General features: G+C 45.1%; 2 long non-coding RNA genes across 4 annotated transcripts; both read right to left on the minus strand.

The window, feature by feature from the left end:
- Positions 1 to 12,920: 12,920 nt before the first annotated feature.
- Positions 12,921 to 14,678, minus strand: LOC144771470 (uncharacterized). Of its 2 annotated transcripts, none has more exons than XR_013599293.1 (6): positions 14,601 to 14,678; positions 14,016 to 14,083; positions 13,818 to 13,908; positions 13,642 to 13,723; positions 13,425 to 13,524; positions 12,921 to 13,195 (listed from the first exon to the last, which is right to left on the minus strand). It is a non-coding gene; the product is annotated as an uncharacterized LOC144771470 (long non-coding RNA). The 2 variants fall into 2 exon arrangements; XR_013599294.1 differs by lacking the exon at positions 14,601 to 14,678 and adding an exon at positions 14,220 to 14,545.
- An 80,512-nt stretch (positions 14,679 to 95,190) lies between these two features.
- Positions 95,191 to 225,713, minus strand: LOC144771471 (uncharacterized). 2 transcript variants are annotated; one of them, XR_013599296.1, is made up of 5 exons: positions 225,598 to 225,713; positions 193,316 to 193,399; positions 182,124 to 182,258; positions 144,942 to 145,042; positions 95,191 to 95,285 (listed from the first exon to the last, which is right to left on the minus strand). It is a non-coding gene; the product is annotated as an uncharacterized LOC144771471 (long non-coding RNA). The 2 variants fall into 2 exon arrangements; XR_013599295.1 differs by lacking the exon at positions 95,191 to 95,285 and adding an exon at positions 140,010 to 140,146.
- Between the last annotated feature and the right edge of the window lie 62,645 nt (positions 225,714 to 288,358).

A 288,358-nucleotide genomic window follows, 5' to 3' on the forward strand; every position in this document is an offset into this window, starting at 1 on the left:
CGCAACAACATCAAAGACCATATACATGGAGTCAGAAGAACTGGGATATGTGAACAAAGCTCCAATTATTAATCTTTCAGACATAGTCCGATCCCCCACACAAATACAAGTACTAGAGAAAGGTTTATGATTTGCAATCTCTTCCCATATAGATAAATTTAGCCTAGAGAGAGACCTCTGTAATTTTTTCAGAAAAATAAGATTGATGACATTTTTTGATGGTAAAGAAAAAATTATCCATCCAAACAAATCAGGCCTCAAAGCCAAATCCTCTTGGACCCCTCAATTATGCCAAGTAAATAAACAAATAGAGGCTTTTGAGATTACTGTCAGTAAAAGTGTTTCTGATGTTTTGGAACAAAAAAATTGGGTAGAATTTAATCTGACCAGGTGTGAAAAAATAGCACTAACAGAACTTGAAAATAACCACACTCTTACCATCAAACCGGCCGATAAAGGCGGAGGCATTGTAGTGATGTCCACCTCACAGTATAACAACAAGATGATCACACTCCTGAATAATGAAGACCACTATCAGAAATCGACCAGACAGGAGTGGTCTGTCCTTGAAACTAATATCAATAGCTTGCTAAATTTTGCAAAAGAAGATGACATCATCTGTGAGGAAGAATATAAATTTCTGAAGAACAATAACCCCACTATACCCGCACTATACGGACTACCGAAAGTCCACAAAAACCCCTCTGATCCACCAATGAGACCAATAGTGTCAAGTATCGGTTCGCTCACAGAACCTCTTAGCAAATATGCTGATATCTTTTTACAATCTCATGTAGTCAAACAAAAAGCATATATCAAGGATACAGCGGCCATTATTCAAAAAGTCGAGAGCCTCCCTTTCAATCCAGAGACACAATTTTTAGTCACATTAGACATAGAAGCATTATATACCAACATTCCACAAGATAATACTATAGAGACTATTAGACAAACTTTATGCCAAGGAGAGCGTGATCCAACTGCCCATGAAGCATTCATCATAGATTGTGTGACGATAGTTCTCAAAAATAATATCTTTTTATTTGGAAAGGACCTCTATAAACAAACCAAGGGCACCAGCATGGGAGCCACCTGTGCTCCTAGCCTGGCATGTCTCTATGTGGCTCAATTCGAGGATAAACATATCCACAACCCAATAGCCCCGTTTTTTGAAAATATCTCTATATGGTCAAGATATATAGATGATATTTTCTTTATCTGGACAGGATCTAAAGAACATTTAGATGAATTCATCACCTGGCTCAATCTTGGAGACGACAATCTTAAATTCACATGCCAATATGACACAGAAAAATGTGAATTTCTAGACATTGTCATTAAACACTCCTTTGGCATTTTACAAGTGGAGTTATTCACTAAAAAACTGATAGGAACACCATGCTCCACTATCAAAGCCACCATCCACCAAGTCAAAAAAACAATATTCCCTTCGGACAATTTCTGAGGTTAAAACGAAACTGTTCGGAAAGTAAGGATTTCCTGAAACATGCTGAAATATTATCTAAGAAACTTACAGACAGAGGATACCCAAAAAGAATGGTAAAACAATCACTAAAAAGGGCCAAATACTTCAATAGAGACAACCTCCTTCAAAAGAAAGCATCAATGACACCATCAGATAAAAAGCTAGTATTTGTGACCAACTACAGTGGAGTCAGCAATAAAATCAAAAACATTATAAATCGCAATTGGAACTTAATACCTAGCAAAAATAACAGTCAACCAATTGCTAAACCAATCTTTGCATTCAGAAGAAATAGAACAATTAAAAATAGTTTGGTCCACACGTATAGAGAGCCTGACACAGCACAAAAAACCATACATAACAACCCATTGCCAGTAGGTACCTTCCCTTGCAGTAACTGTACTAACTGTAGCAGTATAATAAAGGGACAGTCAGTTGAGCACAAACAAACAAAACACAATATTAGATCATTTATCAACTGCAGAGCAAAAAATCTGATTTACTTCATTAAATGCCCATGTGACCTTGTTTACATCGGCGAGACATCTCGTGAAATCAGAATTAGATTAAATGAACATAAATCAGCTATCAGATGCAATAAAGTAGGAGCACCACTGACAGAGCACTGGAAAACAGCAGGACACAAAATAGAAGATATTAAATGGTGTGTACTGGAGATTGTCACTCAAAACTCAAGAGGAGGTGACATGAACACAAAACGGAAAAGACGTGAGCAATTTTTTATGTCGCGTTTTAACTCAGTAAATGAAGGCTTGAATTCCAGAGAAGACTGGGAAAGAATTCTATAACCATGCCCCATCTAGATTCAGCATGAAGGCATTAACCAACACAGAGTCCCTAGAAATACAGGTTTTAATTAACAACTGAACCTCGTATTTAAATAATGACTTTTGCCCATGAATGCAGATTTCAGTCGACACCCAGAGTAATCGCCCCGCTTAAAGTTTCACTATTTTGATTTGACTATACTTTAAGTATTTTGATAAAGAGCTGGTGGTGCGAACCCCAAAAGCCCAACATAAAAAAATATATATAAATAAAAAAAATTCCGCATGTTGGACTTATTTGGTTATTATCCAGTACATCTTTACAAATAATAAGAAAGAATTGAGATGTCTAACAAGGATAGAAGAAATCCGTCACTCTTTCTGAATAGATACAGAACTACAACTGTAGTCCTGAAAAGGCGACAACGCATGAGAGTGACGCACATTCCTAACTCCTCCCGTCACTTAGAAACCCTTAGTAGATATAAGAACTACAAATGTAGTCCGGAAATGACGGCGACGCGTGAAACTGACGCATAAGCCTAATTAACCATCTCCCGCCAATTTCACTCCTTTAAAAAGGAAGCCGCGGTCTTGACGCTACACACACCACTGGCGGAAGCATTACGATACAGACGAAGAGCAGGACTGCGAGGAGAGCAGGGAGGCCGAAATTGATTTTTAAGGTAAGCGCTGGCCGCTCGTGTAATCTCCTGCACGGTCTGCGTTAGGCAGTCAGGCTATAAACAAGATGATAGGGAATAGAAATATAGGTATAAGACAGCAGACCCTAGCAAAACCTGTCTCTCTTTTAACTGAGTGCACAAAGAGATAGGAGAGGATAGGTATGAAACCTAATTAGAAAATACCAGGAGTAACCGAGTAAAAATACCCTGTTTGTTTCTATTTCTCTCTAATAACAACAAGCCTATCTGAGATTTTCATTAATAATAAAAATAAGAAAATGCATAATGAACTAATGCACTAGCGGCATATAATTGGTAGAACAGATTTGAGTATAAGCACTTAGTGACAAGATTAATAAAGTGATTAAAACTAATAAATGGTGAATATGGGATGTAACAAAAAGACAAACACCGAGACTGTGTATTTTATTATTTTTTATTCTACACAGCATTGGGGGAATGAACGAACCTCTTTTTAAGTAAAAAAGTGCACCGACGCTGTGGAGTGAATTGAAGGCATCCAGTGGCGCTGCATAGAAGGGACCGTTATCCCTATATTGTTGGGTGAGTTATATTAATATAAACCAATCTCCCCTCTTTCGGAATGAAATAAAACTAATCCGTCATTGAGCTGACAATGAAAACAACCGTCGAATAAATTAACTAGTAGACTACCCTCTTTTCTATTTGATCCACAGTGATTTTAATGTAACAAAATACGGTGGCCCTCCTCCAGTACCTCCATTCAAAGAAATCTCCTGATGGAATAAGGTAAATGGGGACACAATTGTGAACTCAATATCCAGTCTCTTGCGTTCTTTAATTGAGAATGAATTAGTTATGAGATTGATTTCACTTCTTAAGGTCAACAAATCTGGAAGCAAAGACACCAGATGACCCACAAACCTGAATAATTCTGGAACCACAAACCCCATTAAATTGAAAAAGTGGATTTGTGCAAAAAGTCAACTTCCCACAGGTATGTTCCCTGGGAGTTTTTCTCAGATAATCAATGGGTAACCATCTGTTACCACCTCTCAAGCCCCACGTGTAGTGTCGATTATATCTCAAAGGCTTCTCTAGTAACAATTCCAGATTCTTTGTTAACCCCGAAAAAATTACCATGTGAAATGTATATGATCTCAGGCCCCAAGTTTTGTAATAAAAGACACGAATAATAAACACAAATGTAAATAGATGATAATTTTATACTCCATGGCATGAATTTAATTGTGATGTTCTTTTACTTAGAATTGTTTGTCCTGAAGAAGGTGATATCGTTGGTACACCGAAACGCTGCGTTGACATCTACAACAATTATTATTCTGTGAATAATCTGTTTACTGTGCAACTGTTTTTTTAAAGAATATCTGTATTTTTTTTAGAATATCTGTTTTTTTAATAGTGTATATATTCTTGGGTACTAGTACTGTACAAACACTGTTTTATTGATTGTTAATAAATTGCTTGATTTTATACATACATGGTATATGATTATTGTTATTTTTGTTTTGGTCTTAGATTTTAAAAGGTTTTGTACAGCTATTTGAGATATACGGCAGACACACTATTGGGTTGACCACACATGAGTGAATGTTTTGGGACTCGTCCTAGTTCTCTCAGTACTCTCTCCTTGTCCCCTACCCGTAAGGAGGCCTCCCTCTTTCTTGATATATTTGCTTTAATAAAGACATACCTTTGCATACGTAAACATTTCCATGCTTTCCGCAGTCTATTAAATGAATGACAATTGCATTTATTTTTTATGTGCTTTTCGTTGTTCTACTTATAGACTGCCTCCTTGTCATAAATTGTATGATCTCTGAAAATGAATTCTAGATAAACTTTTGAAACTTTCCAGTAGTCTGTGGTTATTTGATGAATACAGAAGAAATAAAAGTCGGTATTGTATTTTGCCTGCTTTTCTTTTACAGCTAGCTCCCTGATCCGTTGTGGTCATAGGTACCCGTAACGGTGGATTGGTAAGTCGGGTACACTAAAATTAAATAGGAAAGGAATCAGGGTTACTGGTAGTAGTGTTGTAAGGTCACCTGATTAAAGTATATAGTGAATTGAAATGTATGGGCCCGAAACGTATATGATAACATTATTTGGTCGGGTGACCTGCTATCTCTATCAGTAGCAATAGAAGTGCAGTTTGTGAATTGCTATGGGCTTACTCTTTTGTGGGTGGGTTGACATCTCCTCTCTAAGCCTCTCCCTAATCTTCCCTAAACCCCTCCTTACTCCTTCATTAACCCCTTCCCTTTACTTGTAAGTATTTCCCATTTTCCCGCCAATCCCCTATGTCCCTAGCATGTTTACTAAAACTCATACCTACATGAGCGGAGACTCAGCAGTTGAAATCCCCGGTCATATAGGTATTGGAGAGGCCTAGGCGTAAACTTCGCACCTAGGTCTGTTAAAGGCATTTTGTAGTATGTTTTATAGAACTACAAAACGTGTTATAATATGTGGTTTGTAATATTAGGCTGGATCTCCTCTAGATCTAATGTAACTGCTGTTTTCAACATATACATTCACTCTTTGTGGATGTTGTTTTCACTGGGTGCGGGTTTCCATAGCTAATCTGAAGGCACACAAGTCACAGGGGAACTCTTTAGCAGACCCAGTTAGATTTGAGTGTATTAATGGGGCAGCCGAATAAGTTGTAAGTGCCGCAGCAGTACATCTCCATCGTATTGCCATAATGTTATTCACCTAGTGGCCAAGTAAAGATCATAAGCATATAATCAAGGTACTTGCATTAATTTGCTCTAAAGCATGCCACCTAAGGCTATTTCAATATGTTAGAACTTTTTAGTTGGATGCCAGTTTGTCCACCATAACTAGGACTCTTGTGGAGGCCAAGCTTGATTACGGTACCTCATTGTACGGTATATGTGCTATGTGGTATGGGCATACTACAACAGCTGTGGTATGGGTATACCACAACAGCTGCCACACAAAGTGAAGTTGCCACTAATAAATCCAGAACTGTACATATACCGCCAGTGCTTTGTAACCTCAACTGGGTACCAGTCTGAGCTAGGGCACCATTCATGACTCTTCTCCTCATGAACTTTGTCGTGAATTACTGCAGGGTATCTTAAATTGCCTCAAATTCTATAAAGTAAGTAGACCCCAGTAGAAATAACTCTTAGTGGTCCTCAAGTTCACATTTTGTGGAGGTAAGATCTTCTTCCACAATGCTGTGACCTGCAGAATAGTCTCTTGGTGAGATGCTGGTGATTCTATCCAACTAGGGCCCAGATTTATGAAACCCATGCTTTGCCATTGTGTCATGCAGTGCAGCGCAGCAAGTTGTCTTGCTGCGTTGAGTGACTTGTTAGCAAATCAAATCAGAAATATTTATTTATCAAATCAAATCAGGAATATCTATTTAGTGCACATATCACCCGGAAGTCTCAAAATGCGATGCAGTGCGCGCACCGAAATTCGTTTTATTTATTTATATGTTTACTTACCTGTAAAGCTCCATAATCCATACATTACTACACCCCCACCCTGCCCCTCCCCCTCCCCACGTCAACGCCCGACAGGTACTCCCACTACCGGCCACGGCAGTGTAGTGGCAGTTTATTCCAGAAAGCGGGAGCGAGAAATGAAAAAGATCTCCCTCCCTTTCTTATGGCACGAACTTTGAGGGGTGTTAGAAGGGATTTGTTGCTGGATCTTAGAGCCCTGCATGGCCGGTACAAACTGAGTTTCTTTTTCCAGTAATCGGCACCATTGCCGTACATGTTCTTATGTGTTAGGCGGAGAATCTTGAAACGAGTCGGCTTCCTAACAGGAAGCCAATGAAGAAGTCTCAAGTTGGGTGCCGAAGGGGATCCCGTTGGGAGATTCAGCACTAGCCTGACTGAAGTATTCTGCAGGACTTGGAGCCTAATGAGAAGATCTTCATTTATTGAAGACAGCAAAGCGTTTCCATAGTCCCTATGGTTGGTAATCAGACCTTGGACTAATGGCTTCCGGGCTTCCATCGGGAGCCATTTAAAAACATTGCGCAAATTTCGCATGATGCCAAAACAGGAACCAATTAGGTAATCTGCCCCACAGTGATTGGGAAAGAGTGCAACACCTGGCCATTATGAGTTTGTTTCCTTACCAGTGACCAGGCAATCATACTATTATTATTGGTGATGATAAAGAGCTAATATTGATGAGGATGATATTTATGATCATGATTATATTATTGATGATGATATCATTCATGATGCTGATAATACTAATGAGGGTGCTGACATGATGATATTTATAATAAAGGAGATATAAGGATGATGATACTGATGTTTGTGGTGATGAGGATGAGAATGATGAAGATGGTGATGATGATATTTATGATCATGATTACATTATTGATGATGATATCATTCATGATGGTGATGATGCCAATGAGGGTGATGACATGATGATACTTATAATCAAGGTAATATAATGATGATGATACTGATGATTATGGTGATGATGACATTGATGAGGACAATGCAAACTGCTAATATTGTTTACTGTCATCCCAGTCTCTCTTTCCAGTTGTCAGTGACTCCAAGCAGTTTCAAGGATGGGCAATTGCACCTGAGCAGAACTAGCCAGAGATGTTGCCCTAACTTTAAGATACAAGTCCACTCGCATCGTCTGACACGCAGTTTGGTCATACACTACGCTAACTTGACACTAAGGCTTGCACAGATGTCCTCAGATGCAACACCACCTCAGACTAGGTCAGCCTTGAGCTCACATTCATCACATGCTTTTTCCTAAAACTCTCATAGAGGTTCACGCCTATAATTCAAGACCTGTAAAGCATTGATCCAAGCTGCTATCACATACACATAAATAACCCTCAAAGGGATTGGGTGAAAGGAGTGGATGATGCTTGCTTCAGCCTGTAGAAGAGTCTGGAGACAAGGATGGTGGGTTATTGGTCGAGAACCAGAACAAGTTGACCTAAAATGTAAAAAAAATGTAAATTGATACTTGTATAGCGCACTACTCATAAACAAGGGTCTCAAGGTGCTTGTACGAATACCGCTGTGGAACCCATCCTGGCTTTCCCTGTGAGGTGTCCACTCCTGGGCACCCCCAAGGTGGAGGCCAGGCATCCTTAGCGTTGTGGGGGCCGTTGTGGAGAGTAAGCAAGCTATTGCCCAGAGTTGCAGAGTGGGACTCCATGATTGGAATAGGCACCGAGGCGAGAATTATCAGGTCCGTGGAATTTTGAACCCAAGACCCGCCGAGGCGGGGAATTGAACCCTGGTCCCGGGCTAGACCTCTGCATCAGGGTCTGCCGCTCGAACCATTGAGCCACACTTCTCCACCTATCATGGTAAGCATGCCATAGTGTCGTAAGATAGACGGACATTAGTAATAACAATGATAACTTATGTTTGGATAGTGCCTTGTACGGATGTATGACGTTACAACGCACACTTTTACAACGCCTACCTTTACAACGCGGTTTTTACCACGCATACCATTACAACGCATAGCGCTTTGGGGTGCTGGATAGTGAATAGTTTAATTTACTATTCCAACTCCAGTCCCCGTGGATAGTAGGGAAGGTTATTGGATAGTAAATTAACCTATTCCCTATCCTAGAGCGCCCCCCAGAGCAATGCGTTGTAATAGTTTGCGTTGTAAAAGTTGCGTTGTTATGGTAGGTCGTTGTAAAAGTTTCGTTGTAAAGGTTGTATACCGCCTTGTACACACTCCCGAAATGTGAATGCTCTAGGAACAGGTGTTCGTTTCCATCACTCTATTAAATAATATTCAGTCTCAGACTTCTGAAGGAAGAACGGCTGAATTGGCCTTGCAAGAATTCACATTTGTTGTGTTTCCTGCCAATCACATGAGACGTCTTCAGCAGGCATCAATGAATAGTCCCTGTGCCTATTTAAACCGGGAAACAATGAATGAAAGAAGGATGTTGTCACAGTTGTCTATAGCAATGGGACAAGGCATTGGCATTTCCATCAAGGAACATGATGGAAACAGACATAAGTGCAAGTGTGTTCGGACTGGTGTAAGATGTTGGAGACTGTGCACTGCCAGCTCTTGGTGGCTGCTCACACACTGAGGATTAAGAACAGACATTTCCGGGTCAATGCCAGTTCAGGGAGCAGAGCACCTCAAGGTCTACAAACTAACGAAATGCTGCCTGGTACCTTTCCGCTTGTTGAAAGCAGTGTTTAATTTGTAACAAAAATAAGTGCAGGGGTCCAAAGGTTTGCTGAGAAGCCTGCAGCTGGCGCTATTGCATTTCTGCGTGCCAGACACCTGGGTTGAATATATGATGTCATCCCGCATACCATCATACCGCAAATTTGATCCCGCAAGTACTATTAGGCCGCAAATAAAAAGAACGAATATTTTTAAAACAAATATGCCTTTAGCACGCATGCCTTTACAACGAGAAGGCATCCGTGTTAAAGGTATACTCGTTGTTAAAGTAGTTAAGGTAAGTAAGAGTACCCTACCCAATCCTCCACTACACTGTAATGTAGTACCCCTGCACCACCTACCCTTGACACACAGTCCTTTTCCTACATTTACACAACCCCGCACGACCCCCCAACACTACCATAAAGCACTTTACTTCCCTACACATACACTACAACACTATCTTAATACACTACCCCCAGCATGACCCTACACAAACACTACAATACTACCATAAACCACTACATCCCAGCATGACCCTACACTACACAAACACTACAACACTACCATAAACCCTAAAACACTACACCCCAGTATGACCCTACACTACACAGCACAAACACTACAACACTACCCTGAACCCTAAAACACTACCCCCAGCATAACCCTACACTACACAAACACTACAACACTACCCTAAACCCTAAAACACTACCCCCAGCATGACCCTACACTACCCTAAACCCTAAAACGCTACCCCCAGCATGACCCTACACTACACAAACACTACAACACTACCCTCACACCTATAACACTTCCCCCAGCACGACCCTACACTACACAAACACTACAACACCACCCTAAACACTAAAACACTACCCCCCAGCATGACCCTACACTACACAAACACTACACTACCCTAAACTCTAAAACACTACCCCTACATGACCCTACACTACACAAAAACTACAACACTACCCTAAACCCTAAAACACTACCCCCAGCATGACCCTACACAACACAAACACTACAACACTACCCTAAACCCTAAAACACTACCCCCAGCATGACCCTACACTACACAAACACTACAACACTACCCTAAACCCTAAAACACTACACCCTGGTATGACCCTACACTACACAACACAAACACTACAACACTACCCTGAACCGTAAAACACTACCCCCAGCATGACCCTACACTACACAAACACTACAACACTACCCTAAACCCTAAAACACTACCCCCAGCATGACCCTACACTACCCTAAACCCTAAAACACTACCCCCAGCATGACCCTACACTACACAAACACTACAACACTACCCTAACACCTATAACACTTCCCCCAGCACGACCCTACACTACACAAACACTACAACACTACCCTAAACCCTAAAACACTACCCCCAGCATGACCCTACACTACACAAACACTACAACACTACCCTAAACCCTAAAACACTACACCCTGGTATGACCCTACACTACACAACACAAACACTACAACACTACCCTGAACCGTAAAACACTACCCCCAGCATGACCCTACACTACACAAACACTACAACACTACCCTAACACCTATAACACTTCCCCCAGCACGACCCTACACTAAACAACCACCACAACTCTACACTACACTAACACAACACTACACTACACAATAACTACCCCAGCACAACCCCCACCCCTAAAAAATTAACCCAAACCCCCTTACCTCTCTCGTCATCGTGGTTTTCAAAACGCAAATGCATTTATCATACATGCCTTTACAACGTAATTCGTTGTAAAGGCATGCGTGATAAATGCACATGCGTTTTGAAAAAATGCGGCATGATGGTATGCGAGGTCAATGTCCTTGCGTGTAAATGGTATGCAGCCTGAAAGTCCGCGGGATAAAAAATGCTGGATAATGGCTGCAAACCACCTGGGTTGAGCAGTCTTGATTCCATCTCATGCCACTTTTAAAACACTACACACTCCCTGCCTCTTTATCTAATTCTTAATAGTTCCTACTTTCTCTGTTTCATGTACCCTCTTCCTCTAGTTCCTCATGATCCCTGGTTGTTCAGAATTCTATTGCTGCCTCTGCTTTACCTGATGGTCCTATTGGTGCTTCCATGCCTCTGGGGTTTTCTGGTGCTTCGCTGCTTGTCACCATCATCTTGTTTGAAGTATCTGGTGAATCCAATTGTCCTCACTCGCTATCCGGCACTGGTCCTGGAGGACCAACTCATCGGTGTCCATGATTTTGACAATGCTCTATAGAAGGGCAGCGGCGCAACTGTGTCAAGGTCGACTTGCACTTCCAGTGTGCATGGATCAGCAGTCCAGAAGGATGTATGTCACTACAACGCATGCTTTTACAATGCATGCCATTACGACGCAGGTTTTACAAGGCAAGTCGTTACAACGACTTGCGTTGGGTGGCGCTGGATAGTGAATAGTTTAATTTACTATTCCAACTCCAGTCCCCGTGGATAGTAGGGAAGGTGTTGGATAGTAATTAAACTATTCCCTATCCTAGAGCGCCCCCCAGCGCAATTCGTTGTAATAACTTGCGTTGTAAAAGTTGCGTCGCAATGGTAGTGCGTTGTAAAAGTTGCGTTGTAAAGGATGTTTCCCGCCCAGAATGGGTCCCATCACCTTTTGTGGCGCTTTCCAGGATCTCTTGCTACCATAAATATCATGTTTGAATACGCGAGTCGCAGTTCTTTGCGGTCGCATGGGTACGTGATCACGTGAAAGCGACACCTTGGTACTCAACTTCTGAAACGCTGCAATTAAACAGAACCCAGAAAGAGAGTATCCTAGGAGCAATACATAAATGTCATTTAGTACTATTCATTTAAAATAGAAACGTAAAAAAGGAAGGAAACTGAACGAAAGTGATATAAAAGTTCCCACCAAAGAGCATTCAGGGCTCACGGAAACCCCAAAGCTCAAAGTATATACTCATGGATCCTACTATTCCCACACGATCATACATGTCATGGGCAGATACCCCACACATCTCTGCCTCCTCCTGGGATGTGGGAATCAGGGTGCATTTCTGCATACGCTGTGCTCATGTCCTAACATACGGCCCTACTAGTAGGCACTTCAGAGACGTATGAGAGAGGTCCTAGGCATAGAGATCACTGATATTGACAAAAGCTGCATCCTACACATATGGGGGGGGGAGGACCATGCCCAGATATAACAAGCCCTGGTTATCCTTGGATCTGGCAGTGGCCAAACGGGTGATAACTCGCATGTGGGGTGCACAGAATGCCAATGACCAATTTAAAGAAAGACATAGGGGCATATTACCAAAGGCCTAAAGTGTCGATAATTTTATCGCCCTATTACCTAGCTGTCGCTAACACCAGTTAGCGACAGCTTTTAGGAGATAGCGATCATCTTGGGGCCCACTTTGCATGTCAGCGATAATTATCGCTAATGACATGCAAAGTGGGCGTGCCAAGATGTTAGCGACTGGAAATCTGGAAATAGTCGCTAACATCCCTATCTCCTATTACCTACTTTTGGAAATAATCGCGCTAAGCGCGATTATCTCCAAAAGCTAACGCCTGCCCAGAGCAGTTCTTATAGTTAACAGTTGGTCCTAGACGTAAATTCACCATACTCAGAAAAATAGGAAGTGTTCCCTGGGTTTAAATTCTTGTAAGTAGAAATGATATCTACCAAACACCACTACTCATACTCTCAACCACCACTCAAATATGCCCATTAGTACCTATTTCTATTAGTAGAACCACAAAAACAATTTAAAGTGGCACAGGATGATTTAATTGCACAAAACTTTACGTAAATTTGGCATAAATTAAAATACATTTAAAATTTGAACAAAGTGCATTATTTTATTTAATACAGTGCCTAATGCTGTTTGTTCAATATATCAATACACAATGTGAAAAATCATTTAAAAACAACGCATATAGTGGAATAAAAACATGTGATCAAATTACAAATGTCGACGCGTTTCGGTGGACACGGCGCTTAACCCCACCTTCTTCAGGACAAAAACAACACAATATGGATCTGTTGATAGAAAATTCAATGTCAGACAATCTCCTTAAGTGCAGTTTTATATTTTGCATGACAATTTCCGTGTACTTTTTTACATCCCTGCCATTTCATTGTTATTGTGGTTAACATTTACCCCGGAGATTTGGTCCCCCTCCCGGATTTTTACACTTGTTCGTCTACGGGCACATACAGGCTGAATTCACACTTACACTCTATTGTTATCGTTATACATTCTACATACCTGAGCCACTATCTCTTAGTCGTATCCTTTGAGTTAATTCTGATACGTATTCTTTCATTAAAATGATGTTCTTTAGGGTCAGTGTTTATCAATTCACGACCTATGAATAAACAGTAATTTCAGTATCTGTTTTTTATTAGATTTAACATATTGGTTCTCTTTGCATTATTTTGAGATGCGGCATCAAAGTCTATGTTCGTATTACTATATCACACACCTTTGATTTCTTTTGGTTGTTTCTATGTCGTTGTATTATCGGGAGTTTCTGTTGCCTTCTCTTTTGCTATTCAGTAAACCACCTGAGATTGTGGGAGTGATAATATTTTTTACTCACTCTGTTTAAAGGTTACACTCTCTGCTGAATGTAATTAATTCGCAGTCGTGTATACTCACCCTCGTACTCTAATTCACATCTTAGACGTTAGTCCTCCCTTCTAAAGGAACTGCCTTTTAGGAAACGCTTATTTCAATTATTGCGTGAGTACTGTAAATTGAACAAAACAGGGGGGAAGAAAAAAACGGGTTGTCATTCCTTTTATATTATATTCACCCTCTTTTTTCAACATTTTAAACCTCTGAATTCTGTCTCACCTCTTGTGCTTCTATAGGCTTATATCTTAGAGATGGATGTATTACTGTTGTCCCATCGGGTCTAGAGTCTGTTTGGGAGAGACATATTTTCTATCAGGTACAAGCAAACTTGATGTATATAAATACATAAATTCGTTAGTCCAGACATACTTCAATTATCATTCAGATAATGTTATTCAATATCTCATTATCCTAGCCATCTACCTTTATTGCATTTCGCTCGTGCTTTTACAAAGCGAGAGCATAATACGGGGCAGATCATGCATTTGGCAAGATTCTTAGCGTGTGCACATTTTACATGGGTTCGGACTGTAGACCTTTCCTTATTCCTTTCATTTAAGCGATGTTCAATTACGTAATCTTGTTTGAACTTTAACAGTCCCAAATTTTAGTGGTCGTTTCACCCGTTTTTAAACCAAACATTCTCGTAGAACTATGCGCTCACTAAGAACTTGTTTTAAAAAAATTTCGGATGACTATTGCGTGCACGGCGCAGATTACATAAAACCCGTTCGATACATTTTTCTTAGTTGTCGTCTTCCCTCAATCACGACGGTTGCCCGCTCTAGCGGCGAACCCTCATACCTTTTGTTTCTTGGGTCTGTTCTTTCTCCCGATATCTCCTCTGTTCAATGTGCGATCATAGAGAAATGCACCCATTTCTTTCCTGCATTTATACTTCCGGGTAATCCCGGTCATGTGTCCTAAGTGTTTCGGGCGCCATCTTGTAGTGTAGTGTTGTTGATCTTATTTTCATTATCTGCTTTCTCCCTTATTATTCTCTTGTATGTTTTAACATCATAAGATGTACATCCTCTCTATTTATCAAAACCATGTTCTAACGTTCTATTTTCCAATTAATAGACAATGTTTTAAGGCTGGAATTATTTTATCAACATAGTCATATAAAACCTCCCGCTATAATCATATATGTTTTTTTCAAAAATCTTCTTCATTAAAGGTGATGTTATTTATCATCCTCATCGGAATTCGTTATAAAAAAACCATTTGAGAGTCTTCTTATCTTATAGTTATATACTGTGGAGGTTCAGCTATGGATTACCTAATTCATCTGCTCTGTATTGTATTATTATATGCAATTATAACTATAATTATAACAGATTTAATCCGCGTTTTATTTATCTATATAGTCTTTCCCACTCTTCCCGGTTATTAAGACCTTGTGTGTGGGTGCTAAATTTACACATAAAGAACTGTTCTCTCACTTTTCTTTTTTTATCTGGATTGCCACCTCTCCTGGACATGATGGTTTTCTCTAACACACACCACCTTAATTCATCCACTGTGTGTTGATGTTCCAGCCAATGGTCAGTTAGTGGGGCATTCTTTTTATGTGTCCTGATGGCAGACCTGTGTTCATTTAGTCTGATCTTGACTTCTCTCATGGTTTCTCCCACATAACCGAGGCCACAGGGGCACATGATTAAATAAATTAAATATTTAGTCTTGCAGTTATACATATTGTTCACTGTATGTATTCCTCCATTTAGAGTAATCTTCTCACCTAATTCTATAGATTTACAGTTTCCACAGGTGCCACATGGATATGTACCCACTAGTTTCTTGTTGGTGGAAATGCTCATCTGGTGCACCGCACCTTTGTCTCTATAGGTTCTTACTAGTCGATTTCTGATGGTTTTATTCCTCCTATACGAGAATAATGGTTTTTCTATTTTGATTGAATTACTTTCCTGTAAGTAACTCCAGTTTCTGTTTATAATGTTCTTGATCTTATTACTAATTACCGTGTAATTGGATACAAAAACTATCTTTTCTATCTTTTCTCTGTTGTTATAGTTATCTTCAAACAGTGAGTCACGGTTGTAAAACTTCGCTCTCTTATATGCTTTTTCAATTATATTTTTGGGATATCCTCTATCTTTTAGTTTACTCTTCAAGATTTCTGCATGTATTTCAAAATCACTCCTGTCTGAACAGTTTCTGCGCAACCACAGAAACTGGCCGAAAGGTATATTATCTTTCTGGCATCGAGGGTGGTCACTGTTATAGTGAAGCATTGTATTTCGGTCAGAGGGCTTCACATAAAGATCGACCATTAGTTCATCTCCTCTGACCTTTATTGTTATATCCAGGAAAGCACATTCTTCCTGGCGCCATCTTGTAGTGTAGTGTTGTTGATCTTATTTTCATTATCTGCTTTCTCCCTTATTATTCTCTTGTATGTTTTAACATCATAAGATGTACATCCTCTCTATTTATCAAAACCATGTTCTAACGTTCTCCCCCTGTGTCTGGTCCGACCATCTACTGATCGAGTCCTCCATCGTCGTCAAAGGATCAGTCAGATCTCCTCCCTTATCAGGAGGAACTGCCCGGAAATGGAAGCTCCTTGATTCACCTGCCTTCCTCTCCTCCCTTGCTGATACTCAGCCATCAACCACTGACATCTCAGACGTCAACATTCTTGATGCTAACATCTCTCATTGGCTCATGACAGCCAGTGATTTATTTGCACCTCTGTCTTGCTTCCCCCGAACACGCCCCAATAAGTCTCACAACTGGTATAACTCGACCCTAAAACAGCAACATCTAGAGCTACGCCAATTGGAACGTAGATGGAGGCGCAATTATCTTAGTGCCGATAGGGAAGCGTACGTGGTCGCGCGGAAAATCTATAAACAAACCATCACTTCCACCAAGTCTGCTTTCATCTCTGAGCGAATCCTAACAGCCCCCAATAAATCTAAGGAGATTTTCAAAGTCCTTGGCGAACTAACATCCGACGCCAGGACACTTCCTAACCTGCCTCCCTCCGCTGAGTCATGCAACGCGCTCAACTCTTTCTTCATTGAAAAGATCACCACAATTAAAAATTCCATATCCCATTCCCCCCCGTTAACCACAGCTACACCTCCCCCTATCAATCCATTTATCCTGGATCGATTTCCTATACTCGATTCTGATTCCCTTGCCAAGCTGTCCTCGCGAGTAAAATCTGGCTCTCCGAAGGACTGCTGTCCCGCGTCCGTGTTTCGTGACATCTGTCACTCCCTTCCCCATTGTATCCTCCCCCTACTTAACTCTTCCCTCAGCACTGGCATAGTCCCCAGGTCATTCAAGGAGGCCGTATTGGTGCCCCTGCTAAAAAAAACTGGCGCGGACCCAGCGGTATTTGTAAACTATCGGCCCATCTCCCTTCTGCCTTTTCTGTCTAAGGTTTTGGAGGCACATGTTACTACTTGCCTATCACACTTCATCGAGGAGTCCAACTTCCTGGCTTTCAACCAGGCCGGCTTTCGACCAGCCCATTCCACCGAGGCTGTGATCCTTGCCGTACTGGACAACCTTAGAAGCAAGGCGGACAGAGGACTACCCCAGGCATTAGTCCTTCTTGACTTATCGGCGGCATTCGACACGGTGGACCACAACATCTTACTCCACCGTGTCGAGTCCGCCGGAGTCCGCGGGCCTGCCTTGTCCTGGGTTAAGTCCTTTTTAGAGGGGAGATCTCAGGCAGTCAGGCTGGGCCCGTTCAGCGCCACCAGTGCTGCGTCATCTTGCGGGGTCCCCCAGGGCTCCCCCCTGTCCCCCCTCCTCTTCAATTTATATCTTTTACCCCTCCTTCACTCTCTAAGTAGGTGGGACGCTACCGTGTTCAATTACGCGGACGACCTGCAGATTATCTTTCCCCTCACCTCCCCTGACGCTGTGTCCAACTTCCAATCGGCTATGACACACATTCAGCACTGGATGTGCCAAAACCAACTAAAGCTCAATCCGGGCAAGACTGAGCTCCTCCTTCCCGGGAGCAGTGCCACCTATTGGGGACCTCAGTTCTGGCCCAGCGAGCTTGGTACTCCTCCCTCTCCCGCTGACCGTGTGAAGAGCCTTGGGGTCATTATTGACTCCGGCCTCACTCTTAAGGCCCAGGTGAGTGCAGTAACATCTTCCTGTATGTTCCAGCTATACAGGATTCGGAAGGTCGCCCACCTTCTAACCCCTGAAGCACTGTTACAAGTCATCATAGCCTTGGTGATGTCCCGCCTAGACTTCTCAAACTCGATCTATCACGGTCTCCCCAACTCCTTGTTATCTAGGTTACAACTCATCCAGAACCAGGCTGCCAGACTCGCGTTCAATCTCTCCAGATGGCAGTCGGCCCGACCTTTACTGTATCAACTTCACTGGCTCCCAGTCAGTGAAAGAATAGCTTTTAAGGTCCACTGCCTGGTCTTTAAAGCACTTACTGGTCCATCTCCTGCTTTCCTCACGTCCTTGATCACTCCTTACTGTCCTTCCCGTGCCCTCAGGTCCACTAACCTTCACCTTTTAGTTGTCCCCCGCGTCAAACTCACCAGATCCGGTGGCCACACTTTTTCTTATTTGGCCCCAAAACTATGGAACTCTCTTCCTCTCCCCCTCAAGACCTCCGGTTCCCTTCTTGCCTTTAGGAAATCTTTAAAAACCCTGCTCTTCTCCCATTGTCACTGAATTCCTCTGTTATAGTTTTAGGATCCTTGGAGCGCCAGGAAACTCACGGTGACAGTGCGCTTAATAAATATCATATAACATAACAACATAACATAACATAGTATGTGTAAACTTTAAGTTAGGATCTCCACAGTTCAACCTTTCGATGAACTCCAATAATTCACCAATTTCACCGTCCCAAATAAAGAATATGTCATCTATGAAGCGTGATGGGTCACGCTTTCATAAAACGGTGCTGCCTCATTATAGATGTGTTTATCTTCAAAGGCACCAACATAGAGGCATGCCAGGCTAGGAGCACAGGTAGCCCCCATGCTGGTGCCCTTGATCTGGCAATAGAGGTCTTCCTCAAAAAGAAAAATATTATTCTTCAGTATTATGTTTGTTAAGTGCACAATGAAATTAGAGTGTTCAGATAAGTCTCCGTTATTGTCTCTCAGTAATTCCCTGACCGTCTCTACTGTGGATGATTGAGGTATATTGGTATATAACGCTTCGATATCAAGCGATACCAACCATTGTTTCTGTTTGTCAAATTTTATACCTTCTATTTTCTTTATCATCTCTGTTGTGTCTTTGATATAAGATCTCTGTTTGGACACCATAGGTCTTAGGAATTTGTCGACGTATATACTGAGAGGTTCTGTGATGGAATTTAAACTAGAGACTATGGGTCTCATAGGGGGATCTTTCATATTTTTGTGGACTTTGGGCAGTCCATATATAGCGGGGATTACTGGGTGGCTGTTGAATAGAAATCTATGTTCGTCTAGACAGATGATATCATCCTCTATGGAAAAGTCCAAGATTGTTTTTACACTGTTCTGTAATCTTTGCCACTCTGTCTGTGAGGAGGGTCTATAATGTTCCCTTACCATTAGAAGAGTCAGGGCAGGCTCATTCTTGTATATAAATCATTTTCACTTTGTTTCACTGATCTCTTTGATCAATCACTTGAGAACTTACTTTCACTCCTCTCTGTGCACTTTTATCGCTATTAGAGCCCCTTGGTTTTGTAAATAATTTTATAAATTTGCCAATCTTTTTCAAAATGTATATTAAATAAGAGAGTCCGGCTGGACTCGATTAAAACTTTTATGTTTCAGTGTTTCCGTATGTATCAATTGATATCTTGGGCTAATATATCTATCATGTCGTGTTTTTTCTAACAACCGTAGTGATTCAATCTAAAGCGGACTGTGTAAAGAATTACTTGAGCACTATAGGAATTGTGTTGTATGGTGAATTTACGTCTAGGACCAACTGTTAACTATAACACTTGATACCCAGGTCCTTTGACTATAATTGGGTTACCCCTTGTTTTATAACAGAGCAGTTCTTAGCCATGATATCCAATGGAAGGTGGATAACATGGCTAAGAGCATTGTCAAGATAATGCATGAATATCGCTGATTTTTCAGCGATATTCATGCATTTCGCAGGATTTTTATCGCTTTTGAGATAAACCTTGATAATATCAAGGTATCTCAGCGGTAAAAATCGTCAGAGCGCGGCGATATAATTATAGCCGCTATAGATTGGTGCATGTTAGCAGAAAAAACAATTTATGTGGGTAGAGGTTGCCCACGCAAATGGGAGCAAATCTAGTCCCGTGGAGAATCTTTCGAGGGATGGTGGTGAAGCTCTTGGGGAACTTGTGGAAAACTGAGCTTGGGACTAAAGGAATTGTAAATGCATTGTTCCAAATTATTGAGTGCCCTTGATGACTTTGTTTAAAACATGCCTCATTGATTAGAACCGAGGCCTGTGCACACGTTTAGGGTATTGGTTGTAGTGTAAAAAACATTATTCAAAGTACTTTCTGTGCAGAAATTATGAAGGTCGACCACAGGAATATCTTTATGATGATTTTATATCACGTTTCTTGATAAATACAGAAGGAAAACCAGCCAACACGTGTTTCGTCACTAGGGAGTATTCCTGTGACTCTTCAGGGCTGTAGGAAAGAAAACCTGACTGTGCGGAAGTCGGATGTATGACGTTACAACGAATGCTTTTACAACGCATGCCATTACGACGCAGGTTTTACAACGCAAGTCGTTACAACGACTTGCGTTGGGGGGCGCTGGATAGTGAATAGTTTAATTTACTATTCCAACTCCAGCCCCCGTGGATATTAGGGAAGGTGTTGGATAGTAATTAAACTATTCCCTATCCTAGAGCGCCCTCCAGCGCAATTCGTTGTAATGACTTGCGTTGTAAAAGTTGCATTGTAATGGTAGTGCGTTGTAAAAGTTGCGTTGTAAAGGATGTTTCCCGCGGAAGTCGCAGTACCGGTGATAATTCCAACCCGGTCAAAACATGGGTTCAACTCAAAAGAGGATGTGACAGTGCCACATGTGATAGATGGGAAGGATAAGTCTCTCGCTCTCCCCGGGTGTATCGTATTCCACAATAACAGGCAGACCCAAATACATTTTGCTCATTGTTAAGAATCTGCAGGAACATCCATAACCCCATTATTGCCACATTTAGTGCTAGTGTCAGAGTCTGGGATTATTTTACAGGAACAATATTGGCACCCAGTTCTTCCAGAGTTCCAATGAGTTCTCAATTCCCACATCAGTACATGCCGATGTTTTGAACACACTGGTTATTGCCATCTCCTTTTTTTTTGTTTGTTTAATCTGTTTATTGAGTTTTCGTATATGAGAAATCATACCTGAGTTGTTACATTCAGTTATATTATATGTGCAGTTGCAATACTCGTATAGGGGTGTTACATATCCCCTGACCAAGAATGATTGCAGCTCATTCACACCAGCATGTTTCACCTGAAACCTGGTAATACCTCCCTTCAACTTCTTGTGTATTTTGTACATAATTTATGTTTGCAATGAGAGAATGTTGCATCATCCCTATGTTTTCTTCGCGAGTCGAAGTGGAATTGTTGGGAGCGCTTACTACAGGGGCGACTATTGCTCTTACGGGGGACTGTGTGGGCATCCTTTTCACACTATTTTGTAATCAAGTCAGCCATGTGATATCACCTGTGAGGTGTGTAGTTGCCTGCGGCGGATACATTTTAAACTCTCTTAAACTCATCAGCCATTAACTTCTACTTGTTCCCAGTTTATATTGATCCCAGTGTTCCCTGGGATGCCTATACTAGCTTGTGGTATTGTATATGCTTGGTGTGAGAGTGGTCTTCACCCCTACCAACTCAACGTATATTAGATACTACTCTTTTCACACAGGATACCTCCTGATGTGTTTCCCTTCCCAGTCGTATGTCAGGTCTTCCCCCAAGCACGTATCTGACTGTGTATCTGGCCAGGCAGTCTCCTGGAAGGATCTAAAAATTGCATTCCAGTTATCTGCTATTGGGAACTTGCATAGCCCCAATGTGTCCTCCTTGAGGCCCCTTTAGCTCTGGCCCAGTTAACGAGGGAGTGGTCCCATGCTAATATAGCTAGTGGGTCTTTGGATTTCTAGTGCCTCTTTATGAGCCATTTGGCTACGATAAATCCAAGCTCTAGGAATCTATTCATGACCCTGAGCTTCCAGTCTTTGGTGTACACCCCTAGTGTGCATGTTTCCCATGTGTTTGGCAGGGATCTATCTGTACATGTAGATAGCTGGTGAGTTACTCCCTCCCAATAATGTCCTAGCTGTGGGCAGGACCATAACATAAGTATTATGTCCTCATCCCGCATAGTGCATCAGGGGCAACTCGTGTTGTCTCTGTGAAAGTAGTGATTTATTTTCTCTGGGGTCATATATGCCCTGTGCACAATATATAATTGGATCAATCTGAACCTAACATTGGCGTGGATATTTGTGGTCCCTGCTCATATGGTACTCCATTCTTTAGTGGTGTATGGACGTCCAAGATCTGGCTCCCATTTCTGTACCAGATGTGAGAGATCCACTGCTGTCTGTATCAATCAATCAGTGAATAGTAAGTGGGCTACTCACCCGTGAGTGTCTTAAGGTGCTGAGGGGGGGGGGGGAGGAGGGAGGGGGGGGAAAGGGAGTGCTCAGATCTGTTTAGCCGAAGAGCCAGGTCTTGAGGGTCTATCTGAAGATGTTCAGGGAGCGGGCGCGTGTGATGTCTGCCGGTAGCTTGTTCTAGGTCTTGGTTGCGATGTGAGAGAAGGATCTTCCGCCTGCTCTGGCTCTGTGGATGCGCAGGGTTTTGCCAGTGCGAGGTTGGAAGATCGGAGGTTTCTTTTGGGTACGTGGAAGTAAATTCAGTCGTTGAGGTATTTGGATCCGTTGTTGTGTAGGCATTTGTAGGCGTGAGTGAAGATTTTGAAAGTGACTCTTTTCTCCACAGGGAGCCAGTGTAGACTTCGTAGGTGTTGGCTGATGTGTCTGTGTCGGGGGATGCCGAGGACGAGTCTGGCGACGGTGTTCTGTATTGTCTCGAGTTTGTGGAGTAGGGACTTGTTGATGCAGGCGTATTGTGCGTTGCCATAGTCCAGTCTGCTGGTGATGAGTGTGTGGGTGACTGTCTTCCTTGACTCAGGCAGGATCCCCTTGAAGGTCTTGTGGAGGATGCAGAGGGTGTTGAAGCAGCTGGAGGTGACGGTGTTGACCTGTCATTTCTTGGTGAGTGATAAGTTGAGTACGATGGTGAGGTTCTTGGCGTGGTGTGGGGGGTAGGTTGGCTTCTGAGGCCGGTCGGCCACCAGGTGCTGTCCCATGAAGAAGGGGTGGTACCGAGGACGAGGACTTCTGTCTTCTCAGTGTTGAGCTTCAGGCAGCTGTTGGTCATTCAGACTGCGACATCTTGCATTCCTTTCTGGAAGTTGAGTTTGGCAGTGGTGGGGTCTTTGGTGAGGGAGAGGATGAGCTGGGTGTCATCGGCGTGGGATACGATGTTGAGCCTGTTTGTCAGACGATGGCTGCGAGGTGGGCCATGTAGATGTTGAAGAGGGTAGGCCTCAGTGATGAACTCCACAGGTGATTTTCATGTGGTCGAAGAGGAAGGGTGGGAGTCTGATCCTTTGGCTTCTTCCAGTGAGGAATGATCGGATCCAGTCCAGGGCTGTTCCTTGCATGCCTGCGTTGTGTAGTCTGGCAACTAGTGTGCGGTGGGAGATGGTGTTGAAGGCTGCTGAGAGGTCAAGTATGATGAGGGCTGTGGAGTGCCCTTGGTACAGGATGGTGCAGATGTCATCTGTGGCCGCGAGTAGGTCGGTCTCTGTGCTGTGGTTGCTTCGGAATCTGGATTGGGATGGGTCAAGGACGGCTTTCTCTTCAATGAATTGTGTCAGTTTCCTTTTGACTGTTTTCTCTGAAACTGTGGCTGCGAAGGGGAGAAGCGAGATGGGGTCAGCTGTGGGCTTCTTGAGCAGGGGTCTGACTTCTGCGTGCTTTCAGTCATCTGGGAAGGTGCCTGTTTTGATGGTGGTGTTGATGGTGCGTTGTAGTTCAGGTGCGATGGCGGCCGTGGCTCTGTGGTAGATGTGAGGGGGTGGGGTTCGGTGGGGGTAGATGCTTTTTATGGTTGAGCCAGTGTCTTTGGCTGTGATCGGTGTCCAGTTGGAGATAATGGGCTGGCTGGTGTTTCTGGGGGGCAGGGGGCCGTCTCTGGCACCTGGTGGATGGTCGATTAAGTTGTCGTAGAGGTTTTTGATCTTGAGGTGGAAATAATGTTCCAAGCTTGTCGCAGAGATTATTGGGATGGGGTAATGTATGTGACTTCGCTGCATGGGTTGGTGAATTCTTGTATATGGAGCCCATTCACAAACCAGCAAATTAGATGGCTTCCGTCAGCCATAACATGACAATATTGGAGTACTACGTGTGTCTGCAATTCCTGCAACATGTTTTCCCACTTATAGCACAATATACCTGTCCATGAAGCATATCTGAGAAACTGCCCTGCAGGTATGCCCACTTCTTGTGACAGTTCGTTATACGGGATGAGCTGCTGTCATGATAGAGGCCCCCCAACGTGCGTATGCCACGGGCATGCCAGGCGGTCAAATCCACTGCAGTTGATGTCTCTTTTTCTCTGGTTATTCTCAGGTGCGGGATTCATAAGTTATAATGGTTTTGGTGAGATACAGGGATCTACGAAAGCATCAAACTGCTACCTTTGGAAGCAGATGTTAGGGACCAGGCCTGCTACTGCATGGATGGAACATTGAGAGTACTGCCTGCGAAATCAATTGGCCAGTTCTAATTCTCACAGTTGCTCCGCCAACGTATCTCACTTCAGCTCAGGCAACTTCACTGGCTGCCAATAGCCAAATGGATCGAATTTAAGGCCCTTACGTTTGCCTTCCGTGCTTACCAAGGAAAAAGGCCCAACTACCTGAGGAAGCTCCTTCGCCCATACAAACAGAACAGACCCCTAAGGTCCAACTAAAAACGCTACCTCTCCACCCCATGTTTTTCGGAGGCCAGAATGGGAGGCAGGACATTTGAATGGGGGACTACCAAGTGCTGGAATAATTTCCCCCTCCACCTACGCATGATGCAGTCTGAACAGGAATTCAGAAAGCACTTGAAGACCTGGCTCTTTAGTCGTAATGACTAGACATGCGCACGCCTCTACCTTTGGGTACCGTCTGTACGAGCGGCATGACACCCCATTCGGGGTAGCAGCACGCTTTATAAATGTCCTTATTATTATTATTATTATTATGGACCACTCTATTGTATAAAATGCTTTCTGGAGATCAAGCACCATGCAGCCCGAGTTAGGCCAGCCATGGGGGGCATATCGCATGACTTGGAATATCCTGAGCAAATTAATGGAGGTTGAACGTGTGTGTATCAGATCCGGTACCAGCGCAGCCAAACGTCCTGCGAGTATATGAGCCAATATTTTAGAATCCACATTTAGTAGCGCCAATAGGCGGTAGGCTCCGTGTTGGGTGGGATCTCTATCTGGTTTTGGCAGAGTGACCAGAGAGGCGTCGTTCTTGGAATTTGGCAGATGTGACAACTGTACTGCCTCATCAAATACCCCACTGCAACGCTGGTGTCAAGACATCCTGATATGCCTTATAGAATTCAGGTGGAATACCATCTGGGCCTAGTACCTTCCCTGAGGCCAAGGATCTTAATTGCTCCTTGTATCTCATTAGGGTGGCTATTGCCATCTCCTTATGCAATATTCCCGCTGTATTTGATGATCATTGGGGTCGCAGGCAGTCAATTTGTTTGATTGGGGGAAAGTGGTTAGAGGTCGGTATGGCGGGAGAGTGAGGAAGACTGCAACCAGCAGGAGTGAGCATAGAGTTGGTTTGAAGGCCTGGTTTATAGAAATAACCCAAAGGTACTGCCATAATATTATCTCTTGATGGTCTATGCACAGAGAGCCTTTCCAATAGAGAGCCTACCATGTACATATTTTGAACATTGACGACAACACAGTCTCCATAGCAATCCTTTGGTTGCCAGCCGACCCACAATACTCTCTGTATGTTGTTTATGCTCCCAATTTGATGCTCTCACTAACCAATGTACCACTTTATTTTCCAGATGCTGAGTATCCTCATCCCTCTCATGGTATATGGGTGGAACATTCTTCAAAACCATTACTGGGAGGTCGCTTCTGGTGAGAGCTTAAGTAGTCTTTTGGGGCTAGGACTCTCTCAATGATGCTCAGAACAAGTGAGCGTTTTATTCCCTAAGGTATTAAACCCATGATCAATCAGGGAAAGTCCTTTACTTGGAGCACTCCCCAAGTCCCTGGTAGCTCTACTTAAAATAGAAGAATTGGTGGCCAGGCTGTTGTCCCGCTGGCTTCTCTCTTGTGAGTGATTTGATTTTTCCCATGGTTGAGCAAGCGGATGGCTTTGCGGCCCTGGCTTCTGCTTTGTAGCTTTTGTGGACCCACTACTTATATTTGACCTGTCAAGGGCCTTCAATGATGTGTTAATTCTGTCAAGAGTGGCCAAGAGGGGATCAAAGTAAGATTTGAAGGTTTTCCCAAGTATATCAGCAAACACGGCCAAGGTTATAACTTCTCCCTTTACCTCTTTCATTAATTCTACGGCAGATGGTGTCGGAACACTTCCCCATGTAGAGATAGATTTTTGAACAACTGCCGGCAACTTCTCATGTAGGGAAGGTTTAATGGGGCCCTTTGCCTTTTTTTGGGTGGCAACAAGAAGTATCAATCTGGGCACCTAAATCATCATTGGGAATAACCTCCAAATCGCCCCTAAACACACAAGGGTTAAGGCCTATACGGAAGTTCATAATATTTACAGCCAGGCGAGGTGATTGGGAAACTAGCTCCCCCCACTAGAAGGGCTCACTTGCAAGGCCTTCTTTGTTTCCCCTAGCCTGTGTTTCACACACTCAAGTTCACTGTTGATTTCCTCCATGGCTGTAGTGAGAAAACTAGTTATTGTAGCAGTTAAAGGACGTTCTTTGGAGGTAGGCTTCATAAACTTCCTCTTCCCCATATCGTACCTTGATCACAGTAATGGAACAAGTTTGTGGAAATGTTGTCCGAAACTGCTATCAACCAGCCAAGTGGGGTGGCCCCATCCAGCCATGGGTGGCTACGGACCTGTGAATTTGGGCACTCTCTTGGCTTGTTTTTTTATCAGCATGTGGTGGGGTATGGTGTTAAAGGCTGCTGAGAGGCAGAGGAGGATCAAATCTGCTTTTTCTCCTCAGTCAAGGAGGGTTCGGATGTTGTCAATGGCTGTGACCAGGGAGATTTCGGTGCTGTGATTGCTGCTGAAGCCGGAATAAGAGGCATCCAGTAGCTGGTTCTGCTCCAGGTGTGTCATTAGTTGATCTTTTCCAGTACCTTCGCTGGGAATGGGTTCAGGGAGATTGGGCAGTAGTTTTTTAGCTTGCTTTGGTCTGTGGAGGGTTTTTTGAGGAGTGGTCTTACTTCGCCCTGTTTCCTGGTATCAGGAAATGTTGCGGCGGTGATAGAGGTGTTGAGTATGGTGGTGAGTTCCTGGCTGCTCCTTTGGTTTCTGAGGTTAAAGATGTGGTGAATGCATGGGTCTGTAGGAGTTCCTGACTGGATGGATTTCATGGAGGAGGTAGTGTCCTGGGTGGAGGGGATGTTCCAGGTGGGTGAAGCGTGCGTCGGCTTCTGTTTGTATTTGGAATAAAAAAGTGATAACGGAACTCCCTACCTGGGTATGGATTATTGTGTGTGGACTATCTGTGTTATATAGCACACATAACATTGGACTAAATGATTTGGAATTTTTTTGCTGTACAAGATTGATCTGTTCAAAGAATTTTTTTTTTTTTTTTTGTTTTGTTTAAGTTTCAAAAACCTTTATTGCTCCAAATTGTCTATTACACAGCGCCATGCCTACAACCCGGAGGCCGGCAGCAAGATATATAGGGACATCTGTTAGCACTACAGATGTGTGTACACAGCCGTTATCCAACAACCCGGGGGTTTGGAGGCGATTTCATCTACAAGGATCACGAGTCAAACTTCGAATAAGTGGACTTGTCAACCATAAGGTACCCCGTGTGCGTTTCGTGGATTAATGTGCACCCCCACCCCTCTCACTATTATGCCTAAGAAAGGCCTGTCCTGCAGTGTAGTATTTGAGCTATGTATGCTTAACTATGTACACCCCCCTCCCTCCCCCCCTCTTTCCCCTCCACCCTCCCTCCCGGAGCTGTCTCTTTCCCCACTCGACTATGCCTGCTTGGAAATTCCCAACATCTGTTGTAACTGTCTGCGCTTCTGTTGATGAAGTGAGTCATCCTCACCGGACACATATGTTTAACCTCGTCAGTTGTGGTTGCCCGGCAGCACCCGGTCTTCCGGCGCCTCACCTGTTGTGTCCCCCTCTGTATCTTTAGTGTGCAGGTAAGTCTGATATAGTCCCCAAAAGTTCTTAGGACGATTCTTGGGGGGAAGAAGTTCGCTATATACCTCGGATTGAGTATTACAGTACAGCATATCTCGGGACCATTGTTTTATCGTTGGTAGCGGGCCTCGCATCCAGCGCATCGCAACCACCCTTCTAGCTATCAAAAGACCCATTTCCACCAGTTTACGTGTTGCCGCTGGGAGGTTCTTAGAATAGCCAAGTAGCGCTAGGGCCGGGTCCGCTTCGAGCTCAAATTCCACTATCTTTTTCAATTCTGCAAACACTCTGTTCCAGAATTTTTGTATGCCCGGCAGTACCACGCTAAATGCATTAAGTCTGCCAAGGCTGTGTGGCAGCGCTCGCACTCCGGGCTCTGTCTGAGTCCGTACCTATGTAGTCGCTCCGGTGTATAATAGACTCGCTGCAGATATTTGTAGTGCACTAACCGGTGTCTACCGTTCAATGATATTTTCCTTGTGCTCGCGCAACAATAGGCTCACATGCTATCGTCTATTAGTATCTGCAGATCACTCTGCCACGCCAGCCGAGCCTTCGTGTAATGTTGTTCGCTATGCCGAGTGCCCAGTCTGTACAATGTTGTGATTAGTTTTTTCGATGTAACCGTTTTAATGACGTGCGTCAGTTCCAGAATTTCAGGTGGCTCTGCCAGGTCCGGACCCAGTAATTCGAGAAATGCGCTCCGTACTCTGTGAAACTGGAAACTGTGAAGCAGTGTTGTACTGGTGTTCCCTCTCGCTACCGACTCCCAGGTCCTCACACGTCACTCAGCAAAAAGATCTTCCATGACCTTCAATCCCAGCTGGTGCAGGACCCTCACTACTCCTACTTCAGTCAATGGGGGCAACCAGACCGCCCGTTCGATTGGCATGCTAGGGGAGTATAACAGCACACACTCTTGTGAGCGCAGCAGCGAGTGCCATGCATGGTTGGTGGTCAGGAGCGAGTCAAGTCTCCCGACTCTACGGTCCATTGGGTTGCAGACCGTGGCCGGTAGCGGAGCAGGATGGGCAAAGAGTCTCTCCAGGATTACATTAGGAATATCTGGTTTACCATGAATCCAGGTGTGGAGGTGGGCGGCCTGAGCCACCCTGTAGTAGCGTTCTAGATCCGGAGCGCCTAACCCTCCCTGCTCGTATGGTAACTTTAGAATTTCCCATTTGACCCTGGGCTGCTTGCCTCCCCAGGCCAGCTTGATGAGGATCTTCGTCGGGGTACTAAAGAACGCCTTTGACAGTACTATGGGGAGGTTCGCAAATAGGAACAGGAATCTAGGCAAAACTACCATCTTCATTATGGCGATGCGTCCCATGAGTGACAACGGGAACCTGCACCAGATTTCAACATCGTCAACTAACTTACTATAAGCCACACCATAGTTTCCTCTAACTAGCACATCTGGGTCGGAGTGCAGCATAATTCCTAAGTAATGTACTGGTTCCGTGGTCCACTGAAGTGGGTACTCCATATCTAATCGCTCTGTGACTGGAGTTAGCGGGAACGCCACTGATTTGGACCAGTTCACCTTGAGGCCAGATAGGGCTCCGAAATGAACCACCTCTCTCAGGACCGGAGCCAGGTTATTTTCCGGGTCTCTAACGTAGAGCAATGTATCATCCGCATACGTGGAAATCCCTATCTTGTATGTCGGATAACTAATAGCCCTGTGCCTGTGGTATTCCCGAATGACGCATGCCAGCGGTTCCGCCACCAATGCGTACAGAAGCGGAGAAAGTGGGCATCCCTGCCTCGTGCCCCTGCTAATCGCAATAGTCTCCGACACCCTGTTACCAATACGTATGCGGGCTGTAGGACGATGGTACAGCTCTGCCAGCATAGTCAGGTATGGTTCGCCGACGCCTAGCTTCCTTAGTACTCTTAACATAAACGGCCACTCAACCGAATCAAAGGCTTTTTCCATATCGAGGAAAATTGCCACGGCTTTGGTGTCTTGTCGTGTGTGCTGTATAGCACCCAGAACTGTTCTGAGATTATATGTCAGGTTCCTCTCAGGGATAAATCCCGCCTGTTCCGGTGCTACCAGTTCAGGGGCGACCAACGCTAGACGGGTAGCCAGAACTTTCGCGTAAAGTTTGGCGTCCACGTTCAGTAATGACAGTGGTCTATAAGAACCACACTTGTTAGGGGGTTTTCCGGGTTTAAGGATGGTGACCAGTACCGCTTCTCGCATGGACTGCGGCATGGCGCCTTCTTCGCATATCTCATCGAAGAGTGCAGACAGGTGCGGAAGAAGCCTATCTTTAAACGCTTTGTAGAAGCTTACAGTCAAGCCATCTGCGCCCGGGGCACTCTCTGCTCTCATACTATCTAAGGCCTCAGAAATCTCATCCCTTTGTATGGGCATTGCTAGGAATTCCCTCTGCCAGTCAGCTAGAAACTGAGTTTTTATGTAGCTCAGATAGTCATCAATGTGGTCTTCTATATAAGAGGAGTTGGTGGTATACAGATTTAAATAGAACTCAGCCAGTATTTCATCTTCCTCAGTGAGGATTCCCCCTGAATCCGTCTCTAAGTCCGCTATTCTCAGCGGCTGCCTGTTGCCCTTCAAAATTCTGGCCAGTAGGGCTCCAGGGCGCTCCCCTTCGCCATACGTGCGTGCCGTGGCATATTTGCCCATATGGCGGACCTCTCGATCCGCCTCCTCATGGAACTCAGAGAGTAGCACTTGGAGCTTGTCTGCATGTGTTCCCGTGGAACCCCCTTGCTGGCTATGCTCAATAACTGAAATCTGCTGTTCTAGGTGTTTCAGCCTCTGTCTGATAGCCTTTAAAACACTGGAGTGTTTGGCCATTACTATACCTCGGATATAGACTTTGAACGCTTCCCAGATTGTTTGGAAACTGTCAACCGATCCTATGTTAGTGGTGAAAAAAGTATCTATCTCTTCTGCTAATTCCGCTCTGAACACCTCGTCTAGGAGAGAGTATGGGGGAAAGCGCCATGTAAAGGGAGGGATTCTCTTAATTGGAGTGTTGAGCGTAATGAGTATCGGGGAGTGGTCAGATAATGTGCGTGGCAGGACCGCACAGGACCGGATGTGTTGTAGAATGGAGCTAGAGGCCAAGCAGTAGTCTATCCTTGTATGTATTTCATGGAAGGCCGAGTAATGGGTGTAGCCCCCTTTTTCTTTATGGAAAACTCTCCAAACATCTACCATATCCAGTGCAGTCATTCCCGCTTGCATTCGTAGGGCAGCCGCTGCCGGCCGTCTAGGGGGTCCTGCCGACCTATCCAAATAAGGGTTAAACACTAGGTTAAAATCCCCCCCCCCCAAAGCATTCGGTCGACATCAAACGCTCCACTACAACGGATCAGCGCATCATAAAAATCAGGGGAATCGTAATTGGGGCCGTACACATTCACTACCAACAAGTCATGTCCCTTCCCAACACACCTAGAGATCACGTATCTACCCTCAGGGTCAGCCCGGATCAGTGTGAGTTGCAGCTTAGACCTAGGGTTGACCCATGTCAAAACTCCCCTAGAGTGTGTTGTGAAACCAGCATGCGTGGTATTACCCAGTAACCCCCTTACTAGGAGCATTTTGCTTGTGGGAGTAAGGTGTGTTTCCTGAATATTAGCTATATCTATGTGGTGGCGTTGTAGGTAGGTCAGAACCTTACGCAGTTTCCGATGGTCATTTAGGCCTCTTACATTCCAGGTTAACACCCTAAGAGACTCCGCTTCCCCCTGCACCTCAATTCCCTGTGTATCAGCCATAGTCCCGGGTCAACAACAGAGTGCAGCGAATGTACAATCCATCAGACTCCAGTGCCGCGTTCAGAAGTTTCTCATGTGGGCGATAACACTCATACCTCCCCCACACAGTAGCAGTCACAGAGTGTGGTGATAGACAGCTCCAATACCCCCCAACATAACATATAATGAACAAGAAATAAGCTCCCTGCACCCCCCCCACCCCCACCCACAGCAGACCAACCCCAATGCGGCCTAGCATGAGAAGACCTCCCCCCTCCCGGAAAACACCCTTAACTTCCCTTGTGACCGCAACTGCAGTCTAGAGTGGCAGAAGCGCTAGGGCAGAGGTTGTCAAGAATGCAAGTACAATTACAAAGAGAAGTATATTCCAGCACTTGTCCTGCGCCCCAGCCTCTCAACAGTGTTGCCGATTGTGCCCATGAGCTTATCGCTTAGATACCCCGGGAAGCAAGACCCATCACGCAGGGGGCCCTGCAGCATCAGCAAGTCTGGGCGTGCCATTATGTATAAGTGTGAAAACATTATACCCTCCATTAGTACATATCCTCAACCACTCTGCAAACAGAACAATCATAATGGAAAGGTCTCACCCATTGTCCAGATTCTTGCCGAATCCAGCGCCCTCAGGAGGCCCATTGGACTATGCCCCCCCTCCGCTGTCCTCTTTACTCTGATGTGTCAGGCCATTAGTCCCATCTCGTCATCACTGCTTCACTCCACAAGACCATCTCCAGGGGAAGGCCGGGATCCCTGTGCTGAATATACAGTCGCCAGATCCCTATTCCTGTTCATCCAAATGGCTATTATTGTCTTGTTCGGCCTCCTGGCCCCTAGGGCTGCTTCTCTGTTCTTTCGACCAAACCTTTAGCGACTTTTGGAGATACTTAGGGTCTGTAAAAAGTGCGAGTGCCCCTGGCGATTTATTCTGAGTTTGGCCGGATATAACATAGCGTAGTCCAGACCTAGATCTCGAAGCTGCTGCTTGTAAGGAGCAAAGTGTCGCCGCTCCTCCTGAACTTTAGCTGTGAAATCGGGGTAAAGCGAAACATCCATACCTTCGAACTGCAGCTTGCCTTTTTCCCTCGCCAGCCGCAGCGCTTTGTCCCTGTCTCTATAGTTGAGCAGCTTCGCAATGATGGGTCTAGGGGGAGAGCCCGGGCGCGGTCGTGGGCCCAATGAACGGTGCGCTGTCTCTACTATGAACATGTGCGAGAAAACACCTTCCCCCTGAAGGACAGTCAGTAATTTCTCTACAAACAGCTCCATTTTCCCCGTCTGAGTCGTTTCCGCAATGCCCGTGATTCTTATGTTGGAACGTCTCGAGCGCGCTTCCAAATCCTCCGACTTGTCTTGAATCACCTGGAGAATTCTGTTGAGCTGAGTGCGATCCTTGTCCAGCACCGTCTGCGCCTCCTCCACTTCAGTCAGCCGTCTCTCCGACATGTCTAGGCGCTCCGCGTGTTTATCTACTCTCTCGGACATGCGGTCCATGCGATAGGTTAGTGCGTCGATTTTGGAGCCGATGGATGCCATGCTGTCTTGTAGGCCTTTTTCCATTGTGACTAGCAGGTCTTTAATGTCGGAGTACACCGAACCCTCCAATCCCCTGGACTGCTGCGACGGTTCCGGAGTCTGCGGATCCTGCTCCTTGGATTTCCGCTGGTCAAACGTTAATTTTGACTGGGTTTTGTCGCCCTTTCCCATGGTGGCGACTCACAGAGTAAAAGTCCAGGCCAAAATAGTGCGTGCACCCTGCCCTCCTGTATCCGGGTGCTCTCAGCCGGTAGGGCGGGCTGGGGAGAGAGCCAGCGCAAGGCGACCGTCTTCACCCGGCAGCACTCACGTCCCCCACTTATACAGCAGGTGTATTAGGCTTTAAATTACAGCGCAGAGCGATGAGCCGCGATCCCAAGTATCTGGAGTTGTCTCTGTGAATATCCCCCAGGAGTACCGCCGGGGTACTCGGCTCTCGCCCCTTTGTATGAACCTCACTCGAGTCCCCCTGCGCTGGGATCCCGACGTCTCTGTGCTTATCTCCGCCCCAGTTAGCAGCTGCTCACCTCACAGGTGTAGACACACCCTCGTTGTCAGCTCCGTCGGCCTCCCGCTGTCACGTGTGCACAGTTCCGAGTATGGGCCTCGCTCTCCGTCGCATTGAGCCCTGCCAGCTGCTCGGTGAGAGAGGTGGGTATCTGAGCCCGGCCTGGGGTTCCCGCCAGCCGTGCCCACTAGGCTTCGCCGGCCGTCCACCTGGCCCCGGGTACTTTCCACAATATTCGTTCAGCCAGTCCTGGCTTCCCAGGGTTGGGACAAGGCTGCCACTCCTCATGGGCGGAACACCACCGGGATCGCGTGCTCCTACCTGGCCCTGCACCAGAATCCTCCGTTCGGCACACCCTGTCTCGTCCTCCCTGCTGGCGTATGGGCACCTGCAGAGCCAGCTCCCGGCTTCGCTGCGATTGCCCCACTGTATCCTCTCCTCGCGTCTCTCTGCGTAGTAGGCCTGTCCGGGCCCACTCTCGTGTCTTCTCGGGATGTCCACCGAGTGCTGGGCTTGAGAGCCTGGGGTCCCCTGAGGAGATGTGCGCCTTACCACCGAAGCGACCGCAGGGTTGAATGGCGTTTTCTTGGGGCTTGGCCACGGAGGCTTCAATTTCTCCGTCTGCCGACTCGGCCCCGGGGCCCGGGGCGGACCTCCTGCAACTGGCCGCACGTACAGCTACGCACAGCGGGCTGGTCTCCGGGCAAATCCGAGGCTGTGGGCCCGGTCCGCCGGGAGTTGCCGAGTAGCAGTGGGTGCAGGTGAAAAGTCCTACAGTGGAATGTGGGTCGGCATGGTGGCAGGGTTTGTTATGGTGTCCGGGGATGAGGGTGTAGAGCTGGGCAATGGTGTATCTTCGAGAGGCAGAAGGGCCAGGAATCGTGGCGCTGGGTGCGGTTCAGGCACAGACAGGCGTAGACAGGCTTACCTTTGGCACGGCATTGGCACAGTCACGCTGCAGCCTGCATTGAGAAGGTCCTGTGGTGGGCGGGGCTTCTGTTAGTGGGAAGATTGTGAGTGGGAAAACCCGTTCGGGAAAAGCCCCAGCAGGAAATCCCGGGCAGCTGTGGTGTCACTGGATCAGTCTGTAACAACTAGGAACAGGAGGCCACAGGCAAGTGGCAAGCTCAGTGTCCATGTGCCTATATTTAGGCTCCCAAACTGTGAGGGTAGCACAAAGTGGATTAGATTTAGGTCAAGTGAAAAAAACACTGGGACAAAATGGAGCACTACTGAAATTCAGGTTTACACTAAAGCAAGCTGAAAAGGGCTCCTTCAACAATCACCTAGGTTAAGAATTTGCCCCAGTAAACATGCTCCATTGTGTTTCACTACTGACTCTACACATAAGGATCGCAAAATGATTCCACTGTGAGACCTTCACATATCCCATGGAACTTTTAAGCAATACATTCAAAATCTAGAACTATCGATTTGAAGTCACTGCATACCAAGCAGCATAACTTCTTATATAGTAGTCACCTCTGGCACCACAGGATTATCTTGATCTTGTGTTATGTTGGGAAATTAATAATTTTTCCCAGGGCTGCGTTTTGGCCTCTTTGATGTAGGCAAGTTAGTACTTACATGGAAATTCAAGAGAACAAGCTACGCCTGCGGCGTTTGCTCTTTACACAAAGAGTCGCTTGCGCATGTTCTCCGCGTATGTCCACCCTTTACTAACAAGAGAAAGAGTCTTCCTCGTCCACTATTTCTGGAAATGAACATAAGGAACTTGACATCAATATTACTCTGTGCTTTCACAGCACATATAGCAGCTAATCTTTCATAAAATGTATGGTCAAAACTTTTGACTCTACCAACACATTGTGCTATATATAATATTCTAATGTATGATTCACACTATATTAGGATATTTGAATGGGAGGGAGGTCACCTGTGTGAGTGGACCCTTAGCGTGCTAAAGCACGCCCTAACTTGCATATCCATGTTCTACTTTGTTTAGTGCAGTAAATTCAAAATTCTAAATAAACATTATAATGCAATGAAATGATGGCTTAAGAAGGGCCAACAGGAGCCTAAAGTAATTTTCTAGAATTATTTAATTATCCCTTTAGGATGATACTGTACGCAAATTATGATGTATCACACTAGGTGGAGCCAATGTGCAATTAGGAGACCCGGCATACATCATAATGACTACCTGCACCCTTGCCGCAAAGACTGATCGCTGAGTCGCGATCTCGGTCTGATTAGGAACCCCAGTCATCAAAGGCTGACTGCCGAGTTGCGATTTTGGTTCGATTAGAAACCTAAGGCATTAGGGCAATTTTGAGACTTTCAACAAATTGTGAAGAATCAATCTGTAGAGTTTTTTTATTCATTACCACATTCAAGGCTAAATTCGCAAATTTCTATGATGTGTAATTGTTGAAGGTCCATGAATATGATTGGTGATGTTTTGGTAATTGTGATGGTTTTAACCAAGTAGGCAATAATGATCAATATAGGAGGGGCACAAGGCAAGGCAGGGCTGCACTTTGTCTCCATTGATTTTTTCCTTGATACTAGAGCCATTGGAGACGTGGGTCAGAGGCGATTGAAATGGGTGGAGGGACGAGAAGACAGGACATCCCTCTATGCGGACGATATCCTGCTCTATTTAGCGGCTCCCACAACATCACTTCAAAGAATCTTAAATATCTTCACAAATTTCGGGAGGTACTTGAGATACTCGATTAAATGGTCTAAATCTGTGCTTTTCTCACTACACGGGCCGGCCCCGAGACTCCCATTGAGGTGTGAGGTGGAGGTAGTGGAGAATGGGTTTTGCTATTTGGGAGTTTACGTCACCCCAGAATCTAACATTTTTAACACTAAAAATCTACAACCCCCCTTGGTTAGGCTGAGGGATGATGGTAAACATTTTAGGGCGCTACCCCTCTCCCCTCTCCCTATTGGGCCGTGGTGCTGTTTCAAAATGCTAGCACTTCCCTGATGCTTATATATATTACAGAACTGATTGAAATACCAGACTCCTCTTTTAGGAGCATAGAGAGCGAAGTGAGATCCTTTCTTTAGGACGGGAGGGCGCCCCATATAGCTCTGCATAAATTGACTAGAAGTTGGTACGACGGAGGTATCACTCTCCCGGATCTACGCCTTTACTATTGGGCCTCACAGCTGGTGGTGGTGAACCACTGGATAAACCGCCCAATAGACCCGGCTTATCTTCTGGATGGAGATCAGATGGGGAGAGAGGGTTACCTAGGGGCTCTTTACTCTAAGGCCGGCTCTTTGGCCCTACGGCTCAAAACATAGCTATTTGGAGGCAAGCCAACAGGAAACTTGGCTGGCTGGACACCAACTCAGGCTTCCCCGCTGTGGTCAACCCAAAAACTTGGGACGCTGTGTCGTCAACCTGGCCTTGACAGATGGGATGCTATTGGTATTTCTACCATTGGTGATCTTTGTATAAAAGGGAAAATTTGCACAACTTGAAAACGACTATGACCTGGCTGGAGGGGAGGTTTTCCGTTATCTACAAGTCCATCAAGCCCTTACTGCCGCACTCTCTGAGATTGGGAAGATACTGGAGTCCTCCCCCCGGGGGAATAGGTTACGTTCCGATCCACTGCCAAAAAAGCGTTATCACTAACCTATCGTAAACTATGCAATAATCCAGACTCCCTGACAAATTTAAGACAAAATCCTAACTTCTGTGAATACCAAAAGTAGTAAGTTCATTCTGTGAATGCCAAAAGTAGTAAGTGCATTCTGTGAATGCCAAAAGTAGTAAGTGCATTCTGTGAATACCAAAATAGTAGTAAGTTTAGGATTGAGTCATAAGTTCATTCTGTGAATCGGGCCCCTTACCGAGGAGAGATATGCGTCTCTCCCACTATAGAGATGGAGATGCGAGAACTACAACAGAATGGACATTTATGACCAAGTGCACGCGGATGTACTAATATATGAAAACTGTGATGGCTTTTTTGTACGGATGTGTGTTTGATACTGATATTGTAATACTGGTGACCACTCAGTTCTATAAAATAATAAAAATATCTTAAAAAAAATAATGATCCATATGCCCCAAAAGCATGATCTGCTGGACGAAACAAACAAGAAATTGTCATCAGCACCAAATGTGTTTCATGGACAGGAGACTGCTCTCAAAATGTGCTCATCAGGCCCGCTTGTCAACAAGTCTCTTCTAAACTACACATGGCAAGTGACATCAGCATTCATTGCAAGTGACATCAGCATTCATTGCAAGTGACATCAGCATTCATTGCAAGTGACAACAGCATTCATTCTAAAGATCTAACATTCGAATACACAGAATAACTTATGCACCAATAGCCGCTGCGTCAGTTCTCTGAAGTTACAAGGTGTTTTTGTCTCAGACGGTGTGTTTGTGAGGGCACCCACTGTGCCCCCTGGATGAGTCAGGTGTTTCTGTGAACAGAAGCTGCGTGTTCGCTCTTCAATGGAACCCACCAGACTGGAGAGAACAGATGCCGCCGGGGAGCCGCCGGCGCTTCATTCAAATTGAAATCGTGTCCAAGTGTTGGAATTAGAGCCGCAGGATTCTTCTGTTTATCTGACCCCACTTTACCTTGAAGGATACAGGAACAAATAAACCCAGAAGCGTGGCAGCAGGGGGGGTTTCGCACTGTAGTAAGGCACAGAGGGAAAAAACGGTATTCACTCTTCAAACCTGAAAGATGGCACTGACAAATCTATGTGTTCGAATTTTACTTCATTAATAGCAAACCCTGGGCAGAATCAGTTGGCTGTATTTTGTAATGGCGATTCCTGTTCTATTATGTCTTTGTTTTCTATTTTTGTTTATTTGTGAAATGATTTATCAACACTACTTATGTTGTAAACTTTTAGCAATAGTTTTTTAAGTTTGAGTTTATTGAGCATGAAAGAAAAAACAGAGAAAAGAAAAACCAGATACAGGAAAAAACAGGCAATGATAAATCAACAAGTTATACTAGAAAGGGGAGAGGGGATGAGAATTACACAGAAATATAAAAGCGCAAAAAATAGATATACATCATAAATCGAACACCTGAAACAACAAAGTAAGCATTGCATTCCACAAATAGATAATCAATGAAAATAGTGAAGGAAATTAAGGTGTTTTGCGTACCTCAATAGAATGGACATCGTGGGTGGTGGATGAAGGGGTAGATGAGGATAGATAGGTCACCAAAGGGAGCCAAAGGAGATCATGTTTGATTGCTAGAGAGACAGGGGAGACAAAATTAGAGTCCAGTCTGTGGTGAAAACAGACTGCGTTCCACCATGAACGAAAGGAGACGTTCGTGGCCTGTTTCCAATTGGAAGTAATATGATGGTAAGCAATGGCAATAAAAAGATCCATTAAGAGGTAATGTCTTTGAGACTTAGGTAAAGTAGGGGATAGGGAACCCAAAAAGATGTGGGCAGGGGAAAAAGGAATGTTAAAATGGAACGTTTTTTTGGATCTGAGACCATACCAGATTCCAAAAGTGAAGGACAGGGGCATGACCAGCAAGTAGGAAGGGCATCTGTGGAGAAGGAAGATAAAACTGAGGGAGTAAAAAGGGTGCGGTTGTAAATAAAATACAAAGCTCTAGAGGTCTTGTGGAGTTTGAACCAGTTCTTGTCCCATAATGCAATTGACCATTCCAGAGAAAAATCCCACTCCCAAGCTAATTCAATTTTCGATTTAGATCTATCAGCAGAGAATTGAGCCGAATTGTACAGGAAAGAAGCAGAAGGAAAGGAGTCCAGAGCTAAAGCTATAGAGCGGCACGCAGGAGGGATGGGATTAGAATCCGGCAGGGAAGAAAGATACGACAAGAGAATAGGACGTAACGTATCATATTGAGAGCGTGAATTAGAGGGCAGGGAGAATTGAGACCTAAGATCCGAAAAAGATCGAGGGAGGTTATGAGAAATAAGTTGGGAAATCCAGCGAATACCTCGGGAATGCCAAGACTTCCAAAAGAAGGTGCGATTACGAATTAAAAGCCGTTTATTATGCCAGATGGGCTGTTCATGTGTCGAAGAAGCGGAAGGATAGTAAGAGGATACGTATGGAGAAAGAAGCTTACGAGAGTGAGAGATAATTGGGTTACGGAGACTAGTCAGAGGGGAAGTAAAGGATAAGGACTCACAAAACTCAAAAGGAGAAATAAAAGAAGATTCGATCTTGAGCCAGAGAGGAGGATGAAAAGGGAGATCGGTGGAAAGCCAACGAGCCGATTGTTTGAGAGAAAGGGCACGATGATAAGCTTTGAAATCAGGGAAACGGACTCCGGAATGGGATTTATCCTTGCGCAAAGAAGCAAGAGCAATACGGGGTCGCTTGCCTTTCCATAAAAATTTTATTAAAATAGAGTCAGTCTTTTTAAAATAACAATCGGGAATATGGATTGGAATCATGGAAATAGTATATAATAAGAGAGGCGAGAGCATCATTTTAATCGAACTAAGACGCCCCCACCAAGACAAGAAAAGCGGGTTCCAGCGAGTAATGGCAGATTCAAATTTTTTGGATACGTAATCAAAATTAAGTTTCAGTGTGTCAGATAACAGTGGAGCGAACCAAACTCCTAAGTATTTAATTTTAATTGGTTGCCACGAGAAACCCTAGATATCAAAAAAATGCTTTTGACACAATGAATTTAAAGGAAGAATTTCACACTTGTCTACATTGAGATGGTAACCTGAAACGGCAGAGAAAGAGGAAGCCTGTTGTAGAAATGAGGGAAGAGATGAAACCGGATTAGAGCAGTAAAAGAGAATATCATCGGCGTACACCGAGAGTTTGACTTGTTGAGAATTAAAGTGAAAACCGGAAATTGAGTCATCCTGACGAATTTTGGTAAGAAAAGGTTCCAAAGCCAATACAAAAAGTAGAGGAGAGAGAGGTTATCCCTCCCGAACTCCTCTGCGGAGTTGAAAGTAATCCGACACAGCTCCATTAACAAAAATCGATGCCTGGGGACTGGAATAGAGCAAAGAAATTAGGGAAATAAATTTGGGGGGAATACCTGTCCAAGAAAGAGCCTGAAACATAAAGTCCCAACCAATCCTGTCAAAAGCTTTCTCCGCATCCAGACAAATAGCGGCAAGAGGAACATTCAGAGAAGAAGCTTTACTAAGGATATTGAAAAAGACTCTGGAATTGTCAGATGAAAGGCGACCCTTCACAAAACCAGACTGCTCAGGGCCAATCAAATCAGGTAATAAGGGATCTAATCGAAGGGCCAGTAGTTTAGCCAGAATTTTATAATCCGTATTTACTAAAGAAATGGGTCGGTAATTTTTACAAAGAGAGTGGTCCTTATCTTCTTTAGGAGTTAAACAAATTAAGTCTTGTTGAAAGGTACCGCGAAAGGCGTTTAGAGGAGGCAAGGGTAGGTGGAAGTTTGTTGCCATTATGAGACTTAGAAACTGCCCCCAGATGATTCTCAGGATTAGACATCGCGCCCCCCTCCATATCCTGCGAAGGAGAGTCAGAATCAGAGTTGGCAGGCCCCTTGGTTGGAGTAGACAGTTTCAAATTTCGAAGTTTCCCCATGTATGAGTGACAGGCAGAGGAGTAGTAAGGAGAGCAAGATGATAAACCTGAATCCACTCAGCTGCCGATGAGGCAGCAGAAGGAGTCAAAAAAGGATAGAAGCTATCTTCAAAAAGAATCTCCACAATCCTTATGAAAAACTGGAAAGAACTGCATCAACATAGCAAGTAGTGTGGGGTAATAATAGCGCCACAGGGAACATAATGACAGTGAGGCCGTTGAAATCAAGCTGCACCAAGAGTATTGCCGTCAGAAAAACAGTATGAAGGTGGAGCTAGAGGAGAGCCCTTGACAGCATCATGAAGACCCTATTAGCCTCAATATTACAGCTGGGCCAACAGGATTCAGGAAGAAAAAGAGCGCTACTTGCATTGGCAGTGCTAGTATTAATGTGACTAGTGTCATGAGGTGGCCCACCAGAGCTCCAAGTTGGCAAAATAATGGAAGCACCAGTGAGGGGGTCCTCATTCGCAGTGCAGCGCTGTTGCATAAAATGGCGGCCGGGAATCAGCGGCCGAAGCCGCGCGTAAAAGAAGGTCTGGGCACGAAGAAAAAATACGAGACAAAAATTGTCCAAGGACAAGGGCTCACCTCAAAACCACAAAGGCAGAAAGCAATCCATTCAAGCTTGCAACCTCGCAGCAAGCGAGGACATCCAGTAGAGTCGGCTAAGATCCGCCGCCTCAGATGACGAAATGGCGGCTGGAGCCGGTGAGCCGGACTCAGTGTCAAAGCCGGCGGGAATCCAACGTAGATGGAATACGGAGAGTCTGTTTAAAGCACAGCATCCTGCAGGCTAAACGGAGGTATTTCCTATTTGAAACACCGCTTAAAGCCGCCAAAAAGCTGCAAGCGAAGAAGTCCGACGCGGGAGCTCCGCCGTCAACCCGCCATCCTAGCCGGCGCCTAAGCCACGTCCCAACTTTTAGCAATAGTTGCCCAATCAACGTCCTCCATTTTTGTCCTGGTGCTGAATGTTTCTTACATTTACTCCTATATTATATGGGGCATGGATTAGTGCATATTTAATTACCTTGAAAAGTCGAAATTGTATGTAATATGGCCACTATCAGGCTATCCACCAGTAATATCAATGTTCCACCTCAGGGAGGGAAACTAGCGACTTTTCAGATTTACCATTGTTCACTTCCACCAACCCTCCAGACACCTGCGCCTTTGCACACACCCCCCGCAATTGTCGCAGCCGCAACAGTGGCTGCTCCTTCTCCTCTTCTCCTACACCGCTGCTAAGACCTGGAACGGCCTTCCCCTCCACCTCCGTACAGCCCCCTCACAAGCAGACTTCAGAAAGAGACTCCAAACCCAGCTCATGGACAGAGACACAGGGCCCAGATATCCGTAGGGGTGACAGTACCATTACTGTTTGAGTGATTGTTTGATGAATGGTTACCAGTTAGATCCACTGAGTGCAGAAATGATTCCATTCAGATCTTTTGGGGTCTCCTGTCTACGTAAAAGATTCAATGTTAGATTTAGTGGGGCAGATTTACAAGCCCCCTGCGCCACCAGTATGTAACTTTTCGTGATGTACTGTTGGCGCAGGTGGCTCCTCCATATTTACAAGAAGAGGAAAAGCCACCCTGTGTGACCTTTCCTCTCCTTGTAAATACGGCCCCTTCACACGCAGCACTTTGCGTTGAAGGGGCGTTCCATGGATGTTGCTGTGGGTGTTCCCACGCAACACCCATGGAACAAGACACATCTCCAGATTTATGAGAAATCGTAAATCTGGAGATGAGTCTGAATGGTACGCCACCCTAGAGGTGGCGTAGGGAGGCGCAACGAGGAGAAATGTTCTCATTTCTCATCGTTTTTTTCCTCTTTCAATACAGCTGCATTCTACAGCACGCATTGAAAGAGGAAAACGCCTTTAGTGATTGTTTTTGTGCAGGAAGGTGCCTCTTCCCGCACAAAAACAATCTCCCCATGACGCAGGCATCTTTGCACCATGGTGCAAGGGGAAACATCCTTCACCACGCAACTTTTACCACGCAGTGCCTTTACAACGCAGGTTTTACACTGAAAACCATTACAACGCATTGCACTGGGGGGCGCTCTAGGATAGGGAATAGTTTTAATTTACTATCCAACACCTTCCCTACTATCCACGGGGACTGGAGTCGGAATAGTAAATTAAACTATTCACTATCCAGCACCCCCCAAAGCAATGCGTTGTAAATGCTTGCGTTGTAAAACTTGCGTTGTAACAGCATGCGTGGTAAAAGCATGCGTTGTAACAACGTACATCCTGGTGCAAGGGTGCCTGCGCGGGCTCTTGGCAGCTGTTTGTGCGCCAGCGCAGGGGAGAGCACAGGAATGCGACATATTCTTGTAATATGTCGCACTGAAAGTGCCGCAGCGTGGCACAGCCAAAGGGCGTGCGGTGCCACGCTGCGGCACTTACTTGTAGATCTGCCCCATTGTGTGTAAATTTATTTTGTGGATATCCTTAACACCCGGAGTGGACCCTGCCCTGCTGGATCAGCATTGGGCACTCCAGTGACAGGCAATGTAAGTCTGCAGTGAAAGGCACCCGCATCCTGCTTTCTATGTTGATACTATTCAGGCTTTTATAACGTCTAGGAGCCACAGGTTTTTAAACCTCACAACTCACTCCAATGCAGTGCCTCCGCCCCATGTGTGGGTAGATGAATGAACAACTCAAGGCATTCATTGTACAGTGTGGCCCATGGATCTCATGATATATAGCCTTAAACTCTCAAAGGCCTCCAGAAATATGATTTTTTTTCAAAGTTCAATCCTTAACCACTTCGGCGCTGATGACGAACGAGCTCAGCTCGTCATGAGTTGCGCCGCTCGCACGCTGATGACGAGCTGAGCTCGTCATGTAACGTGCGTTTTTAAAAAACGCCGCGTACAGCGGGAAAAGCCGCCGCGCGCATGCGGTTAATATTAAGGTGTGAGAAGTGCAGGAGTGTGCCAAGAAGCTTTTTTCCTCCAGGCAGCTTTTAAGTTATAAAAACCTTTGCTCTCTTGGGAAGCCATTTTTGGGCCATAGGCATATTGTGGGCTATTGCAAGTCTGCAGAATTAGACTCTATGGGGCATATTATCAAGCAGGGCGATAGGCAATTATCGCCGCTTTAGCGGCCGTTTTCGGCCGCTAAGCGGCGATAATTCTAACTGATGTTAGCGACAGCTTTTAGGCGATAGCGAGCGGTTTGGGGCCCGCTTTGCATGTCAGCGATGTTTATCGCTAATGACATGCAAAGTGGGCGTACCCAACCAGCCGATAGCGACATTAGCGACTGCTTTCAGTCGCTAACGTCGCTATCGCCTATTAGCAAAGCAGGCGTAGCGATGGAAATATTCGCGCTAAGCGCGAATATCTCCAAATACTAACACCTGCCCAGACCAGTTCTTAGCAATGTTATCCAATGGGAGGTGGATAACATGGCTAAGAGCATTTCGTCGCTGATGCGTAAATATTGTTGTATTCTCAGCGATATTCACGCATTTCACCGCTATCGCTGGATATTTTAGCAAAATGGAGAAAAACGTTGCTAATAGCATGTTTTCTCCGCTAACATATCCAGCGATAGGCAGTGATAAAAAAAATGCGCTAAGCGCATTTAACGATAAATAGCGCTATTCCTTGGTAATATGCCCCTATATTTTTATTGGTGCCCTTCTCTGAAAAGCGTTGTAGTATATTCAGGTCACCGGCTACACCCATTCCTAATGCCTTTCCAGCCACCCCCAGGACTGTGAATCCCAATGTCTTGATTCTGTGGGGAGAAAGGTGTTTGTCTCATGAAGCTCTGCCTTGTGCAACAACAATGCCACGTGCCTCCTTAGGCTGCGTGTCCAAACCTTGTGGGAAATAGGAAAACCTGCCACCATTGATCTCAAACAGATACTGGAATGAGTTCTCAACTCCACATGCTATGTAGCAACGGATGCACTTAAAAGGATGTCCAGCCTTCCTTGATGGACATGCCCTTTGATAAGAAGAAACTCAATGGATATAAAACTATATCCTTCAGAAATCAGTTCAAGGAAAGTAATGGAGCTTGTCAACTTTCGAGCAGTCACCCACCTCAGCCCATCCGTGCAGCCCCTCAACAGTTCATCCACTCTTTTTCATAAGAGAATGGGCTTTAGCAGTAACAGCAGCCTCATGCCCCTAGTTCTGTTGGCCCTCTGCAGTGACTTTCTCCAGCCATCAGAGGTTGATGGAATGATGTAATAAATAAAGATGCCTTTAAATTCTGTATTTATCGTTTTACATTTGCATCACTTAAAAGACAGAGGTCAAATGTCAGGTATGTCTTTATCTGATTTTTAACATAGGGATTGGTGTTTACTAACTCCAATCACTTTGATGTCAGAGAAAAAAAGCAAAGTGAATTATGAGACAATCTTCCTGGGCTACATGAAGCGTGAAAGGAAATCGGGGGGGGGGGGGGGGGGGCATTTTATCCTGACGCACAACAAAATGTAAATGCCTGAAAATGAAGTGTACGCATTCAGCAGTGTGGAAAGCAAAATGGAGCACATTTTTTTGTAATTCTTAATTGTGATGGAAACTTTAAGATTTTTGTAGGATCAGAACAAATTAAGACCTTTGGTGATGCACGAATATTAAATAATAATAAATATTCACTGAAACACGATTTTCACACATTATTATTTGTGTGCAATATAGTTGTATCTATAAACCTGCATGTCTGTGCAGATTTGGGGACCATTCTAATGAAAAATTGCCATCTGTAAATAATGGGCTTCCACGTAAATCTTTATTACATTTAAAAATCGCCCACCTCATGTCCGTTAAAGCTAGGTGGGTGACGAAAGTCTGCTGTACTACAAAGTAGATTGTGGTTCTTAAAAGCGTTTGGGAAGCACTTCTCTAGAACATCCCCCTGCTGCTTGGAAGCGTCCCCTCACCCGCGACTCAATTCTAGAGGAAGACATCTTGGCCTAGTTGGGGAAAAGGGACCACTGTCACTGTACTTCCTCCCTAAATTGGCTATGGTGAGTACCTTGGTACATACCTAATTGGCTGCTGGTGTACCCTAGTAAGTTTCTACTATATTGTACTATGGTACTTAGGGCCTAGGTACACCGGGAGTCCCCCATGAGCTGCAGCCTTTGTTATGCCACCCATAGGGGACCCTCCAAACGCTGACTGCAGGTCTGCCATTGCCACCTGTGTGAGTTGGTGCACGCACCTCTCAGGAAAGATATAAGTTCCCTGATATCTTACACCACTGCGCTTGAAACCTACAAGTCACCTCTCTAACAGGCCTTTCAGTCCCAAGGGCAGGGTGCTCAATTCCGAGTGTGAGTATGGCAATGCATGAGCAGACCACCCCATACAAATCCCAGAGTCCATTCTCCAGACTTTGTAAGTAAATCAGCCATTACGCTATAGAGAGGTCATGTGTCATTATGCGATGACCATCTCTGGACTGGCTGTAAGGAACCTGGGCATGTTTGGTATCAAATCTGTTGGAATCATCCCGCCACACTATATCCAGTGTTGCAGGTATGATTCCATCCATGGTAGGGCCCCTCTGGGGAGCCCTCGATGCTCCTGGGACTAACCTTACAGAGCCTGACAGCAACCTAGGGATGATGCTGACCAAAGACATGATTCTGCCCTCCTGCTGCTGTGCCAAGCCCGAGCAGGGGAAGGTAGGACAGTAAGTTTCCTATCACAGGGAGGTGTAACCACCTTCCAGACAGGATTTAGTGTAATAGGCAGGGTGGCGGCTGTTTCTAGCGCCTCAAATTCAGCTGGAAGGGCACATTTGGTGCCCTCCTTGCATACTCCAGTTCAAACCAGCTCATGTAGCCATTGGCTACCGCTTTGACGTGAAACTGGCCAAAGGACATGGGCGTATCCGCCGCACTGTCCTTCCCCTCCTCTTGGAGGGAACCCTGAATCATCCCAACTCTTTCCTGTGGGCACTTAAGGGCTTTCTTGTGGGTGGTACCCTAGATTCGTCGTGAGATTGGATTTAGAACAAACCCCACTTCTTCTTTGACCATCTGGATATCCTGGCTGAATTTTGCTGACAGCGTCGGACTGATCGCATCGACCTTTGCTTGGGGACCGAGACTGCAACCAGGAAGACTGTCTACTCCTGACGTCATTGTCCTGCAAACCCACTGCGCTATGAGTGTTCGTAATCCATACAGGTTCCGTCCGGGGCCTGTGGACATCTAGAGACATCCACAGGAATCTCCCTTGGAGTGAAGGAGTCACTCCCCTGCATCCACAGGCACCACAACATAATCGACCGGCCTGCCGACCCTGGGCTCCCACAGACTCCAAAAGGCTCAGCAACACAGGTGGTGGTTCTACATTTCCTCGAGGCCTGAGTTTTCCTCTCGTGAAGTTGAGGACAGCATCCCTCGTAGAATGCCCTACAATTGAACCCCTGTGCACCGTGCCACTGTATCGCTGCATCTCACAGTAACAGCATCCGTTACTTAGACTGACTCGTGTCTATACTAAAGTTTGGATACTGGTGAACAGAGATGCTTTACACTCCTCTTAGACTAACCCTGAAGACTGCTCTCCACAGCTACCACTTAGAGAGCATTTCCAAGGTTGTCTAAACCACTAAAATCACCATAAGGGTTGCTTGGATTAGTGCAAGGTGCTACACTTGCATAAGTGTGCATAATATACTAAGTCAGCCTCCTACAGCCTCCTTTTTTCTCTCCTGACAGAGCAGATCTACTTTTCCAGCAGTATAGGTGGGTCCTCCATCTCAATACTTGAGCGCTTTCGCTCCAGGAGTGAAGTTTGGTTAGAGTCATCTAGAGATGTTCAGCCTTCCATCACAGCCTGCTTATGGCTAACTGCTGGGTCTCTTGGTATCAGAGAGAGGATTTGGACCCTTTCAAGGCTCGCCTAGCCAGTGCCATAGCAAGGGTGTGGAGGGGGGGCGGTCCGGCGCGGCACAAGTTTTGGGGGTGGTGGCATCCCCCCGCTGTTACTTGCGGGTGTCGCAGGGCAGAAAACGCAGGAATCATCAGCACCCACCAAGCTTACATGCAGCCGCTGTGGGACATTGGCTGCCAAAGGTTTATCTATGATGCTGCACTTAGCAGATGTTTTGTGCTTTGCTCTTTCTCTATGACAGCAGGGCTTGGGGCCTCTTTAATGAAGGAACATTTGGCTGCAATGTCTTTTTTCTTATGGTTTTCTAAACAACTTATGTTATTCAGGTCATCCTATTGGACTTGTTGTTTAAAGGTTGGGGGCCTGATTCACAAAGTTAAACTTATACTCTTGTGTAAGTTTATTATTGTTTATTTTTCACAAATTATTTTATGAGAAGCATCTTTATAAAAGATAGGACAGTCCTATATTTTAATGTGTGGAGACTCCACTCTCGTAAAGATACTACTTGTAAAATACCTTTGTAAATACCAAAGAATCCTAAACGTACACAAAATTGTAAGTTTACCTTTGTGAATCCGGCCATTGTTGTACATCTTTCTGCTCGTGTGTGCCATTATACCTCAGTGGAATTTAAACTTTGTTCTGATCTTTCTTATGGTGTGCCTATTTCGATCGTTGAGCGAGTATACCGTAAGCCTCCTGACTCTCAATAAAGTGGTTCTGGTGGCCATTACTGAGGTCCGCAGGGTCAGCAAATTGCACTCTCTGTCAGACCAGATACAGTATAATTTGTTTTAATCAGACAAAACGGATATGAGCCCTTGCCTTCCCTTTGTGTCAGAGGTGGGTGGATTATGCCTTCCATATGGTTCAGTCTGTCTCTATTCCATGTTTCATTGTTCAGTCCTGGTAATGCAGCCAGACTGCCTCTTGCCCCTCCGCCAGATGCTCTTCGGAAGTTAGGCTATACTTTTCTTCTTGGTGTCTGCACTGCCACAGAAAACTTTGAGAGCTGAGAGGCTGCTGCAAAACTGGTCTTGGGTACCCATAGAGATTTGATTGACATTGAAGATAATCCCCAGAGGTTCTTTACATTTCTGGATTTCCTCCTCCTGGACAGCTGGATTGCTTCTTTTACATTCACCCAGCCCTATAGCTCTATGATGATATTATCTGTGGCCACTACAATGGGCAAAGTGTTGGCCACTCTCAACAGAGGGTACATTTATGGGAGCTCACAGGCAAGGTGGAATTTGTCACACACTGTTCCCCTCAGGAAAGCTTGGACTCAATTAGGGATACATATCTAAGGTTCAAGAAAAGGATCAGCGACTCTATGGGAGATCATGTGGGGTTCACCATCCTGGCATTCGATGGATGTAGAATTGTGCACCACAGGGCTAAGAAATGTTATAAACTTGTCAAAAGGACATGATGCTTCAGAAATCTACTTGCCCTGTAAAAACATGTACTTATCTCATTTGTTGCCAAAGAGTGAGGTGACAAATCATGGTAACATTATCATTATATCAGAGCTTTCATAAATCCCGCTCACATAATGCCCAGTGGTGGCTCCTCCTCTAAGGCGGATGAGCGTCGCCCCACTGAACAAAAAAAATAAAATGATAATAACTATTGTGATTATCATTTTGTTTTCCCTATATACTTCAGTGGCTCTCGGGCATGGTGTGGCTGGCTGAGTGGGGAGAGGAGTGGTTTTCACTCCTGAAATGCGCTTGACTGCTTGGCCGGCCCTCTCGTGACGCTCCAAGCAGTCCTGCGTACTTTGCATGTCCCCCACCAGGATACATTACACAGGCTTTTTTTTTTTTTAGATTTCCTGTTATTGAATTTTCAGGTTAAACACACAGCATCAGTGGCATCATTACATATAGTCTTCAGTACATACTGCTTTCATCTGCACTCACGGTCTCCCTAGGTTCAACAGGTTTATATAACTTATAACAGTACATGACAGTTATCACTTCCTCATTTCAAAGAGCAGGCATCTACCAGCAGCACATTTTCTTTTTTCGTTTTTTAAAATTGTGTGCTATTGTGAATAAGTCCTCCATATACCACATTTGCAGTTACTTTTTTGCTTAAGCATTATACAACTATATGAGAACTCCCCCCCCCCCCCGACCCTGTCCCCCTCCCATATCCCCTCCCCTGCTACCGGGTCCATAAAAAGAGAAAAATTATAAGGTCTGAGTCACATACTACCTATGGTGGGTCACCGTGTGTCCCTTCGTCCTGAACTGGAGCCTCCCCCCGCCTGGTGGGCACTGACTCCGAACTGCCCTGTGTCGATTGGGTGACCTGTCCCACCAACTCTTGGAACATTGCCCCCCAAGCCAACAAGGTAGTTTTCCATCCCTCCTAGTATTTCGCATGTGCCCTTCCTCTGCCAGTGCCCACTCCCTTAGGTCCGCCCTCCATTTCAGCAGCGTCGGGTCCTGTGGGGACAACCAATGGATTGCAATAAGACGCCGGGCTGTGACCAGGCCTATTACACAGGCTTGTGAGGAAAATGCGAAGTCCAAGTCTCATTGCCGATCTTCGGCGCTCAGACCAATCACAACACTGCATTGTAGCATTGTGATTGGCTATGGGGAGGCTAGGTGCTTTCTGCTGCTGGCCGGGAGTGCAGGAAGATGTCGGAGTGATGGACAATGAAGGAGCGGGTCCGGTAGCAACCGCTACAGATAATATCGCAGTTTGGGTTCTAGAAAAGCTCTGAATATTCAGCTTCTCTAATTATAGCATATTCTTAATTTGTCAGGGCCTTGGTTCTTTCAAGTTTATGTCAGCTGTTTGAATATATACACCTTTTCCAGGGTGGTAAGAGCAACTCCCTGGAATGGCTGGTGGTGCAGGAGTGGTACCCCCCAGGGAAAAATACTTTCCCCATGGAAAGAAAAAGCAAAAGTTAGCAAGTCTATTTATGCTTGCTCTGTAGGTTTTTCCATGAGCAAATACACACATACATTACCCGCTCATCTCCATCCTCCTCGTCCCAGTCCTAACTTGTGAGGCATTTCGGCATCCAACAGAGATTTTCACGTTAGGGATCGATAATCCCTTTAAGCTTTCTACTATCTCTATGGTAGTACTATAAAGCCAAACCCTTTCTGCCCATCCACCTGTTTTGTGCTGCCCTTTCGGATCAGAGGTAAGCCGTGCAATTTGTATATGTTTATTATTGGATTCTGGCTCTGCCAGTCATTTGACAAATGTTTTTGATGTGTTTTCCTTACGGTTGAAGCTAGGCGCAATGGTCTGTCTTGCACTGCGGGCAGCCTGCTCCCTGTCTATATGCTGGGCCTGGGATGGGGAGGTCAGGTATGATGACTGCGCATACCACTCAAGCAAAAGGAGCCCTAGGGGGAATAAAGGAGGAGGCCAGTCCCCACTCAGTCAATATTCAACAACAAAGGCCTCCCCCATAGAACACCAGTTCACGTTGGACCGATGGCAGAGTTAGACGACCAACTATACTACTGCCCTAGATGCGTTTCTTAACACTAATCTAAAGGGTCATGGTGTGTTTACATAAAAAGTTACACCCAGGTCTCAATTGTGACAATACAGTGAGCAAAGAGAGAGTACCTCACGGTAGCAACAATCCGAGGGGGTTCCTGGCAGGTAATTGCGAGATACACAATATCGAAGCGATCCTACCCCGGAAGGAAGCTAAATGGATATTCTCTGAGAAAGCGGATCGTTAGGGGCTCAATTATAGCATTGAATGGAACAAAGTGAGTAGACGGTGATGGAGATAATGACTGGATGATGATTAACATGAACCCAGACCACCTAGCAGTGAAAGGATAGTCTCCATCTTTCACGCAACATTCATTTCACACGGGCCATTCCTTTGTTTACCTTTATGTTACCAGTACACCATCCCCGTGGCAATTGTGTACACGATTGATACCGGTTGGTTCTGCCTCGGCAGACTTGCTTTGTCCAGTAGGTTCAGTCCGCAGCATTTTGGGTATATGGTTGCCTTAAGGAGTAGTGCCCCACATGATATCTCTATGCTCGTCTTTGGCCAACTCCAGTCCTGATCTTTCCGGCCTCGCCGCCCCTGCCCAATTGGCCACCATTAACGATTGGTTGACCCAAGCGGGCGACGAATTTGCTCCTCTGAGGCGGATCACGGTTAAGCGAGTCCACGCTGCTAACCGCTGGTTCACCATAGATCTCAAGGAGAAGAAGCTGGCCGCACGGAGAGCCGAGCGAGCCTGGAGAAGAGCTTACTGCCCTGCCCTAAAAACCATCTATCTATCTGTCCTTAAGACATACAAGCTAGGCATTCTTGATGCAAAGACCACATTCTACTCTAACAGGATATTGGCAGCGGAGTTTCAATCAAAAGAAATCTTTGCCACGGTGCATGAACTGGCCTCCTCTGATAGAGCTACGGCCACGATCCCCTCTTCCCAATCTCTTTGCGATTCGCTCAACGATTTTTTCGTTGAAAAGATCGCAAAGATCAAGATTAATATCCCTCTTCCATCCGCCACTTTCACTAATCCTTCCCCCCCGACCATTTCTAAATTAACTTCCATCCCTCTCCTGACCACAGCCACACTTTTCCCTCTGCTCCAAAGAGTGAAGTCGGGTTCTCCCCTGGACTTTGCCCCTGCTCACATCCTGAGAGAAATCTTCCTAACTTGCCCCACTCCGCCCCTCACACTTCTTAACGACTCACTCAGTAAGGGGGTGGTCCCCATCCCCCATAAATCTGCAGTCGTCATTCCTATCTTAAAAAAAACTGGCATTGACCCTTCATCCCTTTCTAACTATCGTCCCATCTCCCTTTTGCCTTACCTGGGCAAGGTCTTAGAAACTCACGTGACCAGCACCCTGAGCACCCACGTGGAGATTAATCACTGCCTCTCCCCTTGCCAGGCGGGCTTTCGGCCCCTCCATTCTACGGAGAAGGTGGTGATCTCAGTGATGGACAGCCTACGCGAGGGCGTTGACACCAACCGTCCGCAGGCCCTCATCCTTCTAGATCTGTCCGCCGCTTTTGACACGGTGGACCACTCCATCCTCCTCACCCGTGTCAGGGCGGCGGGCATTGAGGGCCTAGCCTTCGCGTGGCTTGAGTCCTTCCTGAGCGAGAGGGCTCAGGCGGTCCATCTTGCCGGTTTCGCCGCCGCCTCTCGCAGGGTAGTGAGTGGTGTTCCCCAGGGCTCTTCACTTTCCTCCCTTTTGTTTAATTTATACATCTACCCCCTCATCTTTATGTTGCAGCAGCTGGAGGTCACGGTGTTCAACTACGCCGATGACCTCCAGCTAATCTTTAACCTTTCCCACTCCCCCTCATCCATCCAGAATGTCCAATCAGTTATGTTGTTCATTCGGGATTGGATGAACTGCAACCACCTCAAACTCAATCCGGACAAGACGGAGCTAGTCCTGACCGGAGGTGGTTGCAGTCCCTGGTCCCCGTCCCACTGGCCCCTCTCACTTGGTGTACCCCCACTCCCTGTTTCCAAAGTTAAAACCCTTGGCATCTTTCTTAATCCCCAACTCTCTGTTCACCCCCAGGTCAGTTCTGTTGTGTCTTCCTGTTTCCTCTCCCTTAGAACAATTAGGAAGATCTCCCGTTTCTTCTCTCTTCCGGCTCTAAAAATCATAGTGATGGCAATGGTGCTCTCTCGCCTGGATTATGGCAACATAATCTATAATGGCGCGCCGGCCTATGCGATTCATCGTCTGCAACTAGTGCAGAACCAGGCTGCCCGCCTGATTCACGGCCTGCCCAAATTCCACCGTGCCACCCCTTTATTGCAGGCTCTCCACTGGTTGCCTGTGAAAGAGCGAGCCCTATTCAAGCTCGGCTGCCTCACCTTCCAGACCAAAATGGGCACCGCTCCAGAGTTCATATGCTCTGCCATCAAGCCTTACATACCGGGTAGAGAGCTCCGCTCCACCCACTTGGCACTCTTGACCACCCCCCGATTCAAAAAGAAGAAGGCTGGTGGAACTAAATTTGCGGTCCTTGCCCCTGCATTCTGGAACTCCCTCCCTGTGGAACTCCGTACTTCACCATCTTACACACAGTTCCGCAAAAGTCTCAAAACCCTGCTTTTCTCCCGTGCCTTTGCTGCTTAAATACCCTTTGCTTCTGCTGCTGCTTCGCAATCTGAAAGCGCCATGAAACCGCGTGGTATAAGTGCGCTTAATAAATGTTTTTAAATTCAAATATACTTCCTGGCACCACACCATTGTGATCTCTGACAACAGCGATAAGAACAAATTGCTGTTGTCCCCGTTCCTGATACATTTTTTAATGGCTTTTTAAAAGAGTGATAACATTTCACATTTTTTAAATCGCAGCCAGGTTATACATTCATTACATTACACTGTGCCTGCCCCCCTGCCTATAATTACCCTTCCGTTTGCAAAATGCTTTTTCCCTTTGGAATAAAGAGTTTCAGTCAGACTCCGTCCCGATACTGTGTTTTAAAACAAACTTTATTAACATTACAGAACCTGCTCCAATATGGCTGCCCACCGCCGGATGACGCGAAACGCTACACATCATCAAGTTTCTCAGCACCCGTAATGGTGTTTAACCAAAGGCGGCGGCAGGAGCAAACGGGAGTAGCATTTATGACCGAGCGCACTCTGTAGCGGTAAGATGGTTTTTTAGCTGAGGAGGGCCGCGGAACATGTTGCGGGCCAGCTGTGTGAGCATGATTATGATTTAAGAGCACAAAGCCTTCGAGCACATTTGAGTGCGGATAGCTGTATTAATGTTTTGAGTTATAAGGGTGCATGACGAGCAGCAGCACTACGAGCAGCTTCTGTCTGAGAGGCAAGGCAAGTCATTTCGGACGGTGGGAGAGCCAGTTAGCCTTCCCAGGCGGGGCACTAGGCGCATAGTACAATGAGAGTGCATAGATATGACGACCAGGTGTCCTCACTGTACTTGTGTGTTTTGCTCTGCAGGGGGCCAGATTTTAATTGTGCCACCAGTTAACACGTGACCTTATGACACGCTGTTTAACGCCTGTGATGGTTGCAGGTATGCAGTAACTGGCAGCCATCAGGTAACAGTGGATACAGTTTACTCTGTGTGTCTTTTACATGTTTTATGTTGTCGTCTACACCATTGTATATACATGAAGTCCTGTGTTGGGGACTAACATTCCATTTCCGCTGTGTTTTGTAACCACATCACTGCTATATGAATTCTCCCTCTGTGCTGAAGGTCAATAGAAACGGGTGTGGTCATGACGAGCTCAGCTCGTCATGAGCACACGAGCAGTGTACTGCATGACGAGCTCAGCTCGTCATGAGCATGGAAGGGGTTAAATATCACTACAGGTCTTGTGAACCAGGGAAAGTAAAGACTGAAATCAGAACCCCAATCTTGCCCTGACGAAGTTGCTGAAGTTTATAGCAATGAAACATGTCGGCATTGAGTAAATATATATGGTATATAAGGAACCATTTTTAATTGGGACTTCTTGCGGCATCAGAATAAAGTCATTAAGCTAGCAAGTTGCTCCACATTTTAGTAGTGGTGGCTGTTTATCTTTGGCTATCACAGGGTTCTAGGTGTACACACACACTTCCTCACTTCTAATTTAGATGAGTGGATAGATAGGTTTATTATTTTTGCACCACACCAATATTAGTTGGGGAATCACTATTTGAAGTCATGGAAGCTGGAGGCTAGCCAACTTGCCTTGGGTATGAAGCTTCCTTTTACTAGTCAGAAGCTCTTTCGGCCTGAGATAGATGAGCTTGTCAAAAAGGCTGTGGAGGAGAAGAAGATCTTGAAACCTTTCCAGTTGTCAATGGGTAGACGTTTGTTTGTCCAGAAGATAACGGGTCAGGCTCCTCCTGACAGATGCTGTTATCCCATACCTTGTTGACTGGTTCTTAACTTCTCCTTCTTTTTTTAAGGCTTCGCAAGATCTCAAGCTGGTACAACAGACACTGTAGGAGTTGAGTTTCTTCGTCAACTTTACGAAGTCCCTGTTAAAACCTACCCAGACCAAGTTGTTCATTGGGATACTGTTCGACTCTGTGTTGGAGTGGCCCGGTTGCCCGCTCAGAGGGTGATGGCTATTCATAGCTCAGTGGATCATCTCCTGGGACAGTCTTCCATGTCAGCCAGGGCATGGCTGAAGGTTTGGGTCTTAATGGCTGCCTCAACAGCCGTGGTTCTGTGGTCCCGGTTTCATCTCAAGTCCTTTGTGAATTATGTCCTTGTTTTTTGGAGTCCCTGCTCCCACGACTACAATCATCCCATTCTTGTGACGCCTGCAGTCAGAGGGGCCTTGATTTGGTGGCTATCGGAATCAAACCTGATATGGTCATGCCGTTCTGCTAGCCCCTGCCAGTATATCTCACAACGGATGCCAGCCCTAGGGGTTGGAGGGGTGGTGTTCCAGGATCAGGAGAGGCAAGGTCTTTGGATGGCTACGAAAGCATGCCAATCCTCCAATTGGAGGGAGCTGTTGACAATGTGGCAGGCCCTAATGTTTTTTCCCCCTCTGTCGTTGGGGCTGAGTGTTGTGGTTTGTACGGACAACCATGGCTCTCGGGCTTAACTGAACAGATGGCGGGCCTTGGTGCACAAGTCTGAATTCCATTGAGGCCCAGATTTGTACTTGGGCGGAGTACCATCTTCTCCACATTTCTTTTGTATATGTTCAGGGGTCTTTCAACATTCAGGCCGACTGTCTGAGCAGGTACATGCCATCTTCGGTATTGTACCACATATCAGGAGTTCAGTTGTGTGTGTGTGGTTTTCGGAAGTTCATGGCTGGATCTGTTTGTCTCCACACAATGTGATGCTTCCTCTTTTCTGTTTCGAGACTCCGATGCTCCAGGTGTTGGCAGTCGATGCCCTCTCAGTTCCATGGCCCCGGGGTCTTCTCTATGCATTCCTTCACATTCCCCTCCTCCCGCGGGTGCTGCAGAAGAGTTGGGAGGAGATGACCATGATCATTCTGATTGCTCCCTTTTGCTGTCTCTTGACAGAGGGAGATAATTTCACTGCATAGTTATCCAAGCGCACCCTTATAACTTAGCCAGCATTAACCCCTGTGTAGGCCCTGCTGCTTGAGTGTTATAGGCCTCAGTTACGTTGGCCTGAGCACCTCCATTTTCTTTTAGCTTAGAGCAGAAGCAGAAAGCAGGTCTGACCAAGCTTTACCCAGCTCCACTTGTCTGCGTGGCTTCGCACCCCTCCATTAGGGCCCCCACCCTACGGTATGCTAGGTTCATGAACGATAAAGTTCAAGTTCCTTATTAATCTTGCAACACACCCCAGGCCCCCACCTGAAAGCTGTGAACAGAGAACAGAGAAAGAGGAAGTTCCCGCCACAGCTGAGGCTAGTCCGATAAATGAGGACAAAAGTAGCAAATCAGTATCACAGACTGGCACGTAAACGCATGAATAGAATCCTTCAAGGTAATAATAACACATTTGTGTTGTGTATGATGAATTAATGACAAACCTCCAGTCAAGATGCCAGGAACTCAGTCTGGACTGGCGTACGTGCCACACACAATTACGAGAAGGGGCCACATTTACACTTATGATGGGAAAGTACCAGGCAGGGGCGTAGGAGGCGATGGAGAGATATGTGATACGAGGTTGCGTGACATGACGTAATTACAGTCTCACGCAGTCTCAGTCTCACGCCTTGGACATTATAAAAAGGAGACCCGCAAGAATATCGGCGGGCAACTCCTCGTCTGTTTGTAGGTATTCAGGCAGAGAGTTGTCTCCAAGGGCCCTTGATCAAATGTTCATGTTTTATGTATATATATATATATTTTACTTGTATTTTATTTGTGTAACTGTAACTGCTTTCCAACAAGACATTTTATATCTGCATGTATTCTTTGTAACTTGTTTTCTATACTTGGCTTTTATATTGTGATACTAGGACATCTCACTAAGTATAGAGTTGTGAGCGTACCTAATAATATTAATAATACTTTGTACCCTGCATTCTAATGTATTAGCATGATCCTCACTTATAAGCAGCAAATGTGAGTATTTTTCTATGTAACTAGCACAACCGTGTTTATTCAAACTGTCTCAAAGCTCACCAGTGTACTTAAAGCAAAAGTCTCTCTCTCATAGCAGCTGTAGACAGCACTGTGTATATCAAACTGCTATTATTGAATACTTCCTGAAGCTGTGTCTTCTAATAAAACTTGTTCAGCTTTCAGAAACAGTCTCCAAGGCTCATATATCCATTTTTCCCCTGTTTTTAGAGCAAGCGTTCCAGGAGCACCGGTTACAAATTAAGGTGTGCCATTTCCCTTAGTTCTCTCTCACTGTCCCCCCAGTGTGGCTTCTGAGCTGCTGCGCCAAGCCCCCTGACCCCTCCTGCCCACAATTAATTTTCCCTCCAACACTCTTTCCATGGGGAGGTATCTTCCTCTGGGTCTGTCTCCACTCCAGTTTCCCTCGTTTCCAGTGTCACACCTGCATCATCTTCATCTGACTGCCTGGTATGTTAAAGTTCAGGCTGATGGGTCTTGGGTGTTCTGAGTTCGTGTCTATCTATTTCCAGAGAGCGCATACACCCTCCACTTTAAAGTCCTTTAAGAAGCACTGGGGTTCTTTTCAGAAGTTGTGTTCCACTAAAGACATGGACCCCCTGGCTGTGGATTGTTTTTCTGTTCTCGATTTTTTGTGGGATGGCTTCTTAAAGGGGCTGGCTCCGTCCAGTCTTTGTGCCCAGTGGGCTGCAGTCAAGGGGTTTGATGTGCTAGGGGACTTTACCAAGGTTTCCCCTTTGGTGTCTCAGCTCCTAAAGAGCTTCAAGTTTAAGAGGCCGGTGTTGTCTAAGTCTGTTCCCTCTTGAGATTTGTTGGTTGTTCTTCAGGGTCTTCAATTGGCTCCTTTTGAACCCTTTGATTCTTGTCCCTTGTCATGGGTCTCTGCTAAGACTTCTTTTCTGGTGGCCATCACGTCTGCTAGGTGTTTGGGTGAAGTGGGGGCTCTACTTTCCTCTTTTCCCTTTTTGCACTTCTTTCCTGACTGGGTTGTGCTTGATCCCACTTTTGTTCCTAAGGTTTCCTCTTCTTACCTTTGAACCAGGAAATTGTCTTGCTGGTTTTTCCCTCTGACTCGGAGGGGGGTTCCGTCTTCCTTCGATGTGGGTTGTGCACTGTCGTTCTATTTGTCTAGGACCAAGGACTTTCATAAGTCCATGAGTTTGTTTGTCACTTTTGGCTCTGGTACCCTGGGTACCAAGGTGTTTTTCCGAGTCTATTGATCAGTGGACAAGCTAACATTTAGGCTTCGGCTTCTTATGATGTGTGTCCCCGGTCTGATGTCCAGGGGTGTTCTACTTGGGCAGTGGCTGATTTCTGGGCTGAGACGGGTGGGTCTTCTATTCAGGAGATCTGTCATGCTGCTGCTTGGTCTTCCCAGCTGACTTTTGCCCCGTAATTATCATTTGGATATGGCCGGTGGTGAGCGCTCTTTTGGGGAAGCTGTTTTGCAAACAACAATGGAGTAATTGTCGTTTTTTCAATAAATGCATTTGTATACGATTTTGTGTCAAGTGTGCTTCTTGCTTGGTATATCCTCACAAAGTAGGACTGGGATGAGGAGGATGCAGATGACGGGGTAATGTCCTATTACTTACTGGTAATCTTCATTACTCCGAATAGTAGTCCTCCTCGTCTCAGTCCATATCCAACACCTCCCGGCAATGTGTTCACCTCCACTAGTTTGTTTTGCTCGGACTTGGTATTTTACAGGTGAATGGGCAGGAGGGGTGGGGCTTTATAGTACTAGCATAGAGATAGGAGAAAGCTTTAAGGAATCTTTGATCCCTAGCCTGGAAATCTCTGTTTACATTTACATTTATTTGTAAATTACTGTAATGGATTAGTGACTCCATGGTTGGCTTATTTGATTTACCCATCAGACCCTAGTACAGGGCACCATGTGTGCCCAGGGCCTGTAGATCAAATGTTGCTGGAGGACTTGCAGCACTAATTGTGCCACCCACAGAGGCCACTTGTAAAGTGTGTCTCAGGCCTGCCACTGCAGAGCCTGTGTGCAGTCTAGTACTGCCATGTCGACTTGGTAAGTGCACCCACTTACCAGTCCCTAAACCTTCCCTTTTCTACATGTTAGCCACCCCTAAGGTAGGCACTAGGGCAGGGTGCATTGTATGTGAAAGGTAGGACATGCCCTGATGTGTGTATCATTTCCTGATACTGAATTACAGCCAAATTTGTTTTTCACTATTGCAAGGCTACCTGTCCCCATAGGCCAGAATGGGCAGTTTGATTATACCATCTTATAATCCTAACTGACCCAGGGAAACATAGTAGAAAAACGAATTTAGTATGCCTGAACTCAGAATCATAAAATACATATTTTAGTAAAGTTGGTTTTAACATTCTGTGTTTGAAAATACCGCTTTTGAACAGTAGGTATTTTCTTGCCTAACCATCCAAGCCTGCCTCTGCTAGGTTGTGTATTCCATGTCTGGTTTGTGAGTGACAAGGGCTGAGGGGGGTTCCAGGAGGCAGGGTGAGTCAGCACAAGGCTGAATAGACCTATCTGAATTGGGAGTGGTGGGAGGAGTAGCACCTGGGCCTGAATAGGGCTGTGCCTTCCTTCCACAATGCTGTCTCCACCTCTTGTGGTGCATCTGATGACCCTGGCCCACACTCACAAAGGAAGAAGTTGTGCACTGGCAGAATACACCCAGAACTGGTTTGGACTAGGTGCAGACACTCTCTGCCTTCAGAGACAAAGGATTTGTGTGTATAAAAAGGGGGACCCAGACCCCAGAACTTTAGATCACTTCTGGACATCAAGACAGAGCTTCTGCCAAGGAGAAGAACTAGAGAATCTGCAGGTGTTTTTGTCTTCACCTGTGCCAGTGTGTTGCTTTCTGGGGTTGGCCTGCAGTGGTTTCTTTATTGCCAATGACAGGAGAAAGACTTTTATTTGCAACTTTCATCATCTTGAAGAAGAATCACCAAGGGTTTGAACTGTGCTTGCCTCCTGCTGAAGTCTCAGGGATACAAGACTTCACCACCAGCTCTCCCCTGAATTTCCTTGCTGGGAATTCTGTCTGCAGAAGCCTGGGTGTTGTTGGGAGCTGGAAGCGCGACTCAAGAAGAAGTGTGTCGCATCCGAAGCTATTGCCATCGCATCATCAGAGAAGCGTGTCGCTGCCGCAAGTGTTGCCGTCGCATCACCGAAATGTGCCACAGGGCCTGTCGGGGCTCCAAAATTACAGAGCCACTTGATGGCCGTCGGGCGTGCACGCATCGTCTTCACGTCGTCAAATCGCATCAAGGGCGCCATCTTTTCGCATCAAACTGGAACGCACCACGAGATCGTAGCATCACCACCTCTCTGGTAAGGAACAGATGTATCACCTACTTTGCGCAAGCGCTGTGGAACAGATGCATCGCCTCCCCCGAAGCAAGGAAATGACGCATCGGTCTCCCTACGAACCTTTTGTTTATCTTGCGTGACACATCCAAAGGTACTTTGTGAGAAACGTGTCGCATTTACCATCTAAAGTGAACTGAATTATTTCTACCATCTTAAAGTCATTTTCTTAATACTGTTTTGTGGGTTAAGTCCACATCAAAATACTTATTTTTATAAAACCTGTGTTGTGTCCATCTGTAGTGTTTTCACTGTTTTACTGTATGTGTTCACAAATGCTTTACACACTGCTTCTGAGATTAGCCTTCCTGCTCGTGCCAAGCTACCACAGGGTTGAGCAGGGGTTATTTAGGAGTGTAGCCTGCTTTCTCTGACTAGAAGCAAGGGTCTCGATTTGGACAAAGGTGCAAGCCATTGCCAACTGGAGACCCCCAGTTCTAACATTAACCATATCACATCTTCTTGTTATTTTATTCTGAAACTTCATAGGGAAGTTTTCCTTACATTCCACAAGCCTTACCGAAAACAGCAAGTCACAGCTCTCATCATCCCTAGGCTGAATTACTATAATGCGCTGTTCAGTAACATCCAAAAACGCTTCTTGGATAAGTTACAGACTCTTAAAAATGCGGCAACGTGACTGCTTCTGGGCATTCCCAAAACATAGGTCTGCATCACAAGTCTTGGTCCAATTACATTGGCTCCCCATCGGGGATGGCATCAATTTTAAAGCTCTTTGCTTAGCTTTCAAGTCTTTACACGATTTCCTGCCCATCTGGCACAGCGTTTTCAACACTATATTCCAGCCAGATCTCTTCGCTCTTCCTTTAGCGGAAACTTGGTAGTCCCCAAACTCAAAAGAGCAAAAAGGGGTGCAAAAAGCTTCGTAGAATGTACTACCAGGCTATGGAACTCGTTACCTCCAGAACTTAAGAAAAAGTCAAATTTACTCGAATTCAGAAAAAGTGTAAAAACTTGGCTATTGAATCAGTAAGTTATCTCCCTTGGTTCACTCTGATGCTACCATATGCAGTTTTCCTCAGTAGGGTTAGCGCCTAGACACCCCAGGGTAAGCGTGCGCTTTAGAAATTTTAGTTTCATTTCAGAATATTTTAAGCACCACGTGAGTTTATTTGCATATTTGGGAATCTGGTGCCAGAGTCTAAGCTTGAATTCAGTCTGACATCCATTGCATGGCTAACCATAGACAAGCACTCTGCCTTCATGGTACCCAACTGCTGGATGAGACAGAAGGACAGGGGCCAGCTGCTGGGTTACCTCTAGCACCCTAGAAGCAGAAGCCTGTGAGCCAGGCAGTCCTGGAGGAAGCACAGTGAAACCCACTGCTGCCAGGGCGCACACAGATTGGGGTCTGGAGGTCTCTCTAAGCACACAACCTGAAACATGTCACCTGCGAGCAATCATAACATTAGACAGAGATTGACAAACAAACAAAGTTAAGTGTCATCTGCCGAAGGCCAACATTATTCATGAAAGATGGAGCCTGGAGATGCCAAAGAGCACAAAACAGTGCTGTTCATGAGAGAAGGATGAAAGCATGAGAGTAAACCCAGAGCTGGAGTTTAGGGGCTGAGGTCAGATCCCAGAGCCCAGCATCAGCCACTCATAGTGAAACTTGTGATGTGACAAGCAGACAACATGATCTCATCGCAGGCAGCAATTACAGCATGAGAGCTACACAGAACTGGAGCACACAGAGCAGCGTCTCTGCTGTCAACACCAAGAGGCACTAAATAACTAACGGAGAAAAAAGGGTCTGAGGGAAAATATTTAAAGACCTGCCCAGAATGAAGTCCCCTGCTCAATGAATCAATAACAAAAGCAAACTGGCGGTCTATATAAGAGCCTGTTAGACTCCCAAAAATACGGGCACTCCTACATAAGTCAGTAAGCGTTACTGGGGCTAGATGCCACTAGCTCACTCATAAGGTACCAAAAGAACAACCTAAATCGTTGGACTCACTGTAATTGTTGAATAGACCCATACAGAGAAATATTGAATTCCCATCAACGTCAAATGTAGATCAAATATTCTCATTTGGTCATCCAAACTGGGATGGTGTGTCTCATGATCATTGAGACGGGTCCATTGCCCATACTCATCTGGGTCACATCCTCAATCACCGTGAAGACCATGAGTGTAATGATCGTCATGGAATTAAGTGCAGTGCAAAACTAATAAAGTGTAGTGAGTTTAAAAAAGGATAGAGGATCAATACAACCAACTTTAATATAACTTGATCTCTTCCTTAGTAAAAACAAGAACAGTGCAAAGAGAGCAGTCTAACCATATAACTGCATATATCGGGCCAACATGTTTCAGCCTAAAGGGAACCAAATCCCATGGCTTTCTTCAGGGCCACAGTCCTTAACGTTTGCTACTGCATATCAAACAGTGAAAAATAACTAAACAGCTTACAGGATACATATGTGTCATCTGAATTTCACGTTCCTCTGTAACAATCAGTATCGTGTTGTGTCTGTTCAAAAAGAAATCGGAAGTACAGCGTGAGTCCTAAATAAAGGATGTCCTATGGTCAAAGTCCCTGACAGGTGACTATAATACATGTCTGGCTTGCACTAACCTGTATTGTACAGGGAGTATACCTCACCTCTCCTGGAACCTTGCTCAGGATAACGGAGGCCCCGCTCTATGGAAGGTAAAGGAGGGGATGAAAAAGAAGTGATGGGCTAGAGTAACCTCATCATTATCTGACTACATTAGTAAGTTACCTCCCATATTTACACCTCCTGGAGCTTTTATCAGGTCTTAAACATAAGAAACAGGTCCCATCCCCAGAAACCAGTCCCCGGCGCCTCTCTCGGCAAGTATTTATCGATAGAGCCATGAACATAATTCTAATCATGAGCTCAAACAAAGGGGGGGCGACTTTCAGCAAAATAGCGTAGGAGTCACCCCAAACTAACCCCACGTTCCAACACTGAGTAAGAGCTCTAAATAGCCCACCACTAACCTGTCCGTCGTTGCCTCGTAGCCGATAACTGAGCTCAGGGGGAGGCAACGAGGACAGTACTGTGGCCGTTTATGTAAGGGAGGAGGAGCACCCTCTCGTTCATTACTCATGCTTCGTAAAAAACTGCCATGTTTTAAGCACCTTAGCGATATAAAACGCTGTCAGGAAAGCACATGGACCGCTTGTTTTAAACAGCAAATCGCAGGTTTGTATTTTACCGGAATGTGGTGAAACTCGGCGATTGTCCTCTCGCGAGATCACGCGTTCAGACTACAGAATTACATCATCAAGCTACTTGCTGTAGTTCCAGTGCGTGCCTAATGAAAATTAACAACTTAAACACTGACAAAAGCCTTGAAAAGTCAAACAGTTAAAACCAGTATGCAGTGTATTACAAGGAGAATATAACAAATGGCGTCAGAATGTTTGTGGCATTTATAGAAGAACTCCGTCTTATTACACCAAATATGCGGAAGGGAGCCAAATCGCCTTTGTTAACACTAGATCCAGGACTCCTATAAATGACCATGATCCTATTAAGTAAATGCACTCACAAGAGACATGATGCTAAACACGATATACCGACTACAAAATGACATCATCGCCGCCATTTTGGTAGTTCGATTCTAATACCAAAAGTAACGCTGGGACTATTCCTATAAACTAGAGTGGTAGAGTGTATTGAGTTCTCACCCTGAACTAAAAAGGGGAAGGAAACTAGGGGGTGACAAAGTTGTGCTCAGTTGTTCTGTCGTCACACTATGTATGGAGACGTATGTACAATCCACCACATTTAACAGTTTATAGGAATAGTCCCAGCAGTTCATACTCAGGTCTGTATGTGGCAAGAAGCGCCTATTAATATAGCTTTGTTACTTTTGGTATTAGAATCGTACTTCTGATTTCTTTTTGAACAGATACAACACGATACTGATTGTTACAGAGGAACGTGAAATTCAGATGACACATATGTATCCTTTAAGCTGTTTAGTTATTTTTCACTGTTTGATATGCAGTAGCAAACGTTAAGGACTGTGGCCCTGAAGAAAGCCGTGGGATTTGGTTCCCTTTAGGCTGAAACATGTTGGCCCGATATATGCAGTTATATGGTTAGACTGCTCTCTTTGCACTGTTCTTGTTTTTACTATGGAAGAGATCAAGTTATATTAAAGTTGGTTGTATTGATCCTCTATCCGTTTTTAAACTCACTACACTTTATTAGTTTTGCACTGCACTTAATTCCATCACGATCATTACACTCATGGTCTTCACGGTGATTGAGGATGTGACCCAGATGAGTATGGGCAATGGACAAGTCTCAATGATCATGAGACACACCATCCCAGTTTGGATGACCAAATGAGAATATTTGATCTACATTTGACGTTGATGGGAATTCAATATTTCTCTGTATGGGTCTATTCAACAATTACAGTGAGTCCAACGATTTAGGTTGTTCTTTTGGTACCTTATGAGTGAGCTAGTGGTATCTAGCCCCAGTAACGCTTACTGACTTATGTAGGAGTGCCCGTATTTTTGGGAGTCTAACAGGCTCTTATATAGACCCCCAGTTTGCTTTTGTTATTGGAACACCAAGAGGCAGTCATGCAGGAGGTCTGGGGATCTCGGAAGGCAAACAGCAAGAAACTCACTTCATGGGAGTTATTGTAAGAGAACAAAGACAGGGCTTGGAGGTTGAGAGTCCAGGATCAGATGCAACATTGCCTCAACATCCATGCAACGTGTTACCGGGGGTCACAAGCAGCACACAGCATGGGAACGGTGGAGATCAGCAGTCCAGTGGTGTGGAGCTGGGAACCTAAAGGGTCCCAGAATACACAAACTGTCAGAAGGGGAGCCGGGCCTGCGTAAAGGGGAAGAGGGGCCCATTCCAGCTCAATGAGTGGAGCCCTCTGAATATACTCAAATGTCCACATAAATATCAATAAAATGATACAAGAATAGTAAAAGAAATAACTATTGTGAAAGGCATGATAAACATGCTATCCCTAGCGCAGTCTGAGAACCTGGGGCAGGGACCAAGTACCATGTGAATGCGGCCAGCTGCCTTCAGCAAAAGCTGCATGCTCTAAGCTGTCTCCATCATGGAAAAGGCCCCCACAGGAGCCGGGGCCTCTTACGAGCCATTGAGGGGAGCAGACAGAGAGGTGGAGTCTAGGTTGTTTCAGTTCATTTGACATGGGTCTCAGTATTGCATAAGTTGCAGTCTCCGAAACCCAAAGCGTCCATAGCACACAAACGTCAAACAAGGTGTGAGAAGCACGAGCACAACAGAACTCAAAGTTGTATTGTCAGAGCTCAGCAATATTTACACAGATGGACTTGGGTTTAGAACACAGAACATGCACTATGAACTCATCAATCAAAATCAATCAGCCGTTTGTTAAGCGTGACTACACACCCGTAAGGGTCTCAAGGCGTTGGGGTGGGGGGTGCAGGTTCCAGTCCATCAAGGAGGGGGTCTGTCAAAGAGCCAGGTTTTGAAGTTTCTTACGAAGATGGGAAGCGATGTTGTCTGTCTGAGGTGGAGCAGAAGGGCATTCCAGGCTTTGGCCGCGAGGTAGGAGAAGGAGTGGCGCCCCCATCTGTTTTTTCTGGTGCGCGGGAGCACGGCGTAGGAGAGCTGGGCTGATCGTAGGGTCCTTTGGGGTGCATGAAGCAGTCCCTACCTAGAGCAATCCTAGCCCGAGAACAAAGACGGAACTGGAGACAGAGAAGAGTATATGAGCAGCCATGAGAAACTACCGAGATCCACACAATGGAAGCCTGTATGGCCAGTAAAGCTCTAGCAATATGCATGGATACACAGTCTATGGTGAGGGCAAAGACAGTGCTGCAAACTAGACATACTCTGTGTGCTCCATTGTCAGAGCTTAGCGACAATAGGAGGCTTGGGAATCTCAGAGTCCACGCCATGAAATAGACGAGAGTGGAATAAATATAGCTTTAGAGCAAAACAGAAGAGCGTGTGTTGGAAATGTTGGTGCTCAGTGTTGGCAGCCTTCTAGAAAGTAGAGGCTGAATCTGTAGAAGGCTGACAGTGGTGAGATGGGCTGCTTGGTCCCCATTCCATCAAAGGATGCACACGCATGGTGATCCATGGGCCAGATATGTTGCAGATTACAGGCCAGGCATGCACCACTGAAGACATGAGGAATAGTTTAAGCTGTGGGTCCAGACAGTGTCAAGAGGCCCTGAAAAATGGAGATGAGCTAGACTTAAACAGGTCGGAGTATGATTATGGAGGCAAGTGCTCCTGAGGATAGCGTTCCTGGTGCAAGAGCAAAAGAGTGTTGTGTGGAGCTGAACCTCACCAGGAATGGTCCTCGGGTACTGCAGCCTCCTAGTCTCCGGGATTTGAAAGCCACTGGGGGAAACCTCTGTGGCAGAGCTTGACTATGACTGGGAGCATTGCTCGGGTAGATATGAACTCAGAGAATCTACTGAGAGCCAACGTGTGATGCACAGAAGTCTTACCTTTCAAGTAAGTTGCAGCGGGGACCTCTGGGGAGATGGTGCAGGTTCATCGACTGCAGATGACCCTTAGGGTGATTGCGTATTGGTGATCTCTGGATTCCCACAATTGAGGTAGCATGGGAACATGCAGAAATATGCTGCACCAAGAGATCTACCAACTTGGCCTTTGCACATGATAATTTTTATTATTATTATAATTTATAGGGCGCAACGAATCATCCCCTAGGGGATCTCTCAGCACCTGGGTAGCAGTCACCTATGAAAAAGCAATTCTTAAAACATCCAGGTTTTCAACAGTTTCTTGAAGTGTATCAGATTAGAACAGGCTCGGATCTCATCTGGTAGGCTGTTCCAATAGACGGGGGCTAGATGATAAAAAGCCCGCCCGCCCATTTTGGCTTTCTTGATTCTCTGCGTGCAGAGCATTTTCTGGTTGCTTGATCTCAACGGACGTACGGGCAAGTACGGCTCGACTTTCTTCTTGTGGTAGGAAGGGCCCATCCCATGAAGAGATTTAGGCACTATGCACAGGAGCTTAAAGACTGCTCTTCTCCTGATAGGAAGCCTCACTACCTCTCTTGCGCCAACTGCGCTGGCTTCCTATCAGGAAAAAAGCAGTCTTTAAGCTGCGTGCTGGTTTATTGAGGGCAAGACGGGCTGCTGTATTTTGCACTACCTACAATCTTGATAGTAGATCTTCCCTGATTCCGACTAGAAGTGAGTTTCCGTAATCTAGTCTGCTGACCAGCAGGGCCTGAATAAGAGTTTTCCTGGCCATGAGAGGAATCCATGTGAAGATTTTCCTCAACATTCGCATTATTCCGAAGCAGTTGCCCGAAATAGTCTTCACATGCTCCTTCATTGAAAGTTTATTATCAATTATGATACCCAAGTTCCATGATCACTTGTTTGGTGTCGGAGCTTCCACGAGTTCTAACGGCCACCATTCAGGAGACCACAGTTCCTCCGCTTTACCAAATAACAAGAACCCAGTTTTATTGGAATTGAGCTGAAGGAAGTTCTTCCTCATCCATTTAGCAATTTTACGTATACAGCTTTTGAACTTTTCTCTGGTCACTGCATGCGGGGTCCGACTCTATGGGGATTATCACTTGAGTGTGATAAGAGATCGTCTTGAACCTGCAAGATATAATGATGGAGACTAGCAGTGCCACATAGATATTGAACAAGGTGGGACTTAAAATGAATCCCTGCGGAACCCCCTTTTCCACTAACATGGTCTGTGACACAAAAGTATCCAACTGGACACATTGTGTTCTGTCAGTCAAAAAACTTTGCAGCCATTTTAAGGCCATTCCTCTGACACCAATCTCTCGTAGCTTTTCCAAAAGGATTCCATGGTGTCAAAGGCTGCCGACAGATCAAGAAGAACTAGCATCGAGGGAGTCCCTTTATCCAGTGACCTCCTTATCGTGTCTGTTTCTTCCGTTAATGCGTACTCTGAGCTATAACATGCACGGAATCGGGATGTATGACGGTACGACGCGTACCGTCACAACGCGTGCTTTTACAACGCGTCTTTTACAACGCAAGTCGTAACCACAACTTGCGTTGGGGGCGCGGATTGTAAATAATATAATTTACTATTCTAATACCAGTCCCCGTGGATACTAGGGAAGGTGTTGGAATAGTAAATTTAATATTCTTTATCCTCTAGCGCCCTCCAGCGCAAGACGTGGTTACGACTTGCGTTGTAAAGGACGCGTTCTAAAAGTACTGCGGGGTAAAATCTGTGTTGAAAAGGATGTTCCCCATGGAATCCTACTCGGAAAGGTAGAGCAGATTATTTTGTTCTAAATAGCCGGAGAGTTGTCTGTTAATTAATGTCTCCATAATTTTTGAGCAGCATGGGTGGAGAGAGATAGGTCTTTAGTTTTGTAGATCTAAAGGATCTGCTTGTGCCTTTTTCAGCAGCGGCTTAATTCGCGTGTTCTTCCACCTGCAGGAAACGTGGCAGTAACTAGCGAAATATTACAAACTTCAGAGAGCGCATGAGACAGTATCGGGGCAAGTTCTGCAATAATAAAAGGGTCAGCTAGATCCAACTGAGAGCCAGATTTCGTATGTGCTAATAAGGATTCCACTTGCTTGCCAGTGATGGCTGAGAAAGACTCTAAACTAGGTAGTAGAGGGTCATCCAAGGGGGCAACTCCCTCCTTATAAGCCTCTTCTGAGCCAAAGGAACTATAGATTTTATCAATCTTTTGTTTAAAATAGCAAGCAAGGTCCTCACATAATCCTTGCGTAGGTGGAAGTGAAGGATTATTAGCTGTAGGGTTTGTAAACTCCTTCAGGATCTTGAAGAGCTCTTCAGAGGAGTTCTTTGCTTCCGTGATTCGAGTACCTAGATGTACTCTTCTGGCTGTATTACACCTATTTAGATAAGCTCTATGTGCTGTTCTATAAGCCAATTTATCTCCCTCTAGTTTGGTGTCCCCCATTTTCTCTCCCTGATTCTAAATGTGGCCTTTTCTTTCTTGAGACTCTCTGAGTATCATGGGGCTAACCTGTCCTGAAATTTAACTGCCTTGAACGGCGCTATGGAATTTAAGGCTTTGGTTACGGAAGCCTCCATTCTTTCCAAGGCTAAATCACTGTCTGAGCAGTTTATGAATTCAGTGGAAGTGTACGCCTGACTGAATGCAATAGGTGTCACTTTTTTCCACGATCTACGCAGACCCCTGAGGCCTTGGGGCTGGTTGCCAGGTTTCGGCAGCATCCATCCATCCATCCCCCCACTCCATCCATCCATCCATCCATCCATCCATCCATCCTCCCACTCCACCCATCCATCCCCCACTCCATCCCCCAACTCCATCCATCCATCTACCCCCACTCCATCCATCCATCCATCCCCCACTCCATCCCCCCACTCCATCCATCCCACTCCATCCATCCATCCCCCCACTCCATCCATCCATCCATCCATCCATCCATCCCACTCCATCCATCCATCCATCATTCCATCCATCCCACTCATCCATCCATCCATCCATCCATTCCCCCACTCCATCCATCCATCCCCCCACTCCATCCATCCATCCATTCCCCGACTCCATCCATCCATCCCATCCATCCCTCCCCCGCCCCACCCCTCCCCTGCCCCACACTCCATCCCTCCCCCGCCCCACACTACATCCCTCCCCTGCCCCAAACTCCATCCCTCCCCCGCCCCACACTCCATCCCTCCCCGGCCCCACATTCCATCCCTCCCCCACCCCACACTCCATCCCTTGCCCCACACTCCATCCCTCGCCCCACATTCCATCCCTCGCCCACACCCCATCCCTCACCCACCCTTTATCCCTGGCCCTCCCTCTATCTCTCGCCCTCCCTCTATCTCTCGCCCTCCCTCTGTCTCTCTATCACCTCCCTCTATCTCTCTCTCACCCTCCCTCTACCTCTTGCCCTCCCTCTATCTTGCGCCCCTCCTCTATCTATCTCTCGCCCACCCTCTATTTATCTTTCTCCCTCCCTCTATCTATCTTTCACCCTCCCTCTATCTATCTTTCGCCCTCCCTCTATCTATCTATCGCCCTCACTATCTATCGCATCACCACAGCATCACTCGGCACCACCACAGCATCACTCAGGGGCACCACAACATCACTATGCGCTACCACAGCATCACTGAATGCCACAGCATCACTCTTCGCCGCCACAACATCATTCAGAGCCACCACAGCATCAATCTGTACAACCATTCAACAACAACTGATTCAAATTTGTTCTCTCAATGTTTCAAGCTTTAGTACAAACTAGCAGCCCGTCCCGACGTTGTCCGGTTATGAAATAGAATGTGTGTAATGTGTGTATTTGGCAAGGGCAATTTATTTTAAAATCTTGCGGTAGACAACATTTTCTATTTCATTAGAATAAGGACGGAGAAGGCCCAGCTGCAGACCTGGTTGATGTTAGCAGGCGAGTGTAATTGGTGTAGTGATGCGCCGACTGAGCCCGGCTACAGCCCTGGTTGATGTTAGCAGGCACGTGTAATGTTGTTGAATGAGAGAGTTATCAGACGCGGGTAAATCCGTTTAATGAGAGAGTTGAGTGACAGCGAGTAGGAGAGGCTGCAGTAATTGTCCCCGCAGACACGCTCATTTGCGTGTTCCCCCGCTTGAGGCCCAGCTGCAGCCCTGATTGATGTTATCAGGCGTCTATATTTACTGTACTGATCGGCCGCCTGAGCCCGGCTAGAGCCCTGGTTGATGGTAGCAGGCGCGTGTAATTTTGTTGAATGAGAGAGTTCAGTAACAGCGCGCAGGAGAGGCTGCAGTAACGTTACTTTCCAGGCCTCCAGGTGAACGAGTTTGTCACGCCCCCAGCACACGGCCACAGCAGACGATCTTCTGATTAATGTACGACCCACATGGCATGAAGGAAGGAACGTAGCACACGCCCCCAGCGTTTCTCACGCCCCCAGCGTGCCCCTTGATGCGGCGCAATTGCGTTCACATGGCATGAAGGTCGGACACACGCCCCCAGCATTTCTCACGCCCCCAGCGTTTCTCACGCCCCCAGCATGTCACGCCCCCAGCATGCCCCTTGATGCTGCGTAGCAATGTAATTGGCTCTTGTATATACGACTCACATGGCATGAAGGGCGGATACACGCCCCCAGCGTTTTTCACGCCCCCAGCACACGCCCACAGCCCACGATGTGATGGCCGTACCACACGCCCCCAGCGTTAGTCACGCCCCCAGCCCACGCCCACAGCACAACGCAGACACACCCACAAGGGACTACTTTGCTGGCACGGTTCTTTTACCTTTTAAATGTATAGAGGAGTTGGCCTAACGGCTAAGGCGCTCGACCTTGGACCTGGGGATCTGGGTTCGAGTCTTGGTAACGACGCCAAACATCCTGTGATTCTGGGCAAATCACTTAATCTCCCCGTGCCTAACAAAAATGAATTTGTGTCCTCATGTAACGTAACTGGTCTATGTAAAGCGCTCTGATACCTGATTCAGTTTGAGTCAAGTTTGCGCTATATAAAACTCTGCAAAAAAAAAAAATATATATATATATATGGTGGCCGTCTGCATAGCCTATGTCCTTCTGCTGCAACTGCCCTTTCCAACGCTGTATTGGGTGTTGTGATTGGTGCTGTGGTTACTGAGATTACCCACCTCAAAGGTTTGGGCTCTCTCTTTATAATATTAGTATGGATTGATACCCCTCGGTTCCATTTAGCCAGAATTTGCAGCGCTCTCTCGCCGGTTCGTAAATCCCTGCGGTAGAACCACGCCGCATTTAAATCCACAACCAATTCCCTCAGCTGGGAGAAAAACGGGACAAACTCGCGTTTGTCTTCACTTATGTGCTTTTTTATTTAATCCTCACAGCATGGAGTATCTCAAGAAGCAGACACAAATCTACACGTTTCGGGATAGCATATACCTTGTTCACGATCAATTTGGCTCCAGGCTCTCAGTCTCAATATAGTGAGTCACATTATTACATCATTTCCTGTTTGATGTTATTTTGGCCCTCGGCCTTCTGGATGATGTAGTTTTTTGCCATTTTTTTTCATACATTTTTTTATCCGTCTGCATAGCCTATGTCCTTCTCTTGCAACTGCCCTTTCCAACGCTGTATTGGGTGTTGTGATTGGTGCTGTGGTTACTGAGATTACCCGCCTCAAAGCTGTGGGCTCTCTCTTTATAATATTAGTATGGATGTCACAAAAAGATGTTGAGATTTCACTTCTGTTCTTGGATTTTGTCACAATAAAATACACTGAACATAATCTTCACAAAAGTTATTTACAAAAGTTTAAGCTATTAAGCTATTTCCCTTATAAATTACAATACCTTTTATTTAAGTATTAATTATTTTAAAAAATTAAAAGCCATTGTTATTTGTAATATCAATACATCTGAGTCACTTAAATACAACACATATTGCATTACAAATGCTATAGGTGTCACATTTGCGAAAGTTAAAACTATTGGCATTGTAAATGACAAAGCTATTATTTCGCTATTTTCAAAACCAACACATAAGTAAAACATTTGTCATTTACAATACCAATAGCTCAAACTTTCCTGATGCGAGACCTATTGCATGGCAAATGCTTGTTTTAAATAGTTGCACCTTCTTAATGTCATACTGTTAATTGCTATTTGGCACAATACTATATATGTTTGAGCAAGCGAGTAGGAAGAAACTGCAAATACCCCCACGGTGAACCAAAGCTCTTATGGCACCAAGCAAATGAAGCAACTCATCATGACCCTCCCCAGAAGATATCTCTTGTCTCTTCCATTGATCTATCCATTCATCCTTTCATCCTACCATTTACCTGCTGATGTCTACCATTTAACCTTTCCATTCTATCCTCTATTCAGTCTTTCATCAATCCTTCAATTTTTCACTGTTCCGTCTATCCATACTTCATATCCAAACCTATCAATCTCTAAACCTATCCATTCATCCTTTCACTCATCCATCTCTTTATCCACCCTTTCCCTCATCCATCAATCCTTTCGCTCATCCATCCATCAACCCTTTCACTTCTTTATTCCATCCACCCTTTCACGCATCCATCATCCGCCCTTTCATCCATCCTCCCGACCTTTCATTCATCCATCCAATCTTTAACTTATCCACTCATCATCCGCCCTTTTATCCAATCTTCCACCCTCTTTCACCCATGCATGCTTTCATCCATCCATCTATTCATACATCCATCTATACATCCACCCTTGCTCACTCATCCAGCCACTCACTCATCCACTCACTCACTCACTCACGCACCCACCCTCCCTTTTACTTTATTAATGAATCTTTGTCGCTGAGCAGACATCTATGGTATATATAAGGGGTCCCAGTTGGAACAATGTGAAGGACACAACATTACAATTCATACAAACAATAAAGAACTTCCAAAAGGAGTTAATCTGAGAAATGTTATTTAATACACATCCTCATTTGCAAACTAATTGCCAATACTTTTAACAAACAAGGAATTAAACTTATTCTTATTGCCCAAGACAGGGGGGTGTGGGAAAGAAGGACAGGTGGGAGGAAGGGAGTGTGATCAGGGTAGTGCAGAAATCAAATCAGTTTCAAAAGAAATTGCAAGTGGTCTCATATACATTTAGAGTTAAGTACCACACTGACATATATACATTGTCATTCAAGTATTTTACACAATTGAAATATTCCTATCCCATTACAAGCTAACACAGCCAATCATGATCTGTTGTTGATGGGTAGGGGCGAACAAGGGCGTGTCGACGTTTCGACCCCAGAAGTGTAGCCTGAATCATGCCCTACTGCGGGGTCTTCATCAGGACAGGTGGGGGTAGGGTGTCAGGGTAGTCAAGAAGGGAACCTTTAGGTAAAAAAAGCTATTCAGTATGGGGAATATTACATGCAATTATTCAAAAAGGCTGTAACAATCGCACCATATTACCTAAAAAGGCACGCCGAATCGCGTGACACCGTCTAGGGTTGGTAGTGGGCCAGAGGCTCCAGATATCAAAGAGAGCGTGAACCTAAAAAGAAATTAGGCTTGAATCAGAGTAGTGGGCAGTCATAAAATACGTCCCACATCACCAGAATTCACTATTATCAAAGTGTGCTTGAGTTAAAAAAGCATCAAAAATTACCCAGCCGGGTTAAAAACAAGGATGTCATCACACAATGGAGGATGAAACAACCAAACACATATCGGGAAAAACCCAGATCGTAATGTCATTTTAAATATACACTACTGAGAAAACTCTTTACTTTCTCCTCCAAAAATCGAAAAGAGGGTTGTGTACCAGCAAAATGCCCAGAGTAAAAGTCCGTTCCATGACTAACTGCAGCAAAGATGTCAGCAAATATAAACACACGAATTCATAATTACCCAAAGTACAGAGGCTAAGGTTAAACTTCATATGGTGACATTCGCAATCAATCCTTTCCACGATGTCTTTCAATTATTATTTACTGGCCTAAAAAAGGAAGAATGGGTGGATTTGTTTTAGTTAGATGGCCCCGTGACTAGATTATTATCTAAATTATAACACACTCTTAATATGACTCACCGCAAGCCTGGCGGCACTGTTCCTTGCCGGTTTCCAAGCTTTTATCAGGGAGGACGCGGCTGTGTGCATCTCAGCACGAGTAACTGCCCGTGTAACACACCTCTGTTATTTGACGGTGAAAGGTAGCGTGCGCGTGTCAATGCAGCGGCGAAATGCCTGCTATTCTCTTAGGGGCACATGCATCATTGAGACATTTTGCACTTCTTAATTTGCGAAAAATACCGAATTGCAAATTAAGAATTGCAAAATGCTATGCATCATTTTTTTCGGTATTTATTTGTGATTCGGTAAAAATCGCAATTTTTACCGAATCCCAAATAAATACCGAATTCTTAGGTGCATTTTCGCAATTCCCATAGATTCCTATGGGCCAAAAGGCCCATAGGAGTCAATGGGAAGGCATTTACAAATTCGCAATTTGTTGATGCATTCCAAGGGTGCAGGGGGGGTCCAAAGGACCCCCCCCCTGCACCCCTGAAATGCATTTGAAAGTGCATGTTTCACACACACATGTCCTAAGGACATGTGTGTCTGTAACATGACAGTTTAAAAAATGCATTTTTTTGCTTTTTGACAGATTTTCGCAAATTACCACGAGGGTCAACCTCGTGGTAATTTGCACTTCCAATTTCAAAATTCGCATTTTTTTTAAAATTGATGCATTGCATTTAAGGAATCGCACAAATGCGATTCCTTAAATGCATTTGCATTTTTAAGAAATGCAAAAAAATACGAATATTGAAAATGAGTTTAATGCATCCCAAAAACGTATTTAGGAAGTGCAAACGGCCGAATTTACCGATTCGCACCGTTTGCACTTCCTAAATAGGTTGATGCATGTGCCCCTTAGCCAATGGACAACCAGTTGCGAATAGAAGACAGTCTTCTCCGTTGTGTTTAAATTAAGCCCGTTGTATGGTACACGGAGTACGGCGCAAAACCCAGCGTTTGCTTAATGATAGCTCAGAGAAATTGAAAACTCAGCAAAATTAAAAAGTCGATTGAAACAAATTCGGCCTTAATCTTTAAAGAAAGGGTCGATGTTTATAAAAATATGATGACAGATAGATTAATTCTACTAGAAAAAATCCGTCTTAGGGACCTGATACATACATACGATCGATTGGTCATCTTATTAAGGATTAATTAACCGTAGACAATTCGGACATCATATTTGGGTGTTTTAAGCATAAAAGTGTGTATCAGTTCAACAGTATGGAAAGGGGATTTAAACATCCATTTAAGTACATATGGTGGAGAATTCGACGGTAGTCATGGTTACTATACACTGAGTGGCACATCAGATTGATACTTCATTGAATATCATCTATCACAGTCAGTTTAATTAGCTAGGGCAGAATGTATGCCCACCTTAAACGAAACGTTTATAAGGAAATCGGAAAAGTACAATTCATGCTGATTAATTCACTAAGATTAGTTGTATGCTTATTTGCATCAGTATGATTATTTGCATCAGAGAGAAACAAAATCACCACAGCACAGTTCATTAATCACATTCTTATAAATGCCAACACCTTTAGTGAACATTGTCATTCTATTCATCTGTACGGGAACTGCAAGAAAACAGACTCATTAAGTAAAAGCCCAATTCATGTAAGCACTTAGGCCCACATGCATCAATATCGGCTTTTGCGAGTTCTAAATTGTGAAAAATAACGATTCGCAATTTAGAATTCGCAAAAGCCTATGCATGAATTTTTTCTTATTTTTTTTGCAATTCGGTAAAAATCGCTATTTTTACCGAAATGCATAAAAAATGCGAATTTTAAATTGCGAATTCACAATTCCCATTCATTCCTATGGGCCAAAATGCCCATAGGAATGAATGGGAATTGCGAATTCGCAATGTGCAATTGCAATTCATCAATGCATTTCAAGGGTGGAGAGGGGGGTCAAAATGACCCCCCCCTGCACCCATGAAATGTACTTTTCAGCATAAGTTACATACACACATGTCCTAAGGACATGTGTGTGTGTAACTTTACAGTTTAAAAAATGCATTTTTGTGCATTTTTTATCAATTTCGCAATTTACCACGAAGTTGAACTTCGTGGTAATTTGCACTTCCAACTTTAAAAAATGCATATTTTTCTGTAATGATGCATAGCATTTAAGAAATCGCACAATTGCGATTTCTTAAATGCTAACGCAATTTTAGAAATCATAAAAAAGATGCGACTTCTAAAATGGCATGATGCATCCCAACAAGCACTTTTGCATTCGCAAACGGCCGATTTTAAGGAATCGCACCGTTTGCGACTACAAAAATGCTTGATGCATGTGGGCCTTAGTGTAGGCATGCTAACTGAGCATAACTATTGTCCTGCTCATTCAGTCCATGTTGTATAGTATCCAAACGGGTCATCCATTTACTTTCCCTTAAATTAAGGACAGAGCCAATGCTGCCACCCCTAGGCCCCAGAGAGACTTTTTCTAGAACCACCCATTGTATCTGTTCTACCGTGTGCCCGACCCTTTTGTAGTGGTCTACTAGAGGTGCCTCAATGACCTCGCATCTAATCCTGCTCTGGTGCTGGAGGATACGTGCTTTAACTTTTTGCTGTGTTTGCCCTATGTAGGCGAGGCCGCATGGGCACGTGATACAATAGATGACACAGTTCGTGTTACAATTTGTAAATGTCTTCAGATCTATACTGTGATGTTTGTAATTGAACTGTTTTGTTTGTAAGCACATAGGGCAAGCCTTACAGTTTCCACATCTGTAATTACCAGTCATACTCGGTAAATTCCACATAGTTTGCAGGGATGGAGGTTCAGGAGTAGCCAGAAAAGAGCATACCACATAATCTTTTATACTTCTTGATTTTTTGAAAGAGTGCATAGGTAACTGTGGTTGTCCAATATCCTCGGATACTAATGGCCAATATTTGTTTACGATTTTTTGAATGTTGTTGCTTTGTGTGCAATATGGAGTAACACAGATCATCCTCTCCTTAACAAGTCTCCGCGGATATCCCCTTTCTATCAGTCTGGAACTGAGATCTTCAGATTCAGAAAAGTAATCATCTTTCTTGGTACAATTGCGCCTTACTCGAAGGAATTGTCCCACCGGTAAGTTGTCTCTCAGACCTCTTGGGTGGTGGCTATTGTACAGTAATAATGAATTGCGCTCTGCAGGTTTCCGATATAGTGTGGTTGCCAACTTGTTATCTTCATGGAAGATCGTGATGTCCAGGAAATCCACTCTTTCATGATGCGACTGCATGGTGAATTGGATATCCCCACTTTGTTGATTCAGCCATAGATGGAATAGGTTAAGGGCTTCTTCTGTACCTGTCCATAGCATCAGGACGTCATCGATGTAGCGGCGCCACATCGTGACGTGTTCTTGGTATGGGTTATTAGGACTTAGTACATATTTCTGCTCATAGTTAGCCATATAAATAATGGCTAAGTCCGGCGCAAAGGCTGCCCCCATTGCGACGCCCTTGATTTGAAGGTAGAAGTTCCCTTGAAATATGAAGAAATTCTTCCTCATAGCAATAGTTAGTAGTTGGATAATAAACTCAGTTGGCACCGCCATAGGTGCTGTACGGCCTTCAAGTGCCACACGCATAACCTCCAAAGCCTCTATTTGTGGAATGCTTGTATAAAGCGACACTATGTTGCATGTCACCAACAGTTGTTCATCAGTGTGAAATTCCATGCCGTCCACCAAGTTTATAGTTTGCATTGTGTCCCTTAAATACGTGGCCGTTCCTTCCGCTATCGGTTTCAAGAAAACATCAATGTACTTACAGAGGGGCTCAAGAATTGACCCACACCCAGACACGATTGGGCGTCCTGGGAGTTCGTGCATATTCTTATGGATTTTTGGTAGGGTGTATAATGTAGGTAGCCTCGGATCGCTCTGGTTGAGGTACTTAAATTCCAACTCACTCAAAAACCCTTGCTCTTTGCCTGTCATAGTCACGTCAAGGATTTCCAAAGCTAGATCTTTAGTTGGATCACTCCGTAGTGGCTTGTAGCTTACTCCATCACCCAATTGTCTTAAGATCTCATTTTTGTATTTCTCTACATCCTGAATGACAATTGCTCCATCCTTGTCCACTGGTTTGATGACTATTGTCTTATTATCTCTCAGGGTGGTCAGGGCTCTCCTTTCGTCATGATTAACATTCAATTTCGTATGTTTCTGTATTGACAGAGCTTTATCAACTTCATTTAATACCATACTCTCGTATGCCAAAATCTGATTGGTCATCGTACTGCTTGATGGTACAAAAGTAGAAGGTACTCTCAGTCCTGTAGTTGAGGTACTGTAGGAGGGAGAACTGTTCCTGAAGGAATATCGTAGTCTGACTTTCCTAAAGAATTTCATTAGTTCAGTTTTTACGGAGAAACGATTGGGAAAAGACGTATGTACAAAAGACAACCCCTTGGCGAGGATGCTGGTTTCATTCTCATTCAACGTATATGATGATAAATTGACCACTGGACTTGATCTCCTCTTTACCACCTGTATACCTTCCGGCGGGTTGCTATCTCTCCGTGGCTCTCCTGTGGAAAATGGACTTGCTTCTGGGTCTGGCCCCGACCTTTGTCCCAGTTGGGGTTCTGGCCCCTTGTCGTTCCTCTCTGCCAGTTCCCTCTGCCGCGTGGTGGTCGCCATTGGCCCTCTCCTAAAAAAGGCTGGGGTTAATGAAAAGATCCCTGTGGTTGATTCCAATTGCTCTGGTAACTGTATCCTGAATTAGTGGCTGTCTGGTCATTGTCACTGTCACCACTGTATGATGAATCTGAGAATGTGATGAAATTTCTGCGTCCGCGGAGACCCCCTCTCCCTCTTCCTGTGAACCGGACTTTGAGTCTTGTTTGTAATAGTCCTCGTTGAGATATGGGTAAGTATTCCTCTTCTTGTAATACCTGATGTCCTTGGCAAGTTTTTCCAGTTTCCTCTGCTGTGTGTTAGTCTCAAAGTCTTTCAAGGTTTTTGCGAGTTTCTCCAGGGCTTCCTTGGCATTCGGCAGAGCTTCATCACCAGCAATCTCTGATTTGAGATCAGCAATCTCACGGGTTAGTGTCTGAATCTGTTCAGCAGCAGTCTCTACTCCCAGCACCATCCAGTGCCGGGAGCAGTTATTCGCTACAAAACATGTAGACACAAAGTTCCACCCATTTTCTTTAAAATACCTCCTGAGAGTGTCTGGATTCCCTCTCTCTTTCTCTCACTTTCTTCTTACAAAAACAGGCATACACACAAACATAAGCAGACACACAAAATACTAGGGTATGATTAAAGCCATGCTATACTCTTCACCTACCATGGCTTTTTTAATTGCCACTAGGGCCGGACTGGCAGTAGCCTGATTGCCACTGCCAGAGCCCTGACATGATTCCTGTGCTTGCACAAACGCACAGAATGGTGTGAAGGTGATTGACGGCACAGGGCCTGAATGGACCCTACTCTGTCAAGCACAGCGTGATGGTGAGTAGCCAGACATTATTCAAATGAGCCCTGCTGAATAGCTCAGCTGGGGCTCAGCTCAGGGGGTGCAGAAGCGGTGCCTTGGCTGCCAGAGACACATTCCACTACTGCTCACCTGCACAGGCAATGAGCCTTACTTTTCATGAGTACCGGTACTCTCCAAAGCACTAGAGAAGTGCCGGTACTCCGAACGATAAATCTAAGAAGTGCCGGTACTCAGTACCGGTGACTACCGGCCCATTTAAAGCACTGGATATAGGTCCGACTCTGCTCTGGCGCCTCGCCGCCTTGCACCTCAGAGTCACCCACCTGCTCTGACCACGGTTTCCTGCTGCTCTGCCCTCAGTATCTACTCTCAGATAAATCCTATCCTCAGAAAGCCCCCTCCACTTGTTCTTGCAGTCTGCTGCTTTAACTTGGTTGGCATTTAGCCTGTACCAGTGCTTTAAATGGACAGCATTTTTTTTATATTGAGAGGGAGAGTACCGGCACAGCTCAAGAGTGATGTAATACTTTTAATTGGAGAGTATTGGCACTTCTCAGAAACAAGCGGGTACACTACTCTCTACCTATTTTTCAATTTCAAGCACTGACCTATACCCTCACACAGCTCTACTCCCTTACTTGCTTTCCAAGTTTCCTGCTGCTCTCCCATTGGTATCTACCCTATACCCTCACACAGCTTCTCTCACTTGCTCTCACAGTCTTCTTCTGATTTGTCCTTGGTATCTACCCTGTACCCTCACACAGCTCCTCTCCATCACTTGCTTTCCCAGTCTCCTGCTGCTATCCCATTGTTATCTACTTTGTACCCTCACAGACACAGCTCCTCTCTCTCACTTGCTCTCACAGTCTCCTGCTGCTATCCCATTGATATCTACCCTATACCCTCACACAGCTCCTCTCTCTCACTTGCTCTCACAGTCTCCTGCTGCTCTGCCCTTTATTGGTCTCTACCCTATACCCTCACACAGCTTCCCTCTCTCACTTGCTCTCACAGTCTCCTGCTGCTATCCCATTGATGTCTACCCTGTACCCTCACACAGCTCCTCTCTCTCACTTGCTCTCACAGTCTCCTGCTGCTATCCCATTGATGTCTACCCTGTACCCTCACAGACACAGCTCCTCTCTCTCACTTGCTTTCCAAGTCTCTTGCTGCTCTGCCCTTGGTATCTACCCTGAACCCTCACACAGCTCCTCTCCCTCACTTGCTCTCACAGTATCCTGCTGTTCTGCCCTTTGTTGGTATCTACAGTATCTACCCTGTACCCTCACATAGTTCCTCTCTCCCTCACTTGCTCTCACAGTCTCCTGCTGCTCTGCCCTTTGTTGGTCTCTACCCTGTACCCTCACACAGCACCTCTCCCTCACTTGCTCTCACAGTCTCCTGCTGCTCTGCCCTTTGTTGGTCTCTACCCTGTACCCTCACACAGCTCCTCTCCCTCACTTGCTCTCACAGTCTCCTGCTGCTCTGCCCTTTGTTGGTATCTACCCTGTACCCTCACACAGCTCCTCTCCATCACTTGCTCTCACAGTCTCCTGCTGCTCTGCCCTTTGTTGGTATCCACTCTGTACCCTCACACAGCTTCCCTCTCTCACTTGCTCTCACAGTCTTCCTCTGCTTTGTCTTTGGTGTCTACCCTGTACCCCCACATAGCTCCTCTCCATCAATTGCTCTCACAGTCTCCTTCTGTTTTGTCCTTGGTATCTACCCTGTACCCTCACACAGCTTCCCTCTCTCACTTGCTCTCACAGTCTTCCTCTGCTTTGTCTTTGGTGTCTACCCTGTACCCCCACATAGTTCCTCTCCATCAATTGCTCTCACAGTCTCCTTCTGTTTTGTCCTTGGTGTCTACCCTGTACCCTCACACAGCTCCTCTCCCTCACTTGCTCTCACAGTCTGCTGCTGCTCTATCCTTGGTTGGAATCTACCCTTTACCCTCACACAGCTCCTCTCCCTCACTTGCTCTCACAGTCTCCTGTTGCTCTGTCCTTGGTTGGAATCTTCCCTGTACTCTCATATAGCTCCTCTCCCTCACTAGCTCTCAGCCTCTGTGTGCAGCTTCTCATTGAATATCCTGCGGTTGTGCTCTGTGCCACCACAGGAGTAATGCAAAAATGACGCCCCCCCTGCAAAATGGACTCAGTGGGGCCTCCCTGAATGGTTGCCCACCTCAGTAAAGCAGGTACCTGCTCAGTAAAGCAGAGTGGCTTTCCAGAGCGTTTAACTATGTCTCATTCCATGCCATTGCACACATTCTACAAGGCAGGCAAAGACATGGCTTAGAGAGGGACCATTACAAAACAAGAAACCCTAGGGCCCCCCCTGGTTTGCGGGTGCTGCGGGATCCTCAGTTACGCCCTCTGTGCCACAGACCTCAGCACAAAAGTGTTGGTAGCCAACAAACCCACACTCTGTGAGGTAAAGGATGTCTAGATTACTTATCAGTAATCTTCATTACTCTGATTCTTCCTTCTTCGTCCCAGTACACAGTGTCTTGATGTTAGAAATCATTCCCCAACAATCACCACCTCCCAAAGCTGTTTTCACTTTCTTTTTTTTGGTAACATCAAAGGGATTAGAATTTAGTAAGCTGAATATTCTACAGGGTGAGGTCCTTAGTCCAGATCTGGGTAATATCTATAAAGACTTTATAGATAATTTGAGCTCCTATTTTAAAATTACAGGATCAAACAGACGGAAAAACAATATTTTTAAAAATGGCAACCCTTGGTTTACAGGAGATTGCAGGGAAAAGAGGAAATCCATCTCGCTTGCCATTCGGAAAAAGGACCCAGCAGCTCTGAGGGTAGCCAGAAAAGAATATAAAAAAACAATAGAACTGTCAAAACGAACATGGGAGGAAGATCATTGGCAGGAACTTAGGATGGCTGCCTCCATAAAGGACTCAACTCTTTTTTGGGACCTAATAAATAATTCATCTAGAAGGGGGAGGGGATCCTGTTGTACACCACATAACTGAACGGTACACAGACAAAATATCGATTTTTAAATATCGATATGCAAAAATATCGAAGTTTAAATATCGATATACAAAAATATCGAAGGTAAGTAATATCGACAGTCTAAATATCGATATTGGCATGATATCAGTAATATCGAAGTTGTAAATATCGATGTTAATAATATCGAAATTAATAACTTTGATGTTACTAATATCAATTTTTAAATAAATTTAGTGTATATTATATTGTATTTATTATGTTTTATTATTTATTTTTAATGTTATTTTATTAAATATTGTCTTTTACTACTGTAGCGGGTTGTGGGTTTATAGGGGAATAGGGTGGGAAGTAATTTAATTATGTTAAATTAATTATTAATTAGTAGGAATTATTAATTAATTAATTGAGAATTAATTTTTAATTATTTTTAATTAATTTATTAATAGATAAATATGTTCTGTAGCGGGTTATGGGTTTATAGGGGAATAGGGTGGGAAGTAATTTAATAATAATTAATTAATTGATATATGTTTGTACATATTTTAATTAATAATTAATTGGTAATTAAATAATATTAATTAATTTTGGGTACAGGTGTATTTTTAGGGTTCAGGGTCAGTTTTCAGTTCATGGGTACAGGGGTATTTTTAGGGTTCAGGGTCAGTTTTCAGTTCATGGGTAAAGGGGTATTTTTAGGGTTCAGGGTCAGTTTTCAGTTTTTGGGTAAAGGGGTATTTTTAGGGTTCAGGGTCAGTTTTCAGTTTTTGGGTAAAGGGGTATTTTTAGGGTTCTGGGTCAGTTTTCAGTTCATGGGTAAAGGGGTATTTTTAGGGTTCAGGGTCAGTTTTCAGTTTTTGGGTAAATGTGTATTTTTAGGGTTTAGGGTCAGTTTTCAGTTTTTGGGTAAAGGGGTATTTTTAGGGTTCAGGGTCAGTTTTCAGTTTTTGGGTAAAGGGGTATTTTTAGGGTTATGGGTCAGTTTTCAGTTCATGGGTAAAGGGGTATTTTTAGGGTTCAGGGTCAGTTTTCAGTTTTTGGGTAAAGGGGTATTTTTAGGGTTCAGGGTCAGTTTTCAGTTCATGGGTGAAGGGGTATTTTTAGGGTTCAGGGTCAGTTTTGGGTTTTTGGGTAAAGGGGTATTTTTAGGGTTCAGGGTCAGTTTTGGGGTTTTGGGGTACAGTCGTACAGGGTAAAAATAAAATAAATTTAAATTAAATCAATTAAATGAAATTAAAAAATATAAAATTACATTAAATTATTAAGTTTTTAATTTATTTTAAATGTATATGTATTAGTTTTAATTTTTTAATTATGTTTTAATATTTTTATTTAATATTTGTAACATATGTATTTTATAATTATTTTTACATTATTATTAATACATTTAAAAAAACGATATTTTTAATATCGATATTTTTGTACTACGATATAATTTTTTCGATATTTTTGTACTTACCTTGTTAGGGATAGGATTCCTATATTTTTGACTTCGATATTTTTGTTCCGATATTTTTGTATTTCGATATTTTTGATTTCGATATTTTGTCAGACATTCTAACTGAACAGCAATGGTATTCCCACTTCTTGAATCTCTATTCTTGTGAGGCGGCGGATTCTGTACAATTGTCAGATCCACACTCAGACTCCGAGCCAACCATCTTAAATATCGAACCAGTAGATCCCTTCACTTCTCTTGAGGTCCAAACAGCTATTAGAAATATTGCCCCGGGGAAGGCTGCTGGCCCGGATGGCCTGCCTGGTGATCTTTTATTGCATGACCCGACCCTCTGGGCCAATCCTTATCTTTCCGCTATTGAATCTCCTGACTCAGGGCTATCCAGTCCCAGAGTCGTGGAAGGGGGCAGAAGTGGTCACAATATATAAAAAGGGGGCTAGCGATGACCCTGCCAACTATAGACCAATCAGTCTGATTGATGTAATTCAGAAGGTGGTTGGCAGGGTCATGATATCTAGAACGGTGTCATGGCTGGAGGAGGGTGATATTCTAACACACCTACAAGCGGGTTTTAGAAAAAAGGTTGGTACGATAGACCAAGTCTTCCGATTCACTGCGATTTATTGGAAGGGTCATTATATCTGGCATTCATAGACCTAAAAACCGCCTTCGACCTTGTCCCACGCACTAAATTATGGCAGGTACTTCAGGACATGGGCTACCCACGCTACCTTCTTGAGCTTGTTAAAAGACTGCATGATGGCACATATGCAAGGATCCGATGGGGGAGTGAGGGCCAACTAACTGATAAAATACCAGTGATAGGGGGGTCCGCCAGGGTTGTTTGATGGCTCCCACCTTGTTCTCCCTCTTTATAAATTGGGTGGCAGGCCATTTGAGGGAGGACCCTGGGGATGCCCCCACCCTGGCAGGTGAAAAAATACCGACCCTCCTTTTTGCGGACGACACCCTCCTCATGTCCAAAACCCCCTCTGGTCTCCAAAAACTTTTGACCAAGTTTGATGCCTTCTGTGAGGAACGTGGGTTAACAATTAACACTACAAAAACTAAACTAATGGTGCTGTCCCAAACAAAGAGACCAAGGAAGATTGATGTTGTGCTTAATGGACGTTCACTGGAGGAGGTTGATGCATTTGATTATCTGGGAGTAAGGGTGAACCGGAGAATGAAGTGGGACTCCCATTTAGCAAAAATGCATTTGAATCTGAAAAGGACTACGGGAGCCATTGTCAGAGAACACCGAGCCTCGGTAAGCAGGCCCATTGCACCTGTCCTCGCCATATATGAGGGGAAAGCATTGGCAGCAACAACATATGGGTCAGAACTTTGGGGCTTTGATAAGATCACAGAGCTAACGAAAACTGAAAATAAGTTGTTAAGAGACTTGGTGGGTCTCCCAGTCTCTACCCCCTTGAAACCACTGCTGCAAGATATGGGCCGTCGTGCAATTAAAGATATTGTCACCCTTCGACCTCTCTTACATTGGGTACGACTGAGAAGGACACCGGAACTGGTACACTACGCTGCAGTCCTGGACAAACTTATTACCCTGAACAAGTTGTCAAGAATTGCCTGGCTGGACAACTTAAGGGACCTGATCACCAACTTGGGGCTAAGTGAAACATGGTTGTCCCAGTCACCACCTCCGAAGGAAATAATTAAAAAAATATACTGGGAATGGGTTCAAGCCAGGGAGCTCGAGAAATCAAATTGGGGAGTTTTAACTGACCATTTTTTAGAGCACAAGCCGGTGAGGAAGTTTGAATCCTTTCTCGACGTCATTAAAACACCTAGAGACAGAACCTTGCTTTTAAAGTTCAGACATGGAACACTTCCCCTGAACACTTTTACCAGGCATTGGAAGTCATCTATGTCTAACCATTCTAGTTGCCCTGGCTGTTCAAACCCTAATGAGTCCTTAGCCCACTTCTTATTTGCCTGTAGAGCATATAGCGGACCCAGGAGAAGGTGGTTAAAGCCAGTATGCAGAGAACTGGGAGTCAGGCACCACGTGACGGCACTCCGCATATTGACAACGGACACAACATCTACAATGGTTTTTTGCGGAGTCGCCAAATTCTTGGGAAAGGCCTGGCAGATACGTTCAAGACTTATAAAAATGAGAACGGGGTAGGAAACTGTGTGTATTACATACCCACTAGAATAATTCCGATTCTCTGTTCTCTGCTCCAAGACTTTACCTAATCTATTTTTTTAAAATTTTACATTGTCTCCTTTTGCTCTTGAAAAGATCTCACCTTTTTAAAGTTTTTATACCTCTTTTAACAATGAATTGTATGTACTTTTATGATAAAGTTTGTTTTTATCGAATAAAGTATTACACACACACACTTTCTATCTAGCACGAACCTTGTGCCTCCTATAAATGCCACTGCCCCCAGAATGACTTTCTGTACTACCAAGCCCCATTGTCAGAAAGCTGATAAAGGCAGACAAAGGAGGGATGGTCATTATCACTAAGACAATGAAGAAACAATCTGAGTTATGAAGATTACCTGTAAGTAAGCTAGACATTAGCTCCTCATCTTCTTCCTTGCCCTTTGCTTGAATATGAAATACCGTGAAAAAAACAAGAGACAAGAGGCATTTGGCAAAACAGGAACAGTTAAGTTAATTAAACAGTGTGCCTGGGAGAACAGTTACAGGCATAGAGTCTGAGAACTATCTCAACTTACAATTGATCTGACATAGGTTTTTATACAATTCATTGAATGCCATAAAATAGTTTCGGCAATCCTTTTTTTGGTAAGGAATGTGAACACCTCTCTTTGGAGCCACAAATGAATGTATTCAATGAGGAATCCAGGTGGGCCGTGACCATGCATGATCACAATGCAGCCAGTGGGTAACGTGTCCAGATGTCCAGCATGGTGAGTGTGTGATTACTGTGAGTACTGTGTGTGCTGTGTCCTGATTGGCTCTGTGTTTCTAACTTTATGTGGCATCTGACTTCATGGTGCTTTGGAAACGTGTGTACCCCTCTAGTTATGCTCTATTACTTACCGGTAATCTTCATTTCTCCGGGTCCTGTTGTCCTCGTCCCGTTCATTACAAAGTGGAGTTAACCATCTCCCGACAGAAAAAAACAAGAGGAATGCTGGGACACTAATACTGCCCCTCCCACCGGGAGTACATAAGCAGTACTTACCCAGCAGCCCTCCTGTAATACCAAGCCCAGACAGGAAGGCCGGCCGCCCCAGAGAGAGGGAGGGGCATATGAATGGGACGAGGACAACGGGACCCGGAGTAATGAAGATTACCGGTGAGTAATAGAGCATTACCCCCAGGTCCCTTATGTCCTCGTCCCATTCATTACAAAGTGGAGAATACCAAAGCAAAAAAACGGCCCCTTCCGCACCCACAAGCAAACCCAGGAAACCACAACAAAGCAGCAACGCAAGGGAGCACACAGTAGGAGGGAAAGGGGGACCGCAGGAACAACCGGCCCGCAACCCATAACAGGACAGTAGAGAACAAACAAGGACCGGAGACCACAGAAGGCCAGAACCCCAACAAGGAGGCGGCGAATCAGAGAAACCGGAGACAGGGCAAGCGGAACTAAAGGACACAGCTACGCAACCCACGGGACAAGGCTGCCAAGCCCCGAACCACCGGGAAGGCACACAGGACCCGGCAGCCACACAGACACAGAGCAACTCAAGATGCCCCGAAGAAGGCCAAAGAAAGAAATGGCCAACGGAGCGCAGGCACAAGCACCAAGACCAACCAAGGATGGAGGAAAGCACAGGCCAGAAACCGGCCCACACCACCAAACTGAAGGAACCCACACCAGAGAATCCAGAGGAGAAACCCACCAAAACCCCACCGAGGAGGACCAGGAAGCAGCAAGAGCCCAGGATCCAGACAGGAGCGAGACCCCAACCAAACAGAAGAGACAGGGAAGGGGAAAGAGAAACGAAACCCCAGGAGGCCAAAACACCAACAGGGAAGGAGGCCACCAGCCAAACCAGGAAGGACACCAAACCCAGCACAGCAGGGGAAGAGGAGGCCAACGCAAAGCCCACAGGCCAGAGAAGCCTCCAGAAAGAACCAGCCGAAAGCCGACCAACAGGGAGAGGCCAACAAGACTGGAAACCAACAATGAACAAGCCCAACAAGGGCGGGGACAAAGCCACCGGCCACAACACCCAGAAAACCCCCAACCCAAAAAGGGAGGGAATGGAAGGCAGGAAGGAAGTCCAGAGCAACCGGGAACACCCAGCAGCTCAAAACCAGGCACAGAGGGCTGAAAAAAACAGGAGCCAAGACTACAGAGGACCAAACAGAAACCCCACGCCCAGGCCAAGCAAGCAGCAAGGGCAAGAGCAGCAGAAAAAGAAAAGGCCCCAGCGAGCACCGCACCCAGACCAAAAAGCCCACAAAGCCCGACCCCAACAACGCCGGAAAGGTACCAAGAAAACAGCACCCCTCAGGGCAACAGACGCCAAAGGAGCAAGGAAGCCCGGCCCAGAGCCAAGCAACCTGACCACACAGGAGGACCGGCAGCCCAACCAAACACCAGAAGGAGCCCACGCAGCGCCCAGGCCAAAGAAAAGGGCAGGGAAGAACAGGGATTCCCCAGTACACCTCCGGACCACCCAAAAGGACGGAAATATACAGAGAAAACCGCCAAGCAGAAGCCGGAGGAAGCATAGAAGGCAGAGGGCAAGCAGCAGGAAATCCCAGACAACCCGCATCCAGGAGGGAGGACCCCACAGAGGCAAGAGCACCACAGACCCGCACCCCAACCAAAGGGGGGGCACCCAAACAGACCCATACCAGGAACAAAGCCCGGGGAAGCAAGGGAGGAAGAAGCGAGCCAGGACACCAGAACCAAGAAAGAACCAGGAACGTCCAGCCAAACACTCCCCATAGCAGGCCAAAAAGCGACAGCATAGCCAGAAAAACCAGGATGCACAGCCCGAGGCTACCCCAAACCAGCAAGAAGCCAGCAGATCCGGAGCCACAGAACCCCACACATGCCCTCAATACAAATGAAACAAGCCTGGGAAGAGAACTGCCAGCAGGAGAAGGCCCCGAAGGACCCACCAGGACGCGGCCTCAACTGTAGAGCACCCCATCAGGACACGAAAGAGCCTAAGCAAGGAAGCAGAGCCAAAAAAAGGAGCCCAACATACAGGAGCGGAAAGGCCCCAGCGGGCACCAACCAAGGGAACCAGACGAGACCAGAACAACCCCGAGTGCAGACGGACCAAGAAGCCAACAGCACCCAGCAGCCCCAGGAGGCCAGTCAGGGACCAACCCGGCCCAACCACGCACAAAAACAGAAAGCAGACAAAGCAAGCCAAGAAAGGGGGACACAGCCACAGGCCACCAACCTGGAGAACTGCAGAACAGAAGAGGAGAAACAGGCGGCACGCCAGGGCATGGAAGCAGCAAAGACAGCCAGAACCAGACCACAGCGGCACCAATCCCAGGGACCAAAAGGCGAACCGCCACCGGAAAACAAACCGGAGGGGGGAGAGAGGGGGTGGCAGGGAACAGAAGAGCAGGCGCCCGACCACACCAGCCAGAAAAAACTCCACCAGTCACCCCCAGGAGGCCCCCAGCCAGTAACAAACCAGGCAGGAAGCACGACAGAACCAGGAGGGCGCGACCAGGAACACCAGAAGCAACTCAAAGGCAAGCACAAGGAGAGCCAGGGAAGAAGCAGCCAGATCCCAGAAGCAACTCAAGCACACAGAAGGCATAGGGACAAACACCCGAAGCCCCAGGCCAGAGCGAAGGAGAAACCCGGGAGCAAGAAGAGCCAGGCGCAGACCAACCAAGCCAGGAACTAGGAGTCCCATTATACAGGGGACCAGAAGGCTCAACCACGCCGAAGAGCAAGCGCACCAGAGCCCGGCGCCTGAGACCACACAGGCACCCTGACAGAGGTCCGACCACCCAAGCAGAAGCCTGGAAGCGGAAGTGAAGAACTAGGACACCCAAGCGGAGCAGAGGCATAACACAACAGCCAGCCCATAGTGGAGGAAAGGGCACCAAAAAAGAAAGGCGCACGCAGCACACCCAAGGCCAGACCAGGACACCCGCACCGACGACACACTTCCCACACAAAAGCCGCAGAGGCAAAGTGGAAACAAGCAGACAGGGAGACCCCAACAACACCGGGAACTCAAGGAGCAATCACAGGCAGAACCAGCGAAAAAAGGAACCAGCCACCAGGCAGGAAGAAGCGACCCAAAGGGAGAATTCCCCCGGGCGGCGCACCCAAAAGAAAAAAAGAGAGCAGGGTAGAGCAGGAGGCAAGGCCGCAGGCCAGAGACAGAAAACCCAAACCAAGTAGACCATGGGAGAGGAGCCCAGAAACCAGCTCAGACGACAAGAACCGAACCTGGAACCACAGTGCCCGACTTCAAGCGAAAAACTAGGACAGCAGCGCAAAACCTCAACAGGTGCGAGCATGTACAAGAAGCACCCGGAGGCAGACGGCCAGCGCCTAGACACGGGCATCGCGGAACCACATGAAACCACGCAGCCTGTACCGTAAAGACAGGACACCACAGAAAAATGCCACCACCAAAAAAAAAACCCCGGGTCAGACAACCAAGCACCGAAGGTGGGGGCGGAGGTAGAGAGCCCCAGAGAGCACCAGGACGGAAACCACAGAGGAAGCACAGACCCAACCGAAGGCACACTCAACTAGGGCAACGAACCCCCGGGAGTAGTGAGGAAGAGGTGGCAGCAGCAAAACAAGCAGGAATGGAAAACAAAAACCCACACCGTAAGCAAGCGCCGAAGAAACAGTCCCAAGTGGTACCCGAGGCGTAGGCGGCCACCGGAGAACACCAACGCCGGCCACAGGGTGACCGCTGGGCAGGGGAGTGTCCAGAAGAACAGAGCACCCAGGAGGCAGCCACGGGGGCCGATGCGCCACAATGCTCCAAGGAGAACAGAAATGGGGACACAGCACAGGGGCAGAGCACAAGCACCCCATGAAATCACGAGTACGGAGTACATCACACAAAAACACATACATAAAAAGTGATTTGCCCAGAACACAGAACGTGGACGTTACACCGAGGCATGAACCTTGGTCTCCAGTGCCAAAGTCGGCAACCGGGCTGCGAGGAGCAGGTGGCACTGCAGCACGAGGCCCTGGGTCAAACCCCGGCAACCCCAGGAGTCCCCTGTGCATAGCCAGGCAAACCCCACAATGCCAGCCCGCCAGCACTCCAGGACCGGCACCAGCACAGGGAAAAAAACATCCAGGGCGGGGGCAAACAGCCCAACAAGGCCCCCACCCCCAAATGCAACAGGAACATCACATGCACATCAACGTATAAACAGACCTTGAAAAATACCAGAAACGAACACGCCACCCCAGCGCTCGTCACCCACAGTAGCATCACAGGGAACAACACCGTTCGGCGCATCATCATTACAGTGAGCAAAGCATGTGAAACCCGATCCATACCGCGACCCCGGATAGCCTGTAACAGCATGTCATTGCCTCCCCACAGTGCAGCCAACAGAAAGCATCAAAGAGGAAATCCGGCAAGTGGGACTCACCCGAAGTGGGGGCGGACCCCAGGAACAAGGCCTCCACTCCAACAGCAAGACATCCAAGACACAGGCAGGAGCCCATCCAGTGAGGCACGCCTTCCCGGCCAAGCTCAGAAAGACGAGCCCGCGACCCGGAAGCAACTTCGGGAACTCCAGCCCCAGCCACAAAGGACCGGGAGGTGCACACAGAGCACAGCAGGACACTGGCTCCAAGAGAGACTGTCGCCCAGCAAGCCCGGCAGGCCAGGACACAGTCCAGGGAACCCCGCGCCCACACAGCCAGGCAGCCGGGCAGGGGGTGAAGAATGAGCACTGCCACTCCAGCCCAGCAGGAGCAGCACCAGAACACCAACCATTCTGTCAACAGACAGAAACAAAAGAACAGGAGGGCTGCTGGGTAAGTACTGCTGATGTACTCCTGGTGGGAGGGGCATTATTAGTGTCCCAGTATTCCTCTTGTTTTTTTCTGTCGGGAGATGGTCATCTCCACTTTGTAATGAATGGGACGAGGACATAAGGGACCTGAGGGTAATATGTGCTTTATTTGAGCCAATCTCCCGGGACCATTGTGGTGTCCCAGCACCTATCTGTGGGATTGATCTGGGTTTTTTAGTTTGCGTGTCGATCTAACGGCTCGATGCCACTCCACCCATGACTAAGCAACCAGTGACATCGGGCCTGGGTCTCAGCACCTGCCTGACTACGTATTTCTGAGTCTTAGTTGACCTGCAGTTCGTAACGGGCAAATTAGTCAATAAAGATGAGACTTCTGTTTTATACATGAATGTATCGTTATTCATAGTGACATCGACTTTCTCAATATTAACATTCCCCCATCTAGCTGACTTTTCAACTACACCATCTAATCCATACTTCATGAAAGGTACTTTATCGGGGGCCTGTTCTTCGGTTTTGACAATTACTACTCTCCTAGTTACTGCCAATCTACCCAATTTGAGGACTGCAGTTTTACAGCAGGAAATCCCCATGTGCACAGAACTGTTAATTCTCCTGCTGTATTTATTTTCCCCTTGGCATGGAGGAATCTCCTGGAAACCTCATCTCTTCCTCATCATACTCATGTGAGATTCAGGAAGAACAGGATTAAGGTGAGTAGACTGAAAACTGAGAGCTGCTGGACAGTTTTAGAGATTACGAAGGGGATTGACGCACCTCTATATGTGTCATAAGCCTCCAATGGAGACCTCACCAGCCCCTGCAACTTATTTTCTGCCATGGGAGAAGTCTGTAGATTCAGCTTCAAACATCTTTGGATAAATAGAACCCATCACCTCCATCTTCTTTTTTCCCCTAAGAAGAATATCAGGAGGAAAAAAATCTTAGCAGTCTTCAGTCCACTTTTCCTGAAAACAACTACAAACATTCAGTTACACATGCATCTGCACTTCTTACTTTTTCCTGGCAATTGGGATGTTTAATAGTTTTGAAGAATAGAGAACAGGAGTGTGCCATAAATTCTAAAATATGGCACATTCCTGCTTTCTCTGTGCTAGCACACTTATGGCTACCTAGTGCTGGATCCACTGAATCACTGAGTAGACATGGAGGGGTCTACTGCTCCAGGCATCAGTGGCTATTACAAAGAGCATGAAGATGTGGCCTACCATACCGAATGACTCCACTGAAACTGCTGCCATGCCCACAGTATTGCGGGAGTGATACCGCAACCTCACCTCGACGCCTGACTTCTTTCACAGCTTTTCTCCTTCAAGATAGGAACTCAACACACTGCACAACTCCTTATGGCCAAACTAAAAATTTAACAATTAACAATAACAGTAGAAAATCCATAGACCCAGTTAAGACCTGGATGAATATAGTAGCATACAACAATGTCTCAACAGGTAATACTTTAGTAATTATTCACGCAAAGTAAAAGAATTACACAGAAAATTGAGAAAACACTAAGGATTGATTTTTGCGGTTTGTATTCACAGTGGGAACAAAAATAACTTTGGGACAGCATTATTGTTTCCCTGAGAATGTGCAATAGGTATGTGGTAGACACATAGTGCTCATGAGAAAAATGTCAGTACAAAAAACAAGACAGTCACAGTGGATAGTCCAGTAGAACAATCATACCACCCATATAAAAAACTAACAGACAATTTTACAAATTCAAGTATATTTATATCAGCATTTTACTCATGCATATGAACTGAACATTTACGTTATAGGTGCTCCAAGGGGAAATCGTGCTTGAGGAAGTGCTCTTGTGAGGGGTGAAAGTGTGGAATGGGGGTGTTTATACATTATTAACACAATGTCTGTAAAGAAGACCTGTCTAATTGCCTGATCGGCTGAGAACATATCGAAATACATAGTCATCAGATAGATACAGTAAAGAAATTGATGTTATTAATGCTGTGAATCAAAATCAGTACAGGTACGTAGTCACAGTCGACGTTTCAACCCCATAGACAAACGGAGGTACATTAGGTCCTTAAACCTGGGTCTTCATCAGGACATAGGAAGACACTATAAATATATACGAAGTGAGAGGGATAACCGAGTTGTTATGGATGACGGATGTATGTAACTACAAAAGTGCGATAACAAAAAGGCAGTGAATGTTCACCTTATGTCGACCGGAACAATAGGTGGAAAGATACATCAATGGGCCCCTAGGCGCCTATGGGAGAGAGGCTAATAACAACAGCCAAGTCCCTTAGTAGAATGTGTTGGTGCTGAGAAATAAATAAATAAATATTTCTTAGTATAGTGGGCCAATGGTGATTTATAGCTCAAAATGGGCCCTTCGGAATAATGTACTCACTAAATGAATTCATCAAACAATGCGCTGTGAGGCGTCAGTCTATTTTGTGGATGTGAGCATCTAGCGGAATTAATCCAGGAACATCTAAAAATAATCTCCAAATGTATGAAAGTAGAGGTAAATGGATGAAGATCTGGGCCCCAAGGAACAAGAGTAGAGACTGGCTATGTGCTCCTTTTACTGATACCTCTCCGTTTGCTGTCAATAATGAAACACTGTAACTGTACATCACGAGATTATCTATAAATAGGTATCCTTCAATCTAGCTCCACTCGACTATGCTTTTGGGAATGTTCATGATTATTTGAGTTGAGCACTTTTTCATTTATTGTATATAGTGCATTTTAAATGATGGTTTATTTTGTATTTGGTTGATTTATCTGATGTCATTTGTTTTGTTTTTTCAATAAATAGATTTTTTTTTAAATGCATAAAAAACAATTAGTTACAAAAATACACAAATAAATAACTTTAAGTACTGAAAATTAAATATATACTAAATCAATGGACCACCAGGCAGTATAGATTCAGCAGGTAGGTTTATTATCCCTTGTTCTCACATCCAGCACGACGTGTTTCGGGCAACAAGTGCCCTTGTTCACTTAGTGGGTCTGTGGTATGTTATTGGTTATTTATAAATAATACATATATATATATATATATATATACATAGATACATACATACATACATATATATATATATATATATATATATATATATATATATATATATATATATATATATATATATATATATATATATATATACATATATATGCGGAGTGGTGTGGCTCACTGGTTAGAGGCGGCAGACCCGGAAGCAGAGAACGGCCCGGGACCAGGGTTTAATTCCCGACGCGGCAGGGTCGTGGACCAGGGTCAGCGGACTCGATAATTCTTGCCTCGGTGCCTACTCTAACCAGGGATCACACTCGGCAACTCGGGGCATTAGCTTGCCTCATCTCTACAACGGCCCCCCACATTCGCCGGGGATGCCTGGTTTCACCTTGGAGATGCCCAGTTAGGCACCATCTCACAGGGATAGCCAGGACGGGTTCCCCAGCGGTCTACAGCGCCAGGACGCCTCAGGGCAGCAGTGCGCTTTACAAGACCACATACATTACATACATTACATATTTATAGATCCAGTCCTGAATCATCCATTCAAACACAAACAGGCACCGACTCTGTGGGTTTGCAAATCAAAGGTAATTTAATCTCAAGAAAACGATTATATATATATGTAATCTCCGAAAACCAACGTATTGATATAGCCTGCGGAAAAAGGAGGAGTTCGTACCTTGAAGCGTGAACAATTTCAGATGTACAGCCTAACCCACCAACATGTTTACGTCTAAAAATGTATTACGGTCAGGCAGGCTGTACTTGCGTCAGAGGTACAGTCGCGGAATGCTATCACCAGCAGCCAGGAGCTGTAAGTGTCAGCGATAGACACTGACAAATAACTTCGGTGCACGAATCACTGGGGTCAGAGTGTATTGAAATTGGAAGATGTTATTTGAGATGGCAATAAAGGTTATGTGATGCCTGATACAGTTACTTAGAAAATTGATACAAGTAAGTACGCAGTCCACGTGTGTGGAAGAAGTGGTAGATATATCCAAAATCATGTTGGGAGTCATCCGCGATGGTGCTGTCAAGAGTGGAAATAAGTACAAACCTTTAGTAATGTGGGCCTACGAGGATTGTGGACCTCTGTGAGGCACAACATATATGGTATATCTCTCTTGATAATTCGCCACGTTAAACACATAAAGGAGTACATAGCAAGCCAGCAATTGATAGCACATCATGTTGTGTTGTATCATACAAATCAGTATGTTAGAGGTCAAATGACTAAAATAACCATAATAAAAGTATCAAGTGGGTCCATTTGGAGTAAGTTGTGGGAACACTTGTTGAAGTATCTTAAGCACTCAGACAGTGAAGGCAACGGAACAGAAAAGAATGAGACATTTCATCAGAAAATATCACAGCATGACATGATATGACATTTTTTTAACAAAATCAAACATACAGCTGAAATCATTCTGTGTTGATGCAAGACACGTGTTTAGGGGTTTCATCTAATTCATTTAGCCCATTCTGTATGGTTTCTAGGGAGTTAATCCATCAACATTCACGAATATTCAGAATTGCGTTAATGTCACCCACCCCTAAGGACCAGTGTTACCTTTTCCAGTACAATCCATTTGAGACTCTCTGGTGGGTGTTTCAGTGTTTGGAAGTGTTCCACTAAAGGGGTACCTTGGACATTACATCTCACCCTACTACAGTGTTGCAAAATGTGCACCTTGACTTTCTGGTCTGAGAAAAATGGCAACAGCACTTGTGAGGTACGTGAAAATAACAGCGAGAAGGCATTGATTTAAAATTGCACAAAACATGAATATTGGAGGAGACAATTTTACAAAAGGATGTTAAATGCAAGAAGCCGTAAATCTGCAGATTTGTGTCGACGGCGCTTCAAACTGCATTAAATCAGGTCATCATCAGGACAGAGATTGCACAAAATGAATTTCACGCTGTCAGAATAATAAATAAAGAAAGAGAGGAAATAAGATGGGGGCACGTATAACTTGGCACTTGGTGAATAAGTGCAAGTAAATGGTTAATATAGCTGGCTCTATGCAGTCTTTTAGGCTGAGAAGGAGAGACATACAAGAAGATTGGTGTTATACCACTGGTTTGAATGGAGACTCTTATGGTATTTGGACATTAAGGAGCAGATTTACAAGCCCCCTGCGCCACCAGTATGGCACTTTTTGTGACGTACTGGAGGCGCATTTCACTTCACCATATTTACAAGAAGAGGAAAAGCCACCCTGCGTGACTTTTCCTCTCCTTGTAAATATGGCCCCTTCACACACAGCACGTTGTGTGGAAGGGGCTGTCCATGGGTGTTGCTGTTGGTGTTTTCACGCAACACCCATGGAACGAGACACATTTCCAGATTTAAAAGGAATCGTAAATCTGGAAATGCATGTGAATGCTACGCCTCTGTAGCGAGGCACAACGAGGAGAGATGTTTTCATTTCTCCTCGTTTTTTCCTCTTTCAATACGTGCTGCATTCTACAGCACGCATTGGAAGAGGAAAATGCCTGTAGTGATTGCTTTTGTGCCAGAAGGTGGCCCTTCCTGCACAAAAAGAAGCATGGGTGCCTGCGCTGGAGTATGGCTGCAGTTTGTGCGCCAGAGCAGGGGAGAGCACCGGAATGTGACATATTATTTTAAATATGTCGCATTCTTGTGCTTCGGAAGTGCCGCCACATGGTGCAGCCAAAGGGCTTGCTGTGCCACGCTGCAGCACTTCCTTGTAGATTTGCCCCCAAGTCTCCACATGTCGGGGACCAACGTACATGAGTGTAGCTTGGGTGCTGAACACCGTGGCCTAAAAAGTGAAGAGGGTCACACAATTAAAAGAGGGCTCCATCTGTGGAGAGTTAATCCAGGGCAAAGGGACTGTAAAGTGTAACAGCCGGTCACACCTGTGGGGAGAGTCCAAAATCAATAAAGATCATCAGAGAGGTTATAGGAAGGCTAAAAAAGGCTCTGGGTATCAGTGAGAAACAAGTGTGGTTGGGGCGTGGCTTAGGTGCCGCGCAAGATGGACGGCTAGGCGAAGAGCTCCTCCGTACCGCAGCACCTCCCTGTAATTTTCCGACGGTGAGGACGACCGTCTTCGATGAATATCAGCAGTTTCTACAACCGGAACATGCCGCGAACAGTCGGAGCCCTTCTGCAGCCTTTCCTGACATGTTCTGACGCTTCTTTGTCGGATTGAAGTTCTGAGGCGCACGGAACCGCCATTTTGTCTGCTGCCTCGGCTCTGGCGGTTCCTTTGACGAACTTTGCCTGTCCCAATTCCTGCCACAGTGCTCACCGCTCCAATGCTGTCTTCTGCCACATCATCATGCAGGTTAGCCTTTGAGGCTCACGCGTCGCCTATTTGGAGATATGCAGCCACCATTTTCGAGTTCCCGCGCCTGCTGTGGAGATCACGACTTTTTGTTTTTCGCAATTTAGCAGTCTCTCATGCTTTCTTTGTGACTTTCAATGCCTTCTGCCTCATTGTTTTTCGGAGCGGAGCTGTTGCAACGTGCTTTATTGTCCCAGGCTTAATACTACGGTGTATGCCCCTGAGGCTTTCCACTCGTTTATGCTGGCAGAATTAAGTCGTAGTCACCATCTGACAGGAATTGCATAGTCATCTGGCTGGTTTATTCAAATATGTGCAGATGATGTTTTATTTCTCCTCCTCTCTCCTCCAAACTGAATGCAGTCCAATGCTGGTAATGAAGCCTTTCAGGTCAACTCGTCAGTGTACCATTTTATTGCTTCTACCGGCAAAATGACTCATTAGAACGGAGCTACAGTTTCTTTCAAGATACTTCTGGGTGATTTTCTTGTTTGAAGTTATTCACAGTCACTCGCATGTCTCCTTCAGTCAGTCAGTCAAATTACTTTATTGCGATAACTTAATATCATATAAAGACGATGGCAATACAAACATACATATATAACAAATACATTCTTCTAAAAACATTTATGATACAATACTATAAAAATCATACATCAGTTTACAATTCATAGTGATGTAATGATACAAAGTGCAAAGTGCTAAAGTGCAAAGAATACTAAGATACAAAAAACTAAAAAAGCTAAAAAGGGAAATCCCCGGAAAATAGGCATTACAACCACAAAAGTCCCTGAGAAAAAATCATGCATGATTAAAGGTCCAAATATAGACACATATAGATACATGTAAATACATAAAAGGAATCTATATAGGAAGAATAACCACATTTTTTAATCTATCATTCCTGCTCCTAATAGCTCTAACCAAGAAACTAGCTACGCAAAACATAATCTTGGGAGTCTGTAAAAGCTGTAAATAAATAAGAGCAGGTTTAACCTGGATAAATCCAGCTTCCTTGAGAATAGGCACCAAAAACTTTCTCCTAGCATCAATGTAATGGCTACAAAACATTACAAAGTGCATAGTATCTTGTTCGGAGAAATGATCGCAAGTACATGGTAACGCCTTATCAGGGGTACTCCATACAGGATAAAAACCAAGGTTAAAATGTATCAAATTATAACGAAAACGAGTTAAAATAAACCTGTGGTAGGGATGGGTCACTGTATTCAAATAATTCTCTGGGCCGTCGGGTATTGACAATAATAAACTAACCCTAACACTGGGTTTTTTCAACTCTCGTTCTTCTCTTTCCAAAGATAAGAGCTCTTTCATTGCTAGTTTTGTGGTCTCTATATCTTTAGATACTATAGAATCTGTATCGAGGTAGAGCTCAGGCCTCCTCAGCCTTTTGAAATTTTCCTTAATGTAAGTCAACCAACCAATATTGTTAACTTTGTCCAAACACAGACAATCTTTTAAAATAATATGGTTTAAGGGGATTTCCTTATTAAGCCACAGCTTCAGCCAAGCAACTAACGGTGCTATTTTTATTAAATCTGTAATGTAGGCTGCCCCTAATTCCATATGAACAGTGTGGGACGAGGTTGACTGTGGGACTCCAAGGACAGATCTAAGACATTTATTTTCCATCGTCTGTAAGGGGGCCAGACCCTTATGTCCCCAAATTGAGCCACCATAGGATGCCACTGCGATACATTTGGCTTTATAAATTTTCAATATGGCTGCGATTGGCCTAGCCCCGAGTTTCCTAGAAAACCCTTGTAGGGCTGCAGATGTTCTGGCTAACGAGGTTGCTCTATTCTTTACCTGGGGTCCCCAGTTGCCCTTCTCATCAAAGGTAATCCCTAAGTAAGGAAAGGAAGTTACACGGGCAAGTTTTTCTTGTCCACATTTAAAAGTTTTATGATAATTTTTCCTAGTTACCCTGCCCATAAGCATAATTTGAGATTTTTTCGCGTTTACTTTCAAATCAAGAGAGCACATAAACGCTTCAAAGGCGTCCAGGAGTCGTTGCAGTCCCACCCCGGTACGAGCAAGAAGAACCGCGTCATCCGCGTAAAGGAGGACAGGGATCCCCTGTTCCCCCGCACGCGGAATGTCGAGGGTTACGTCCCTAAGGGCGGGCTCCAAGGCGTTCACATATAATGTGAACAACAGGGGCGCCATAATGCACCCCTGTCTAACTCCTTTCTCTGAGGCGAAGACATCGGTACACCTTCCTTTAGAGGAAACTCTAATTTTTGCGGTAAGGCCAGAATGTAAATCAGCCAGTAAGTTGACTATTGACCTATCCAAGCCCATTTCCAATAGTTTTGACCATAGCTTAGATCTGTTGACCAGATCAAAGGCTGAGGAGAGGTCCATGAAACCGAGGTACATGGACCCCTCCTTAGCCCTAGTATATTTCTCAATCAGCAGATGGAGATTAAGGCATTGGTCGAGGGTGCTTCTTTTAGTTCTAAAACCATATTGCACATTTGTCAAAATGCCATTCTCGTTAACCCAATCATTTAATTTTGCTAGTATTACTCTTCCTAAAATCTTAACTGATGAATCAATCAGCGAAATTGGTCTGTAACAAGCAGGGTCCTGCCTGTTTCCCTTTTTAAATACAGGAATAATTATGGATGATTTCCATGACAAGGGAATATTCTCAAGGTTTAATGCGTTAAAGACCCTGCAAAGTAATCTTGACCAAAAATTAGGAAAGCATTTAAAAGCGTCTGCAGGAACACCATCGGGTCCTGGCGCCTTCTTCTTCAGGGTACAATCAATGGCATGTAAAACTTCCGATACTTCAAAGTGCAAATAGTTCCCAATGGCGTTAGTGTCAACCACCTGAGGGCCAGGATTTCCGCTAGTATGATCGGAATAGATAGCACTAAAATGTTTAACCCAGCCATCATCAGGAATATTCGATTCAAGGGGAGAAATTTCCTCCCCTGTAAATAGAGGCTGATTGACAATCTTCCAAAATTCTCCACTAATTTTCAGTACTGCTGGGTCTGAAAGCTTTATCCAGGCCTCATCTTTAAGCTGTTTTTTCCGATCTGCTATGGCCTTTTTATACTGGGCTCTGCAAGTAGTAATGAGTTCACGATCTTTTGGAACAATTTTTAGAGCGTTTAACAGTGCAGAATGTGCTTTAGTACAGCTGCGGTCAAACCATCTTTTGATGGGCATTTTACTAGGTATGGAGGCAACAGATAACCTAGAATTAATCTTATTGCATATACTAGCGAACGCAGTTGTTACTTCCCTATCTTCAGATTCACTAGATAGGCACACTCCAACTTCACCCTCAGCCTCAAAAAGTACCTCTTGTATGAAAGATTCCGGAATTATACTATCCCATTTCAGTCTTCGTCCTTGGTCTTTAGCCCTAAGTACATGTTTGAAACTACAAGGGCCATTTTTTAGGCCTATAAAGTCTGTGGCCACAATATCCAATGAAACAGGATTATGGTCACTGAAAACAGAAACCACAGTTTTATACATTAAAACCTTAGCTAAAAAACACGCTGAAATAAATATGTAATCAATAATAGAGCCATTGTCAGTTCCCTTAAATGTAGGAACCCTCTCCACCCCCTCTCCGCAGCCAGACTCATATAAGTTCCATCTTGCTAAAAAGTTCTCTAAACATTCCCCCTGTTTGTTATGTTCAAGATGAATAGGCAAACAGTTTGGGGGGGAATCTACATCATCGCAAACACACATTAGTGAACACGGGTGTATATTAAAATCTCCCAGAAACACAATTCCAAAAGAATTAACGGTTTCACTATAGACTGACAAAAACAAATCCAATCTATCTAGGCTATATAAAGTGCCCTCAGATGCATTGGAATTATAAAAATTTATAAATAAAATGTTAGGGAAATCAGCGGAAGAAAGTTCAACAATTAAGCAATGCTCGGACCCAGAGTCACATTTCTTTAAGCTTCCATTAATGTTCAATTTAAAGAGGGTTAACAAGCCTCCCTTAGCTCGTCCAGCAGTGCTAGACACTGCAGGTATACAAAAAAGGCTATAGCCATCTAAAGAAAAGCTATTATTTTTATCCCATGTTTCCTGCAATGCAATAATGTCGAACTTATTCATCACATCTAGCCATGCCGCATTACCTACTTTGGCCTTGATTCCTGCAATATTCCAGGTAAGTATGCTAAGTGCTGGTGCATAGTTCTCTTCACAACTTGAGTGATCAGGCAAAAGTCAATCGTTTTGATCCAAAGAGGATAGAGGTGCATATCGATTGGACAACAAAAGGGGCTGTACAAAGGGATTTTGATAAGCGGGAAGAGCTGAATGATTTAAAATATTTCGGTGTTGTTCTCCTCCCCATCTATTATTTGAATCCCAATTGTTATCCCTCCCAAACGCTGGGGTCCTGGGGTAGGTGACATTCTGTTGTTCTCCATAAAAGAATTTTAAAGTTAGAGGTACAACAGTGCCATTCCTGCATTGGGGCGGCAGTAAGTTAGTAAGGAAGTTTGGCAACACATCTGTGTGTGAAAAACTAACTGCCACACAATCCCCTTTAAATTTTTTAGGACGATTTCCTAACCAGGAGACCCTTTTTGCATTTTTAATCTCTTGAGCCAATTGCTGGGCCCCCCCTGGGGCTAGTCTCATGTTGTGTGTGAGCCATTGCAAAGCCTTATTAGATAGGGTGGTTGGGGTTTCCACAATACCAGCTTCTAGTGGGGGAACATTAGCAAGTACTAAGACAACGGGGGAAGCTTCCACTATAAATTGTAGAGGGTCTGTTAAATGGGGCTGTACTGGGGGAATTTCAACTGTTAAGGGAGCGGCCCCATTTCCCAGCTGTGTCATTAGTATCTAAAACCAATACTTGCGATGGAAAACTATTGGATGATAATTCATCTGGAGCGGCACACTCAGGAGTAGCACGCTCTCCATAGTTATTACCCATGTTAACGACCAAGGTGGAAACATTTTCAACTCCCTCCACTAGCTTGTTCTGCTGGCCACCTAGCTTTTTAACCTCAGTTTGTAATTTATCTATTTTAGCGATTAGAGGTTTAACAATGGCTTTGATTTTACTTTCAATTAGTTCAGCAATTTTAAGGAACAAATCATCATCAGCATTAAACATTGCCCTTCGCTCTACGTGATCCTTTAAGTTAACCTTAGGAGTATTTGCCCTCTTCTTCCTTACCCCTGATCTTAACCCTCCCCGTTTTGGCTGAGGTTTTGCCCTCAAGTGTTCGGCCCGGGAGGCCTGATCGGATATCGATTGGTCTTCATCTGAAAGACAAGCCTGCGTTTCTATTTCAGAGTCACTATCTGTATGGTTCACAGAGTCCACAATGAGTAACTCAGGGCTATGCACAATATTTTCAGTGGGGTTGCCATTATCTTGGTTAACAGTAGAGATGGAATGCACTTCACAGTCAATCTCCGCAGATGTGATGTCATCTGTGGGGGGAGGTATGGTCGGGCTCAGAAGTCTTAAGTCTGGTGATTGACTCAGCCCCAAGGATTCTCTCCTCTGTGTATTAATTTTTTTTACAGTTTGGACCACATAGTTATCCATCGTATTTGCAGTAGGACCAGTAGGAGCAAGACCTTTTTTCCGCATAATACTTTACCAATAGAAGACGATGTCCACAAACAATAGCAGGTGCAAATGTTGCGTATTACAGTGGCTTACTTATGCAGTGGATAGTACCTTAGGCATCCAAGAGCGTCCAACAGGGTTTCTGGCCCTGTCCCTGTCGCCTCCTGCCGCTGAGGGCCGTAGAGGGCCCGCCCTTTGCCCGGGCTTAGCCCCGGGCGTCCCGCTCGCGTCCCGTGACGCGGGGGTGTCAGGGGCTTTATGGGCCGGCGGCGCTCTCCTGGCGCGTCAATTACGCGCCGCCGCGTTGCCTGCCGGGTGTTGAGGTTCCCGGAGCGGCGGCGCGAGTCTGGTTGTCAAGATGACTCTCGGCGGTGGCGGCTGGAACTCCTAGCTGCCCCTGTAGCTGTCGGCGTGTGGCGAGTGGCGTTGCAGGTAAGTTTTGAGCAATTTCCCCTGTCTCCTTCAACGCAGAAGTTTCTCCTATAAAGCACAGTTGAGTGGCCGGTGCTTGCTGTTGCGAAGCTGGTGTAAATTGTCCCGCATTTCAAAATTTTATTGTCTGGTAGTGTCTCACTACCGGTCTTGCGCAGAACGTTCTAGAGGGAGTGTTTCAACGTAACATAGGTGGGCCGTTGCTCTCTTGCCTTCAGTGGTCAATATCTTTTACATTTGCACTTTGGTCATCTATACTTCTCTGGCCTGGTCTCTTTTATGGTGAATCTACGCAAACCCAAGTTTGTGTTTCGTCCTTCTGCATCTTCTTCTGTGAACTCTTCTAACTTGGGTCCCTCACCACAACCCCCCAAGATGGCGACCTCCTCCTCTCAACGCTCTTCATCGAGCCACTTGCCATTAAATAAATCATCACCATCAACTAAATCACCTCCTGCTGCAGCGTCATCTAACAAGAGGCCAAAGCAAGACTCTCTCTCATCGGAATCACCTCCTCCATCGCCTTCTATGGACTTAATTTTAGAAGAAATCCGCGCCTTGCGCCCATTCATTGAGGAAACAAGTAGAGATATGCAACTTTTGAAAGAAAAGTGGGAGGTCATGGATACTCGTATTTCCTCTATAGAACAGCAAATTCCGGAGGTCCATTCCAACACACAACGCATTGAAGCTTTAGAAAAGACTGTCCTATCTTTACAACATCACACAGAGGATTTGGAAAATCGAAATAGGAGAAACAACATTCGTGTTCATGGTTTGGCCGAAACTATTGAGGGTGATGACCCAGTTACCTTCTTCACCTCTTTCTTGCCGAAACTCTTGGATATGCCACCTTCTACATCTATCAGCATTCAGAGAGCACATAGACTGGGATCACGTTCAACCACCTCTACGAAACCTAGAGGTGTCATCATCCTTTTCTTGAAATTCACAGACTTACTGTCCATTCTATCTGCAGCTAGGTCCAAGCGACAACTGTCTTGGCAGGGTCAACGGGTCTACTTATCTCAAGATGTTTCCAATGCCACAGCTTCTAGACGTAAAGAATTTCTAGCTCTCCGACCATCTCTCCGTTCTCTGGGAGCTCGTTATGGTCTATTCCACCCTTGCACCTTCAGAGTTACTTATCAAAACAAATCCTGGTCCTTTCAAGATCCGGGCGAACTTCGTAATTTCCTTCTTCTGCACAACAACGATGGAATGGAATCCTCCCCTTCTAACAGTGGCTAACCAATGTTGCGTTACTCATGCATATGATCTCTAGATGTCTCTTTCTTGTTTTGTTGTACTGATGTTCCTGCACCTATTACTGTTTTGTACTGTTTTTCTCTATTTTTCTCATTTTTCTTCTCTCCCTTTCATGTTTCTTCGCTTACTTCAGGCTCCCTGTTGCAAATTCTTCTTCCCTTTCTTTATCCTTCTTTCGAAACATGTTCTCCTTGGCTTTTTATCTTCTCCCTCCTTCTGCTATGATTGTTTACTATTGTTATCATTATTATTTGTAGTGTTTGTCATGTATATTACCATGTCTTTAATCACAATGTATTAATCGTAACTTTTCTCCCCTTATGCAGCTTTGTTCTTGATCGTCTCCCTCATCATCATGTTTCACCCTCTGTACCTTTGTGAGGTCTCGGTGCGGTTGTACCTCTGGCCCTGGTCTACCCGTCTTGTTACGCATCACCACCTCCCCACTTCCCTTTGTGTATCCCCCTTCCAGGTATGTTTTTTACAGTCATCCTTCTGGATTTGTACTGTCTTCTATACTTTCTTACTTTTCTTTCCTTTCATCCCTTTGCTATACCTCTTCTCTCTACCTTCTTCTATTCCCCCCCCCTTCTCCCTTTCTCTCATGCTCCCACCTATTTTTCATTCTACTCCTCCAATAGTTGTGATAATTCTTACCCTCTCTGATTTGACTTATTGCATGTACAGTATATTTTTGCACCTGTTGTTTTTGAACAGTTTTATGCGTTTTCATATTTAAAGTTATTTCATGGAATGTGAAAGGATTTAATCATCCTATTAAGCGGCAGAGAGTACTTTCCCACCTCTCCTCTTACAACCCTGATATTGTCCTCATTCAAGAAACCCATCTTTCTGATGCTGAATCTTTGAAACTAAAAAGACTTTGGGTGGGCAATGTTTTCTTTTCACCTGCCTCTCATAAAAAGAATGGTGTTGCTATCCTAGTTCACAAACGTCTCAAATGTAAAGTACTCCTTGAGGAGAAGGATGAAGAGGGTCGTTGGGTTTTATTTAAATTACTTATCAATGCTATCCCGATTACTTTATTGAATGTTTATGGTCCTACATGCTTTGACTCTTCCTTTTGGCCCTCGATCACAGCAAAATATATCCAATACAAAGATGATTCCTTTTTACTAGGCGGAGACTGTAACCAGATTGTTGACCCCTTTTTAGACCGTATGTCTTCTGTTCGTTTCACCCCTCACAAGCCCCACAAGCAGTTCCTTGATTCTATCTCTCAGGTTCATCTCGTAGACTCATGGAGAATCACACACCCAGAAACCATAGATTTTTCCTTTTTCTCTCCCCCACATGCTTCCTTTTCCCGCCTGGATTACATCTTCCTCTCTATCTCAAAACCTTCTCTCCTCTTCCATTGAACCTATTGTCATTTCTGATCATGCTCCTATTATTACTATCTTTGATCTTCTTCCTCCTGCTCCTAAATCCTCTCGTTGGCGTTTCAACTCCTCTCTTCTCACTGATCCTCTTTTCTCTTCCTCCTTTCGCTCTTTCACCTCAGAATTTTTCCAAATCAACTCTACCCCTGACACCCCTCTGCATATCCTTTGGGATTCCTTTAAAGCCACGGCCCGCGGCTTCATTATCGACTTTGTCTCCAAAAAAAAGAAAGCATTCCTTCAAAAACGCAAGGTCGCCCTAACACATATTAAGTCACTAGAACACCAATTTTATACCTCCTCTCCAAATCAGATGTCTCCTGAACTTCTTCGATCTAAAATTGCCTTTAACAAACTCCCTACAGATTCAGCCTCTTCCTATCTCCTCCGAAGTAGTGCTCGTTACTAAGGCGGTCGTAACAAATCAGGTAAACTGCTTGCTAACTATCTAAAATCACGAAAAGAACGAACTATTATTGATTCTATTTATTCCCCTTCTAACACTCTTTTACATACAGACAAAGACATTTTGGAACAATTTCAATCTTTCTATGAATCTTTATATTCCCCTGAAAATCCCCCTACTCCAGATCTTCTTCAATCATACTTTGATCGTTTACCTACGCCTGATACCTCCCAGCTCAACTTTTCTACTCTAGACTCTGACCTTAGCCTCTCTGAATTGTCCACTGCGTTGACGTCTCTCACCAAAGGCAAGACCCCCGGCCACGATGGCTTCCCGGTTGAATTTTATCTGCATTTTTCCGACATTCTCTTACCTCATCTTCTCCTCCTTTTTCAGTCTTTTTGTTCCGACGGCCTGGCTCAAGGCTCCTTCCAAGACGCTACTATATGCCTCATCCCTAAAGAAGGACGGGATCCTAAATTTTGTAAAAATTATCGGCCAATATCTTTAGTCAACGTAGATTATAAACTGTTTGCTAAACTTCTAGCTCTTCGCCTTGATCCCCTTATGCCACACCTCATAGGGAAGGAGCAATGTGGGTTTGTTATAGGTCGCCTCACTTCGGACAACTCCAGACTACTCCTCAATGTCCTTAGTAAAGCCTCCTCCCTATCTATCCCTCTTGCAGCCATCTCAGTTGATGCTGAAAAGGCTTTTGACCGAGTTGATTGGTCCTTTTTGATAGCTTCACTGAAGTGGCATGGTTTTGGCCCGAAATTCATTTCCTATATTTCCATAATCTATTCTATGCCCAAAGCATCTGTTTTAGTCAATGGTAAACTTACTTCACCCTTTACACTTAAACGCGGTGTCTGCCAGGGTTGTCCTCTTTCCCCTCTTTTGTTTATCCTGGCTCTTGAACCCTTTTTGACCTCCATTCGCAATAATCCTTCCATCTCTGGCTTTCCGTACGGACCCCACCAACTTAAATTATCTGCATATGCTGATGACATACTTCTATTTATTTCTGACCCTACTACCTCGGTCCCTTCCTTATTAGCTGAATTTGAGAACTTTTCTTTGGTCTCCGGTTATAAAATAAATTCGGATAAGACGGAGATTCTTCCCTTAACTAAATTCTGCCTTCCACACTTCTTTTCTTCCACTGGTTTCGCTTGGAATAGTAAGAAAATAAAATATCTTGGTGTCCTTTTTTCCAACTCTATTTCATCTTCTGTCCAGCTTAACATGAACGCAGTTATATCTAGGATAGACGCTCTACTTTCCCCCTGGAATCCCCTTTTCCTCTCTTGGTGGGATCGTCTTGACTCCATCAAAATGATGATTGCCCCAATCTTAATTTATTTACTTTCCATGCTCCCTATCCAAATCCCGGCTCTTTACTTTCGTCGTATTGACTCTGTCTTGTCCAAGTTCCTCTGGAAACAGAAAAAAGCACGAATATCACTCTCATTCCTTCGTAAACCCAAAATTAATGGTGGAACTAATTTCCCGGATTTCCGTCTTTACCACAAATCCTTTTCCCTCCGTCAAGCATCTCGTTGGTTGTCACAGGACATTTCCCTTTTTTCACCTCTTTGGCTTTCTGTTGAACGTAACCTGTTACTCCCTTATTCATTTCAGGAAGTTCTCCATTTTACCGCTAAAGCTCCATGTCTTCTCCCCCCTTTATTTAGGCACACTTCCTCTCTTTTACGACCCTTGGTATCAACTGCCCCTATTTCTCGTGAATCCTTTCTGTTATTACCCATCTGGTATAATTCACTCATTCTCATACGAAACAGACCCATTGCCTGGCCTACCTGGAGGTCGAGGGGTATTGTCTGGGTCCACCATCTTTTCGATGGTTTATCTCCTCGTTCCTTTCCTCAATTTCAGTCCTTCTTCCACTGTCCTTCCTCCTTTGCAAAGAAATACTTCATTCTTATGGAAACTGTTCTTGACCGGTACTACTCTCTTGAATCGGACATCTCACCCTCATCATCCTCTTCTCTACTTACACTTCTATCCAATGTTCCTAAGGCCTCTCTTATCTACAGATATTTCTCTGCTCCTGACCCTGATCGCCCCAAATCAAAACTGGAACTCTCTTGGGAAAAAGATCTAGATTCCACATGGCCAATTTGTCTTTGGGATAAAGTCTGGGCTAAATCTCTGAAAACTTCCCGCAATGCCTCTCTTACTCAATCCCTCTTTTTCTTCTATCATAGACTCTACCTTTCTCCCCTCTCCCTGTCTCGCTTTCTCTCCTCTTCTAGTGCTAATTGCTGGACCTGCAATGCTACCAATGCGGATTCCTTTCATCTTTTCTTTCTCTGCCCTTCAGTTCGTCTTTTTTGGACACAGGTGTGGACTCCTATTTCTCATATCTTTCACCTCTCTATCCCTTTCTCAGCCTCTTTGGTATTTCTGGGGAGTCTTTCAGAATCTCTTGACCTCCCTCCACACTCACGTGGTCTCCTAGACCTCATGCTTGCCCTTGCACTCCAACACATTTCTTCTAATTGGAAGTCTCTAAACAAACTTTCCATAATATGTTGGTGGAACTTACTTTGTCACTCCCATAGGCTCGACGTTGCCTTTGCAGCCTCTTGTAAACCCTCTCGTAATGTTGATTTGTACTTGTTACCCCTTACTCTCCATTTGGATCAATCTGCCAAAAAGAAACCCTCTACGTTCTCCTCTGCCAATTTTAAACCCCCTTGAATACTTGTACTCCTGCTTATAAGTACATTCCTTAATCTTTCACTTATGCTGTTTTATTAGCTTCATGCATATTTTCTCTAATGCCCTTAGGCCACGTATTTGCTGTTATTTGTGCATTTACTGTACTTTATTGTGATTGCTGTTTATGATTATTGCAATTCTTTCCATTTATGACTTATTAATAGGTTTTTTTCTCATCCCCCCTCCCCCCTTCCCCCCCTCTCTTAAAATTCAAAATGCTTTGTCCCTCATTTGTGCCATCGGCTTTATTATGATTATCTCCTCATATTTCCTCTTCCTCATTTATTTATGCTGATGTCACCTTGCTGTACTGATTATTTACTTTAATAAAGCTTTCAAACATAAAAAAAAGAAACAAGTGTGGTTGTGCTCACCACTCGTTATACTGTAGTTTGCAAGGCGTGCCTTATGAGGTTTTCAGCGCTCTGGGAACTATGCGGGTAGATACGAGGGAGAAATGCGCTCTGGAGATGTGCTGTGTGGTTCTAGTGTGTGAAGAGCAGGGCTTTAAGTGGGCCGGGTCTCACCGGTGCTGAGCACCGGCAGTTTTTTAAAGGGGGGCTCGAAACGGGTCTCTATCGGGCTCTGTTTTGTGCATGCTGTCACTGTAGTCCTTTTTTTTCCCGGACTGCAGTGACAGCAGGCACATGATGCGCGCGTGCTCACACTGCTCACTACTCACTAGTGGAGAAGTTACGGTATGACGTCATGCCAGGTGAGCGTTCTAGGGGAAGGGAAATCCTTTAGAGAGAGTCATTATCTCTCTTGATTTCTCTTCTCTTTTTGGAACTCGGGAGGAGCAACACTGCCCTGGTGTCACCAGGGCTTTAAGTGGAAGCTTTCTCAATAATATATGCAACAAGCCATATTTGCTGCTTATTTATCAAATACAACTAACAACGATTGACAAAGCCAATAGTCCTGACTTGTTGCAGGTATGATGTTACTTGTTGTATCATATATCTAGATGCAATGACAGAAACAGCAAAATACAAGTCGGGCGGCACACTATGCTAAGCACAGATTTTTTAGTTTAAGTGTTTTTAAGCCACGCCCTTAATACATTGGCCACGCCCATTTGAGAGACCCTCCAGTTTTTTGATCCCACTTAAAGCCCTTGTGAAGAGCATATGATTCTGTGTCCTGATGGACAGGGTGGTGAGGACCGCTAAAACGAATTTGAGTTAGGAGTCAAGCATTTGCAGTATTTATGAAGTAGAATGCGGAACCGCACACAGCAGACAGGGGCAGGAAGCCTCCGACTATGCGCGTGCTTCAATGCAAGTCTTTGGCCAGCCGGGCCGGTTTAAAAACACACTTCAGTTCTAGAAGACTAGACTTACTTGGGGGCAGATTTTCAAAACTTTTGCGCTGGTTTAGCGTCACAAAAGTGATGCTACCCAGCGCAAATTTGTGTTTTGCTATTTTCTTTCCAGTGCAAAACTTGTTTTGTGCTGGATAGTACCCTGTAAGTAGCGCAAATCAGCGTCAAGCACTACTTTGTGGTACTTTGCGCTGAGGGGGCGTGATATAGGTGGTACATGGGCGTTCTCATGCAACCACCCATGCTTTTTGACGCAAAACATATTTACAAAGATTTGTAAGCATGGTTTTGCGCATAAAGTTAACGTCCCTTCAAAGGAGGCGCTAGCAGGAAAAATGCGCTGGCCATTACATGACGCGCTTCTCAGCCTAATTACATAGCGCTAGCACGCGTATTTTAAAATCGTCGTTTTTCATTTTAATAAATTGGAACTGCCTGATATTTTAATAATAAGCACACATAGCGCTTACCCGCATCTTAATCGGTTATTTCACCGCTGTTTGGCGGGTCTCTTATTCCCATACACTCACGCCTCCAGCCATCTTGGTGGTAGGCAGGGACGAAACGCGGCGCCATTTTGGTGAGCGCCCTAGTTCTGTCGGGCTGACCTCGGCTCTACTTAAGACGGCAGTACCCGTTCGCTCGGCCCTGGACAAAGGTATTTAGTAACGCTGCGCTGGCCCTTACATGACGCGCTTCTCAGTCTAATTACATAGCGCTAGCACGCGTATTTTAAACTCGTCGTTTTTCATTTTAATAAATTGGAACTGCCTGATATTTTAACAATAAGCACACATAGCGCTTACCCGCATCTTAATCGGTTATTTCACCGCTGTTTGGCGGGTCACTTATTCCCATACACTCACGCCTCCAGCCATCTTGGTGGTAGGCAGGGACGAAACGCGGCGCCATTTTGGTGAGCGCCCTAGTCTTCTGTCGGGCTGACCTCGGCTCTACTTAAACCTGCCTTGATGACGCGCAGCGGCAACGCGCAGCGGGAGCGCCAGACTCACGCCGGAGTCCAGCCAGAGTCCTGCCCGTCTGCGCTCATCTGAGTCGAGGCTGCGGAGGAGGTAAGGGATGTCGTCCCCAGGGTTACAACTGCAGTTAATTCTAGGGAGTGGTTAGGCTCCTTTAACAATTGCTTTCCTGCCTGCCACAATTCTTTAACCCCAGATACAAGGGATGGCTCCGCTTCATGCTTGCATTGCAAGATGAAGTTCACTCCTGTGCTGGGACCCCATGTCAATTCTCATTCAGCTGTACTCCGGGGGGGACTTATTAACGCCAGGTCATTGTGCAAAAATGCACAGCATATTCACGACCTGATTATTGAAATGGACCTAGATTGGTTATTTGTCACGGAAACCTGGCTTCGCCCATGATGCAACCCGGACCTAGCTGTGGCTCTTCCACATGCTTTCTCAATCCAACGATTAGATAGACCTCTGCAGCGAGGAGGTGGGCCGGCAATCATTCATCGTAGCGCTATTAAATGCACTACGTTTGAGTTGCCAGACATTAAAGGAGCGGAGGCTATGGCCTTTTGCCTTGCCATCCATGATTCCTTCCCCTTCTCTGGTGCTTTGATTTACCGTCCACCTGTCCCATCGGCTGAATTCTTGGAAAACATTGGAGATGCACTGAGCGAGCTTACTCTTAGGTTCGCACACTGCACAGTGATGGGAGATCTTAATTTCCATCTAGATTCTCCTAAGGAACCAGGCACTAGTGGGTTTATGGATATTATTAATATACTTGGCCTTACTTTGTTAACACTAGAACCCACTCACACAGCAGGACATGTTTTGGATTGCATTTGTTCTAATGTTGATGGCCTGCTAGTTAAATCTCCACACATTTTAACCTGGTCAGACCATAAACTCATTCCATTTCATCTTTTGGTGAAACAGAAGGCTCCGGTGATAAGCGCAAACTTAAACTCTGTCAGTCGTAAGCCGGACTGGATAACTGCCTTCTCACGGCCCGATCTTCTGGGGAAGTTGAGTGCTAGCAAACCTGTTTTAACAGGTTGCACTCTAACAGATAGTTACTGTGAGTGGCTAGCAACATTTGGGTTGTCCTTGGACGTGAGGAAGAAGCAAAGAAATGTACGCTGTCCCACAAATAAAAAGAGTGCCCCATGGTTTTCATTAGCTTTAAAAACCGAACTGAGTGCAGTAAGATCCCTGGAGCGTAGGTGGCGAAGGAACTATGAGCTGGCTGCCCGTGATTTATATAAATCTGCACGTAGGAATTACCATGCCGCAATTAAGCTGGCAAAAAAAACATACTACTTGGAGGTTATCTCTTCTTCGGATAAGGGACAGAAGGAGATCTTTAAGATAGTTAAGAGTTTTACTAATCCCACTGCACTCTCTCAGGAGATTCCACCTTCCCTCCCGCTTTGCAATGCTATAGCCAACTATTTCTAAAAGAAAATCTCTGATATTGTTAAGGATTTTCCATCCGTGCCATTCATCTCGACAAATTCGGAAAAAGTGAGGATAGGCGTTATGACAACCAACACTTCTCGCTTGGACTCATTTACGTATATCTCCCTGGAGGATTCACATCAGGCTATCTTGGCCATAAAATATGGGTCTCCATTCGATCCCTGCCCACCTATGGTCCTGCGAACCCTGGTTGAGGAGTTAAACCCAACTATTATCATCAATTCCTCGTTGGCTACAGCAGTAATTCCAGGTGATTGGAAATGTACAGCGGTTATGCCACTACAGAAAAAAGCCCTGCCAGATCCAACTACTGTGTCTAACCTGCGTCCCATTTCCCTACTCCCTGCGGTGTTAAAATTGACGGAGAAATTCGTTAACTATCAACTCACGAGTTTTTTGGAGGAGAATAACATCCTGCACTCCAATCAATCAGGGTTTCGGTCCAAACATTCGACTGAGTCCGCTCTTTTGTTTTCAGCAGAGACCTTACGAATGGCACTGGACCAAGGGAAGAAGGCCGTCTTGATTTTACTCGATCTATCGGCGGCCTTCAATACGATCTCACACTCAATCTTGATAAAGCGTTTGGAAAACACAGGTATAGGAGGAATGGTGCTGGCATTGCTTACTAATTTCCTTTCTCAGAGACGTCAGATAATAGTACTAGGTGACTATAAATCTGAAGAAAAGGTCATCAGCTCAGGGGTCCCACAGGGCGCTAGTTTGAGTCCTGTTCTTTTTAATCTTTATATGGTCCCCCTGATTGAGCTGATTGCATCCTACCAGATTGAAGTCATATTGTACGCTGACGATACGCAGCTGATCCTCGTGCTGGATAGGGAGCTGCCTGGGGCTGAAGAAAATTTGATGAACTGTCTCACGGCTACATTTGAGTGGATGAATAACAATCACCTCAAGTGTAACTCAGGGAAGACAGAAATATTGCCCTTTGGACCCCAAAATCTGTTTTCCCCTAAACAATGGTGGCCTGCGGATGCAGAAGCTCCTCCCAATACTATTGCTTCTGCGCGAAATCTGGGTATTAAATTCGATGACCAACTTTCATTCAAACAGCAAGCGGTAGGCGTAGCTAGCTCATGTTTCCAGATCATCAAATCACTGAGGAAATTTTTTGATCTTCTTCCTCTGGCAGCCCGGAAGACAGTAGCAGTAGCTCTTATAACATCTAGATTGGACTACTGCAACAGTCTTTACGCAGGCACCAATAAAGCAGTGCTGCACAGGCTGCAGATGGTCCAGCATGCTGCTGCTCACCTGGTACTTCGCTGGCCGAGAAGGTCATCTGCCTCGGCGGCGCTTAAGATCTTACACTGGCTGTCCATCCACAAGCGTGTCCTATTTAAGGTCCTTGTTATCACCTTCAGAGCCTTCCAGTCCCAAGGTCCCAGATATCTGTTGAATGGCTTTAAACGCTATGTGCCAGCGCGCTGCTTGAGGTCCGTCAATCAAAATCTTTTGGTGATCCCTAGATTCAGATTGGCCACCAAAGGGGGGAAATCTCTTTTTGTACTAGGATCAAGAGCTTGGAATAAATTGCCAGCTCAATTTTGGCGCGTAGTCAAGGAGAGCGACTTTAGGAAGTCTCTGAAGACATGGATCTTCTCACTCTCTGATGCGGCCTGCAGAGCATTAGTGTAAAGCTTGTAATGCATGAAATTGCCTTCTGTCCACCAACCTATTCCAGCGGGGTTGGGTGTTGAGCGCCAAGATGCTCCTTGGAGCGATAGTAGCGCTATATAAATGTGTGCTTACATTACATTCTCTGTACTTTTCCGACATTCCATGCATGCTGCACTCTGCAGCACGTATGCAAAGTGGGAAAAGCTTTGCATCGTGTCTTGCATAGTGTTTTGTACTGGAAGGGTATCCTTCCTGTACAGAACCTATGCTACACTCATGCACACACCGTAGCGCTGCAGCACTAAGGTGTGTGCATGGTGCACGGCAGCTGAAATCAGCGCCGGAGCAAGGGAACGGAGAGGAGAGAGCCATATCTTTGAAGATATGGCGCTCTCCTGCTTCCTCCGTGTCGTGCAACACGGTGCAGACTGGAGGAGGGGCTGTGCTGTGTTGCATGACTTTTTATAGAATCTCCCCTTGCATGCGGGAGAGACTATGAAGGCGCTGGGGAGTACCACTGCAGGTTAAGGGAGGGGTTTACGGCTTTGGGCACTTAACATGCTTTTGTAAAATGATCTCCTCCAATATCATGATTTGTATCATTTTAAATTAATTCCCTCCTGCTGTTATTATCACCTCTTCATATGCCTCCATGCGCCATTCACATTTTTCTCATGAGCAGTATGCGTCCACCACATACCGATTGCACATTCTCAGAGTGACATTAATGCTGTCTCCAAGTTGTTTTTGTTTCTACAGTGAAAACAAACCGCGATAATCAACCCTTAGTGTTTTCTCATTTTTCTGTGTAATTCTTTTACTCTGCATAAATAATTACTTAATCATTATCTGTTGAGATATGGAAGCACAGCATATTAGCAGCAACAGGCCCCTGCACTGCATGCTGCATAACTGGCCTTGTAATATATATGTATATATATATCACAGAAAGAGGTCCTGGATGCTGTGGAGTTTGCAAGATTGCAAGAGGCACGAGTGTTGTGTTAGATAGAAAGTGAAAACAGCTTTGGGAGGTGGTCACTGGTTGGGGGATGAGGATTGACCTGAAAATAGTAGGGAATGTGACAAGGGAGGTGATAATATTTACTTTTCACAAAGGTATAACATTCCACTAATCTCACTGACACAATTTTCAAGTGAGGCACTGTTAGAAGTTGGCTTACTGATTGGGGGGGGGGGGTGAAACTCTACTCAAGCTAGAACCACAATCCTTGTCAGGGTGAAGCACAAGCAAAACCTAGATTAAACTGTGCTCAACTCTACGGTAGCTTGGCACAGAGCAGTAAGGCTTAACTCAGAGGCAATGTGTAAAGTATTTGTGCAACACTTCAAACAGTAACACAGTGAAAACACACCACAAAAGAATCCAGACCAGATTGGAAAATAGAATAAAGTTTAATATATAAAACAAGACCTAATCAGTAGACCTGGAGATATGTAATTTTAAAGACTTCAGTGAAAATAGTGCCAAAAAGCTCAAAGCGCCAACTGTGGATATCTGGTCGTGCTGGGTCGGACAAAGCCACAAGTTCAGGCCTACCATGATGACATGCGGGCCTGGTCAGGGACTCAGTTAGGCCTGTTGAACATGAGTATCTTAAATCCTGGTTGCAGAGCATTGTGAGACCCCTTTCAGAGGATGCATCATGTGGCCAAGAAGATAGACCGGTACCAGGGAGTTGTGAGGCTGGTATGAGAGGTCCTGCGTCATTGCCGAGGATCCCATTGTCAAGGGCTTGCGATTCTAAGTCTGGGGTGGAGGATGCCTTGCGCAGTCAAATCGATTCATCAGTTCTGACAAGCTGCAAAGCGGCGATGCAAGAACCTAGGTTGACGTTGAGGCTGCCTTCAACAAGAGATTTGTGATGCGCTAGCCTTCATGCACAGCGGTGGTTCCGATGAGGGCTGCGAGGTCGAGGCGGAGCCCTTACGGTGAGGGAACCTTTACAGCAAAGGTGATGCATTGGTTCTGCTGGATCCAAAGATGGGCTGGCAGAGCAACTACAGGCCCACTTCCAAGGGTCCAGAACTGAGATGAAACCACCTGGCAAGGTAGGACTCACAGATGGCAGAGTCCAGGTGATGGGTCTAGGGTTGTTGGAGCCTTCTGTCACTGAAGCTCTAGTCTTGAGGCCAGCCAACTAACCCTTGGGGTCCTTGGTTCAACAGATGCAGATCCATTCCTTATCACCCAGGCAAGAGGGATGCAGGCTTCAAGTCAGCACAGCAGGGCAGCTGTCCATCAAAGCAGCAGTCTAATAGAATGGCAGTCCTTTCAGCAGCACAGCAGACCTTCTTCCTAGCAGTTTGTCCACTAGTCCAGAAGTGTACAGAAGAGTTGGTGTCTGAGTTCCAATATGTATGCCTAGTTCTGCCTCTGAAGTATGTAAAGCTTCTAGAGGTTTTTCTAGAGGTCGTGGCTCAAGAAACCACTGATTTCGCCGCACGGCCGTTGGGCGTTCACACATTGCATCCACATTGTCGCATCGCATCAGAGACGCCATTTTATCGCATCGCACCAGATCTTCGCAACGCATCGAGGCGCCATCTTGTGGCATCGCAACCGAGGCGCAGGAAGAGTCGACGCATCGCCTTCTCTGCTACCCTTTTGTTTGTTCAGCGTTGCGCATCTAAGATACTTTGAGGGAAAAGTGTTGCATTTACCATCTACAAGTTTATTTTTGCAACAAGCCTTTTTAAAGACATTCTACTGAGTTTATTTATGTTGGATTATTGTCGCTTTCGTCTTGTTTAGTTTAGATAAAGATATTATTTTTTCTAAACTGGTGTGGTGTCCATTTGTGGTGTTTTCACTGTGTTACTGTAAGTGTTGGTACAAATACTTTACACATTGCCTTTGGGATAAGCCTGCCTGCTCGTGCCAAGCTACCAAGAGGGTGAGCAGGGGTCATCTAAAGTGTGTATCCTCCTTACCCAGACTAGAAACAAGGGTCCCTATTTGATCAAAGGTACCTACCTCTGCCAACTAGAAACCCCCAGATCTAACATTGGTGGTCAGCGGTGGGATTTGAACTTGTATTTGTACTTGACCCACAGCGATTGGTGTACATCGCTAGATTAGTGCAGACCACTATGCAACCACATACTGTGTTTTCTTTTTGGTTCTATTTTTGATCTGATCCTTGAGTCATCCAGGCATCATGTCTCAAAATGGTAAAGCAGCAAATGAGAAGGCAGAATTGGAGTTTCACATTGAGGAATTGTACTCCTACAAGGTAGATCAACTCAAACAATTTTGCAAGGATTTGGGAAGTACCACGAGGAGTAGCGCTAAGAGGGATGAGCTACAGAAGGCTTCAAATGCCTGATGGGAGGCCAAAGGAGCTGAGGAGCCAGAGAATGTAGAAGTGGATGAGGATGCACAAGGGGATGGTTTCTGGTCACAGGATCTTCCTGTGCCAATTGCAGCCTCAAGTGTTGCCAGCATCCATTCCGCAGGAAGTCTCTCCCGAGAAGAGCGGGAGGGGAACCAGAGGATCAGAGAGCATGAGTTGGACTTTTTGAAACTGAAGGGCCAGGGCGGAGGAGAGCATGAGCGCTCTCGCCCGGGAAGAAAAGGAATTGCTATTGGCTCATGAGTGGAGCATGAGGGAACTGGACATTAAGGCCAAACAAATGGAGTCCAGTTCAAGTGGTGGCAGCGCACAGCCAGTGCAAGGGGGTAAGGTGGACATACCCAAGGATATAGTGCTGAATTTCCAAAAGGGAGAGGATATTTATGCATGGTTTTAATTGTATGAGCTTGCATTGAAGATGAATGAGGTGTCTGAGAAGAACTGGGGGGGGGGCGGGCTTATGGGAACACTTTGAGGCTTCTGGGAGGGATTTCTTACCACCCTTAGAAAAAGCGGGTGCCCTGACTTATGCCAATATGAAGGAGGCCCTATGCCTCAAGTATGGGCTTACCCCAGAACAGTACAGAGTGAAGTTCAGGAATTTCAAGAAGTATGATTCAGACACTTGGGTTGCATGGGTAAGGTTGTACACACATTCACTGGAAGGTTGGATGAAGGGCAGCAAAGTTACTGATTATGAGGGGTTGTGCCATATAATTAGTTGGGAGCACTTAAGCAGTCTATGTGTTCCAAAGCTGCGCCAGCATCTTTTGGACAGTAAGTCAACTGATCCCAGTGAGACTGCTAAGGAGGTGGACCGCTGGACCAGCACCAGCGTCCACAAGGGGATTGTGGGTGCCACAGCCAAAGGTGGGCAGGGTCCCCAGCAGAAGAGTGGGGGGACAAAGGTAACCAAAAAGAGTTCTCTAAAGGGCCCCAAAACAGTTCAGAGGGAAAGGAGTCCCAGCCCCCCAGCCTAAGACATTGCAGCCCTCTAAGGGCGAGCATTACTTCCAGGGTCCCCCCAGGTGTTACAATTGTGGTGAGAAGGACCACATTGCCCCTGGGTGCCCAAGAAATCCCAATCTTAAAAGACCTGTCCAGTTGCCTGATCAGCTGAGAACATATCGAAATACACAGACATCAGATAGATACAGTAAAGAAATTGCTGTTATTAATGCTGTGAATCAAAATCAGTACAGGTACGTATTCACAGTCGACGTTTCAACCCCATAGACAAACGGAGGTACATTAGGTCCTTAAACCGAGGTCTTCATCAGGACATAGGGAGACACCTATGAATATGTACAAAGTAAGGGGTATAACCAAATTATTATGGGTGATGGATGTATATAACTACAAAAGTGCGATAACAAAAAGGCAGTGAATGTTCACCTTATGTCCACCGGAACAATAGGTGGAAAGATACATCAATGGGCCCATAGGCTCCTATGGCAGAGAGGCTAGTAACAACAGCCAAGTCCCTTAGTAAAATGTGTTGGTGCTGAGAAATAAATAAATCTTTCTTAGTATAGTGGGCCAATGGTGATTTACCGCTCAAAATGGGTCCTTCGGAATAATGTACTCACTAAATGAATTCATCAAACAATGCGCTGTGAGGCGTCAGTCTATTCTGTGGCTGTGAGCATCTAGCGGAATTAATCCAGGAACATCTAAAAATAACCTCCAAATGTATGAAAGTAGAGGTAGTCCGGGTAAATGGATGAAGATCTGGGCCCCCTGGAACAAGAGTAGAGGCTGGCTATGTGCTCCTTTTACTGATACCTCTCCGTTTGCTGTCGATAATGAAACACTGTAACTGTACATCACAAGATTATCTATAAATAGGTATCCTTCAATCTAGCTCCACTCGTCTATGCTTTTGGGAATATTCATGATTATTTGAGTTGAGCACTTTTTCATTTCTTGTATATATTGCATTTTAAATGATGGTTTATTTTGTATTTGGTTGATTTATGTGATGTCATTTGTTTTGTTTTTTCAATAAATAGATTTTTTTTAAATTCATAAATAAAACAATTAGTTACAAAAATACACAAATAAATAACTTTAAGTACTGAAAAATAAATATATACTTTCTGTCTCTCCAAACGGCAATACAGAAATCAACGGACCACCAGGCAGTATGGATTCAGCAGGAAGGTTTATTATCCAGTGTTCTCACATCCAGCATGACGCGTTTCGGGCAACAAGTCCCCTTGTTCACATAGTGGGTCTGCAGTGTGGTATTGGTTATTTATACATATTTTTTTAAAATTTCAATGCCACATGACCATATATGTATATATATATATATATATATATATATATATATATATATATAATCTCCGAAAACCAACGTATTGATATAGCCTGCGGAAAAAGGAGGAGTTCATACCTTGAAGCGTGAACAATTCCAGATGTACAGCCTAACCCACCAGCAGGCTCACATCTAAAAATGTATTACGGTCGGGTAGGCTGTGCTTGCGTCAGAGGTACAGTCGCTTAATGTTAACACTGGCGGCCGGGAGCAGTAAGTGTCAGCGATAGACACTGATGAATTACTTTGGTGCACGAATCACTGGGGTCAGAGTGTATTGAACTTGGATGATGTTATTTGAGATGGCAATAAAGGTTATGTGATGCCTGAAACAGTTACTTAGAAAATTGATACAAATAAGTACACAATCCACGTGTGTGGGAGAAGTGGTAGATATATCCAAAATCATGTAGGGAGTCATGGTGCTGTCAGGAGTGGAAATAAGTACAAACCTTTAGTAATGTGGGCCTACGAGGATTGTGGACCTCTGTGAGGCACAACATATATGATATACCTCTCTTGATAATTCGCCACGTTAAACACATCAAGGAGTATAGAGCAAGCCAGCAATTGATAGCACATCGTGTGGTGTTGTTTCATACAAATCAGTATGTTAGAGGTCAAATGACTAAAATAACCATAATAAGAGTATCAATTGGCTCCATTTGGAGTAAGTTGTGGGAACACTTGTTGGAGTATCTTAAACACTCAGACAGTGAAGGCAACGGAACAGAAAAGAATGAGACATTTCATCAGAAAATATCACAGCTTGACATGATATGACATTTTGGAACAAAATCAAACATACAGCTGAAATCATTCTGTGTTGATGCAAGACACGTGTTTAGTGGTTTTATCTAATTCATTTAGCCCATTCTGTATGGTGTCTAGGGAGTGAATCCATCAACATTCACGAATATTCAGAATTGCGTTAATGTCACCCACCCCTAGGGCCCAGTGTTACCTTTTCCAATACAATCCATTTGAGACTCTCTGGTGGGTGTTTCAGTGTTTGGAAGTGTTCCACTAAAGGGGCACCTTGGACTTTACATCTCACCCTACTGCAGTGTTGCAAAATGTGCACCTTGTGAGAAAAATGTCAACAGCACTTGTGAGGCTTGTGAAGAGGTGAAAATAACAGCGAGAGGGCATTGATTTAAAATGGCACGAAACATGAATATGGATTTTGGAGGAGACAATTTTACAAAAGGATGTTAAATGCAAGAAGCCGTAAATCTGCTGATTTGTGTCGTTGGAGCTTTGGACTGCATTAAATCAGGTCATCATCATCATGCAGCACGTATGCAAAGTGGGAAAAGCTTTGCATCCTGCCTTGCATAGTTTTTTGTACAGGAAAGGTATCCTTTCTGTACAAAACCTATGCTACACTCATGCACAGACCCTAGCGCTGCAGTGCTAAGGTGTGTGCATGGTGCCCGGCAGCTGAAATCACCGCTGGAGCAAGGGAAAGGAGAGGAGTGGCATATCTCTGAAGATATGGCGCTCTCCTGATCCCTCCCTCTCGTGCAATGCGGCGCAGACTAGGGGGGGTCTGTGCTGCGTTGCGCGATTTTTTATAGAGTCTCCCCTTGCATGCGGGAGAGACTATGAAGGCGCTGGGGAGTACCACTGCAGGTTAAGGGAGGGATTTACGGCTTGGAGCACTTAACATGCTTTAGTAAAATTATCTCCTCCAATATCATGATTTGTATCATTTTAAATTAATTCCCTCCCGCTGGTATTATCACCTCTTCAGATGCCTCACATGCGCCGTTCGCATTTTTCTCACGAGTACTATGTGTCCACCACATACCGATTGCACATTCTCAGAGTAACATTAATGCTGTCCCCAAGTTGTTTTTGTTTCTACTGTGAAAACAAACTGTGATAATCAACCCTTAGTGTTTTCTCATGTTTCTGTGTAATTCTTTTACTCTGCATAAATAATTACTTAACCATCATCTGTTGAGATATGGAGGCACAGCATATTAGCAGCGACAGGCCCCTGCACTGCATGCTGCATAAAAGGCCTTGTAATATATATATATATATATATATATATATATATATATATATATATATATATATATATATATATGTATATATATATATATATATATATATTCACTGAAAAAACCATAGGTTATAGACCATATATAGTTAGGAATTAGCATTTAAAAAACCTTATTTTACTCACACAAAACCATTGAAATTCCATATATAGTTAGTTGCACTAACTATATATCGCGCACCCGCAATCCACTGCTGATCATGTCACATATTACATCATTCATGACATGGTCAGTGACATCACTGATGACATCACTGATGACATCTCAAATGACATCACTGATGACATCACTGATGACAACATCCAGTGACTGTATGTTTCTGTAAAGTTAAAATATGTCTTACATATTGAAGAATGAGTGGATGTATAAGTGTCTGGATGAAGGATTTAGTAGGTGCGTGACTGACTGTATGAGTGAGTGATTAAATGTGTCTCACTGAATGCATGGGTTAGTGACTAAACTGTCTTAATTTGTGCATCATTATGTCTGTTGTTCTGTAAACTGCTGCATGTGTTGATCATTAGCTATACGAGAGGCTATATGTGTTATTAATTGGTTGCCCAAGTATTTCTATGGGAGATTGAGTTTGTGTGGGGGTGGCTGGAAGGTGTGTGACTCTATGCATAGATGTGTGAGCAGTTTATTCACTAGGTGTATGAGTTCAAGAGTGCATGTGGAAACAGCTACATGGGCAGTTGACTGTGTGCATGAGTGTATTGATGAGTGAATGGATATCTCAATGCTACATGTCATAGTAAGTACATATGTAAAACACAGTACATGTGAGAGTTGGCATATATAAATAACTGTGCATGAGAGCCACTGAATGAGTGAGTGGTTGTATCGATCATTGTGAACTTGTATCAGGGATTGTATAAGAGAGTAAATATGTGTTAGTATATGTTTCAATAAGTAAGGTGTGTTTAACTATATAGTTGAAGAAATGGAGGTGAGATTGTTTCTTTGCATGACTGACTGGGTGTGTGAGTAACTCCATGGATGAGTGGCAGTGTGTGAGTGTCTGTATACACTGAGTGTATCTAAGGTTATATTAGAGTCTGAAGAGGTTTATCGTATTAGCACAAGAATGATGTCAAATGAGATGTCATCAGTGATGTCATCAGTGATGTCATTTGAGATGTCATCAGTGATGTCATCAGTGATGTCACTGACCATGTCATGAATGATGTAATATGTGACATGATCAGCAGTGGATTGCGGGTGCGCGATATATAGTTAGTGCAACTAACTATATATGGAATTTCAATGGTTTTGTGTGAGTAAAATAAGGTTTTTTAAATGCTAATTCCTAACTATATATGGTCTATAACCTATGGTTTTTTCAGTGAATTTTCAAGGTTTTGTAAATGCTAATTCCTAACTATATATGGTCTATAACCTATGGTTTTTTCAGTGAATTTCAATGGTTTTTTAATAGCAAATATCATAAGCTGTCGAATGTCAAGTACGTGGTAAGTGAAAACATTTTCGTGTTTATGCACACTGATCTGCTTTGAATGGTGCCCCCCCCCCTCATTTCTATTAGGAGTACTCTCTCTTTGCAGATAGTGAAAGGTAGTTAACGCAGGCCTTTGCCCCCGTTGTAATCCGTCGTGCCTGCTTCTCTCTCCATTTGATTGATTGATATCCAAGTATTTACTATTTTAGAATTAGTTCTCTTTGGTTCATTCTCTATTTACAAACAAACACAGAGTCGCAATACTCTGTTTAGTCTTTGCAGATAACGAAAAATCGTGTAAAAAAAAAGAAAAGGAATCGAGCAAAATCAGTAGGCCACTAATGGGATCTCTTTTTGACCTCGCTAAAATAGAAACATTAGGAACAACCCCTCATGACAAATACAAAACTAGTGAGATGAACTGAACTCCACACAATGATGGCTGCAAAACAGCTCGGCTCCGCCACCCACCCCGCCCAAAATAACGATAAAGAGCGGCTGCCATGATTGGTTGCGGAATGGCCACGACGGAGCTACGAAATGGTGCTGCTCTCATGCTAACCCCAGCTTCAGTCTGAAACATCCAGAAACACTGTAGACTACCAATTCGATCAGTTCCGGTAGCGCCCCAATGTAACCCGGTAGAGAAGAACTAGCCCTCCCCTCTTTGACTGATGGTTCTTGTTGCCTGTCCCTTCTGTTGTCATTTAACAGAACTATTTAGCCTGCTGAAAGGGGTTGTGTTTCGACCGCTGGTTGGTGGAGACATTTTGACTATATTCTGGACCTGCGTTGTCGCGTAATGCGTCATATGACGCGCCGCGTTAGCGCATCCGGAAGTCATCCGGGGCGCGCAGCGCGTAACGTAAGCATAACAAGTCATGTGACTTGTTAATAAAACTTTTCATTGGTTCATTTTACTTTTCTTATTCTAATGATGAAAGCCTTGGTCATATCACCTAATAATTACGCTTTTAATTACTTCCGAACATTATTTTTTCTTAAATATATGTTATAATGTTCCAGGCTAATGTACTTTCCCGGAAATTTTACAACTGTCCTGCAAGTAAAATATATTCTTTTTTCGAGAAAAAGAGCGTTTCTTCGTCCCATGACGGAGCCGTTGAGCAAAAGAGGGTCGACCTGCTGTCTTAGTCGCTGATACGCCTGAATATGAGATTCTTATCGATCACTTTATGTTGCAGGAATAGAAAACACAACAGCCCTTGACCATTTATCTTTACTGCGTTCCTTCGTATTATACCTTTTACCCTTCATGTAATTGGTCTGCTTTATTTCACTTGCCTTTTAATGATTCTAAAACAGTGACTATTATTAAAAACTTTACCAATGTATATACTACTACCATGTTTTCTTTTAAAAACCTTTATTGTGAAAATTTCATTATACAAATACGAGCCTATAACCACGTGGGCCTGCCACGGAGCAAACTGTAATCGTATAAGATGAATAGACATTTACACTGTAGAGGAACGTAACGGGCGGGCCATTAGGTTGCAAGAACTAAGGTGTCTAACAGTTACGGAATCGGTGGACGTACATTTTATAATTAAAATACGACAGGGCCAGTTACAATAAAATTATCTAGATATACATTTGCGGGCAAGTACCATGGGTGACGTTAATTCGAACTTTCAACAGTACAGTAATCAATAACACATCAGAACTTAATATCAATAGGGATGTCGAAATATTCAATCAATTCTCGTCCCCGCCCGCCATGTGCTTCAAAACTGCATACGTATCTCGTGATTTCAAGGTTCTGCAACCAGTACACAACAAGGAGTTACGAGTCCCATTTATTCTGGCGCCATTTTGGGCGAGGACGGGCAGGTCCAGGATATAGTCAAAATGTCTCTACCAACCATCGACTATGATGATGTTCATATGCTGTATTTATTAGAGTAACACTCATCTGTCCACATGAAATTAATTTACCACAATCTAAACATGTCATTTTAATCTTTCCAAAGTTCTTCTAAATATTTGGGACCATTTCCCTTGCCTCTGAAGCTCAGTGCCACTTCTTTGATGAATGTACTAGCAGGTCAGGGGTTCTCCTCCAAATCTCTCTTTTATGCAGCACTATAATTAATTGGTGCCACCTCTCCATATGACGATGCATGGTATAGTTACCACAACTATATTTTTTTTCGGTTCCTCTGGAGAGTTCATCGTGGCAGATGAAGCGTGTAACGTACCGGGCATTTACCTTTTTTTGCATGTACAGGAAAGGAAAAAAAAATCGAGCGTCCAAGTTCTAAGGTGTCCCAGGGCCATTTTAGTGGACCAGGCCCAAATCCAAAGAACAGGCCGCCATTTTGAGAGTCCTCTTGCAGCCGCCTGTCGCTGTAGCATCAAGAGCAGCCGAAACTCAGCTGAATGGCAACTGAAACGGTAAATGGGCGCCCCACTACATTTCAGCATTGTAGGATGACCACACCAGTACAGCAACTTGCTAGACATCACCTCGGTGCCATCCGGATCTCGGCGCCCCACTGCAGATGAAGAGCCTCTCAACTATGAAACCACCACGGTGACATCCGGATCTTGGCGCGTTGTGCTGCCTTCGGCCTATTCGCACATCGGTCCGCTACTGACGCCATCTCACAGGCTAATGGGGTGACCCACGCCGAGTTTCAGCATTGTAGGATGACCACACCAACTTGCTAGACATCACCTCGGTGCCATCCGAATCTTGGCATCTCAACGCCTAGTGGTATCTTCCATACAGAAAATATTGTTACGCTGCCTTTGGCCCCATTCGCACATCAGTCCGCAACTTAGACATCACCTCGGTGCCATCCGGATCTTGGCATCTCAGCGCCTTGTGGTGTCAGTCAGAAAATATTGTTGCGCTGCCTTTGGCCCCATTCGCACATCAGTCCGCTACTGACACCATCTCACAGGCCAATAGGGCGCCCCACGCCGACTTTTACCATTGTACGATGGCCACACCAGTGGCACAACTTGCTAGACATCACCTCGGTGCCATCCGAATCTTGGCATCTCAACGCCTAGTGGTATCTTCCATACAGAAAATCTTGTTACGCTACCTTTGGCCCCATTCGCACATCGGTCCGCAACTTAGACATCACCTCGGTGCCATCCGGATCTTGGCATCTCAGCGCCTTGTGGTGTCTTCTACTCCGAAAATATTGTAGAAAATATTGTTGCGCTGCCTTTGGCCCCATTCACACATCAGTCCGCTACTGACACCATCTCACAGGCCAACAGGGCGCCCCACGCCGACTTTTACCATTGTACGATGGCCACACCAGTGCCACAACTTGCTAGACACCACCTCGGTGCCATCCGGATCTTGGCATCTCAGCGCCTTGTGGTGTCTTCAAATCAGAAAATATTGTTGCGCTGCCTTTGGCCCCATTCGCACATCGGTCCGCTACTGACGCCATCTCACAGGCCAACGGGGCGCCCCACGCCGACTTTCAACATTGTAGGATGGCCACAGAAGTGCGACAACTTACTAGACACCACCTCGGTGCCATCCGGATCTTGGCATCTCAGCGCCTTGTGGTGTCTTCTATTCAGAAAATATTGTTGCGCTGCCTTTGGCCCCATTCGCACATCGGTCCGCTACTGACGCCATCTCACAGGCCAACGGGGCGCCCCACGCCGACTTTCAACATTGTAGGATGGCCACACCAGTGCGGCAACTTACTAGACACCACCTCGGTGCCATCCGGATCTTGGCGCGTTGTGCTGCTTTCGGCCTATTCGCACATCGGTCCGCTACTGACGCAAACTCACAGGCCAACGGGGCACCCCACGCCGACTTTCAGCATTGTTGGATGGCCACACCAGTGCGGCAACTTACTAGACACCACCTCGGTGCCATCCGGATCTTGGCGCGTTGTGCTGCCTTCGGCCTATTCGCACATCGGTCCGCTACTGACGCAAACTCACAGGCCAACGGGGCGCCCCACGCCGACTTTCAGCATTGTTGGATGGCCACACCAGTGCGGCAACTTACTAGACACCACCTCGGTGCCATCCGGATCTTGGCGCGTTGTGCTGCCTTCGGCCTATTCGCACATCGGTCCGCTACAGACGCAAACTCACAGGCCAACGGGGCGCCCCACGCCGACTTTCAGCATTGTAGGATGGCCACACCAGTGCTGCAACTTGCTGGACACCACCTCGGTGCCATCCGGATCTTGGCGCATTGTGTTGCCTTCGGCCTATTCGCACATCGGTCCGCTACTGACGCCGCCTCACGTGCCAACGGGGCGCCCCACGCCGACTTTCAGCATTGTAGGATGGCCACACCAGTGCTGCAACTTGCTGGACACCACCTCGGTGCCATCCGGATCTTGGCGCGTTGTGTTGCCTTCGGCCTATTCGCACATCGGTCCGCTACTGACGCCGTCTCACGTGCCAACGGGGCGCCCCACGCCGACTTTCAGCATTGTAGGATGGCCACACCAGTGCTGCAACTTGCTGGACACCACCTCGGTGCCATCCGGATCTTGGCGCGTTGTGTTGCCTTCGGCCTATTCGCACATCGGTCCGCTACTGACGCCGCCTCACGTGCCAACGTATTTTCTCCGCATTTTACACCCTATGCCACATAACAGGTCATGTGACTTGTTTATAAAACTTTTCATTGGTTCATTTTACTTTTGGTTTCCTAATGATGGAAGGCTTGATCATGTGACCTAAAAACAACACTTTTCATTGGATGAAAACTTTTTTTTTTTCCCCAAACGATGAAAGCCCCACCTTGTTTCTGGATGTTTCAGACTGAAGCTGGCGTCAGCATGAGAGCACCACCATCTCGTAGCTCAGTCGTGGTCATTCCGCGAGCAATCATGGCAGCCGCTCCCCACCAGAAGCCTGCAGGAGTCGGAGCCCCCAAAACTTTTGATGAATTCTCAAGGCGGAGGGGACGCTTTCGAGAATGGGGTCCAAGACCTAGCAGACAAGCGTCCGATTTCCAAGGTGTCCCAGGGCCATTTCAGTGGACCAGGCCCAAAAGGGAAACAGCCTGCCGCCATTTTGAGAGTCCTAAGACAGCCGCCTATCGCTGCACCGCAAGAGTGGGCGCAACTCAGCTGAATTGCGGCTTTTGACACAGTGGACCAAAAACGGACGGAATGGCAACTGAAACGGTAAAGGGGCGCCCCACTACAACAGATGACACTCCACCTGGACAGGCCCGTTCACCGCCTCCCCCGGGGCGCCCCGCGCCGTTATTCGGAGCAGCATTGTAGGATACCAAAACCAGTGCGGCAACTTACTGGACATCACCTTGGTGCCATCGTTCTGCTGCCTTGGAACTATTCGCGCAACAGTTTGCTACTGATGACCCACCCCCCGCGACGCCCCATGCCGTTATTTGCTGGGTGGCAACTTACTAGACATCACTTTAGTGTCATCTAGATTTCAGCGCGTTCTGCTGCCTTGGAACTATTCGCACAACAGTTTGCTACTGATGACCCACCCCCCGCGACGCCCCACGCCGGAAATCTGGACGTTGTGCTGCGTTGGGACTATTCGCACAGCCGACCGCTACTTCGTTGTTTTTCCCTAAAAATGTTTATATGTTATTACTATTTTTGTTTTCTTGTATATATTTATAAATTATTAAAGTTTTATAATCTTACTACTTTGTCGGAGTGCTATATATTTTTAATGTGACACATAATTGTAAAAACTTTGATGTACAAAGAGTCATCCCTGGAATCTTCCGCTTCAGGCTCGGTCCCCTCCCCAATCACAATACAGGATGGTTTTCAGATAATAGCAACGCTTCTGCTGTGACGGATCTCATCGAGTGTGGGCCTTGATCTACTATAACTCCTTTGAAGAGGGGTGATTCTTTACAGCTGTGGCCATAAACTACATCTGCAGGGCTAGCTGATACCCTAGGACCAGCCTGGACAATCGGACACAGAGGAAAAGGAGTATCAGAGGGTGCGGTAGTGAATAGGGCGAAAGGGAGGTGTCGGGCGGGCACAGGGTGTGATTCTCAGGGAAGAGCAGCGCAGATGGGGGGAGGTTTATTACCCATGCATAAGACAGAGAGCGGGGGTGACCACTGCCTGGGGGAGATGCTTGCGAGGGTGGGGAGCCATGCTAAGGATCGACAGCGTGCACAGAGTGGGTCTGGTCAAGGCATCTAAAATGGCTGCCGTGCACGACAAAAGTGTGGCATTTGAAAAAAGACAAGATGGCGCAGACAATGTTTTTCAACACTTCCCGATTTCCTTCGAATCGAACGTTAACAGACGTTGGGGCATATTACCAAAGTTAAGCGATATTTATCCCTAACGATGCTTAGCAACGATTTTTTTACCGTCAGAAATTATCGCAGATAAACCTTGCTATTATCAAGGTTTATCGGAAATACGATAAAAAACGACCGCAATGCATTAATATCGCTGAAAACTCAGCGATATTCATGCATTACCGAGCTAATGCTCTTAGCCATGTTATCCACCTCCCATTGGATAACATGGCTAAGAACTGCTCAGGGCAGGTGGTAGCTTTTGGAGATATTCGCGCTTATCTCGAATATTTCCAAAAGTTGATAATAGGAGATAGCGATGTTAGCGACTGTTTCCAGTCGCTAACATCTTGGCATGCCCACTTTGCATGTCATTAGTGATAAATATCACTCACATGCAAAGTGGGGCCCAAGATGGTCGCTATCTTCTACTAGCCGTCGCTAACTGGTGTTAGCAACAGCTAGGTAATACACATATAATTTTATCTCCGCGAAGCGGAGCGCTGTTACAGATATATATCTTGTTTCTGAACGTTAATTTCTCAAAATGCACTGAAGCACATATATTGAGACCTAGCAAAGGCACATCGGGCTACCAGTCCCTACAATTTTGCCAAGTTTCGTGCAAATCCATTCAGCTGTTCGATCCTACCGAGAGACAAGATGGCGGCCGCTACGGACTGTTTGGAATGTTTACAGACACCGGAGAGCCAATCAGCTTCGCTTCGCAAAGCTCCGTAACGCGAAAAGTACGCGAAGCGGTGCGCTGTTACAGATATATATCTTTTTTTGAACGTTAATTTCTCAAAATCCACTGGAGCACATATATTGAGATCTAGCAAAGGCACATCGGGCTACCAGTCCCTACAATTTTGCCAAGTTTCGTGCAAATCCATTCAGCTGTTCGATTATTATTATTTTTATTTTTTTTTGCCCCGCGGGGCCCTTTTAAAACCTCCACATCAAACCTAGGGGGTCAAGGAGGATCTACTATGCCCCCTTATAGTTATTTCCCCCTTTGTTTTGACCTCCTCTTGTCTCTCGATCCTACCGAGAGACAAGATGGCGGCCGCTACGGACTGTTTGGAATGTTGACAGACGCCGGAGAACCAATCAGCTTCGCTTCACAAAGCTCCGTTGCGCGTAAAGTACGCGTCCTGGGACGCTGCCAGGTCCGCTGTTACAGATATATATCTTTTTTTAAACGTTAATTTCTCAAAATCCACTGGAGCACATATATTGAGACCTACAAAAGGCACATCGGGCTACCAGTCCCTACAATTTTGCCAAGTTTCGTGCAAATCCATTCAGCCGTTCGGGCTAAAAGTGAGGCCAACCGCCCTATGGAAAACTCAATGTTAAAAACACGTTTTGGGACCCCCCTTTTTTCTCGGCCCCCCCTTGACGAACCCCCCCCAAATTTTCAAGGGATGCTCAGAAACAAAATGTGCCATTTTCCTGAAAATTTCAGCCAATTCCGTCCACAAACGCCAAAGTTATTAGACATAGAATTTTCAAAAAACCCATAGAGAAAAAATCCTAACTATATATACCTACTGGCGACCGCCAGTAGGTAATATATATATATATATATATATATATATATATATATATATATATATATATATATATATATAGTGGAGTTTGCTAGAGGCACAAGTGTTGTGTTAGATAGAAAGTGAAAACAGCTTTGGGAGGTGGTGACTGGTTGGGGGATGAGGATTGACCTGAAAATAGTAGGGATTGTGACAAGGGAGACGATAATATTTACTTTTCACAAAGGCATATCATTCCACTAATCTCACTGACACAACTTTCAAGTGAGGCACTGTTAGAAATAGGCTTACTGGTTGGGGGGGTGAAACTCTACTCAATCAAGAACCACAATCCTTGTCAGGGTGAAGCACAAGCAAAACCTAGATTAAACTGTGCTCAACCCTACGGTAGCTTGGCACAGAGCAGTAAGGCTTAACTCAGAGGCAATGTGTAAAGTATTTGTGCAACACTTCAAACAGTAACACTGTGAAAACACACCACAAAAGAATCCAGACCAGATTGGAAAATAGAATAAAGTTTAATATATAAAACAAGACCAAATCAGTAGACCTGGAGATATGTAATTTTAAAGACTTCAGTGAAAATAGTGCCAAAAAGCTCAAAGCGCCAACTGTGGATATCTGGTCATGCTGGGTCGGACAAAGCCACAAGTTCATGGCCAACCATGATGACATGCGGGCGTGGTCAGGGACTCAGTTAGGCCTGTTGAACATCAGTGTCTTAAATCCTGGTTGCAGAGCATTGTGAGACCCCTTTCAGAGGATGCATCATGTGGCCAAGAAGATAGACCGGTACCAGGGAGTTGTGAGGCTGGGATGAGAGGTCCCATTTACAAGGGCTTGTGATTCAAAGTCTGGGGTGGAGGATGCCTTGCACAGTCGAAGCAATTAAAAGGTTCGGAGGCGCTGCAAATCTGCGATGCGAGAACCTACGTCGACGTTGAGGCTGCCGTCAACAAGAGATTTGTGATGCGCCTGCCTGCATGCACAGTGGTGGTTCCGATGAGGGCTGCAAGGTCGATGCGGAGCCCTTATGGTGAGTGAACCTTTGCAGCAGAGACGATGCATCGGTTCTGCTTGGGATTGTGCTACACAGCAAAGGAGATGCATTGGTTCTGCTGGATCCAAAGATGGGCTGGCACAGCACCTACAGTCCCACTTCCAAGGGTCCAGAACTGAGGTGAAACCACCTAGCAGGGTAGGACTCACAGATGGCAGAGTCCAGGTGATGGGTTTAACGTTGTTGGAGCCTTCTGTCACTGAGGCTCTACTCAGGAGGCCAGCCAACTAACCCTTGGGGTCCTTGGTTCAACAGATGCATATCCACTCCTTCTCACCCAGGCCAGAGGGAAGCAGGCTTCAGGTCAGCACAGCAGGGCAGCATTCCATCAAAGCAGCAGTCCAACATAGTGGCAGTCCTTTCAGTAGCACAGCAGACCTTCTTTCTAGCAGATTGTCCACTAGTCCAGAAGTGTACAGAAGAATTGGTATCTGAGTTCCAATATGTATGCCTAGTTCTACCTTAGAAGTGTGTAAAGCTTCTAGAGGTTTCTCTAGAGGTCGCGGCTCAAGAAACCACTGATTTCGCCGCACGGCCGTCGGGTGTGCATGCATCACATCCACATTGTCGCATCGCATCAGAGAAGCCATTTTATCGCATTGCACCAGATCGTCGCAACGCATTGAGGCGCCATCTTGTCGCATCGCAACAGAGGCGCAGGAAGAGTTGACGCATCTCCTTCTCTGCGACCCTTTTGTTTGTTCAGCGTTGCGTATCTAAGATACTTTGAGAGAAAAGAGTTGCATTTACCATCTACAAGTTTATTTTTGCAACAAACACTTTTTTAAAGACATTCTTCTGAGTATATTTATGTTGGATTATTGTTGCTTTCGTCTTGTTTAGTTTAGATAAAGATATTAATTTTTCTTAACTGGTGTGGTGTCCATTTGTGGTTTTTTCACAGTGAGTGTTGGTACAAATACTTTACACATTGCCTTTGGGATTGTAGGAAGGTGGAATCTGACTATATGGTTACCCCAACTCTTTATGGAGGCTAGCCATTGGAAGAGAGAGGCGTCCGTCATTGTCCGAGGCAATTCGTGGGCGTTCCGGCGATTTTTTTCCCTCTCCGCCCCTTGTAGAACGTCATTGCGGCGTTGGGCGGATTTTTTTTTTTTTCGTCGTCATGTTTTGGTCTTTTGCGAAGTGTCTTTTGCAGGAGTGGGCTGCGCGATTGTCGTCTCCGTGGCTTCTTTCCATCTTGTTTTTTGTTGTCTTTGTTTTCCATCTTTGCGTGGCTCGTTGTCGTGTCTGTTTTCCGTCTTTGCCTGGCGCGGTATCATTACTCCTCCGTCGGGACCTACGTGTCCGGCCACACTTCTTTTCTTTTGAAGGTTTCGAGGGCTGTCGTTGAAAAGGACTCTTCCCCTGCCATGCAAAGGCGCGTGACTGCCCCGGCCCTTCGGGCCTTTCAGAAGTAGCATTGCCGCAGCAGCCAGACGCGTTGCTTTGAGGCCCGTGCTTGCCTTCCCCTGGTGAGGCGCTTAGACTATAAACTTCCTGGGCTTGGATAGACGACCACGGTGTCCTACTGGGGTGTAGTGAGCTTCACACTTGATGCTGCGAAATCTCAGGATGTCAGGCCAGGCCCGGGAGGCCCACGCGTGCTACCCCGTTTTATGCCCCCCAGGCACCCCTCGGACGAGGCCTGCGCACTCGGTCATGCTGCCGTAGCAGAGCACCCAGCACTGATCTCACCGACAGCCCTTTCTCACCCGCCCCCGTGCCATGCATTTCTCTGCTTAAGCCCCCTTTGCAAAAGCCTTCTGTTTTACTGGCAGAGGGACGCAGCGGCTGCAGTCAGAGGGACCCAGCGCCCGCCCAGAGAGGCTGAAAGTGGGCAACCAAGAGGCAAGAGGTACACACGACAACATGCAGCGGGACGAGGCAGCTGTCCTGTTCTTGTAAACAGACACCTGGCGGCGACCAGGGGCATGAGTCTTCCATACACGTCATACGAACGGACAGCACTTTAAAGGCCGGGATTTCTGAGTCCGTGCGCACGACATGAAGTTACAACACCCCGGACTGGATACCCTATCAGGTTTTTATCCGTGCTTTATACATCCCGATTGACTCAAAGGAGTGAGGTCAGAGAGTTAAGTTACTTCACGTTATATTGAGGGCATAATTCCCATAGCAGTATCTGTATGCTTAGCGAACGGACAAGCAAACTTTTCACAATTGTAAAACACAGATTTATAAACGGTGCTGTGACATTGCCACACATATTTATTCACAGATAGTTTTGCGTGAGTACCTCTACGGTCAAAAACACTGACTGGCATGATTCCTGTGCTTGCACGAACGCACAGGATGGTGTGAATGTGATTGACAGCACAGGGCCTGAATGGACCCTGCTCTGTCAAGCACAGCGTGATGGTGAGTAGCTTAGCTGGGGCTCTGATCGGGGGCTGCAAAAGTGGCGCCTTGACTGCCAGAGACACATTCCTCTCCTGCTCACCTGCACAGGCAATGAGCCTTAGTTTTCATGAGTACCGGTACTCTCCACAGCACTAGAGAAGTGTCGGTACTCCCAACGATACATTTCCTGCTGCTCTCCCATTGATATCTACCCTGTACCCTCACAGACACAGCTCCTCTCCCTCACTTTCTCTCACTGTCTCCTATTTCTCTGCCTTTGGTTTCTACCCTGTACCCTCACAGACACAGCTCCTCTCCCTCACTTTCTCTCACTGTCTCCTATTTCTCTCCCATTGGTATCTACCCTGTACCCTCACACAGCTCCTCTCCATCACTTGCTCTCACAGACTCCTGATGCTTCTTTTGTCCTTGGTATCCACCCTGTACCCTCACACATCTCCTCTCCCTCACTTTCTCTCAGTCTCCTGCTGCTCTGCCATTGATATCTACCCTGAACCCTCACACAACTTCCCCCTTCACTTGCACTCACAGTTTCCTGCTGCTCTGCCCTTGGTTGGTATCTACCCTGTACCCTCAAACAGCTCCTCTCCTTCACTTGCTCTGAGCCCCTGTGTGCAGCTTCTCATTGAATATCCTGTGGTTGTGCTCTGTGCCACCACAGGAGTAATGCAAAAATGATGCCCCCCCCTGCAAAATGGACTCAGTGGGGCCCCCCTGAATGGTTGCCCACCCCCCCTGCACTGCAGGGACCTGCTGAGTAAAGCGGAGTGGCTTTCCAGAGCATTTAACTATTTCTCATTGCATGCCATTGCACACATTCTACAAGGCAGTCAAGGGCAGGACTTAGAGAGGTTCCCCTCCAAAACAAGAAACCCTAGGGCCCCCCTGGTTTGCGGGTGCTGCGGGATCCTCAGTTACGCCCTCTGTGCCACAGACCTCAGCACAAAAGTGTTGGTAGCCAACAAACCCACACTCTGTGAGGTAAAGGATGTCTAGATTACTTATCAGTAATCTTCATTACTCTGATTCTTCCTTCTTCGTCCCAGTACACAGTGTCTTGATGTTAGAAATCATTCCCCAACAATCACCACCTCCCAACGCTGTTTTCACTTTCTATCTAGCACGAACCTTGTGCCTCCTAGAAAGGCCACTGCCCCCAGGACCACTTTCTGGACTGGGGATGTATGACGTTAGCACGCACACTTTTACCACGCATACCATTACCACGCATTTTTTACAACGCGATACCTTTACAACGCATAGTGCTTTGGGTGCTGGATAGTGAATAGTTTAATTTACTATTCCAACACCAGTCCCCGTTGACACTAGGGAAGGTTATTGGATAGTAAATTAACCTATTCACTAGCCATTCCCTATGTCAGATTGCCCCAAAGCGCTATGCGTTATAATGGTATGCGTTGTAACAGATGCGTGGTAATGGTAGTGCGTTGTAAAAAATGCGTGCTAAAGGTTGTATACCGCCAAGCCCCATTGTCAGAAAGCTGAAGGAGGCTGACAAAGGAGGGATGGCCATTATCACTAAGACAAGGGAGAAAAAAATCTGAGTTATGAAGATTACCTGTAAGTAAGCTAGACATTAGCTCCTCATCTTCTTCCTTGCCCTGTTGCTTGAATATGAACTACCTTGAAAAAAACAAGTGACAAGAGGTGTTTGGCAAAACAGGAACAGTTCATTTAATTAAACAGTCCGCCTGGGAGTACAGTTACAGACATAGGGTCTGAGGACTATCTCAACTTACAATTGATCTGACATGGGTTTTTATAAAAATTCATTGAATGCCATAAAATTATTTTGGTGATCTTTTTTTGGTATTGAATGTGAACACCTCTCTTTGGAGCCACAAATGAATGTATTTGATGAGGAATCCAGGTGGGCCGTGACCATGCATGAACACAATGCGGCCAGTGGGTAATGTGTTCAGATGTACTCTGTTCAAGAAAGGACTGAAGACCTATCTTTTTAACATCAATGTATAGGGTCTCCCTCCACTCTTTATTCTCCCTCTCCGCGCCAGGATACTATTCTTTTAGTAACAGAGCGCGCTATAAAAGCCTATAATAATAATAATAATGTCCAGCATGGAGAGTGGTCGATCACTGTGTGTACTGTGTGTGCTGTGTCCTGATTGGCTTTGTGTTCCTAACTTCATGTGGCATCTGAATTTATGGTGTTTTGCAAACGTGCGTACCCCTCTGGTAATGTGTGCTTTATTTGAGCCAATCTCCCTGGACCATTGTGGTGTCCCAGCGCCTATCTATGGGATTGATCTGGGGGTTTTTCTTCGTGTGTCGATCTCCCGGCTCCATGCCACCCCACCCATGACTAAGCAACCAGTGACATCGGGCCTGGGCCTCAGCACCTGTCTGACTACGTATTTCTGAGTCTTAGTTGACCTGGAGTTCGTAACGGGCAAATTAGTCAATAAAGATGAGACTTCTGTTATATACATGAATGTATCGTTATTCATAGTGACATCGACTTTCTCAATATTAGCATTACCCTATCTAGCTGAATTTTCAACAACACTATCTAATCCATACTTCATGAAAGGTACTTTATCGGGGGCCTGTTGTTCTTCGGTTTTGACAATTACTACTTTGCTAGTTACTGGCAATCTACCCAGTTCAGTTCATAGGTCTTTATTTCGATTTTTCATCATAAAAGACAGTTGCCAAAGCAGAATAAAACGTATATAACAATACACATAAACCATCATATATACAATACATTTCATCAATCTAAAAAAGATTAAACAATTTATTAAAGACCTAATATATGAACACCCATATAAAAAAAAATCAGAATTAAGAAGCATTTAAATATCTAGTTCTAATAACCCATGCCCACCCCAGATACTTAGCAACACCCACAACCACCATCTCAGAGGTATTGGTACGTAGCACCCTCAAGGCCTCAGTGCTCCCTCTAACTTCCAATCTACGGCATATGGGCCTAATCCATTTGTTTCTTGGGGCATGATAAGCGGGGCATGCAAAAATAAGGTGGCCTACACTCTCCTTATGGTCAGGACACCAGGGGCAGGAGTCATTTGAATGAGCGGACCAATTCTTTGTAAACAACCTTATTGGCAAAGACCCCACACGAAACTGGTGATATAATTTTTTGTCTAAGGTCTTAGTGATCACGTCCCAATAAGTCTCCAGAGAGGGGTCTAATTTGTGAACCAAATATCTGCCTGACAGGCTAGAAGCATCTGATTGTACCACAGATAAGTGTTTGACAGAAGCCCGATAGACTGCTTTAAAGTCTTGCTTGGAGGGGAAGGAGGTGGACCCTGGGGAAACCCATAACTGATTAAGACCCATCTCCTCCAAAACCACTTTTACCTCCCGTAGCCAGGGAATGTTAAAAGAGCCCCATACTGATTTGACTTCCGCCAGTTCATTGGCAAAAAGACTCAGGTCCGGTGATGTCCAGATCCGTCTCCATAAAGCTACTAGCCGATAGCGAGCCATCTCGTTAATGGGCTTGCAGCCCAAGTCTAACAAGAGTGGTTTGATCGGCGTAGATTGAGGCAATCCTACCAGTTTCCGCATAAATTTGTTTTGGGCTTTTACCAATAATGAGAGATCCATGTAGCCCCATAGATCAGCCCCATACAAAATGGCAGAGCTAATTTTAGCCTCATAGATCTTAAGAACTGGTGCAACCCGTTTGGTTAGGCACATTTGTTGCTCCTTAACCAGGCAGCCCGTGAGCCGTACAAATTTGAGGTGGAGTGCGTCGACCTGAGGTTTCCAGCGTAGGCGGTAGTCTAGGGTCACTCCAAGATATGTCATGACCTCCATGTGTTCGATACTAATGCCATTCAAGCTAACTGTACTTTTGATGGGACGATTTTTAGTTAAAACCATAAATTTGGTCTTACTGACATTAATTTGTAACTCGTTTAGTTTACAAAACTCCTCGAACCTATTTAGTGCAGTTTGAAGCCCCCTACGTGTTTTTGCGAGGAGTAAAGTATCGTCAGCAAATATAAGCATCGGAAACTTTGTCCCACCTAAGGTGGGAGCATCGGTGGTAGTATTGGCAAAAAACTTCACCACCTGGTCGATGAACAGTAAGAAAAGGGTAGGAGCCAAAACGCATCCCTGACGGACACCTCGCGTCACTGGGAAGCTTGCCGTCACCTGCCCTTGACCACCCCACCTCACCCTGGCAAAGTTATCCTCGTGCAATCTTACCACAAGGTCTAAGAGTTTGGGCGGTAACCCCAGCTTTCTTAGGACATCCCACAGTTTTGCCCTAGGCACAAGGTCGAAGGCCGACTTAAGATCCACAAAGGCGGCATAGATGGATCCACCGCCTAATAGCACCACCTTCCAGTATATCAAGGTGAATCTAAAAACCTGGTCGATGGTGCTGGTGCCTGATCTAAAGCCAGCCTGTAGGTAGTGGGGAGAGAATATTTTCCATCTCCATCCACCCCTGGATTCTAGCAAGAACCATCCTGGCGACAATTTTTGTATGGAGTCTATTAAACTTATGGGACGGTAGTTTCCCGGAACCGAACGGTCCCCTTTTTTGAAAATTGGGAGAATTTCCGCCCCTTTTCAGGACTCTGGAATCCTTCCCCCCTTTGCGATGGCATTGGCAATCAGAGTTATGTAGGGAACCCATAGTTGGAGATTTATTTTAAATAGGTCAGCAGGGATGGAATCCATCCCTGGGGCTTTCCCCGATTGTCCTAAACTGAGTGCAGACTCAGTATCAGAGGTTGTAAAGAATAACGTGTGACTGGGGACTGCGGGCGTAGGTGCACGCGATATTTGGCCAATTTGGGGTTCTAAGTCCGGATCCTTAAACTGGCTGGAATAAAAATCCACCCATACATCAGCTGGGACGTGATTAACAGGAATTTGGGAGTCTGGGTTCCCACCCCATTTTACAATTTCCCAAAACTTTACCTGATTAGATGAATGGCAAGCCTCGAGGAGATCGGACCAATGACACTCGTCCCATTCTCTCTTCGCAACCCACTGTACCTTTTTATACATTTGACGGGCCATTTTGATTTCACTAGAGACCCTAGATTTGATGGCTTTTATTAGGCTGCTATGTGCCTCCCTACAGTTCTTGTTGTACCATTTTTTCTGGGCACCCAATACCATCACTTTCCCGCATTTTCACGGTATAGTTAGAAGGGTTTTGAGTTTTACAAAGCACTGGTCATGGAGATCACTAATCTGAGATGCAACATCCATAGTGGGCGCCAAATTTTGGATGGCGCTCAGAGTCCTCAAGACTTCCGTTGCAATGCCGTCTAACAAAGTGTGGTCTTCCACTACCTTACACCATTTGACCCTTCTTCTGTAATTTGACAGGACGGCCTCCGCCGTTAAACATAATGTTGAAGGGGGCCTACCGGGGTCACCTGGGAGCAGCAAGTTTAAAGACAATGGGTTATGGTCGCTCTCCGGACGGGCCACGACTTCCATATCGTCCACGAGTGACCAATATTCCATTTTGACCAAGATGTAATCTATTCGGCTTTTACTGATCCCATTGTCAAAAGTTGGTCGGCCATCCTTATCGGAGGTCGTTCGCCCATTTATCGCTCTCAGGCCCCACTCCAAACACATCGCTAACCAATGGAGAGCAGCCTCGGTGGCCTTTTTGCGATCGGTCAAAGATAGGGGCGGGATGTTCCATACTGCATCTTCCTCGGCCCCCAAATCCTCACCATCACTAAACAGGGGTTCCAAGGTACAGTTGAGGTCCCCCGCTATAAGGATGAGTTTGTCTCTTCCTATCTGCTCAAGGTAAGAGTCCAGTTCATCCAAGATAGCCGGACAGCGCCCACCTGGACGACCTCGGGCATAGATATTGATAACTATGATGTCCTGGAGGTCAGCCTTACTAAGCTTAATACCCAGGAGATCAGGGTTAGCCACTACTATTTCAGTTGGTCTGTACCCAATAGACTGCCTAACCCATATTATTAAGCCCCCTGAGGCTTTGCCTTTTGGACCCCTGATTGCTGGCTTGTAAAAATGTATAAACCCTACCCGATATATAGGATCAGGAGCCCAACTCTCTTGAAGAATTACAATATCAAAGGTGTCAATAAAATCAGCCCAATCCTCTGAACCTATTCGTCCCTTTAGCCCTGCAATATTCCATGAGGCAATCTACCCAATTTGAAGACTGCAGTTTTACAGCAGGAAATCCCCATGTGCACAGAACTGTTAATTCTCCTGCTGTATTTATTTTCCCCTTGGCATGGAGGAATCTCCTGGAAAACCCATCGCGTCCTCATCATTCTCATGTGAGATTCAGGAAGAACAAGATGGAGGTGAGTAGACTGAAAACTGGGAGCTGTTGGATAGTTTTAGAGATTACAAAGGGGATTGACCCACCTCTATATGTGTCATAAGCCACCAAGAGAGACCTCACCTGCTCCTGCAACCTCTTTTCTGTCATGGGAGAACTCTGTAGATTCAGCTTCAAATGTCTTTGGATAAATAGAACCCATCACTTCCATCTTCTTTTTTCCCCTAAGAAGAATATCAGGAAGAAAACAATCTTAGTAGTCGTCAGTCGTCTTTTCCTATTCACATCAAGGTAAAGAGACTGGAAACATTCAGTGACCCAATCCCTCTGCACTGCTTACTTTTTCTTTGCAATTGAGATGTTTAATAGTTTTGAAGAATAGAGAGCAAGAGTGTGCCATAATTTCTAACATATGGCACATTCCTGCTTTCTCTCTGTGCTTGCACACTTATGGTTACCTAGTGCTGGATCCACTGAATCACTGAGTAAGTATGGTGGAGTCTACTACTCCATGCATCAGTGGCTATTAAAAAGAGCATGAAGATGTGGCCTACCACACGGAATGACTCCACTGAAACTGCTGCCATGCCCTCAGTTTTGCAGGAGTGATACCGCAAGCTCACCTCGCCGCCTGACTTCTTTCACAACTTTTCTCCTTCAAGATAGGAGCTCGAGGCCCTGCCGAACTCCTTATGGACATACTAAAAATGTAACAATTAACAACAACAGGAGAAAATCCATAGACCCAGTTGAGACCTGGATGAATATAGTAGCATACAGCAATTTCTCAACAGGTAATACTTTAGTAATTATTCACGCAAAGTAAAAGAATTACACAGAAAAATGAGAAAACACTAAGGATTGATTTTCGCGGTTTATATTCACAGTGGGAACAAAAATAATTTTGGGACAACATTATTGTTTCCCTGAGAATGTGCAATAGGTATGTGGTGGACCCATGGTGCTCATGAGAAACATGTCAGTACAAAAAACAAGACAGTCACAGTGGATAGCCCAGTAGAACAATCAAACCACCCCTATAAAAACTAACAGACAATTTCACAAATTCAAGTATATTTATATCAGCATTTTTCTCATGCATTTGAACTGTACATTTACATTATAGGTGCTCCAAGGAGAAATCGTGCTTGAGGAAGTGTTCTTGTGAGGGTTTGAAAGTGTGGAATGGGGGTGTTTATACAATATTAACTGATAATATATCGAAATACACAGTCATCAGATAGATACAGTAAAGTAATTGCTGTTATCAATGCTGTGAATCAAAATCAGTACAGGTACATAGTCACAGTCGACGTTTCGACCCCATAGACCAACAGAGGTACATTAGGTCCTTAAACCGGGGTCTTCATCAGGACATAGGAAGACACCTATGAATATATACAAAGTAAGAGGGATATCCAAATTATTATGGGTGACTGATGTATGTAACTAGAAAAGTGCGATGACAAAAAGACATTGAATGTTCTCCTTAAGTCCACCGGAACAATAGGTGGAGAGATACATCAATGGACCCGTAGGGTCCTATGGCGGTGAGGCAAGTAACAAAAGCCCAGTCACTTAGTAGACTGCGTTGGTGCTGAGTAAGAAATAAAAAAATCTTTCTTAGTATACGTGGCCAATGGTGATTTACAACTCAAAATGGGCCCGTCAGAATAATGTACTCACTAAATTAATTCATCAAACAATGCGCTGTGAGGCATCAGCCTATTTTGTGGCTGTGAGCATCTGGCGGAATTAATCCAGGAACATCTAAAAAAATCTCCGAATGTACGAAAGTAGAGGTTGTCCGGATAAGTGGATGAAGATCTGGGCCCCAAGGAACAAGAGTAGAGTCTGGCTATGTGGTCCTTTTATTGATACCTCTCAGTTTGCTGTCGATAATGAAACACTTTAACTGTACATCACGAGATTATTTATAAATTGGTATCCTTCAATCCAGCTCCACTCGAATATGCTTTTGGGAATGTTCATGATTATTTGAGTTGACCACTTTTTCATTTATTGTATATTGTGCATTTTAAATGATGGTTTATTTTGTATTTGGTTGATGTATGTGATGTAATTTGCTTTGTTTTTTCAATAAATACATTTTTTTTAAATTACATTAAAAACAATTAGTTACAAAAATACACAAATAAATAACTTTAAGTACGTAAATAAATAAATAAATAAATAAATAAATAATCTCCGAAAATCAATGTATTGATATAGCCAGCTGAAAAAAGAGGAGTTCGTACCTTGAAGCGTGAACAATTCCAGTCGTATAGCCTAACCCGCCAGCAGGTACACGTCTAAAAATTGATTACGGTTGGGTAGGCACTCGGCTGTGCTTGCGTCAGAGGTACAGTCGCTGAATGCTATCACCGGCGGCCAGGAGTAGTAAGTGTCAGCGATAGACACTGATGAATTACTTCGGTGCACGAATCACTGGGGTCAGAGTGTATTGAAATTGGAAGATGGTATATGAGATGGTTATTTGAGATGGTAATAAAGGTTATGCAATGCCTGATACAGTTACTTAGAAAATTGATACAAATTAGTACACAGGACATGTGTGCGGAAGAAGTGGTAGATATATCCAAAATCTTGAAGGGAGTCATACGCGATGGTGCTGTCAGAAGCGGAAATAAGTAATGTAATGTGGGCCTAAGAGGATTGTGGACCTCTGTGAGGCACAACATATATGGTATATCTCTCTTGATAATTCGCCACGTTAAACACATCAAGGAGTATAGAGCAAGCCAGCAATTGATAGCACATCATGTGGTGTTGTATCATACTAATCAGTAGGTTAGAGGTCAAATGACTAAAATAACCATAATAAAAGTATCAATTGGGTCCATTTGGAGTAAGTTGTGGGAACACTTGTTGGAGTATCTTAAACACTCAGACAGTAAAGGCAACGCAACACTAAAGAATTAGACATTTCATCAGAAAACATCACAGCATGACATGATATGACATGTTGGAACAAAATCAAACATACAGCTGAAATCATTCTGTATTAATGCAAGACACATGTTTAGTGGTTTCATCTAATTCATTTAGCCCATTCTGTATGGTGTCTAGGGAGTGAATCCATCAACATTCAAGAATATATTTAGAATTGCGTTAATGTCACCCACCCCTAAGGCCCAGTGTTACCTTTTCCAATACAATCCATATGAGACCCTCTGGTGGGTGTTTCAGTGTTTGGAAGTGTTCCACTAAAAGGGCACCTTGGACTTTACATCTCACCCTGTTGCAAAATGTGCACCTTGACTTTCTGGTGTGAGAAAATTGTCAACAGCACTCGAAGAGGTGAAGATAACAGCGAAAGGGCATTGATTTAAAATGGCACAAAACATGAATATTGGAGGAGACAATTTTACAAAAGGATGTTAAATGCAAGAAGCCGTAAATCTGCTGATTTGTGTCGATGGAGCTTCCGACTGCATTAAATCAGGTCATCATCAGGACAGAGATTGCAGAAAATAATTTTTTTGCTGTCAGAATAATAAATAAAGAAAAGAGGAAATAAGAAGGGGGCCCATATAACTTGGTGAATAAGTGCAAGTAAATGGTTAATATAGCTGGCTCTATGCAGTCTTGTAGACTGAGAAGGAGAGACATACAAGAATACTGGTGTTAAACCACTGGTTGAATGGAGACACTTATGGTATTTGGACAATAAGGGGCAGATTTACAAGCCCCCTGTGCCACCAGTATGACACTTTTTGTGACGAATTGGAGGCGCATTTCACTTCTCCATATTTACAAGGAGAGGGAAAAGCCACCCTGCGTGACTTTTCCTCTCCTTGTAATGGTTTTTGCAATTTTCACCCCGAGTGTGCTGGGGATGCTCAGACGTGAGTCCCAGGCTCTCCACACCACTGGAGTCAAGCTATCCAGGCTGATGAAGGCTGATAGCCAGAAACCGGTCCTTGGATGCTTGATTCCGGTCTGGGAAAGACATGGCTTGGTAGTTCGGACTGGACTGTTCCCATGAGGCACAGGGTCAGAGCTGATTTGCATATAGCCAGTGTCTAACCCAGGGTGGTGTGGAGTGTAAAAAAACGATGGATTTAGGCCCAGATCCTTGTACTGGGGTGAATGTATGACATTGTTCTACATTCTGTCCATCAACTGTGTTTTTTGCAATTTTCACCCCGAGTGTGCTGGGGATGCTCAGACGTGAGTCCCAGGCTCTCCACACCACTGGAGTCAAGCTATCCAGGCTGATGAAGGCTGATAGCCAGAAACCGGTTCTTGGATGCTTGATTCCGGTCTGGGAAAGACATGGCTTGGTAGTTTGGACTGGACTGTTCCCATGAGGCACAGGGTCAGAGCTGATTTGCATATAGCCAGTGTCTAACCCAGGGTGGTGTGGAGTGTAAAAAAACAATGGATTTAGGCCCAGATCCTTGTACTGGGGTGAATGTATGACATTGTTCTACATTCTGTCCATCAACTGTGTTTTTTGCAATTTTCACCCCATATAACTTGGCACTTGGTGAATACATGCAAAATATCGCTACCATCTCTGCAGTCTTGTAGACCGAGAAGGGGAGACATACAAGAAGAATGGTGTTCAACCACTGGTTTAAATTGAGACACTTATGGTATTTGGACAATACAGGGCAGATTTACAAGCCCCCGTGCCACCAGTATGACACTTTTTGTGACGTACTGAAGGCGCATTTCACTTCCCTATATTTACAAGGAGAGAAAAAGGCACCCTGTGTGACTTTTCCTCTCCTGGTAAATACGGCCCCTTCACACGCAGCACTTTGCATGGAAGGGGCGTTCCATGGGTGTTGCTGTGGGTGTTCCCACGCAACACCCATGAAACGAGACACATTTGCCAGAAATAAGGGGAATCGTAAATCTGGAAATGCCCAGGCGAGGCACTACGAGGAGAAATGTTTTCATTTCTCCTTGTTTTTTCCTCTTTCAATGCATGCTGCATTCTACAGCACGCATTGAAAGAAGAAAATACATGTAGACCCTTCCTGCACAAAAACAATCTCCCCACGATGCAGGCACCCTTGCACCATGGTGCAAGGGTGCCTGCGCTGGAGTATGGCTGCAGTTTGTGCGCCAGAGCAGGGGAGAGCACTGGAATGTGACATAATATTGTAAATATGTCGCATTCCTGTGCTTCGGAAGTGCCCCAGCGTGGGCTTACTGTGACGCACTGCGGCACTTCCTTGTAGATCTGCCGCCAAGTCTCCACATGACGGGGACCAGCGTACATGAGTGTAGCTTGGGTGCTGAAACCATGGCCTGGGAAGTGAAGGGCGGTCACACAATTAAAAGAGGGATCCGTCTGTGGAGAGTTAATCGAGGACAAAGGGACTGTAAAGTGTAACAGCCGGTCACACCTGTGAGGAGAGTCAAAATCAATAAAGATCATCAGAGAGGTTATAGGAAGGCTAAAAAAGGCTCTGGGTATCAGTTAGAAACAAGTGTGGTTGTACTCACCACTCTATACTGTATTTTGCAAGGGGTGCCCTATGAGGTTTCCAGCGCTCTGGGAACTATGCGGGTAGATTGTAGTGTAGTTCCTATTATCCCAATAGGCTCTGCGCATTGGAATAATATCTTCAATAGTATAGACGTAGGACAGAGGTTAACTAGGTCTTCTACTGACGATATTAGACTTAAGTTTTGTGTGCCAGCTAGCTCAGAGTTCACTAGAAACGTTCTCGAATAGGCAAGGAGGAGTTTAACCTCCCTGGATAGACAAGAAGGGATTTAGTTTCTGACAACCATAGGACATGACAACTTTGCTCTCCCTAATCAAGAGTATATCTCCAGAGTCGTGTGAAAACAAAAGACAACTATTTTACTCAGTCAATACGTGCATACTTAGTTCCACCAGATTGTAGAGAAAGAAGAGATGGGCGTGTTCAGTAAAAGGTGTTATTTATTGATCAGTCTCTTTTTCTCATACAAGAGAAATGAATCGCTACAGTTGCAATACTTAAGGTTAAGTAAATTGCATACAGTAAAAGCAGGATTATAAAATAATACTGTAAAAGCATTGATATGGTTTCTTAGCCATATGATACTTTAAAATGGATAAAAGATATACATACATATATACATTGACTAATCGTACTCAACTGGTGCTTCTAACTACGCCTACCCCGGTGTACCTGACCTAAGCCTAATACGTGGGAGGGAGTAAGTAAGTAGCAGTTTAAGTTAAGTTTGTTTTGCCAAGAATCTGACTCAAGAATTCTCTGTAAGGGGTTAGTCAGTTCAGTACCTGGGATTTAGAAGGCAGGAGGGCTGATATCTCTGTCTCAGGACTCGGTATCCCAGTTCCCCGCGAGGGTAAGCTGGAAACGCCGGAGGCTGGATTTCTCGGCAGGAGAAAAGACAGCGTCTCTCTCAGCGCGTCAAAAGGGAGGGGCAGCGTCCGTGGGCTTCCTGCATCAGCTGGGCTCTCCGGCAAGTAGTCACTGCTCCAAGCTCATCACCACCGTGTCTTTGCTTAGGGCAGCGTTGGTATATTTATACCTGAAAGGTGCCGAGTTTGACGTAAGGATGGACATAAAACGTCAATAAAAGATGTCATTAAGAACTGGTCGTTCTTACATTCTTTACAGGAGTTCTCGAACGAAATCCAAACAATAGCAGCGGGGATTTCCCAGGTTTGCTGGAGGCTTGGTTTGTTTAGAGAACTCGTTGTGCTTTCTAGGGGGCTGGAGGAATAGTGCTTGCTCAATGTGACAGCATGCGCTATGACTTAATCTGAAAACGGGTTTCTGTGCCGTTGTATGGATATTAGTGAATAATAACCGGACAAGGGTCAGAAATAGGAGTATCGATACAGGTCCCTAGATAAACATACTACATCCACTCCACGCTTTTATGTCCATATTTACTAACTAAGCAATAGTAAACATAACTAATAGTACATGTGTATACCGAACCACCCCAAAATACATTTTTTGCATTTGAAAAATGGCATATGCGAAATACACGAAAATGAGTATAGGTACTGTATGCATTCAAGCAGTGTAATCATTCAAAAAGAGATGCACATATAGATCAGCATGAATGATTTGCGAAATTACACATGAAATGGCTCTTAATACAGAAAAAAAAAATGCGAGACCATCTCATCACATATAAATACAATTACTTGTATATAAGTTAGAGGTCGAGGTAACGTATTGTCTCTAGAGTTCCTAAAAATAGAAGCTCTGTACTCTAAGAATAGTTTTACTTTAAGCAGAAGATAAGTGCCAAAAAAAGGTAAATATTTTGGATTAGGAAAAAAGTTTTCGTTTTTCAGGGGAAGAAAAAATAGTTCACAGTGGCTTTGTTTTTTAAAGCTGAAGGCCAAATAGGGAACGCTGTGTGTTCGTTTGTTTAAAGTCATTCTCTCTGTTCGGGTGAAAACATCATTTCAGACAGACTCTCGAAAAAACAGTCTACCGCTTCTGGTGAAAGTTCGACTCAGTTGGAAAATGTCCCTACCATGCAGTCATGCGCATGTTCGCTTTCAATGATGTTTCGATCAGCATTGCTAACAGATGGCCGTACCTGGTTGATGCTGCTTTCATCTTGTACTTCACTACCCTTCAATCGTAGTGGTGAAGTCTCCACGAATGCCGTCATCAGGATAGGTAGCCGCTGGGGACAGCACAATGCATGAGCCTTTACTGGACTCAACAAAGTGTCTGCATCCAATGGTACTTCTGATTGTAGTGTAAGACAGGTGTCCAACACGCATTCTTCGCCGCATAGCATGCACCTCAATACAGGTAAAACACAATTCTGCCATATGAGTCTGAACGAAAGAAACCAGGTCATATTCAGATCTCTTAGCCGGGCTAATCCAAGGACTTTAGTTATGCGGTCCCGGTAGCGTATAGCTAGGATCATTTATTCCATTGTTGCTGGAGTCTTGTCTGTGACATGGTTTGCCATAATGAAGCAAGAGTAGCAAAAATAGGATGCCTGCTACGAGTCCCAACAGGAGTGGAAGTCCGCCAAAGATGGAATGGACGAAATGAGGAAAAACACCCAGGACTGCTTTGAATGGGGTTAACAGTCCCGAAAAAACGGTCTTAAATACACTCACGATACCATTTGTATCAGAAATATTTAAGATTTCGTTTAGCATTTCTGCGAAGTGTAGGGGGCAACTTGTTGATAACAATGCATGTATCTCTCCTGTTGTCCTTGCAACTTGGAGATCATACGTTTCTTTTGATGACGTCAAGCGAACTGGCGTCTGTAGGAGCACAGTCTTCATTCTGCTTAAAGTATCAATTCGAATAGAAGAGATTTTCAAACTGGGCCAAATATTTCCCTCCCTGTCTGGAGTGTCATTCGGAAACAATACTCGCTCACAGCAAATGACCATGGAAGTCACGCTTACTAGATAAGGTTTTCCTGGCAGCAAGCCACAACATCTGTGATCCACAATTAGAATGTAGCTCCTGTTAGAAAGCCGTCTAAAGAATGGTTCTATTTGCGTTGCTGGTGTGCCGAGCTGGTGACATGAAAGGTTATTTGAAGTCCCCTCACAGGCCCCATGTAAACTTATACCCTGACACAGAAGTATACCACTTAGTGATTTTTCACAATTATTACCACTAAGAAATACACTCTGTCCTTTATTACTGTAACATGTGTGTGTATAAGGTAAGTTCCATGTTGACTTAATGTATCCTTTACCCAACTTTTCATACTGGCCTGCCTGTATATATTTTTGGCAGTATCGAAACTGGAAAGTCGTTATCGGAATAGTTATTATCCCATGTATTATCCATTCAATGACAGGTCGTTCTGACATTGTCAATGGTAATCTCTCAAGTTTTTCAATGCTCAGATTTGTATACTCTGCACCCTTTTGTGCCAAGCTGATTTGTGTATCAGTAAGGTTAAAGATACTGAATAATGACGTTGTGTTGATTAAACGCCAAGGCACGTAGCCTGAACGCAGATTTAGTAACGTCCAGCCAAGCTGTACAATAGAACACAGTTGTGACTGACCGTGTTGTAACACCAGTAAGTCTTGCTCTATTATATCGATTGCAGATGATACAATACTGTCCAGTGAATATATTCTGGAAGACAGAGTCATTAACCCATTGTCTACAACAGAAAGCGATTTTTCCAAAATAACACGGTCAATTTCCCGTATTTTTTCTGCTGTCTCAATTTGAGTTTCTTTCCAAGCTTCGTTGTAAGCTGCATATATAGAGGCCGCTATGAAACGTTTTTGACGCTGTTTGCGTGGTCCCATAATGAAATCACGCAAGTCAGCACCTTCTTTAAGTAAAGTCAAGTGTTGCTTAATTTCTGCCAGTGTGGATGTATGTAGCCATTCGAGGCAGAGTTTCCCTACACTGTAAGTAGTTACTATCCCTGGATGTTGTCTCTGGGAGTATCTAAGGTCTGGCCTGGTCAATGTGAACCCCTGTGTTTTGTTCAGGAATCTATCTTGACAGTTATTTGTGTCTGTGGGCCAGATCAACCATTTTTTCCAATCAGGATGTGTTCTGTTTTGGTTCAAAATATGGGATACGTCTATCTCAACATTTGTAGTGCTATTACTGTCGGGTGTTGGTTTTGGAATAGACGGTTTGTTTAAGTCTTTAATTTTGGCTGGGCCAAGACAGGTTGTCTGTTGAATTGTATCATTCAAAAATATAATTTGTTCTGGGATCATGCAGGCTCTAAATAATGATTCTATACCTTGCACTTGCCAATCTTTTTGTACCCCAGATCGTTTTTGTTTCAATATTATTGTTCCAGAAATCAGAACCAAATGTGTTCATTTTTTCAAAAAATTTCTCTGAATAGATTAATTTTGTGTTTGTAAGCATGGTTTTCATTCCTGTCGTATTTAACAGTCTAAAATAAAACGTTTCTGCATCACTTGTGTTAAACCCTGAGAAGTATGAAAATTTATCATAAAATGTTTTTGAACTGCCTTTTGGTGGAGTTGCACAATGTTCCCATTGGTTATAATTTAAAACATTTCTAGGTTGAGCAGATTTATGCAGATAATGGTTACCATAGTGGTTATAACAATACATCTGGTCATAATTAGATGAACCTTGTAAATAATCATGTTCTGTAAATTTAGCTGACATCACTAGATCTGACATCATATCATTAATACTGTCAAAGTCCCAATCATCAGCAAATGTGCTTGGTTTTACAAAGTCACTCAATGAAATCTTGAATTGATGAGGATACTTCAGGAGCTCGACCGGACCATAGATTTCGTAATCAGTTTTGTCCCATGCTACCCCACCGGGTATAGGATTGGCTGTGAAGTTTACCGAAGAAAGTTCTCTTTTCTCGATGTGTGAAGATTTGTGTGGTTTCAGGACCAAGTTGATATTCTAACTTGCTGTGTCCATTGTAACATATTTCCCTTCAATAAAGTGTCCCAAGCATAGTACCATGATGAGGCAAAGCATGAAGATGAATACACCTAGTGCCACCCAAAGTTCAATCCATGGAGAAATCAGATAGGTTTCTTTGAGTTGATGAAAGAGTTCCTTTGCTTTGACTTTAAAAGTTGTTGTTGTTAGTTGTTCCCCAGGCTCACTTGGATCCTCAGAAAAATCATCGAAGTTGATAAAGTAGCCTGATGCTGTTCTATCAACTGTTTCAATTGTTTTCGGATTCCTTTTTGTTTTTGGAATTTTCTTCGTTTCATTAGCATAGTCTGTGGTTACATCATTGTAGACTGGTGTTTCTTGATGTAAGATTTGGATTTGGGTTTCAAGAGGTTTAAGTTCCATGGCTTTGTTACATAGTCCTTGTTGATTCACTGTAGGTTTATCAATTGTGATTAGTCTCTCAGTTTGAACCTCTCTGTTTGTAGCAAATTTTGGTGTTCTGCTACTTCTTGGGAGTCCACTTGGCCTACTACTTGTTATCGGCCACATGATTGTGGTTTAACCAGGTCGATGGATACAACTCGGTTCTCCGTTTTACCAGCAAGGGGCGGTAATACTACTGATCTTGTCCCGTTGACAGAAAAGACAGGAACTGCTTTTCTGTAAGAAGGCCCAAATTCCTTCTTTACCGCTATCTTCTCTCTGACCAGATCCCCGATTTTTGGAATCCAGACAGGCCTTGCTGGGACAGGTGGTTTCTCTTCAGTGGCTGTTGGCTGTTGCTTCAACTTTATGTTGCTCAGGTCTTTTCTTTTTTCGTTTAAGTCCTGTAAAATAGCCAAACGATCTTTGATATCAAAGCAAACCATTTTACTTCCACCACTGAAGTTTGACTATCGAGGTCCTGGATTAACATTCTAGTCCCAAACAATAGTTCGTACGGACTGAGACCTCTCAGAGAATTTCTTGGCAGATTATTAAGACTACGTTGGACACTTATTAAATGTTTGACCCACCCAGCTCCCGAACCTAATACCTTTGCCGTTATAGATTGCTTTATGTCAAGTTTTTTTCTTTCCACAATTCCGTTTCCCTCAGGATGAAAGGGACAAGAGTACCTCAATGCAATGCCCATGCCGGTCATGGCCTCCTTATAAGCTCGAGAGCTAAAAGCAGGACCCTGGTCAGAATGTAGCATGCCAATTGCGTATGTGCCGATAAAGACTCGCAAATCTTTTATAACAGTTCTGGCGTCAGCCGAGCGCTGGGGCCACATCCAAATGAATCTCGTGCATGAATCCACTGCGACCATGATATATTTATAGTTACCGTCCCTTTGTAAGGGACCGCAGTGGTCCAGGTAAACACAGGCTAATGGTTTATCTGAGATTAGAAGGGGCGTCTGTGCTGGTCGTTTCACTGTTGATACCTTCATTCTTTGACATATTTCACATTCTAGAACATAGTTCCTAGTTTGTCTTCTCATTTGTGGCCACCAGTATCTCTGTTTTAATAACGGTACTGTGGCTGAAACGCCAGCATGTACAGAAGCAAGCCCTTCGTGTGCCGCTATAATGAGTCCTAACCTATATTCCATGTTTGGAATTGCCCTATCCCCCACTCCAGGGATTCGAGCAAATGGAACGTTATTCGCATCAGTTATGTATGAGTACTTTACTGGAAAGCCTTTCGGGCACCGCCAGAGCCAACCTGCACGAAGGGATGAAAGAGGTAGCCGAATGGATGAAGAACAGCCGCCTGAAACTGAACTCAGATAAGACGGAAGTCCTCATCTTGGGATCCTCACCCGCCGCTTGGGACGACTCCTGGTGGCCCCCCGCCCTAGGCAGCGCACCCAAACCAACAGACCACGCACGCAACCTGGGCTTCATCCTGGACTCCTCCCTCTCCATGACCAGACAAGTCAACGCCGTCTCCTCGTCGTGCTTCAACATCCTGCGCATGCTACGTAAGATCTTCCGGTGGATCCCCACCGAGACCAGGAAGACGGTCACCCAGGCCCTCGTCACCAGCCGTCTGGACTACGGCAACACCCACTACGCCGGAACCACCGCCAAACTCCAGAAGAGACTCCAGCGGATCCAGAACGCCTCAGCACGACTTATCCTGGACATCCCCCGCCGCAGCCACATCTCCGGACACCTGAGAGACCTGCACTGGCTCCCGGTCAACAAGAGAATCACCTTCCGTCTCCTCACCCACGCACACAAAGCCCTACACAGCCAAGGCCCAGGATACCTCAACAGCCGCCTCAACTTCTACGCTCCCAAACGCCAGCTTCGATCGACCAGCCACGCCCTCGCCGCCGTCCCCTGCATCCGTAGAGCCACCACAGGGGGACGGTCCTTCTCCTACCTCGCCGCCAAGACATGGAACTCCCTCCCCACCCACCTCCGCCTGACCCAGGACCACCTCGCCTTCAGGAAGCAACTCAAGACCTGGCTGTTCGAGCAGTAGCAGATCCCCCTCCCCCAGCGCCTTGAGACCCACAGGGTAAGTAGTGCGCTATATAAATGCGATGATTGATTGATTGATTGATTCTATCGCATCTTTTTCTGTAGCGCTGACAGCTTGTAATATTTCGTTGTCTATTTTTGTTTTTGACCGGGTGATGGCAGCTACGGAAGCCGTTTGGACAGCTGACTTTGCTGCCTCATCAGCCAATGAATTCCCTGCAACGTGAACGCCATCACGTTGATGACTCAGTGTATGCATCACGTGAGTCTTTTGTAGTTCCTTTTGTAAAAGAACTACTTGTTCCCAAAGCGTTTTATGCTTGATTGTGCCACCTTTTGCATCTTTAAAACCGTTCTGAACCCAGATCTGCAAGTATTCATTGTAAGCCTGAACGCAATAATATGAATCGCACACTATGAGTGTGGGGAATTCGCGATCGGTATTTTCAAGCGCCACCTTAAATGCTAGTAGTTCAGCTCGCTGAGCTGTACAGTCTCCTAGGGATTGCGTTTTAGTGACCAGTGGTCTAAATTTTCCTTCGTGCCATCGACCTTTAACAATCGCGCACGCAGCACTGTAAGCTTGTTTACCCCCAACTGCGGGTTGTGCTGATCCGTCCGTATATATTATACAGCCGTAATATTCTAGAGGCAGGATTTCGGTCGGCAGAGAACATTCAAATTCATATTGGAGAAATTCTTGTGTTTTTAAATTAGGATCAAATTTGTATACCACGTCTGTTGCAGCAAGAGAATTAGACCACTGAATCCATCTCGGATGTAGTGCTTTAGCATTCGGAATGCTTGCTTTTGTTACTGCCTCCAGGGCTGGTATTGGTGTCACGATGATTATTCGTTTACCTTGTGCTAGTGCTCTTTCTTTCGCTACAGCAGTCTGTACCGCGGTTAGAATTTTTTCCGTTTGGCTAAATTTCATTTCAGCTTTTGTGTATAAATGAGATTTGTATGCTATTGGTACCGTTTCTCCCTCATTAGAGGTTAGGTATGTGTGTCCGCATCTTCCTGGGATGACTCGGATTACAAGGTTGCGTGTGTTATCTCGTGTTTGTAGTTTTGTTTTAAATAACATGTCTGTTTGTAAAGATCTCAAAATTTCTGTGTGTTTTTGAGTCCAATTGATTGTTTTAAAATCTGGTCTTATTAAGTCATAGAGAGGTTTAACCCTCTCTGCATAATTTACAATGTAAGTTCTTCCGAAATTCAGGAAACCTAGAATTGATTGTAAGTTTTTCAGCGTTCTTGGTGCTTGGATTACAGCACATTTCTCTAGGAAATTGTCTGCCAGGCTTTTGCCTTCACTTGATAATTCGTATCCTAAAAACAGGACAGTTAGATGGGCAATTCTTGACTTTTTGAAGTTGAATTTGTAACCCTCTGCTGCGAACCCAAGTATTATGGTGTTCACTCTTGTCAAGTGAGTATCCAAGTCATCATCTGTTAGATAGATGTCATCGACATAAGAAAATGCCTCATCATCATATATTTGTAGTAACTCTGTTACTCTCGCTGAGAATAATCCTGGGCTGTTCTTGAACCCCTGTGGCAAACGACAGAAATTTTTTCTGTGAGCCATTTATTGAGAAAGCGGTCAAATATCTGCTTTCAGGTGCTATATTTTGACAAAAGAATCCATTAGAGATGTCTAATGTTGTTTTGTATTTTTTGCGCACTATGCTATTCATTAGTGCTGCACTGTGTGAGTTTTGTACTGCAAAAGTTTTGCAACATGAGTTAAGGTGTCTGTAGTCCAAAACTAGACGATATGAATCATCTGTCTTGGAGACAGGAAACAAAGGATTGTTCATTTGTGAGGTGCAAGTTTCAATCACCCCCTGGTATTCAAGTTGATCTAAGATCTCCCTGACCTGTTTTTTAGCTTCTTGCTTAATTGGGTACTGCCTTTGTGCAGTTGGTTGAGATTTTAAATGGATTTTGTGAGGAGGTGAGTCCTCATCCCATCCTACGTGGTTTTTATATAATGCAGGAGCTTGGGCTACTGCCCACTTTCTTGCAAGTGTATATTTTCTATGTATTGGAATATGATTTGAGAAGGCAGGCATAATCATTTCTTCGCCATGAGGGCATTCCCTGGCAAACTCTGGTGGCCAGTCTTTTTCAGCTAAAAGGATGTCATAGCCTTTGGAGAGGTTATCCCAAAATAGACCCCTTATTTTCCTAGTCTTATCTCCCTCTATACGTAATGTTATTTCATATATTTTATGAGGTTTGCTAACTCTGGTATCTGCAGTTTCCACTTGAATGTATTCATTCGTGTCCACTGTCTCCAGATGATTCATCAGGATCTTGCGAGCTATGCTCACTTCTGCTGCGCTGTCTAGCATTGTCTGAGCCCACTCTCTGTTTTCCAGCGGTGTCCTCAGTATCCTCGGCATGTTTGATTACTTTAATACTGGCTACCTTCTTCTTTGGAAATTGTAACTTTTTATTTTGATGAGCAGGTTCCTTGTCTTTGGACTTGACGTGCTCTTCCCTGTGTTCTGACCGTCCTCTTCTTTCCAATTTCTGCGAGGAAGTCTGAAAAGATCGAGAGGGACGTGTATTAATATCTTGATATCTATCAGGCTTCTTCAAATTATCGCTATTTCTAAGGTTGTATTTTTTCTCAGAGGGCTCCCTCTGGGGAGACTTGTGTCCTTGGTCCGGAGATCTTTCTCTCCGCCGAGGAGACATTCCTCTGGACTGGAATCTTTTTTCTTTGGGAGTGGATTGTTTATTTCCATCCCAGCTCTTTTTTGGAGTGTTTAGATTATTTTTAATAAATACCTTTTCAGGATTTTCAGTTAGTTGGGGTTTCACTGGTTTCCCACCCAAACTATCTCTTCCTAGTTCTTCTTAGGATTTTTCTATGATTCTGGCAAGTTCAAATGGTTGTTCTGCTATATCTGTTTCTTTCAACTTCTGGCGGATCGCTACAGATGCTGCTTCCCCTTTTATGTTGGCTAGTAATATAGCCGAGACCTGTTTGAAGTCTTTCAGTAGTTTCATACCCAGAGTTAAAGCAGGTTCAGGACCGTATTCATTTTGAATCTGTTTTAGTACGTCTGGTATTACAGCCATGGACGGAACACCATGTGTTTTTGTGTAAATGGAAGCAAAGACTGTGCCCCAAGTGTCACAGTCCTCCACATGTGGTGCGATCCCCATTGGAAGACAGATAGTCAGAATTCTGTGTTTCTCAACAGGGGTGGTATCCGGAAATACTGCCTCTATTTGAGTAATTTTCTGTGCTAACCAGAATGGAATTTGTTCCCTTTTAATGGGTACTTTACCTAGACAGGACTGTATGTTCTGTGGTGTGATTTTATTAGTGTTCCCCTGATGAGTGGTCAGCTGTGGAATTTTAATAGCTGGTTGGACTGTTGAGGTCCGCATTACATATTGGACTAATTGTCTGTGTATTTTAAACAGTATTTTAAGCTGTGTTAAAAGTTCTGGTATAAACATTTTTTCAATGTCTGGATGTGGTGTGTAGCTGGCTAGTACCGGCCATGTTGCTCCTGGTCTACCTAGTGGACCGAGCCTGGTGATGTGATTATTATGTTTTAGGGCGCCTTTAAACCAGAGCAGGTGCTCTTGGTATTTTTTCACAACCGTGTTTATTAAATGTTTAGGCAGATCATATGTACAGTTCTCCATAGTCAGGAGGACACTGTCAGTGGGAAACATACAACAGAATGCATGAACAGCCTAGACGTTCAACTATCCCCCCTCCCACACCCCTGCCCCCCGCCAACAACCCCAAAAACCCCCACTACCCACCCCTTATCCCACCCTAACCCGGTGCACGTGATCACTATCAGCTGCAGTATACAGTGTAAAGCAAACTAGGCGTCCTGGAGCCACCTAGGCCCCGAGGTCACTGCTGGTAGGCAGTCCATCCTCCAGGTCGATGGGAGGCTCCAAAGTCAACCCCCTGTAATCCGCCCACCGCCTCCAGATCTTATAATGTTTTCGGGGGCAGCCCCTGGCCTCAAACACTGGCAATTCCAATCCCATAAGAAAATCCAAGCCCGCCCTCCAGGCGCTGAGTGGGGGGGCGCGGGCGCTCTTCCACGCCCTTGCCAAATCCCGTTTGGCCACAACTAGACCCAGCAGAAGGAGGTGACGCTTATAAATGTTACCCCCCACTTGATCCAGGATATGCAGAAGACCCAGTCTGGGCGTGCGAGGAAGGTCCCACCCCAACACCTCCGACAAGCTATTCCATACACCATTCCAGAACCGGGTCAGACCCACACACGACCACACAGTATGTAGCAGCGTACCTCTCTCAGTCCCACAGCGCAGGCATTCAGGGGTAGCGATGAGGCCAGCCTTCCACAGTCTCTCTCTGGTGTAATAGGCTCTATGCAGGTATTTAAACTGTATAAACCGGAGTCTCACCGCTATTGCCGCCCCACAGGGGGACTCCAGGGCCTCTCTCCAGTCATCATCATCCAAGGGGCCAACATCCGTCTCCCATGAGGCCTTCAACGACAGGAGGGAAGAGGAGCAGTGAGTGACTAATGTTTGGTAAATTTTGGAGACTTTTTTATTCCCCAGGTCTCCCATGAAAAGCTTAGCCTCAACGGGGCTAAACTCAGGAAGTCGGTCCAGCCCCACCAGACTCGGCGCAAGAGCATGACGAAGTTGTAGATATTTAAAAAATTGGGTCTTGGGCATGTCAAATTCGGCACTGAGGGCTTGAAAGGATTTGAGGGTAGTCCCAGTAAGAACATGGCCAAGTGACGAGATCCCAATGGAGTCCCAGCCAGCAAACCCCGGCAGCGAGGCGAGTGCAGGGAGCTGTCCATTGTTCCAAAGTGGAGTTTCCGCCGTTAGGCGACCCCACCAGCCCATACGGCGCAGCACCTGTCTCCAAATCATGAAGACCACCTGAGTAGCCCGCGGCAGTTTCTTCCGCTGGCCGGCCGAGTACAACAGTGTATGAAGCGCGGCATCCCCCATCAGAAGATGTTCCAGGGCATATGCCGGGTCACCGCGTCCACCGTACCACCACTCATTCAAAACCAACAAATGGGAGGCTTGATAGTAGGATAGAATGTCCGATGTAGCGAGACCTCCACAGTACGTGGACAAGAAACAAGTCCGTAGCGCTACTCTGGAGGCACCCCCCGCCCATAGAAAACGTCCTAGTACCGAATTTACTCGACGGAACCATTGCGGGTCGACCTTGTACGGATGGTTCTGCAGCTGGTACAGGAGTCTAGGTAGGGCGACCATTTTGAAGATTGCGGACCTGCCATAGATATTAAGAGGCATGCGAGACCAGGTTTTGACGTCCGACTGGACCTTGTCCCAAACCGGCTGCACGTTGCGCTCCCATGCAACTACAGCAGACTCAGACAGGAAGACTCCCAGATATTTTAGACCACCGACCGCCACCTGTAAGGCCGAGGCCCAAGAGAATGCCTCCGACTTTCCACCTAGTATCCATAGAGTCGATTTGCGCGGGTTGAGGAAGAGTCCTGACACGTCTCCAAAAATACGCATGATTTCCAAGATGCGAGGGCCAGAACGATTAAGGTCGGTCAGAAAGAAGAGGACATCGTCCGCGTACAACGCAATCCTGTCCGAGAGTCCCGCTCCCCACACAAAGCCACGAAGCTGCGCATCAATGCGCACCCATGCGGCCAGCGGTTCCATGACCAATGCAAAGAGGTAGGGGGAGATGGGGCATCCCTGACGGGTCCCCCTAGCGACCGGGAACTTCTCCGATATAGCTCCCGAAATACGCACCGAGGCGGTGATGTCCGTGTATAAAAGCCTGACGTACGAGACAAAAATCGGACCAAGGTTGTGACGCGGCAAAAGGGCGAAGAGGTAAGTCCAGCTGACCGAGTCGAACGCCCTATCAATGTCTGCCAGTAGTAGCGCCGCCTGTTCTCCAGTCGCTCTTATCGCATCTACCGCCACCTGTGCACGTCTGATATTGTGGCGTGTCGCTCTACCCGGCATAAAGCCCGCCTGATCCGGGTGGACCAAATCCGCTACGTACGGGAGGAGGCGGTTCGCCAATGCCTTGGCCAACAATTTGGCTTCAAAGTTGATTAGGGATATGGGGCGATACGACTCGTGTCTGTCGGGAGGCCTGCCTGGCTTCTGGAAGACTACTATTTCGGCCTGACGCCAGTCCGCCGGTAAGCTACCACGTTCCCGCGCCGCTTCCAGCGCCCGCCTATAGTGCGGCCCCAGCTGTAAGTGGAATTTCTTATAGAATTCACTGGGAAATCCGCCCGGTCCGGGCGCCTTACCAGTGTTGAGTTGTCCCAACGCATCTCCCAGTTCCTCCGCCGTCAAGGGAAGGTCGAGGGCTGTCCTGGCTTCGTCTGATATCGCACGGGGGGGGAGGTCAGCAATGAATTTGTCAATAGCCTCCGGCGGGAGACTGTCCCGAGGGGCGTATTGTTCTGCATAATAGCCAGCAAAGCTCGCCGCAATGGCAGCAGGATCCGTCTTGGCAGTCCCCTCTTCGTCTATGAGGCCCGGTAGGGTGATCGGCTGCAGAGTTTGTTGACACAGTCTATGGAGCATGGTGCAGGACTTGTCGCCCCACTGGTAAACCCTGCTCCGTGTAGCCAGCCAGGCTTGTCGAGCCTCGTCCAGTAAGACTGAGGCGTAGGATTGCTGCGCTTGCAGGAGCAGTCTTAGTGCTACATCATCACCGTCCTCCCAACACCGATTCTCCAATACCCCCACTCTAGCCGAAGCCGCTACCGTGGCCTCTCGGCGACTGCGACGGGCAGCAGCACACCAAGCTATGTCGACGCCTCGCAGCGTGGGCTTCATGGCCTCCCAGACCGTCACTTCATCAACCCCTTCTGTCAGGTTCTCCCGCCAGTAGTGGGCAATCGCACCACGCATGTGGTTCGTATAATTTGCCTGCTGGAGATGCCACGAGGACATCCGCCACCGAAATGGCTGGTGCGACTTGTGCAGTTCAATCCGTACTACGACCGGGGAGTGGTCAGACAGCCCACGAGGCTGAATCGCGGCCTGCTTCACCCTGTCGAGAAAGGCCCCCGGTACAAACACACAGTCCAGCCGGGAGAAGGAGCCATGCACAGCAGACACATACGTGTACTCGCGCGTCCTGGCATGCAAATGTCTCCTGACATCCACCCAGCCCAGCCCATCAATCATCGCTTTCAAGCGTGTAGGGGAGGTTGTCACCACGGTCCCTTGCATCCTCTGTCGGTCCAGACACACATCCACCACATCGTTCCAGTCGCCACCTATCACAGCCAAGGAGTCCGGGATCTCTGCCCACAGTGCAAATAGGCGCTCTGCCAGGGACCACTGTAAAGGAGGGGGGGCATACACACTGCCAAATACCACCGGCTCCGTACCAATCATACCTTTAACAAAGACATACCGACCTTGGGGATCGAGCCAGTGACGCTCGTGGGTATATGACAGTCGTCGATGAATAAGGATGGCCACCCCTCTCGAGCCCCTGGAAAACCCTGCATGAAACACCTGGGTATAGCCAAAGCGCTGTAAGCTCAGTACCTTCGTTCCCAACCTATGCGTCTCCTGTAATAGCATGACATCAGCCGAGTCCCTCTTGCCCCAGCGCAACACTGCCCCACGCTTAATTTTGTCCAACATCCCCCTCACGTTCCAACTTAAGATTCGCATGGAGCCACTAGCGAGTGCCTTCTGCATGGAATCAGCCATAGTCTCGATGGGAAAGTCTCTGAAAACCCCAGGACCGAGCCCAGGCACCCAGTAGCATGTATGTCACTGTAGCAAAAATCACGTGCATCCTGTTCAAAACCCCCCCTACCCCCGTCCCTTCCCGCTAACACTACCCCAAGAACTGCCCAACTCCCATCACCCCTCCCCCCCCACCCCTATACCTCATAAAACATTGAAGTATCTGTCGCGGCATGGGGAGCTTCGGGCCCAAAACATAGTGCCCAAAACCATCCATACCAATGGATCCCACTACACCCCCCAACTAACGGGACCTACCCTTAGGGGCCACCCCCCTAACGTGAGAGGACTAGGCCGCCCACCGGTCAGTGCCCCGAGCCCCAAGGAACCACAATTGACCTGTAGCTCGAGTAAGGCGAGGCAATCAGGCCTCACCAATATCGCCCCCTCTGAGGCAAGCCAAGGTCCAGGTCTCGCCACCCCAGATGATAGTCTATCGACCAATGTGACAGCAGCTCCGGGCCTCTCGCATAGTCCAATGACGGAGAGAGGTCAAGCAGGGAAGATAGAGGTCCCACGGCCTTCAAATCCCTTTCCCGGACTGATCGGTGTCGGACTGCGCGCCATCCAGGGGGACGCCCCCGGATCGGGAGCGTCTCCGCGACCGAGATTTCCTGTGTCTTTTACCCCTGATGGAGGAGTCACCCCTCTCCTGCGACGATCCACGCGATGGTCCGGGATTCAGGCCCGGCTGGGCATTCGGCCGGAGCCTGGTCGTCTCGTCGGTCCAGCCAAACACTGCCTCTGGGGTATCAAAAAAATGAGTCTTGGACTGAAAGACGACTCGAAGACGAGCCGGGTATAGCAGCGAATATTGAATCTTCAGACCTCGTAGTTTGGCTTTCGCATCAGGAAGGAACGACGCTGCTGCTGCACCTGCTTGGTATAGTCTGGGAAAATCATAATCTTGTGATTGTCATACAGCATAGTGTCTCTATCGTGGAAATTGAGGATTTTAGCAATGACCGGACGCGGTCGTTCTCCCACTGGCGGCTTCTGCATCAGGGCTCTATGGGCGCGTTCCACCACAAAGCAGCGCGACAGGACGTCTGAGGGAAGCCAGCTCTCTAGCCATCTCGTCAAGAACGCATCCATGGGCCCTTTCTCGCAATCCTCCGGAAAACCCACGAAGCGAAGATTATTCCTGCGCGCTCGCCCTTCTGCGTCTTCGACGCGGAGTGCCAGTCCCTTTTGGATCCTGTCCATCTCTGCCACTTTCTTTTTCAGGGCACCCACATCATCCTCCACTCCTGTGATCCTGGTCTCGGTCTCCGTGATGCGAGCAACAGCGTTGCGAAGGTCCTGGCGCAGTAGCATGATGTCGGCTCCCACCGCTCCAATCTTGGCGTCCAGCATGTCTCTGGATTGCGTGATGGCGGCCATCAGGGCCGCGTTGTCTGGTCCCGTGCCCTGACCGCCCCCGGAGGCCCCTGACCCCCCGCTGGGTCCAGTAAATTTGTCGATCGGGCCTTGCTTGGTGGATCCAGCGCCGCCCCCACCTCTTGTCATGGTTAGAAGAAGTTGGGGTGACCACTCCGCGCCCACGGCAGGCCCTGCACTCACAGTAATCCAAAAATAGAGTCTACTCGGGGGGCCGAGCTCCACTTTGCAAGCAGTCACACCAGAGCGGGGGGGGGGAAAGGCACTCACAGTCCGTCGTGCACTGCCGTCGGGTCAGTCCTCGGTCCACACCAAGGCAGCAGGCGCGACTCTCTAGGTTCGGGTATGAGCCCCACTGGACCACTCTATATGCCACCGATCCACAGCCCCAACAGGCACAGCTGTAGGAGTTCCAGCGATCCAATCTTGAAGGGGCCCTCGACCCCCTTGCGCCCCAGGCCACACAGAGTCTGCCCCCCTGTCTGAGAGCCAATGATGGTTGTGCTGGGCGGGGATCGCCAAACTCGAGTCCCCGGCGTCTCAAAGGCCCTGTAGGCCGCAGCTCCCCTCCGTCGCCTTCAGGGCGCTAGGTCGCGCTGCCGCCACCACAGAGTCAGTCCGGGGTCTCCGTCTCGTCTCCAGAAACAGGTAGCCCCGGACCCAGGCAGAGGGAAAGCGCCGCCGGACCCCACGCCACCAGAGAAGTCCAGCCCACAGTGTAGAGGGGCCTCAGTCACGAATCGCCTCCCTAGGCACCTCCTCCATTCGTCGGACACTGTCTCTGGGCACAGCCACGGCCCCACCAACACCAGGGACGCCCAGCGCCGACTCACCACAATCCGGGCTCGGGCCAGCCCGGGGTCGCGGAACTCGAGGCCCCGGCTGCTCGGGGTCCGCACAGGCAGCAGCGAGTCTGTGTCATCCAGGGGGCCACCCCGGCATGTGAGGTTGCTCCACAGGGCACCGCAGCGGCTCCCTCCACCTCCGGCGCTGCAAGCACTGCTCCGGGAGTCGCCCGACCGGTCCGACCGCCGGCCGCCGGCCGATGACCCTGAAACTCGAGGTCCCGGCTCCGTCTGCAGGCACCAGGCTGCACCTCGTCACAGACGATTTCGGCGCACCAGCTCAGCCAGAGGGGTGGTTTAGCACACCGGAGAGATCGTAGCGCTGCCAGGAACAAACGCCATACAGGTAGGGCAGTTAGCGGGCTCGGGGGCCAGGATAAATGAGCAGATTATGTCTGGGCTGACGGGAGCTCTACAACGCTGCGACCGCCATCTTCGCCCGCCAAGCCACGGCCCCCCTGCTCTTGGTATTTTAATGGTATTTCCACCTCCTCGAAAGGAGTGTACTCATCCGGTGGTTCCTCTATTTTGTAATAGTGGAACTCCTTTGTTACAGCGTTTGCTGCTGGAAAGTTTATCCATGTCTGCCGATATTCATGTGCCTCAATTACGAATATGACTGTACCACCTCTCGATGTCAGTCCATTTTCTATTAGTTTAAGAGTTATAGTTTTTCTTATGCTGACCGGGATGAGTATTGCACCCGCGTCAGTTTGCAGGAGACTTGTGTCGTCTGCTAGGAGTTGAGCTGCTATTCTAGCTGTCTCCCTTTCTCCCTCGCTGTCTGACATTTTACTGACAGCAAGGTTTTTTTGTTTTTGTTGCAGATCAGGTTTCCACGGAAACAAAGATTAGGTGCACAATATTTTGGAACACTGTATCCTTCAACGTTGAATAAACCAAAAAACCATACATAGGAGTCTCCTCCTACTAAGTTTTGGCGGATTTTAACTTTTTACCCACTCCAGACGTCTTTGGAGTATTTACGGGAGAAAGGGTCTGTGTGATAAAGCACGACTGAGTTACTCTAATGTCTTGCGTTAGATTTATCGCCTTACCAAACCGTTGGGCGCCATGTAGTGTAGTTCCTATTATCCCAATAGTCTCTGCGCATTGGAATAATATCGTCAGTAGAAGACCTAGTTAACCTCTGTCCTACGTCTATACTATTGAAGATATTATTCCAATGCGCAGAGCCTATTGGGATAATAGGAACTACACTACAAGATATGAGGGAGAAATGCACTCTGGAGATGTGCTGTGTGGTTCTAGTGTGTGATGAGCATATGATTCTGTGTCCTGATGGACAGGGTGGTGAGGACCGCTATGAGTCAAGCATTTGCAGTATTTATGAAGTAGAATGCGGAACCGGATACAGCCAACAGGGGCAGGAAGCCTCCGACTATGCGAGTGCTTCAATGCAAGTCTGTAGCCAGCCAGGCTGGTTTAAAAGCACACATCAGTTCTAGAAGACTAGACTTGGGGGCAGATTTTCAAAACTTTGCGCTGGTTTAGCGTCACAAACGTGACACTAACCAGCGCAAATTTGTGTTTTGCTATTTTCTTTCCAGCGCAAAACTTGTTTTGCTCTGGAAAGTACCCTGTAAGTAGCACAAAGCAGCACCAAGCACTGCTTTGTGGTACTTTGTGCTGAGGGGGCGTGATATGGGTGCTATATGGGCGTTCCCATGCAACCACCCATGCCTTTTGACGCAAAACCATATTTACAAAGTGTTAGAAACGGGGTCCCCGGCTGGCCAAGGCTTGCGCCAAAGTCAGTCAGAGATCACCATTCCCAAGTCAGGGCATGGGAGTTACGCACCAAGATAACCCCTGCTCACCCTCTAGGTAACGTAACGCGAGCAGCAAGGCTAATCTCGGAGGCGATGTGTAAAGCGTTTGCGCGCGCACCCAGCAACAACACCCAAGGCCCACCACAAAGGAAACTCCACACGAGGTTATATAAAAATAGCCTTTGTATTATAGTAAAACACATTAGATAAAACACACACTTTACAATGTGCCAACAGGCATGGGCAGAATTTACAGGGGATTATGTACAGGACAGGGCCACCTGGACTACTGTCAGGGGTATGCACTTTTAGAACTAGCACTTGTTGTAATTAGTGCTTTGTACATAGCACATATAATGACTGTAGCACCAAAATAGTACATGTAGCACACAATCAGTGATTACTGGTAAAGGGTAAATACCTCCTACGCGACCGTAACCACCTTAGGAAAATCACGCAGGGAACCAGGACCTTATTAGCAGGACCTATAGAAGGAAAAACAATCGCCTAAGCATCAAACACATAGCAAAGGGAAAGAAGCAAAACACAAGATGCATAAAAACATTCAGAGGTGCAGGTAAATAATAATTGCGCAGAAATCACATTAGCGAGTAAATCACAAATTGCGCAAGGTCCACATAGGCACAACACTAGAACTGTCCCTCAGGCCAACTGGCCTTGCAAGGGCTGAAATGCCCTTAGTCCCAAAATGTCAGGGCAGGCTGCGTAGGCAGCAAAGAACAAACCTAAACGTGGCAGCTGCCCACTAAGTAATGGGCAGCTGAAAACACTGATGGGGCCAACGTTGGAGCCTCGTGGGCTCAAGAACAACAATGGGGCAAACACAGCGTGGGAGCCTCGCAGGCTCTGACCAACTGACTGATGTCCCCCAAGAGCCTCGCTGGTCTATACAAAGCAATGGCACTCAAGAGCTCGGGGCCCTAAAACAATAATGCCCCTGGAGCCCTCGTGACTCTCAACAAAATTGGGGGCCTTGAGCCTCTCGGGGCTCCGCAACAACTGTGGCACCGGCTTCGTTGGAGTCCCCTCCTGGGGACTCAAGAAGACAATGGTCCCACTCGTGGGAGTCCCTCTGGACTCTAGGCACAATGCACCTTTAGCGTGGGAGCGGCCCGCTGCCAACCAGGGCCGCTCTGCGCATACCAACAACGGCCCCCGCTCCTTGGAAACACTCACAGGGTCTGGCTGCGGAGGGAGAGCTCCCGCCAGCCCGTGTCACTCACCGGCGGTACTCCGGGGCTCCTCCTCACTTCCTTGGAGCCTCGGGGGCAGGGAAGGTGCTGGGTTGTTCTTCTCTGTGTCGGGTGGAGGCGGAGTGCGCTCCCGTCCTCCCGGGTCCTCAGGACGCCTCTCTTCACCACCTTATACCGGAGCGCGGGGTGGGCTCCCGTCGACTTCCGGTTGTCCCGCATGTTCCACCTGACTTTCGGTTTCGGTGCTCTCCGGCCCACGGGCCGCGGCGGCGAATGCAGGGGGACACACGAGGGGTAGGCACCCTCTAATTAAATAAATAATTATGCTTGCAAGGTCCCTGGCAGGGTGGGCACCCGTCATGGGTCAACAAAGGGCAGGCACACTGCAAAACGTGGCGTAGGCAGCCGCGAAAGGAAAATAAAAGCGCTACCAAGCGCTTAGGGGCTCAATCAAGTGCTCCCAAGCCCTATAAGTAAAATACAGCGCTCCCAGGCGCTATAAGCAAGGCAGAGCTCCAGCAAAGTTCTTAGGAAGGCAGGGGGGCAAGGCTGGACCCAGGGCCAGCTCACTGGGCCTCCGGGCAGGGAGGCAGTCCAAGAGGTGGTCCTCCTGGTGCCCAGCAGCAGCAGCAGCCCCCCTCAGATAGGATCCTGGAAGAGAACCAATTGTAAGGGGACACAGCCCCTTCTTATACTGTAAATCCTTTGTCTGGCTTCAGGGTGAGGGGGCAAAACCAGTCGCAGCTGGTTTGTGAGCACTCTAGATGTGCTCAGCCCCTCACTCTATTCACTGGCAGGGCTAGGGTCGTTAGATGCACCACAGGGGGTGGAGCCAGCATTGTGTGGGGAAAGCCCAGCCCTATTCAGGACCCAGGTGCACCACTCCCTCACATCACACATGCTAATCTCAACACTCACCACCGGGAAGACCCATCATGACTCATGGAGCCTGGCACCCTGGCCAGCTCTAGCCAATCACACGCCAGCACATTCACTGCACACAAACACCAATGTCTAGAAGTGGCACTCCCCACTAGACACATACACGCCGCATACATAATTGCGCAGCATTTAATCTCACGAGTTCGCACATACCAAACTCGAGCCTGCACTCCCCACACATCAGGAATTAACATGGACACACACATTCCCCATGCATTCCTATGGGAGGGCAGGCCAGCCTCACTACACGCACGCACTTTACTCTGGGACACAGGAAAAAAGTGCGCAGAGACCAAAAATCACTAACACAGATCACATACTAAAAGCAAAAAGATTAGGGGTGAACCTGCCAGAAGGGCCAAGTCCAAAACAACCCCCTTCCAGCCAAAACGCAGGGTAGACCAATCATCACCGTGATGGGCTTCCCTGCTTTTGGCGATAAAACACGGACGCGGGCCCGCAACTGCAGGGACACCCTCCTGTTCTACACCACGGTGAACCCCTGGGGTTCCTTCTAAAACTACTGTAGGGACTAACTGGGCTACCCCACTGGTACTCTCCAGCTGTCCTCGGCCAGGACCAGGCCCTAGGCCACCCAGGTGCCACTGGTTCCTGCCTACTCACAGAGGGGGGGTAGTAACCCCTGGCACATAGTAGCCACTCTCCACTCTTCCTGTCTGCAAGACAGGGCTAGACTGCCACTGGTTCTCCAGCCTAGGGTCTACAACCTCAGGCGGACCAGGAGTCTCAGGGAAGGCTCTCCTCCCCCTACCTCTTCTTCTAGGGTTCCTCCTCCTCCTGCAAGGGGTACCCTCAGAACGCCATTCTCCCAACCTAGGGTTTAACCCCTCAGGTTGCACCGGGCCAGAGGTGGGCTCTCCCACCCTCTGCACCCCCTTCCAGAGTCCTGCTCCCTTCCAACCGGGGCGGTACCTCTGGAAGAAGAACTGGTCAGGACACTGATTACAGTCGTCCCACCCTTCAGGTCAGGCTGAACCTGAACCTGGCCTCCCAACCTCTGGTCTAAAACCTTCGGTGGAATAATTGCCTGGCACTCCAGGACTTCTGGGGACTCATATACTATTCCCCAATCACTCCTTTCCCTGGACTCCTGTACCCTCCCTACCAGAGCGGTACTGCCAGACTCTAGAACCATAGAAGCTCCTCTTACAGATGCTCCAGGTCCTCTACACAGTAGGAGATCTCCCTCAAGTGGACTAACAGGAAAGCCTAGGTCCCCAACCTGGTGTTTCCTAAAGAAACCATTCAGGCTCTGAGGCAGGGCTTCGGGCGTCTGGGGACTCTCAGTCACACACTCACTCCCGCTCCACTGAGACAGGTAGTAAGCCCCTACACCCTCCTCACTATACTGGGGCCTAGCTGGGCTACACTGACCCTCCTCCACCACGCTGGGCTGGAGGACACCTGACCCACTATTATTGGAATCACTCACTAATGACTCTAAAGTACCTCTAGCACTTTCCCATCGGTCTGCTTCATCTGCAAGCTCACATGCTGTAGACAATCCACCCCCCAACAGGTGTTGGCGCAATCCTAGCGAACAACAACTGAGCAGGTGCTCTTTGACAATCATGCCGAACAATACGTCAAAATCATCTGTCGTGTGAACCTTTACCCAATCAAACAGTGTCCCACAACAGTCACCCTCAAAATCTTCCCAAGACTGGTGAGACAGTTTCCTACTGCCCCTGAATTTCAACCTTAACTCCTCAACAGGGGGAAACAGGTACCATACTTGGGGAACTGGGAGTGGGACTTTCTACACTGAAATTTAAATAGCTGCCTCCACTGGACTCAACCCTCCCTGGGGAATCCAGAAAATTAAAACTGTGCGCAGGGGATAACCTACCCTCTAGGGTTATCTTCTCCCTGAACAAGGCCCTTTCAGCCTCTAGCTGGGCATGCTCTAACCTGAGCTGTTCCATCGCTAGCTGGTGCTCCCGCTCTTCCCTCCTATCCAACAACTCATCTGGGGACAGAAAAAGGGATGGAGCGCTGGTACTGACACTGGACCCAGCAAGGGACTCCTTATCTATGGGGTCCTCACTATCTGCTGGTGCCCATTCACTGTCATCTTCATCCTCTTCATGTTCCTCAGGGCTCCCCACAGACTCACCACCCTCATGGCGTGCGGCCCGGGCCCTATCTTTCTCACTGTGCTCAAGATCCCATTGACCCTTTTGCCTTTGGATCAGGCTGTCCCTAAGCTGGGACTGAGTATCCGACTCACTCACCTCCATGCCTCCCTCTTCACAGAATCTGACCAGCTCTAACCTACTGTATCTAAAGAGACCACAGAGATCAAAAGCAGGCTCCATTTTGGCGGACGATCTCTAGAAGAGTTTGACACAGGCAACCTAGGGGTCTGAGCTCGAACAGGAGTATACAATTACAAAATTCAGCAAGCTCTCTATCTCAGAGAACTCACACTCCTCTGTCCAGTGTAACACACCACTCATTCACACACCCCCCTCGGTAAGGCAGTTTCCACCACCCGTGATTTCTCAACCTGACCATCAGCGACACAGGTACCAACTCTCGCAGCAGGGAACAAATGTACTGGACACAATTACAAAATGACACCTTTCAGGAGAAGAAATAATGGAACTTCACCAAAAATCAATAATCCCCAAAATGTGGTTATCTAAAAATGCAGAGTTTTGTAGTGCGGCCTGTTGCCACTGCGGTACAGCGCAAACGCAAGTCCAAATCCTCACAGCTTGCCACCAATGTTAGAAACGGGGTCCCCGGCTGGCCAAGGCTTGCGCCAAAGTCAGTCAGAGTTCACCATTCCCAAGTCACGGCAAGGGAGTTACACACCAAGATAACCCCTGCACACCCTCTAGGTAGCATGACGCGAGCAGCAAGGCTAGTCTCGGAGGCGATGTGTAAAGCGTTTGCGCGCGCACCCAGCAACAACACCCAAGGCCCACCACAAAGGAAACTCCACACAAGGTTATATAAAAAATAGCCTTTGTATTATAGTAAAACACATTAGATAAAACACACACTTTACAATGTGCCAATAGGCACAGGCAGAATTTACAGGGGATTATATACAGGACAGGGACACCTGGACCGCTGTCAGGGGTATGCACTTTTAGAACTAGCACTTGTTTTAATTAGCACTTTGTACATAGAACATATAATGACTGTAGCACCAAAATAGTACATGTAGCTCACAATCAGTAATTACTGGTAAAGGGTAAATACCCCCTACGCGACTCTAACCACCTTAGGAAAATCACGCAGGGAACCAGGACCTTATTAGCAGGACCTATAGAAGGAAAAACAATCGCCTAAGCATCAAACACATAGCAAAGGAAAAGAAGTAAATCACATGATGCATAAAAACATTCAGAGGTTCGGGTAAATAATAATTGCGCAGAAATCACATTAGCGAGTAAATCACAAATTGCGCAAGGTGCACATAGGCGAAACACTAGAACTGTCCCTCAGGCCAATTGGCCTCGCAAGGGCTGAAATGCCCTTAGTCACAAAATGTCAGGGCAGGCTGCGCAGGCAGCAAAGAACAAACCTAAACGTGGCAGCTGCCCACTAAGTGCTGGGCAGCTGAAAACACTGATGGGGCCAACATTGGAGCCTCGTGGGCTCAAGAACAACAATGGGGCCAAACACAGCGTGGGAGCCTCGCAGGCTCTGACCAACTGACTGGTGTCCCTAAAACAATAGGGCCCCTCGAGCCCTCGTGGCTCTCAACAAAATGGGGGGCCTTGAGCCTCTCAGGGCTCTGCAACAACTGTGGTACCGGCTTCGTTGGGGTCCCCCTCCTGGTCCCGCTCGTGGGAGTCCCTCTGGACTCTAGGCACAATGCACCTTTATCGTGGGAGCGGCCCACTGCCAACCGGGGCCGCTCTGCGCATACCAACAACGGCCCCCGCTCCTAGGAAACACTCACCGGGTCTGGCTGTAGAGGGAGAGCTCCCGCCAGCCCGTGTCACTCACCGGCGGTACTCCAGGGCTCCTCCTCACTTCCTTGGAGCCTCAGGGGGCAGGGAAGGCGCTGGGTGCTTCTTCTCTGTGCCGTCCTCCCGGGTCCTCAGGACACCTCTCTCTTCACCACCTTATACCGGAGCTCGGGGTGGGCTCCCGTCGACTTCCGGTTGTCCCGCCTGTTCCGCCTGACTTCCGGTTTCGGTGCTCTCCTGCCGACGGGCCGCGGCGGCGAATGCGGGGGGACACACGAGGGGTAGGCTCCCTCTAATTGAATAAATAATTATGCCGGCAAGGTCAACAAAGGGCAGGCACACGGCAAAACGCGGCGTGGGCAGCCGCGAAAGGAAAATAAAAACGCTACCAAGCGCTTAGGGGCTGAATCAAGCGCTCCCAAGCGCTATAAAAAAAATACAGCGCTCCCAGGCGCTATAAGCAAGGCAGAACTCCAGCAAAGTTCTTAGGAAGGCAGGGGGGCAAGGCTGGACCCAGGGCCAGCTCACTGGGCCTCCAGGCAGGGAGGCAGTCCAAGTGGCGGTCCTCCTGGCGCCCAGCAGCAGCAGCAACCCCCCTCAGATAGGGTCCTGGAAGAGAACCAATTGTAAGGGGACACAGCCCCTTCTTATACTGTAAATACTTTGTCTGGCTTCAGGGTGAGGGGGCAAAACCAGTCGTAGCTGGTTTGTGAGCACTCTAGATGTGCTCAGCCCCTCACTCTATTCACTGGCAGGGCTAGGGTCGTTAGACGCACCACAGGGGGCGGAGACAGCATTGTGTGGGGAAAGCCCAGCCCTTTTCAGGACCCAGGTGCACCACTCCCTCATATCACACATGCTAATCTCAACACTCACCACCGGGCAGACCCATCATGACTCATGGAGCCTGGCACCCCAGCCAGCTCCAGCCAATCACATGCCAGCACATTCACAGCACACACACACACCAATGTCTAGAAGTGGCACTTCCCCACTAGACACATACACGCCGCATACATCATTGTGGAGCATTCAATCTCACGAGTTCGCACATACCAAGCTCGAGCCTGCACTCCCCACACATCAGGAATTAACATGGACACACACATTCCCCATGCATTCCTATGGGAGGGCAGTCCAGCCTTACTACACGCACGCACTTACTCTGGGACACAGGAAAAAAGTGCGCAGAGACCAAAAATCACTAACACAGATCACATCCTAAAAGCAAAAAGATTAGGGGTGAACCTGCCAGAAGGGCCAAGTCCAACACAAAGATTTGCTAACATGGTTTTGCACCAAAAGTTAACGCCCATTCAAAGGAGGCGCTAGCAGGAGAAATTCTTTCATTTCTCTGTGCTCTTCCGATTTTCCATGCGTGCTGCACTCTGCAGCACGTATGCAAAGTGGGAAAAGCTTTGCATCGTGCCTTGCATAGTGTTTGTACAGGAAAGGTATCCTTTCTGTACAAAACCTATGCTACACTCATGCACATACCCTAGCGATGCAGCGCTAAGGTGTGTGCATGGTGCATGGCAGCTGAAATCAGCACAGGAGCAAGGGAAAGGAGAGGAGAGAGCCATATCTTTGAAGATATGGCGCTCTCCTGCTCCCTCCCTGTCGTGCAACGCGGCGCAGACTAGGGGGGTCTGTGCTGCGTTGCGCGACTTTTTATAGAATCTCCCCTTGCATGCGGGAGAGACTATGAAGGCTTTGGAAGCACCACTGCAGGTTAAGGGAGGGGTTTACGGCTTTGGGCACTTAACATGCTTTTGTAAAATTATCTCCTCCAATATCATGATTTGTATCATTTTAAATTAATTCCCTCCCGCTGTTATTATCACCTCTTCATATGCCTCCATGCGCCATTCACATTTTTCTCACGAGCAGTATGTGTCCACCACATACCGATTGCACATTCTCAGAGTGACATTAATGCTGTCTCCAAGTTGTTTTTGTTTCTACTGTGAAAACAAACCGCGATAATCAACCCTTAGCGTTTTCTCATTTTTCTGTGTAATTCTTTTACTCTGCATAAATAATTACTTAACCATTATCTGTTGAGAGATGGAAGCACAGCATATTAGCAGCGACAGGCCTCTGCACTGCAGGCTGCATAACTGGCCTTGTAATATATATATATATATATATATCACAGAAAGAGGTCCTGGAGGCTGAGGAGTTTGCAAGAGGCACAAGTGTTGTGTTAGATAGAAAGTGAAAACAGCTTTGGGAGGTGGTCACTGATTGGGGGATGAGGATTGACCTCGAAATAGTATGGAACGTGACAAAGGAGACAATAATATTTACTTTTCACAAAGGTATATCATTCCACTAATCTCACTGAAACAATTTTCAAGTGAGACACCATTAGAAATAAGTTTACTGGTTGGGGGGGGGGTGAAACCCTACTCTAGTAAGAACCACAATCCTTTTCAGGTTGAAGCACAAGCAATACCTAGATTAAACTGTGCTCAACCCTACGGTAGCTCGGCATAGAGCAGTAAGGCTTAACTCAGAGGCAATGTGTAAAGTATTTGTGCAACACTTCAAACAGTAACAGAGTGAAAACACACCACAAAAGAATCCAGACCAGATTGGAAAATAGAATAAAGTTTAATATATAAAACAAGACCAAATCAGTAGACCTGGGGATATGTAATTTTAAAGACTTCAGTGAAAATAGTGCCAAAAAGCTCAAAGCGCCAACTGTGGATATCTGGGTCGGACAAAGCCACAAGTTCAGGCCTACCATGATGACATGCGGGCCTGGTCAGGGACTCATTTAGGCCTGTTGAACATGAGTATCTTAAATCCTGGTTGCACAGCATTGTGATATCCCTTTCAGAGGATGCATCATGTGGCCAAGAAGATAGACCGGTTCCAGGGAGTTGTGAGGCTGGGATGAGAGGTCCTGCGTCATTGCGAGGATCCCATTTACAAGGGCTTGTGATTCAAAGTCTGGGGTGGAGGATGCCTTGCTCAGTCGAAGCAATTCATCGATTCTAAGGTGCTGCAAAGGTGTGATGCGAGAACCTACGTCGACGTTGAGGCTGCCGTCAACAAGAGATTTGTGATGCGCTAGTCTGCATGCACAGCGGTGGTTCCAATGAGGGCTGCAAGGTCGATGCGGAGCCCTTACGGTGAGGGAACCTTTGCAGCAGAGATGATGCATCGATTCTGCTTGGGATTGTGCTGCACAGCAAAGGTGATGCATTGGTTCTGCTGGATCCAAAGATGGGCTGGCAGGGCACCTACAGTCCCACTTCCAAGGGTCCAGAACTGAGGTGAAACCACCTGGCAGGGTAGGACTCACAGATGGCAGAGTCCAGGTAATGGGTTTAAGGCTGTTGGAGCCTTCTGTCACTGAGGCTCTACTCAGGAGGCCAGCCAACTAACCCTTGGGGTCATTGGTTTAACAGATGCAGATCCACTCTTTCTCACCCAGGCAAGGGGGAAGCAGGCCTCAGGTCAGCACAGCAGGGTAGCAGTCCATCAAAGCAGCAGTCCAACAGAGTGGCAGTCCTATCAGCAGCACAGCAGACCTTCTTCCTAGCAGATTGTCCACTAGTCCAGAAGTGTACAGAGGAGTTGGTGTCTGAGTTCCAATATGTATGCCTAGTTCTGCCTTTGCAGTGTGTAAAGCTTCTAGAGGTTTCTCTAGAGGTCGCGGCTCAAGAAACCACGGATTTGGCCGCACGGCCGTTGGGCGTGCACGCATCGCATCCACATTGTCGCAACGCATCGGAGATGCCATTTTATCGCATCACACCAGATCGCCGTAACGCATCGGGGCGCCATCTTGTCGCATCGAAACTGAGGCGCAGGAAGAGTTGACGCATCGCCTTCTCTGCGACTCTTTTGTTTGTGCAGCATTCCGCATCTAAGATACTTTGAGAGAAAAGTGTTGCATTTACCATCTACAAGTTTATTTTTGAAACAACCCTTTTTAAAGACATTCTACTGAGTATATTTATGTTAGATTATTGTTGCTTTGGTCTTGTTTAGTTCAGATAAGGATATTAATTTTTCTAAACTGGTGTGGTGTCCATTTGTGGTGTTTTCACTGTGTTGCTGTGAGTTTTGGTACAAATACTTTACACATTGCCTTTGGGATAAACCTGTCTGCTCGTGCCAAGCTACCAATGGGATGAGCAGGGGTTACCCAGTCTAGAAACAAGGGTCCCTATTTGGTCAAACTAGAAACCCCCAGATCTAACATTGGTGGTCAGCGGTGGGATTTGAACTTGTATTTGTACTTGACCCACAGCGATTGGTGTACATCGCTAGATTAGGGCAGACCACTACGCAACCACATACTGTGTTTTCTTTTTGGTTCTATTTTTGATCTGATCCTTGAGTCATCCAGGCATCATGTCTCAAAATGGTAAAGCAGCAAGTGAGAAGGCAGAATTGGAGTTTCACATTGAGGAATTGTATTCCTACAAGGTAGATCAACTCAAACAATTTTGCAAGGATTTGGGAAGTCCCACGAGGAGTAGCGCTAAGAGGGATGAGCTACAGAAGGCTTCAAAAGCCTGATGGGAGGCCAAATGAGATGAGGAGCCAGAGAATGTAGAAGTGGATGAGGATGCACAAGGGGATGGTTTCTGGTCACAGGATCTTCCTGTGCCAATTGCAGCCTCAAGTGCTGCCAGCGTCCATTCCGCAGGAAGTCTCTCCCGAGAAGAACAGGAGGGGAACCAGAGGATCAGAGAGCATGAGTTGGACTTTTTGAAACTGAAGGGCCAGGGCGGAGGAGAGCATGAGCGCTCTCGCCCGGGAAGAAAATAAATTGCTATTGGCTCATGAGTGGAGCATGAGGGAACTGGACATTAAGGCTAAACAAATGGAGTCCAGTTCAAGTGGTGGCAGCGCACAGCCAGTGCAAGGGGGTAAGGTGGACATACCCAAGGATATAGTGCTGAATTTCCAAAAGGGAGAGGATATTTATGCATGGTTTGAATTGTATGAGCTTGCATTGAATATGAATGAGGTGTCTGAGAAGAACTGGGGGGGCGGGCTTATGGGAACACTTTGAGGCATCTGGGAGGGATTTCTTACCACTCCTAGAAAAGGCGGGTTCCCTAACTTATGCCAATATGAAGGAGGGCCTATGCCTCAAGTATGGGTTTACCCCAGAACAGTACAGAGTGAAGTTCAGGAATTTCAAGAAGTATGATTCAGACATTTGGGTTGAATGTGTAAGGTTGTACACACATTCACTGGAAGGTTGGATGAAGGGCAGCAAAGTTACTGATTATGAGGGGTTGTGCCATCTAATTAGTTGGGAGCACTTAAGCAGTCTATGTGTTCCAAAGCTGCCCCAGCATCTTTTGGACAGTAAGTCAACTGATCCCAGTGAGACTGCTAAGGAGGGGGACCGCTGGACCAGCACCAGGGTCCACAAGGGGATTGTGGGTGCCACAGCCAAAGGTGGGCAGGGTCCCCAGCAGAAAAGTGGGGGGACAAAGGCAACCAAAAAGAGTTCTCTAAAGGGCCCCAAAACAGTTCAGAGGGAAAGGAGTCCCAGCCCCCCAGCCTAAGACATTGCAGCCCTCTAAGGGCGAGCATTACTTCCAGGGTCCCCCCAGGTGTTATAATTGTGGTGAGAAGGGCCACATTGCCCCTGGGTGCCCAAGAAATCCCAAGCACCCACTGGTGCTCAGACACCGGGTTTAGTGAGTGTAGCTTTGGTGGAGGAATTAGTTTCCAGTGAGTGGGAGAAGCCAGCAGTTATGACCCTTGTCTCTTCAGGAGATCGAGAGTTGGTCCAGGAGACCTACCCCTCAGAAGGAGGGGGCCCCTTATTTCAATATAGGTAGAGACCAACAGGGGAAGTACATGAATTTAATCAAGAACAGATGTTCTCTACCTGTATAACTCAATATGTGCAAAAAGTCACTAATCACAAGAACTGGGAATTATCAAAAGACTTTTATTATAATTTAATACTGTGACGCATAACGTTTTTTAAAATAAATATCCTTTCAAAAATAATATACGATTGAATACTCTAAGAATGTTTATTATTTCATGAAAATTTATTTGTGTTTATTACTTAATTGTTTAACTGACTCTTAAATTCTGACATCGTTCATCTCCTTAAAGCACACTTGTACTTTCTGTAAGGCCTCAGAAGATTTTACCAATGAGGGAGGCATCTTTATTTCACCCTTGGCCGGGGAATATAGCCTACCCATGAATTCTGGACCTGAGAATCTCTTTGGGTTCTTCATTTCATCTTCAACTGTTTGTATTGCAGAAATAACAGGTACTTTCGGGGAGCATGTTCTTTGATGAAATTGACTGAACCACTCTCCACTTGTACCAGGCTACTCCTCTTCAGCTGGCAACTGTAAGGTGGATTAAAGGTAGGAAATTACTGGTGTCAATTCTCCTGCTGTTTTTATTTCCCCTTTGCATGGAGGAATCTCCTGGAAACCCCAGCTCTTCCTCTTCATACTCAGGTGAGATTCATAAAGACCAAGATGAAGGTGAGTAGACTGAACACTGAGAGCTGTTGGATAGTTTAAGAGATTACAAAAGGGATTGACCCACCTCTATATGTGTCATAAGCCTCCAAGAGAGATCTCACCAGCTCCTGCAACTTCTTATATGCCATGGGAGAAGTCTGTAGATCCAGCTTCAAACGTCTTTGGATAAATAGAACCCATCACATCCATCTTTTTTTCCCTAAGAAGAATATCAGGAGGAAAAAATCTTAGCAGTGTTCAGTCGACTTTTCCTATTCACATTAAGGTAAGGAGACAAGAAATGAATGTCTGACATATTATCGAAAACCACAATATCGTACTACACTAATATCGGAACAAAAATATCGACTTCACTATTATCGACTTCCTATACTTAACTATATACATACAAATATATCGGATAAATAATATCGATATACAAAAACATTGTTTTCATTTATATCGACTACTTTGATATCGGTATACATAAATATCGATCTCTTAAAAATACATACACATGAAATAAAATATCGACATCAATAATATCGTGAACAATAATATCGTAGATTCTGATATATCGACAGTTTATATACATATATTTGCACTTTTATTTTACATATTATTATTTTATTTGCAATTAAATACACACTACTTATTTAAACATTTTTATTTTTCTTATAAATAATTCACAACTATTCTATATTATCTATTATATAACCTACACATTGAAAATTATTGTCTGCTAATTTTATAATTATATAAATTATTTTCTTTTCCCTTCTTTTACTACATAATACTCACAACTGAAATTCAAAAATACTAACTAACCAATCAACACACAGCTTTTTTTCACCAACCAATAGCAAACTAAGTACTAATGACACTCCTCCATATAAACAATTAAACCCAAAACACAAACCACTTGCTAAAAGTCACGGAAGGAGATACATCTCTGGATGAATTGCAGCACACCAACAAGAAAATCAAGATTATCAACATATAATCAAAACTTTCAAGTAAGTAACTCAAATAAACACTAAATAACGGCTACTATATTACTTACCTGCTAAATACCCTGTGCTCCTTTTCTGTTACTACTACAGAACATGCTAATAATAAATAACAGATAACTGTTTTCTAAAAACACACAACTACTAGAAATGTTATAATTATCTCTATATGACATTAATGTTGTAAGCTTTCTAAAAGTAATTTTATTATGTGTATATCCTAACTCTTTTATTTCTCTTCTAATGCTACAGAAAATTCTACTACTTACTACAATACTACTAACGTATTAAAGAAATATACAAAGATCAAAGTAAGTATCATTTAACACTACATTAACTGTGACAATCCCTACAATTCTGCACATGTAGTAATTATTTATACATACAAATGTTTTTATAGATACTACCACTAGAGAAAATTCTACAAAGAAACAACTGTGAACAAGATCCTAAAACTAAAGATACTAATAACTAAGGGCCCCATTAGGATGTCGGGCGGATTGCCTCCGCCAGGGTGGCGGTGGCCACCGCCACCCTGGCGGAGGCAATCCGCCCGACATCCTTCCCTGCATTCCCCCCCGCCATATTACGATGGCGGAGGGGACCGCAGCGGTGGGAAACATCGCCCGCCTGTTTTCCGCCCCGGTCGCCTGGCGGCCGGGGCGGATAAGTGATAACATGGTGGCGGTGTCTATCAGACACCGCCAGCCATATTAGAATAGGCATCTGACAATGCCTTTCCGTGGCGGCAATGCCGCCACGGAAAGGCAGGCGGACTTCACTCTGGGAACCCCCTGCGGGCCCCCAGAGTGAAGCACAGTAGGGGGGTGCACACAGGGCGGTGCCTGCCGCTTTCGTCATGCAAATGCTGCAAAGCATTTTCAGCATTGTGGCGGGCGGTGCAGAGTGCACCGCCCGCCACAATGATGGGAATACAGGATGCGCCCGCCACTGTGGCGGGCGCATCCTAATGCTGCCAACGGGACCCCCGCCCTCATGGCGGCCGGTCCCTAGTACCGTGAGGATGGCGGGCGGGCAAAGTCCGCCCGCCATCCTAATGGGGCCCTAAGTAAGTAAATTGTAACTTTGAATTTAATTGTAAAATGTTCTAAACACAAACAAACAATTACATTTATAACACATATGTACTTTTTTTCTCCAGATTCTACTACTGAAAACTACACTACAAATGAACAGAGAACATTATTCCTATTTCTATATTAAATATTACTAAGTAAGTATTTGTAAACCGAAATCAATGTGGTAAAAACAACACACATTAGCACTTGTTCTAATTAGTTCCTATTATCTATTTTTTTTACACAGCTAACACTACAGAAAAATATACCGAAAACATTCAGATCTCCAATTTCTGAATACCAAAAATACAACTCACTAAGTAAGTATATTAAAGTACATAATTAACTGCTAAGTTGTTGAAAACCTACAAACATGGTGAGTTTTCTAACACATATGTACCTATTTTTTTTAGATAACACTACTATATACTCTCCACAAAAAGAAGATAAAACTATACTGGAAAACCCTACCTAAAACTAAATAAGTAAGTATCTTGACAATGCAAAATAAAATCCTACACTTATTAGTATCCACTTTTGTTGTAGAAATCAGCAGTGACATTCTAAATATACACAAAAGTTTGTAATAATATTGTCAATTTATGTTTTTCCTAACAGCTCAAAAAACATCAGAAAACACTATCCAGAACAAAAGAATAAAGCATATCAAAAGATTTCACTGATTTCTAAAACACGTAAGTATATACATTAGTATTAATCACTTACTTAGAATTATAAACACATTGTCCTTGACATTAACAATTATATATATGTTTTCTAGATATACAAACAACAAAATGACAGAAGGAGCAGAATTTGTAACCAGCCAGAAAGGAAAGCTATTACTGTGCTACATGGGTTACACTTATACACAAGAAAAGCAATATGGCATGAAAGTTAATTGGAAATGTTGTAAATATTATTCTAACAAGTGTTATGGAAGAGCAACAACAAGAGAAGCTACTGTACTGTATACTAGGGAACACAATCATCCACCAAATGTTACTGAAATTGAAGTTAGAACAGCATTGGAAAATATAAAAGAGGCAAGCACAGGTTCCCAAAAACAAACCAACGTCCTATTAAAAGAAGCAATTCCTAAAATCCCTAAAACTGCCACAACACAAATGCCAAATATTCTTTCACTAAAAAGAACTATAGCACGAACTAAAAAAGCTACTACTACAACCACACCAGCTCCCAGATCATATCATGATATTAATTTAAATTCCAACCAAATTATAACTTTAAACAAGCAACCATTTATAATTTACGACAATGAAAACAATGACAAAAGACTTATTATTTTTGGAACTAATATGAATCTTGTAAAACTTCAGCAAAGCCAATATTGGATGATGGATGGGACTTTTAACATCTGTCCCAAACCATTTTTCCAATTATACACTGTACATGGCCTCTACCAAAACTGCAACATACCACTACTATATGCACTACTACCAAACAAAAATAGTTCCACATATATGGAATTATTAAATATAATTAAACAAAAAACAAATGATTATTCTCCAGAAAAAATAATTCTAGATTTTGAGCAAGCAATGCTTTCAACCATCCTAAAAATCCACCCCCATACCTGCATTCAAGGCTGCTACTATCATTTAAACCAGTGTCTATGGAGACATCTACAAAAAACTACCTTAAGTGTAGAATATGCAACTAACTCATCTTTTGCATACCAAATAAAAAAACTCATAGCACTGGCTTATGTTCCAGAAACAGACGTAGCAGAACACTACAACATTCTTATAGACAGCCCCTTCTATAAACAAAATGAAGCTAAGTTGAGTCCATTTTGGATTACTTTGAAGACACCTGGGTAGGCAGACTCCATAGATCTGGCCACAGAAGAAACCCAAAATTCCTAATACCCTGGTGGAACGTTTACAGAAGCACCTTAAATGGTGAATCTAAAACTAACAATGCAGTAGAAGGTTGGCACAATGCCTTTATACAATCAACTGGCAGAACAAAACCAACTCTAGAACATTTTATTAAGTGCCTACAGAAAGAACAAAGCTAACAGGAATTCAGAATGGACCAATCCATAACTGAACTAGTCCCTAAAACATCTAAACAAAATAAGCAAATGCACAAATACCTAGAAGAGCAAGTGAAATTATACCCTAGTACAAAAGGCATAGAATACTTAAACATAATTGCCAAAACCCTACTCTGAATAAATAACAACACCAAAGCAATCCCTAAAACTATCACCTAAATATGCATAATAATATTTCAATCTTGATGTTTAAAAGTATTTAATGTATGCAATATATATACTTATTAATCACATATATGCACACATTAAATAAAATTAAGAAGTATTAAACAATGCAATATTAATAATCACATTACCCACCCACAAAAGATCAAACATAAATGACTTACCAATCATGTTTAAAATCCAATAACGTCCTTCTCCACCAAAGTAATCCAGGTAGAGCAAATGTAACCCAAAATAAAATGCAAAAATACAACTGTACCAAAAAAAGCAAATCCATGGTGTGAAGAGCCATCGAATAACCATAAAAAACCAGAAAAATAGCAAAAAGTTAAAAAAACGCTCCAGGAAAACCGAAAACTTAAAAGAAGTGTTTGCAAAGCAGTGGTGAATAAAACCAACAAACACTTCCTTAAAAAAAAAAAAGCGGAACTTCCGATATAGCGAACACCTATAACAAAAACATAGAAAACAGACATTCCCACCCACATTAACCAACACATAAATAACTATAAACATTAGTTAAAGCATTATTTTCCTACTGCATAAACTTAAAACATAGATATAGTGACTCTGTAAACAATCCTAGGACAAAGTAAAACTACGTGTATCTACCACACGGAAATAATCGTTTTAAAAATCTAAAACACTACTCACTCACATATAAGAACACTAAATAGCAGTAGACTACTCTCAAAAGTACATTAAAATACACATAAAACATATAAAACAAACCTTACCTGAAGCGACGTGAAGTCTCTCCCAACCGCGAGCTGCTCTTCATCCAAATGACCCAAAACGACCTAACCCGGTTACAAAATAAAGAACCCAAAAGTAATAAAATAGTCCTAAGTAAGAAATATCATATAAATTCTTTCTTAAATTACCAGAATTCATCAAAAAATAACCAATATTTTCAAGAAAATTTTATATTTTTCCTAGTATGAAATTATGTACAAATATGTATACAAACTGTAGAAATAAATATTATGGAAGAAATAATATTTATTACAACAATTTATAGAAATGTAAAAAAAGGTGACACAATGTTTAAATGTACTAATTATGTTTGCAAAAAATATCCCTTTTTCTGAGAAACTTAGATGTAAAAAATTAAATTTCTAAAAATTAATAATAATATTAATACTATTATTATTAATTTTTTAATTAATTTACTATATAATATGTAATACTATAAAGAAATGATATTACATATTAAATATAACCATCTTATACTTTCTTCATCTTCTGTTAATGTTATTGTAATTTTTTTATAATTATTAGCACAAATATAAATGTTTCATAAATGTAAATTAATTATTATTCAAATTGTTATCTCTGCTAAAGATACAAAACCTAATAAATATTTTTTTTCCCAAAGATGTTTAACATTTTCTGTTTTCTTATTACTATAATCTCACAATATTATAATTGCCAAAATCCAATTAGGTACTAGATACAAATTACATGTAACGTACTATTCCCACTCCAATCTATATAAAATTAAAATAAGTGCTGGACACTAATTGAATAAAATATTTATTCCAACTCCAGTCTAATTGATATAGAAATATGTGCTAAACACTTAAAAAATATTACTTACTATTCCTACTCCAGTCTACATAAAATTGAAGTAGGTGCTGGACACTAATTAAATAATAATTACTATTCCAACTCCAATCTACATTAAATTGAAGTAGATGTTGGACACTAATTAATTAATAATTACTATTCCATCTCCAATTTACATAAAATTGAAGTAGGTGCTGGACACTAATTAAATAATAATTACTATTCCAACTCCAGTCTACATTAAAGTGAAGTAGGTGCTGGACACTAATAAAATATAATTTACTATTCCCACTCCAGTGTACATAAAATTGAAGTAGGTGCAGGACACTAATTAAATAATAATTACTATTCCAACTCCAGTGTACATAAAATTGAAGTAGGTGCTGGACACTAATTAAATAATAATTACTATTCCAACTCCAGTCTACATAAAATTGAAGTAGGTGCTGGACACTAATAAAATATTAATTACTATTCACACTCCAGTCTACATAAAATTGAAGTAGGTGCTGGACACTAATAAAATATTAATTACTATTCCAACTCCAGTCTACATTAAATTGAAGTAGGTGCTGGACACAACTAAAATAATAATTACTAATCCTACTCCAGTCTACATGAAATTGAAGTAGGTGCTGGACACTAATTAAATAATAATTACTATTCCAACTCTAATCTACATTAAATTGAAGTAGGTGCTGGACACTAATTAAATAATAATTACTATTCCAACTCCAATCTACATTAAATTGAAGTAGGTGCTGGACACTAATTAAATAATAATTACTATTCCAACTCCAATCTACATTAAATTGAAGTAGGTGCTAGACACTAATTAAATAATAATTACTATTCCAACTCCAATCTACATTAAATTAAAGTAGGTGCTGGACACTAATAAATAATAATTACTATTCCAACTCCAATCTACATTAAATTGAAGTAGGTGCTGGACACTAATTAAATAATATTGACTATTCCTACTCCAATTTACATAAAATTGAAGTAGTTGCTGGACACTAATTAAATAATAATTACTATTCCAACTCCAGTCTACATTAAATTGAAGTAGGTGCTGGACACTAAGTAAATAATAATTACTATTCCAACTCCAAATTACATAAAATTGAAGTAGTTGCTGGACACTAATTATATAATAATTACTATTCCAACTCCAGTCTACATTAAATTGAAGTAGGTGCTGGACACTAATAGGTCGATTCCGATCCGGTAAAATGCGCTCCGAATCGTCGTACGGAGAGTTTTTTCCCCATACAAATCGTACCCGTAGACGTCCCGTACGTACGACGAAGTACGATCCGTACCAGGTGCCAAACTCCGTACGAGTCGTACAGGACTCCGTACGACTCAAATCTCCGTACGAGTTTCACTCGGAACCGGCTGTACGCGACATCACTACGGTTCGCGGCTGGTTTTTACGACCCAGCAAGTACGATTCGTGTCGGGTACGCGCCGTACGACCCTTTTCCTACGGGAGCCGAAAACAGTCGTAAACGCAGAGTTCGCGCTGAAACAGGTACGGAACCCCCCCCCCGGTACGGCACGTACCCCCCATGATCGCAGGGGTACGCGCCGTACCCCTGTGATCATGCGGGGTACGTGCCGTACACCCAGCGTACATGGGGTACGCACCGTACCCCATGTACGGTGGGTGTACGGCACGTACCCCATGTACGCTGGGTGTACGGCACGTACCCCGCATGATCACAGGGGTACAGCGCGTACCCCTGCGATCATGGGGGGTACGCGCCGTACGGTGTGTAGGTGATCGTGCGCTTTTCCGTACGAATCGACGTGTACCGTACGAATCGCGTCCGGGTCGGCCGATCGGGATCGGAATCGTCCGGTCGTACGGCGTCCGTACGAGTCGTACGGAAACGGCTCCGGATACGATTCGTACGGACGGGGATTTTACCGGATCGGAATCGACCCCACAGTAAATAATATTTACTATTCCAACTCCAATCTACATTAAATTGAAGTAGGTGCTGGACAATAATTAAATAATAATTACTATTCCAACTCCAGTCTACATTAAATTGGAGTAGGTGCTGGACACTAATTAAATAATAATTACTATTCCAACTCCAATCTACATTAAATTGAAGTAGGTGCTGGACACTAATTAAATAATAATTACTATTCCAACTCCAATCTACATTAAATTGAAGTAGTTGCTGGACACTAATTAAATAATATTTACTATTCCAACTCCAATCTACATTAAATTGAAGTAGGTGCTGGACACTAATTAAATAATAATGACTATTCCAACTCCAATCTACATTAAATTGAAGTAGGTGCTGGACACTAATTAAATAATAATTACTATTCCAACTCCAATCTACATTAAATTGAAGTAGGTGCTGGACACTAATTAAATAATATTGACTATTCCTACTCCAATCTACATTAAATTGAAGTAGGTGCTGGACACTAATTAATTAATATTTACTATTCCAACTCCAATCTACATTAAGTTGAAGTATGTGCTGGAAAATAATTAAATAATAATTACTATTCCAACTCCAATCTACATTAAATTGAAGTAGGTGCTGGACCCTAATTAAATAATAATTACTATTCCAACTCCAGTCTAGATTAAATATAAGTAGGTGCTGGACACTCATTTAATAATAATTACTATTACAACTCCTATCTACATTAAATTAAATTTTTAAATATTATATTTTCATTACTAATAAATCTTTAAAGATAATGTAAATAAATAAAATCATGTATTTTTATTTTTTAAATCTACACCCTTATCCCCTATAAACTCAATAACACACTCCTAATGATAGTTATGTAATCTTATGCTATATTATTAATAAATATATTAATTATTAATTTTTGTGTATGATTAAATAAAAATAAATGTTAATTTATAAACCAAATGTAAAAACTAATTTTGTATAAAAAAAATGTTATATATATATTTTTAATAAAAATGTAAAAAATACACTCCCACCCTTATCCCCTATAAACCCAATTACCCACTCCTAATTATTGTTATGTCATATTATTAAATATGATTTTCTTTATAATATTATTCAAATAAAAAGTATTATTAATCAATAAATATTAATATTTATAATTGTATTAAATATTATGTAAAAAGTATTAATTTTTTTTAAAATAAAAAATATTATTAATCAATAAATATTAATATTTATACTTTTATTAAATATTATTTAAAAAATATTAATTTTTTTTAAATAAAAATGATTATTAATCAATAAATATTAATATTTATAATTGTATTAAATATTATTTTAAAAATATTTAATTTTTTTAAATTGTTATTATATATATTTTATAACACTCCCCACCCTTATCCCCTATAAACCCAATAACCTGCTCCTAAAACTAGATATGTATTTTTAATAAATCTATTTTTCTAATATTTTATAAAAATATTTTATAAATTATTTTTTTTATTATATTTTTATTACATATATTTTAAAACACTCCCCACCCTTATCCCCTATAAACCCAATAACCCGCTCCTAAAAGTAGACATGTTTTTTTTAAATACAATTTTTTTTTAATATTTTAAAAAAATATTTAGTAATTTTTTTTGTTATCATATTTTTATCACATATATTTTAAAACACTCCCCACCCTTATCCCCTATAAACCCAATAACCCGCTCCTAAAACTAGATATGTATTTTTATTAAATATTTTATCATTTATATTTATTTTTAATTTTTTGTTACCATTTTTTTATATTTCTTTTTATAAATCTCATTACATTTTTTTACTACTTAATTTTTATTTTTTTTCCTATAATACGATATTTTTTTAGTCGATATTTTGTCTCTCGATATTCTTGCTTTCGATATTTATTTATACTTTCTTATTACGATATTTTTGTATTCGATATTTTTATATTTCTATATTATCTACCTTCGATATTAAAACTTCGATATTATGTCTTGTCGATATTATTTTTTCGATATTATGTCTGATTACCACAAGAAATATTCAGTGACACGTGCCTCTGCACTGCTTACTTTTTCTTTGCAATTGCCATGTTTAATAGTTTTGTAGATGAGAGAGCAGGAGTGTGCCATAATTTCTAAAATATGGCACATTCCTGCTTTCTCTCTGTGCTAGCACACTTATGGCTGCCCAGTGGTGGAATACACTGAGTAAATAACTCAGCTGAAACTGCTGCTATGCCCTCAGTAATTGCCGCAAGCTCACCTCGCCCTTATGACTTCTTTTACTGCTTTCTCCTTCAAGATAGGAGCTCAACACACTGCACAACTCCTTATGGCCATACTAAAAATTTAACAATTAACAACAAGAGGAGAAAATCCATAGACCTAGTTGAGACCTGGATGAATATAGTAACATACAACAATGTCTCAACAGGTAATACTTAAGTAATTATTTACGCAAAGTAAAGAATTACACAGAAAAATGAGAAAACACTAAGGATTGATTATCGCGGCTTATATTCACAGTGGGAACAAAAATAACTTTGGGACAACATTATTGTTTCCCTGAGAATGTGCAATAGGTATGTGGTGGACACAGTGCTCATGAGAAAAATGTCAGTACAAAAAACAAGGCGGTCACAGTGGATAGCCCAGTAGAACAATCGCACAACAGATATAAAAAACTAAACAGACACTTTCACAAATTCAAGTATATTTATATCAGCATTTTCGTCATGCATATGAACTGTACATTTATATTACCGTTTCTCTAAGGGGAAATCGTGCTTGAGGAAGCCCTCTTGTGAGGGTTTGAAAGTGTGGAATGAGGGTGTTTATACATTATTAACAATGTGTCTTAAAAGACTGAGAATATATCGAAATACACAGTCATCAGATAGATACAGTAAAGAAATTACTGTTATCAATGCTGTGAATCAAAATCAGTACAGGTACAGATTCACAGTAGACGTTTCGACCCCATAGACAAACGGAGGTAGATAAGGTCCTTAAATCGGGATCTTCATCAGGATATATATATATATATATATATATATATATATATATATATATATATATATATATATATATATATATTTATACAAAGTGAGAGGGATAACCAAATCATTATGGGTGACGGATGTATGTAACTACAAAAGTGCAATAGTATGTAACTACAAAAGTGCGATAACAAAAAAACTGTGAATGTTCACCTTAAGTCCACTGGAACAATAGGTGGAGAGGTACATCAATTGGGCCGTAGGCTCCTTTGGCAGAGAGGCAAGTAACAACAGCCCAGTCCCTTAGTAGACTGCGTTGGTGCTGAGAAATAAATCTTTCTTAGTATACTGGGCCAATGGTGATTTGGAACTCAAAATGGGCACGTCAGAATAATATACTCACTAAATTAATTCATCAAACAATGCGCTGTGAGGTGTCAGTCGATTTTGTCGCTGTGAGCATCTGGCGGAATTAATCCGGGAACATCTAAACAAAGGAAAGGACAAAATAGTTTTAAGAGGCCACTCACCGGCTCAACCATGGTGTTTAAAAATATTCTCCGAATGTACGAAAGTAGAGTTAGTCTGAGTAAATGGATGAAGATCTGGGCCCCCTGGAACAAGCGTAGAGGCTGGCTATATGCTCCTTTTACTGATACCTCTCCGTTTGCTGTCGATAATGGAATACTGGACCTGTACATCACAAGATTATCTATAAATAGGTATCCTTCAATCCAGCTCCACTCCATTATGCTTTTGGGAATGTTCATGATTATTTGAGTTGACCACTTTTTCATTTATTGTATATTGTGCATTTTAAATTATGGTTTATTTTGTATTTGGTTGATTTATGTGATGTCATTTGTTTTGTTTTTTCAATAAATAGATTTTTTTTAAATTATATTAAAAAAACAATTAGTTACAAAAATACACAAATAAATAACTTTAAGTACAGAAAAAAAATATATATATATATAATCTCCGAAAATCAATGTATTGATATAGCCTGCGGAAAAAGGAGGAGTTCGTACCTTATAGTGTGAACAATTCCAGACATATAGCCTAACCGGCCAGCAGTTACATGTCTAAAAATTGATTACGGTCGGGTAGGGGTACACGCAGCTGTGCTTGCGTCAGAGGTACAGTCGCTGAATGCTATCACCGGCGGCCGGGAGCAGTAAGGGTCAGCGATAGACACTGATGAATTACTTCGGTGCACGAATGACTTGGGTCAGAGTGTATTGAAATTGGAAGATGTTATTTGAGATGCTAATAAAGGTTATGCGATGCCTGATACAGTTACTTAGAAACTTGATACAAATAAGTACACAGGACATGTGTGTGGAAAAAGTGGTAGATATATCCAAAATCATGAAGGGAGTCATACGCGATGGTGTTGTCAGGAGTGGAAATAAGTAATGTAATGTGGGCCTAAGAGGATTGTGGACCTGTGTGAGGCACAAGATATATGGTATACCTCTCTTGATATTTCGCCACATTAAACACATAAATGAGTATAGAGCAAGCCAGCAATTGATAGCACATCGTGTTGTGTTGTATCATACAATTCAGTACGTTAGAGGTCAAATGACTAAAATACCCATAATAAAAGTATCAAGTGGCTCCATTTGGTGTAAGTTATGGGAACACTTGTTGGAGTATCTTAAATACTCAGACAGTGAAGGCAACAGAACAGAAAAGAATTAGACATTTCATCAGAAAATATCACAGCACGACATGATATGACATGTTTGGAACAAAATCAAACATAAAGCTGAAATCATTCTGTATTGATGCAAGACAATTGGATTGTGGTTTCATCTAATTCGTTTAGCCCATTCTGTATGGTGTCTGCAGTCATGACATCGCAACATCCTTTACATAGCATGTCATTACAACCCAGCCATTACATTGCATGCCACCACAACATATGTCATTACAACGCATGTCTCTGCAATACAGGCATTACATCGCAAGTCATTACAATGCATACCATTACAACGCATAGTACCCTTACACTATCCAACACTTACCCTACTGCTGCACTCACTGGAGTTCGAATAATAATTTTTACCCTTACACTATCCAACACTTACCCTACTGTTGCACTCACTGGAGTTAGAATAGTAATTATTACTCCTATATTATCCAACACTTACCTTAAATGCAATGTAATGGTATGCATTGTAATGGTATGCATTGTAAAGGTATAATGTGATGTAATGGAATGCTTTGTAAAGGTAGTTTCTGAACATGGGATGTAATGGCATGCAATGTAAAAGAATGCGTTGTAAAGGATGCTGCGATGTAAAAACTGCATTGTAAAGGCATGCATTGCAACTGTATGCGTTGTAACGTCATACATTCGTCGAGGGAGTGCATCCATTAACATTCAGGAATATTCAGAATTGCGTTAATGTCACCACCCATAGGACCCAGTGTTACCTTTTCCAATACAATCCATTTGAGACTCTCTGGTGAGTGTGTCAGTTTTTGGAAGTGTTCCACTAAAGGGGCACCTTAGACATTACATCTCACCCTACTACCATGACTTTCTGGTGTGAGAAACATGTCAACAGCACTTGTGAGGCACACGAAGAGGTGAAAATAACACCAAAAGGGCATTGATTTAAAATGGCACAAAACATGAATATTGGAGGAGACAATTTTACAAGCGGTAAATCTGCTGATTTATGTCGATGGCGATTCGAACTGCATTAAACCAGGTCATCATCAGGACAGAGATTGCACAAAATGAATTTTATGCTGGCAGAATAATAAATAAGGAAAAGAGGAAATAAGTGAAAATAAATGGTTAATATAGCTACCTCTATGCAGTCTTGTAAACTGAGAAAGGGAGACATACAAGAAGACTAGTGTTAAACCACTGGTTTGCATGGAGACACTTATGGTATTTGGACATTAAGGGGCGGATTTACAAGCCCCGTGCGCCACCAATACATCACTTTTTGTGACGTACTGGAGGCGCATTTCACTTCTCCATATTTACAAGGAGTGGAAAAGATACCCTGCATGACTTTTCCTCTCCTTGTAAATATGGCCCCTTCACACACAGCACGTTGTGTGGAAGGGGCTGTCCATGGGTGCTGTTGTGGGTGTTCCCACGCAACACCCATGGAACTAGACACATTTCCAGATGTACGAGGGATCGTAAATCTGCAAATGCGTGTGAATGCTACGCAATGCAAGGCACAACCAGGAGAAATGTTTTAATTTCTCCTCGTTTCTTCCTTTTTCAATGTGTGCTGCATTCTACAGCACACATTGAAAGATGTAAATGCCTGTAGTGAATGTTTTGTGCAGGGAGGTGGCCCTTCTCTCCACGAAGCAGGCACCCTTGCACGATGGTGCAACGGTGCCGGCGCATGGCTGCAGTTTGTACACCAGCGCAGGGGAGAGCACAGGAATGCGACATAGTATCATAAATATGTTGCATTCCTGTGCTTCGAAAGTGCCTCCGCGTGGGCTTGCTGTGCCACGCTGGGGCACTTCCTTGTAGATCTGCCCTCAAGTCTCCACATGACGGGGACCAATTTACATGAGTGTAGCTTGGGTGCTGAAAACCATGGCCTGGGAAGTGAAGGGCGGTCACACAATTAAAAGAGGGATCCGTCTGTGGAGAGTTAATCCAGGACAAAGGGACTGTAAAGTGTAACAGCCGGTCACACCTGTGGGGAGAGTCCAAAATCAATAAAGATCATCAGAGAGGTTATAGGAAGGCTAGCGTACAAAAGGATCTACCACGTCACACCACATTGCATGTACATCAGTCTGCTTCTGTGAACTCTGGTGTTGCCTGGCCCTCGATGCCTTTCCTAGTGTCATTCTGCTTTACCCTAAACCCCAACTCCCTGCCTTCAATCAGCATGGCCATGGGAGCCGCATCACATACATTCATTGACGACGAGCCACCCGTCCTCCCCTCCCTGCGCCAGTTGTGTGACCAGACCTAGGGCCAGATGTAGGTAGGCATTTACCGGTCGGTAACGGCCGAATTCGGCCGTTACTGACCGGTAAATGCAATTTGAGATGTAGGGCCCTGTATTTTACAGAATCGGTAAATTTACCGATCGGTAAATTTACCCATTCTGTAAAATACCGAATCGGTATTTTTACCGATTCGGTAAAATTGATATGTAGGTGGGACTCTTCTGAGTCCCACAAGCATTAAAAAATCGGTATTTTACCATCAAATTCTATTTGATGGTAAAGTACCGATTCCGGTGTGCATGCACATGTGTGCATGCACACCTGTGCCATATGACAGGCAGACCTGCCCTTAGGGCAGGTATGCCTGCCACATGGCACCCGAACCTGTTTGGGGGTGCTAGAGGGTGTCAAAGTGACACCCCCTGCACCCTTGTGAAATAAAATAAATAAATACCGAATCGGTAATGCCCATTCATTCATATGGGCTTCAAAGCCCATAGGAATGAATGGGCATTACCGGTTGGTATTTACCGAATCGGTAAATACCGATTTTTACCGATTCGGTAAATCAACATCTGGATTTACCTCAATCTCGGTACTTCTATTTTACTGATTCATAAATACCGAATCGGTCAAATTCGGTATTTATGAGTCGGTAAAATAGAATTACCTACATCTGGCCCCTAGATCCTTTCACCGTAGGAGCACTTGGCAGGCAGTGGCATGAAGCATAGGGATTAGGGAAGACGTTTATATTTTGTTTTATTTTATTAAACTCATTTTGAAGTAGAACTGCATCAAGTTGAATCAAAGAAGGGACAGGCTGGTTCAAAGCATCTGTTTTTAACTGCAGAGATAAGGAGGTAGTCATAAATTCAAGAAATCGAGTTATGAATAAGGACTCCCAAAGTTGTGCTGTATTCAGAGATAAAGTGAAGTTTAAATAGCTTCTGTTAAGATGGATGGCACAGGAATTCACCCAGAGAGATCTCACTCTCGTCATTCCCAGTTTGTTTTGCTTGCAAATTGCCTCATTCTCTTTGTAGAATTATCTTTCGGAATTTAAATATATCGCTGAGAGAGAGAGAGAGAGATGCTTGGATAAGTCCCTTGACCCTTACTGTAAAGGATGTCTGGACACTTTATTATTGCTTAATCGAAGAGAAAGGATTGCTTTATGTTTGTGATACTTGGCAAACGACGCCTTTCGACACATTTGCAGCTTGGTGCATTTAATAAGGCTTGTGTGTTACAATTGTGCAGATCATTTGTTTTGGTGAAGAGTCATCCAAGGAAGGCAGGATTTTGCTAAATGCGGATATTTTAATAAGCATAGAAGGCCCTGAACTATCTTTGCCCAGATATGCATATATGGGATATATATGTGGTGCTAAAGTGCTATTCGCTCTTTCCTTTAAACATGGTAAAATTGGCTTACCCAAATTGGCAAATTTAATTTTACTTTTAAGTCCCTAGAAATGTGGTTCTACTTGTACCCAGGGACTGTAAATTAAATGCTGCTAGTGGCATGCAACACTTATTGTACCACCCACGTAAGTAGAATATTTAAACATGTGTCAAGGCCAGGGCCTGCCATTGCAGTCTGCCTGTGCGGTTTTAAAACTGACATTTTTGACCTGGCAAAAGGAACCTTTTGCCAGGCCTAAAAATATTCCCTTTAACTACATATGTCACCAGGATGTCACCACTAGTGCAAGCCCTTTCCATAAGGCTGATGAAGAGTGCAGTGTATTTAAATTGTTTGGCATATACTTTTAAGTTTTAAACATCCCTGAATAGGCAAGGCTGAATTGCTACCCTTGTTCTTGGCGTGATTCTTGAATTTTTCACAATCCCATGACTTCAGTGATGTACAGGCATCATTAATGGCAGCACCCACACTCTGAAAAGTGTTTCAGTGCCAGGGCGGTCACACAATTAAAAGAGGGATCCGTCTGTGGAGAGTTAATCCAGGGCAAAGGGACTGTAAAGTGTAACAGCCGGTCACACCTGTGGGGAGAGACCAACATCAATAAAGATCATCAGAGAGGTTCTAGGCAGGGCTGGGCGTAGTTTGCAAAGTAGCGCTTCGCGAAGCTACGCAAAGTGCACTACGCACTATGCAAGCTACAGGTAGCACTACGCGAACTAATTCAAGTTAGGAGTCAATCAATTGCAGTATATATGAAGTAGAATGTGGAACCGCATACAGCAGACAGGGAGGGAAGCCGCCGACTATGCGAGTGCTTCAATGCAAGTTTTTGGCCAGCCGGGCCGGTTTAAAAGCACACATCAGTTCTAGAAGACTAGACTTGGGGGCAGATTTTCAAAACTTATGCGCTGGTTTAGCATCACGAAAGTGACACTAAGCAGCACAAATTTGTGTTTTGCTATTTTCTTTCCAGCTCAAAATTTGTTTTGCGCTGGAAAATACCCTGTAAGTAGCGCAAAGCAGCGCCAAGCACTGCTTTGCGGTACTTTGTGCCGAGGGAGCGTGACATGGGTGGTACATGGGTGTTCCCATGCAACCACCCATGCCTTTTGACACAAGACCATATTTACAAAGATTTGTAAGCATGGTTATGCGCCAAAAGTTAATGCCCATTCAAAGGAGGCGCAAGCAGGAGATATGCTTTCATTTCTCCGTGCTTTTCCAACTTTCCATGCGTGCTGAACTCTGTAGCACGTATGCAAAGTGGGAAAAGCTTTGCATCATGCCTTGCATAGTGTTTTGTACAGGAAGGCTACCCTTCCTGCACAAAACCTATGCTACACTCATGCACACACCCTAGCACTGCGGCGCTAAGGTGTGTGCATGGCGCCCGGCAGCTGAAATCAGCACCGGAGCAAGGGAACGGGGGGAGAGAGCCATATCTCTGAAGATATAGCGCTCTCCTGCTCCCTCCCTGTCGAACAATGCTTCGCAGCCTCGGGGTGGGAGAGGGGGGGCTGCGCTGCGTTGAGCGACTTTTTAAAGATTCTCCCTTTGCATGCGGGAGCGACTATAAAGGCGCTGTGAAAAAGACTGCAGGTTAAGGGAGGGATTTATGGCTTGGAGCACTTAACATGCTTTTGAAAATTATCTCCTCCAATATTCATGATTTGTACCATTTTAAATTAATTCCCTCCTGCTGTTTTTTTCACCTCTTCAGATGCCTCCATGCGCCATTCGCATTTTTCTCATGAGCACTATGTGTCCACCACATACCGATTGCACATTCTCAGAGTAACATTAATGCTGTCCCCAAGTTATTTTCGTGTCTACTGTGAAAACAAACCGCGATAATCATCCCTTGCTCTTTTTTCATTTTTCTGCGCAATTCTTTTACTCTGCATAATTAATTACTTAGTCATTATCTGTTCAGATATGGAAGCACAGCATATTAGCAGCGACAGGCCCCTGCACTGCAAGTTGCATAACTGGCCTTGTAATATATATATATATATATATCACAGAAAGAGGTCCTGGAGGCTGTGGAGTTTGCAAGAGGCACGAGTGTTGTGTTAGATAGAAAGTGAAAACAGCTTTGGGAGGTGGTCACTGATTGGGGGATGAGGATTGACCTCAAAATAGTAGGGAACGTGACAAGGGAGGTGATAATATTTACTTTTCACAAAGGTATATCATTCCACTAATCTCACTGACACAATTTTCAACTGAGGCACTGTTAGAAATTAGCTTACTGGTTGGGTGGGTGGAACTCTACTCAAGCAAGAACCACAATCCTTGTCAGGGTGAAGCCCAAGCAAAACCTAGATTAAACTGTGCTCAACCCTACAGAAGCTTGGCACAGAGAAGTAAGGCTTAACTCAGAGGCAATGTGTAAAGTATTTGTGCAAAGCATCAAACAGTAACACTGTGAAAACACGACAAAAGAATCCAGACCAGATTGGAAAATAGAATACATTTTAATGTATACAACAAGACCTAAATGACAAAAATCCAATCAGTAGAACTGGAGATATGTAATTTTAAAGACTTCAGTGAAAATAGTGCCAACAAAGCTTAAAGTGCCAACTGTGGATATCTAGCCGTGCGGGGTCAGACAAAGCCACAAGTTCAGGCTTACCATGATGATGTGCCAGCCTGGTCAGGGGCTCAGTTAGGCCTCTTGAACATGAGTACCTTAAATCCTGGTTGCAGAGCATTGTGAGGTCCCTTGCAGAGGATACGTTGTGCGGCCAAGGAGATGGACCGGTTCCAGGGAGTTGTTAGGCTGGGATGAGACGTCCTGCATCATTGCCGAGGATCCCATTGACAAGGGCATGCTATTCGAAGTCTGGGGTGGAGGATGGATTGCGCAGTCGAAGCAATTCATCAGTGCTAAGGATCTGCAAATCTGCGATGTGAGAACCTACGTCGATGTTGAGGCTGCCCTCAACAATAGATTTGTGATGCGCTAGCCTGCATTGATGAAGCTTCGCACAGCGGTGGTTCCGATGAGGGCTGTGAGATCGATGCGGATACATTACGCTGAGGGAACCTTGGCAGCAGAGACGGTGCATCAGTTCTGCTTGGGATTGTGCTGCACAGCAATGGCGATGCATTGGTTCTGCTGGATCCAAAGATAGGCTGGCAGAGCACCTTCAGGGCCACTTCCAAGAGTCCAGAACTGGGGTGAAATAACCTAGAAGGGTAGGACTTACAGCTGGCAGAGTCCAGGTGATAGGTTCTAGGTTGTTGGAGCCTTCTGTCACTTGGGCTCTAGTCAGGAGGCCAGCCAACTAACCTTTGGGGTCCTGAGTTCAACAGATGCAGATCCACTCCTTCTCACCCAGCCAAGAGGGAAGCAGGCCTCAGGTCAGAACAGTAGGGCAGCAGTCCATTAAAGTAGCAGTCCAACAGAGTGGCAGTCCTTTCAGCAGCACAGCAGACCTTCTTCCTAGCAGATTGTCCACTAGTCCAGATGAGTTGGTGTCTGAGTTCCAATATTTAGGCCTATTTCTGCCTTTGAAATGTGTGAAGCTTCTCAATGTTTCTCCTTGAAGTTCACAGTCATCCTGCCTTCCTGTCAGTGCCTCAGCTAACTACTCCTTATATGGAGGAAGGACACTGCCTATTCCAGTGTAATTAGGCCTCTTCTCTCCTACCCTGCCAGTTATGGCCCATCCAGGTACACCTAAGCTCTCTATTTTATGGCTGTCTAGGAGGAAAACACAAAGCTCAACGGTCAGCTGCAGCCAGTCATATGACCCCGAGACAGGCTGCAGGTGGTAAGTGTCTAAGGCAAGGAAATGCCAACGTTTTAAAGTGGCATTTTCAAAATTGTAATCTAAAAACCAAAGTCACCAAACATGAACTGGTCACCTGCTCCCATTGTGAAATTATTACCCATTAGATGTAATAAGGTAACTCCCACGTTGGCCTATGGGAGAGGTAGGCCTTGCAATGGTGTAAAACGAATTTTGGAGTTTTTCACTTCCAGGACATGTAAAACTAAAAAGTACTTGTCCCACTTTCTAAATACACTGCACCTCCCTCCCCTGCCTCTGGAGTGTCCATGGCCTACCCTAGGTGTGACTTACATGTAAAAGACCGTAAAGTGTGGGCCTGGCAACAGGTTTATTCTTCCAGGTCAACATGACAGTTGAAAGCTGCACACACCGGCTGCAATGGGAGACCTGGGGTTTGTTTAAAGGGCTACTTAAGCAGGTGATATAACCAGTTCTGCTAGCCTACTAGTGCATTTAATTTAACAGGTCCTGGGCACAGGTAGTGCCATTTCACTAGGGACTTACAGGTAAATTAAATGTGCCAATTGGGTGTAAGCTAATTCTACCATGTTTAGGAGGAAAAGCACATGCAATTTAGCACTGGTTAGCAGTTGTGAAGCGTACAGAGTCCTAAGGCCAACAAAAACGAGTTCAGCAAAAAAGTAGAGAGTAAAGGCAAAATGTCTGGGCTGACCCTGCAGAGAAGGCTAGGTCCAGCAGGCACTCATGTTCAGATTTCACCAAACAACTTTCCTCTTCAAACTTAAACTAAACTTGAAACCCTCCGATTAATCCTGTGCCCTTACCTATCTTGCATCCATTTCTCCCATCTTCTTTTTTGTACTTCACCTCAAGTTATATCACCCAACTAAACACCCATTTACCTTTCATCCTTCATATTCCCTTCTCATGCCCCTCCATTTCCTTTGTTTCTTCTCTCTACCTATCTAAGGGACTCATTGCAAAATGCCTGCTTATTACAGGGGGAGAGAGCTGTCCAGAATTAATGATTCTGGGCCATATGTATCAAAAAGTCATTTTGCGATTCTCAAATAGCGATTTTTTTGCGAATCGCTATTTGAGAGTAGGATTTACAATAAATTTTGCGAATCCTACATATTCCTTAATTGCGAATCGCAAATTGCGATTCGCAATAAGGAATACCTCCCCATGCATTCCTATGGGCCTAGAGGCCCATAGGAATGACTGGGAAGAAATTCTCAATTTGTGATTAGCGGTTAGCAATAGCGAATCGCAAATTGAGAATGCAATTTCAAGGGTGCAGGTATGTCAACAGGACACCCTGTTGCACCCCTGAAATAAGCATGGGTGCACTTGTACATGCCCTCACATTGCACTTTGAAAAATGCAAAAAAGTGCATTTTTCTAAGAAATCGCAAATTACCACCAACTTGAAGTAGGTGGTAATTTGCGATTCCTTAAGGCCAAATTGCACTTTTTTGGTGCTTCTTACATTGCATTTAAGGGATCGCAAAAGTTGCGATTCCTTAAATGCAATTGCAAAATAAGGAATCACAAATTTTGCGATTCCTTATTTTGTCTTAATACATACATTTTGGCAAAATTGCACCTGCAAACGCAGAAATTCTGCGAATTTCGGCGTTTGCGAATACAATTTTCCTTGATACATATGACCTTCAGTCCGGTACCTCCTCTCCCAGTACCAGTCATCACTAGTTTCAGTTCTGCCAAACTTTTTTTCGTAACTGTACATATAAATAGCGCGTGCCTACGGCTGTATGACTCATTCCACGGTCTCTGGCCTGTTCCTGCGCACATTTTATACTTATTTTCATCAGGAAGGAACACATTTTTTGCTTGTTTAATTTGCGGTGCCTACAGCGCGCAAAAAACCCAGACTGATGTCTTGGCGCTAGGCAGATCTCTTGTGCGGTGGCTTTCCGACACTGGTTTGGACGGGCTCGAATCTCCACCTTATCATGTGCGCCTGTTCCATTTTTAATTGCCTAGGGTGTTACCACACCCATTAAAACTTGCAATCGGATTGGCCGCTCTCCCTGCCTCCCCTCCCCTAGGACACCCTCCACCGGACTAGAAGTGGCGACCTAAGACTTTAATGGCTCTTCTCCAGCTGTGTTCCTAGAAATCTAATTATCAATATGCATGGGGCCCACTGGGCCCACTACTGTTCATTTCCGGAATGTTAATTTCAGGTTATTTGCATTTTCTTGGTATTCAGCCACATTGAAAACTTGTTATCGGTGACTGCGGGCTTTTGTCTCCCGGGCAGTCGAGAATAGAGCGCGAGCCGGCACCTTCCTGGTAGAATTTCGGATAGAAAATGTTAATAAATGAATATATCTATACCATTAGAGGGGGCACTGCGGGCAATGGGATGCCTGCTGGATGGGGGCACTGCAAGAGAGGGCTGAAGGGACATTGACATTAGTACCTGTCACATCTGTATCGAAGGCTGGCATTTAAATGTCATCAAGCTTGCATTTTCCCTTCAACTTCCTCACCTTCATTATTATTCTGGGCATCCAGGAAACTTTTCGACTAGAAATAAGTTATAGCCTGGTGGCACCCTCTGAAAGAGGGCCGCTTGTGAGTACGACATTGGAAGGGCTATAAGATACCCGGGGCCTTATTTATGAAGGCCTTGCGCCGCCGATGCGTCACTTTTTCCCATGTTAAAAGTGACGCACTGGCGACGCAAGGCCTTCATAAATAAGGCCTCCGGTACCCTCTCTTTTTTTAGGGGTCAACCCTCTGTAGATATCCTAAGTTGTAGAACAGTAATGACCTTGGGGCCGATTCACAGAATGAACTTGAGACTCAATCCTAAACTTACTACTATTTTGGTATTCACAGAATGCATTTACTACTTTTGGCATTCACAGAATGAACCTACTACTTTTGGTATTCACAGAAGTTAGGATTTTGTCTTAAGTTTGTCTTAAGACAAACTTAAGACAGACTTAAGACAGATTTAAGACAGACTTAAGACAAAATCTTAACTTCTGTGAATACCAAAAGTAGTAAGTCCATTCTGTGAATACCAAAATAGTAGTAAGTTTAGGATTGAGTCTTAAATTCATTCTGTGAATCGGGCCCCTTGATTCCAGAATACTAACCCTAATGGTGTTTCGAAATGACCATCATAGCATAAAAACAACATAAATAAACATTTCAAGTCCACATGGGAGAATTTGCATGTAAGTGCTTGGGGTAGCTCTGCCCTCTCTCCAGTCTCAAAAGCAGTTTATTTCACTTTTGGTATGTTTTAATGTCCCCTACGTGTTATTATGTTTAGCCCTACTTTGCCTTAATATATATTAACTTGGTCCATGAACCCCTGGGGATCCATGACACCTTCTCAGATGGTCTGTGACTGCTAAAAAATGAAATAATATTAGCAGATTAATAAAGTATATCTACACAAACTAGATAAATGCAAAATTCAAAAAATTCAAAAAAAGTCTGTAAATGCGAAGGAATTTGAAATTGGAAGCTAAAACAACGCGTGGGAGCACCGGAAGCACAGCAGACAGTAGTACTGACAACTGGTTACCTGAATTAAAGCATTAACTAGCCTGCACCGACAAAAAGAGAGAGTATATTAGGAGCAAAAAAGACGTAGCAATATGCTAGAGTGTGTCGTACTGCTTTGTCTTCCATACTACTATAATAAAGAGAGAGCCCAAACCTTTGAGGCGGGTAATCTCAGGAACCACAGCACCAATCACAACACCCAATACAGCGCTGGAAAGGGCAGTTGCAGCAGAAGGACATAGGCTATGCAGACACCCACCATATACATTTAAAAGGTAAAAGAATCGTGCCAGCAAAGTAGTCCCTTGTGGGCGTGTCTGCGTTGTGCTGTGGGCGTGTGCTGGGGGCGTGACAAACACTGGGGGCGTATGGTACGCTCCGCCCTTTATGCCATGTCTCATATTGTGTGCTAATCCCACCCTGCTCCCTTTAAATACCCCTGCACCCCATAATCATAACCCACCCTTACTCCTTAAAATACCCTAACACCCTTAAACACTAACCCATCTTAACCCTATAAATATACCCTGTACCCCCAAACCCAAATCTATCCCTAAACCCTAAAAATACCCCTGTACCTCAAAACCCAAACCTACCCCTGAACCCTAAAAATACCCCTGTACCTCAAAACCCAAACCTACCCCTGAACCCTAAAAATACCCCTGTACTCCAAAACCCAAACCTAGCTCTGAACCCTAAAAATACCACTGTACCCCAAAACCACCCGTGAACCCTAAAATACCCCTGTACCCCAAAACCAAAACCTAGCCCTGAACCCTTAAAATACCCCTGTACCCCAAAACCCAAACCTACCCCTGAACCCTAAAAACACCCCATGTACCACAAAAACCCAAACCTAGCCCTGAACCCTAAAAATAACCCTGTACCCCAAAACCCAAACCTACCCCTGAACCCTAAAAATACCCCTGTACCCCAAAACCCAAACCTAGCCCTGAACCCTTAAAATACCCCTGTACTCCAAAACCCAAACCTACCCCTGAACCCTAAAAATACCCCTATACCCCAAAACCCAAACCTAGCCCTGAGCCCTAAAAATACCCCTGTACCCCAAAACCCATACCTATCCCTAAACCCTAAAACTACCCCTGTACCCCATAACCCAAAACTATATCTGAACCCTTAAAATACCCAAACACCCCAAAACATATACCTCAGTACCCCAAAACATATACCCCTATACCCATACTTACCTTATCCAAACATTAAAAAAAAAAACATGCTTTTACCATTCATGCATTTACAACGGATTTCGTTGTAAATGTATGCGCGGTAAAAGCATATAAAATGTAATGCCATGCGTTATAATGGCATTGCGGAGTCATGGTACTTTCGTAATGAGAGTATGCGGAGTCATGGTATGCGGAAAGAAAATTGCGGAATAATGGGTGTTTACCCTCCCCCGGTAAGTACATTGGTGGCACGGCGGCCCACATCTCCAGCAACATACTCATAATTTTTCACCACCGATTTGAAAAATGCACTGGTCTCTCTCATTGATGGCCAGCACCGACATACACTTTTAGACACACCTCCCGCCACAAGTTCTTGAATTGCGAACTTTAGAGCTGGGGAGCTATGTTCGAATCTCGGCATCAGCTCAACATCCTGTGATTCCAGGCAAATCGTTTTGTCTCCCCGTGCCTACCACAAATAAATGTGTTCTTCTGTAATGTAAATTGTGCTCATGCCATGTTGTCGAGTTCGCGCTATATAATATTGCAAGGAAAAATAAAGTTGGGAAACTCGAGTTCACACACTACTGAACGCGCACTCTTAAGTGCATCAGCAGTGCACTGTGAATCGGAGCATTTCACAGGCCTGTCACAGATAAGAAATGCTATCAAAACGAAATCCTACAAAACAATATACTACTGGCCGGGAGCAATTCATACAACGTCGGGACGGGCAGCTAGTTATGGGATAAAGGCACATTGTGAAACGCTCAAACCTTCCTTTTAAAAAAAAATTGTAAATCTTTGTAAGGCTTTTTTCTGTGTGTTAAATTGAATATTTCATACTTAGTGTATTTGTTTTACGTATACCTGTTTTTGCAATTTTGTATATTGTTTTGATTTTCAAACTAGAAATTGCTTAGGTGAGCATCGCGGGTGTCCGGTACTCATTCATTGGGGGTCCCAAGAAGTCAAGAGGTTGCGAGCCTCTGTCTTAAACGGTCCCTGGTGTTTTAGTCTGATTGCATGGTTTACCTCTGGCATTATGCTGATATCTGACTGCCTAAGGCACCATGTCATTGCTCAAGGCAAACCTGCTGCAGGCCGGATGCTCTACAGTGTATTGTCGCCTGGTGCAGAATTTCTATTAGTCCTTTGCCTCTTTCTACCTCTCTCTAGCTACGGTTCTCTTACACCCCGTGCACCACAGCATCCCTAGGAAGCCACTTGAGGCAACTAGCACTTGGAATCCTGTACTGAGCGACCCAGGGCACAAGCCCTAAAAAAAGAAGTAGGGGCGCTGACTTCACGACAGGAAGTGACATCACGACAGGTGGCTTGCACAATTCGGCTCATTGCCTCCCCTCGATCAACCCTTAGATGCGATTGCATCAGAGAAGCCAGCGCGTGAGCAGCATTCTGAATGAACTCCGATCTCACCCCAGAGAGGCCAAAGAGTGAATGTGTGGTTCCATTTGCTCCAGCCGGTAAAATAAGTGGGGGGACGCCGTCCACCCGCGTGGTACCCCGACTCGAGCCCTGGCCCATGTCCAGCAACATGTGCCAGGCAAATGCTTTCATTGACAGCATCGGGAATGTTAGTACACAGTGAAAACATAACCAGTAGTACGTAACATGGGGACCTAACAAGGTAACAAGGACATGTGTGAGAAGTGCAGTTTTACCCTGAAGTTGTGGTTAACAATAGGCAGTGAAGAATCCGAAAGGTATCCCTTGAAGCCATGGTTAATAATAAACAGAGTGCACAAAATGCATTATTCTGCACACGCGAAGCAACACATGTGTTAAGTTAATGTACTGAGGGTAACATCTGTTATTTCAGCGCCCAGAGAGTCAAGGGTGAACATGCACTTTACAACTACACATGTTTTATTATGTTACTTATATTAAGGAAAGGCATGCATTATTACTATTATAAGTTTATATATGTTAAGACCATGTAGGGCTAAACATAATAACACATAGGGGATATTAAGACATACCAAAAGGGGAATAAAGTGTGTGTTTGGGACTGGAGAGAGGGCAGAGCTACCCCAAGCACTTACATTCAAATTCTCCCATGTGGACTTGAAATGTTTATTTAAGTTGTTTTTATGCTATGATGGACACCAATAGGGGTAGTATACTGGAATCACGGCATTACTGCTCTACAACCAGGAGCGATAAAATGTCCGTTTTTAAATTAATTTGTATTGTTGTTTTAATTCAGGTCTTCATCCATTGTGTATGACACTAAAAACAGTTAGACCCAAACTGGGAAGGAGGGTTGATTGGGTGTGGCCAATCGCCCTATATGCACCTTGGAGTTTCGACTGGTATTCACCGGCAATGTCCTTTATTGGTTCTACTCCTACCTCTCCAGTCAACACCAGTTTATCCACATGGGTACCTCGAGGCCCAAAATATCCCTGTCACCTGCAGAGTCCCACAGTGTTCCATACTGTGCCCTGTCAACTTCAACGTCTACATGAAGTCACTTGCCGTTCTTCTCACAGATACCAGCATCAAGATTCACCTGTAAGATGAATATACACAACTTTGCCTTGAAAGCCTCCTCTGCTATAGTATTCCAAGTGCCTGCCTGTTCATCATCTTCTTCTGGGTGTTCAGTGCCAACCTGAAACTCACCCAAACAAGAGACAATTCCTGTTATGTGCAAAGATCAACAAAAAAGAAATAGTACAAATCTGGCTCAATGACATGAACTTTGTGTCAAGTCTTTGCCAGAATGTTAGCAGCCCAAAATAGAAACATATATGCCACTAACCTTTTCGTTTGTAAAAGCCAGCAGGGACCACAGCTTGAAGAGGAGCCTCCCAGTTCCCTTAAGCGCAAACTCCCCCAGTGTGGTAAACACAGCTATGGTAGGCTGCTCCCCGGGGAAAAGGGAAGGGGACAAAATAAGAAAGAACACGGCCGAAATGGCACACGTCTAGGTCTGGTCTGCGGTGTTGGACTCTTCTTGACGCAGGAATAACTATCGGGAGACAAAGGAGGGTTGGTTTACAGGGGCAACACAGCGACACATACACACTAGACCGTAACCATTCTGTTTGTGCATTTACTTGATGCCCAAAAACGTGTTGTCCTTAAACTGCCCTGGAATCCGAGGGCAGAATCACCAATACCCTGTAACTGTCTTCCGCTGTTCAGATCACAGCTCTATAACAGGTTCCTGGTCTCGGGTAATCACTTCGGGCTTACATGTTATTTGTGCCGCCTGTAGTTAGCTTCACTACAGGGGATTAGTCATAACGTGGGGCAATTTCCTTCTAACATGAATGATAAAGGAATTATCCAGTAGCGTGAGGTAACAGGGTTTGGAGTTTGATAGCAGAGGCCGCGCTATCACGTGAAGAGTAACTAGTGTTATCCTACCTGCGAAGCGGGAAAGAAAGCGTCCGCGCTACAAGCCTCCGGTGTCTACCACAGCGGGAAGGAAAGCGTCCGCGCTACAAGCCTCCGGTGTCTACCACAGCGGGAAGGAAAGCGTCCGCGCTACGTTGCAGGTCTCGAAGGTATAACGTCCGGCTTCGTCAAGGAATCAGGAATGATTGACAAGCACCTTCCCCATCAATGGGAGGTGCTTATATGCAGGCCGCCATTAGCAACTTCTTTACCGCCAGGACCCAAGGCATTCTGGGAGTTGTAGTGCGGCGGTTCCCCGATGACTCATAGTGATGTCCTTTCGTACCGGGAGCTTTCAGACCAAGAATCGCTACACTTTGATGGCTTCCAACACCAACGTTCCCCAAATGCAAAGAAACTTGGATTCACCCTGGAACCAACCTTACCCTCAAGGGACAGATTGCCCAAAAACAAAGATGGCCTGGTACCAGCTCTCTCTTTTAACCCCTTCGACGCTCATGACGAGCTGGGCTCGTCATGAGGTAGCCTCCTCGCACGCTCATGACGAGCCCAGCTCGTCATGAAACATGGGAATGAGTAAATCCCAGCGTACGGGCGGAATTCCGCCCGCACGCATGCGGTTAAAGGAAGTGAAGATGTTTCTTCCAGAAAGCAACCTCAGAACTACTGTTCAAGCTGTGCTCCTGCATGTGGATGGGGGCATCGCCCTACTCCATGACTTCCCGGACTCCATGATGGCACGCCCAAGGAGCACACTGCTGAGCCTGGAGAATACGATCACATCACCCCCATCCTGATGCATCTCCATTGGCTCCCCTTGCTGGCCCGCACCATCTTCAAACCCAACTGCCTCATTTACAAAGCCGTCACAACCAGCACCGCTCTTCTCTTGCAGACAAGATCACCATCGCTGGTGGTTCTTAGCACACCTGAAGCCAGGACATCATCACACAGCAGACTCGGACATGTAAAAAAGAATAGACTAGGCAGCAAGGCCTTTTCCAGCTATGCACCCTCAATTTGGAACAGATTCTCCCTAACCATTAGGACCGCTCCATTGCTGAAAGAGCTGAAGATGCACCGTTTTAAAGAACAATCAACCAATCAATCAATCAGGGAATTATAAGTGCGCTACTCACCTGTGAGGGTCTCAAGGCGCTGAGAGGGGGGGTCCGCAGATCTGTTTAGCCGAAGAACAAATGAACAGTACATCACAATGCATTTTCAGTCCACAAACTGGGTGCCTCTCCTATCACTTGTTGACTTTATGCTGGACTTTGACCATCTACAGCACTCTTCTGCCTTTTGACTAAGTTCACACAATAGAAATACCACGTACATATGTACATACAGACATGTCACCAGTTATACCATCAATTATATTACATTTGCTATCATGTTAATGTTCTGTGTGAGTTTCAGAACAGTATGTAGGGTTGTGTTATGGCACTGCTCATCATAATTAGTGAATTACATCATCCAGTCTGTGTAAACCCAGAGCCTGCTTGCACTGGTCATACCCTGTGGGTTCTTGGCATCGTGGCCCATGGTGTGATATTTCTCAATGCTATTCCCCCAGCCCCTCTGACACCATAGGATACAGGCTGTGGGTGAAGAGAGTGGCCTTCAGTCATGCTCTTCACCTAATGTCTCTGCCCCCGTATCCTTTTCCTGGATCTGGCAGTGATGTACAGCGGGTGCTGTCTGCAGGACATTGTCTATGACCAGTTCTTTCATTCAGTACTCCTCCATCAATACCAATAGACATGATCAGTGGGTATACAGAGCAGTAGCTGGAAACAGGATGTGGCCTTTTTCATCACCTGTGTTGGATACCTGACTTCAGTACACACTTGGTACTGCCTACAGTCATGGGTGCCTCTGTATATGTCATTCACATCACTATTAGCTGGGCCTAGTCCTTGGATACATATGTTTGTGTTCCTGCATATCAAGATTTACACTATGGCCTCCTGGTTACCAAAGCGGTACAAAAGGGGGGGGGGTGATGGACGGAGCATCTGAACCAATCAAACACTCACACCCAGTCAACAGATCTGGGTTTAATCCATCACCGTTCTTTAGCCCACTCTGCCACCCCAGTTCAGACATGGCCATATGCAAATCAGTCTGACCCTGTGCCTCACGGGAACAGTCCAGCCCGAACTGCCAAGCCATGCCTTCCCTGGAACGGAAACAAGCTTCCTAGGACCGGTTTCTGGCATTTCAGCCGTCTTCAGCCAGGCTTGCTTGAATCCAGTGGCAAAGTGAGCAAGGGACTCACGTCTGAGCATACCCAATGCTCCGTCCATCACCATCCTCTTTTGTACCGCTTTGTTCGCCATAAGTTGGCAGGGTATGCCCATCGTGGGGCCCTTGCTCACTTTGACACTGGATTCAAGCAAGCCGGGCTGATGACGGCTGAAATGCCAGAAACCGGTCCTAGGAAGCTTGTTTCCGGTCCAGGGAAGGCATGGCTTGGCAGTTCGGGCTGGACTCAGCCCGTCCATCACCACCCCCTTTTGTACCTCCTGGTTACCAGTCATCACCTGAAGTGATTCCTTCCAGCACCATAGATTTATTTTCAGAGCTCTCACCTTTCTTCCCCTCAGATGTTGCTGACCATCTCCTTATTATCAACCATTCTTATCACAAACTCTACCTCATGTTCCCCTAATTTCCTCTTTCTTCTGTACTGCCAGGAACTCTCTGCTCAGGAGGTCTGTTGAGGCTTCTTCTTGATTGTCTGAGGGAAAGACCCTTCCTCCCAGTAGCCAAGGTGCCAGCATGCACTTAATCCTACATGTGGAAGGTGTCAGGTGTCTCCTTAAGCGGGTGGAGTTCCACAGTTGTCAACACAGGCGTTATTTCAAGAAGCAAAAGAGTTTTAGAAATGAAGGCCCAATATTGACTGTGTAAAGCAATTAGTTGTGAGAGTCAGACTCAAATGAGAGGTCAGACACTAACCTTATATACATTAAATGTGAATATGTTAACGTTTGACCAGGTTAATTATGTATAAGGTCTTCATCAGGGGAACACAATGGTAACATACCACTATATGTCAATCAAACAAAAGAGTGCTAAGTTTTGGTTACAATATTCTGAACTGAAATACACATAGAAACTACTTAGAGGCTTACTTCTTATAGGTAGGAACAATATATATTTGTAGACAAACCGGCAGTAAGTCCCGTGATCTCGGATTCAAAAGTAACAACCCATCACAAAGTTTGCTATGCTATGGTGCATTGTGCTGTGCACTTTCACATTTTCACTGAACACTTGCACTGTACCATCACATGGAGCACCTACCTGACTATAATTTAAAAATTGTTTATAGTTTATTCAATCAACTTGAATACAAGCGGTCTGTGGTATAAACATGTGTGTGTATATTTACTAAGCCTTGATGTTTTAGCAACTTATATGGCTCCTCCTGAATGGTATACTTGATCTGATTATCTTATTACCTAGGGCCCCGGGAATACTGGGTTGCCCCTTGTTTACAATTATTGTTACCATTAGAGGTCAAGCAGCTAGAAAATACAGAGTGAAATACTTGCTTAATTACCTAATGCACATGATCAACATTTTTCAGCAATTTGAGTTCAAGAACTGTGGCACGTCTCAGCTCTCTTAGGGGCATATTAACAAGGGATTTATCTCCCTATCAACAACAGGGTGCTAACATGCAAAATAGCATGTTAGCACCCTTTTTCTCTACACTTCCCGTTGCATCTCTAATGAGATGCAAAGGGGGTGTTCCAGAGAAATAAAATAGGACAAATGTCGCTAAGCGACATTTCTCCTATTATCAAGCTTCACGCTAACCTTCTTAGAGATAAAAAAAAGCCGCACTAACCACGATTAACGCTGCTTTTTAAAGTCTGCTAATTTTTCAGATTTAGGCATACCTGTAATGGGAGGTGGATTATGTGACTGCAACCACAGTCACTATCACCAAGGTTATCGCAGTTTTTCATTGAATATCGCTGGAAATTCAGCATTATTCCATGTAAAACGGCAATATTCCTGCTTTCCCTGTTTTTTTTATCGCCATGGCACTCAGTGTAGAAAGTACTGTGATATCATGGCGATTATCGCCAGGGATAGCCAGCGATATATTTTTAAAGCTAACAGGGGTCAGTGATAATTTTCGCTGCCGCTTGTTAATATGCCCCTAAGTTCCAACAAAGAGAAACCCGGGACAGTTATGTGCAAATAAATCTCCACTGAAGCAAAACAAAGGTTTTTCTTGTAAAACCCTCACCCACCATTGTATATAACATCGGTAAGTGCTCCAACGTAGGTCGCAGCTATCGCGATCCGCAGCGGAACAGGATGGATCCGATGATGAAGCATGCCACCAAGGGGTAACCCTAGTGGTTGAGGGTTTTACATGAAAAACCTTTGTTTTTCTTCAGTGGTGAGCTATTTGCACATAACTGTACTGGGTTTCTCTTTGTTGGAACTACTTAGATGTAGAGTAGGGCAAACCCAGTGTCTCCTTTTACTTCCCCCCTCTTTTTTTTTGGTACATCTCAGCTCCCACCACTTATCAAGACTCCAGATGTGTGCAAGGCCCAGGCCATAAACTTTCTTATTTTTTCATTTGCGTAAATATCAAGGCCAGAGTCACTATACAGCAGGTCCTTTCCCAGATTCCTAAATGAGCTCTCTCATCTGTTTTGGCCCTCAAAGTAATAACCATTGCGCCCCATGCCGTGGCACCTGCTCCTCCCCTCGGCTTTAGAGGTAACACCCTATGCTCGTGCAAATTTTAATAATTCTCGACTCCAAAAACCTAGTGATGGAGTTTTTGTCGATTTCCAGGACATGGAAATCTGTCTTTTGGCGGTCAGACAAGCCAAGAATGACTTAACCCTTCAGCCAAACCCAGGGGCTTATTTACAAGACCTGCGCGGCGCAGGAACATCACTTTTTCCCAAATTAACCCGTTGGCTGCTGCTGTCGGCCAACGGTCATCGCGAGCACTACCTCAGTAGGGGAATCATCCTTTACAACGCAACTTTTACAACGCACTACCATTACGACGCAACTTTTACAACGCAAGTCATTACAACGAATTGCCCTGGAGGGCGCTCTAGGATAGGGAATAGTTTAGTTACTATCCAACACCTTCCCTACTATCCACGGGGACTGGAGTTGGAATAGTAAATTAAACTATTCACTATCCAGCGCCCCCAGCGCAAGTCGTTGTAACGACTTGCGTTGTAAAACCTGCGTCGTAATGGCATGCGTTGTAAAAGCATGCGTTGTAATGACATACATCCCCTCAGTAGTGCTGCGCATGTCCGTTGGCTGAGGTGGCCCCACCCGTTCCTTAGAACATTCCGCACTGGCGCGGAACGTTCAGCGCAGCCAACGGGTTAAAAGAGACGCACCGGCGGCACAAGGGGCTTGTAAATAACCCCCCCAGTTCCTTTTTAAAGTACCCATCTGGTTCGGATACGTACCGTCCTCCGCATGAAACCAAAGGCCATTTCTTTTTCAATTGATAAAGTTCCAATGTATAGGAGAAAGGTAAACCACAACATTGGCAATATGTTCTCATAGAGCCACAAAAATAAATGTCAACTCCTGTGCCTATAGAATGATTGGGAAGCGGTCTGCTTTCGTTCTTCAACTCAATGACCTCCCTCGTGTATAAAAGACTGTAGGGTGGCATGTCCACTCCATTCATGTCCATGGCTTCCATGCAATGTCATGTGACAAATCACACGTTTGAACGTTTGTTCAAAATGTGGAAAGCTCGGATCAGTTTGGCTCATGCCTTGAATTAAAATGTGTATATTTTTAACGGAGGAACAGACGTTTGCTCTATTGTGATGTAACTCACACAATTATGCTCAGAAAGCATTCAATTGGAAACATCTGCGGATTCCTTCACAAGTTTTTTCAGATGATAGGGTAAAGCACTGCCTAGTTTTGTTCTCAGTGACGCACGGCCACACAATGCATTACCCTCGTTTCACACATTTATCATACTTCGCTTACATTTGCGACCATTCACAATTTGGGACAGTTGATTTCATTTTTAGAAACCCTTCTTTTTTTGCTCTGGCATTTTCCTCACATCTGCCACTTTGTATCCATTTCAAGTGGCTCGTCCTTACATAGCGCCTTTTTTAAATACGCACTTTGAGGAGGTAGAAAAGAGGGGCGAAGACTCAATAACCTCGGGGCATATTACCAACAAGTAGCGATAATTATCGCTAAATAGGCTTAGCGACGATTTTTTATTGCTGCCTATCGCTGGATATGTTAGCGGAGAAAACATGCTAGTAGCAACGTTTTTCTCCATTGTGCTAAAATATCCAACGATAGCGGCGAAATGCGTGAATATCGCGGAGAATACAGCGATATTCACGCATTAGCGATGAAATGCTCTTAGCCATGTTATCCACCTCCCATTGGATAACATGGCTAAGAACTGGTCTGAGCAGGCGTTGGTTTTTGGCGATAGCAGGAATATTTCCGTCGCTACGCCTGCCTTGCTAATAGGCGATAGCGACGTTAGCAACTGCTTTCAGTCGCTAACAGGTTGGGTACGCCCACTTTGCATGTCATATCGCTGACATGCAAAGCGGGCCCCAAACCGCTCGCTATCGCCCAAAAGCTGTCGCTAACATCAGTTAGTGACAGCTTGCTAATAGAGCGATAGAATTATCGCCGCTTAGCGGCCGAAAACGGCCGCTAAACCAGCGATAATTGCCTTTCGCCACCCTTGGTAATATGCCCCCTTGCCTCCTGTTGCCTGGTCCACCAAGAATGAGCCACATTTGGAGCTATTTACAAGGGTAGCTCACACCTGTGAGTTTACTCTTACACTTTTCAATAACTTTTACTGCTTTTGGTTATTCACCATTCATGAGTGCAAAGTTACTTGAAAGTGTAGACTTACATGTCTCCATCCCCTGAAACAGGATGGAGCCAAATTTACATATGTAAGTTACTACAGCCAAAAAGGGGCGGTCATAAGTCAGCACTCGGTCTGGGCATAGTAAACATTTGGAAGGCTGGGCTGGTGACGTGGTTCACTGAGTTGGCACATCCATACTCATCCACTGGCAGGATTGCTGGTGATGTTTTTGCCAACATGAAGCTGACCTGCTAACTGGTGGACATCTTGAAACCTTGCAAACTCTTGCAGGTGGGATGCCACCCTCTCCTGGACAGAGTAGGAGGCTCCCCCAGCTGGCTGGCACTACCGGCCTGCGGGCACCGGGCCTCCAACGGGTGAATATGAGAGCTGTTCAGCCTGCAGGAGCCCCAGTTGCCTCCCTGGTCAAATGCCTTTGTAGCCCGGTTAGTAAAGGTGGTCCTGCCTGGTTCCTGGAGCCCCGTCCTGCAGGGACTGGACCTCGTAGGCAAAAGCCATGGCTTTGACCATCTCTCACAGGGGATTGTGGGAGCTGTTCAGCTCGCAGGTGCTCCTGAATCCTCCCCGGTCTAACGCCACCTTGGCCCAGGTGTTGTATTCCACTCTCCTGTTCATTTAGAATTGTTATGGCTCTTTCTTGGTTCTACATTCCATTTTGGAAGTTAGGCAGTATAAGTCTGTCTCCTGAAGATTGTGGATGTACAAGCTGTTATCCTATATTATACCTCCTGTCTTGTACCACTTCTGTCTCCTGGATTACTTCATAATTTTGGCGACGAATTGGGATTGAGAACACCACCTTTTCAACAAATTTTTTTACTTTTAAAGAAGTGGATACTTGGAGAAAGGACTAAAACAGCGTTCACGTTTACCTCAAGGTATTATTCATTTTAAGTGTATATTGATTGGGGGGCGCTAGAGGGCGCACTGCGGGATGGCTGGCTAATTCGGCAGCTCCGCCGGACGGCTCACTTATTTATAAAATTATCGTTTCTACAGCTACTGATTCCAATGCCAAAGTAATAAATCGAATAGCGGTAGACGAGCGGCACACAATGGTGTAACTCTCTACACCGACGGTACAGCGACATGGGAGAATTCTGACCCGTAAAGGCTGCCGCAGATCGCAATCGGAACAGGCAAGATGGCGGTTACCTCGATACTGTCGGTGTAATCAACGATTGAAAATCCTGAACAGACCTCTACAGAGTTGCACCAATACACGGAAGCCGACCTGTGAGCGAAAAGTGCTAGTGGCTTTTACTACACCACCGTCTTGCACAGCGCGTCTACCGCGAGCTGCGACTCACAACTAATTGGGCGCAAGGGCTTGCATAATCGGCGCAATATAACCTGGATGCGCTATGGAGTAATTCATACGGCGTCCCTGCTTCTTGAGGCTCTACTTAACTAACCTCGAGGCAATACCAACTATACAACCCCTCTCGCCATTGATATTGTGCCAAATCAATATCACGCTGCGAAACATATATTCTGGAACTACAAGGAAGCATGGCGGCAATATTCGCCTGACGCAATAAACGCGGGTGGCGCTTTGACACGACAGGAATATATGATGTGCCTGAAACATAACTGAAACATTGAATAAAAGGTTGCACTGTGTCATCGGAGGGTACCATTGAAACATACGGCACGGCTGAACAACAAGTACTACAGGACCTACGAGAAGAGGTGGGTTTATCGATGTCCATGGGCCATGAGAGCGGCGAAGGGACGGTGCTGCATATATATGTGACTACAACCGCGAAGTACACGACCTATTCATCACAGAAGCCTATGTTGTGGCAACACTTAACACAATGAACGCCCAATCACTACGGACATAGACACAGCCTATGGTTGGCATCACTCAACGGTCACAACTGCAATTCGCCTTTCAGGATTAGGTTGCACGTGTCGATTGCAACTGCAGGGACCACAGCACCTATAGTCAATACGACACTGACCATTACGCTACAATCCGATGCAATTCCACGAGGCACGACGCATATGCCATAACTAGAGTTTGGGAGTGGCTACACCTACTACAGACGAGGCTCCATAAGAAGTAGTGGTCCAACATTATGGGGAAACCTGACAAGCAGCAACCCAAGCTTACCTTTGAGCAACGACGTCCAGGATTACACCCAAATTCGGATACTGAAGCAGAGACAGTGAACACGCCATCCAAAGGCATGGAGGCCATGCTGAAGGCCATACAAGATAGTCTGCAGGATATGCACGGCAAAATAGACCATTTAACGACACGCATGGATACCATGGCGGCGAAACTGGATCGACATGGTGAGCGCCTCGACGAGGCAGAGACCCGGATATCAGATGAATCGCGCACAAGCACCTCTAAGTGCACGGGATTCGAGAAGATCCTAGAGGTGATCAGATCCAAGTCTGAGGATTTAGAAGCTAGGTCACGCCGCAACAACGTACGCATAGCGGGCGTACCGGAGTCGACAAATATAGGCAACATGGAGACGTACGTGGAGGAAATGTGCCTCACCCTATTTGGCAAAGACAAACTGTCCCAAGTATTCATTGTGGAGAGGGCACACAGAACACTGGCACCTCGACCGCCTCCAGGTACAACACCAAGATCAATAGTGGCCCGCATTTTAAACTACCGAGACAGAGACGCGATATTACGAATGGCGCGGGAGCAGAAGGGTCTCCAATACCAAAACAACAAACTTGAATTCTATCCCGACTACACGCAAGCAGTCCAACAGGCTCGAAGGGAATTCAACGGAGCAAAGGTGAAACTAAGAGAACTACAGGTGGAATACGCCATGCTCTACCCGGCAAGACTGAAAGTATCCTGAGAAGGTAAATCCACAATGCTCACCACTCCCAAAGCGGCGAATGACTTCATTAAGAAAATTATAAATCATCGCAAAGACTGTCAGCGTCAGCAGCAAGCCCAGGATGAAGACTGACGGTAGATAGCATGTATAATCTACCCCTAGTATCATTTGTGATAAGAGAAGACCGACCAGTTGCCGCCAACACCCCTTTCCCAATTTGGCGGAATGGCATGGACAGACCGCCTGTGGGTAAGTTTTGGCTAACTTTACTATTGACAGTCAGAAGCTAAGACAACCCTTCTGTTGCAGCAAGTGGGGTGTTCATACTAGTTTATGCACACAACATGGTATGGACCAAGCGCATTTTAAAGTACAATCGAAATGTCGGAACTTTGACACAATGGGGTAATGCTGCCCAGATACTCTAAAATGAGCGGTTAAAATATGTGCTGGGAACAGTACTTATCAAGAACAATGTAACTCACCTGCCTCATAAATAACTGCTTAGACTTACTACTCACTACTTTATAATGGGGAGGTAGCACTTGACGTTATTTAAACGCAATACGTATCTACCAAATCACAAACTGTTTCTACAAACTACACCCAGGACATTGTTCATAACAGCGTTACTTTGTCCTGTTTTTTTTTGTGACCAAAACAAAGAGTAATGTACACTACAAACTTCTACTTTCCAAAGAAACATACTCGACGTACTGCCGTAACCTGTACCTGTTTTACGAGTAACGTATTTATGGCATTGGGTACAATCAGACACACTGCGCCATGTCGTTATTTTGTTATGACTGTCTGCACAAATGCATGTCTACTGTTTTGTTCTAAGGTTATGAACATGTCCTCTGTTTCAAGCGGTTAAGGTCGATTTATACTACAACATACTTTAATGTCAGGTATTGTGCTGGTAATACACACTGACGAAACCTACACAGCAGGAATTTAGTGGCTGTATAAGACAATTTGTCCGTCCACATCCGCTAGCTCGGATGGTGATGTGTAGTCCAGGCGGACCCCCACATGGGTGTTCCCCGACACAGTTTCCATGTTCTTGGGTTGTTCATCGAGGGAATGGCATCAGCAGGATTGGGCTGCTGTTGTGGGGTGGGGGGGAAGGGGGTAATGTTGTAGTTATTTATGGATCAGTCTACTTGAGATGCATTGCCTACATCCAGCCGAAACACACCTATTTTTTTGTACACAGAAACCTGCTGCACTGTTACTCTACGGTATCATGGGTCCTCCACTGTCTAGATAAAGAGATGAATCTACCTGTTTGTGACAATTGCTATGGCTAGTCCCGCACCTCCACACCGACCATTGAATGTCCTGTCATGGAACATTAGAGGTTACATGAACCCCAAAAAAATTCGTCAAATTTTTGCTTGCTTAGACAGATGGCACATAGACATTGTCAGGTTACAGGAAACACATGAAAATCCACACTCGCATGCACAAGTGGGAAGACGGTGGGCTGAATCAATGCACTGTTCCAAATATTCATCCTATGCTAGAGGAGTTTCTATATTGATTAAAAAAGGCACAAATTTCAAAATAGACACAACAACATTGGACACTAATGGCAGATATGTGATAGTAAAAGGCAAACTACGAGACAGGCAAATAACACTGGTGAACACATACGGACCAAATACAGATGCACCAGAATTCTTCCAAGACGTCTGACAACACCTAAACACTGGCACTGATCACACCCTACTGTGGGGGGGAGATTTTAATATTGCACTAGATGAAACGTTCAGGCAACACAACAGAATACCACACACGTGCCAGAAACAAACTATTGGATATTATGCGTGACCTATCGCTGAAAGACATTTGGAGAGTGCGATACCCGGAGATCAGCGAAGCGACACATACATCAGTATCACATGGTAGCTGGTCGAGGATAGATTACTGGTTGGGATCAGAAGACATTTTATTATGGACACGCACAATAACACATATGCCCAAAACACTATCGGACCATAATCCCGTCAAGCTATCATTAACCATCCCAGATTATATACCTCCGCCATATAGTTGTCGATTCAATACCAGTGCGCTTACTGACCCCCTGTATGTAGACGCCATTGGAAAAGCGGTTACAGAATACTTTCAAATTAATGCAGATACCACGGACGACACGGGCCTCCTCTGGGAAGCATTCAAGCCAACAATAAGAGGGGTTTGCATAAGCACGACTGCTGGAATACTGAAAGACATCAGAACACAAACCTCACGTTGCGAATCCTCAATCCGTGCCATGGAACGTCAATATGAATTGACGCCCAATCCAGCCATACTGAGTGACATCAGAAACATGCTCACGGAACATCAAAACTTTGCAACGGACGAAATAAAATACTTAAGCAAAAGACATGTGGCTAGATCATACGGAGAGGGTGGTAGACCAGGCAGAGCTCTAGCTTCCAAAATATGCACTGGACACAAACAACACAATCACAAAGACTGTTGGGACGGACGGTGTAACACACACTGATCAGACAGGCATACTACAAAGTTTCGTACACACCTACCAGGACTTATACACTTCACGCCCAGTTGCCACACAACAAGAAACACTGAAATACCTGGATGATATTGCTATAGCCTGGTTGTCTGACAATCAAAGGCAATATCTAGCCCAGCCATTAACGGTAAAGGAAGTGACAGAAGTCATAACATCACTGCCAAACGGAAAGGCGCCAGGACCAGATGGATTCACATGTGAATTCTACAAAACATTCAGTGACTTACTGGCACCTTATCTGGTTGACATGTTCGGAGAAGCACTTGAAGCTCAGATACTTCCAGCCTCACTGCGCGAAGCGATGATAATAGCGTTACTAAAACCAGGTAAAGACCCCGACGCTTGCAATTCCTATCCACCTTTGTCTCTGATAAATGTAGATTCAAAAATATTAGCTAAAATTCTAGCCACACGTTTGCAACCACTCATGACCTCACTAGCACTTCCAGACCAATCGGGATTCATCCCCTCCAGAAACAACACAAGAACGCTCTTTGCCACAGCACATTATCTTACACCGAACACAAAAGCAACAGCGATTATGCTGGACGCTGCAAAAGCGTTTGACTCCATTGAATGGTCGTATTTGATCACGATACTTCACAGAATGGGTTTTCCTCAGATATTTATCCAATGGGTACAATTACTCGACACCAGGCCATTGGCTAGGATTAAAATTAACGGCTACGTGTCGGACGCCATCAACATAGAAAGAGGTACGAGGCAGGGCTGCCCCCTGTCCCCTCTACTATTCGCGCTGGCACTAGAACCGCTAGCCTGCATAGTGAGACAGAAACACCACCACCTAGCTATTCAATTCCCAAACAGACCGTTGCACATCTCATTATATGCAGATGACATGCTACTATATGTCAAAGACCCAGCTACTAACCTGGACCCACTCTTGAGAGTATACATCAAATTTGGTTTTTTTTCTGGCCTACAAATTAATTGGGACAAGTCATCTATCTTTCCACTGACTGACTCCACACGACAACACACGACCGAATACCCACTAGAATGGCAGACAGACCCAATCAGATACCTGGGCATTTGGTTTCACCGCGACCCTGAGGTGGTTATCAGAACCAAATATGGCAGGGTGATAGACACGCTCGAAGACAAAGTAAAAAGATGGATTCAACTCCCACTATCACTGACTGACAGGATGGCAATTGTGAAGATGGTGGTACTCCCTAAACTTCTCTACCTTTTCAATAATATTCCAATTCAGCCCCCGAGAGAGGTGTTTAAACGCATAACAACAATGGTACTGAACCTGATATGGGCAGGCAAAAAGGCGCGTATTAAATTAGACACATTAACACTACCCATTCACAAGGGGGGTTGGGGCGTACCAGACTTTTGGTTCTATTATCTATGTGCTCAGGCCCAATATGCCACGCATTGGTACCACAGCACTCCATACCTAACTCATGTGGCAGTGGAAGAGGGTGACGCTGCTCCAATCCCATTAGACGCTATAATCACACATATCAGACCTCCACTTCATAATAGTGACATAAACACGATTGACACTACGAACTTAGCTTGGAGAACTCTAGGTCAAATGATGCACAAACTACCACTCTATGCTCCGGCACTACCCCTTCACCATCACCCAAAGCTGTCTGTTACGAGTGAAGAGGTGGGCATGAACATTTTAAAACAGGTAGGACTGTGTACTATGGGAGACATCTATAAAGACGGTGCCATTATCACAGAACAGGACTTGGCCTTTATTAAAAACCCAACAATGCTATCCCGTTTCACATTCCACAGACTTAAGGGGGCGTTAAGACAGCACTTCCTGACATTCCCAGACGAACCGCCAACAATGGATACCCTGCAGCTGTTGATTACCTCCCCGAACACATCACATCTGGTCTCCCGCCTTTACAATCAAGCACAGGCTGAGATAAGCCATGGGGCGACCAAGGCACGATACAGGTGGAACACAATACTAGACGTCCCGCTTACAGACAAAGAATGGGAAACCACCTGCACACTCACGACACTGCTCACGCCAAATGGCAATTTGCGAATAATCTACTTCAAGTACCTACATCAGGTGTATTACACGCCAGCCCAATTACATAGATACGGCTTACGTGACGAGGCAAGGTGCAAAAGATGTGGTCACGACCAAGCAGATTTTATACACCTGGCCTGGTACTGTCCGAAAATACAAGCCTATTGGGAGGAAGTAGTGGACAAGCTGTCCAAAATTGTGGAAATACCAATTGCATGCACCATCACATGCTGTCTCTTGGCATTGCTACATAATGTAAAAGCGACAAAGCGTAAATTCTGTGCCATCGCGCTATTATTAGCCAAACGTAGAGTTTCTATAGCTGGGACAGCCCAAACACACCCCTGATCAAACAGTGGATGACGGACATGTCATATTGCCAAGATACTCTTAGAACGTATGAGGAGTCACTTCCCCCTGAATCTAGACCCCGGGATTACTGGACATATCTAACGTCTTACTTAAACGCACAAATAGAGGATTAAAGAGACACAAGGTACACATGTCTATAAAGAAATTGACAGGTTTGTCGATAGGCAGAGGTTTCATTTTCACAAACGCACTGATTTGTTTGTATGGGTGAGGAATGCGGTAGTGGACTGATCTGGTTCTGTTCTATAAATGTTATTTAAATAAAACTGTAAAAAATGAGATCAACTGACATTGTGAAAGCGGCCGGCCCACAGTGGTTGTAGGTGACTTGCTGTGTACTTCACCAACTAACGCTGTAATGATTGTACGTATTTTCCTTGTACGTGACGTCACACTGCCAGCCTATTCAGGGTTGTGGGCACTAAGCTGTGTATCTTATGCGCATACTAGTAATAAAGATCTTGGAACAAAAAAAAAAGTGTATATTGATTGCACCTGCGCCTGATTTTTATGTATGAATGTGCTTTGATTGCACCAGCGGCTGATACATTTTATCTTCATTATTTTCTAAATCTTTTCACGATTTCAATAACTTTTGAATCTTATTCACGAATGTCATTTCCTCATTTTCTACCAACATCGCCTTTCTACTAAATACTGATCGAAACTTCAACAGTTTCTTCTTAAAAAATCGTCATAATTATTTCAGAAACTGATTTCACCTTATTTTTCCAGTATTGTTTCTCCCAAGCGGTGTACATTTGAATTGCTAACATCGCGTGAGCCCGCACGCTCAGGATCTCCATTCTGCCTTCTGTCTTCGATCGGTGAGTCTATTACGTGTACACCGAACTTTGACCCCTTTGCCACGCATCACGCAGCGCCCTGTGTCATCGCGTTGTCCGCCATTTTAAATCACCTTGACAACGTTTCTCAACGCCGATGCGCACGGCAGCGCTTTTATGAACCTTGATGTTTGACATTTTTTTTATCGCGATTTTTACACCAGCAAGCTCAACGCTACATGATTTCTACGCCAGCAAATAAAAAAGTTCTTCTGTGGATTATGATACAACCAAGATAGACGTCGGTGACTACTTCTTTTATTTTAGTTTGTTTATTTTTATTACTCATGTGTGTATGATGTATTTATTTTAACCCCTTTAGAGCTTGTAAATAAACCTCCCCAGTGCTGCGCTGTCCATTGGAACTAGTGCTGAATGGACGTCCAACGGTCGTGCGCAGCACTGGGGAGGTAGTGGCCGTGACGACCGTTGGCCGACGGCAGCAATTAAGGGGTTAAGTTTCTTCTTTTACTTTATATTATATAATAATTCAACATACTTTCTACTATGTCTAATAACATTGTTTCTCCTGCACATTTTTTACCTGTAGCTGGTGATCCCAAAATGGAATGGGATCTATGCTTTCCTACATTTCTAGCGTATTCTCCTGGATTACTTCACCAGGTAGGGACAGTGGCCCCGCCTGGTGCCTGTAGCTCTGTTCTGCATAGAACAGGTCTTTCAGCCATAGCTTTGTCTGCCTCTCACTTGGGTTTAGAGGATCTGTTCAGCTAGCTGGAGTCCTAAAATCCTCCCTGGTCGGACGCCACTCTGCCCCGGTCTCTGCCTGGTAGCTGAGTCTTCACACTGGGTTGTGTATGAGCTCCACTACCCAGTCTACTTCCTCCAAACCCTGAGCTGAAAATGTCACCCTAGTCCATAGGCTAAAGGTTCCCCGGTCAGTGCCTTTAACCTTCCTGATGCCTGAGCCTGCGGAGCTTTAAAAGGTTAAGTCCCCTGCCAACCCTCCTCTCCCCTTGGACCTGTCTGGAAAACCATTTTCTCTTGCCTATTAAGCTACTGTCACAAAGTGGGGGCTTACAAAACATAAGGGACTCTGCTGGTGCCCACTCCAGCCATCTGGTCACCAGACTGACCTGCGAGAGATCGTGTCCCCATCCCTGCACCTGGCGACACAGGGCAGAAGGAGAAAGCCCCTGTGCCATAGAGCACATGGTGAAGCAGACTCCAAAGGACCCATAGCCCCGTCCCTCCCACTGGCTTGGTGTCAGAAGGACCAGAGGGGGGACAAGCACCCATGGACTGAGTCAAAAGCTTGGCTCAGAGGATATTGATTTAGCACATGTGCACTAAGTGCGATGGAAGCTGCCCCCTTCCGTCTGCGATCCAGTCCCCAGCCCCCGCCCGAGCAGCTCTATGCACCAATCCAGAGGATGGCTATCCCAGGCCAACCAAGGCTCCACACCACCGTGGTATCATTACTGTTCATGGGACGGATTCTGACTTAGATGCATTCAGAGGTGACTGCCAACTTTGACAAACAGTCCCTGAGGAAAGCAGGCTGTTCTGTCCAATCATGTCTAAGTCTACAACAGAGAGCTCTCTTCACCTGTGAGGGCATTCTGAAGCTTTCTACAAACATATGGTCACCATCTGACATTAAGAACCAGAGTTGACCGCCTTGTTCAACAGCATGCCCACAGTTCTTCTCAGGGAGGTCCCTGATATGTATGAACCACTTGTAAACCAGGCCTCAGGTTTGAATCAACGAATAAGGTATTTATAAAGCGCACAGCTACTCAGAAAGAGTGTCCCGGCGCTGGAGAACCTCAGAACTAGTCTGCTGCTTTCCCTAGAGGTAAGTGTTGGAAGAGACACGTTTTAAGCATCTGTCCGTTTATGCCAGTTCTGAAAAGAACAAAAAGATCAATTGATGGGCAGAATGCAGATCAATGTCATACATTCACCCCAGTACATAGATCTGGGCCTAAATCCATCGCTTTTTTGCTCCCCATGCCATTCCAGTTTGAACCCAGCCATATGCAAATCAGTCTTGACCCTGTGACCTGTGGGAACAGTCCAGCCTGGACTGCCAGGCCAGGTCCTCCCTGGACTGGAAACAAGCATCCTAGGACCTGTTTCGGTGTTTCACCCCTCATCAGCCAGGCTAGCTTGACTCCAGTGGCATGGAGAGCCCGGGACACTCATCTGAGCATACCCGTCCCACTCGGGGTGTCAACCAGGGAGTAACTTTGGTGGATAACTGGGCAACATTCTCTAGGGTTTCTGTTTACAAAAGCTGCTCTGTAATACAGGCTGTCTCTCTCCAGGTGTGTACGTAGACCTCCAGGCAGGGCCGGACTGGACGTAGCAGGCACCGGGTGTTTCCCCAGTGGGCCTCTAGGGTGGAGGCCGGTTTTGGGCCCCTGGGGGCTGTTTATGTTACCAGGGATCGGCAACATTGGCCCCCCTGTAACAAAATTGGCCAAAACCGGCCATTGCAAACTGCTCGACTGCACCCCCCTCACTCCAGGCGGGGGGAGGCCGAGCAGTTTGCCAGGGCAGGTTTCCGTTCCCAGTCCGGCCCTGCCTCCAGACGACTCCTGATGTCCCATACTGATGACTTGTGTGGATCTGGTTGAGCGTTGCCTCCCACCCTCCTAACTTGCACAAAGCCAGGAGCAAGCTCCCGCATGGTGTTTTTTTTCAAACTGTAGAGTGTGGGGTTTCCCACGGACAAGCAAGGACTTAGTGATAAGTTGAAAAATTGTAGGTGGAAGGATCCTACGCAATAAGGTACTTAGGGCCAGTTGTAGGTAGGCTTTTACCGGTCGATCTCGGACGAAATCACCCGTTACCGACCGGTAAAAGCCTTTTCCTTTGTAGGAGGCTATTTTACTGATTCGGTAAATAACGAATCGGTATTTACAGATTCGGTATTTACCGAATTATCATTTACAAATTTGGTATTTACCAAATCGGTAAATGAGATGTAGGAAGCACTGTCAAAAGTGCTTCTGGGCTTTAAGAATTTGTTATTTACCACCAACTATTAGTTGGTGATAAATAAGGAATTCCTATGTAAATGCATAAATGTGCATTTACACCTGTGCCATGTGACAGACATACATGCCCTTAGGGCATATGTATGCCACATGTGCACACCAGCACTAATCAGGGGTGCAACAGGGTGTCAAAGTGACACCCTGCCACCCTTGAATTTTTCCCAATTTTACTGAATCGGTAATTACCGATTCAGTAATTGACATTCAGGCCCATAGGAATGAATGGCAAATACTGAATCGGTGATTAACGATTCAGTATTTTTTACCGATTAATTACCTACATAGGATTTACCGATTCTAAAATACAGAATCGGTAAAATTCTGTATTGTAGAATCGGTAAAACCTATGTACCTACATCTACCCCCACATGCATCAAACGATTTTGGAGTCGCAAACGGTGCGAATCGGAAAATTCAGCCGTTTGCGATTCCAAAATCATTTTTTGGGATGCATGAAACAGTTTTTCTTAAAACGCAATTTTTTGCATTTCCTAAAAATGCGATTGCATTTAAGGAATCGCATTTGTGCGATTCCTTAAATGTAATGCATGAATGTTTTCAAAATTGCGAATTCTGAAATAGAATGTGCAAATTAACACGAGGTTGACCCTCGTGTTAATTTGTGAAAACTTTCAAAATGCTCAAAAATGCATTTTTGAAAGTGTCATGTTACACACACACATGTCCTTTGGACATGTGTGTGTGAAATTTGCACTTAAAAAAACATTTCAAGGGTGCAGGGGGGGTCATTTGGACCCCCCTCAGCACCCTTGCAATGCATCAACAAATTGCGAATCGCAAAAAAAAAAAATGCAAAACGGCATTGATTCCTATGGGCCTCTAGGCCCATAGGAATCAATGTAATGCCATTCCTTAATTGCGATTCGCAATTAAGGAATCGCAAATTCCGAAAATTAAGAAATCCTAAAAACTTTTAGGATTTCTTGATGCAGAGGAGTTTGCAATTCCTAAATTGCGATTCCTTAATTTTCGCATTTTAGGAATTGCAAAATCCTACAATGATGCATGTGGCCGCTAGCCCTTAAACACCACACCCATAAGGTAGGACTCACAACAGAAATCCTTGCATGGAGCTCATTCCTAGACATTCTGGAAGGGGTGAATGTGAAGGCTCCTAATGGACTCACTTCCTTTCTCCTTGCAAGTCACCTGTACAGTGAGTTTAGCAGAATAGAGCAGGGCCGCGCGAGGGCCTCTGGGGTTCACCCAATCACTGCAGAGTTTAACAATTACACACACACTCTACGCTGGCTGATGACCTAAATGCAAGCTTTCATCTATAATGCATGGGATGACAACACTCAAATATACATGAAACTCTCTGCCAGGGACAAACAGGCAGCAAGTGAACTGTGCTAACCTAGCGTGACAATCCACCGCCGGATGCATACAAGCTGGATGTCTGGCTGCAGAGAGGGCGGCACACTTCCAAACAACACGTCACGTGTCAACACAGCTGCACCCCCCTGTCTTTGTGCCACCAGCAGATGTGTGTTCATAGAGTGCAAGGCCTGGAGGTGCCTACATATGAGAACCTGACCAATGCATCAAAGTGACCCCACGGTGACCCGGTAGCGTTTTATGTATGTAATAGGGGCATTGTGTATGATTACGAACACACTGTGGGGCAGATTTACAAGCCCCTTGCGCCACTTTTGCGTCACTTTTCCCATGTTAAAAGTGCCGCAAAAGTGCGGCAAGGGGCTTGTACATCTGCCCCACAGGGGCAGATTTACAAGCACCTTGCGCCACTTTTGCGTCACTTTTCCCATGTTAAAAGTGACGCAAAAGTGGCGCCAGGGGCTTGTAAATCTGCCCCTGTGTGCTCCCCGTTGATTATTTATCCACTCTTCGTGGGGTACAGGCCCTTCTCTCACCAATCCTTGAAGGGCCCGGGGGGCTTTCCCATGAGTGCAGGCAGTGGGGGGGAAGGGTGGGTCACTCACAGGGCTGTTCACTAGTGCACAGTGGGAGACTGGATTAATCAAATTCATGGACACATTATTAAATGCACTGGACTCTGGAAACTCAATAACGCACGTTTACACGTGGGAAATCTGACTGACGTGTGATCAGTGATTTTAATGCTTTTAGACGTTCTATGACTATGTTACAAAAAAAAAAGTTATTTTTTATTCGCGTAGAATGTGAATCTACTGAAGGGTCAGGAGGAGAAATATAGTAATGGTCGTTTTATGATTTCCCGCGACAAGAATTGATTTTATTTCATCTTAAGTAAATGCTATGATTTAATTCATCTGGAAATAAAGTGGAATTGAAATGGAAGGCGGGTGAGTGGGTACTACGAATTAACCTTCCTCTGTCCTTCATGGACCCCCGGGCGGCCCACATGAGCCTGTGATGTAGGTCTGAGGAACTCCGATTTATTTATTTAACTCATTTGTATGGCGCAGCGAATCATCCCCAGAGGGATCTCCTGGCCCCGGAAAAAGGGACACCAAATAGGCAGTAGAGTCTAAAACAGCCAGGTTTTGAGTAGCTTCTTTAATCGTGCAAAAGTAGAGCAGGCACGGATCTCCTCCGGGAGCCTATTCCAATGCTGAGGGGCAAGATAAGAAAAAGCCCGTCCACCTTGCTTGAACTTTCTAATCCTCCGAGTACAGCGTAAAGATCGGTTGTTAGATCTTAACCCGTTGGCTGCTCTGAATGTTCCGCACCAGGGGAACGTTCTATTGAGCGGGCGGAGCCGCATCGGTCAACGGGCTTGTGCAGCACTACCAAGGTAGTGCTCGCGACGGCCGTTGGTCGACAGCAGCAGCCAACGGGTTAACTGCTGTGTTGGTCGGTACCATTCAAGTTTTTTCTCCCAAGTAGGCAGGGCCATTCCCCTGTACGGATTTAAAGACTGTACATAGCAATTTAAAGATGGTCCTAATGGGGAGCCAGTGCAATTGATGTAGGAGAGGAGAAGATGGCGTACGTGCCGGCTTATTCAGGGCTGCCGTGTTTGTGTGCAATTTCGATGCCAGGTCTTCCCTTATTCCTACAAGCAGGGAGTTGCCATAGTCTAGTCGACTGATCAAAAGCGACTGAATCAGAGACTTCCTGGCCGCCAGAGGGATCCACAGAAATATCTTCCTAAGAATCCTCATTGTTCCAAAGCAGGCGCCCCAGGTGATTTAACATGTTCGTCCATCGACAGTTTATTGTCGATCCTGATGCCTAGATTCTTCACCCACTTCTTCCACAGATGGATGTTTCCCCCCATGCCGTGCCTCACCCCCATGGGCTGGCAGACCCACAGGGGTGACTTACCACATGTTGTTCTCTTACTACTCCTAGGATCTGGGTGGTTCCAGGTCCCGGAGGCTCGTCTTCCTCACCAGCCTCACCGCCCGCGCCATGCACCAGGGTGCTCTGCGGCTGGATGGGGGCAGCGAGGACAGCAGAAGAGAATGAACGGAGAGACTGGCTTCCCAGCTCTAGGGGGTGGCTTTGTAGTGGCAATCGACGCATCCCCAGGCTGAGGGATGCCATGTACTGCCAGGAGCGTGTCAGACCTCTGGACTGGCTCCATGAGAATAGCCGTCAGGTCTGGAGACGGGCAGCCTGGGAATGCACCTTTCCCGTTGGATGGATCCCTTGAAGCCTGCAGATAGAGAGGGTCCCTGACTGCAGACCCTTATTCTTTCTTGTCTCTTAAAGATGGCTGCCAGCAGTGACAGCCTATGTAAGCATGTCCAGGTTCACCTTTGTGTCATGGGTGGAGCGTTCTAGAACATTCTAGAGGTATCACAGGAGCACCTGACATCAAGAACCAATCATAATGCCTTGTCTGTAAGTCTCAGCGAGCCCTGCCCGATTCTTAGCTCTTCCCAAACAGGACCTCAGCTTCATAGGATCTTTCCTGGTGGGCGCCTGCTTTTAACATTCCATGGATGGTAACCAGAGCCACGCCAGAGCAGCGGCTGTCCCTCTCAACACGTTTTGGCTACTCTCAGAGCTGTTCTGGCCTTCACGGTGAGGAAAAGTGTTCTTCTGATCGGCATCATTTGTACCGGGACGCCATTGTTTTTTCATTGCCATCTCGTTTCAAACACTTCCACACGACCCACCTGGTCGTTTCTGCTGATGCCTGAGGAAAATCTAACTAACACGACAACAGCCATCTTGCAGCCTGCATTTCTGCCCAGGAACTGTCTCACACCCACCCCCCTGTTCTCTGCAGTTCACCAGAAAGCCACGAGACACTCGCACACTCAGTAAATGATTTATTTTCCATCTCCTGCTCCCAGCCTGGTAAGCATCCTTGACACCGTGATCAGGTTATCTGGACAATGTTCTGACTGCTGGACCTTGATCAGGGTGATTAAACAATGACTTGAAAGACTGGGCTTTGATCAAGCAGAGTGAACAATGACCTGAAAGACTAAGCCTTGATCAAAGCTGAGTGAACAATGATTTGTGTACCAAGTCTTGACCAGGTCACCATCTACAAACATCATCTGGGTCTGGTTATCAACTGTAAACACTGCCCTGATTAAACAATGAACTAACAGCCAACAGACTGGGATGAAACATGATAAAAGGCTTGTAAGCTGCAGAGTAAAGCAGCAGCCTCCTCTGTCTTGTCTCTGACTAGCTTGTGACTCTGTTCCATAGCCTGGGCTATTGAATAAATTTACGTTCCTCCTGCAGACGAAGGCTCCTGTGTCTCCTTTTACTAAGTATGGCAGGTATGGAAGACTTGGGCGGTTCCCCGCCACCGAGACCCAGTAAGTGGGTTATTCCGGTTCTTCAACGGTGTTGTAGAGGCATGGGGATTTGATGGGAGATTTTCCTGTGATCTGCACAGGGCCTGCGGGCAGGCTGCTTGCTGCTCACTAAGCAGCAAGCAATTCATATAAGTCCCAGATTCCACACAGAAACCCTATGACCTGGGGGAAGTGCAGGTCAATGGAGCTGACAGGGAGTAGTGGAGCAACCTCTGGGAGGGAAAGATCCCAATATGATATGATTGTGCCCCTGGGAATAGGCCCCCCTTTAAATCTGTAAAATTGATAAATGTTTGCCAGAGGCAACACGTTCACTCTCAATGGAATAATCACCTCTTTGAATGACTGTTCCTTGCATGTATCCAACGCAGTCTGCAAACGAAAGCAGAGTACATCACCAAGGGGAGTGTCTTTGGGATTTGCCCAATCTACAGCACCTTTGAAAAACTATGTAAAAGACCATAAGACCATGTAGGAAATTGGGTTACTGGTTGAGGGGCGTGGAACCCTATTCAAGCAGCAAACACAATTCTTGTCAGGGTGAAAAACAAGCAAACCCCAAATTAACCTGTGATTAACACTCTAGTAGCTTGGAACAAAAGCAGTTATGCTCAACTTAGAGGCAATTTTTAAAGCATTTATACAGCACACAAACAGTAATAAAGTGAAAACACAACACAAGAACAATCCCACACCAATTTAGAAAAATAGAGGAACATTTTATTTTAGTGCAATTTTAAAGATGTAAGTAAAAATAGTGTTTAAAAGCGAAAGTGCCAACTGTGGCTATCTGGTTGTGCTGGACTGAGCAAAGTCTCAACTTCAGGCTGAGTGCTGGACCGGGACAAAGTCTCAACTTCAGGCCGACCACAATGGAGTGCAGGCCGGATACAGGGACCAAGTTAGTCCCGCAGAAAAATTCAACTTAAATCCTGGTTGCGGGATGCTGCACCGTGCAGCAGCGGTCCCAAGAAACAATGCGAGGTCCACATCGAGCATGTGTTGCGTAGCAGCAGTTCTGATGAGCTGCAAGGGTGGCGATGCGGGCTTGTGTCGAGGCTTCGTCGCACTGCGTCAGTTCTGATGAGAGACTGCGAGGCCCATGGTGAGGATGTGTCTCTCAGTAGTGTTTCCAATGAGCTGGGCAGGCTGAGATGCGGGCTTTAACCAAGGTTACATCGCTCTAAGTCGGTTCCAATGAGGCGCAGCAAAGAGATGCGTTGTGTTTACGTCACACAGTGTCACTTCTGTTGACACCACAGCTGGGCTGGCAGAGGACCTTTAGACCCACTTCCAAGGATCTAGGACTAGAGGGCACCATTAGGGGGGGAGGAGGGGTAAGGACTCACAGCAGGCCAAGACTGGGAATGTTTATTTATTTAACTAGGTTCCTAAATGCATGTATCCAAGAGAATACATATGAGCTAGATCTACATATATGCTGTAGGGTGTTCGGCACTTTCTGGTTGTTTAAAGGGATGCACCCAGCCAGGCAGAACCTATTGCTCCTGTCAAGAGCGGGTGATTACATTTGCTGTATAACCTGTGCTCATCCTTGGGGAGCTTGGCACTGAGCAGTCAGTCTTATCTCAGAGGCAGTGTGTAAAGCAAAGGCACAGAAGTCACATGCGATAAATACACTCAGCATCACAAAAGAACTTCACACAGGATGTTTGTAAATAACATTTGTATTCAACACACATATTCAATCATTAGAACATAAACATCAGTTACTTTTGGGCATAAAACACATCTGGAAATATTACTGGCAGTACTAGGCCCACTTGTATTGTTATGATATCAATAGTAAGCACCCTGTGGACAATTCCTAATCTAACACCCACTTCCCCCACAGAGAGAGAGCACCCTTATGCAGTGCAACATGCTGTCCACCCTGGCCCACCCTAGCAAGCCTGATAATATAATCCCACACAGTTATAGGGTACGCCCTGGGCACAAGGATATCAAAAATATGTACATGAATGAAACTATAGCACTTTTTAGCAGCATTTTGGACTGGAGCCATCCAGCAAACCTAATGGTAATTGTATTGTGCTTTTGGCATGAAATAAAAGTATAAATCAGCACCACCTTCCTGTGTCATGAATCACAGGCAGTCTGCCGACTATCACTCCCATTCACACACTCACTCCGCACCACTACACAGAGTGACAGGTACCAGTCCAGTCTTTCCATACAGAACTCTCTCGCACACATATGCACTCAGATCCCTAATGCAGTGCTACTAGTACCCAGCCGGATGCTTGTCCGTACTGTACAGTCATTGAAAACGGCATCTTGCACAGTCCGAACAGGGTACTACACAGTTCGCGTACCGCTACTTCGCAAACTACACCCAGCCCTACCCTCAACCAGTAAATCCGCTCACCACCAACAAGACATTTATGAGTGTTAGGGTCCCTGAGATACAGGAATCACAGACCTTAGATGCGGGCAAGATTTCTGGGGCTCTGCAAGTCTTAGTTCCATACTCACACCGTGCTACCCATTGGGATTCAGCAGCCGATGTGGGCACTTGAGAGACCACTGCCCTCCAGATGTCACAGGCAGGTAGATGGTGTAGTCCCTCAGGGGAGATCTTTGATGTCCCTGAGATCTCCAGACGAACAGGAGGCCCACAGATGGTCACATGGAGAGAACACTTCAGGGCATCACACTTCAGCAGGCGAACCAGTATTCACAAAGGGCATGTGGTCCCTTTAAATGGCAGTAAAAGTCCAAGTGCACAACGGAGTTCTCTGGCACTGTGCACCACGCAGTACGGGTTCTTTGGTCCAGCATCCCCACAAGCATATGTTACCCTTTGCTGAAGAATGGTACCACTAGTTATACTGTTGTGTGCCTGTCACGTTAGGGATAGTTTGAGGGGTTTCCCTTTGAACCTCATAAGTCTCCCCTAAATTGTAGGTCTGTCTGCCATGGGGCCATGGAATGTAGATCTTAATATTTATTGGGGCCATGATAAGGCCCCCAGAGACCAGGTGTCAAAACATCTCCCTCCAATCTATCCTATTCGTCCCTCAAATGACAGAGGTCTGTCATTTTAGTGGTATGCCCATGGTTTACGGCTGTTGCTGGGGAATGCAAAGATGTGTCCACCCGACCGCTGGTGTACTCTGGAGCCAGGCACCTTGGCAGTGGCGTAACAAAAGCTTAGTGGACCCCCTGCAAGGTGTGATGAAGGGTCCCTGCACAACTACATGCAATCTATGTCCCTCACCTATCACCTTTGCAAGGACTTTCAGAACTGTACATCATATAGACACTTTCAGCAGAACTATTCCCAGATTATACAAATCTGCAGGCTGTGGATTGAGACTGTGATGTACCTCAAGTGAAAAAAGGCCTACAGGCTGCACACACTAAATGGCATTGACCAGATGGGTGGTAAACTGAGGAGTAGTTATGTCACTGATACAAGAAAGAGAGGCATCTTCGAGAAATTACTATTGTTCTTAGTGTACTGGTAGAGAGGATATCAGAATATCTAAAAAGATCTTTTACTTAAGTGAGGAAATGGCAGAGCCAGAAAACAAACAACTTTATACAAGAATGAAAATCATTCAATCAGGAAGCTTATGTAGTGCACACACAAAAAGCACTAAGCAATGAGTACTGACAAGCTCAATACTTTGTTTGAGGATTTGGGGACATGGTAACCAGAAACCGTAATGCTTTTTATTAAATCATAATCACGTGTTTGAAGATGATGGTGCCTCTGTCTGAGGCAGCCAGTCTATCTAATAGGCAAAGGTCTAAACCCTGGTTTAGTTTGTCCATTTATCACCAAAGACAGATGTGTAGAACAGCAGAGAGAAGATGGAGGGAGAGAGAATTTGGGGAAAATAGGGCTTGCTGTAGGAAGCATCTGCAGCTCCATTCGCAACAGGAAAAGGAAAAAGCTGTTTTATACTACTACTATAATGGAAGCCATTACATCGTGCTGCTAGGGGGTTCAGTTAGCTTACTCATCCATCAGGCCTCTTCCTGAGGGCGTTGCCTTCACAGAGTTTGCTAACCAACAGGGACTCTTGCCTTTCAAAACAAGATCATTATAATCCAGCACAAAATATGAATAATCTCTAGTCAGGAACCCAAATGTTTTCTCCTTATTTCACTGGCCGAGGCACTGTTGAGGCCTTGCCAAGCAGCATGTTGTGTTATCTGTCCCTGATATGGCAAGGTGTGGTCTCACAATAGATTAAAACAGCTATTATGACTCCCCACATTAAAAAAAGAAGGTCTTCCCATGGATGACAGACAATTTTGACCATGTTCTTATTTGCCGGTCTCAGCAAAGTGTCAGAGGGAGTGGTACATGAAATGATCCAGAAGCATGTTTGTAAGTTTTACTTATTCAGTGAATGTTAATTAGGATCTCAACAGGGGCATGGTACAGAGACAGTCATTTTTTTGCTTGAACCTGTCCGTGTCCTGTGATATAATAGATCACTCTGTTCTTCTGGAAAGGGAGAACTTTTCCCTATGGTTTTGAGGTGCAAAGCTTGGCTGTAATCAGCTTTAGACTGGGTTTAGTGATTAAGATAATTATCCCATGGTGAGGGAGCTTGTTTTTGCGCTGCCACAAGATTCTGCAGTTTATCAATTTCTTTTTAACGGGTTTATGGCTGACTTTCAACTGGACTAGGCTTAAATAGATGACACCCAAATAAGGGTTCATCTGGAGGAAGGTAGTTGCCAGGCTCTGTTCCCACATTCTTACAGGCTCACAGAGATTGTGGCCTCTCGGTGGCAACATTTAATCCTGGAATCATTACCTTCACCCAAGAGCCTTCATCAGCAACCACACCAAGCACAGAATTAGCTGTTGAATTGCACATCCCTTCTTGTCAGTAAACGGAATACAGCAAATGCCTTTAAGAAAACTCTGATCGCTTGAGCATGCTTGAAAACTTAAAAAGGAGTTTAGCTCCAACTGTTAGTGTTCCACAGTGTTTAGTTGCAGTACAGAACCTCTCCAGCTCTTCTAAGCATCCTCAATTGTCCTGCTGCTCACCACTGCTCCACATTTTTCTCCTTGCCTACCCTTAGTGTGTACTCTTCCACTCTTCTAGATTTCCTAGTCTTTCAGTTCCAAATGGTCCTCTTTGCCTTTTCAGTGCCATTATGCTATTTATTTACTCGCCTACTATATTCAGTCCGCGTCAGACAGATACCTTTATTACCAGACATTTTCAGATCAAAACTTCAACACGCAGTGCATCACTCCAGGCTTCTGGTTTCTTTGCCATCACTGCCTAGTCCGCAGCTGGTCAACTCTACTGCTGATTACCATTTCACTCCAGAACCATTTTAGTGGCATGTTCGAAGACCAATCTTGAAAGGCAGAAATTAGACTACCATCATCCTGATGCTTGGTGCTCCCTCTTGTAAGTTAGGAGGCATGCACCATTTTAGAGTGGGGTGGTTGTATTCCATCCCCTCATGTCTGATAATAGAGAAAGAGAGTAAATAACAGCTTCTTGTGGGGATGAGAGTAAGTAAACCAGCTTTCAGTGGCAGAAAAATGGAAATATCACAAAATGGAGTGGCTATTCCATCTTAATCTCTGTTTTCTTGGCCGGAGTTCATTATGGCAGCATCATGAACCATCTCTACTGTTAAGATCCTAAATGTCTATACTGACCATCAACTCTCTTTAGGTCCCAAAATTAGAACAGAAGTGAAAAGTTTAGTCCAGACTGGCCCGAAATCTTGTGCCGTTCTTGGGCTCAATGAATAGGGCTTCATTTATGAGGGTTAACATTTTATTTTGTATGGCCTTTGATAATGTCCTTCATGACACGAGAACTGCTGGACAGATTTAACCTGTTCCAGATGGCTCCAAGCATTGTGATTGATTTACAGAGTGAAGAAAGCAGATTATGCAGTGCTTTGTGGAATTATATTATATCCGGCCCATAGAGCTACTCATTACAAAGGTGATTTGTGCCTTAAAAAGTCATTAGATGATGCTGCCCCAGAAGACAGTTGCGATATTCAGCTCCAATGAGACCTATCTCGCTGAGATACTGTAAAAGGCCTTCCAGTGGAGCCTTCTCTGCCATCTTTGTGGTTTCCCTATGTTACATATTGCCTTCGGAACACTGGGCAACTGAGAAACTGTTTAAAACCAGCCATTTCTAGAAATTCTATAGCTAAGGATGAGTTACTGCTCTACCAGGTAATGCTGTTCTTTGTACAGTGGCCACCACACTACATACATGCACATTCTCCTTAATAGAAAACCAGAATGTTAATCTATATTTGTAATAGGACATGCTACGTTTTCTCCTTTGTGTAGTACTCTTCTGCAAGTATACCCTTCCTGTTGCTACTCTACCCATTTGTATCTTCTCCTACTAATATTCTCCCTCATGTGGCCTCTTTTTACTATCTCCTTCACATGTTCCCTATCCTAAGGTTTTCCACTCCCTTCCTCTGTCTTTTGTCTCACCCTCTCTTCATTGCTTTTTTTGTCATCTCTCCTCCACTGGGATGTTTGTCTTTTCTCTCTTCCATATTACTCGTCTCTGTGTCACCTGTTTCCTTTCTCACCTCTCCCTCTCTTTCTCATGTCTCTTTATCATCACTGATACCTTTTCCTATCAGTTGATTATTGATTTTATATATATATGTATTTTTTACCTCTTTCACTCTTGCTCAGCTAAATCTCACTCACATAACTATCATTTGATTACTTCATTTCTACCTCTTCTCTACACCTGTCTCTTTATGTCATGCCTGTTCCTTTATCAACTTGCTATCTCTTCCGCCCTGCTCTCTTTCTAACGTGTCTCTGTATCTCCATGCTCTCTCCTATATGCCCACCCTCTCTGTTCTTTCTCATCTGTACCTGTCTCTTAATTTACCCTAATCTCACTCCCCACTGTCTCTTTGTCACCTGTCTCTTGATCATTTCCACCATCACTTCACCCCACACTTATCTCTCTCTCCTGCCCTATTCGCACCTGCTGTCGCTTAATTTCCTGTTTTAGCTTGTCCATTTCTCACCTCTCTTTCTCCAAACTGTACGTCTCTTTTTCATCCCTCTCTTTTGTGACTGCTAATGCTCTCTCGAGGCTATTGCTTTCTTGGCTGTCTCTTTATACCACTCTCGGCTGACTTTCACCTCTCTTCATCTCGATTGAATGCCTGTCTCCTCCCTATCTCTGTCTCTTCTACTCTTCAGTCCTATTTTCACTTCTCCCTCTTAATCACTCTCTATCTCACTCACCTATCTTCCCCTCCCAGCCCATCTCCCTTTCCCATGCCCCCGGCTGTGTGTCCTTTAAGCTGTCTCTTTCCCATATGCCTCTATATCTTTATCACTTCTCACACAAATCTCTCCTTCCATAACTCTTATCTGTGTTTAACTTATCTCCCTCCCAACAACTGGCTGTCTCTTTCTCAGATGTTTTTCTTTCTTACTGTTCTGGTTCTATTACTCCTCTCCCCTTCTCTCAATAACTGTCTCTTGCTTGTCTTCTATCTCTCTCACATCTGTCTCCTCCACACATTTATCCTCAGTTGTCATTTATAACATGGCTGTCTCTTTATCAACCCCATCCCACTCACTCAGTCTTTCTTTCTCTTTCTCAGCTATGACTTTTCTTTCCGCAGTCTCTTTTGTACCTTTTTTAACTGGCCTCCCCTGTATCTCTCCCCATGGTGTTTCACCTGTCTATCGCTCACACACCTGTCTTTTCTATGTCTCTCTCACCTGTTCCTTTCTCACATGCCTGCTTCTTTATCACCCCTCCACTCTAATTCTCTGGCTGCTGTCTCAAGTCTATTTCTGTCTCACATCTGTCTCGTCTCTCATCTGCTTTTTACTCACCTCTCCCACCTTTCTGTAACCTGTTCTTTATTACCTCTCACTAATTTGTGCACTTCTTTCTCTCTCCCTCTCACCTGTGCCTTTGAAGTGCTTGCTTTTACTCTTTTGCCATTCTCCTTCCCTGTGTTGTCTTTCCCCTCTCCCACACTGGACTCTCCTTCCTCACTGGCACAAGGAGACATGGAGGCCCGTTTACCGAGGGGGGCCTCCTCTGCCAACATTGTTTCATTTTGCTCGTTTTTTATGTGTTTCACTGTGCTGGGATATCTCTCGTACAACAGGCATCAGCGAGGCAGAAGCTGCTGTGTTTTTTCATGAAGCCCTTGCGAGAAGGCTTTGGAAGTGGATGGGGGCCCCCTCCAGAGTAAAGGTTCCTGGGGGCCCCCTGTGTTACGCCCCTGTACTTTGGCACACAAGACTCTTAGAGCATAGAAATTTCCGTATTCTATTAGTGACATTTCTACATGAGTTATGCCAATCCCATTTACCACTGGAAAGAGTTTGGCATGGTGAACTCATTGATAAGAAACATCATGAGGCTGCTCAACTGCAATCCACTATTGCAGCCCAAAGTAATGTCAGACACTTCCTCATGTTAACCTATGGGGAAAGAAAGCCTCATAGGTAGTGAAAACACATACAGGTTTTCCTCACTACCTGTCCGCACATGCTCTAGTGCGCACACAGACCTGCAATGGCAGGTTGGACACATTGTCCCCAGCACCAGGCGTGCAGTGCACCCGCCCGGTCTGCAACGGTAGACGGGTCACGGGTTTACTGATATGGGTGTCACTGCTCATACACAGGCCTTCGATGGCAGGCTGCAAATACAATATCGAACACCTTAGATGCGGGTGTGCACACACCGCGGCCTGCAATGCCAGGCTGCTTATGAGTTTAACCACAACAGGCTCCATTGCACACACACCAGTCTGCAATGACAAGCTGGGCACATGGGCTTACCCAGGCCCTAGCACCACAGGTGCAAGTGAGCGCATATCACCCTGCCCGGGCCAGCCGGACATAGGTTAATCCGCTTACAGTTGTAATTGCACACACCTGGCCTGCTACGGTGAACCAGGCACCTTGCCACTAGCACTATGGGTGTAATCGTGCAGAACACGGGGGATGCAAGTATGCACTCACCGGTTAGCAGTGGTAAAGTGTATAGATACCTAAACGCCCCCCAAAAAATGAGTTCCGAAAACTGGAGGGAAAGGCAAAAAGTTTGGGAATTACCCTGCAGAGAGGGCCAAGTCCAACAGTCCTGCCGAGTGCCATACATGTAACTAGTCATCTTGAATCCATATGGTGACAACAATAGAATATACATGATGCTCTGCCAAGGACAGTAAGACCAACAATACTGTAGGAGAGTAGGATCTGCTTACTATGGTCACCCCCACTTTTTGCTGGTGTTTCACTGTTTTTTTACTTTAGTGTGGCTGGGGCCCTGCTTTCCAGGAACCCAGCCTAGCTGCTTCCTCTGTAAATTGATTACCTGTACTTTAGGTACACTCCAGTTTGGTTACTGAGGCACCCTAGTGAGTCCCTAGTATAAGGTACACTGGGTACTAAGGGCATAGGTACTCCAGAGGCCTACCAGGGGCTGAAGCATGTATTATGCCACTCCTGGGAAGCCTTTCAAAATGGCACCACAGGACTGCTACCACAGCCTGGATAAGATGGTGCATGCACCCCTTACTAAGATATAGGTTACCTATATCTACCTTTAATCTCTGACATATATAAGCCTTGCAGGCCTTATCAATCTTGAAGGCAAAGTGCTTGGTTTTGTGTGAGAGGGTGCCCATGTATGAGCTGGGCCCCTCTGCAGCTTTCGGAGCGTATTCTCTGAGACTGTTCTGTGATGCAGCAAACCATATACTCTTAAGTGCATTAAAACCTCACTTTAAAGGCTAACTTTGGAATGGCTGCATGGAAACATGTCGTGTTTGGTGTCGAACACTTTGGAATCCTACCCCCCCCCCCCCCCCCCCCCACCCTCGCCCCGCCAGTCATGGTGGCAGGGGTAGAATTCCACCCCTTCTAGAGGGAGAGACATGTACACACTGGTCTAACCGGTAATAGTTTAAAAGAGCCCTGGCATCACAAAATGGATGCTGCAGCCACAGACACGAGTCTGGCCTCCTGCTGCTGACCAAAACTCCGTCAGGGAAGGAATGGAGAGTAGGTTTCCTGTCACAGAGAGGTGTAACCACCTCCCAGACAGGTTTTTGTGTATTGGGCTGGGTGGGTGCACTTTGAGAGTGCTTTGAAGTCTGCACTGTGGGCACATTTGGTGTCCTTGTGCATAGCCGAGTTCAAACCGGTTGCAGGGGCTGGTAGGCAGACAAAATATCGAAATTAAAATATTGATATGCAATAATATCGATGTTTTAATATCGATGGTATAGTATATCGATGTGCCATAATATCGACAGACAGAATATCGAGATTAAGGTATGTATGTTAGTAATATCGAAATTTTGTTGTTTAGTGTTATGTATTTTATTTTGTTGTTTATATGTTTGCTAAATATGTTTAGAAATGTATGTTTGAAAATTTGTAATTTTGTTAACATTTTGCGTTTTAGTATTAGAGCGGGTTGTGGGTTTATAGGGGAATAGGGTGGGAAGTAATTTAATAATAATTAATTAATTAATATATGTTTGTAAATATTTCTAATTCATAATTAATTGGTAATTAATTAATATTAATTAGTTAATTAATTAATATAATTTTGTACATATTTTTAATTAATAATTAATTGGTAATTAATTAATATTAATTAGTTAATTAATTAATATAATTTTGTACATATTTTTAATTAATAATTAATTGGTAATTAATTAATATTAATTAGTTAATTACATTAATTAGAGTAATTTTTTAATATATATAATTTTTTTATTGTTAATTAATTATTTGGGAAAAATGTATATTAATTAGTAAATTAAATTAATTGTAGCTAATGTGCTAATATATTTACTTTATTGTTATTGTTAATTAATAATTAATTGGTAATTAAATAATGTTAATTAATTTTGGGTAAAGGAGTATTTTTAGGGTTCAGGGTCAGTTTTCAGTTTTTGGGTAAAGGGGTATTTTTAGGGTTCAGGGTCAGTTTTCAGTTCTTGGGTAAAAGGGTATTTTTAGGGTTCAGGGTCAGTTTTCAGTTCTTGGGTAAAGGGGTATTTTTAGGGTTCAGGGTCAGTTTTCAGTTTTTGGGTAAAGGGGTATTTTTAGGGTTCAGGGTCAGATTTGGGTTTTTGGGGTACAGGGGTATTTTTAGGGTTCAGGGTCAGTTTTCAGTTCTTGGGTAAAGGGGTATTTTTTGGGTTCAGGGTCAGTTTTCAGTTCTTGGGTAAAGGGGTATTTTTAGGGTTCAGGGTCAGTTTTCAGTTCTTGGGTAAAAGGGTATTTTTAGGGTTCAGGGTCAGTTTTCAGTTCTTGGGTAAAGGGGTATTTTTAGGGTTCAGGGTCAGTTTTCAGTTTTTGGGTAAAGGGGTATTTTTAGGGTTCAGGGTCAGTTTTGGGTTTTTGGGGTACAGGGGTATTTTTAGGGTTCAGGGTCAGTTTTGGGTTTTTGGGGTACAGGCGTACAGGGTAAAAATAAAATAAATTTAAATTTATTTTAAATCAATTAAATGAAATTAAAAAAAATAAAATTACATTAAATTATTACGTTTTTAATTTATTTTAAATATATATGTATTACTTTTAATTTTTTAATTATGTTTTAATGTTTTTATTAAATATTTGTTAAATTATATGTATTTTAAAATTATTTTTACATTATTATTAATACATTTAAAAAAACGATATTTTTTAAATTTCGATATTTTTGTACTACGATATTATTTTTTCGATATTTTTGTACTTACCATTATGTAGATATAATTTCGATATTTTTGACTTCGATATTTTTGTCTCGATATTTTTGTAGGTCGATTTTCTGTCTGTCGATATTTTGTCAGACATTCGCAGGGGCTACTAGCCCCTGCTCTGGCGCGAAACTGGACAAAGGAAATGGGTGTAGCCACCCCTCTTTCCAGACCCTCCCATATGTGGCTCTCCAGAGTATGTCCAACCCCTTTTCTTAGTATAAGTAAGGGAACCCTGGCAACAGCACTTTAGATTACACCTGGACGTAACTCTGAAACTGAACCCTGGAACTTCGACCCTCTACTAAGGACTAGAGGATGGAAGAATCTCCCTTGGGGTCAAGGAGTGACTCCCGCGCTCAAGCAGGCACTAACAAAGCACTTGCCGGTCTACAACTCCGAAGCTCCCGCCGGACTACAAAGTATTTGCAGCCCAGGAAGAGGATTTCTCGAATGCCGACCCCAGTTCCCAGCGAAGCAGAGCCCGCAGCCCTCACGAGTGACGGGGAACCGGAACCCCTGGACACCGTGCACATTTGTTAGTGCATTGACTTCCTAAGCTTTCCTGAAGTTGTGCTTTGGGTTACTTGTAGCCCAAGCCCGACGTGCCCTGACTCCCTACCAAGTGGTGAGTCCCTCAGACCTTGCTGGTCTGCAACGAAGCCTATCTCTGCTTTCTGTGTGGGTTGCTGTTGCCACGGCTTGTTGGGTCCAATCCGGAAACCGACACCACATCACTCGATATCCTTCGTGGGACAGCTTGATTCCAGGTCCTGGTTGTCTTCGACGCCTCCTGGTCCCCGTGGCTGAAGAGTCAAGCTTCACCTTCTTCACCTGAAATCACCCAACATCGGTGGGCATTCGACTATCATGCCCCAGGTCACTGGCAAGTGACCCAGACTGCGTCCCCTCTGCTTTCAGGTTCTTCTCATCTTCGATCCAGGCTTGGATCACACCGGACACTTTCCACTTTAACGCCAGCAGCACTTTGCAGCAGATCGCCATTGAAAACGACGACGAAACCCGACACCAAAACACACCTACGCACTCGGCTTCTCTGGGTGAGGTAACTCGAGTACTCCGGTGCTCCCGTGGGTGTTGAATCTAGAACCTCCTAGTTCTAAAGGGGTTTGCTCCAAGTCCTCTTCTAAGTGTCCTTTATCTTTAAAAATTCCAACCACGACTTTCCCCATAGAAGTTAATGGTGAATCGTGGCTGTGTGTAGACACTGCACGCGTCCCCTGTGGGTCCCCTGTGTCACTACCATGGGTGGTTCCTGGTGGCCCCAGCGGTTCTACAGGCTCTAGGCCTTGTCTCTATGCAAGTCGTGGTACTTATACCACTTTATTGATATGTGGGTTGTTACGCCCCTCGGGGATCAACGTATATTGTGCCAATTTACTGTGTGTTATTGAGTTACGGAATTTACTTTTGCCACTAGCCTCATAAAGAGACTAGTGGGATGTGTTTAGAATAAATACATATATTTTATATTTATATACCTGGTGTGGTTCTCCTTTCATTTGATCATTCAAGAGATTATAGACTGGTAAAACAAGCTGCTTTACATTCCTCCTAGACTTAGCCTGAAGGCTGCTCTCCACAGGTACCACGATGATAGCTTTAACCTACCATCAATAAGGGTCGTTTGGACTGGTGCAAGGTGCCCACTAGAATAATGGACAGCATATGCCAGGCCAACTTCTCACAAATACTAACTAAATTACAATTAAATGCAGGATGCATGAAACCTGGCTGTCGAAATCCAGGGACAACAGATTTTCTCCCAATCATCAAAAAGCAAAGTGTCAAATAAAACTAAACCCTTGTGCCTTTTAAATCATTCACAGATTGGCACTCTCAATGTGCGAACAGCAAAATACCCGGAAGTGTGTGTACCCTGGACACCATCCCATGACCTAATAATGTTAACAAGGTGCCCCGTGTAGGCTCTAGGTGAGCTTCACCTCGCCATCCTCTCAGGTGAAAGTCTAGGGCCCAGGATCAACGTACTGAAAGTGCTTTGGAAATAAAGTGCCTAAAGGGGAAGTTAGTCTTTTTTGTCCACCCTGGTGAGAGGTGTGCAGAATAGAAGGGGTCTGTGAAGATGTAGGAGCTTTAAGTCACACTAGCCATCTGATGACCTCAAGGAGTCTACACTATGTGCAGTATGCACGCTGCATATATGAGCAATCAGCACAAAACATAGACTGACAAACTGCATTTACTCCTCCCAGTGTGGCTTTAGGGCTGTGTGAACAGTGCCATCGCACTGGGCGCCAAGGTCGAGGGGGCGCCATTTGAGTCACAGGCGAGAGATAAGAGCACCCTAAGGAGGTCCTTGTGTGCACTGCATTTTTTCAGAGGATAGGAACAACAGCATCTTGTGAATAATGCTTTAACTCCATTCTACAAGGAGGCATTTTGGAGGCTCACATAATCCACGCCAGGAGTGCGCATGCTCAGAAACAGAACAAGGTACATTTTCATGGTCTCGTTGGTCCTGAAGACTTTGATGAGCTTTCCAATAGCTTGTTTTCTCTTTCCATGATGACATGCATTGGTGTTGGTGAGCCCTGAGTAATGGGACAGAGATGGCTGCTGAAGTGGGGGCCCTTTTCTCTATTTCATTCCAGGTCCATTTATGGCTTTCATTGACTTCCTAGGCAAACATTTTAGCTGGTGCTTTCCTTAGTTGTGAGAATGACCAGATTGACACTGATTCTCTGAGTGAGAAGATGTCAGTGGTGGTACATTGTTTTGTTGTCATTATTTACATTACCCTCTCAGTACTTACTTGTCATCACAATTAATTATTGTAAACTAAAGGCACTCAAGGTAGGAGTGAGAGCCCTGACTCTCGAGTATCTACACTTAAGTGAGCAGTCAATGCTTAGGGCCCCATTACGATGGCGGGCCGACTTTGTCCGCCCGCCACCATAACGGAAAACGGGACCGGCCACCAGAGGTGCGGCGGTCTTGCAGGGCCAATTAGGATGCATCTTTTACATTGCGGCGGGCGGTGCTCTAAGCAGCACCAGCCGCAATGTAAAAGTTGCATGTTGTGCATTGGCATGCACAATGTGGCAGGCACCGTGCGGTACCATGGGTATGCCCAGGTGCAGCCAGCCACCCCTCCTACACCCCTGGGGTCCCGCAACGGGCCCCCAAAGCCATTTACCATATGCCTTTCCATTACGGTGTCTTCGCCATGGAAAGGGATATGCACCGCATACACCATATTGTGTGCCTTTTCCGCCTGGCCGGCAATCTGAACGTCAGAAAAGCGGCGGACGTACTTTCCGTCTGCCACGGAACCCACCGCCATGCCAATTTGGCGGTCGGTAAATGGGCTTGGGATGGCGGGTGGATCTTCACAGCCGCGGGTAGATCGCAACCGCCCACTCGCCATCGTAATGACCCCAAATGTTTGTGAAAAAATAAGTGCCAGGGCCTTTGTCAGGAGGCCACTGCAACTTGCACCGCACATTGCCACTGCTAGTGCTGCCAAAGACATTACCTGCACAACTACTAAGCATCACACGTCTCCAAGTGTGACATTTCAGACTATTCCTGGACCCCAAAGCTATATGAATGGCTTGGGAGGCAGCTATTAATGGTTTTTAAGGTATATTGAATTAACAACCAACTGTTGCTGGGCTCGTCTCTAAATTAGACAAACAGTGCCACCGTTTGGCAGACTATTGTAAGTAAGTTCCTGTGTTGACAATTAAGTGCCAGTGGCAAGCACTGGAAATCAGCAGTTCAAATTAAGCACTGCGTGAGCTTCAGAAGTGCCCCGATGAATGCTATGGATGGATCAATCTTTCGATCTCTTATTTGATCCTTTTTTTTTTAAAAAAGATGCTGTCCATGTATGTTGTAAAATCCACTATTTGAATCCATTGTTTCTTTATATTTCTTGCAAGGAGAAGCTCCCCATTCCACACCCAACCGCCACCTCTTTCAGTTCAGGCTTGCTCACCACTTTTAAAAGCCACCATCCACCTCTACTTTTGTTTCTAACCAGCAGTAATGGCTCCTGGAGGATCCGTTATTCAAATACTGAGGGGCAGATTTACAATAACTGGCTCATCCCTGCATGTCAGCAGGGATGCGGCAGTTATTGTGCGTCAGGGCTCCACCACCATGGATGCGCAGCATTTACAATGGGGCAAAAACGGTCAGGTGCGTGACGCATCTGTGCTGTAAAGTTGGCGCATTGCTGGAGTTGCGTCGCAAGCGTGACACAGCTCCAGCAAGGCTCGGGGGTGCCCTATCTGTACAATGCTGCGACAATCCTTACGCCTACTTCAAGGGTTTTGACGCAGCATGGGCTTACAAGTGACGGAGTGAAATCTTGTAGATTTCACTCGGCCACTTTTAGGAGGCGTTCCTGCGCCGGACCGTCTACATGTGGCGCAGGGCTTTACAACGTGACGCATCTCCCAGATGCGTCACGTTGTAAATACAACGCACCATGGCGCCTCTTTTGCGCCGCCGCTGCGTCACAAAAGTGACGCAACGGCGGTAGAAAAGAGGCGCAAGGGGCTTGTAAATAATATTTTAAAGCTTTCTTAAGCTTATCCAAAAAGTTTGCAACAGAGCAGATGGCTGTCAGAGGGGGTCTGCAATAGGCTCCGTTGAAATGTTCATGCCACCGGCATAATCAGATTAGTTCCGGTAATGGATCTTGAAATTTCGCTATTACAACACATTGTGTAATTAATGTAATGCCGTCTACAGTAAAATTTTACTTTGAACGCACTGTTTGCAGTAGAAATGTAATGGAAATGCAAAGGAACAACGTGAATGTCTCAGGTCAAGCGGCTGCTCGCGGTGCTTTTCTTTCCTTGCGCTTTGGTTTTAGTGTGAAATGCATCCTTGCGTCGAAAGTGGGACTGAGGACGCATTTTGTGCTAAAATACAGTATCAAATGTCAGTTTTGTGTTTTGCTTAATTATGGGCATTACGTGTAATTTTGCTGTAATATCACTTAATTATGCACCACCAAATATGTTAATTTTGCACACCATTAATTTCACAACAAAGGCCAAGAGAGTGGACTTTTTCAGTAGGCAAAATGTTGTTCTGTTGAATTGCTGAATATCTGTCCCCCATTCCTGTGGGCCACGTAGACCTTTCTTAAAGTTAACAATGGCTGGACTATGTTCCTTGTTATGTTATGTTATGTTAAGGAGATTTTTAAAGTGCATAGCTGACCCAAAAAAAGAGGCTAGCCATCGCTGTACCTCAAAGATGGATTAGCGGTGACCAATGGCCAAATAAAAAAGGGCAGGCACTGGATGGAGAAAGGCCATGTATTCAGGGGGGTTCAAATGGTTCTCAATGTTTCTGATAGAAAGAGGTAGCAGATTCTGCAGAACAGGGGCTTGGTACGAAAGGAGTGGCCTTCAGCTCTGGCTCTCCTAAGAAGCGTAGCAGTGGCCACATTAGGATCGGCTGAGCGAAGAAGGCGGGAGGGTCGGGACCGAGATAATAGATTGGCAAAATAGGGGCCCTCTAGGAGTACAGAATATGATGAGCAACACACAAGGTTTTAAATAACCCTGGGCGTAGTTTGTGTAGTAGCGCTACACGTAGCTACGCAAAGTGTACTTCGCACTACGCGTGCTACGCGTATCTACGCGAACTACGTAGTACACTGTGCAATCAGTGCAAACAGACTCTTGCACAGTGCAAGCAGTCGTTTTCGGCTGCTCAAATAGATTTCTACTCGAGCAGCAGCTTCTCAACACGGACTGGTAGTTTCTCATCGCGAGCAGTCGCGAGCATACGTGACCACTCGCAATGAGAAACCTTACTTCCCCGCAATGAGAATCTCGCCAGGAGGTTTATTTTCCATGCTCGTGTTCGGCAACTCGATGTTGCTGATCACGAACGAGGAAAAAGTCTTGCCGAAATGTCATTTTGCTCGCTCGCGGTCGCCAACTTGACGTTGAGGGCCGCGAGCAAGCAAAAATTTACTGCTACGCGTGTTTGCACTGTGCTACGTGCAATTCGCATAGTGCAAAGTAGTGCAAACTTCGCAAACTACGCGAGCGTAGCGTAGTACTTCGCCCAGGGTCAGTTTTAAAGAGGCTGCACATTTCCAATGGGATCCAATGCAGTTTTTAGAGAAGACCAGAGACAGGGCAGAACTTCGGGAGAGAAGAGAGCAGCCTGGCTGCTGCATTTTGAGCAAGCTGGAGTCTTCTGATTACTGACTTGTTGGTGCCTAAGTACAGAATGTTACAAGACTCTAGCCTTGACAGAATTACTGCCTGGGTGATAGTTTGTCTGGTGGTAGAGTCAAAGAGGCCAAGATTTGATTTGAAGCTTCTCAAAAACCCAAAAAACAGTGCCTTCACCTATTCTGCAACAGCCAACAGTCCTCTTTGAAAATAGGACCTGTCAAGTGTAGGATTATCTGTAATGAAAAGCACCAGCCGAGTGTCGTCATCATAACATTTTAGTGCAATCCCTGTGGATTTGATGACCTGTGCAAGTGGTTGAAAATAGATACTGAAAATGGTGGGGCTCAATGAAGAGCTCTGGGTAGCACCGTGGGGTACATTGTGTGATTGAGACCTGTGGGTGGGTGAAAGGACCTCCGTGGAGTAATTAGATAGAAAATGAGACACCCTATCAAATACGGCGCTCAAATCCAACAGGATCCGGACTGAGGACCGGCCTTTATCCAAGGCACTACTGAGTTGTTCAGTGACTTCAAGAAGCGCAGATTCCGTGCTGTGCCCTGGCCTGAAACCATTTTGGGAACTATCCAAGATATGGTTATCATCCAGGAACATGGTCAGGATAGCATTAAGAAGCCTTTCTGTAACCTAAGCATGAAAAGGGAGGAGAGAAATAGAACAAACATTTTCTGCCTTGGAAGCATCCAAGGATGGTTTCTTCAGAAGGGGGATAATCTTGACATACTTCCAAGGGATGGGCACACCAGCTGATGACAAGCAGAGATTAATCACTTCCAAGCAAGGAAGGAGGAGAAGGTCCTGACATTTGAGAAACAAATCAGGGTTGAGCAGGTCTGCAGGTGAGCCAGATTTTACTTGTCTACAGAGGGTAAGCAGTTCAGCAGACTCAAAAGAGGAAGCAAATTGAGTGGAGGCATAAGGCTGCTAACAACTGGCAGTGCTATAATGTCTCACTTCATCACTAGAGCATCCGAGAGGGTCATAGGCTTTTCTCCAACAACGTTTTAGGGCCTGGTTTTATTTTATTTTGGAGCTGAGCAAACAAGAATCAAACTGTTTCGCACCCAATTGCAAAATGTCTTTTTATTTCTTCCATTTATATTTTATGTTGGGTTATACACAGCTGACATCGGCCATGCCTTAGGAAATGAGACAATGATTGATTCTTTTCACATAAATAAAAGAGTTGTACGATGGTACAATGCAGGTAAATACATTGCATGCCTTAATCACACATTTTTCAGCACACATGTTTTTTTTACCGCAAATATGCATTAACAACGCATGTCAATACCACGATTGTTTTTGGATTTAAAACAATGTATTTGTGGGGTGAGACCCACCCAACTTACCTTAAATCTGTGGTATTGGCATGCGTTTTAAATGCATATTCACTGTAAAAAATAATATGCGTTCTAAAAAATGCGTGGTAAAGGCACAATGAGGTAAAAACCTTGTTGTGGAGGCTGTTTCCCAAATAAAAAGCAGATGTCAGTATTGTGGGGAGGAAGTTATTGTGTGTTGACTGTGTAAGGCTCGACCTTTTACCCTGGGGTGGCTACCCCTGCATTACTCCAGTTGCCTGCCGATGCAAAGAGGCTGTCTCCTCCTTGTCAATGCAGCTTCCCAGTCTTTCTGAAACTTGACTCTTTCTAATACACTTTTTATCCATATTTCTTTGTAGAGTACTCGCACACCCAAAGGCTTCATGGCGCTAGAAGGACAGCACCAGAAATTAATCCATGGAAACCTATGCCAGGAAAATGTCAGAAATGGACTTTGGCCAAGAATAGCCACATTCCACCTAATACATCGCTCCATGGATAATCAGTCAAGTTGGCCAATCTTCTATGGTCATGAGGCTGACTATGCAATCAGTCTGGCTGCTGGTGCAGCATTTCTCCCTGGTAGAAGCAATTGTAGCGTCTTGTAAATTTGAAATGATGGAACCCTTTTGGCCCCAGAAATACTCCGTAGAAAGGTGACGTAAGTGTTACAGCTGAGTGCACTGTAGGCTGGTTTAGAATGTTGAGTTTGCGGTTAAATGCAGAAGAATAACGAATTGTATTACTAAGCTCCGTGTGTGGTGTAGTCATTTGCGTGTTCCCAGGCTGAGTAGGATGCCACAGCCATCACAGTAGTCCTGGGGTTGGAGGTGGTGGTGGTGGGTAGGTCATTGACCCTGGCACCAGAGCACGGTTGGATCCCAGGGAGAAAGTCAACTCCTGGGCAATATGTTCAGTAAAGGTTGGCTAGACACAGAAACAGGCCAATAGGCTGGTAAATGTCTGCTCTATCCTCCCAAAAGAAGTTCAGATCGTCCAGAGACCCGGAGTAAGTGAACGTCCTGGTACTGGGCAAGCCAAGGGGTATAGACGTCCTTGGCAAAGGCCCCAGAGCAACCTCGATTCATGCTGGTCGTCGGTGACGAGTGAAACATACGTTTTCAAATTATTGTGAATCTCCATTAACCCCTTCGGTGCTCATGAGTCACGGTGGGCGTGTGCACACGACGACCGGGGGCAGTCCGAATCACGCCCAAGAATGGAATGTCCAGCATGTGGCGGAATTCGTGCTGCAGCCAAGGTGTTAAGGTCAGACAGTGACTGTTCATTTTCTTTGCCGAGAAGTACATAGGATTGAGGGCCTGATTCACAAAGGTGAACTTACACTTTTTTGTAAGTTAACAATTTTTTGGCAGTTCACAAACTATGAGTTAATAGTAAATTTATGACTGTTGCAACTCTGCAGTTGGCGCGGTGAATTCCGCCCATTAAAGATAGGACAGGCTGTGTAAGTTTACCTTTGTGAATCAGGCCATGAGTGATTGCATAGGAAGTCTGACCTCTCCTCGAGCCGCACAAGCGATCGGTCACACACTTCTATAATGTAAGCTAACAGCTACAGCTGCCTGGCATAAGGCTGAGCACATGTTCAAGTTTCACGCTTTGTGAATCAAACATAAACTGTGCATGCACACGGTGTTTTTCCGAGCTGAGGCAGCAGACATCCTTTGTGAATCTTTTTCTGGTACTGCAGTCTTTCATCACCCTGTCAAAGTGCATTGTGTGTCAGGGACACTGTGCATTGTAGAGCCCAAGCTGTTCAACTGAACAATTCACTCTCTATATTTAGATAACAAACAGGCTGAATTTAGCAGTTTTCAGACAATTGTCTCACAGCACCCCACTTTCATAGGGTCCTTAATCAATGCAGAAATGGGTTACCTGTCCTCATGCGCCCCCATATATTGATAACAGTAGCAATATCCCTGGTGCAATTTAATTTGAAAATGCAGAACTATCAAAACTTTAACATTTTGTAATACCCCCTTGTCCTGTTACAGGGTAGTGCTGTATAGCAAAGTTTGAGACAAGGCAATCAAGCGCCCAGAATGTATCATTTTCAGCTGTGTACATTTAATAAATGCAAGTTCATCCAGTGCACTGTAAATGTGAATAATCCTTGGGCTCTCCACATATGCTCTAGCCTGTGATTTCATATACAATAATTAGACTTTGACATCAGTAAAGACAGCAGTGGGTGTCTTGAAACTCTAGTATGATAGAGCCAGATTGTTATGTTATGCTGTGTTATGTTATGTTATTATTTATTTAGTGCACCTGTCAAAAAAGTTTCTTGACTCACTATCTCTTTATTGCCAACAGAAGTAACCAGTTTTCAGAGACTTCCTGAGCTTGGAGAAAGCTGTCTCACTATCTGCAGACAAGAGTGAGACCACAATCAGGATGCACGACTGGGGCATTAATCACACATACATGGAGATGACCTTCGTGATTAGGGTGTTAATCATATGTACATGATGATGGCCTTCAATAGAGTGAAGAATTCTAAAGTCCTCAATTAAAAAGAAGAGGCGTACTCCACTTTGACCACCTGAGAGTCATGGGACAGTGTAAAGTTGATGTAGGAGCCCAGGTTACGTACCGAGTTAGTAGGCACTTGTCGCGGGCCTATAACTTGGGGATAGACCCAACCACCCCAATAACAGTGTCCTGAATGAATGAATGAATTAAGTGAAAATACTTTATTGTTTTATCCATTAAATATCTTTCAATTTACACACAAATCACAAAATTCATGAGGTTATCTTAAATAAAAAAAATCTTACTGCATTGAATAGGAACATAAAATTCATACATAAGAGCTATTAAAATCAAATGACAAGACGGTTTATTATGCTCAAGATGGCTTATAGGGGCATATTATCAAGGACCGGTGTTAAAATTATCGCCGTTTTATCGGCAGGAAACTGCTGATAAAACGGTGATAATACGACCTTGTTAATTCCCATAGAAGCCCATGTTCTGATGTTAACATGGGCTTCTATGGGAATTCTCAAGTACATATTATCAAGCCCATTATGGCTGTTTTATCAGCAGTTTCCTGCCAAATAAAACGGCGATAATTTTAACACCGGTCCTTGATAATATGCCCCATAGTTCTTAAAATAACTGTGTCACGGGTGCTCACTTTTAGCGGTGTGAACTTGAGCTTCATAAATTAGGCAGAAATCCAATACTGAATAAATGGTAGGCGGTCTGGTAGCAAAGGGGAATGGCTCTGCGTCAAGGTAAGAGTGGCGGGACCGCCCAGAGATCAGTTGAGTGTCATCCACATACATGTAGCATTTACATCTATTGTTCTCTATGTATGTGCATATTATTTGTATAGTGTGAATCTAGCCAAAAGTTAGCAGAGCGCTATACAAGATCAAAGACAAACATAAAGTCAACAAGTGACAATAGAGGTAGCTGGTTTGTGGATTGTTATTACATTGTGATGTGGTGTTCTGTAAAGAGGTGCGTTTTTAATTCATTGCTACAGTGGAGTAGTGTTGGGGTGGTCCTGATGGATACAGGATGTTGTTCCAGATCCTTAGTGCATAGATGGAGAAAAAAACTCTTGCCTTGCTTTTTTCTTGTTTATTTATACTTTTACATTAGTGTGTGTCAGACAAATGCAGGTCACAACATATCACGTGTTTTCTTTTTTAAAAAAAATAATATTTTTATTAAACATAGAGCACAGAAACACCATTACATTATCACAGTGCAGATCAAATATTATACAATACATCATTTTGACATTTGTTACTACAATTACTAAGGATGTTAGGGGTCACCACGTTCTGTCCGTCCCACCACCATATCTTCAGTGGGAGAGGTACAAATTTCACCTCTGTAGTCATTCCAACCTCCACATTTTTCATCCTACTTTTTAGGGAAGCCTCTGTGTTTGTAAACCTCCTTCTCTGCGATCATACATCTGTCCATCTCCGCCACCCACCCAATTATTAGCAGCGGTCTATTGGAACCCCAATTCATCCCTATAGTCCTTTTCACTAATAATTATCCGAGTGCCACCCTTTGCTGCTCCACTTCTGTCAAGTCGGTAGGTTCCCATATATTTAAAATCCCCACTCGCGGTAATAGCTGAATGGGTTTACCCAGTGTGTCGGTCATTTTCTTAGTCGTTCTGTCCCATAAAGGGCGTATAAGGGGACAGTCCCACAGGATATGATTAAGGCACAATGCATCACCCCGGCTGCCTATTATGGCCAGGAGTACTCCCGAGAGGTAGGACCTATGGAGTATCTTTAGTTGTATAAGGCGGAACCGGTGGTGTATAGCCGTCTCCCTAGGGGACATTAGGGCTGTCTGCCAGTCCTCATCGTCCACTAACCCCAGGTCTGTCTGCCAGTGGTCCAGAGTCAAGTGTTTTCAAGGTGAGTTACCCTATATCGAGTCTAAAAAATAGGAGTAAACACACAATCATAGGCTTGCACAGGACACCAAGAAATCTACCCAGCACAAACAATGGTCCTGTGGAATGCCCACTGAGATGAAACTGTGAAGTTCTAGCATTACCCTCAGGGTTACAAGATGAATATTTGTTCCCATTTTCCATTAAGAGAAATCCACTCTACCACACACAAAATATGGAGTTGTTCGGGTCCACTTCCACACTACTGTGCTGCATACACCTACCTTGATTAGACCGAAGGCTACATGTGTAGAGTGAGAAGCGCATTGCAAATTGTAGTGGATAGAAGAAAGTTGTGACTTGTACAGGGCCCCTAGACAGGGATTTTGGGCACATGAACCCCTATAATAACAACATGAGCCTTCTGGGGAAGGATGGTTTCAGTCTCCCGAAATGTATTGACAGTGCTGCAAAATAATAAGATGTGAAAGCACTGAATGCATTTTATTTTCCATTTTTACTTGTAGTGTTTTGGCAACTCCCTCCCCTGGGATATCTGTAGAAAATGTGTGACAAATAGTTAATTATGAAGTACATTGCCAGGAAGCAGATGTTAATCAATGGAATATGAAACAGATTGGGAGCAATCAGGACCTGTGTGCAGTTTACTCCCACGTTTTCCCCCATTTTGACTACTAGGTGCTTATTTTCTGACACTGATTTTGATCTGGGCTCTGCTAACCAGACCTAGGACCTGTTCCATGATTAAAAGTACCTGGTTATGTATAATTGTAATTGGCAATGACAGACCACTGTCAGTTCTTAGCATATAATAAGGCAATGGGGATTCAAACTACCAACAAGTCCCTAGTGCATAATAGGGCAGGGAGGTTTCTTTTCTTTTTTTATAGCACTTGTAAAGTACATGGTTACACCAAAGGGTGTGTCCCCGTGCTAGGGCAGACACTGTGCTGCATTCTGCTTCTCATGCTGCACTAGTCCTTGGGTTTTAGTCCTATAGTGTCCCTCACATGAGGGGTTGCGTATTGGGTTTTCGCCACAGCCTTCTCACGTGAGAAGTATTTCCTTGGGTGTCGTTCCACTCATTGTATTTTAGTCTGGGGTTTTGTTTTCACCTCACTTCTGTCATCTTTGTCTAGCTTACTTGTAGTATGTTAGCTCTTCATTCATTACTTACTTTATTTGTTCATTATTAAAGGAGGAGGATAGTGTTAGTGTTTTTCTATCTCTATCTATTTCTTCCTTCTTTCTTTTCTTGGTTGTCTGTTTTCCCTCTCGCGATGTGATGTCACCCTCATCCCTGGGTTTACAGATTTCTTGCAACAATTGTATATGTTTACTGTGTACAGTTTTTCTCTTCATTGTTATTTACTCTTTTGGTTTTTCATTTTGAGAGGAAGAGGATAATGTAGTATCCTCAGGTTGTATATATGTTCCTTTACTCCTCTACATCTAGCTTCTCAGCCAGTGTGAGTGTTCCAGTTAGAATGTTAGTGTGAGTGGAATGTTCGGGTGCATGAGTGTTGTCAGTTGAGGATGGGCTGAGCAGCTAGGAGGCTGCTCCTGGTGGGGCTTATTATATCTACATCTAAGAACTTAATAAACTACTTCTACTTCTACCTGGCCTGGTCTACAGCGTCTACTTGTGACACCTGAACATGTGGGACCAGCCCACTACAACAGAGTAAAGGACCTACACGTGGAACAGCCATGTTTTCAGTTCTTTTCCGGAAGAGAACCTCTGAAGATTCCGAGCGGAGAGAAAGAGGAAGAGCATTCCAATTTTTGGCTGCCAAATAGCTGAAAGATCGTGCCCCCATTCTAGCTTTTTGTACTTAAGGGACGTTGACCAGATAGGTCCCGGCTGATCTGAGATGGCGTGTAGGAATATACGGAGTGAGTAAGCCATGCAGATAGCTCGGACCATTGCCCTGTAAGCTACGGTGGCTGATGCATAGAGCTTTGAAAAGGACTCTTTTCGCAACCGGTAGCCAGTGCAGGACGTCAAGAGCCTTCCCCATAGAAGCTCTGCTAGGCAGCTTCAGAACTAAGCGGGCTGCCGCATTCTGAATACATTGTAGCCTGTGAAGAGAATTTTTAGTCACTCCTAAGGCCGGTTTAGAGGCCAAGTAGATTTCCTGCACTACAGTGTGCACTCTGCGGTGCCTGCTGTCATTTTAAAAGCCAGCCCTGCCTTGCAAGCTGCTTTTAAATTGTAATTATATGCAAATTCGACTTTGGAATAAAAGATTATTCCAAAGTATTAATCTATCTTATATTTACATATAAGTCCCCCCTGAGGACTCCCCTAGGTGCCCCAGGGGAAGGGTGATTTGTAACTATAAGCAGGGACAATACAATACATGTTTTATAAGCCCTTTTGAGAGAAAGACGGCCAATTTCGGTGTTCCCCATTGTAGTGAATGGCTTGCTAGGCTAACATTGTAATATTTTATTTAAGTAAAAATATTGATAGGAGCCACGTGAAAATATATTTCAAGGTATCAAATTAATAATTTAGATAAATCCAGCAACTTGCCACTTAGATTTATAATAACTATGACAGAAAATAAGTTGGTAAACTTTCTTTTCTGTGAGCCAAAATCTAGCCTTTCAGCTGCTCTCTCCTGATTGGCCAGCCTCGACCCAGGCTGGCCAGGCTGTTCTTATGAGGTATGAAAAGCCCTGCTAGAGAGACAGTGGGTTTCCATGGGCGGAGAAGAGGGGGCGAGGGGAATTCAAAATGGTCTTGAAAGGGAGAATGACACTTTAGGACATCACAGACTGATCCCCACATCCTGCCAACCCAGCCACACAGGAGCCCTGTAATTATATTAGGGAGAGGGTTGGAAATGGCATGTTAGTGAAACTTAGCCACACCGGTGGGTTGGCTTATCCAGATCTAACCCCAAAGGAGAATTTTCCATGTTGGATTTTGAGAGAATGGTTGTTTCTGGGACAAGAATATGTCGCTCTTTGGAAGAAGTGTTCATACAGCTGGGTGGCCCCTTACATCCCATTGGTCATTGGTACTCCCCTGCTTGATGCCCAGAAATTGTGAATAAATAAGGGAGAGCTGCATAGCTCCTTAGCTCTACTGCCAGAAACTACATGGAGAGGAAGGACTGCCCTGTTGGAATCTGAATCTGCACCCAAAGGACTGCATTCTGAAGGACTTCATCTGCTGCACAACCTGGTGCTACAGTCCTAAGGGCTTGGCCTTTCTTCAAGAAGGATTAAGGAGTGGACTCCCTGCAAGCTACAGGTTAATAGAGCCAACCTGCATCATCTCCGTCACTAGTCTCCATCCTGGATTGCATCCAGTAGACTTTTAAGGATTTGGCCAAGTGCATTGTGGGAATTGTAGTCCTGACATCCCAGGGACCACCTAGGTGATTCCAGACCCTTGGATTTGTGTTTTGGACTCTTTGAACCCTCAACGGGAAGTTCAAGAAGAAGTTCCAGGAGTTTGGAGAAGTTTGGAGCAACTTTGGTAAAAAGTTCCATAAGGTGACTGATTCGATGTCGAGAGTTAAGCCGGCAACCTTCAACCACGAAGCGAACTGGACTTCAGGTTCATCCTGCTGAAAACATTTCTAAGTCTGGAAAATACAATTTAGACCTAGGCTTCCAGCTTAGTGCATCCGACCAGGGCTCCATGGTGATTGGCATCAAACTTTGACTTTGTCCCAATCAAGTGCGACCAGATGTCCCAAAGTGGCGCTATGTGTTTTTAAGCACTAGAAAGTGTTTATTCTTTAATAATTCATAGCTCCGATTCCTTACGTTGGATTTCTGTTGTTTTGGTGTCTATTTGTTCTTAGAAATATTATTTGGTTTTATGAATTGGAGTTGGATTTTTATTGTGTGTTGTGTCTTATTTAATGTATTTGACTGCTTTACACACCTGTCTCTTAAGTTACTCCTGCCGGCTCGTTGCCAGCTACCAAGAGTTGAGCAAGGGAATAATTTATTGAGACCTTGTCTTAACCTTTTATTGTGTTTGTGGCCTTATTACTAAAGGTAAGTCACTACTTATCACTACTAATAAACCACTTTCCAACACAGATAATATCTTTTGCGTGGCATCCAGCGCCTCACAGACCCTTCCCATATCAGCCCTGAACCTTCTGTCTGAATACCACTGATAGAGGGTTTTCTTTCTTTAGCAAAAAGTCAACGAATTCATTAACAAAGTATGAAATACAACGTTAAATAACATGTTCCTATTTAATGTATAATGAGTAGTAAATACTCGAGTTAGCCTGTTGTAATGAATAAAGGGGTTAGCTTAATATTAACCCTTTCCGTGCTGATGACGGAACCGCTCCATCATCAGCCGCGGTGGCGCTGTGCTGATGACGGAGCGGTTCCGTCATGGCCCGCCCGACGTGCCTGCGGGGCGCTGATTTCGCGCCTGCGCGTTCTATTAAGCGGGCGGGGCCATGATGGAACCGCTACCGTCATGAGCACAGCTCAACCGCGGCTGGTGACGGAGCGGGTCCGTCACCAGCATGGGTGCGCCGCGCGGCCCCCGCGCCCCCTTAGCGCTGCGGCGGAATAGCCGCTGCAGCGATGAGGTTAATACAATTTTGAATGCCCACTTTAAGCGTTAATGGCTAAGAGGCTTGCTCACATATTTTCATATTTTTTTTTGCACAAGATGTTTTCCTTTCTCTTCCCTCAGCAGATGCTGTAATTTTCCAGAAGCCTTCTATTAGCTAGTGAATAGGCATTAGTTATGTATTAGATGACGGATAGTGAGGTTCTCACGGGAAGGAGAAGAAGGCAGGAAATGCGACTCTGGGAAAGATCTGTCTGAACCAGAGATTTTGTCCAGTGTTACAACTCAGGGACGTGACCATATACAAACAATTGTGAAAACATGGGAATTATGCGAGTTTACTAATCATCCCAGAGCTTAATTTGAGCCAGTGGTTTCCGGTGCTCGGCATCAGCACTGATTGTCAACAACCAGGCTTGTGACAGTCTGCCACAAGGTCTGGGGGCTGACTGTGCTGTGCTGCACTCCAGTACCGTTGAAGGGAGGAGATCTGACTGTTTGATCAGAATCAAGGAATCTTTCTCTACTGATCAATTTTTTTCACGCGTATGTATCTCTAATTTGCAAAAACATTGCGAGTTGGGCCCTGCACTGTATTTAAATGTGCAACCTTACAATCGCAATTTCCAACAAAAAATTGATTGGGCATTTTAACACCTATATGGCAGCATTGGCTAGCATAATGAAAACATCACCAGTGTGGATCAACACTCTGAGGTCACATGGCTTCTTCTTGTTTACCCCTTTGAGTCAATAAAAAAGTCCAAACACCCTGGTTCCAGTGACCTAACTGTAATTTAAATTAAGTCCATTCTGCCTCCTTCAAAGCAGTTTTTTTTAACACAGTAACATGACAAATTAAGGTTTGAGCATGTCTCACCTTCTTTTTAGATCTGGCCTTGTGACAGTTTTAAGTGGCTCGCACTATTTGACTTTTCAGTCAGCCCTCTTCCTTGTTGGTCTGGTCAAGTGTCATTCATACTTTGGTTCCTCCCACTACAGCCTAAATCATGTGCAGCCAGTGGCTCCCTTCACTGAGCATGACAACACGCGCACATCTGTGTAGAAAGTAGTCCACCTCAGTGCAGGGCTGGTAGGCTAATATTTACCTTCGTTTCTACTTTAATTTAATTTAATTTAATGTATTTATGTTTACATTGTTTAACTTGTTCCCTGTATCCAGCCTGCTTTCCATCACTGTCAACCTGAAGTTGTGACTGTGTCCCGGTCCGGCGCAACCAGATAACCACAGTTGGGACTTTGCGATTTTATGCACCATTTTCACCCACATTTTTTAAATTGCATATTTCCGGTTCTCCGATTGGGTTTTTGGCATTTTGGTCCCAAATAATTTATTTCATTTTACTTTATTTTTCTGCTTTGGTGTGGGATTTTCCTATGTTGTGTTTTCACTTTATTACTGTGGGAAGTGCTGCTAAATACTTTACACATTGTCTCTGAGTTAGACCTGACTGCTTTGTACCAACCTACCAGAGAGTTAAGCACAGGTTTATTTGGGGTTTGCTTGTGTTTAACTCTACAGGAATTATGGTTTCAGCTTGAGTAGAGTTTCACCGCCTCAACCAACAACCCAATTCCCTACACTGCCTCTTTAAATATTACTATTGTCTTGTAATGTATACTTCCCCCCAACCCCCTTCACCCAGCAGTGATGTGTTTCTGATGCCCTTTGTAATTTTCTTGTCTTATTGTGGTCAGTTCTCCTTATAAGCGTACCCGCATGTCACTGGATCCTAATATGTTGCCTACTGATCTTGTTGCAATGTCCAGTGCTTAATAGCCCTTTAGGACTTAGGGGCAGATTTACAAGCCCCTTGCGTCACTTTTGTGACTCGGCATAAATGTTGCGGTCCATTTACAAAGTGACGCTTCTAGGGAGATGCGTCACGTTGTAAAGCCCTGCTTCACATTATACCTGTGCCAGGTATAATGTATGCAGGGTAGGCGTGCCCATGCAAAAAGCCACGTAGAACTGGTGCATTGAAATTCACAAGATTTCTCTGCGTCACTCTACTCCTTCACTGAATTAAAATCCCTAAGCCTGCTCAGACCAGGCGTAAGGATTGACGCATGGCATTTTACATGGGATCTACCTATATTTTCTGCCGCATTGCTGGAGTTGTGTCACTTTTGTGACAAACTCCAACAATGCGTCAATTTTACTCCAACAGATTCATCAAAATTTCTGACGCATCTGTAATTCCTTGTGCCATGGTGCACTGTATTGTAAATACAGCGCATCCATGGTGGTGCAAGGACATCTGGAGGCGACGCAAGGAAACTGACCCATCTGGACAGAAGCGTCAGTTCCTTGTAAATCTGCCCCTCAGTTCTTAAATTGCAAATGTCTTCAATAAAAAACTAAAACTAAAATACAGCCTGTCTAATATTTAGCCATGGATCTGAGCCAAAGTTCTACACTCAGTGCCAAGAGATTGATTTTATTGTAAGCCCTCAGTATTATACTCTCCACTGCATCATTGCATGGCGTTGGATAGACCGGTAGCGCCTGGCCTGTGGAAAAACGTGGGTGTCATTTTTCGGCCTGGCTTGACAACGCAGCTGTCACCTGACCTACTGTGATCAACAGAAAAAGACATTTAAGAAGCACTACTGAGAGAGGGGATTTTGCCACACACAAATGTTGTTTACCTTAAGTTCAGAGAGGTAGAGGTTGTGTGCTTCAGCTGAAAAAAGAGTACTTATATTTCACTTTTTACCTTGGGGAAAATGTATACCTAACACAACAGGGCTGAGCTTGCTACAGTGGCAAGACTATGACCAAGGCTCTAGGCCTGATCTGTTGATTCAGAAAAATTGTGACAAAGACAGTAGGCCTGACTCATTTTTTGTGAAAAGCATCTGCTAAAGATAGTAGACCTTTAAGAGTGGCTGGTCATTACAGTGTGTTAAAGCATCCTGGTGGGATATCCAAACATTCCCTTGGAGAGCCCTGCCTGTAGGCTCAGTCAGACCGCCAATCGGAATCTGGATGCCCTGAACCTTAATCTTACCTACACTGAGAAGGTTGGCCACCTCCTTGACCCCATAATCTCCAATATTACCGGCCTTACTATGGAGCCCCCTTCCCTCTAGTTTGGACAGATTCTTTTGTAGTACCCTTTCACACACCCTTCCACTCTTTACCCACTTGTACGGTAGTTAGGCCATAAGTTAGGATCAGAAATTGGTTTAAATGAGATATACCTTCTCTTAACACATCCTTATTAAATAAATGCCCTCAGTTGGCAGGAAGGTGGGTTTAGACCAGCCTGTGGTGGAAAACTGGATTTGTGACTCTCTAGATGAAATCTTGCCTGCTAAACTCAAATTGTCATCTAGGATTCACCTTCCTGCCTCATGGTTTAACAAGGCTTACTTAAAGAGAAAACACTCCGTAAGAGACTGGAAATGGCCTGGCGGAAACCGTATGATGGGAATTTAAAACTCAATTAGAAAACCGCCCTAAACCAATATCATGTGCATTCCAGACAAGCTCACAAGCTTGTGCATCATTTTATTCAGTGAAAAGCTCTGAAGTGCAAAACTGCCCCAAAACATTTAATAAAGTGCTCCAAGAATTATTTGACCCCAGCAAAACTGCACCTCTCCGCTGGTTAGCGCAATTTTAGTGTGAGGAATTTGCCTTTTATTTATTAAGAAGGTGTCAGATATCCAGCTTCCCCTAATCACAGCTCAGATAGCCAAACCTCAATCGGAAGGTGACTGACAAGACAACAATTTGGCATCACCCTGTACTAGGGTTGGAAATACCTGGAATTCGGGGTATTTCCCTGCAGGAATGCAGTTGTGGACCCTTCTGGACTCATCTCTCATTTTGACATTACTGCAATCAATAAAGTCAGGCTCACCTTTAGATCCTCTTTCCCCGGCTAAACTGACAAATCTGAGTCTAGCCCTGCTACAACTTCTGGTAGGACTCCAGAACTCCTCCCTTCCGGAGGGACATATACCCAGAGCATGGAAGCATGCAATGGTTCTACCTTTACTAAACAAATCTGCATCTGGGCAACTGTGCAATTCCAGACCTATTTCTATGTTGTCCATACTCGGTGTTGGAGAACCATTTCAATTCTCAACTTAACACATCAGTGGCGGCCCAGGACTCTCTTCACCCTTCTCAGTTTGGTTTTAGATCAGAACACAGCACTGAATCCTCCCTTCTGGGAGTCAAGGAACATCTCATATGGCTCCTAGATTCAGGTGGCACAGCTGTGCTGATTTTACTAGATCTCAGCGCAGCCTTTGACACTGTCACATGACATCCTTGTTAGAAGACTGACTCAGGTGGGTTACAAGGGGCAGTGCTTACTTGGTTAGCCTATCTGACTAACTGTTATTACCAGATCTTCTCGGCTAATCCTGTGTCCAGCCCTCTTGCCCTTACCCCAGGGGCCCCACAGGGGTCCGGCCTCAGCCCTATGTTGTTTAACATATATGTCGCCCCATTAGCAGATCTGGTGAATAGCTGTGGTCTCACCCTGTTTTCATACACTGATGACACACAAATAACTCCTGACTTGGTCTTGTCTCCTCCTGGATGACTTCAAACTTCCTTAAACTAAACAGGGGCAAAATTGAGGTAATGGTATTGGGCAAGAATCCCCAGCTCTTAGGACCCCAGAACTGGCCAGGCTACTTTAGGTGTCTTTCCAGAACCAGCCTAGAAGGTGTAAAATATAGGCTTTTGGCTGGGTTCCATCCTGTCCATGAAACCACAGGTGACCAAAATAGCCTCTAGATGCTTCGGCATAATGAAATGGTTAAAAAAGATCCTGTGGATGCTTTCTTTTTCAGGCCAAAGGACAGTAAACCAGGACATGAAGCTATCCAGATTGGATTATGGCAGCATCCTCTATCACGGCAGAGACTACTGCCAGGCTTCTGTTCCGACTGCCCAAACATGTTAGCTACGTGCTTTATAAAATTTCAATAATAATAATAATGTAGACATGTATTTTGTTACAGAGAACCTCATAGATTACCCTAGTAGAAAGGAATTCGGGGCCATATTGGCAAGAAGCTCGTTGAAATTATTGCCGTTTTAGTGGTAGGAAACTGCTGCTAAAGCGGCGATAATGGACTTAATAATATGCCCTTTAGAAATTCCAATAGAAGCCCAAGTTAGATGTGCAGGACATCTAACCTGGGCTTCTATGGAATTCTATAGCGCATATTATCAAGCCCATTATCGCCGCTTTACTGGCAGTTTCCTGCCGCTAAAACGGCGATAATTTTAACGAGCTTCTTGCTAATATGCCCCATTGTGTTAGTTGTCGACTGTGCCAAACCCTCCGTATAGAAGGTTTGCACTTTGAGAATCTTCTCCATATGCCAGTCATGTCAAAATCTACACTTTCCCAACCTCACCCATTTAGTATGTATCCTTTATGTCCAATACACAAGCCATTATTGCCTGATATACATATTTTCCCATACGCAAGCCATGATAAGAAATAGTCGTCGGGGCAAGCTATCAGCTCAGCCACCTTTCCAACTACAAGAAATTGGACTGTAAAGCTACAACATACAAGGAGAAAAACCTTGGGGACCCACATCTCTGTGTGGAATCTGACTATATATATAGGATTAACAATGAAATAAATAAACATTTTCTTGCTGCTATACTCCCTTGGGATCAGGGCAGCTGCTACTTCTGGGCCATCTTTATTCCACTCCAAGGTGACACAAGGTTTGATAGGTGTTATCTGTCTACAAGGCACACGCGTAAAGCTGTGAAAGGCGATAAACAACCCATCTGAGATGGGTCCAGTAAGCCCTAAGAATATTCCACTTTATTCTGCTTTGATTATTTGGAAAACATTCTTTAAAAAAGTGGATGGCAGAGAGAGCGGTGAGAGTTAATACAGCAATATGTGTAGGCTGCTCAGTTCAATTACAGCACCACAGGGTTTCAGCTTCTAATAAACCAGACTCATGAAAATCGTACCATTAATTCCAGATGCTTAAATCCTCAGTGCTCAGAAACTTGAAAAGTACAATCTCAGCATCTTCAGCATGCCAGAGCTGTAAGGCCATCCTGGCAGACGCTTGTGCATGGTAACAGCAAGGCCATTCCATCTTCATGTCCTCACTGGCTCACTGGTGTGTGCACAAATCTATTATATATATATATATATATATATATATATATATATATATATATATACACATTACCTACTGGCGGTCGCCAGTAGGTATATATAGTTAGGATTTTTTCCCTATGGGAGTTTTGAAAATTCTATGCCTAATAACTTTGGCGTTTGTGGACGGAATTGGCTGAAATTTTCTGGAAAATGGAACATTTTGTTTCTGAGCAGCCCCTGAAAATTGGGGGGGGGGGTTCGTCCAGGGGGGGTCGAGAAAAAAGGGGGGTCCCAAAACGTGTTTTTAACATTGAGTTTTCCATAGGGCGGTTGGCCTCACTTTTAGCCCGAACGGCTGAATGGATTTGCACGAAACTTGGCAAAATTGTAGGGACTGGTAGCCCGATGTGCCTTTTGTAGGTCTCAATATATGTGCTCCAGTGGATTTTGAGAAATTAACGTTTAAAAAAAGATATATATCTGTAACAGCGGACCGGGCAGCGCTCCAGTTCGCGTACTTTTCGCGCAACGGAGCTTTGTGAAGCGAAGCTGATTGGTTCTCCGGCGTCTGTCAACATTCCAAACAGTCCGTAGCGGCCGCCATCTTGTCTCTCGGTAGGATCGAGAGACAAGAGGAGGCCAAAGCGAAGGGGCAAATGACCATAAGGGGGCATAGTAGATCCTCGCTGACCCTCTAGGTTTGATGTGGAGGTTTTAAAAGGGTCCCGCGGGGCAAAAAAAAATAATAATAATCGAACGGCTGAATGGATTTGCACGAAACTTGGTAAAATATTAGGGACTGGTAGCCCGTTGTGCCTTTGTTAGTTCTCAATATATGTGCTCCAGTGGATTTTGAGAAATTAACGTTCAAAAAAAGATATATATCTGTAACAGCGCTCCGCTTCGCGTAACGGAGGTTTGCGAAGCTGATTGGTTCTCCGGCGTCTGTAAACATTGCAAACAGTCCGTAGCGGCCGCCATCTTGTCTCTCGGTAGGATCGAGAGACAAGAGGAGGCCAAAGCGAAGGGGCAAATGACCATAAGGGGGCATAGTAGATCCTCCTTGATCTCTTAGGTTTGATGTGGAGGTTTTAAAAGGGCCCCGCGGGGCAAAAAAATAATAATAATAATAATCGAACGGCTGAATGGATTTGCACGAAACTTGGCAAAATTGTAGGGACTGGTAGCTCGATGTGCCTTTGCTAGGTCTCAATATATGTGCTTCAGTGGATTTTGAGAAATTAACGTTCAAAAACAAGATATATATCTGTAACAGCGCTCCGCTTCGCGGAGATAAAATTATATCTATATTACCTAGCTGTTGCTAACACCAGTTAGCGATGGCTAGTAGGAGATAGCGACCATCTTGGGCCCCACTTTGCATGTGAGTGATATTTATCACTAATGACATGCAAAGTGGGCATGCCAAGATGTTAGCGACTGGAAACAGTCGCTAACATCGCTATCTCCTATTATCAACTTTTGGAAATATTCGAGATAAGCGCGAATATCTCCAAAAGCTAGCACCTGCCCTGAGCAGTTCTTAGCCATGTTATCCAATGGGAGGTGGATAACATGGCTAAGAGCATTAGCTCGGTAATGCATGAATATCGCTGAGTTTTCAGCGATATTAATGCATTGCGGTCGTTTATTATCGTATTTGCGATAAACCTTGATAATAGCAAGGTTTATCTGCGATAATTTCTGACGATGCTTAGCGGTAAAAAAATCGTTGCTAAGCATCGTTAGGGATAAATATCGCTTAACTTTGGTAATATGCCCCAACGTCTGTTAACGTTCGATTCGAAGGAAATCAGGAAGTGTTGAAAAACATTGTCTGCGCCATCCTGTCTTTTTTCAAATGCCGCACTTTTGTTGTGCACGGCAGCCATTTTAGATGCCTTGACCAGACCCACTCTGTGCACGCTGTCGATCCTTAGCATGGCTCCCCACCCTCGCAAGCATCTCCCCCAGGCAGTGGTCACCCCCGCTTTCTGTCTTATGCATGGGTAATAAACCTCCCCCCATCTGCGCTGCTCTTCCCTGAGAATCACACCCTGTGCCCGCCCGACACCTCCCTTTCGCCCTATTCACTACCGCACCCTCTGACACTCCTTTTCCTCTGTGTCCGATTGTCCAGGCTGGTCCTAGGGTATCAGCTAGCCCTGCAGATGTAGTTTATGGCCCCAGCTGTAAAGAATCACCCCTCTTCAAAGGAGTTATAGTAGATCAAGGCCCACACTCGATGAGATTCGTCACAGCAGAAGCGTTCCTATTATCTGAAAACCATCCTGTATTGTGATTGGGGAGGGGACCGAGCCTGAAGCGGAAGATTCCAGGGATGACTCTTTGTACATCAAAGTTTTTACAATTATGTGTCACATTAAAAATATATAGCACTCCGACAAAGTAGTAAGATTATAAAACTTTAATAATTTATAAATATATACAAGAAAACAAAAATAGTAATAACATATAAACATTTTTAGGGAAAAACAACGAAGTAGCGGTCGGCTGTGCGAATAGTCCCAACGCAGCACAACGTCCAGATTTCCGGCGTGGGGCGTCGCGGGGGGTGGGTCATCAGTAGCAAACTGTTGTGCGAATAGTTCCAAGGCAGCAGAACGATGGCACCAAGGTGATGTCCAGTAAGTTGCCGCACTGGTTTTGGTATCCTACAATGCTGCTCCGAATAACGGCGTGGGGCGCCCCGGGGGAGGCGGCGTGAACGGGCCTCTCCAGGTGGAGTGTCATCTGTTGTAGTGGGGCGCCCCTTTACCGTTTCAGTTGCCATTCCGTCCGTTTTTGGTCCACTGTGTCAAAAGCCGCAATTCAGCTGAGTTGCGCCCACTCTTGCGGTGCAGCGATAGGCGGCTGTCACAGGACTCTCAAAATGGCGGCAGGCTCTTTCCTTTTTGGGCCTGGTCCACTGAAATGGCCCTGGGACACCTTGGAAATCGGACGCTTGTCTGCTAGGTCTTGGACCCCATTCTCGAAAGCGTCCCCTCCGCCTTGAGGATTTATCAAAAGTTTTGGGGGCCCCCGACTCCTGTAGGCTTCTGGTGGGGAGCGGTTGCCATGATTGCTCGCGGAATGACCACGACGGAGCTACGAGATGGTGGTGCTCTCATGCTGACGCCAGCTTCAGTCTGAAACATCCAGAAACAAGGTGGGGCTTTCATCGTTTGGGAAAAAAAAAAGTTTTCATCCAATGAAAAGTGTTGTTTTTAGGTCATATGATCAAGCCTTCCATCATTAGGAAACCAAAAGTAAAATGAACCAATGAAAAGTTTTATAAACAAGTCACATGACCTGTTATGCGGCATAGGGTATAAAATGCGGAGAAAATACGTTGGCACGTGAGGCGGCGTCAGTAGCGGACCGATGTGCGAATAGGCCGAAGGCAACACAACGCGCCAAGATCCGGATGGCACCGAGGTGGTGTCCAGCAAGTTGCAGCACTGGTGTGGCCATCCTACAATGCTGAAAGTCGGCGTGGGGCGCCCCGTTGGCCTGTGAGTTTGCGTCAGTAGCGGACCGATGTGCGAATAGGCCGAAGGCAGCACAACGCGCCAAGATCCGGATGGCACCGAGGTGGTGTCTAGTAAGTTGCCGCACTGGAGTGGCCATCCTACAATGTTGAAAGTCGGCGTGGGGCGCCCCGTTGGCCTGTGAGATGGCGGCAGTAGCGGACCGATGTGCGAATGGGGCCAAAGGCAGCGCAACAATATTTTCGGAATAGAAGACACCACAAGGCGCTGAGATGCCAAGATCCGGATGGCACCGAGGTGGTGTCTAGCAAGTTGTGGCACTGGTGTGGCCATCCTACAATGGTAAAAGTCGGCGTGGGGCGCCCTGTTGGCCTGTGAGATGGTGTCAGTAGCGGACTGATGTGCGAATGGGGCCAAAGGCAGCGCAAAAATATTTTCTGACTGACACCACAAGGCGCTGAGATGCCAAGATCCGGATGGCACCGAGGTGATGTCTAAGTTGCGGACCGATGTGCGAATGGGGTCAAAGGCAGCGCAACAATATTTTCTGTATGGAAGATACCACTAGGCGTTGAGATGCCAAGATCCGGATGGCACCGAGGTGATGTCTAGCAAGTTGCTGTACTGGTGTGGTCATCCTACAATGCTGAAACTCGGCGTGGGGCGCCCTATTAGCCTGTGAGATGGCGTCAGTAGCGGACCGATGTGTGAATGGGGCAAAGGTAGCGCAAGAATATTTTCTGAATAGAAGACACCACAAGGCGCTGAGATGCCAAGATCCGGATGGCACCGAGGTGGTGTCTAGTAAGGTGCACTGGTGTGGTCATCCTACAATGCTGAAACTCGGCGTGGGGCGCCCGATTAGTCTGTGAGATGGCGTCAGTAGCGGACCGATGTGCGAATAGGCCGAAGGCAGCACAACGCGCCAAGATCCGGATGTCACCGTGGTGGTTTCATAGTTGAGAGGCACTTCATCTGCAGTGGGGCGCCGAGATCCGGATGGCACCGAGGGGATGTCTAGCAAGTTGCTGTACTGGTGTGGTCATCCTACAATGCTGAAACTCGGCGTGGGGCGCCCCATTAGCCTGTGAGATGGCGTCAGTAGCGGACCGATGTGTGAATGGGGCAAAGGTAGCGCAAGAATATTTTCTGAAGAGGAGACACTACAAGGGGCTGAGATTCGGTTACCACCGAGGTGATGTCTAGCAAGTTGCCGCACTGGTGTGGCCATCCTACAATACTGCTCCGAATAACGGCGTGGGGTGCCCGAAGGGGGGGGGGGAGGCGGCGTGAACGGGCCTTCCCAGGTGGAGGCTCGTCTGCTGTAGTGGGGCGCCCCTTTACCGTTTCAGTTGCCATTCAGCTGAGTTTCGGCTGCTCTTGATGCTACAGCGACAGGCGGCTGCAACAGGACTCTCAAAATGGCGGCCTGTTCTTTGGATTTGGGCCTGGTCCACTAAAATGGCCCTGGGACACCTTAGAACTTGGACGCTCGATTTTTTTTCCTTTCCTGTACATGCAGAAAAAGGTAAATGTCCGGTACGTTACACGCTTCATCTGCCACGATGAACTCTCCAGAGGAACCGAAAAAAAATATAGTTATGGTAACTATACCATGCATCGTCATATGGAGAGGTGGCACCAATTAATTATAGTGCTGCATAAAAGAGAGATTTGGAGGAGAACCCCTGACCTGCTAGTACATTCATCAAAGAAGTGGCACTGACAGCATCAGAGGCAAGGGAAACGGTCCCAAATATTTAGAAGAACTTTGGAAAGATTAAAATGACATGTTTAGATTGTGGCAAATTAATTTCATGTGGACAGATGAGTGTTACTCTAATAAATACAGCATATGAACATCATCATAGTCGATGGTTGGTAGAGACATTTTGACTATATCCTGGACCTGCCCGTCCTCGCCCAAAATGGCGCCGGAATAAATGGGACTCGTAACTCCTTGTTGTGTACTGGTTGCAGAACCTTGAAATCACGAGATACGTATGCAGTTTTGAAGCACATGGCGGGCGGGGACGAGAATTGATTGAATATTTCGACATCCCTATTGATATTAAGTTCTGATGTGTTATTGATTACTGTACTATTGAAAGTTCGAATTAACGTCAACCATGGTACTTGCCCGCAAATGTATATCTAGATCATTTTATTGTAACTGGCCCTGTCGTATTTTAATTATAAAATGTACGTCCACCGATTCCGTAACTGTTAGACACCTTAGTTCTTGCAACCTAATGGCCCGCCCGTTTTTAAAAGAAAACATGGTAGTAGTATATACATTGGTAAAGTTTTTAATAATAGTCACTGTTTTAGAATCATTAAAAGGCAAGTGAAATAAAGCAGACCAATTACATGAAGGGTAAAAGGTATAATACGAAGGAACGCAGTAAAGATAAATGGTCAAGGGCTGTTGTGTTTTCTACTCCTGCAACATAAAGTGATCGATAAGAATCTCATATTCAGGCGTATCGGCGACTAAGACAGCAGGTCGACCCTCTTTTGCTCAACGGCTCCGTCATGGGACGAAGAAACGCTCTTTTTCTCGAAAAAAGAATATATTTTACTTGCAGGACAGTTGTAAATTTTCCGGGAAAGTACATTAGCCTGGAACATTATAACATATATTTAAGAAAAAATAATGTTCGGAAGTAATAAAAAGCGTAATTTTTAGGTCATATGACCAAGCCTTTCATCATTAGAATAAGAAAAGTAAAATGAACCAATGAAAAGTTTTATTAACAAGTCACATGACTTGTTATGCTTACGTTACGCGCTGCGCGCCCCGGATGACTTCCGGATGCGCTAACGCGGCGCGTCATATGACGCATTACGCGACAACGCAGGTCCAGAATATAGTCAAAATGTCTCCACCAACCAGCGGTCGGAACACAACCCCTTTCAGCAGGCTAAATAGTTCTGTTAAATGACAACAGAAGGGACAGGCAACAAGAACCATCAGTCAAAGAGGGGAGGGCTAGTTCTTCTCTACCGGGTTACATTGGGGCGCTACCGGAACTGATCGAATTGGTAGTCTACAGTGTTTCTGGATGTTTCAGACTGAAGCTGGGGTTAGCATGAGAGCAGCACCATTTCGTAGCTCCGTCGTGGCCATTCCGCAACCAATCATGGCAGCCGCTCTTTATCGTTATTTTGGGCGGGGTGGGTGGCGGAGCCGAGCTGTTTTGCAGCCATCATTGTGTGGAGTTCAGTTCATCTCACTAGTTTTGTATTTGTCATGAGGGGTTGTTCCTAATGTTTCTATTTTAGCGAGGTCAAAAAGAGATCCCATTAGTGGCCTACTGATTTTGCTCGATTCCTTTTCTTTCTTTTTTTACACGATTTTTCGTTATCTGCAAAGACTAAACAGAGTATTGCGACTCTGTGTTTGTTTGTAAATAGAGAATGAACCAAAGAGAACCAATTCTAAAACAGTAAATACTTGGATAACAATCAATCAAATGGAGAGAGAAGCAGGCACGACGTATTACAACGGGGGCAAAGGCCTGCGTTAACTACTCTTCACTATGTGCAAAGAGAGAGTACTCCTAATAGAAATGAGGGGCGGGGGGGGGCACCATTCAAAGCAGATCAGTGTGCATAAACACGAAAATGTTTTCACTTACCACGTACTTGACATTCGACAGCTTATGATATTTGCTATTAAAAAACCATTGAAATTCACTGAAAAAACCATAGGTTATAGACCATATATAGTTAGGAATTAGCATTTACAAAACCTTGAAAATTCACTGAAAAAACCATAGGTTATAGACCATATATAGTTAGGAATTAGCATTTAAAAAACCTTATTTTACTCACACAAAACCATTGAAATTCCATATATAGTTAGTTGCACTAACTATATATCGCGCACCCGCAATCCACTGCTGATCATGTCACATATTACATCATTCATGACATGGTCAGTGACATCACTGATGACATCACTGATGACATCTCATATGACATCACTGATGACATCACTGATGACATCTCAAATGACATCACTGATGACATCACTGATGACATCTCAAATGACATCACTGATGACATCACTGATGACATCTCATTTGACATTACTGATCACATCACTGATGACATCATTCATGTGATAATACGATGAACCTCTTCAGACTCTAATATAACCTTAGATACACTCAGTGTAAACAGACACTCATAGACTGTCACTCATCCATGGAGTTACTCAGACACTTAGTCAGTCATGCAAAGAATCAATCACACCTCCATTTCCTCAACTATACAGTTATACACACCTTACTTATTCAAACATATACTAAAACATATTTACTCACTTATACAATCCTGGATACAAGTTCACAATGATCCATACAGCCACTCACACATTCACTGGCTCTTATGCACAGTTATTTATATATGTCAACTCTCACATGTACTGTGTTTTACATATGTACTTACTTTGACATGTAGCACTGAGATATCCATTCACTCACCAATACACTCATGCACACAGTCAACCGCCCATACAGCTGTTTCCACATGCACTTTTGAACCCATACATCTAGTCAATCAACTGCTCACACATCTATGCAGAGAGTCATACACCTCCCAGCCACCCACACACACACTCAGTCTCCCATACAAATGCTTGGGCAACCAATCAATAACCCATACAGTTAATCATATAGCTAATGATCAACACATGCAGCAGTTTACAGAACAACAGACATAATGATGCACAAATTAAGACAGTTTAGTCACTAACCCATGCACTCAGTGAGACACATTTAATCAGTCACTCATACAGTCAGCCATGCCCCTACTAAATCCTTCATCAAGACACTTATACATCCACTCATTCTTCAATATGTAAGACATATTTTAACTTTACAGAATTATACAGTCACTGGATGTAGTCATCAGTGATGTCATTTGAGATGTCATCAGTGATGTCATTTGAGATGTCATCAGTGATGTCATCAGTGATGTCACTGACCATGTCATGAATGATGTAATATGTGACATGATCAGCAGTGGATTGCGGGTGCGCGATATATAGTTAGTGCAACTAACTATATATGGAATTTCAATGGTTTTGTGTGAGTAAAATAAGGTTTTTTAAATGCTAATTCCTAACTATATATGGTCTATAACCTATGGTTTTTTCAGTGAATATATATATATATAAACAAGATGAGCTGCATCCAAAGAAGAAGCCACACCATGGCAAGTTGAACCTTTTATTTGTAGAATGCGGGACACACAGACCAGCTGCTCCTTCGCATAATGTCTTTCAGCCAAACGCGTTTCGGGCGTGTGGCATAAATTAAACCGGCATCACTCAAGAACGTGAGTGCAAAAAGTACAGCAGACTACCAGGACCAGCAGGCTCAGTGAATCTGTCAGCCTCTCGAGACGCCCACCAGAGGTGCAGCTGCACTTACCTGCTACAAGCCGAAGGTGTCCTCTTCCTTTGAAAAAGGTCAGCGGAATGACCGAAATGCATCAGGAAACGGCATTTCTGTACAGCAAATCAATGCTTTTGAATTCACGGGAGGTGTGCGACTATCCTTTCTTCTTTGAGGAACTTGTATAGATATATATATATATATATATAAATATATATATATATATATATATGTGAACAAGAAGAGCTGCATCCAAAGAAGAAGCCACACCACGACAAGTTGAACCTTTTATTTGTAGAATGCGGGACACACAGACCAGCTGCTCCTTTGCATAATGTCTTTCAGCCAAACGCGTTTCGGGCGTGTGGTCGCACTTGTTCACTGGCATGGGGAGAAGGCAGCGAACGCACCACCTGCGCAAATTTAAATATACCGCCCCATTGAGCGTTTGCGCGACTTGCATGCTGGTAACTGTAGTGCGTTTTTCAATGTTCACCCCAGTGGGTCACATGCCTTGCCCCCAACAAAATGTACATATTCATACCCAAGTGGGCTGTTCGAGGCTGAGAGGGCTGGCATCCTGCCCATACTCCTTCCACAAAGCGGACTTGCCATTCCCGCAGCGTCTTTTATTGTTGTCGCTGCAGGCCCGCCATGATAGCAGTGGGGATCCCTCCCCCATGCCAGTGAACAAGGGCGACCACACGCCCGAAACCCTGAAAGACATTATGCGAAGGAGCAGCTGGTCTGTGTATCCTGCATTCTACAAATAAAAGGTTCAACTTGCCGTGGTGTGTATATTCACTGAAGAAACCAAAGATTAGAGGGACGTTATAGTTAGGATTAACAGAATATTTTATCGGGATTTTTTTTAAGAGCAGAATTGCTTACGTTTTAAGGACAACTCAGAATACATAAGATATACACAAAAAACATTGGTTTTTATAATTAATTATGTGGGTATTCATGTTTTACCATCCTATCTATTATGTAAAACTTAATTTTAATTTTCATATAAACTGCTGCTCATATGTAGAATGAATTGGGCCACCGTGGCCACACACTACGGCTGTGTCATTTTTTGTGTGTCTTTTTGTGTGTCCTTTTTGTTGGTTTAATTGGTAGCATAAAAATTGTGTAGTCTAGTATTTTTGCATTGGCTATGATCACATAGGACTGCAAAGATTTTAAATATGTAAAAAGAAGTGCATTGAGAAAGGCTAGCAATAGCCGAACGCGTTTGATGCTTGCTCTGTGAGAAAACAAATTATAGAAAAAGAAATTACACCTCCGTGTGTCTTCATCTGTTCTGAAAGGCTTTCAAGGAGGAAGGCAAATTATATATATTTATATATGTATGTATATATATATATATATATATATACATACATACATATATATATAAATGTATACTTAAATCCTTCCTGATGAAGGATATATTGATATATATATATATATATATATATATATATATATATACACACACATACACACGCACCCACACACACCCACACCCACACATCCACACACACGCACACACACAAACACTTGCATGCGCACGCACACACACACACACACACACACACACACACACACACACACACATATACTACCTAGTGGTGGTCGCCTCTAGGTACTTATAGGTCGGTCACCTTTCCCACAGACAAAGCGTTTTTTGGTTTGCTAAATTTGACAAATCTTCACAAAACTTTCCGAAAAATGTTCATCCACCTCAGCTCCTTCCTGGAAAGTTTCAAGTTGATCCTTCAAGCAGGGGCCAAGATAAAAGGAGGGTCCCAAAACATAAAAAATCAGAGCATTTTCCATAGAGTTCATTAGGCAGGGTAACAGCAAAAACGTCTAAACGGAATTACACCAAATTTCGCAGGAAGCTAGATCTTGGTCAGCAGATTGTGCTATTTGTGATTTGGTGTACATCAGTTGAGTAGTTTTTTAGAAATTAAGGGTCGAAAATATTTGTATAGTTTGGTAGTTGGGCTAGCGAGAGTCCTGTGAATCGCCTGCGAAAGTGTAAAATCAAAAATAGAGCACTGTAATTGGTCGGAAGGCCCATTTTTCCTGTGAGCCTTAACACTTTTGCAGGACTGAGAGGCTCCCCAGAGTCCCACTAAAGCAAGAGCTCTGATTGACTAGCTGTTGGAATGTTAGAAATGAAATGGGCGAGGGGGGCGTGGCGAACCACCGAAGAACATGGCTGCTTACTAAAGCGGCTCCGTAAACTAGCAATCTTCCCCACTGTCATCCGGACAACCATCCGTGCACCCGGCCCAGACCCGGGAGGCCTCACATTGGTGTGTGTTGGGGGCAGCCGCCGGATAACTTCTTGGGGCGAAAATCGAGCTGTATGCCAGCCCAGAGTGAGTCATGGCCATGGGACATCAGACGGGCTGTGCCGAAAGCAAGGGGAGGCGAGATGATCAGCCCTAATTGAATTCAGCAAGCCAGATGCTGCAGCAGCCCTGCGGAGCCTGTGCTGAGCAATGTGGGGCATGAGAAACGGGCCCGCCGCCTGCTCATTGAGGCCCTGGCAGAGAGGGGGGGCGCCTTCCGACATTGGTCAGAGGCCCATAAATTAATTGACTGATTGTGTGGGGAAGGTAAGTGGAAGAAACTGATGCCGGCACTGACCGGCACAGGCACTAGACCTGAGCCAGTGACTTCCAGGTAGCTGAGGGCACGATAGAGCTTAGAAAGCAACAGAGGTGGACCGCAGCACCAGAGATCACTGTTTCACTGCCCTGAAAACAGTGGAAGATACCCCAACTCCTGCCTGATGAGCTACATAGGAAAGTGAAGCCCCTACTGAGAACCATTCAAAAGAACCAGGCACCACCCTCATGGTAATTGAGTGCTGGGAGGACCCGGGAATGCCCAGAGAAACCTGGCAGGCCGCACAGGAACCGCTATTCTCCTGTGTCAGGTGGCAGAGAATACCCTGGAGCGATGCTCCTCCCTCCCTGCGAGTCCCTCATAGCCTCGTAAGCATGACTGGGGAAAAAGCATTAAAAATACGCACCATACAAAGCTGGATAAATACGCCCTCCCCAAAGGGCCTGATGGTCCAGAGAACACCGAGGATCATACGTCGGGTGCACCCCCTCAGTCAACCGAGGAAGGTAACCTATCCCTAAAAGACATACTGGCAGCAATCCAGTGGGTCTGAACAGCCTTGGAGGGGCGAGTAGACAATGTTAGATCGGAAGTGTCCCTGCTCCGTGCTGATCTCTGGAATGTGGGCACAAGGACAAGTATAGTTCATGACAACAGCCCTGCTGCAAGATACTAAGGGGCATATTCACAACAGCACTTTATCGCAGCCAAAGTCATGATAAATTTACCTCCCCATTCACAAGCTGGTGCTAACAGCCCACAGCATCAGTTTGCCTGCGATAGCAGCCACAAAAAACATCCCACAGAGGACCCCCACTCTTATCGCTAATGAGATGCAGAGTAGGCGTTCCCGTGCCAAAAAACGCAAAAACACCACACCTCAACATTCACAACAACCAGCCAGATCTGCGATAAGAGCACAAAACATGCAATGAGGCGCTTTGGCAGCAGGAAATTAACACCTGCTCTGAGCTGGTGTAAAGTCGGACCACAGCCTGCACCATAAAAGGGAGCCCAGCCCACAGCCACACCTGAAGACAAACAGATGCCATGGAGCAACTGAGCATGCAGCACGGACACCCAAGAGGGCCACAACACCCACTGGCACCACCCCCAGGACCACCCCTCCCTGGCACCCATGACCAAAGAAATGTCACATCAGCTAAACTGAAACATGTACGAAATAATCCGCCTGATGTCACACAATCACAACTGGTGACATGCATGTGTCATCACAGAAATGAGCATCACACATTCACTTTTGAACTAAACAATGAAACCTTATTGAAATTAACACAGAAATGAATTGAAGACACACGGCGGCTCCCCTCGACACAATCCGTAGGTCACAGCCTGCAAGACAAAAAACATGATGAGAAGGTGTGTCCTGCGCACATCAAAGGACAGAGAGAGAACGAAGGAGAGAGAGAGAAGAAGAGGGGGGGAGTGAAAGAGAGAGAGAAGAAGAGAGGGGTAGAAGAAGAGAGGGGGAGAGAGAGTACAAGAGAGGGGGAGAGAGAGAGAAGAAGAGAGGGGGAGAGAGAGAGAAGAAGAGAGGGGGAGAGAGAGAGAGAGAGAGAGAAGAGAAGTAGGAGAGAGCCAGAAGAAGAGGAGAGAGCGAGAGAGAAGAAGAAAGGGGGAGAGAGATAAAGAGAAGAAAAGAGGAGGAGATAGAGAGAAGAAGAAGAGAGGGAGAGAGACAGAGAGAAGAAGAGAGGCGAAGAGAGAGAGAAAGAAGAAGAGAGGGAGAGAGAGTGCCGACCCTGCGCACTCAGGCCACACTGCTCACCTGCTGCCACTGGTGTGTCTCCTACCACTTTGTATGTATAGCAGTACACCAGGTCACACATCAGAGTCAGAGCCGTCATCTGAGTCCAGATACATGACTGGCACAGTACACACACTTGCATAAGACAACATCGCCCGCCTGCCCGCACATGCACACCCAGGCAGAGGCAACCCAGCCCCTCCCGCCGCACATCGGAGCATGCCCGCCCATGCACACCAGGGCCTCACCTTCCGTCTCTGGAATGTAGACAGGATGTCCCACCACGTGCCGCTGCAACCCACAAGCCCGGTGCCCGCAGACATGGCACCCTCCCCACCATGCAGCCACGCTACGCAGGCCACCAGGTCTCACATCTGGTGCTGGGTCTTGATTACTCCATGGCATAGGACACACCAGGGCACCCAGCACCATCGCAGGCTGCAAACCTGCACGGCCCAAAGGGTGCCACTAACTCTCTGAACTCGAAAGCCAGGCCACGTAGCGGCAGGCCCGTGCAGCCCGCTGGCTCGGCCTACACTGAGGTCCAGCAAGGCACACAAATCGTGAGCAGTCCCGACCGCCGGGATGGGGCGTCATCGCAGGCTGCACACCCGCTCAGCAGCTTAAGGTGCCAATGACTCAGTGCACCCAAAGTCACTGTCCCGTGGCGGGGTGCCTGTGCCAGCCGCAATGCAGCGTGTGCCACAAACCCTGTTCAACCCCAGTCAGCATCCCGTGGCGGGGTGCCTGTGCCGGCCACAATGCAGCGTGTGCCACAAACCCTGTTCAACTACAGTCAGCGTCCCGTGGCAGGTTGCCTCTGCCGGCCTCAAGGCTTCGGGTCCCCACTGGCAGAGGGGTATGTGACATTGTCGGCCCCTTATGTTTGCGGGGTTGCATGGCCTGTGATGCTTGTGCCGGATAGGTGTGGTGTGTGTGTAAATATGCCCTCAGGGAGTGGCTGTGACATGCTGACAACTAGACTAGTGACCTGCACACTACCAGTGAGTACGCCTGCGACGGGTTGTAATGAGGCGCCCCCCCCTCGGAGTGTTAGCAGAGTGGTCTGGCCTGCCGTATGCTGGAACAGCGCAGGGCTTGCAGAAATGACTTGTGGCACTAGGCGTGGTTCAGTCCATGTCCGGACCAGGAAGTAGATGATGCATGTGTCCCTGTTGTGGTGTCCACAGGACCCCTTAGACAAATTGCTATGTAGCACCCTCTTACTGGCAACCCAAAGGATGAGCATCATTGACGCAAGGGAAGTCACTGTCTTTACATTCATCCACACATACATACATACATGAATGATGAATAACATGACACAGCAGTGCATCACTGGATGTTTATTGCACATCCAGTGCAGGTCTGCAGCTGGAGCGGTACAGGGCAATGCCGAGCACACTACACAATATGGGTCCGTGGAGGGCCAGCCAGAGTCTATCCGGAGATGACAAGTCATGCGGAAGAGGAAGAGTACAGTCCGCAGTCTGGTCGCCATGTCATTGGTCATCAAACAGGATGTGGCAATCCATGTTGCTGTCCAAGGGGAGTGCATCTGAGTGAAACGGGGGTGAATGGAAGGTCATGAGGCCATGTGCGGGACCAAACAGAAACAGGCCAGGTGGTGGAAATAGAATGCTACTGAGTCCTTCTGATCACAGGCACATCCATGTCCTCACCTCCGGATGTGTGCTCTGCTCCACCTGTGGGTGTTGCTGTACCGGCTGCGGCACTGTGCCACTGACACATCAGGGGGCGGAAGTGGATTGTCAACCCCACTGTGTGCCACTGACACATCAAGTGCCGGAGTAGTTAGGCCTGCCTCACTGGGAGGCAGAGACACACAAGGGGGCGGAGATGTAGATGGTGTGGGGGCAGCAGCATTCATCATCACCACGTCTTGTGGCAGCAATGCCATGATGAGGATTGCAGGGGATGGTAGATGCCAGCTACATTCCTCTGATGTGCAGCGGTGGCTGCCATCCTTTCCGTCTCCATCCGCACCATGTCCTCCATGAGCCTCTGCATGTGTGCCAGCTTACAGCTGGTATTGCTGGAGCCCCTCTGAGCGGACAGGTGTTCTCTCTTCGTCATGACTCCAGCGATGTCAGTCAGGGCTCGTTGGAGACCATGGATCGGGCCTACACACCCAAAGATGGCTTCAAGTTTGGTTGCCATGATGCTGAAGCCCAACCACACCTGCTCTGCGGTCTCCCTCTGGCACTCCAGCACACAGCGTTGGAAGGCCATGTGTTGTCCCTGGGGGTATTGGGGGAGTGCTGGGGCTGTGCGTGCCTCCTGCTGGGTGCTTTGGGTAGTGGATGGGGTTCTCCTCGATGTAGCTGGGCAGCCCTGATCCTGGAAGTGAGTGGCGGATGAGGTCAATGATGTCCTGGATGGTTTGGGTATTGATGCTGGTGTTGTCCTGTCGTCATCAGTGAAGAGTGGTGTCGTCATCAGTGAAGAGTGGCTGGGACTACTCTGCAGGACGTGTTGACGGTACCCCTGTGATGTGAAGGGGAGATGGTGTTTTACAATGTGTCCACATGTATGTAGCCGCATGGTACATGTTGATATTAAGACAGCATGGCATTGTACACTGTGACAGTCTGTGGATCTGGGCGAGGACCCAGAGTCATTGTGGGTGTGCCCTGTGCTCTGCTTGATTGTGCATGTGTGCCATTGTGCCCATCTCCACCCATCCCCCAGTACCTGGTGGTCACTCACCCTGTTGTAGTTGTGTTGTGTTGTGTCGTGTCAAGCAGTGTCCGCTCCCCCGACTCCGGCCACAGTCTCCTCACTGATGACTGTCGACACCTGCTCCTCCATGTCATCCAGCTCTAGCTGTGGCACTGGGCCCCCACCTCCAGTCTGCGATGCTGCCTTCTGGTTGGCGGAGAGTTTCTCCTTGGTCCGATGCTTGATGTCATTCCATCGCCTCTTGACCTCGTCCATTGTCCTCTTGTTCTCACCAATGGCATTCACCTTGTCCACGATGTCCCGCCATATCCCATTTTTGGTGCCCAATGACACGTTGGAGGTGACGAACAGTTGTTGATAGTGTTCCATCACCTCCATGACTATGATCCTGTTCGCCTGCGGACTGAACTTCATCTTTTTCTTCTTCTTGCCTTGCCCTAACCCTGTCCCTGAGGTCCCAGGCTGATCATCAGGGGTGCTTGTGGGGTGGCGCTTGTCCGCTGTGCCTGCTCCGGCTGCCTCCATGGTGCTTGGGTGTTGGTCAGTTTTTGTTTGGGTGTTTTTTCTACTTTTATGGTGATGTTTCCCGCCTGCCAGGTGTGTGTTGCAGGCCTGGCACTGCTTATCGCTGATTTCCTCATCGCGCTTTGGCTCATCGCAGGTTTTTTGGTGTTGTGGTTTGTGTTTTTGTTTCCATCGAGGTGGTTGTATCGTCGCGGACATTGGCCGCGGATTTGGCAGACTATCGCATGCTACCGCCGCGCTGTGAAATCCACGTTGTCACAGAGTTGTTTTCCCACGATAGGCTGCAATGTTGAAAGTTGTGTTACGCTACTCTTGCGGTAGTTGTCACGCATTCTTGTGAATATACACCTTAGACCCTCCGGGATCAAATCAGTGGCCTCAAAGCCACCATGGCACAAATGGAAGCGAGAATTGAAGACTACCAGGGCAAATCAGGGCGTAACAATGTGGGCCCGCTGCAGACCTATTCGTAGAAGATCTCATCCTCAAACTCCTCCAACCCCATGGCCTCTCAAAATTCTTTTCAATGTAGAGAGAGCACACAGAGTGCTGGGAGGAAGGCCCCGTTCCGGCGCACCACCTAGACCTATCCTCGCTCGTCTGTTTAATTTCAGGGACCATGAGGTGGTGTTGCAGTCGGCCCGCCAAGCCCCACCAGTCCTATATGAAAATGCTCAAATAACCTTCGTCCCCGACTTTACTCCGAAGGTGCAAAAACAGAGACACAGCTTCCTGACGGCTAAACAAGCGCTTAGAGAAAAGAGAGTTAAATATCCTATGATCATCCCTCCAAACTTGCGTGTGGAGGATGAGGTAAAAACATGATTTTTCGATTCCCCAGAGGCAGCATGGGCATGGCTCGATGGATGGCGTGCTGTGGGTGTCTCCCCATCAAAGTCACAACAAGGGAAATAAAGGAGAAGGACATTATCCCCATCTGGGAACACTGTTGTGGAACTGGTGTAAGTGGAGGCCCCCTCCACATGCTACCGATGAGACTAAGGTCTCCAAAGGTCTCCAAATGACTGGAGCCAAAAGGTGGAGGAAAAATCTTTGGCAGTTCACGGTTTGCTCGCACTACCTTGCAGGCCTGCGAGGAAGTGACTGAGTCTGTGCCAGGAGGGGATTGTTAAATGGCTGATTTCTGGTTGGTGTAGTGGGAGACGACTGTGGGTCACAGGGCCCATCTAGCTATCATATTGATCCATGATTATAACGGTGGGGGGGGTCAGAAGTCTTGCTTTTGTGGTTGAGGGCTGAAACTGCAGAGGTACATGGCCCCCTAAATTTTTCTATTTCTGGGAGGGACGACAGGCGTTCTGCTGAGTTGGGGGAGGCAGGCAGTTATGGGTCCATCTGGCAGGGACAGACTCATAACTGGGATAAGGGGTTAGAAGAGGTTCTTGGTATTTCTTAAGGTTTGTACACTACACCATTCAAAATAGGCAAGGTCTCCTCACCACCACTAAAAATCAGCACCCGACACCAAACACATTTGGCCGATACAACTCGAGAGTCACACTCTTCCCCGGAACGGGGGCTCATCATCCCAGAATCCACAAAAAATCTATCTTCCAACCCTCACTCCACATGGCCAACAAAAATATCCCTGAGATTCGCCTAGTGACGTGGAATGTGAACAGCCTAGAAGATAAAATCAAACATGTTCCTAAAGCGACACTCCCCAGACATAGTACTCCTGCAGGAAACCCATCTCTTGGGCAAAACGTGTAAGGCGCTAGACCGATGGGGCTACAAAATGATAGTCCACCCTGAGTTTACCTTGGAATCCAGAGGTATGGGGATATTCCCTAAGAAGCAGTTCTCACTGATAGGAGAGAGAACATGGGTAGACAAGGGGGGAAGATATGCAGCACCACAGACACTTCATAGCACTACACTGGGAACACTCATACTGGAACTGCTACTAGGTCACCTCCTCCTACGCGGAGACTTTAACATCACACCGAATGACACCATAGATGGACTGCCAGTGAGGAAAACGCATGAGACACAAACACGATTGATGGAGTTCCTGGGTGCCCTGGGTCTGATTGACTTCTGGAGAACGCTTAATCCTATCGCTCGAGAAGTCACATTTCACTCTGGCGTGCGCGGTAGCCGCTCAGGCATTCACCTCCTGGTCGCGCTCCCATCCCAACTTCCCGGTTTTTCAGATGTGAGATATCTAGGCCAGGGAAGACCATATCACTCCCCAATCTGGGTGTGCTATTACACTGGCAAGTTGCTAACCAGTAACACCATAACCATCAACACAGCATACCTTAAAATCCTGAAGATTAGAGAGGACCTATTTTAATGAAAATGAGCAGTACGTAACCTCCCCGGGGACGCTTTGGGAGGCATATAAAACAGTAATCAAGGGAAAGGCCCCCTTTCTGATGGTCGGACGTAGGAGAGACAAGAGGAAGGAGTTAGTGAGACTAGAACATAACATTTTAGACATAGAAGCTTATTTGATTCAACTACACGATAACAACACAAGACATCTGTTAAACTTCAAACAGCAGGAGTATAAAGACCTATCGACTGAAGGGACCAGGGCCACAATTCAGATGACTCAGCACCGAGTGTATGAGCAAGCAGATAAAGCAGAGAAGCTTCTCGCCTGGCCCGACAAAAGAGAAAAAGCCAGTTGCTGGGTACCCGCAATCCAACTGGCAAATGGCGATCATCTCATAGACCCTCAGGAGATAGCGGATGCATTTGCTGCCCATTATGAGCACATTTATACATCAGAGATGACAAATATTATTCAAGATGCATCAGCTCTCCTCAGGGACCGACCCCTCCCTAAACCCACACCGGAAGACATCCAAACCTTAAATAGTGCTCTGACATGCGAATAAGATGAGGTAGGCGATCACTGCACTTGGATCAGGGAAGGAACTAGGTTCTAACGGGGCACCAATTGAACTGTACAAAATAACAGCTGCACATATGAAGAGAGCAGGGAAACTTGGCATTCTGCCCAGAGATCAGCGCCTCCCGGCAATAGTGGTAATCTGCAAAGAAGGTAAACCAACCGACTCCTATACATGGTCCCTCTGGCACAAGTGGTGGTAAGTGTCAGGACCTTCCTGCACCAGTGAGGAACCAGACAGGGTTGCCCCCTCTCACCTTTGCTATTTGCATTAGTGCTCGAGCCACTGGAGGATTGGATCCGAGGTGACCCACTGAACCGTGGTCTCCGATAGAAGGCAGACTAGGAGGACAGAATATCCCTGTATGCAGATGATATTCTCATCTGTGTAGCATCATCCCAATCCTCCATCTCCAGAATTCTCAATATTTTCACCACATTTCGGAGATATTCTGTATATACGATAAACTGGTCTAAGTCGGTGGTCTTCGTCTTGGGCGGTACTGTACCACGAATGCTGAAGGAGTGTGAGGCGCAGGTAGTAATGGAAGGATTCTGATACATGGGAATCTTTGTCATAACCAACCAAGACTATTTGTGATTAAAAAGCAACACTCCCCATTAAAGTGGCTGAAAGGGGAAGTACAACACCGGTGGTCCCTGCCGCTCTCCTTGCTGGGCAGAGTGGCCCTTTTTAAGATGGTGGCAGTGCTACATTTCCTATATGTCTTACAAAACACTCCCTTCCCAGTGCCAGATACCTACTTCAGTGCCATTCAGAGTGAGGTTAGAACCCTACTATGGGATGGGGGATACCCTAGAATTGCTCTTAACAAACTAATCCTGGGATGGTTTGGCAGTGGCATCCAGATGTACTATTGTGCAGAGCAACTGACAGGTATCAATCAATGGGCTCATCAGCCATTGACGGACCAGGCTATCATATGGACAGACTGACACTATCTCCAAAACAACAGGGGAAGTACAGAGGAATTGATAGAATCACCCTCCTTGCAGATCCAAATAAACAAAAAGATTCTAT

This window comes from Lissotriton helveticus, chromosome 8 (assembly GCF_964261635.1).
Source record: "Lissotriton helveticus chromosome 8, aLisHel1.1, whole genome shotgun sequence".
Taxonomy (NCBI): domain Eukaryota; kingdom Metazoa; phylum Chordata; class Amphibia; order Caudata; family Salamandridae; genus Lissotriton; species Lissotriton helveticus.